Source organism: Macaca fascicularis, chromosome 20 (assembly GCF_037993035.2).
Source record: "Macaca fascicularis isolate 582-1 chromosome 20, T2T-MFA8v1.1".
Taxonomy (NCBI): domain Eukaryota; kingdom Metazoa; phylum Chordata; class Mammalia; order Primates; family Cercopithecidae; genus Macaca; species Macaca fascicularis.
This window is the reverse complement of record NC_088394.1, coordinates 46089841-46378198: the sequence shown is the minus strand read 5'-3', so window position 1 is coordinate 46378198 and position 288358 is coordinate 46089841. Positions and strand designations below refer to the sequence as shown.

The 288358-nt window shown below is 45.6% G+C and overlaps 4 protein-coding genes, 1 non-coding gene and 1 pseudogene across 26 annotated transcripts; 3 read left to right on the top strand and 3 right to left on the bottom strand.

The window, feature by feature from the left end:
* The first annotated feature begins 59932 nt into the window (after positions 1–59932).
* On the top strand, positions 59933–115926 carry BRD7 (bromodomain containing 7). Of its 9 annotated transcripts, none has more exons than XM_074027225.1 (18): positions 59933–60193; positions 60612–60820; positions 74230–74359; positions 74656–74713; positions 78979–79123; positions 90150–90260; positions 95288–95472; positions 96500–96623; positions 101762–101837; positions 104115–104222; positions 104626–104761; positions 106800–106911; positions 108457–108513; positions 109716–109827; positions 110117–110260; positions 110496–110639; positions 111287–111351; positions 114044–115926. In XM_074027225.1, exons 1-17 carry the CDS (start codon positions 60145–60147, stop codon positions 111340–111342), a joined length of 1956 nt encoding a protein of 651 aa, XP_073883326.1. In that variant the 5' UTR covers positions 59933–60144; the 3' UTR covers positions 111343–111351; positions 114044–115926. The 9 variants fall into 9 exon arrangements, with proteins under 9 accessions (XP_073883326.1, XP_073883325.1, XP_005591942.3 ...); XM_074027224.1 differs by having other exon boundaries at positions 111287–111370; XM_005591885.5 differs by having other exon boundaries at positions 109713–109827.
* On the top strand, positions 76863–76966 carry LOC123570729 (small nucleolar RNA U13). The gene has a single exon (XR_006694977.1). It is a non-coding gene; the product is annotated as a small nucleolar RNA U13 (small nucleolar RNA).
* Positions 82912–83278, bottom strand: LOC102124437 (small ribosomal subunit protein eS27-like). The gene has a single exon (XM_005591884.4). The coding sequence runs from the start codon at positions 83243–83245 to the stop codon at positions 82994–82996; it is 252 nt and encodes an 83-aa protein (XP_005591941.1). The 5' UTR covers positions 83246–83278; the 3' UTR covers positions 82912–82993.
* Positions 114436–185312, bottom strand: ADCY7 (adenylate cyclase 7). Of its 11 annotated transcripts, XM_065536755.2 has the most exons (27): positions 185241–185312; positions 175101–175222; positions 142245–142664; positions 139939–140142; positions 138696–138857; positions 137839–137988; positions 137185–137333; positions 135948–136059; positions 131704–131831; positions 129869–130027; positions 129526–129658; positions 126118–126309; positions 125710–125744; positions 125080–125163; positions 124817–124889; positions 123398–123495; positions 122120–122204; positions 121740–121865; positions 120889–120981; positions 119662–119855; positions 118710–118803; positions 118317–118472; positions 117471–117617; positions 116452–116556; positions 116103–116217; positions 115388–115512; positions 114436–115161 (listed from the first exon to the last, which is right to left on the bottom strand). In XM_065536755.2, the coding sequence occupies exons 3-27, from the start codon at positions 142458–142460 to the stop codon at positions 115015–115017; spliced, it is 3282 nt and encodes a 1093-aa protein (XP_065392827.1). In that variant the 5' UTR covers positions 142461–142664; positions 175101–175222; positions 185241–185312; the 3' UTR covers positions 114436–115014. The 11 variants fall into 11 exon arrangements, with proteins under 11 accessions (XP_065392827.1, XP_015298490.2, XP_073883320.1 ...); XM_015443004.4 differs by lacking the exon at positions 175101–175222; XM_074027219.1 differs by lacking the exon at positions 175101–175222 and having other exon boundaries at positions 118710–118800.
* A 14894-nt stretch (positions 185313–200206) lies between these two features.
* On the bottom strand, positions 200207–282828 carry TENT4B (terminal nucleotidyltransferase 4B). Of its 4 annotated transcripts, none has more exons than XM_045381392.2 (13): positions 282730–282828; positions 281510–282025; positions 222128–222251; positions 219341–219387; positions 217081–217201; positions 215302–215409; positions 210178–210306; positions 209225–209438; positions 207824–207950; positions 207613–207716; positions 207322–207509; positions 204053–204217; positions 200207–202917 (listed from the first exon to the last, which is right to left on the bottom strand). In XM_045381392.2, the coding sequence occupies exons 1-13, from the start codon at positions 282807–282809 to the stop codon at positions 202741–202743; spliced, it is 2100 nt and encodes a 699-aa protein (XP_045237327.1). In that variant the 5' UTR covers positions 282810–282828; the 3' UTR covers positions 200207–202740. The 4 variants fall into 4 exon arrangements, with proteins under 4 accessions (XP_045237327.1, XP_045237328.1, XP_015298527.2 ...); XM_045381393.2 differs by having other exon boundaries at positions 207322–207368; XM_015443041.3 differs by lacking the exon at positions 282730–282828 and having other exon boundaries at positions 281510–282424.
* Positions 282829–283966: 1138 nt separating this feature from the next.
* On the top strand, positions 283967–284056 carry LOC123570703 (small nucleolar RNA SNORA70; annotated as a pseudogene).
* Positions 284057–288358: the final 4302 nt, after the last annotated feature.

Below are 288358 nucleotides of genomic sequence, written 5' to 3'. Positions count from 1 at the left end.
ATGAAAATGTTTCATGTCTTCATTGGAGTGTGTGTTACATGAATTTTACTCATTTGTGAAAACTCAGCAAACCATATACTTAAGATCTATGTATCGCACTGTATGTAAATGATTTCTCCATTGAAAAATAATAATTCCACCCCAGGTGGTTAGAAGTTGGCAGACGGTTCTTCAGAGTTTGGGGCAAGAAAACAATGGGTGGAGGGGATGATCTTCAACGCACTCACACTTACATGTGCTTGCAGGCACACACACAGACGTGCGCGCACGCGCGCACACACACACGCACATACACACACACATGCTGCCATTTCAGGCTGAGTGCAGTTCCCCTTTGGCCTTTGCCTCGTTTTATGTCAAGAAAGCAGCTGCTTCCTGGCTCCCAGGTCACTGCTCTGTGTGTCTGCCTGTCAAGATAAGAAGGCAGAGGCAGATGCTGCTAATTACCTGGCCTTTCAAGTGGTCCTCCGGCCTCACATCTGGCTCCATCTCCAACATACAGCTTGAGCCAATAAAAGCCAAATAAAATCACGAAGGGCTAATTTGGTGGTCAGAGCTCTAACAGACTGCACAAGAGGAGGTGTGGGGCAGGATGAGGACATGGGTGGGAGCCTGGGGCAGGAGGGAGGGCTCACTGACCAGCCACGGGTTTCCAGGCCAGCAGGGCAGAGAAGATGAGACTGCCACCCTCTCCTTGTAGGTAACTGCTTCTGCTCTAGCCAAGCTCAGAGCAGGTCCTGGACAAATCTTTGCAGCTTGGATTTATTTTGCTGAACTCTCAGGGAGGTTCCCCTTCCATGTTAGCCAGCAGCCAGACCAGAGCCATCTTGAGAATTTTATGGCAGATCTGCAGGTGCAGAAGCTCCCCCGGCCTGGGCAACACAGGGAGATTCCACATATACAAAATACAAATTAAAAATCCAGGCGTGGCAGCACTTCCTTTAGTCATAGCTACTCATGAAGCTGAGCCGCTTGAGCCCAGGAGATCGAAGCTGCAATGAGTTGTGATTGCAACACTGTACTCCAGCCTGGGTGACAGAGGGAGACCCCATCTCAAAAAAAAAAAAAAAAGAAACTCCAAACACGAGCCCCAGAGTTCCAGGGGTTCAATCTCTCATGGGAACCAATTTGTGCCCCAGCAGTTTGGTGGGAGAACAGAAACAGCATCCCGGATATGCTGGGGTAGGGAGAACTACTCCAGGAACTCCCTGGGGCGGAGAGGACACCCACCTAGCATTGCAGGAACTTTGGAAAAACTCTTACCCAACTCTCCTGTCACATTATCTAAAGTGTCACCGTTGAAGAGAGGCATTCCTTTGAGTTGTAAAGGTTTGTCTCTGTTATTAAAATGAGATTCCTGGGGGATGTTACACCTTAGGTCTCACATCCTGGGGAACGACATTTTTAAGTCTCACATTTTAGGTGATGACATGCCTTAAGTCTTAAATAAGAGGCAGTAGGAGAAAGATCAGTGAGATCTCTGAGTGACTGGCCTCAGTTTCCCCATCTGTAAAATGAGGCCATTGAGCTGGATGCATGACCTCTCAGATTAAAGAAAAAAGGTGACTCACACCTGTAATCCCAGCACTTTGGGAGGCCAAAGAAGGAGGATCACTCGAGCTCAAGAGTTTGAGGCTGCAGTAAACTATGATTGTGCCATTGTGCTCCGGCCTGGGCAAAAAGAGCAACACCCTGTCGAAAAGTAAAGAAAGAATGAACAAAGAAAGAGAGAGAGAAAGGAAGAAAGGAAGAAAAAGGAAGGAATAAAAAGGAAGAAAGGTAGGAGGTGAGTCTGCCTTCCCCACTCATGTCTCTGCCCCTTGATCAGAGATTATAAACCGGCAGCTCTGCAAGCCAGATTGGGCCAACAGACATCTTTGGTTTGGCCTGCAGAGTGTTTTAAGAGAATTTGGATCAACATTTTAAAATGAAGCGATTTCATATTTTTTAAATGCCAAATGTCTTGCTTCTTTTGGAAGATGGAAAGCTCTGAAAGCACTGAGCCCACGTTCCCACCCAGCGACAGTTATCCGTTGCTGAGGCCAGTTGCCCCATTTTAGTAGGGTATGCAATTTTCAGTTTGCCCCAGTCTCCACCACTCCTTATTGTTTAGCCAGCTCACTCCGCCCACTTACTTTATTTGCCTGACTTTGAAGGCAACTGAGTTAATGACCCTGGTCCTGTATGGTCCTGGCTGACAGAGGACAGCACAGCCGACAGCAACCCCGACCTCAGTGCCCCTCACAGTTCAGCTCCCTCGTTAGAAGGCAGGATCGAGCCGGGAGAAAGCGTGATGCAGAGAGGGCTTTGAAGGCGATGCCGTGGGATTATTTTGCTGAACATGAAAATCCAAAGGCTGCAGAGCCACTGATGTGTTTTTGCAAATTCCAGCAAATTAAAAAAATGTGTGTGCAGAATTCAATTGGGGATTATGGGCTGGCTTTCATGAAAGAATAAATTGTCGGCCAAGACAAAGCAGCAGATTAACTTTTGTGAACTGTGTTTCTCTCCAGGATGCGGCTCCCATGAGCCGGCTCCTTGTGTCTGTGACGAGACGTGCCGCTTCAACCTTTATCTGCGGCCAGTTGAGCTGCCGTGGCCAACGGTGAGCCTGTAGTAGAACTTTAAATGGTTCCGCAGCAAATGTCAAAACTGTTTGATCTGCTTTTAGAAAATCACCTTTCAAGGTGCTGGAAGATACTTGACACTTTGCAAAGAGATTAGAAACTTTTCAGCTGACTTGGAAAAAGGGACCTGGCAGGTCTGATACCAGGGTAGCAGGAGGGTGACCCCAGAGGTGCCCAAGACCAGCACGTCTGAAGCCTGTGGCTTTACTTTAAAATTGAAGAGCCAGTTCCCAGCATGGTCTCGGCCGCCACCCACTGACCTTAGCATTTGGGATGGTCCCAGAGCAGCTTTGCTTTCTGCACTCTTAGGGAGAGGAGATGGTGACAGACAGGTTGAAATTGAAAGGAATGATGGGGAACATGTGTCCATCAGCATTCAGCCAGCTGCTAACAGCCTGCCCCTCCCTCCAGCCCACCAGCTAGTCTGGAGGCCACGGACAGACACACAGGACTCGGGCAAGGCCTGGGCTGGCTGGACCAGAAGGATAAAATTGGATTAGTCAACACAAGGTGACTTGAGACCATGCTGACAGGAGTGGTGCAACCATGACCACTGCACAGCTCTTCCCTTACCAGGTCTCTCACCACTGCCCTTCCCTGCCACACCCACTGTCCTTGCTGGTCTAGGCCTGTGGCAGCTCCTGCTTACATTATTTCAACTGCTTTCTGACTGGCCTTCCTCTTCCCCTCTCACTAATTTGCCCTCTGCAGGGCCACCAGCTTGACCATCCTAAAACATTCTGCTGCTCTTATGCCTTCTTGTCTTCCACTAGACAAAAATCCTGCCATTCAGAAACAACAGATGCTGGCGAGGCCGTGGAGAAATAGGAATGCTTTTACACTGTTGGTGGGAGTGTAAATTAGTTCAGCCGTCGTGGATGACAGTGTGGTGAGTCCTCAAGGATCTAGAACCAGAAATACCATTTGACCCAGCAATCCCATTACTGGGTATATACCCAAGGGATTATAAATCATTCTTCTATAAAGACACATGCACACGTTCCATCTCTAGTTCTAAAACTAAGTGAGTTATATGACATTGGGCAAGTTCTTGTGGCTCAGTTTCCTTATCTATAAAACAAGGAGGATTGCACTATTTACTAGTCAGGATAGGTCATATTATGTTGTGATAACAAACAAGCCTAACACCTGTGTGGTTTGCCACAGAAAAGGTTTATTTCTTATACAGATTGCATGTACAATCGTTGGCAAAAGACTGTGCTCTCCTGTAATAATCATCTTTAAGGGACCCAAAGTGATAGAGGCTCCCCAACCCTGATCCAAACCCATCACCTATAACTAGCATCTCAAGACAAGGTTAAAGAGTTCTCTGGCCAGGCGCGGTGGCTCACACCTGTAATCCCAGCACTTTGGGAGGCCAAGGCAGAAGGATCACAAGGTCACAGATTGAGACCATCCTGGCGAACACGGTGAAACCCCATCTCTACTAAAAATACAAAAAAATTAGCCAGGCGTGGTGGCGGGCCCCGGTAGTCTCAGCTTCTAGGGAGGCTGAGGCAGGAGAATGGCATGAACCCTGGAGGCAGTGCAGCTTGCAGTGAGTGGAGATTGTGCCACTGCACTCCAGCCTGGGCGACAGAGTGAGATTCCGTCTCAAAAAAAAAAGAGTTCTCTGCAGCAGGCAAAGAGAGGGTTGGGAAGTGAAGCACCAGCAATGAAATGCTTCAGCCCAGTAGTGACACAAGTCACTTCTGCCCACATTGCCTTGTCCAGAACTTGCCACAGAACCCTGTCTAATTTCAAGGAGTTGAGGAATCATAATTCCATCTACTTGGAAGATAAGAAGTAAATTTGAATGAACATTAGTCATGTCCACCACATTCAGGTTGCTGTCAGCATCAAATGAGCTTCTGATTGGAGAATCAGCTTAAGCCATGATTCAGATCCCAGATAGATACAAGCTCAGAATCTGACCCCAGGAAGTTGTGTGTGACCTTGGGAAAATTACTAAACCCCTCAGTTTTCATTTTCTCCTCTATGAAATGTGGATATTAATATCCATCTTGTAGAACTATTGTGAAAACAAGATAAGATAATGCATGAGGCACTCTGAGCACAACACTTAGTAAGTCTTTGACAGTGGTTAGTGGTATTGAAGAAATAAGATTGGCCATGAGTTGATAATTTTTCACACTGGTTGATGAGTTCGTGAATGTATATTAAAACAACCTCCTCACTTTTGTATATGCTTAAATTTTTCCTTGATAAAAAGTGTTTTTAAATTTTTTTAAACCTGGGAGAGGTAGAATGATACCACAGAAATGGAAGAGTAAGGAACTCTAAGAATTGATTCCTCCATAGAAACAACCATTAAACTGGAAAAAATTGATAGAATTAATTCCTTTGGAACTCTGAAATCTAATCAAAAGCTTATAGCCACAGTGGGCATGCTTAATGAAGAAACAAGTTGTTAAATTCAGTGAGAAAGCATGTAGCACTTTTGCTTACCCACCTATTATCCCGCAGTCCCCAGCTCAGCATTGGCCATGTGGATGGCAGCCTGCATTTCTAGTTTGGTTTGCTGCAGGTGTAAGGCAATACAGACCTTGTTCTTTAATAATTTTGGTAGTACCTCTTAACTGGTATGGCAGTTACCTGGGAAACCAGCATAGAGGTTGGCCTTCATTTCATCCCCCTCAGGCTACAATGGCTTTCTGTGAGGTATCTGTGGAAAGCATTTAAAAACATATACTACCTAGAACCACCTGAGACAAGAGACAGAAAAGGCAAGTGAGATAGACTTAAAAGTTTGGAAAGGAGGATGCTAAGGAGAAAGATTATTGGGGCAATATGGGGTTTGAAGGGCTAACAAGTATATCAGGAAATCTGGAGTTAAAGGTACATGACTAGGGCTAGACACATGATCAGAAAAGACCTGATAGGACCCTTCACTTCCACCTTTGGCTGATCTTTGAGAACCACACAAGCAGGAGGTAGAGGCTAAGCAAAGTTCTATGTGGCCTGGCTTAGTATTGAAGAAGTGCCCCAGCTTAAAGTCAATCTGCAAAAACTTGAGAGGGAGATATTTTTATACTCTTTGGCTCCAGGTATTTAAGGAAATTTCTTTTCTTTTTCTTTCTTTCTTTCTCTCTTTTGTGTGTGTGTGTGTGTGTGTGAGATGGGGTTTCACTCTGTTGCCTAGGCTGGAGTGCAGTGGCATGATCTCACCTCACTGCAACCTCTGCCTCCTGGGTTCAAGCAATTCTCCTGCCTCAGCCTCCTGAGTAGCTGGGATTACAGGCACAACCACCATGACCAGCTAATTTTTGTATTTTTGGTAGAGATGAGGTTTCATCATGTTGGCCAGGCTGGTCTTGAACTCCTGGCCTCAAGTGATCTGCCCACCTCAGCCTCCCAAAGTGTTGGGATTATAAGCGTGAGCCAACGTGTCCAGTCAGGTATTTAAGGAAATTTCTGACAGTTAACTAGATAACCACAGATATAAAAGAACAGAGACTTTAGTGGCCACGCACAACGAGAAATAGTCTTTGCAAAAAGTAGGAAAAGTCATAAAAGGCTGTAGCCATCCACAATCAACAACAGCAAATCCTGGGAGGAGGATGCCCAATGAACTAAAGGAAACCAAAAGGACAATGTATGAACAGATAGAGAATATCGGTAAAGAGACAAAAATTATGAAAAGGAACTAAATAGAAATTCTGGACCTAAGAAGTACAATAGCAAAAATTAAAAATGTACTAGAGAGATTCAACAGTGGATCTGAGCAGGTAGATGAAAGCATCAGCAAACTTAAAGAAAAGATCACTGAAGTTACCCAATCTGCTACGGTCAGAATTGTGTCCCCTGTAAATGTATATGTTGAAACCCTAACACCGCCAATGTGACTGTATTTGGAGATAGCACCTTTAGGAGGTAATTAAAGTAAAATGAGATTGGGGTAGAACCCGTACCTGATAGAATTGGTGACCTTATAAGAAGAGAAAGATCTCTCTCTCTCCCCCCCCACACACATATACAAAGAAGTAATGTCAGCATAGAATGAGAAGGCAACTAGGCAAGAGAAGATGCCTCAGAATAAAACTCATTTTTGCTGGCACCTTGATCTTAGATTTCTCAGTCTTGAGAGCTGTGAGAAATAGATGCCTATTGTTTTACCCACGCTATGGTATTCTATTCTGTTATAGCAGCCTGAGAAAAATAATACCCATTCTGAAGAGTGGAAAGAAAAATACAAAAAGAAAGAAAGAAAAATGAACAGAAACTGAGGGAGCTGTGGAAGTCCATCAACAATACCAGCATACAAACCACAGTAATCCAGGAAGGAGAATAGAGAGAAAAGGTGGCAGAAAAAAATATTCAAAGAAATAGTGGCCAAATTTTTTTCTCAAATTTGATGAAATGCATCCATATACATATACAACAAGCTCAATAAACCCCAAGTAGGTTAAACTCAAAATATCCACATCAAGACACATTATAACCAAACTACTGAAATGCAAAGGCAAAGAGAACTTTGAAAACAGCAAGGGAGAAGCTATTTGGGGCACATATAAGAGAGCTTCAATAAGATTAACAGCTGATTTCTCATCAGAAATTATGGAGGCCAGAAGGCAGTGGGATGATATTTAACATGGTGAAAGAAACTGTCAACCAAGAGTTCTGTATCCAGCAAAACTGTCTTTCATCCTGGCCAACATGGTGAAACCCCATCTTTACTAAAAAAAAATACAAAAATTACCTGGGTGTGGTTGTGCACACCCATAATCACAGTCACTCTGGAGGCTGAGGCACAAGAAGCACTTGAACCCAGGAGGTGGAGGTTGCAGTGAGCTGAGATCATGCCACTGCACTCCAGCCTGGGCAACAGAGTGAGATTATGTCAAGAAAGAAAGAGAAAGAAAGAAAAAGAAAGAAAGAAAGAAGGAAGAAAGGAAGGAAGGAAGGAAGGAAGGAAGGAAGGAAGGAAGGAAGGAAGGAAGGAAGGAAGGAAGGAAGGAAAATTAAGACATTTCCATATAAACAAAACCTGAAGGAGTTCGTTACCGGTAGATCTTCTCTACAAGAATTACTAAAATAAGTCCTTTAGTCTGAAACAAAAGGACACTAGCTATAAACTCAAAGCTATAAGAAGAAATAAAGAACACTGGTAAAGGCAACTACATAGGTAAATATAAAGTCAGTATTATTGTTCTTTGGGTTTGTAACTTCTCTTTTTTTATGTGATATAAAAGGCAAATGCATAAAACAATTATAAGCCTATATTAATGGACACACTTGTGTAAAAATGTAATCTGTGACAATTACAAAACAAAGAGAGAAGAACAGAGATGTATAGGAGTAGAGTATGTATACATCTTTGAAACTACATTGGCATTTTTGCAAACTAGGTTGTTATAAGTTTAAGATATTAACTGTAATCTCCCAAAGTAGCTCTTAAGAAAATAAAATCAAAATTCACAGAAAAGGAAAGAAAGGAACCAAAATGGTACACTAAAAAAAAACAACTAAATACCAATAAAGCAGTAAGGGAGAAATAGAGGAACAAAAAATATACAATACCTATAAGGGGAAAAAAAATGGTAAAAGTAAACTCCCTCTTATCAATAATCACATTAAATGTAAATTACTCTCCTATTAAAAGGCAGAGCTTGGCAGACTGAATAAAAGAAAAACATGATCCATCTAAATGCTGTTTACATAAGACTCACTTTAGATATAATAATTCAAAGAGATTGAAATTAGAAGGATAGAGAAAGATACTCTATGCAAATAGTAACCAAAAGAGAGCCAGGTGGCTATATTATTGTCAGGCAAAACAACCTGTTAGTGAAAAAGCTCAACAAAAGACATAAAAGGTGAGTATATATTGATAAAAGGTTTAATTCGGCAAGAATATATAACAATTGTAAACCTATATAAAACTAATAACAGAGACCTAAGACAGATGAAGCAAAACTTGACAGAACTGAAGAGACAAATATCTCTAGGAAGCATGGGAAAGCAGAAAAATTAAAAAAAAAAAAAAAAAGAATTGAAGAGAGAAATAAACAGTACTACAATAATTGGAACCTGCAATACCTCACTTTTAATAATAAAGAACAATAAGATACAACATCAGTAAGAAAGCAGAAGATATAAATAACACTATAAACCAATTAGACCTAAAAGGCATATACAGAACATTCTACTCAACAGCATCAAAATACTCATTCTTCTAGGTGCATATGGAACATTCTCCATGATAGACCATATGTTAGGGTACAAAACAGTCTTACAAAAAATTTTTAATTGAAATTATACAAAGTATCTTTTCCAATTACAATGGAATAAAACTAGAATTTAATAGTAAAACAGGAAAATTCACAAATATGTGAAAATTAAACAACAAATCTTAAACAACCAATGGAGCAAAGAATAAACCACAAAGAAAATTAGAAAATATTTTTTCAAAAATGAAAATGATAACACAGTCAACCAAATGTATGGAATACAGTGAAAGCAGTGCTAAGAGGGAAACTTATAGTTGTAAACACATAAATTTTTTAAAAAGAAAGATTTCAAATCAATAACCCAATTGTGTACCTTAAAAAACTAGAATGAGAAGAAAAAACTTGACCTAACCTAACAGAAGGGAGGCAATAATAAAGATTAGACTGAAGATAGAACACAGACACCCACACACACATACACACTCACACACATGCACATGCACACACACACACACTACAGAGAGAATAGAAAAACAGTAGAGAAATAGCAACTAAACAAAACATTGGTTCTTTAGTTTTGGGGTTTTCTTCTTTTCTTTCACTCTTAACACTATTCAATGATGGTTCTTTGAAAGATCAACAAAATTGATAAACCTTTACCTATACTGACTAACAAAAAAAGAGAAAAGACACAAATAACTAAAATTAAAAATGAAAATGAGGACATCACTACCAATTTTATGGAAATAAAAGAGATTCTAAGAAAACACTATGAACAACTGTATGCCAGCAAATTGGATAATCTAGATGAAATAGACAAATCCTAGAAACACATGAACTACCAAAACTGACACAAGGAAAAATAGAAAATCTGGATAGACCTATAATAAGTAAAGAGATTGAATTAGCAACCAAAACCTCCCAACAAAGAAAAGCTCAGGACCAGATGACTTTACTAGTGAATTCTACCAAATATTCAAAGAAGAATTAATATCAATCTGTCTCAAATTCGTCCAATATATTGAAGAGGAGGGAACCCCTTATAGCTTATGAGGCCAGTATTAACTCTGATACCAAAGTCGGGCAAAGAGGGTATAAGAAAGGAAAACTAGAGACCAATATCTCTTATGAGTACAGGTGCAAAATTCTCAACAAAATACTAGGAAACTGAATTCAGCAACATATTAAAAGGATTATACATCATGATTAAGTGGGATTTATTTCTAGAATGCAAGGATGGTTCAACATAAGAAAATCTATCAATGTAACACATAACATTAATAGAATGAAGGAAAAATTATCATCTCAACTGATGCAGGAAAAATGTTTGCAAAATCCAACACCCTTTCATAATAAATAAGCTATCAACAACTCAATAAGCTAAGAATAGAGGAGAACTTCCTCAACATGATAAAGGCTATATTTGAAAAACCTGCAGCTGACGTCATATTCAATGATGAAAGACTGAAAGCTTTTCCCCTTAGAACAGAAAAAGACAAGAATGCCTGCTTTTATCATTTCTGTGCAACATAGTAATAGAAGTTCTATCCAGAGCAATTAGACAAGAAAGAGAATTAAAAGGCATCCATATTGGAAAGGAAGAAATAAAATTCATTTATTTACAGATGATATGATCTTTTATGTAGAAAACCCTAAAGAAGAATACACACACACACACACACACACACAGAGTTAAGCTAATAAATTCAGTAAATTTGTAGGATATAAAATAAACACACAAAAATCAATTGTGTTTCTTATACAATAGCAATGAATAACTCAAAAAGGAAATTAATTTTAAAATTCCATTGACAACAGCATCTAAAATAATAAAACACTTAGGAATAAATTTAACCAAGGAAGTGAGAGACTTATACACTGAAAACTGCAAAATATTGCTGAAAGAATAAAGATGACCTAAGTAAATGGAAATATATCCTGTGTTCATGGATTGGAAGACTTAATATTGTTAAGTTGACAGTACTACCCAAAGCAATGTATGGATTCAATGGTGTTGAATCTATCAAAATCCCAATGGTGGTTTTCTTGTGTTTTGTTTTTTTTTTTTTTTTCAGAAACAGAAAAAAAAAAAAAAGCCTATACTAAATTCATATGAATTTTAAGGGACCCCAAGTAGTCAAATTGATCTTGAAAAAGAACAAAGATGGAGGATTTACTCTTTCTGATTTTATAAATTCCTGTAGTTATAGTAATCAAAGCAGTGTGGTACTAGCATAAGGATAGACATATCAATCAATGGACTAAAGAGCCCAGAAATAAATCCATATACGGTTAATTGATTTATGACAAGGGTGGCAAGATCACTCAATGGTGAAAGAACAAGGTTTTCAACAGATGGTACTGGGAAAACTAGATATCCACATCCAAAAGAATTAAGTTAGACTCTTACCTTGTACCATAAACAAAATGGATCAAAGACCTAAATTTAAAAGCTGAGCTGGGGGTGGTGACACGTGCCTATAGTCCCAGCCACTTGAGAGGCTGCAGTGGAAAGATTGCTTGAGCCCAAGAGTTCAAGGCCAGCCTGGGCAAAATACCAAGACCCCATCCCTAAATAAATAAATAAAAACTTAAACTATAAAACTGTTAGTAGAAAATATAGAAGAAAAATCTTTGTGACTTTGACTTTGGCAATGATTTATTAAATGTGGTACTAACTGTACAGGCAACAAAAGAAAAAATAGATAAATTGTACTCCATCAAAATTAAAACTTGCATGCATCAAAAGACACTATAACACAGTGATTGCATCTATGTTCTAGGTAAGAAAATAAAAATTTAAAACTATAACAGAGTGAAAAGACAACTCACAAAATGAAAGAAAATATTTGCAAATTGTATATCTGGTAAAGGATTAATGTCCAGAATATATTAAATCTCCTACAACTCAACAACAATAAAACAAATAACCCTATTGAAACATAGGCAAAGAACTTGACATTTTTCCCAGGAAGATGTGCAAATGACCAATATGCACATAAAAAGAGGCTGAACATCACTAGTCATTAGGGAAATACAAATCAAAACCATAATGAGATACCACTTTATGCCCACTATGAGAGCTATTATTTACAAAGAGACAGAGAGAGGAAGAGGGAGGGGTGAGGAGAGAGAGTGAGAGAATGAGAGAGCGAGAGAGAGAGAGAGAGAGAGAGAGTGGGGGGAGACAGAGAGACAGAGAGAGAGAGAGAGAGAGAGATACAGTGGTGCTCACCTGTAATCCCAGCTACTAGGGCGGCTGAGGTGGGAGAATCACTTGAGCCCAGGAGTTCCAGAATACAGTAAGCTATGACTGCACCACTGCATTCCAGCTTGGGCAACAGAGGGAGACACCATTTCTTTGAAAAAAAGAAAGGAAAGGAGAAGGGACGGAAGAGGATGGAAAGGGGGAAGGGGAAGGGGAAAGGAAAAGAAAGGAAAGGAAAGGAAAATAAAGAAAAGGAAAAAAAATGAAAGGAAAGGAAAGGAAAGGGTCGGTGAGGAGGTGAAGAAATTCACCTTGTGTGTTGCTGATGGAGATGTAAAATGGTGCAGCTGCTGTGGGAAATAGCTTGGCAGCTCCTCAAAAATTAAACATAGAATTACTATATGATCCAGCAACTTCACTTCTAGGTATACATCCAAAAGAATTGAAATCAGGGACACATTCCCTAGCAAGCTGACTCAGAAGAAAAGAATATTTTAAATAAATTAAATAAGAAATCCGGAACTTAAACAGATTCTTGTGCACCAATGTTCATAGCAGCCTTATTCTCAATACCCAGAAGATGGAAAGGACCCAAAGGCCTATCATCAGATGAATGGATAAACGTAATGTGATATATACATGCAATGGAATGTTATTTATCCTTAAAAAGGAATGAAATTCTGATACATACTATAACATGAACGCACCTTGGAAAATTGTGCTAAGTGAAATAAGCCAGACAAAAACAAAAAAGTACATATTGTATGATTTCACTTATATGAGGTACCTAGAGTAGTCAAATTTATAGAGACAAAGGTAGAATAGAAATTATCAGGAACCAAGGGGCACAGGAAGGGGGAAGAGGGGAGGAATGGGGAGGTATTGCTTAATGGGTTTGGAGTTTATGTTTTGAAGATAAAAAAAAGTTCTGGAAATAGATAGTATTCAATGGTGGTTACACAACATTGTGAATATACTTAAGGTCACTGAAATGTAAACTTAAAAATAGTGACAACAGTAAATTTTTTGTTGTTGTTGTTGTTGGAGACAGTTTCACTCTTTCTCCCAGGCTGGAGTGCAGTGGCGTGATCTTGGCTCATCACAACCTCCGCCTGCCGACGTCAAGTGATTCTCCTGCCTCAGCCTCCTGGGTATCTGGGATTATCTGGGGTATCTGTGCCACCAAGCCTGGCTAATTTTTGTATTTTTAGTAGAGATGGGGTTTCACCATATTGGCCAGGCTGGTCTTGAACTCCTGACCTTGTGATCCGCCCCCTCACCTTCCCAAAGTGCTGGGATTACAGGTGTGAGCCGCTGTGGCCGTCCATAACAGTACATTTTATGTTACCTATATTTTACCACAATCAAAATAAACAAAGTCAGCCAAACAAAAGTAATTTAAAAGAAGAAATGAAAACATTCCCAGATTTTAAAAAAAGCTGAGAGTGTTTGTCACTACTAGACTTGGCCTACAAGAAACGCTAAAGGGAGCCTTTCTGGCTGAAATGACACTAGAGAGTAACTCAAATTCATATGAAGAAATTGGGAATTCTGGTAAAAATAGATAGATAAATATAAAAGCCAGTGTAATTATATTTTTGGTTTCTAACTCCACTTTTTGTTTTCTAACTTATTTATAGACAAATGCATAAAACAATAATTAAAAATCTATATTAATAGGCAGTGTATAAAGATGTAATTTATGATCTTAAAAGGGAATGGACTGAGGTGTATAGGAACAGAGTTTTTGTATGCTATTGAAACTAAACAGGAATTAATTTCAATTAGGTTTTTATATATTTAGGATATTAATTGTAATCCCCATGGTAAACACAGGGATAAACATTCATGACCTTGTATTTGCCAATACAGTCTTAGAAAAGATACCAAAAGTAAAGGAAACAACAACAACAAAAAATACATAAATTGAACTTTGTCAACTTTTAAAACTTTTGTGCACCAAAAGACACTATCAAGAGAGTGTGCCAGGTGTAGTGGCTCACGCCTGTAATCTCAAACTCTTTGGGAGGCTGAGGTGGAAGGACTACTTGAGCCCAAGAATTCAAGACCAGCCTGGGCAACATAGTGAGACCCCATCTCTACAAAAAAATAAAAAATTAGCTGGGTGTGGTGGCACATGCCTATAGTCCCAACTACTCAGGAGGCTGAGGCAGGAGGATCTCTTGAGCCCAGGAGATCGAGGCTGTAGTGAGCCATGATCACACCATTGTACTCTAGCCTGAGTGACAGAGCAAGACCCTGTCTCAAAAAAAAAAAAAAAAAAAGAGTGAGAGAGTGAAAAGGCAACATACGAAATTGAAGGAAATACTTGCAAATCATATATCCGAAAAGGGATTAGTATCTAGAATATGTAAAGAATGCCTAGAACTCAACACACAAGGAAAACAAACAACCTAATTCAAAAATGGACAAAGAACTGGAATAGACATTTCTTCAAAGAAGATATGCAAATGAAGCCAGGTGCAGCCATTCAAGCCTATAATCCCAGCACTTTGGGAGGCTAAGGTGGGTGGATCATGAGGTCAGATGTTCAAGACCAGCCTGACCCATATGGTGAAACCCCATCTCTCCTAAAAAATACAAAAATCAGCCAGGCATGGTGGCACACACCTGTAGTTCCAGCTACTTGGGAGGTTGAGGCAGGAGAATTGCTTGAACCCAGGAAGCACAGGTTGTAGTGAGCTGAGACTGTGCCACTGCACTCCAGCCTGGGTGACAGAGCGAGACTCTGTCTCAAAAAAAAAAAAAAAGGAAGATATTCAAATGGCCAATAATCACATGATGAAAGGATGTTCAACATCAGGAGCGGAAGTCAAAACCACAATGAGATACCACTTCACACCCACTAGGATGGCTACATCCAAAAAATTAGAAAATAACAAGTATTGGGGAAGATGTAGAGAATTTGAAACCCTCGAATTTTGCTGGTGGGAATGTGAAATGTTTTGGTTACTGTGGAAAATAGTTTGGCAGCTCTTCAAAAAGTTAAACATAGAATTACCATATGACAGCTATTACATTCTTAGATACACACTCAAAGTTGAAATCAAGGATTCAAAAAAGTACTTATATATGCATGTTCATAGCAGTGCTATTCACAATAGTCAAGGGGTAGAAACAACCCAAATGTCCATTAACAAGCAAATGGATAAGCAAATTGTGGTATTATACAAGTAACGTTATTCAGCCATACAAAGGAACTAAGAACCCATGCATGCTACAACACAGGTGAACCTTGAAAACATTATGTTAAGAGACAGAAGCCAAACACAAAAAAAGATCACATATTATATTATCCCACTTATAGGAAATAGCCAGGATAGGTAATTTCATAGAAATGCAAAGTAGAAAGATGGTTTTTCAGAGGCTAGACTGAGAGGGAAATAGGGAGTCACTGTTTAATGGATACAGAGTTTCCATTTGGGAAGATGCAAAGGTTCCACAGATGGATGGTGGTGATGGTTGCACAACATTGTGAATGTTCTAAATGCTATTGTTTGCTTTAAAATGGTTAACTTATGTTATGTGAATTTCACCTAAAACCCAAAACCTTGAAGAGAGATTTTGTCATCTCAGTTTTCTGATGAGAAATCCAATGTGCCAGGAGGCAAGTAATTTGTTCAAGGTCACACATGCCTTTCTTAGCAGCCAAGGTCAAGAATCACAGCTTCTGAATCTAAGGGCAAGCCACGGTTGGCCTCAACCTCTGGGGAAGTGAAAGTGACAGTAAAATCAGGAGGCTAGGGGAGAGGTGAGACATGATGTGTAGACTTCACCTGGATTTTATAGGCCCGGTGGCCTTGTTTGTTGGTTTGTTTAAAAAAAAAAAAAAGATTTTCCAAGGGCATACTCACCTTTACACATGTATTTTTTGTGCCAGTGCCAAAGTGTTGAATGGATTTCGTAAACCCAACCATAAACCCCAGCAATGGCTCCCATAGGAGCCGCCGGCCACCAGCATGGAGAGACTCATGCATGAGCTGTGGTAAGGCCGTGGCCCACCACACCCAGACTCCACCGCCCATACCTCCCTCAGGTTACTGTCGCTGTGGGGGCCATAAACTCAGCATTTTATAGCATAGCCTGTTTTTTTCCCAAATCAGTCACCAGCCCTATATTTTGCTATGTATGACCAGACTATTTAGAAATTTGAAGGTTTTCGTATGTGCTGGAATACTTTTATTTTTAAGGTTTTGAAGACATGCTTGAAACATACTGAAAAATATAATAGAATAGCAAAAGAATAAACTTTCGTTTAGATTTAACATATTTGCTTAATTCAAATTTTTTTGCAGAACCGTTTGAAAGTAAATTGTAGGCAACATAACCGTAATACTTAGCATGCATTGCCAAAAATTAAGGATACTTTCCACAATATCATTATCACATGTAACAAAATCAACACAATTCCCAAATATCATCCAATAATAAGTCCATATTCACATCCCCATTTGCTCCAAAAATGTTTCTTATTGATATCTGCTTAAACTAGGGTCCAAAGACCACAACTTGCACTTAGTTATGTCTCCCAGATCTCCTTTACTCTAGAACAATCCGCTTAATCTTGTCTTATTTTTTCCTCCATGACATTGACTTTTAATCTTAAGGACTGTTCTACATTCTATATTTGTCTGTCTCATTGTTTCCTTGTGGTACCATTTAATTTGTTCCTCTGTCTTCTGTACTTTTTATAAACCAGAATTAGGACTGAACGGTTGGTGAGAAACACGTTCAACATCGTTGGCAAGAAAACTTCAAAGGTGAGGCTCTGTGCTTCACGACGGCATCCCATCAGGAGGCCTGAAGCAATAGAGTTTCCACTTAATTGATGCCAAACTTGATTTGGTTTCTGGGTAAGGTGGCAACCGTTAGATCTTGCCAATATACAATGACATTATTTCCTTTTGCAAGTAGACTGTAGGGATGGTACCTTGACATTATACAAAAATCCAGTTACTTATCGACTTTTCACCTAATGCTTTCAACATCCACTGATGATCCTGATCCCAGCCACTTAGTTCATTGATAGTTGCAAACTGGTCATTTTCTGATTGTCTGGCTTCTTCATTTACTAGCTGGCATTGTTCTGTAAAGACAAACTTTCCCTCCTCAACTGGCGATATCTGGCCACACTCAAATGCACTTCCTAGAGCAAAAGCAGGATAAATGTTCAAAGATATTCATCTCCACAGAAAATCCAGAACCGGAAGCTGAACACCAGCAGTGGGTAAGTGGCTGAGTGGGCAGACCCACTCACCCACCATTGCTGGGGGACAGGAGATGTGTGTGGGCATTGAGTCCACCCAAGACCAGCTAGCATTCTTCATCTGTTTGATAAATATCTACAGTTTCAGGTGAATTGGCAGACGGAGTAACGGTCGAAGTGGCAAACAGGTCATAATTAGTCACTGGTTTTTCTTTCCTTTTTGTTTAATATTTCATAAATCAATTTTTTACTGTTGAATGGTTGGTGACAGTTTATTTTAGCCAATTTTCAGGATTTGGGGTGTTTTTGGTTTCTAGGAACTCAGCTTTTATATGACATGCTTTTTAAAAATGCATTTAACCTGGGCAAGATGGGAAGAGCCCATCTCTACAAAAAAAATTTTTTTAATTAGCCAGGCATGGTAATGCATGCCTGTGGGCCCAGCTACAAAGGAAGTTGAGGCAAAAGGATCACTTGAGCCCAGGAGGTCAAGGCTGCAGTGAGCCATGTTCACATCATTGCACAGCATGGGTGACAGAGGAAGACACTGTCTCAAAAAAAAAAAAAATGCACTCGTTAACTCGTTAATAAAATTTTTAATTTCAAAATAATTTTCAGGTAATCTTGGCTGCCCCAAAGGCTTCACATGTCTCTGGTGCTATGTGAAATGCCCCAAAGTGAATATGGTCAAAGTGAACATGTTCATTGATAACTTGGGTTGCACCCAATGATATATATTTTTTTAATTTCTGAAACTTATTGCAAGGATAAAACAAATTTGCAATCTGCCAAGTCTATTACCTGCAATCTAAGTTGTTTTTGCATTTCTAAATTATAAATTCATTTAAATCCAATACTTCTTACTTTATATATTTAGCTATTTTTCTCACATTTTCATTACATATTTGCTTTGTATTTAAGGAGTTTTCATAAAGAAAAACAAAACTTCCAACAGTGACAAAAGCAGAGCCAATTTATTTTATTGGCTCTTCCTGAAAACAACATTAAGATTTTAAATGTTATCCTAAGATTGGAATGTGGAATAAAGAGGTGAGAAATAGTTGCATAAATCAAGTTCAGCATTCCATTTGTCAGAGGCGTTGCTGTAGTTCTCACCCTGTGGATGCCTCTCAATGTTAGATGGTACCATGACTTTACTTGGACAAATCGTTGCTGGAAAACTGCTGATCCCTTCATTTGGCTATTCTTTGTTTCAGGCAGCAAAGCCACTACCATGAAAAAAATGACTCAAGATTCCAACATACTAAGGATACCTTGCTGTGCCCAGATGAGACCTGCAACGACCTTCCCAGTCCTATCAGTACCAGCTAATTGACACAAGGTTAGGGAGGGGCCTTTTTCCAAGAGGAAGGCCAGAATCTGGTTCAGGCATATTCCACGTATTTAACAGACTGAGGGAGTTGTGGCAGATACCAAATCTTAAGAGGAAGGGGCATGATCTTTCTGTTTCTCCCTCCTCTCTTTCCAGAATCCAAACGCCCTTCCTATTTTAAAGGAATATACCTTATGAAATCTCAAAAGAGTCTTGGCTCCATCCCCCTTTGGAAGATGCCAGCCTTCTGCTGGGCTACTTCATACTCTTCTGATCCATTCCCCGAATGCTTAAGTTTACCATTGCCAGATTCTACTGTATGAAACCAGAGCCCAGACTGAACTAGGACCTCTAAAATCTAAACCCTCCTAAAGGAAAGAAACGTCTGATGTTGTGAGCCAGACGTGGCCACCCACAGGTGAGTCTGAGGGTGGGAGAGGAGTGATAGTTCTTGCCCTGCTGGCTCTCCTAGTCAAGCCCCTCCCACACCAGTCACCATGGCGACAAGAGCCACCCCTCCCCACCCCTCTGCCCGTGGTGGTATCCCTCTGACACAGTTGGGCCCATTCCCTATGGAACAATGGCAGCTGCTCACGGGATGGCAGCCCAAGGAAGGCCAGTGGAGGGTGGCCCAGAGCAGCACCAGACAGCAGCCAGGAGGCAATGATACATGGAAAGCAGCTGCCTGCACAGAACCATGAGAGTGGGGCTTTCATGGAGAACCCCAGGAGGAGGAAATGGTGGCCCAGAGGCTGTGGCATTTGAAGACTGAACTACAAGGCAGTGTGCCATCAGAGCTAAAGGGAGTGGCTCCGAAGCCAGACTTCCTGGGGCTTCCTATTGGCATGGCCACCTACTGTTGTGTCCCCTTGAACAAGTTACTTCCATTCTGTGTGTCTCGGTTTCCTCATCTGTAAATGGCAGGAGAATTGTACAACTGCAAAGTGTTGTTGTAAGGATTAAATCAGTTAATTCTTAGACAGAACTTGCACCATGCACATAGCAAGTACTCAATAAATGTTGTCATAGTGATTGACTAATGCACTATTTTAGTGTCTATTGCTCCATAGAGGCAAACAGGAGGGGTAGAGCTGTCCAATCAGGGAGAGCCCACCAGACAAGTCAGGGTGACCTCATTTGAGCCCACAGGCTGGTGAAGCTAAAGGACACTCAGAATCCCTAAAAACCTAGTGGCTGGTTGTAAGCCCTAATGCAATATTGGATCCAGAGCAAATGGAACTCTCAGGCACTGGGATGGGAACGTCACTTGCTTAGTGGCATTTAACTAGCACTAAACATTTGTTCCTCAAGAACCTAACTATTCTATTCCTAGGTATATACCTAATAGAAATGCACGCACGTGGTCACCAAAAGACACATATAAGAGTGTTCATAGCACATTATGCATGATGGCCAAAAGCTGGAAACTACCCAGATGCCCCGCAAGGGTAGAACGGTAAATGGTGGCCAGTCACGGTGGTTCATACCTGTAATCCCAGAACTTCGGGAGGGGAGACAGGAAGATCCCTTGGGGTCAGGAGTTCAAGACCAGCCTGCCCGACATGGTGAAACTTCATCTCTACTAAAGAAAAAGAAAAAGAAAAACCTACCTGGGTATGGCGGTGCATGCCTGTAATCCCAGCTACTTGGGCAGCCAAGGCACCAGAATCATTTGAACCCGGGAGGCAGAGGTTGCAGTGAGCTGAGATCGCGCCACTGCACTCCAGCCTAGGGAACAGAGCAAGACTCTGTCTCAGAAAAAAAAGAATGATAAATGGTGGTGTGTCATGAAATACTTCTTCAGCAGTGAGAATAAGCAAACTAAATCTACACCCAACCATCAACATGGGTGAATCTCACAAGGTGTTGAGCAAAAGAAACCCAACACAAAAGGGTACGTGCCGATGATTCCAGTTATGTAAAGTTCAGGTTCACAACCAGGCAAAATTAATTTGTGCTGTTAGAAGCCAGGAGAGTGGATGCCCTTGGGAAGGTGGGGATATCTGGGAGGGAATATGAGATAAGTTTCTGGGGTGCTGGTGAAGTTCTAATTTTTTTTTCTGTGAACTTGCATACAGAAGTAAAGAAGTCCTATTTGTTATCTGGGTGCTGATTTCATGGAGATGTTCACTTTGTAAATACTCATCATACTCTTGCTTGGTGCTCTTGGGCAAATTATGCGCCTGTAGTCCCAGCTACTTGGGAGGCTGAGGCATGAGAAACACTTGAACCCAGGAGGTGAAGGTCACAGTGAGCTGAGATTGTACCACTGCACTCCAGCCTGGGCAACAGAGCGAGACTCTGTCTCAAAAATAATAATAATAATTAATATCAATAAAGTTTTATTTGAACATAGCCACACACATTCATCTACATATGGTCTATGGCTGCCTTGGGGCAATAAAAACGGAGTTGAAAAGTTATAACAGAAACTGTATAGCCCGTGACACTGAAAATATTTACCATCTCACCCCTTACAGAAAGTTTGCCAATCCCTAAGCCAGTGATGCCATTCCTGGGAGCAGAAATCCTACCACTGGTCTGCAAGGGATGCCCGTTGATGCACTGCCAATTAGGTGTCATCTCTTTGGAATCAATAAGTAAAATGTAGGCAATACACCCTATGGAATGCAATTAAAAGTAAGGAATCAGACGTATATACAACGTGGGTGGTTCTCAAAAATACTGGGCTGGCCAGGAGGTATGGCTCATGCATGTGATCCCAATACTTTGGGAGGCTAAGAGGGGAGGATAGCTTGAGGCCAGGAGTTTGAGACCAGCCTGGGCAACACAGTGAACCATGTCTCTACAAAAAATGCAAAAATTATGTGGGTGTAATAGCAGGCATCTATAGTCCCAGTTATTTGGGAGGCTGATGGGGGAGAATTGCTTGAGTCAGGGAGTTCCAGGCTGCAGTGAGCTGTGGTTGCACCACTGGACTCCAGCCTGGGCAACAGAGCAAGACTCTATCTCAAAATTTTTTTAAAAAAAAAGAAAATTAAAAATTAAAAGAAAAACACTGAGCTGAGTAAGAGAAAATAAAAAGTAAGAAATAGAATAATAAACAGAGCTAATATTTTTTGAGCATTTACTTTATGCGAAGTAGTGTTCTGGGTGCTTTTTAAGTATTAACTCACTTAATCCTCTGGCCATCTCTTTGAAGTGGGAACAATTACCATCCCACATGACAGTTGGAGAAACTGAGGTTTCAAGGCTAAGTAACTGCCAGCAAGGCAGAGCTTGGGTTTTGAACTGGGTCAGTGGACTCTAGAACCTGTGCTCTTGACTCCTATGGTGTACACAACACAATACCTTTCTGTATGGTAAAAACACACTCATTGAAAAGATAATGTTTGGTGCAGTGGTTCCCACCTATAATCCCAGTACTTTGGGAGGCCAAGGCCTCCCAAATTTTACAACTATCTACACACAAAAAGCACCTGGAGGATTGCTTGAGATCAGATGATCAAGACCAACTTGGGCAACATAGAAAGACCCTATCTGTACAAAAAAAAATTTTTTTTAATTAGTCAGCCATGGTGCCATGCACCTGTAATCCCAGCTACTTGGGAGGCTGAGGTAGGAGGATCGCTTGAGCCTAGGAGTTCAAGGTTACAGTGAGCCATGATTGCATCACTGCACTCCAGGCTGGGCAACAGAGTGAGACTCTGCCTCGAAGGGGAAAAAAAAAAGGCAAATTTTAGGTTATGTGCATTTTGCCACATGAAGAAAAGAAACACACATCTACATATACAGCAGCATTGTGTATTTAAGAACATTTACCAAACACACTGGACAATTGCCTCTGTGCTGGGAGAATGAAAGAGTGGGGGGCATGTAAATCACAGGCAAATGATAGGGACCCACTCTGAACTAAGCAGAGTGATAAACTTCATTCCACCTAAGAGTCATAATTTTGTTCACTTTAAAAATGTGAAAGAGAATTCCAGCACTCCCAGGCCAACACGGGAGGCTGTGGCCAGCGCAGTCGGCTGCCTCCTCGCTGGGCCTCCTCGTGCTCTCCTGCAGCCCAGCAGCTCTGTGAGCTGTCCAGCAGCCACTGGTGGTGTGCGGACTGGGGCTGGCACGGCAGTGGGCATGCCAGGGCACCACAGGCTGGCTGCCTTATCACACCGGACAGAACAATCAGCGTGGGGCCTGACACGGGCCCTCCCCGTGGCCACAGCGGGGCAGCCGGGTTTTTTTCCTGACCATCTTTGAGCTTGAGATCAGACACAGTGAAAGATTAAAACAAATATGAATTTAATCAAGGGATTCTGCTATCCTGGGGTGGAAACAGGAGCCTGCTGACATAAAGAGAGGCTGGAGCGCTGGGGAGCCAGAGTGGAATCAAAGTGGCTTGCTTACCACTAACCGCTCAGATGATCCATATCATAACAACAAAAAAGAAAAACAATTATTTATTCTTTTTGATGTTGCAGCTCAGCAGCAACTTGCTTTTTGAAGAGAGCAAGGTCAAAACCAAGTTATTGTTTTTGCCTGAAACTTTGACAGGGACTCCGAGTTCTTCCGTGTGACCTACTTAGATGAGATGTGGGAAACGTGGAGATGTTCATTTCTTCTGGGCCACAGATTAGGGCTTCCTTTCTTCTCCTTCCTCCCTCCTTCTTGCCATGTCTCTTTCCCCTCCCTTCCCGTTAAGGACCTGAATATGATGTCGTGGGGCCACAAAGGCATCCAAGTCACAGCTCCATCTCATCTCGTCTGGGAGAGCTAGATAGAAGCCTGGGTCTCCAGATCCACTCCTCCCAGGTGGGCTGGGGATCGGCCTTCCTTTCACTCCCTAATTCACCCACCAGGCATGTACTCTGCAACTGCAACATGCGCATGGTGCTGAATGCCAGGGATACAACCACGAACAAATCAGCCCTGCTCTAGGAGAGTTTATTTTTCACAGGAGAGACATGAGTTTAAACAACAGGCATAATTCAGGGGCATCCAAGTAGCCACAGGGAAAGCACAAGGTTATAAGCAGGCTTTTGTAACCCAGACAGGGGATTCAGAAGCATCTGCTCCATGGGATTGTTGGCCCGGGAAGCAGGGGAGGGAAGAGTGTTGGGGCAGAGAGAACAGCATGCACAGAGGCCTGGAGATGAGAGAGTGTCTGTTCAAGGGACCGAAAGCAGCTGGGCTCTGCAGGCATGGGGAGGGTGTTAAGGAGAACAGAACTCGTAGGGGCTGGAGGTTTGGCAGGAAGCAATTCCTGCAGGGCCTTGCTAGGCCATCACAAGGAGTTTGGATTTCCTCTTTACAGCAGTGGAGAGCCACAGTTGAGGATTTTTAGCAGCAAGCCATGTGGTCAAGGCCACTTCACAAAGTTCACTCGGGGCCGCAGGAGGGATTACAGGGAGGCAAGACTGGAGGTGAGAGATGAGGCTGGCAGGGGCCAGAGAGGTGACAGGGGAGCTGGACACAGTGGAGAGCATCAAGAAAGATGCACACGGTGATGAAACAAGAACTGTGTGGCTGAGGGCAAGCGGAGTGCCTACTTTCATTGCCTGAGACCAGCCACGCAGGAGAGGAGGCAGGTTGCCTATGGAGGGGGTGGGGAGGAATGACAAGTTGCATTGAGCTTGAGAACCCAGGTGAAGACGTCTGGTTGAATGCACAGGTCTGGGGTCAGGAGAGAGGAGGCTGGATGTGCAGACCTGGGAGGACACGGCACCTGCAGACCCAGCCATCCCCATCTCCCCGTCAGCTTTCAGCCCTGCTTCCTTATATTTAAATGTTCACATTCTTTGATTCATCAACCAGATGTTGGAACCCTGATGAGTCCCTCATGCTGTGCCAAGCCCCGGGGGAAAACAACAAGCACCACCAGATGTGGCTTCAACCCGGTCAGATTAATCTCACTCAGAAGCCAAGGAGGCCTGACACCCCATGTCCCAGGTTGGGATCCCCAGAAGCAGGCCCTCACACAAGGATGTGTACACAAGCAGTGGATTAGGGAAGTGGTCCTACGAGGTACCAGCAGAAGAGTGGGGAAGGGCATGGGAGGGGAACAGAGCTAACACAGGCTGGGGTAAGGGGCAGTTTCTGCTGTTTGCAAAATGGGTTCAATCCCAACCAGTCTCTGGGCCACCCCTGAGAGGTAATCCACCTGAGGGGTGATAAAGATGAGGCATGGGCCCACTCTCCCCTGATGGCCATCCAAAAGGGTGCCCTGCTCCCCAGTACTATGGGCCTGTCCTGTGTGCGGCTGGTCACCCTCCTGATCCTTGAGAATGACCTCAGGTAGCTTCAGTTCTTTGCAGTAAGAAGCCAGAGGTAGGACCTGTGAGTAGCAAAGTCATCTGGGCAGGACGCCCCCAGAGTTTGCTCTGTGGAGCACACCACCAAAATGAGTGGGTTTTCAATGGAGGAATGGAGATTTGAGCTATTTTTTTTTTTAAGAGCATTTTCTCCAGACTCTGTACAAATTTATTTCTGTAAAGCCCAGCTCCAAGAAGAAAACATCAGAGGGCCTGAGAAAAAGCAAGAAATAAAATAAACATAATATGACTCTCATTCCCACCCTACAAAGGCTAGACAGAGGAGCAGGGAATTGACAAATCTGAAAATATTCCAGAGAAATACCTCTACCTTCAGAAAACATCAATCAAAATGGTATCATTGCCAACCGTGGTGACTCATGCCTGCAATCCCAGTGCTTTGGGAGGCCAAGGCAGGAGGATTGCTCAAGGGCAGAAGTTCAAGACCAGCCTGAGCAATACAGCAAGACCCCGTCTCAAAAAAAAGAAAAAAAACCGTAAAACAAAACAAAATGATATCACTGAATATGTCAAAGATGTTTGCCTCATTTCGTTTCTTCTTTGAGGGAGGCAGGTAATGTTTTTCTCAATGGAGGCATAGTACACTATGGGAGAATGGCACCTGGGAGCTGGTGAGGGGACTAGAAGGCTGGCCTGTTGCAGGCAGCTCTAAGGGATTCAGCAGGAAGGCCTCACTCTGCTGGCGACACTCAGATGGCTCCTATCACAGACCTTACCATTTCCACTCATTCTGGACCAACTTGCAACTTCCAGCCCCTGTGTCTCTTTCTCTGGCCACCAGAGCGCTGGCCAGAAGTACACTGAATTGCCAACCCTGGGGAAACAGCCTCAACCAGTGACGGATGGGGAGGCGGTGCATATATTCCCAAGGCCCCTCACCGCCAAATGGGCTGACACAGGTCACAAGTTCTACACCACCTCCTGCCACTCCCCAATGGTGGGAAGCTCCACAGCTGCTCACAGGGTGGCCGGCTTGATTATATGCCTGTTACTGGCTGCCCTCCCGGCCACCCCGCTCACCTGCAGTGGTGTGCTGAAAAATGGCTCAGACCAGCTCATGAGAGCCGATTCCACCCATCTCTCCCCAAGACCTCTTTCAGTTACATCACACTAGTAACTTGAAATCAACCATAGTGGGAACATTCTCACCATGAATATGGGCACACACTACAAATAATGGATTTTTTTTTTTCAGAGAGTAAGTTTGCCAGCACAACATTGCTTATTTTCCTACTTCTGCATCAGGGTCTCCTGGCATCACCTTCCAGATCAATTAACTTACACGCAAATCCTTGCTTCAAGGTCTAGATCTGGGAAACTAAAGTTTAGATAGGTTGGGCATTCCGCCTCAATAACTTTGAGAGGCCGAGGTGGGTGGATCGCTTGAGCCCAGCAGTTCCAGGCCAGCCTGGGCAATATAGCGATACTCCACCTCTACAAAAAAAAAAAAAAAAATTGTTTTAAAAAATTAGCTGGGTGTGGTGGCATGGCATGTGCCTGTAGTCCCAGCTACTTGAGAGGCTGAAGCAGGAGAACCCCTTGAGCCCAGGAGTTCAAGGCTGCAGTAAGCCATGATCGTGCCGCTGCACTGCACTCCAGCCTGGACACAGAGTGAAACCCTGTCACACACACACACACACACACACACACACAAAACCAGAAAGAGAAAAGAAAAGAAAGAAAGAAAAGAAAAGAAAAGGAAAAAGTTAAGACAGCTCCCCTGGGCCTGGAGATGAGGTGCAGTCACCCAGCCCATGAGGGTGGTGGCCCAGGGCCCAGGCTCATCCTTACCTTACACTCCTTTTGGCCTCCTCTCTTACCCTATCCCTCCCACACCCAGGCCACAGCCACATCAGAGTCCCCCCACCCTTCCTAATACCCTTAGGGGATATCTGTGGCTTACACCCCCCTACCCTCCAGCCCTCTCTGCTTTTGGCAGTGCCCTGATCTTCCTTAAGGACAGGTGGTAAGTTGCAATGTTGCCAGTTTTTCTCCCGTCTCCACATCTATTCCCTCCACCACCTGACTTTACAGTTCATCTCACTGAAGAAGCAAAATTTGGCTGGGCACAGTGGCTCATGCCTATAATCCCAGCACTTTGGGAGGCCGATCACTTGAGGTCAGCAGTTTGAGACAAGCCTGACCAACATGATGAAACCCTGTTTCTACTAAAAAGAAAAAATAAATTAGCCGGGTGTGGTGGCAGGGCCCTGTAATCCCATAATCCCAGCTACTGGGGAGGCTGAGACAGGAGAATCACTTGAACCTGGGAGACAGAGGTTGCAGTGAGCCAAGATCGCGCCACTGCACTATAGCCTGGGTGACACAGCGAGACTCCACCTCAAAAAAAAAAAAAAAAAAGGAGAAGAAGAAGCAAAATTTACATCCAAGGTTCAGTCCTGTAACTTGCTTTGGTCAACGGAATGAGGTGGAAGTAACGGTGTGCCTAGTCTATCCCTAGGCCTTATGAGGACATCACTAATCCTTCTTGCTGTCTTGTGACTCTGCTGTCACCAGAAGGTGAACAATCTGGGTTGGTCAGCTGGTCCCAGAAGGAGGAGAGAGAAAAGCAGAGCTGTCCCCACTAACTACCCCAAACAAGCCCAGCCTGGAGCAGAGCCTCCAGCCAACCGGCAGATGTGTGAACAATAAACACTTCCTGTTTTGTGTGCCATCAGGGTCTGTGGTTGTTCGTTACAGTAAAGGGAACCATCTGTACCCACTCTTACTCCACGTGGCTCAGGTGGAGCTGACCCCATCTCACAGATCCAGAGGTGACACAAGCCAGTCAGTACACTCCACACCCTGGCCTCAGTTGCTATGTCACAAATGGGTATGAGATCCAAGCCAGGCCAATGAGACTCAACTCTGGGACATTTCCTGGAACTTCTGGGAAAGAATACTCACTTTCCACTGTGGTAGCCTAGGTGGTGGGACGTCAGCCAGTGGCTGCGGGCTGCCTTCTTCCCACGGCAGGGGAAGAGACTTTTGGAGAATGGAGCAGTCATGTGTTGGTAAACAAGCTCTCCTCCCACAAAAAAAAAAAAAAAAAAAAAAAAAAAGGCCCTTATTTATAGCATTTGCCAATTTCCATGATACCATGGCCAGTTTTATGCTACCAATGATGAACAACTGGTGCCCACAATTCCTGAATGTTTTACAACTGGCTCCAGCACACCCTTGAGAGGAGCCTATGCCACAGAAAACAGAGCCAAATGATGGCGAGATAGGCAGTATCCTGGTGATATTCTTTGAGCCCCTAGATCAAGCCATGCCCGAAATCCATTAATACCTCTGTACTTGACTCTTACGTAAGTCAACGACTTCTTTTGTTTCTTCTAAAGCCAGTTTGATTTGGGTTTCCTTTATGTGCAACTGAAAAAAGACAGATGAATACACCCACCTCCATTTTCTCCATTGCCTCTGTGCCTTGAGGAATCAGAATAAATCACTAAAAAATAATGTTTCCTGTCCTCAAACATTGGACTCCAAGTTCTTCAGCTTTTGGACTCTTGAATGTATACCAGTGGTTTGCCAAGGGTTCTTAGGCCTTCGGCCACAGACTGAAGGCTACACTGTTGGCTTCCCTTCTTTTGAGGTTTTGGGACTTGGACTGGCTTCCTTGCTCCTCAGCTTGCAGATGGCCTATAGTGTCAAAACAATCATTTTTTTAAAATGTTTTTAATTGGGACGGGGGGGTCTCACTAAGTTGCCAGGTCTGGTCTCGAACTTCTGGCCTTAAGCGATATCCCAAAGTGCTGGGATCACAGGCATGAGCCACCATGCCTGGCCCAAATCAATCATTTACACACCAGGCACTTTATAGGAAAGTTACTCCAGTAATCTTCACATCAACCTTACAAGATAGAGATCATTGGGTCCACTTTTTAGGTGACCAAACTGAGACAGAGAGGCTGAAGGACTTGTTTTAAGGGCATGCACTTGAACCAGTATGAGAACCCAGATCCAACTGACATCAGAGCCCATGACTCAGCCACTACCCCCTGGGGCTTCTCTTCCCTTAGCCACTAGCCAGTCCTCCTGCCTGAATGCTCCCTGAATCATCTCTACCTGGTAAATCTCTGATTCATCTTTCAAGCAACTAAGTAATTTGCCCAAGAGCACCAAGACAGAGTGTAGCAGAGCCAGGGTGTAAACTCTGCTCCTCATCCCGCTCAATCCTCAACTCACTTTACCAGTCAGCTATGAGGAAGAAAGCTTCTAGTTCCTATAACTTCCCAGAGAACTCTGCGTAAAGCAGAAAGAAAAACATTGCTGAACATTGCTATAATGCTGATTGATGAATAGTCGGCCTGATGGTTAATACTGAGTGTCAACTTGATCGGATTGAAGGATGAAAAGTTTTGTTCCTGGGTGTGTCTGTGAGGGTGTTGCCAAAGGAGATTAACATTTGAGACAGTGGATTGGGAGAGGCCAACTCACCCTCAATCTGGGTGGGTCTAATCAGCTGCCAGTGTGGCTAGAATAAAATCAAGCAGAAGAATGTGGAAAGGCTAGACTGGCTGAGTCTTCTGACCTTCATCTTTCTCCCGTGCTGGATGCTTCCTGCCCTCAAACATTGGACTCCAAGTTCTTCAGCTTTTGGACTCTCGGATTTACACCAATGGTTCACCAGGGGCTCTAGGGCCTTCGGCCACAGACTGAAGGCTGCCTTGTCGGCTTCCGTATTTTTGAGATTTTGGGACGCAGACTGGCTTCCTAGGTCCTCAGCTTGCAAATGGCCTACTGTGGGACTTCACCTTGTGATCGTGTGAGTGAATACTCCTTAATAAACTCCCTTTCATATATACATCTATCCTATTAGTTCTGTCCCTCTAGGGAACCCTGACTAACACAGTCGGTAAACATGGGCCTCGGAGCCAGTGTCTGGTCCTGCTCTATGCCTAGGCTCCACTGAGTAAAGACAACTCTGGCCCAGGATGGGTTCTGCTAATTGGCCGAGTCCTCAACAGAATGTCATGGAATGCACTTCTTTCTCCTGACAGTGGAGAAATGGCCGGCCACCTTTGGTTCATGCCGATAATTCAGATTCTGCACTTCCCCACAAAAATGGCTTCTTCTCCCATAAGCCCAGTCCCTGCTAGTTGTACCACCAACCTCTCAGGTACTCAGGACCTGCCCACTGCTTCCTTTTTTGCTCCTCCCTTTCTTCTGAGAGCACGCAGGCACACACAGAGCTAGTCAGTTGCTTACTTGTTGCTGCAGCTGCCTACTCTCAGGACTCCTGTGTGCAGGTTAGAGAAAACTCAATTCAATTTCATAGACCCAGGTCCCTGAAATGGCCAGGGTGTGTCTGATTCAGGGGCTCCAATCATGGCCTCAGGACTTGGTCTCACTTCTCTATCTCTGACTCTGTTTTTAACTGTGTGACTTCATTCTGTCACGTTGGGGCCCTGGAAGGTCCAGATTCTCTTCCCGCCAGCCACAAGTCCTCTGGAAAATAGAATTTCCCTTTCCTAACTCATCTGACAAAAATACTAGGCCTGACTCTCATTGGCCAAAATTGAAACACATGGCCACCCTTAAACCAACCACTGTGATCAAGGGATGGATGCTCAGCTGAGCTTAAGCCAGGGTCACATGCCATACCCTAAGTCTGGATGTGGAATCAGTTCCACTCAGACCACACTGATTGAGCTGCGGAGAGGAGTGGTTTCCCCACGGGAAATAGGGAGGTTCTTACCAGAAGAAGAGAGTGGATTCTGAATATAAAACAACCAATTTCCATGATACCCATCTCCATCCTAGGCCACAATCCAAGTCCCGAGTCTAGACTGTCATTATTTCTCACCTTTGTCCTGTAACACACCAACTCCCTGATTTGCACCTCCTCATCTTTTTTTTTTTTTCTTTAGAGACCAGATCTCACCCTGTAGCCCAGGCTGGAGTGCAGTGGCACAATCACAGCTCACTGTGGTGTTGGAATCCTGGGCTCAAGCAATCCTCCCACCTCAGCCTCCTGAGTATCTGGGACTACAGGCACGTGCCACCATGCCCAACTAATTTTTTTATTTTTCTTTTGTAGAGACAGGGTCTGGCTACGTTACTCAGGCTGGTTTCAAACTCCTGGCCTCAAGCAATCCTCCTGCCTCGGCCTTCAAAGGTGTCGGGACTATAGGCATGAGCCACTGTGCCCAGCCTCACCTCCCCATTTTAACGATCCACTACACAGCTGTGAATCTTTCAACTTTCCTTATTGTCTAGCCCACAAAATCTAAGATCCTAGACCTGAAACTCAAAACCTCCATGCTCTGACTCCAGCATAATTCTCCAGCCTCATCACCTTCAGGTTTCCATCACCCATTTGCCTGACAAGTCAGCCAACCAAGACTAGCTGCTGTTCTTTGAACACACCTTACATTTCCTCTCCTCTAAAGCCTTTCCTTCATGCTGTGCCCTTCGCCTGGAATGCGCACCAGCTCCCACCTCCACTTCTCCAAGTCCCTGAAATCAAGCCCAGCTAGATGACGACCGCCCCAGGGAAGGCTCATTTCTGCTGAATCCACATCAACTCCAATCTTCCAAGGCAAATACTCCTGCCCCTTCACCACCTGGTCCTCAGCCCTCTTCTCATGGTGCAGTTCATCTATGAAAGAGATAGCCCCTTTGAGTGAGGGTGATGTGAATACAACAGCAGGCACCCTTGGTAACCAAGTCAGTTTCCATATTGATCAGGACTCTTCTGATTGAAAGAAACCAAACTCGGATCTCTATAAATGCAAAGGTAATTGACTCAGTCAGAAGCACATACAGCACAAGAGTTGTAGGCATGGCTGGACTTAGGGTATCACATTTCTCTCTCTCTCTCTCTCTCTCTCTCTCTCTCTCTCTCTCTCTCTCGCTCCATGTCTTATTTCTGCCTTTTTTGACATGATGGCCTCATTTCCTTCTACTGTGGATAGCTTCCTTCATGTAGCTGGAGAAGTTGGCTTCTAGTGACTCTGGCTTACAACACCCTTAGAACTTGGGATCTCAGAGGATGGAATGGTGTCTTCCCTAACACTGGGGCAGCAAAATTCTGGGGAGAACTCTGGCTGCCTTGTGTCATACGACTGTCCCTGAGCCAATCACTGTGGCCCAAGGAATACAGCTCTCTGACTGGTCAGGTCTGTGGCGCACATGCATGGCAGGCTCAGTCCCACCCTCAGAACTACATGGATTGGGCACCCCCAAGAAAGAGGGGTCTGTTGCCAGAAGACAAGAAAGAAAGAAGAAGGAAGGGGAGGGGAGGGAAGGAGAGGGGAGGGGAGGGGAGGGGAGGGGAGGGGAGGGGAGGGGAGGGGAGGGGAAGGGAGGGGAGGGGAAGGGAGAGGAAAGGAGGGAAAGGAAAGGAAGGGAAAGGAAGGCAAGAAAGAGGGAAAGAGAACAAAAGAGAGAAAGAAAAGAAGGTGAAAGAGAGAAAGAAAAGAAAGAAAGAGAGAAAGAAAGAAAGAAAGAAAGAAAGAAAGAAAGAAAGAAAGAAAGAAAGAAAAAGAAAGAAAGAAAGAAAGATTGATTTACTCCAGTACCCTCCCAACATCCAAGCATAAGCTCTGATCCATACAGTGGATTATCAACTTAGCTGTTGCTGACAATGATGGCCGAAAAGCTATATATTGAAATAACAGCAGTTATTCATCTTATTATTATTACTCACATCTGTTGAGAGACAGTGTGCCAGGCACGATTCTAAGTACTTTACATGTATTAACCCATTTATTCCTCATGACAAACCCACGAAGTAAATACAATTATTAGTCCCCTTTTACAGATGAGAAAAGTGAGGTGCAAACAAGGTAAGACACTTGCCTAGAGTCTCCTGGCTACAAAGTTGAGGAGCCGGGATTCAAACCCTAGGTGTCCAGTCCCACAGCCTGTGCCCTCCCCGCTGCCCAATACTGTCTACTTGGTGGTGTCTGGTATAAACTGGATATGCAGAGGAGCAAGAGAAGCCTGTTCCCCACTTGGTTACAGCCTCTCATCTTCCCAAATTCTCCTTCATAAAAGCAGCCCAGAGGCCTAGCAAGCAGCTTCTGCCAGGCTCTGCCCTTTGCCCCAAGGAAGGAGGAGCAATATGACAGCCCAGCTCTCGCTACCTCACCACCCCCTCCCCAGCGAGCCACCCTAGGGGTCTTCACCTGGCAACCCTCCCCCAAAGCTCCTAGTTCAGTCACAGGTGCAGCAGTGGGATGGGGCATCAGAGCATGGGGGCCACAGAACCCCCAGTGCCAGGAATAAAAACCAGAGCCCCAGGTCAGCACACCACTGGGGAGGGGCAGGAGGGGACAGACAGACAGACAGAGAACGTGAGAGACACACAGGGAGAGAGCAAAGGCAAAAAGGGTGAAGACACACATACAGGGCCCCCTCCTCATGTGCCCTCCTGCAGCACTCGCCATCAGCATATGTAACTCCCTCCTCTCTGGGGCTGAGGGCAAGAGAGGGACAAGGGGGACCCTTTTAGAACCGGCAAGTAAAAGTTGGGCAGCAACTTGGGCATACATTTCTTTAGTTTCAATTCTCCTCAAGTGTCCTAAGCAGGGCAAGAGGCTCCAGGGGCAAAGTGAGGGAGGACCGATGCCCAAGGCGCAGGGTGTGGGGGTCAGGGTTAGGCCCATATTATTACTATGATTATTATTAATATGGGAAGGAAGGAAGGAAGGAGAAAGAAAAAGGGAAGGAAGGAAGGAGAAAGAAAAAAGGGAAGGAAGGAAGGAAAAAAGAGAAGGAAGGAAGGAAGGGAGGAAAGAGGGAAAGAGGGAAAGAAAAGGAAAAGAGAAAAAGAGAGAGAAAGAAAGAGAAAGAGAGAAGGAAAGGGAAGGAAGGAAGGAAAGAAGGAAGGAAGGAAGGAAGGGATCCATAATGCCTTCCACTTGACTTCACCCCACACGATGGTCCTGATGCTCAGAAAGCCCAGAATCCCCCTGATATCTTGGCCAAAGCTCCAAAAGCCAAAGCCTGCAGCCACTGAGCCCTGCAAAGTAAAAGTGAGACATCCAGGGGACAGTTAGAGGTCCCCAAAAACATGGGGGAGCACACCTGACCCTGTCCATCCCTCCCTGCAGGAGCTCAATGCTCTTCTGACCCACATCACAAGGGACCTGCCTTCTCTCAGAATATCTGCTTGCTTTAGTGGACATGGGTTTGAAATCCTACTGTGACCCTAACCAGCCCTGTGACCTTGGTTAAGTCCTTCCCTCCTAAGACCTCATCTGCCATCTATACAGCAAGGGGCCCTTCCAGGGCTGGCATTCTGTGGCTGATAGGATTTTGCTGTGTCCCCACCCAAATCTTACGTTGAATTGTAACTCCCGTAATTCACACATGTTGTGGAAGGGACCCACGGGAGAGAATTGAATCATGGGGGCGGTTCCCCCACACTGTTCTCATGGTGGTGAATAAGTCTCACAAGATCTGATGGTTTTATGAGGGGTTTCCCCTTTCGCTGGGCTTTCATTCTCTCTCTTGTCTGCTGCCATGTAAGACATGCCTTTCACCTTCCGCCATGATTGTGAGGCCTCTCCAGCCACGTGGAACTGTGAGTCCATGAAGCCTCTTTTTCTTTAAAAATTACCCAGCCTCAGGTATGTCTTTATCAGCAGCATGAAAACGGACTAATACAGTGGCCTTGTGACTCTGTGGACCCTCACCTTCGGAATCAGAGGTGCCTTCCCAGGGGTGCTACTCAGGGACTCCCACGCTATCCACGCTGCCCCTCCCGTGGAAGCCCCCAAATGCTGTCCAGCTTCCCCGCCTCCTGCCTGCCTGCCTGCCTATCAAACCTTAGCTGTCCCATGCCCATAAGGTCTTGCCAAGTAGTTGACCAACCATCCATGGAAACTAAGATGGCCCAAGGTGAGATAGGAGGTAAGGATAGCCTGGAACACCATGAGATCTCAGCAGCACTGATAGGGCCTGATATTTGGGCTGACAGTGCGGATTTAAGACAGTGTGTGCCATGGAAGAGGACAGGTGGGACCCCTTCTAACTCCCCCTAGAATAGGACTGACCCCTAAAAAACAGAGCATGTGGGGCTAGAATTAGGGGTCAGAATGTCCCCACCTTCCCCAGAGCCCAAGAGACAGACCTTGAGACCTTAAAGGAGGGCAAGAGGGAGGCAGGATGACCCACGGGTACATCTGCCTCCTTCTCAGGATGACAGGGCTTTGGCAGCCATGAGAGCGCTGTGGCCCCCAAGCACCTATGCACTGAGCATTGCATCTCGTCCCCACCGCCTGCACCAAATGTCAGCCTCAGCACGCGGTGCCCCACCCCATTCCTGAAAACCAAAGGCACCCCTTCCAGAGAAGAAAAAGAGGGAGCCTCATCATTAATAGCGCTGGCGGCAAGGTAAAGCCGCCCGCCCGCCCCCGCGCACCCTCGCCCATAATTATGCCAGCGCGCCTTTCATCCCCACGCGCACACGCAGAAAGTTTATTGTTGTATTTCGGCCTTTTTTCAGTCTCCTCTGCCTTTCATGCAAGGGGAAGGGTGCTGAGGGGTCAAAGCACCTCCCCCACCTCCTCTCCCTGCTGCAGTCCTTTTAGAAAAACACCCAAAGCCATAATTTGTCTTAGAATTTCTTTTGAAACAGCTACAAGAAAGACTAACGACTGCTCTTTTCCCTCTGTTTCTGATTCCAGCCATCCCTTTATCTGGCTTTCATTAGAGCCTCGGCCGCGCCTCTTTTGTGGGAGAGACTTGAGGGAGCCGAGGCAGTTTCCCAGCCGCTGTGATGTTGCTAAAGATTAAAAAGGAGCTTTGAAGCTGCACCAGTTCTCTCTGCGCCCCCTCGGTACAGGACCTCAGAAAGACCCAAGCCATCTGGCAAACCTGACATAAAGACAAAATAAAGTGATTGAAACAGTCTCTTCAAAGCCACAATGGTAGATTTGTTGATTTGGGCGTTATCTTTCATGCGAGGCCCTCAGAAGTCACCAGAACACCTAGGTAATCTCAGGCGGGCCTGACTGGAGTGGATGGAGCTTTCCAGGCCAAGGCTCAGAGAGGGGCCCTGCCTCGCCTGGCGGGGGCCCAGGGATGGACTGCGGGGCCCAGGGATGGACTGCGGGCCCCGGGAAACTCCACAATTGGACACAGAGCCCAGGCCTCAGCAGCGGTTTCCAGCGAGGCGTCCTCCCTCCAGTCCCTGCCTGGGTCCCAGCTCCAGAGGGGCCCCAGACTCAGCCAGACAGACAGAGCCAGGAGAGGAAGCTGGTGCGAGGCTGCCCTGAACAGGAGGGGATGGCAGGAGATGAAAGGCTGCTGCCCTGATTGCAACCGACAGCCCGTTAGTAACGCCCTGGCAGCTTCAGTATCAGAACCTGCTTCTCACAGCCCCCAGCTGGGCAAGGCCTGGACAGATGGCTGTTTGCCAGGTCCCAGGGGAGGGTATCCCTCATACAACTGAGTCTTGGACCAGCAAAGATCCCAGAGCCACAGACCCCTGGGCAGTTCTGGCCCAGTTCTGCATTAACGGATCAGAGTTAACATAACATGGAACCTGGCCTTCTCTGGGCCTCAGCTTGCCTTCCTGCAAAAGGGATAGGACCTAACCTATAGGTGGAGTTTCTCTTATCCTGTTGGGTGGCAGAGCCTGGAGCCCAAAGCCTTGGATCCTGAGTGCACCCTAGGCCTGGGTGGGAAGCCTGGAGGAGGTGGCGTCAGAGCCAGTGCTACAGCTGGACAGACCCTCCCACACTGAGTTCAGTGCAGAGATTTGGGGGATACCATCCCACATAACCACCGCTGATGCAACCGCAAGCAAATCATTCCCCTCTCAGGGACTCAGTCCCAGTAGAACTCAAGGGTAGGAGGTGGCCAGAGATACTGACATGCTAGGGAGAAATGGGGCTCCATGAACACCCCCAAAGGGACAGAGGTGGGGTCAGAAGAAGCTGAGTGGCCAGGCACAGTGGTTCACACCTGTAATCCCAGCACTCTGGGAAGCCAAGGCAGGAGGATCACTTGAGCCCAGGAGTTTGAGACCAGCCTGGGTAACACAGCCTGGGCAACATAGCAAGCCCCATCTCTATTTTTTTTTAATAAAAAAATTTTTTGGTAAAAAATAAAAGAAGCTGAGCAAGTAGTCTTTTTTTCCTTTTTCTTTTCTTTTTTTGTTTTTTTTTTTTTTTTGTTGTTGTTGTTTTGTTTTTTTGAGACAAGATCTTGCTCTGTCAGCCAGACTAAAGTGCAGTGGTGCAATCATAACTTACTGCAGTGTCGACTTCCCAGGCTCAAGCAATCCTCCCATCTCAGCCTCCCAAGTAGCTGGGACTACAGGTGCATGCTACCATACCCAGACGAATTTTAATGTTTTGTAAAGATGAAGTCTCACTATGTTGCCCAGGCTGGTCTTCAACTCCTGGTTCCACCTTGGCATTCCAGATTGTTGGGATTACAGGCGTGAGCCCCGCCCCTGGCCTGAACAGGTGGTCTTTAAGTTCCCCACTTCACTACAAACAGCTGCTCTGCTTTTATCTGTTACACACACTGAGCTTCAGAATAAGATCTCCAGGCTTTTTTAAAGTATCTGCTGATTAAAACACACATACAATTTAAAAGCCATGGGTCTTGAGGGCCTCTGCTCATTCCTTCTGACCTCCTTGAACTTATCATTCTAATCAGACCCTGATGAGCTCAATAAGAGGTGGACTTCATTCTACTCAGTTTCAGCAAAATAATGAATTCACAAAGTCTAACCATCGATCAAAAACCAAGAATCTATGGAAAACCTGTTCTGCCCTCCCACCCCAGAAAAACATAATACCTGCCTGTCCTCAAACACCTGGCCCAGAAAAGATTTCTAAAGGACGTTCACACCCCCAGGGGATATAATAAGTCTCCAGCTGCTTTCTAAGCCAGAGAGAGAGAGAGGACCTCTGGTCACAGTCCTCGGAGGAGACAACTTGCCCAACCCCATCTTTCTCTGGCCAGATCCAAGACCAGGGTCCCAGCTCCTCCTCCACTCCATCTTCTTCAGAGGACTCAAAGGGGAAACTTCTCATCACAGCTGATCCCTACCCACCTTTCTTTCCTTCCAGAAGTACAGTTGGCTCTGCCACCAGGGTGGGAGGCCCACAACAGAGATTTCCTGGCCTCTTGTTAGTGATGTGCCAGCATGAGATGAGGCTTCCATCTGTTGTCCTCCCAAAAAGGGAGGGGAAGTCCAGCTCCACAGAGAGGCAGTGCCACAGAGCACATGTGGGAGGGGGCAGCCTGCCCACCAACCCCTACAGGGAACCTTCCAGGTAGATAATTTGCCCCTCCTTTTCTAACCATGCCTCCACATCTTCTCAGTCTGGTGAACTCCTACTCATCCTTCAAAACACATCTCCAATGTTACTCCTTCTGTGAAGCCTTTCTGAGCTTCCTTCTCACATGCCACTCCCAGCTCATGTGCCACTTCATCCATATCTGTCTTGTGTAGCTCTGAAATCAGGTGATAATAATGCTTCCAGGAACAGCGCACACTGGAAGTCAAAGGACCTCAGTTCAAATGTCAGTTCCCTTATTCAATAGCTATGAGACTTTGGACGGGTCACTTTGCCTGTCTAAGCCTCAGTTGCTTTATCTGTAAAGGTGAAAAAATAAAATTTATCCTCTAGGCTGGTTTTTGTTTGTTTTTAACAGAGTCTTGCTCTTGTCACCCAGGCTGAGTGCAATGGCACAATTTCAGCTCACTGCAATCTCCTCTAAGCTGGTTTTGAAGATTCTGTGATGTACGTGAAAGAGTCTAGAATTATGTCCAACACATAGAGGCACCCAAGAGAAGTGGGCGTCATTTCTTCCTTAGAAGAGCTGAGCTTCTCAAGGACAGGAACCAGGTCTTCATTCATTCATTTATTCACTTGTCATCACTGAACTCTTGTTGGGAACCAAGCCCTGAGCCAGAAGTTGGGTTATGCAGCAGGTCACAAAACAAACTCTGTCCGGGGTCCACACATCTCACAACTAGTATTCCTCACCTGTGTATCTCTGGCACCTGCTGTGGCTGACACTGGTCCCATTCACCCCAGGTGGTTTGGGCAAGGGCAGGTCTTCCAAGTCCAGGCTGAAAGTTGTCTGCCCCTAGGATGGTCAGCAGGACTCTTCCGCTCTTGACAGCCTCTAAGCCTTGTCTGAGCACTCTGGGAGGACACAGATGAAGAGGAGCCATCATCCCCACTCTCAGGGAGCTCCTGATCAGATGGAGGAGACCCCCACCTCATCCCCGGAGAGTTTTCAGCCTGATGAAAGAGACAGACTCATCGATCCCAACCTTGAAAACTCCCAATCTGATGCCAGGGGCACATTTTCCTGATTTGGGGAAGTCTCATTCGGAGAGCAAAGAGCAGAGTTCCATTTTCCCTAATACTGCAAACTCAGTCTGATGGAGGAGACGCATGCCTCCTGATCCTGGCCCAGTTTATCACTGATGGGGGTCAGATTGTTCCCATCACAGGAGGGGACCTCCTCTGATGGGAGAGGCAGTCTGCGCACATAGATAGCTTGAGAGTCAGATAAAACAACATGTATGGGGAAAAAAGAGATCAATCTAGGGTCCTTTTGAAAAGCTGGCTGTGCACAGTCTCTGTCCATTTGTTTGTGGACTCAGAAGGGATATTCCTGGCTCTGCAGATGCACCGTTTGAACCCTCAGGGCTGGACACAAATGACAGAGGCATCCGCCTCATGAGCATCCAGCCAAGCTCCTCACCAGACAACCCACACCAGAACTGGCCAGAGGCCCCGTCACTGGCATCCTGCACCAGCCTTGCCAGGGGAGGCTTTCTCACGATCAGGGACATCTGGGCTGGCCCAGCTCCCAGAAGCCACCGACATGAAAAGCGAGGGGCTCCGCAAACACCATCTGCACATCATAAAGCCGCTTGGTGGCTCCCAGGGGCTGCCTCCAGCTGCGGCTGGGTTGCCCGGGAAAAGAGAGGAAGGTACCAAGCGGCCAGGAGGGGGAGGGCAGGGGGAGAATAAGGATGGCCAAAAGGGGAGAGCCAGGCTGGCAGGCTTCCACCTGGCACCTACACACTGGGGAAGTTAACGTCACCTGGTTTGTCTCCCTGTCGCTGCCTGGGAACACAGTGGGTTTTGCCTATCCCTGGAGGTGACTTGGGTGACAGGGGTAGAATACAGTGCTGGTTATGCCCTCAGTGGCCATGCCTCAGTTTCCATGTCTGTACATTGGAGGTAATAAGAATCTCATCCATATGGTGGATTTGCTATGGGAATTAAAAGTAATACAAGTGTTGAACTAAACACGTAACATCAGCAATGTGTGTCCCACACCTGGTTTAAAGTAAGTGTTCAGTCACCGTTGTCATCGTCCTGCCTCCCAGACACTGTCCTGCAGCTCAGGGAGCAGGCACCTGTGATGGGAGGAGCCACCCAGCATATTTCACTGGCCGACCTGCCCAGGGCCCCACCCTCAACACCAAGTCCAAAGCTGATTGGACAAAGGATAGGGCCTGGCCCAAGAAAGCTCATCTATTGGCAGTTGAGCAGAGCCTATCAGATTCTCTGCGGAGAACTTGAGCTGGAGTTGGGTTGTGCCTACTGGTGATCACCTTGGGCCATGTTGAAGCAGAGGAAGGAGGCAGAGAGGAAGAGAAAGAATAGAGACGTAAGAACAGCAGAGATGAGGGAGATACGAGGTTCCTGAGAGGTGGAAAGAGATGACAGAAGGGAGAAGGCCTCCGGTCCTTCCTTTCAGGTTCCCATGTGAGTTCCCAGTAGACAAGAATGTACCAATGATCACAATGGCACAAACTATGATTTGTGCCAAGAAGTACAAACACAAATATGCACATACCACACTCCCCACCCCACATCCCATCATACCAACATACTCACACCCCTTTTTACTTTTTTGTTTACAAGTCCCTACCCACATGCAAACAACTTCCTGAATGGTAAATCCCAGGAGACCAATTTTGTTGAGTGGAGCTCAGAAGCTGAGAGAGAGAAAGCACTGAATAGTTCCAGAAAATAGCATTTTTGGAGAAAGTGGAGAGAAGAGAAGAGACGGCTGGCTGTAGGAGAAAAAACATAGGTGCACAGGGAGTGCTCATGGGGAAGTCTAGAAGGTGTCCGAACTGTGGTGCATGATCCTTGCAGCACAGCATCGTCAAATCACGTCACCTGCCATCTCCCGGTTCTGCTCTCCCCCATGATGGCTCCACCCTTTGCCCCTCCAGCTGGCAAGACAGCTGCTGGCCTCTACAGCGGTGTCAGCCCTCAACCACAGACAACAGCAGGGGCTCCAGTGTCTTGGTTTGAGCTCCCTCAGAAGGAGACCCTTAGTCAAGGATTTTAGGACAAATGGTTTCCTTGGGAAGTGATCGTAGGAAGTACTGGTAAGGAAATGGGGAAGAGAGCCAGCACGGGGAAGGAAGCCAATACAAGGTATGATATCATGCAGTTATCTTTGTGGGCATCCGGAGCCTAATCCCACTGGGGAACAGTGAGGCCCAGGGTAGAGCATGCACTTTGCAGAGAAATGGGGTATTTATCCACCAGCTCCCATCAGCCATTGGTTGAGGGCTGCCACAAAGCTGGAACTAGGACTCCTCAAATTTTGCACCCTACGCACCTCACTTGCCTCCCCTAGCTACCTTGGCAACTCCTTGGCTCCATTAGCACCCTGACTTGTAGCCCCTGTGGCACACATGGAGAGAGTGGGCCGTAGCAGCCTGAGAGAGTACTCAAGCATAGACCCAAAGCATGCGGTTTCCATGCACACAGGCAATTGGTAGTCCAGCCTGTGTGCGTGGAAACAGCAAATGCCAAGAGGCTATGCATGGGGCCCAGTCAGGGACTGCTATACCCTGCAAAAATCTCATAGTATCTCAAAGGTTCTGATTGGGTCATATGTTCATCCCTGGACCAATCACTGAGGCCAGAGGGATGTGACATGCTAATTGAGTCAGTCTTAGAGTGGTGGAGGGGGCAGGAAGAATGAGAGGGTGGGTGTGTTCCCTGTGTACCTCATAGAAACTAACGAGTGTGAACCATAGCAACTCTCAGAAAAAAGACAAAGAGGCATCAATTGGGTGACCAGGAAAACAAGACACACAAATGACCACGCCTCAGCCCCAAGTTGCAATTACTCGGAAGGTGAAAGTGTTAGGTTTAGCTTGTCAAAAGCCCTTCCAGCAAAACCCTTTAACTAGTCACTTTAAGCTTTGGTTTAAAGCATTAATTGAGCACTGACCTGTGCCAGACATTATGTCAGGCTCCAAGAGGACACAGATGAAAAGGTCTCATTTCTGTTCTCTGGAAACACAGGCAAGGGTGGCAGTGAAGATGGAAAAGACGACGACGGCTGTTCCAACGATCATTTCAGCAGATCTGTTAATGAGATGCCACTGATGGCGACACATACACATTATTTCATGAGCCACCAAGGAAAAAGAAAAGTTGCCAATTAAATATGTCACACCTTGGATAATAAGATTTATCCCAATTTTAGAGATATGAAATGTAAAAAAGATGAGTTTTAGAACTGATGGATTATGGTCATATTTTACAGCTTATAAAGGATTTTTTTTTTTCTTTTTTGAGATGGAGTCTCACTCTGTCGCCCAGGCTGGAGTGCAGTGGCGCAATCTCGGCTCACTGCAACCTCTGCCTCCCAGGTTCAAGCAATTTCTGCCTCAGCCTCCTAAGTAGCTGGGACTACAGGCGCATGCCAACATGCCCAGCTAATTTTTTGTATTTTTAGTAGAGACAGGGTTTCACCGTGTTAGCCAGGATGGTCTCGATCTCCTGCCCAGCCTATAAAGGATTTTTTTATAGACACTATCCCATTAGGTACTCACTACAAATCTGCTGCGGGTAATATCACTGCTATTTTCCATTCCATGAAACTGCACTCAGAGAGGTCAAATGACTTTCCCAAGGTCACTAAGCTACTAAACCACCAAAGTGGGACTCAACCCCAGGTCTGCCTGGTTGCAGAACCAGGAAACCACCAGGTCTCCCTGACACTTTTGTGACTCCTGGTCCATCTTTTTACCAAACATGGGCCTCGCCCATCTTTGTTTGCCTCCCAGTTCAAAACAAGGAGCCCAACCAGCTCCACTTCCCTCTGCTCCCACCCACCTATATGCCTGGGCTTGAGATTTCTGTTCCCAGGAGATTTCTTCCCTTCCAGGCAAAACAGCCTTCCTTGGTGACCACAGGCAGATAGTATGGTCACCCACTCATTCCCAGCTCCCCTCAAGCTACTGCCATGGTGAGCACTACTCAAACCTGGGTCCCTACCAAGGATCCTGTTTTGAAGGAACCAAGCCCTTGTCCCTCAGAATACCTTAAATTAGACCTGTTTGATAATGGTTTGTATGATAGTTTCCTCATGTATATGTTCCCTCATGAACACAGGGGTTCACACTTGGATAAATGCTCTGAGTTGCTACCTTGAAATTCTTTTTTTTTTTTTTTAGACGGAGTCTTCACTCTGTCACCCAGGCTGAGTGCAGTGGCATGATCTCGGCTCACTGCAAGCTCCGCCTCCCGGGTTCATGCCATTCTCCTGCCTCAGCGTCCCAAGTAGCTGGGACTACAGGCACCCGCCACCACGCCCAGCTAATTTTTGTATTTTTAGTAGAGATGAGGTTTCACCGTGTTAACCAGGATGGTCTCGATCTCCTGACTTTGTGATCCACCCTCCTCGGCCTCCCAAAGTGATGGGATTATAGGCATAAGCCACCGCACCTGGCCTGAAACTCTTAATAATTTTGAACAAGGGACCCCACGTTTTCATTGGCACCCAGCCCTACAAATTACATAGCTGACCCTGGTGAGAATGGGCCCACCACACTTAAAAGTATCTGAGAAAGAAATCGGACTTGTTGCCCCATTTCTGGGACTCCTGAGGTCAGGAAGTGTCCTCGTCACCTCTGTATGTTCTGGGAACAGGCAGTGCTCAGTTCCCTAAGCAGAGGGACTCCTCAGTAGGCACTGAATGAAGTGTGTGTATGTGTGTGTGTGTCCATGAAACACAAGTCAGCCTATGTTCTTTCAGTTGCAAGAGCCAGAAATCCAGCTCAAAGTACACAAAACTCAAAGGGGGAATTTATTCAACCCCTGGATTGAAACGTGTAAGAGGTTGATGAACTTCAAGCTCAGCTGGATCCAGAGACTCAAGCACTGTCACCAGGCCACCAGCTCTTGGCTCTGCTTTCTCCACCATTAGCTTTATTCTCAGGCAGTGCCTCCTCTCAAGCCCCAAAAGCACCAGACTGACATACCACTAGCTCAGCAAGCTTTTCATGGAAAGGTCCCACCAAAGCCAAGCCTCAGTCCCAAGCCCACCTCTGTACCAATTACCAAGCCAGTGGCTATGATATTCTCATTAGCCAGATTCCAAACACAGGCCCACCTCTGAACCAATCATTGGCCCTGGCAGCTGTGATACTCTCACTGGCAGGCCTGGGTCACATGCTCACCCGTGAACCAATCCTCACTGGCCCTGGCAGCTGTGATACTCTCACTGGCAGGCCTGGGTCACATGCTCACCCCTGAACCAATCCTCACTGGCCGTGGCAGCTGTGACACTCTCATTGGCAGGCTTGGGTCATGTGGGGAGAGGAGGCTCTCTAAATGGAAGTCAAGAGGCTGTTATTAGAGGAAATGTTTATTTGGTGCCCAATGGGCAGAAATAACCAGTAACATCAAGGCTTCTCTCTGCCTATCTCCCAAGCTGGTCAGCTGGGTCTGAGAAGCCTGAGAAACTTGCTGACCCAGAAGAGCAGTCTTGGAAACCTAGCAAAAAGGGAAGGCCTGCGAAATACCAAAAGGCCCACACTGGACGGGTCAGCAGGACCAGGGCAGATCAGACAGGTGCCAGAGGCAGGCAGCCACTCTGCATAGTTACCACCAGAGGGCAGCTGGCCCGGAGGCAGGGTAAACAGGAGGAGGTCAAGTAGCCTCGGGGAACCTCTGTACCTTGCCTGAGGCATGGCAGATAATAACACTGACTGCTCACCCTTATTGAGCCTGGCCCTGTCCTAAGCATTTTTATGCATCAACTCAATGAATTATCACCAATGAGATTGGTACCTTTATAACCCCCATTTTACAAATGAGGAAACCAAGGCTTTTAAGTAACGAGCCCAAGGTGTCATATGGCAGAAAGGGGGCAAGTCACATATCTATTCCACCAAACCCTGAGCCTCCTGAGGTTAGGGGCTGTGTCTTGTTCTTATCTGAAGTCCCCATGGACCCTAACAATCACTATGTGCTTAATGGATATCTGGTGAACTGAAAGCCTGGGGCAGTGGGTGGGCGGGGGCGCTGTCTTTGTGTTCTCCACCTTCCCTACCCTCCCCATCCCAGGAGGAAATTACCAGGCTCAGTTCAGGCCATACCTCTTCCAGGTGTGCTGACCTTGGAAGATGATTCTTAGACCTTGCCCTTGCTCTGTTGTAATGGACTCTCAGGCACTACAGTACACACATCAGTAGAAGAGAGAGTTTGAGATTTTGCAAAGGCTTGACAACTCCAAAGTCTCATGGTGTAGGTCACTTATTTTTGTTTGAGGCAGAGTCTTGCTCTGTTGCCCAGGCTAGAGCACAGTGGCACGATCTTAGGTCGCTGCAACCTCCGCCTCCAGGATTCAAGCAATTCTTGTGCCTTAGTCTCCCAAGAAGCTGGGATTACAGGCATGTGCCACCATGCCTGGCTAATTTTTGTATTTTTAGTAGAGACAGGGTTTCCCTGTGTTGGCCAGACTGGTCTCCAACTCCCGGCCTCCAGTAATCCACCAACCTAGGCCTCCCAAAATGCTGGGATTACAGGTGTGAGCCACCGTGCCCAGCCTGTAGGTCACTATTTATGCCTCTCCCAGGAGTAGCTGGCTGTGTAGTTGTGGGGAAGAGGAAGAACACATTTAATGTGAATTCATTCATCAGCCTCCACTGGGCTCCCATGGTGGGCCAAATAGCATGCTGAGTGCTTTGAGAGGGACAGAGGGAAGCATGACAAAACCTCCTCTCTCCAAACCCCTCCTGGGAGGAGAAATAAGTCACTGCCAGAAGGAAGAACACAGAAGGAAGTCCTGCCCTCCACAAGAGAGGACTTCAACCCTAATCATTTCGGCAATAAAAATGTGTTAGGTACATGCCAAGTGCCAGTGAACAAAACAGAATAGACTCAGCTCTTGCCCTCAGGAAGTTATCAGTCTAGTGGGAAGGCAGACAATAGACAAATAAATATGGAATTGCAAATGTGATGTGTTTTACCAGAAATAGAAAAAGCACAGGGTGCTATGAGAGAAACTAAAAGAGGGCCAGGTGCAGTGGTTCACGCCTGTAATCCCAGCACTCTGGGAGGCTGAGGCAGGTGGATAACCTGATGTCAGGAGTTCAAGACCAGCCTGGCCAACATGGCGAAACCCCATCTCTACCAAAAACACAAAAAATTAGCTGGGCGTGGTGGTGGGTGCCTGTAAACGCAGCTACTCGGGAGGCTGGGGAAGGAGAATCCCTTGAAACCAGGAAGTAGAGGTTGCAGTGATCTGAGATCTCGCAACTGCACTCCAGCTTGGGCTACAAGAGCAAAACTCCATCTCAAAAATATATATATAAACAAGGAGAGAAACTAAAAGGGGACTTGTTGGAGCAGGTTAGGGTTGCCTTTCCGAGGCGGTGAGAGATGAGAAGAGGCCAGCCATATGAAGAGTGTGGGAACAGCATTCCAGAATAAGGGAATAGCATGTGTGAAAACCCTGCGTGGAGGGAGAGTGTGGCATGTTCAAGGAACTAAATTATGTCTGGAGATTAGCGAGTAGAAGTAGGCAGTGGCAGAAATCGGGGTCAGAGAGAAGAGCATGAGGTCAGGTTACACTGAGCCTTGTAGGCTGAGGAAAAAAGCTTGGGCATGATCTAACTGAGATGAGAGACCCCCCAAAGGGTTATGAACAGGATGATGATGTGGCCTAATCCAATCTACAATCTATGTTTTTGTTTTTATTTTTGTAACATGTACCACCACCCACAGAAAAATCCGTGTGTTTTGTTTTTAACAGAGATGGGGTCTCACTATGTTGCCCAGGCTGGTCTCAAACTCCTGGTCCTCCTACCTCGGCCTCCCAAAGTGCTGGGATTACAGGCGTGAGCCACTGCCCCTGGCCTGGAAATCCATGTATTTCAAAGTCACTCTGGCTGTGGTGGGGAAAGTGGATTTATGGCAGAGCAGAGTGGAAGCTGGGAAATGTGGCACCTCTTGCTGATCAACAGCCAGGGTGCACAGATGAGGGGCTATTCCTTCCTCATAGCAGGCTCTGGGGAGGCTTTCAGAAGCAGATTTTACCCCAGGTAAAAGAGGAACAGGCAGGCAGAAAGGAGAAGGCTGTATTCCCCACTCCACGCATTTTTCTCCTAAATAAAGGGGAGAAAAAAGTTTTTCCTTTTTCTGCCTCAGAAACTGTAAAGAGAGGCCCGTGCCTTCCAAAACGCCTGTGTGTAGACTTAAACAACAATAACAACAGACCATCAGCAGTTCTGAGTGCAAATAATTCAATGATGTTGTAAAATCTGGCATAAATAGATCTGGCTGAGCTTCACAACTTTTCTCCCGGGGCTGACAATGTCAGCAACTCCAAGTCTGATCCCCTACTGGCTCTGAAAGGCAAAGATCACAGTAGAGAGAGGAGGAGAAAACGCCCCTGGGTTGCATTTCCCTTAGCAAATGGGCACGTTTGCCTCTCTGAGGAGCAGCCCAAGCATCAGCCAAGCCGATCAGAATTGGATCTGTAGGAAAGAACCTTTCTGCCAGTTCTTTATCAGTGACCAGTCTCATGGGGGACAGCGTGAACATTTTGTGAAGCGTGTTGTGTTTGTTAGCAGCAAGGCGCCTCTTGGCTCCCATCAGCTCCAAGTAACAGGGCTCTGAATAATAGGGCTCAGGGCTCCCGTCAGTAACAGCGCTCCAAGTAACAGGTAACAGTGCTCATCATTTACCTCCTCCTCTCATTGGGTCCTCCCAACCTGCTTATTCTCAAGGCAGGTAGAGAAACTGAGTTCAGAAACAGATGTTCTTTCTGTTTGTTTTGGGTTTTTTTTTTTTTTTTTTTTTTTTTTTTAATGCTTGGTTACTTTTGGTACAGCATCCATTCTCCAATCCTCTGATCACAGTACCCTAATTTTTCTTAGGGATCCCAACTAACGCCATGTGGTTTAGGTGACACTCGTCTCCTACCCAAGCTCCTGGGTTAGCAGACCCATGGTCTAGGTTTCACTTGTCCCTGAATTCTGCCACCACCATGACCACCCTCCACCCACATCCCACCCCTTCATGGTCATAGGCTCTAGGTGGGTACATAATGTAAACCAGTGCAATCACATAACCCTGTGACTTTTGCTGGGCCACTGGGGAAAGGCACATTGCCCTTTTTTCTGGACTGGGATCTATGAGGATGTCATCTGGGAGCTTCTAGAGGCCAGTGGAGCCTGTCTGAGGATGGGACCAGTGCAGAAGGAAGTAGAACAGAGAGAGAGAAAGCCTGAATCTTGGGGACATCGTTTGAGCACCTGGATATAGCCACACCTGAAGCTCAACCTCATTAGGGATGGATTTCTGACTGTCACATGGAGGCCAAGCAATGCAAGAATGAGAACCAGGCCTTGTGATCTCTAGTTCAGTGCTCTTCCCCTGCATCAAGTTCCAGCTGACTTTATCCAGCCACACAACAAGCTCAACTAATCTGTCCAGATGACTTTATCCAGCCATACAACAAGCTCAGCTAATCTATGTGTGGCTTTATGGTCTGCTAAAAGATGGGTATTTTAAAAATAAAACATCTGATCATTCCAATGTTTTATCTAATCGAATTACAGAGCCTGTAATTACCCTGGAGGTCCTATCACTGAGTGGTTTTCAAAGATTTTCAGCAACTTCTTGCTTCAAATGACGTTTTAAGCAGAACGCCCATGTGTGAGAAATAAAAGCAGTAGCTTGTTAGTGCAAATGTATTTTATCTTTTACGTTAAAAGTTCTTAACATTGGCTGGACGCGGTGGTTCAAGCCTGTAATCCCAGCACTCTGGGAGGCTGAGGTGGGCGGATCACGAGGTCAGGAGATCGAGACCATCCTGGCTAACACGGTGAAACCCCGTCTCTACTAAAAAATACAAAAAACTAGCCGGGCGAGGTGGCGGTCGCCTGTAGTCCCAGCTACTCAGGAGGCTGAGGCAGGAGAATGGCATAAACCCGGGAGGCGGAGCTTGCAGTGAGCTGAGATCTGGCCACTGCACTCCAGCCTGGGCGACAGAGCGAGACTCCGTCTCAAAAAAAAAAAAAAAAAAAAAGCTGTTAACATTTGGCTGGGCATGGTGGCTCACGTCTTTAATCCCAGCACTTCGGGAGGCCAAGGCAGGCAGATCACCTGAGGTCAGGAATTCAAGACCAGCCTGGCCAGCATGGCAAAACCCTGTTGCTGCTAAAAATACAAAAATTAGCTGGGTGTGGTGGCACTTGCCTGTAACGCCAGCTACTCGGGAGGCTGAGGCAGGAGAATTGCTTGAATCTGGGAGGTGGAGGTTGCAGTGAGCCGTGATCATGCCACTGCACTCCAGCCTGGGAGACAGAGTGAGAGTCCATCTTAAAAAAAAAGTTCTTAACATTTACTTTTTACAATAAATGAAGACCCAAATTTCAATGTGTTATTCATTTCCAATGTATAAAATTTTATTATATATTTCCATGTATGGAAGGTTTTTAATCGCTTTTTAAAAAATATTTATAATTGATACATAATAATTATACATATTTATGGGGTATAGAGTGATATTTTGATACATATATATAATGTGTAATGATCAAATTAGAGTAATTAGCACATCCATCACCTCACACATTTATTATTTCTTTGTGTTGGAAACATTTAAAATCCTCTTTTATAGCTATTTGAAATATACAATAAATTATTACTAACTATAGTCACCCTACAGTGCTAAAGAACACTAAAATGTATTCCTCCTATCTAGCTAAATATCCATCAGCAGACGAATGGATAAAGCAAGTACACAATGGAAGACTACTCAGCCTTAAAATTGAAGGAAATCCTGTTGTGTGAAATGACATGGGTGACCTGGAGGACACTATGTTAAGTGAAATAAGCCAGGCACAGAAAGAGAAATACTGCAGGACTAAAGGCTAAATCCTTTGCCCTCATTCATATGTGGAAGCTAAAGGAGTTGATCTCATGGAAGTAGAGGGTAGGCTAGAGCAGGAAGTAGAGTAGTAACTGGAAGCTGGGAAGAATAGGGAGGGCAGATTGCTATGTTGCCCAAGCCAGTCTTGAGCAATCCTTCCACCTCAGCCTCCAAAAGTGCTTAACACATATCTATGCCAAGAAGAAGAGAGAGGAGCTGAGCAATGTCCTGGCCGCCATGAAGAAAGCGGCTGCCAGGAAGGACTGAGCTCCCCGCCCTCTGCCCAAAATAAAAGCTTCACAGGAAAAACAAAAACAAGAAAAAAGCAAACAACAACAACAAAAAACACAGTTGATTAATGAATACGAAATTACTAGATAGAAGGAATCAGTTCTAGCATTCTATCACTGTTCTTTTTTAATAGTTAAAAATACTTTTTAGGGAGGCCAAGGTGGGCAGATCACGAGGTCAGGAGATCGAGACCATTCTGGCTAACATGTTGAAACCCCGTCTCTACTAAAGATACAAAAAATTAGCTGGGCGTGGTGGTGGATGCCTGTAGTCCCAGCTACTCCAGAGGCCGAGGCAGGATAATGGCGTGAACCCAGGAGGTGGAGCTTGCAGTGAGCCAAGGTCGTGCCACTGCACTCCAGCCTGGGTGACAGAGTGAAACTCCGTATCAAAAAAAAAAAAGAAAGAAAGAAAGAAACTTTTTAAATAATTGGGGTAAATGCCAGGTGCAGTGGCACATGCCTGTAGTCCCAGCTACTTGGAAGGTTGAGACAGGAGGATGGACTGTGCCCAGGAGTACAAGGTTGTCCTGTGCTATGATTGCCCCTGAGAATAGCCACTGCATTCCAGCCTGGGCAACATAGCAAGACCCTATCTCTAAAATAAATGAATGAATAAAGTAAACGAAAAAGTCCCTCAGATCTTTTCCATCTTTCTGTGGGCTTGCGAGTTAAAAAAAAAAGAAAAAGAAAAAGAAAAAAGAAAAAAGGAACCTTTTAGTTTATCTGGTTTTGTCAAAGGTCTTCTTTTGATGTCTAGTTGTTCCAACTTCAGAAATGTTCCCTTTTTCTCGTCCAAGAAAATTAAGTCTGAGTATAAACTAATGTTCCAGAATAGTGCTTCTCAAACTTTAATACACATATATGAATCAACCAGGAATATTGTTTAAAATGTGAATTCTGATTCTACAATCCTGAGGTGGGACCTGAGACTCTGCATCTCTACCAAGCTCCCAGGTCCTGCCAATGCAGCTGTCCCTAGACCACTCTTTGAGTAGCCAGGCTCAATGAAGGGGTATCATGAACATATCCCCTGAGGCAGGGGGAAGAGAATCACCACCAAATTCTGAAAAAAAAAAAAAAAAACTGGAAAATATCTGGAATGACATATACCAAATTATTACAGAAAGTGGTGAGATTATGAGCAATTTGAAATATCTTCCTTACACCTATTTGTATTTTCAATTTGTCTTTAATGAACATTAATTATTTAGGCAATAAATAGGTTTAAAACTGAATAACTGAATCAAGAAAAACCTAAAATATACACATATTTTTAAAAACAAAGCCTTTATCAGACACTGACAGAGCATCAGAAGTACTTCCCTAGAAACAACAGCTTGAAAGCAGCCAGTTGAGTCCTCTTTCTTTTTATCTTTTTACCTTTTTTTCTTTGTTTTTGAGACAGGGTCTCACCGTGTTGCCCAGGCTGGAATGCAGTGGCACAATCATAGTTCACTGCAGCCTTGACCTCTTGGGCTCAAGTGATCCTCCTGCCTCAGCTTCCTGAGTAGCTGGGACCACAGGCATGCACCACCACACCTGGCTAATTTTTAATTTTTTGTAGAAATGGGGTCTTGCTACGTTGCCCAAGCCAGTCTTGAGCAATCCTCCCACCTCAGCCTCCAAAAGTGCTGGGATTACAGGCGTGAGTCAGCGTGTCTGACTTACTCCTCCTCTTTCTGCGGCTCTGTTTAGATGGAGATAAGGAAGAAACATGTCCAGGTTTCACAGCCAGTTTTTGGCAGAGCCAGAACTATGAAATTAGAGATCTGGGTGACATGGCATAAGCCCACAGCCGCAGTCTGATAAGAGTTTATCAAACACACAACAACTTTCTGTGAAGGGAATTTAATCCTGGGCCCCGTCCGCAGGGCAGTGCTCCAACGAATCAAGATGGACTGGGAGCCTGGGCCTGCAGGATCATTTCTGAGTTGCTGATGGTCTGTCCCCAGCCTGGGGTTCCTAGAAAATGCCCAGTTTTCTCCAACGAGACCATTTCATCTGGTTTATCCCAATTTACAGGGGGAAGCCCATGCCCCACAGCCTGTCATTCAAGGCCTCAGTGTTCCCTTCTGCATCTCTGTCTCATCACACCTCCCACTCTCCAGCATCACCTTGGCGGCCTTGCATGCACAAGTCTACTTGTCTGATCCACCCTCCCCCAGCCCTTCCAGTGCTTAGAGGCTCCCTGCAGCCTGCCCAAGTTTTCCTTCCTCTGCACACCCTCAGCCCACCACCGCCCTCACCTGGCTCCAGTGCTCTGTCCTCCCCTGCTGGGTGTCCCGCTCTCCCGTTTCTCCTCCTGCCTCCCTGCCCCTCCTCAGTCTGCTCTGCTGCTTCCTCATCCTTTTTTCAACTGTTATTTATTGAAGGTCTTCAAGGCTCCATCTTCTCTGATCACTCTACTTTCCTGGGTGGTCTCATTCACTCCCGAGGTTCCAAAGACATCTCTATTCCAAAAATCTATTTCCAGGTCTCACCTCCCTTCCAAGCCCCAGACACAGGCATTCACCTTCCTACTTGTCTTCTCCTCTTGGGTTATGCACAGGCATCCCTAACTCCTCCTAAGTTCTTTCTCCTTAATAACTCTTGAATTAACCCATTGCACCATCCCCACATCATCCATGCTAAGCCAAGGCACCCCCATCTCCCCTTTGAAGACCACATCGCTTCTAAGCTGGTCTCTCTGCCCGGTCTCCTAAACCCACTCCAATTCTTCCTCCATTCAGAAGCCAAAACACTCCTCCGAAATTGCCAATCTGGCCATGCGCCCACGTCCACTGCCTTCACGGTCATACTGAAAAAAATCAAGCATCTCTGCCATGCCTTGAAAGGCTCTGCCCAGCCCAGCCTTTCTTCCAGACATGGACCCCATCATCTCTCCTCTGGTCTCCTGTCCTCCCTGACTGCACCCAACTTTTCCTCACATTTGCGCATGCTGATCTCTCTGCCTGTTTAGTGGATGCAGCTGATGCCCTCTTGGCTCACTTCTTCTGAAGGGACATCCTGCTGGAGGGCTATCACCAGCAGCTGGGAGTGTTGGCCACTCATGGAAGGCAGCTGCACACCTCCCTCGGAGAATTCCTTGGGACAAACAAGAGTCACCTCTGCAACAGGCGACAATCAGGCAGACCTCACTTCCCAACATGGGCTACAAAAGGCCAGCCACCTCCCACAAGGTGGGACTGTTCCCTGGACAGCTGATGTTCCCCATCCCCCCTCGCCCTGCCACCACTGTGGCACGGGGCTGAGGCCTAGACCACCTCTTCTCTGCTTCTCCCCACCCCATCCCGCTTCTCTCCCTGCCTTGCAGGTTCCTCTCGATTGCCACCCCAACAGATCCCCGCCTCAGGTTCCACTTGTAGGGTACCTAACCAAGACCTATTCTCCAGGTCAGGCCTGGGTGAGTCCCCAGCCTGGGTCAGAGCGCTATCCGGACAGCAGCCTGCTGCTTTCCTTTCTAACCGTTAGCATGGTCATGATTAAATACTTGTCTGTGTTCTCTGTTTAACATGCATCTCACTGTGCTCTCCATAAGGGCAGGGCCGTGTCTATTTCACTCCCACCATGTTCCTAGCACCCGTCAGCACGTAGTAGGCACACATAAAATATGAACTGAAAGAAGGAAGGAAGGTCCTGCTATTGCCTCTTTCTTATTTGATCTTATTTGAGGGCTCTGAGGCTAAATGACTTTTGGGGTTGGCAGCCATGAGTGTCATGGCTTGGGCTCGCCGCCCTCCAGCAAGCAGCTCTGAGACCATGTGGGCGGAGGCCATGTGGCATGCCTGCATGGATGGCGGCCATCCACCGCCTCTCTCTTTTCCTCACTCAGAGGCAGCAGCTGGGGCTGCTCTGCCAGTGACCGTGAGCAACCCTGGAAGCTGCACTGTCAACAACCTGTCACAGCGAATCACCCCAGGCCACTGATTCCCCACAGAGCTGCCTGCTGAACCAGCCTCAGCCTCTCAAGGCCTCTCCCAGCAGCACTCACAGGCTGGCACCAGGCTGGCACCAGGAAGGCCCAGACCTACTCCTGCTGCCAAATGGGGGCACCTGCTGGAGTTGCTGGGGGCCTGGGCTCAGGGAATGCCACCTTCCACCCCAGGACAGAGGGCAGAAATCCCCATGGAGTGAGTGTCCAGGAGAACCGGCCCTTTCCCACCCGCCATCTGCCCCTTTACACTTGGTAAGGCCTGCGCTGTGCCACAACATTTCTCACTCCTTGCTTTTGCTAACCCTCATGCCAGCCACACAGGCTGCACGGGGCTGGCTCTGACCATCCCTCAGAGGAGAAAACTGAGATTCAGATAAACGAAAGCAGGAGAAGTTAGTAGCCCAAGGACTCTCTCTGTCTCAGGAGTTCCCCATCCTGCCTCAGTGCTGCATAAGGGGGCTTTGAGGAGCACGGCCAAGCAGAGGTGAGGGGCTCAGAAGCCCCTGACGTTCGAGGCTTTTAGTCTGTCCACATCATAGGTCAGCACCCAGCAGCCCTCTTTCATTTGTTGGCTATAGGGGAATAGCTATAATGGGTCCCCAGTGGCTGTCCCAGAACCAAGGCCACTGAGTTTCACCCAACCCTCATCCCACCCAACCAATGAAGGCCAGACTCTACCTCAGGGTCAGATGGTCAGGACATCAGCTGGGTGCCAGAGTGCCCTCTCTGTCGGAGCACCAAGGCCTGAAGGCACCCTGGGCAGCAACTCCTCAGCAGCGAGGCCGGGCAGGAGAGGGGCCACCTCCAAGCTGAGCTGGGCAGAGATTTCCTGGGCACGTCACACCCCCCAGTGGCCAGCCTTTCTCGGTGTCTTCTCCTCCACAGACTCTCCCGGAGGCCTCCAGTCACCTCGTGCCTCCACCAGAAAGGGGAAGAAGGAGGAAGAGAATTATTATCACAACACAGTAATTATGATGCACTCATCTGTCCAACAAATATTTATCCAGGGCCTGTGCTGAGCCCAGCTCTGTGCTAAGTGTGGGGACACAGTCATGAGGAAGACAGACCTAGTCCCTAACCTCGGGGACCTGAGAGGCCAGTGGATAGATGGTGGACATGCACACAGATAGGGAAGAGATATTCAACATGATTTTGGAGGCTGTAGATGCAATGGAGAGAAATCAGGCATTGCACAGGCTGAGGGAAGAGGGGAAAGGGTGTGTGGGTTGCTGGTCCAGAAGCTTCTCTGAGGAGGTCACAGGGGAGACCAAGGTGATATAAGGGCAGGAGCCACTCCAGGAGCTCAGGGGACAGTGTTCTGGACACAGGGAAGAGAAGCAGGGACTGGGGGCAGGAGGGAGGAGGGGGCAGGGGGATGGGGCTGGAAAGAGAATGAGGGCCAGATCTGGCCCTGAAAGCCAAGGTGAAGATTTGGCTTTGACTCCGAGTGAGACAGAGAGCCACGAGACGGTTTTGAGCAGGAAAGTGACATTCACAAATATTTAAAAGTTAGTATTAGCAGCTGATATTTATTGACCATTTACTATCTACCATATCAGGCATTACTCTCAGCGCTCTGACCGCGTTACCTTCTTTCATCCTTACAACCACCCTGTTGCAGCAGCACACCCGATGACCTCACCCTAGTTCCAAAGTTCAGAGATAGGCAGCCCTCTCAGGACATGCCAAGGTCACAGACCCAGTAAGCGTGACCCCAGGACTCAAGTCAGCTCTGTCTCACTCACTCCAGAGCTGTTGGGCTTCCCTGGCCTGGATCCCAATTCTGACTCCCACGGACTAGCCATGTAGCAGGCAATTGCTCTCTGATCTTGACTCCACCCCAACAGTGGCTTCTCCACCCTGGCAGTGGAGGCCCCGGGAAGGCCCTGGAACATGAAGACCTGCTGTCAATCCCAGCTGTGTGGCTTTGGGCAGTCCCCGCCCTTATGGAACCTCAGATCCATCCTCTTTAAGATGGGCAAATATATCCTCCTTCCGGAGTGGCAGGAAGGACACTGAGCTCAGGATCCAGGTAGGTGACAGATGTGGAACAGGTGCCAACAGTGTTCTCTAAGTTATTCAGCCCTAGAGTTTTGGGGGCTGCCTTCTGGGGATTTAGGGATATATATGTGAGGCTTGGGCCACCCTTGGAGAAGAAGGCAACCATTCTCTCTCCTCGATGAGGGAAACCGGGCTGCAAGGGCACCAACAGAGGCCGGCAGAGTAGATGTAGGACTCCAGGTAGGACTAACCAAAGTGCAGAGCCTGCTTGGTCCTCTCCCCAAGATCATCCTCTTCCTCCTCTGCCAGCAAATACACACGAGCAGAGCGGCTCCATCTTCTCCTGCAGTGCAGCTTGTTGCTGCCAAGAAACCTCCCCTTCACAGCCCAGTTCAGGATCCTCCCCCTACCCAGGTATTCCAAAATCTGAAGTTTCACCATTAGAGAGCTATTCCAACGAGTTAAGCAGTCGTGTTTTATTTGTCAATTTCTCCTTGTATATTTAGTTCCTCTAGACCCACAAAAATCCATAAACAGCAAATAACAACTATTTCCATTCTTTACTTTTTTTCTTTTTTACATTTTTTTAATTGAATAGAGATGGGGTTTCTCCATGTTGCCCAGGCCAGGCTGGTCTCAAACTCCTGCACTCAAGCGATCCTCCCGCCTTGGCCTCCCAAAGTGCTGGGATTACAGGTGTGAGCCAGTGTGCCTAGCCTATTTCCATTCTTAAATTATCTTCTGATCTTTTTCAATGCACAAACCTGCATATAGGAGCACATGCATCTTCTCTGGAATTTGTTTTAATTTAACATGATTCCAAACATGCAGGAAGGGTCATTGGAGATGACCTAGCCCTCTTTTCCAAGAGCAATGTGGCATAGTGGTTAGAAGGTAGGGTTTGGAGGTAGGCAGACATGGATTGAAATTCCAGGTAGGCAAGGTGTGTGACTTTGCAGAAGCCACCTGACTTCTCCAGGCCTCAGTTTCCTCACCTGTGGAATAGGGATAACAGCACTCTTCCCACAGACCAGAATACGGATACAAAGGGGTGATGTGTTCATCGCCTTAACCAAATGCCCTGCACAGGCAACTGCTCAATTAACAGTAGCTGTTGTTACTGTCACTTTAGTCCTTCTTATTGAGATATGTGGCATGCTTAGAAAGTTTCCCTGCTTGCAATGATATCCGTATAAGCCATGTATTCCTATGTAACAAATTACCCCAACACTTAAGTAACATACATGTATTAGCTCCCATTTTCTGTGTGGGGAGAAGTCTGGGCACAGCTTAACTGGCTCCTCTGCTTCTGGGTCTCTCACAGGGCTGTGATCAGGATGTCAGCCAGGGCTGAGGTCTCATCTGAACGCTCCACTGAGGAAGGATCCACTTGGAAGCTCACACGGTTGCTGGCAGGATTCAATCCTTCAAGGCTGTTGGACTCAGAGCCTCAGTTGTAGCCAGATGTCAACTGGGGGCTGGCCTCAGCTCTTTGTCACATGGGCTTCTCCAGCATGGCAGCTTGCTTCATCAAAACATGCAAGCCAAGAAGGCAAGAGAGACAGTCAGCAAGCAAGACTGAAGTCTTACGTATCCTCATCACAAGAGTGACGTCCATCATCTTTGCCATGTTCTATTGCTCTGAAGCCAGTCTCTAGGCCATTCCACATTCACTGGGAGGACATGAATGGCAGCAGGCAGAAATCTCTGGGGGAGTCTGCCCGAACCAGGACCGTACAGCTCAACTAGCATTTTCTGGTGCCTTCTATGTGCCTTCATGGTATTAGTACTGGGAATTTAAAACTAGGTGAGTTTGGGCTTCCACGTCCAGAAACTTTTTTCTAGAAGGTGTTTTCTGCTTCATGCTCTTATTCACTTTCCATTGCTGTGACCACTTTGTGACCTGTGTACAATCACTCCTGAGAGGGAAGGGAAATTACTAACTCGATAGGATGGATGAGTTCACCAGACCTTTTTCCTCTGAGGGGCATTTGGACAGTAGTAGCCACTGTGCCAGATGCTGTAAGTACCAATGAGGTACCCAGGGTGATGAGGAGCAGACAGGTAAACCCACAGGTTGAGCCTGGAGCAAGGCAATGCCACAATAGAAGCTACAGTGGGAGTTGGCATAGTGGTTCTTCTTAAAGCAAAATAAGTTATAGACAATGGCTGAAAAGCTGAAACCAAGCTTTGCCCCATGCTTAGGGGGCCTTGCTGGCTTGATTTCAGAGCAGCAGAAGTTCTCTTCCCCAACACAACCCCTCTTTCCACAGCCTGATCTCTACCTCACGGACACCAGAGAGGCTTGTTACAGGGAAACAATAGACATACACTTTTAGCTTTCATGAAAAAGCAACTCTCTTCATTAGAAGAATCTCATCTTCCCTGGCTAACCATAGAAGTCTGGCAGGGACTGCCAATCACAGACTCCACTTCTCTTGGCCAAGGGGGTTGGGGGGTAGATTTGGCATCTAGGCTAAATCAATCTCCCATCCCCTGTCCCATAAAACATGTGACACAAGCCAAGCCAATCAGAGTCCTTCCCTGGGACTGTTTTCCGGGTGAAGCTGACAAGAAGAGATCTTTTTCCCAGTTGGTCAGGACACTATAAAGAAGAGGCCTCAGAAGCAGATGGGGGCCATGTTTCCAGCCACATAGGAAAGAAGGGGGAAGACGGAGACCGATTGTATACAGAGAGACAAGAGAGAGAAAGAGCTGGCATGCCAGTCAATAGCATTACATCCTTGGTTCCTGTCTTCCCTCTGGCAAGCTTTATTCTTGCCCTTCCTAGACATGTAAACCAATAAATCCCTTTTCATTTACTTGAAATAATTCAAATTGGTTTCTATCACTTGCCAACAATAGGGTCCTAAAATATAAGCCTATAATTTCACCACTGAAGTTCAAGGTAAAGCTACAAATCTTCCTGGGAGAGGTGATTCATGGGTCCAAATTCTTCCTGAAGTATAAATGACTGATGACAGATCCTTTCTTAAGAGGAGACTATAATTATGAGCTTATCTGAAAACAGACAAAGCACCATACAGCTAGAAGTAAAGACAGTCGAGACATCTGGAAATCTTCACCTATCAGCACATGAGATTTTTTTTTAAGATTAGAATCTTCAGTCACCAATGTGCTGAGTTTGCTGGTTCAGTCAATATTGTAAAAGGGAAGAAACAAGCAAGGGAAAGTGGAAAGAAAGGAAGAGTGGGGGAAGGAGGAAGGGTAAAAAAAGAAAAGGGAAAAAATAGTGAAGGAGACAGGGAGAGGCGAAGGAAGGGAGACGCGGGAGGAAGAACAGAGAGAGGGAAGGCTTGAAGGGAGGCAGTAAGTAGGGAAGGAAGAAAGGAAGGAAGGAGGAAGGGAAAAAGAAAGAGAGACAGGGAGGAGAAAGAAGGGAGGGAAGGGGAGAGGGAGGGAGAGACACACAGAGACAGAAACAAGACAGATTGAGGGCAGAAGGAGGAAGGAAGACAAACAAGATTCTGAGCGGTAGATCCCGCCCCGGCCCCGCCCCAGCCCCGCCTCGGCCCCGCCCCGGCTCCGCTCCCGGCCCCGACTCCGCCCCCGGCCCGCGAGCTGCAGCGCCACCTCCGGTCGCCAGGGGCCGCCACCGCAGCCGCCGGCACCCTGCACGCGCGGCGGGCCCTCTTTCCCGCCTCTGCTCCGGCCGCTCGCCCCCCCGCCACCGCTCTCGGGCTCCGACCGGTCTCGCGCGCCGTCTTCTCGAGAGGGGCCTCGCGCCGCCCGGCGCGCGCCGCCCCCCTGCCTCGCGGCGCGGGGTCTCGCGGGCCCCGCTCCCGCCCTCCGCTCGCCTGGCCCGGACCGGAAGCGGCGCCGCACGGCCTGGGCCTGGCGCGGGGGGCGGGCACCGGGGCCCGGTCGGACATGGGCAAGAAGCACAAGAAGCACAAGTCGGAGAAACACCTCTACGAGGGTGAGGAGTGGGCCGGGGTGCGGGCGGTGGGCTCTCGGCCCCTTTGCGGGGCTTCCGCTCTTTCCCAGTGGCTTAGGGGCGGCCCAGGGCCCTTCCCTCCCACGGCAGGCCCAGGCCGGCGAAGGGGGCGCGTCCTGCCCGAGGCCGCGCTGCCCCCCGTGCGGCGGCGGCATTCGAACCCGGGTCCCCCTGGTCCGGTGGGTCTCTGGTGGGGAGACGTGAGGCGGCCCGAGAGGCGTGGGAGCGTTCGGGGCGGGCGGCGCCGCACCCCCGGGCCGGGCTCTGTCATTCAACAGGTGCTTCGCGGGGCGCCCAAAGCCACTTCGGCGTTGCTGCGCCTTCGCGCTCTGCATCCTTAGCACTCCCTGGAGAGCCCCGACTTTAATCGACGCGCTTTCTTTTCTTTTCTTTTTTTAAGAGTATGTGGAGAAGCCCTTGAAGCTGGTTCTCAAAGTAGGAGGGAACGAAGTCACCGAACTCTCCACGGGCAGTTCGGGGCACGACTCCAGCCTCTTCGAAGACAAAAACGATCATGACAAACACAAGGACAGAAAGCGGAAAAAGAGAAAGAAAGGAGAGAAGCAGGTTCCAGGTGAAGAAAAGGGGAGAAAACGGAGAAGAGTTAAGGTACAAGTGGTTGCATTGCTTTGGCTTTGCGGACGGTACCGCCTCCTCCAGCTACCAACCTCACTTTATTTTCTTTGTATCTGGGGAAACTGAAACGCCTCTAAGATCTGGCTCATTTGAAGAGGAGCAGGACAGAATAGAGACATGAATCATCTATGAGTCTCAGCAAATCGTTTTTGAATTATACTCTTAGGCAATTGTACTCGCACATCAGGTGAGGAAGCAGCTAAGCCCAAATTTTCAGGAGCTGCTTCAAAGAATGCTTTTTCCGTCTAGGCAGGGTAAAAAGTCATGCTCAAGAAAGCCTCAGTGTTCGAGGTTTGTCAAACAGAGTCATTTCAGAAGTGAATGGGATCTACTGGGATTTAAATTTTGTTCTGAAATAAATATTATAATGCCAAATCTGTAATGAGCAACTTTAAATCTTTTAAAACAATGTTGTAGTCTATTGAGAAAGTTTGGTCAGAGATCTGTAATGGAGATTGATATTCTTAACCATTTGCATTTAACAGAAAAGAATGAGTAGCTGCCATCTTGGTTTGAAAGCTGGGCAGAATAATTAATGGCTGGGCGCAGCAGCCCACGCTTGTAATCCTAACACTTTGGAATGCCGAGGTGGGAGGATTGCTTGAGGCTGAAAGTTCGAGACCAGCCTGGGCAACATAGCAAGGCCCTGTCTCTACGAAATAAACTACGAAAATTTCTAGAGCCTGGTGGTGTGCACCTGTGTCCCAGCTATTCAGGAGGCTGAGGCGGGAAGATCGCTTGAGCCCAGGAGTTTAAGGTCACAGTGAGGTGTGATCACACCACTGCACTCCAGCCTGGGCAATAATATGAGACTCTGTCTCTAATAATAATAACATTGTTATTACTGTTATTAACTTTCCAAATTTGACCTGCCACTGAATGACTCAGTAAATCAATTATTGTGAAGGTAAATTTTCATAGGTTAGTTATATAACTTATGTTTGTAAATACAACAGGAGCTTTCTCTTACATGTGATTGAACACATTGCTAAGTCACCAAGTCTTAGAGATCTTATTTTGGGGATTTCTTAAGTCTATTCCTTCCCTTTTGTCCCAGTTTTTATTAGCTTTGGCTAGGTAGGAGTAATGTTTTGTTTTCTTCCTTAAATTATAAAACCCATATATGCATTTGATTTTTTAAAAGTAGTTCATGTGGTACAAAAGTACACAAAATGAAAAAAGTTTTCCTCACCGCAATCCTTCACATAGACTCCCTCTTCAGAGGTAACCAATTGTTTTTTTTGTTTTGTTTTGTTTTTTTGGTTTTTTTTTTTTTTGATTAATAGTAGTAAAGTAATGCGTGAAGATGGTTTTTAAAAGTCAAGAGTACTACACAGCTTTTTGACACAAAGCAGGCTGCTGCTCCACTCTGGAGTTGTACTTCCTACACTTTTTAGTATTTTTCCTTGCCTACTTATCTCCATTTCGAAATACAGATTTATATTTGCTGATTTAGCAGTTTATATCTTATACTGACATCATGTTATGGAAGGTGAGAATTCAATTTCCCTTGCTCAAGATATAGGTACATCACAATTATTGGTTAAATTAATATTAAAGCGATTGTAGACAAGTACAGTATGCAAATACAAATCTGAACTTAACTAGTTAGATCATTGCTTTCATTTGTTTGGTTATTGCTTAATAATTCTTCCTAAACTCTAAGATTTATGAAACTCATTTGAGTTCTTTTCTCTGGAGACATTTATCTTACAGCTCTCTGTCTCCTGGAGGCTGGATTTGGGACTCTCCTTCACCTGCTTCCTGGATCTCATGCCTTCCTCTTTCTTGATTCATTCTCTTGTTCTGGTGGACTCTTAACTCTAGGAACTTCCTAAGAAAGCATACAGAGCGGGTAGATTTTATAAGTTCTAACATGTTTGAAAATCTGTGTTCTACCCTCATACAGGTTGATGGTTTGACTTGTGTAGATTGAAAATTATTTTCTTTCAGACTTTTGAAGGCATTCATTACTTTGTTGTTTTCTGGCTCCCAAAATTGGTGTTGGGAAGTCTGTTGCCATTCTGATTCTTAGTCCTTTGCATATGACCAGTATTTGCTAACTTGAAATTTTTAGGATCTTCCCCGTTATCTTCAGTGTTCTGACATTTCGTAATTAATACTTGTGCCTTCAGTTCAGAGCTGTTTGCTTGAAGTGTTCCTGTGTTCATTTCTTTCCCTCCATTTTTTCTTTTCTTGGTTTCTGGAACTCCTGCCCTTTAGATATTAGACTCCTGAACTGATCCTCTAATTTTCTTATGTTTTTCTCATATTTTTTCTGGGTGTGTGTGGGGCGGGGGAGGGTTCTTCCTTCAAGGAACATCCCTAAAATTTCTGACTTTTCTGGATTTATTTCAGATCTTATACCTTGAATTTCCAAGAATTTTTTCTTGTTCTCTAATTGTCCTTTTTGAATTAGCACCCTGTTCTTGATTTTAGATGCAGTATATTCTTTTCTTTTTCTGAAGATATTAATTGAAGTTTTTTCCTGTTTTTTCCTCCTAAGTTTTCTTTTGCTCCCTGCCCTGTCTCTCTCTCCCCCAAATTCTTCCATTTATTCATCTGTCTCTGTTTTCTGTTGAAAGCATCCTTTAGTTGTCTGTTGAGCTTTTGCAGTCTCTAGAAAGCTGATTAAATGCTTTTTACCTAGACAGAGGTTGTCAGTTAATGGACTTTATTGTAGAGTGACTAACAGGGACTCGGTCATTTTGGTGAAGAATGCCCCAATGTCTGTACCTTACAGGTGTTTTCTCTGGGATTTTAGTTTCTCCAGAGAAAAATCCTCTCCTAGGAGATGGATTTTGCCAGTTTTATCCGTATTTCTGGAGCCAACTATGGGACAGGGGCTGAAGGTCTTACCACCCAGTTTTCTGAGTCTGGCATTTCTCCTCACTTTTGGCTCATCTGGAGATTTGGAGACTCAGGTTCCCGGTGTCTCCCAGTTCTGAGCTTTTCCAGGGTTTTGGGATTTGGGCTTTTTTCAAAGGTATCCACCTCTCTGCATACGGGAGTATCTTGCTTTCTCTGTTCTGCAAATCACCCCATTTGCCTTCCGTCTCCCAAGTGTGTTGACGTGGCTTATCCACCTTTGTCCCTTATGTGCCCTTTGTTCCGGCCATCGTCTTGTTTAACAAAAGTTGAGGTAACCACTTTGAACCAGTCTGGTTTTTGTTCTGGCAGCTACCACCATAATCCCATGAATACATTAATATTCTTCATTTCTTGTTTTATTCATTATCTTATTCTTTATATTGACTACATAGTATTTAGTTACATGGATATACCATACTTACGACTATTACTTTTAAATCTTACATGTAATGCTGCAGTGAGCCTCATTGTACACACACCTTTGTACACTTGTGTAAGAATATCTTCAGGATAGGTTCTTAGAAGTCCCCCCCGCCGCCCCATGTTCCAGCTGCTCTATCCTTTCTTGACTGTGGCTCTAATGATCATCAGTCGCATTGTATTTTGATGTCATTGCACCTAAAATGGGTTCATATCCACAGTCTCTTCTGGACACAACACCTCTCAGAGTAGGACAGGTAGGGAGATGGTTTCTATTTCACATTCAGGGGTAGAGACTTCAGATCATCTGGGGTGTCACTGGTTCTGTAGGGACTGTTTGGGTCATTTTTTTTTTCCAGACTAGACCAGGGAAGCAGGGAGAGATTCTTTTTGCTAGGGTTATGTAGGGAGGGAGACCTTAGAGATGCCTCTGTGAGCTCTGTTCTGAATGTCCAGGAAGTTGTAGGGACAGTAGTTGCTGTGATCTCTTCTTGGGAGAAAGAAGAGCTAGAGTATGATTGTGAGGGACTGGCGACTCTTCTCTCAGTTCCATGCAGCTGGAAGGAGGACAAAGGATGTCCTCTTCCTTTCAAAACATTTTTCTAAAAGGCATACATAACTTCTGCTTATGTTTTACTAACCAGAACCTAATCACATAGTCACCTTAGCTGCTAGGGAGACTGGAAGATGTTGTCTTTTTTCTTTTTTTCTTTTTTGAGATAGGAACCTGTGCTGTCGCCCAGGGCAGAATGCAGTGGTGGAGTCATGGCTCATTGCAGCTTCAAACTGCTGGACTTAAGTGATCCTCTCACCTCAGCCTCCTGAGTAGCTGGGACTACAGGCGTCTATCACCACACCCAGCTAATTTTTTCAAAAACACTTTTTTTTAAGATGGGGTCTTGCTATGTTGTCCAGGCTGGTCCCAAACTCCTGGGGTCAGGTGATCCTTTCACCTCAGCCTCCCAAAAGTGCTAAGATTACAAGTGTGAGCTACCGTGTCTGGCATTTTAGTTGTGGGGAGTGAATGGGGGGGGGGTATTGTACCTTGCTAAAAATTAGGAATCAGTTACTTAGGAAAATAAGATAAAGGGGGAAGTGCACGCGCGCACACACACACACACACAACACAAAGCCTTATAATTTTTCAAAGGTGCCTTAGTTAACTGAATTTCTTGTTTTGAATAGGAAGGCCCTAACTATATTAGTTTAAAATGCCCCAACAGGTAGGATCAGCAGTATTTCTCCCTGTACAGCAGTGGTATTTAATGCCAACCAAAGCATTAGGGGTACAGCGTGCTTTGATTTCCACCAGACACCACACCTATGAAAATGATGAATTTTCTTATTCCTTAAACGTTCTGATGCTGAGCAGTTGGCAAAGAATTTGCCTGCTGGCATGACTCTTAAAACATTAATTTTCCTTTCCTAAATGTTCAGTCTTATGTTTTCCCATGTTATGTGAAAAATAAAATAACGGCTCGTAAAAAATGCTCATGCCATCTGATCTAGTCGTACATACACAAGACGATAGTTAAGTAAAACTAAGATGCAATAGGTAAAATTCTGTGTGACTGTTAACTTGATAAAATGATTTATAAAAATTACAGATGTATTTTCTAAAATTACATTAGAGGAAGTAACCATATACACACCCATTATGATTGTAACACAAAAAAATTACACATACATTTTACGGATAACAACTGCTACTTATCAGGCATGTAGTACATGCTAGGTTCTGTGCTGAGCGCTTTATGTACATCATCCTACTATACTCCCTCCTGTAATCCTGTGAGACTGGTGTTATCGCTCTATTTTGTGGGATTGTGGTACAATATACATAGCATAAAATTTACCATTTTAATTATTTTTAAGTGTGCAGTTCAGTAGTGTTAAGTGTATTTACATTTTTGTGCAACTGTTTTCCAGAACTTTTTCATACCCATTAACAACTCCCCATTTTCCTTTCTCCCTCTCCTCAGACTTTGGCGACCACCATTCCACTTTCTGTCTCTATGAGTTTGACTGCTCATATAAGTGGAATGATACAGTATTTGTCTTTTTGTAGCTGGCCTGTATCATTTAGCACAATGTCCTCAAGGTTTATCTGTTGTAGCAAGTGTTGGAATGTCCTTCCCTTCTAAGACTAAATGCTACTCCATTGTATGGATATACCACATTTTATTTATTCATCAGTCAGTGAACATGTGGTTTGCTTCCACCTTTTGGCTGTTATGAATAATGCTGCTAGGAACATGAATTGTACAAAGTTCTCTTTAAGACCCCTACTTTCAGTTCTTTTGGATACACACCCACAAATAGAATTACTCGATCATATTATCTTCTCTTTTATAAATGAGAAAATTGAGGCTCAGGGAGGTTAAGTAACTTTACCAAGGTCACACAGGTAGTGCCAGAACAGTAACTCAAATTCTGCCCTTAAGAAGTCTTTAATCTAAAAGAGTTGTTAAAGTGGGCACCAACCTCTGCCCACAGCCCATGGGGAAATAAAGTCAGTGCCCTAACAGAGGCAGGGTTCTAGTTCTGCGGCTCCTGAGAGTACATGGATCTGGGGGAAATCACAGAAGACTTTGCTCAGGAAGCAGCATTTGAGTTGGGCTTTAGAAATCAAAATACAGTGATGTAACACTATATGTTCAGTTAATGTGGGGTCAACTATATGCCCTGAGAGAAATGGCTCTTTTTATGGTAGTTCAGTAGAAGTATTGTAAGATTGTAAGTCATGAGTATTGTACTTTATGGACTACTTCAGGTATTTTCCAAGGTGATCTGACAACTCAGTTTTTATTTATGTGCTGACTTTAGATGATGATCCCTGAATAGAATGATAGGCCACTGGGTAGAGACATGGAGGTCAGGAAAACCACACACCAGACAGGATTATGGAACTGTTGTTAGAGGATTAGCTCGAAAATGGGCAAGAAGGAGATGTGTATAGGGGACATAAAGTAGATCTCTTTTTAAACACAGAATGCGTTGGGGGTGGGTAGGGTAAGATCTGAAAGGCAGCTGAGATGGCCGAGTAAGGAGTTTGAGTTTCAGTATGTAGTCAGTCAAAAAATTTGAGTAGAAGAATGATAAAAGCTGAGCCTTAGTAACATAAATCTGGTAACAGTATCTAACAAATATTGAATGGAGAGATTAGAAACTGTAGAGAGACTTGCATAGAAAGCTTTTTATTGAAATAGCTCAAACGAGTGGTCTCAATTCCTTTATTGAAACTCTCTTGCTGTTCTGAAGAACACAGTCCTAACCCGAATGATGTCTTAACAGCTTTGTAGGTCAACTTCAGGTTTAGTTGCTGAAAGAGGTTAGGCCAGTCACATTGCTTAGGGATGTTACCAGAATAAAATGAGAAAGATAGTAGTCATTAAGGAAATCTTTTTACTCAAAAGCATTAACACATATAGGATGCGTTAACACATATAGGATGTTATAAAGCTAAAATTAAGTAAAACTTTAATGAAAATTACAGTAAATTCCAGTAAATACCTATTTTATTAAAGCACTATGCTAAGTCCAACAGTGGAGTCAGACTCATAACTAACGTTCGAGTGTTTACTGTCTGCCAGACACTATTCTAAATTCTTTGTGTATATTTACTATTTTGATCCTTAGAAATAATTCTGTGAGGTAGGTGCTGTTAGTATCTCGTATTGCTGATTTAACTGAGTCACAGAGTATGAGGTAGCTTTTAACTAGAGAGGAGCAGTGACTAATCATATTAAGCAAAATGAGAATTCTGGCAAAACAGTTCATTGACTTGTGCCATCTGTCACACCTGGGATCTCCGGGCTGCTGTAGCTTATCTGGCTTGGCAGAAAACCCTTCCCCTGTCTCAGCATTGGTCCGTGTGTCTCCCTCCTGAGGTAGTTATCTCAACCCCAAAAGACCTCCAAGGAAGGAAGAACTCGGAAAAGGGGCCTTTGAGTAGCATTGCTCCTCTGATAGAAGGCTGTTTATCTGTTTCTTTATTCAACAAATATTTACCTAACACCTGTTATCTGGCCAGATTGTACTAGGCTGCAGTGATTAAGATAGATAAATAAATAATATCCTATAGGATATCCTGTCTCCTATGATTAATTACTTCTGCAAATACTTAGCAAGTATCAAAGTTGGACTCAGAAATCAGACATGAAAGTATAAATAAACCTCACGGCCTGGTAAATCCTAAGGGAGGTTTGACTAACGTGTTTCAGGAATCCAGGGAAAGGTATGCCTCATTCTGCCGTGGGCAGCCAGGGGAAAGCATCATAGAGGTAATGGCTAACCTGTGTAGCAAATGCTGTTTTTAGCCTAGGGCCAAAAGTGATGTGCAGCTGCAAGGAAATGAAACATTTTTCATTGGATTCTAAAATCAGCTGTTAAAAGGGACCTGTACATTGTTTTGCATATTGGAACATCACTTGAATATATGTATGTGTATATATCCTCCAAAAGTAACCAATCTGAAGGACAGTACTTATTACTAAGGACTTCAGCTGTTAATTTGCATGTTTTTGTGTTCCTATTTCATGCTGTCTCCTATGATTAATTACTTCTGCAAATACTTAGCAAGTATTATGTGTTAGGCATTGCTGAGCTTGCAGGTATGGAGCTGAATAAGGCAAGGACCTATGTCCAGAGGAAGCTCCAGTAGAACAGGCAGGTGTCATTTGTTGAGTGAATAATGTGGTTTGGTGAGTGTTAAATCCTAATAATCTGAGCAAAGATTTGCTTTAAAAGCATTACTCATAGATTAATAACTTACCATCAAGTTGTGGGCAAATTAGAATCTAGTCAGAAGTGAGTAAATGTGTTTGTAGTTATGGAAATAGCCCCTCTTCCTTTCTCCTGCCTCAAATCTTCATGCACGCAAGATATTTCCTCTGCCTGGAATGCTGTTCCCACACACCCACCTCCACCCCCAACCTGGCTAGATTCTTTCTCCTTCAGATCTCAGCTCAGATGTTACTTCCTCATGGAAACCTTCCCACACTTTTCCAGTCTAAATTATTTTCACCCAAAAGTTATTCTGTCCTTGAAATCTGTTTTGTTGTTGTTTTTAAGACTAGTCAAGTGAAGCAGTGGGAATGGGGAAGGAACAAAGAAATCTGTAGCTGGTTGTGATCAATTAGTTGTAAACATGTTTTTTTTTTTTTTAATGAGTTGTTTAATGCGCATCTCTGCTGTTATAAACATGTTTATTTTTTTAAATGAGTTATTTAATGAACATCTCTGCTGTTCCATTCTGAGCTCTGTAAGAGTAGGGTTGTATGTATTTTCCCTTTCACTATATAGCCACGCAGTAAAGCCTCATTTATTGAATGAATGTCCATCATGTGCTAAGTAATGTGCTAAAACTTCACATAAACTTTAATCCTTAAAATAGCCCTGTGAGGTATGTATTGTTTTGTCTATTTTAAAGATTAGAAAATTAGACTCCAAAAAATTACATAGTTTATCCATGATGCCATAGCTAATTGCATAGTTTATCCATGATATCATAGCTTGGCCACCTACTAGTGGCGAGGCCAGAATTTAAACCCACTTTATAAACTAACTGTAAACTCTTCTTCCTTAACTACCTGAAGTTAAATGGCACTAATATTTTTGCTTAGTTTTCTCTGTGTAATTAACAGAATTTACTATTAACCAGAACTATGTTAACTTATGGTTTTACATAACTGTATTCCTTTAATAAGTGACATTGACAACAGGATTCTACAGCATACTCTGAATTATGAAGAAGAAAATGCGAAGGTTGGAATCAGAATTTTAGGTGGAGAGAGACCTGTAGAGATCAAAGCCTTGTGTTGTACAGATGGGAAACTGAGTCTAAAACAGTGGGATACCTTGTTAAAAGTCATATGCTGGTGAACTAGAAGCTAGATCTCCAGATTCTCAGTCTGGAAATAGGATGCTACAATATCTCTATTCAGTTTAGGGTAGTTTCCAAGCGTATGTTTTTATATTCTTTTTTCTTTTGGACTCCCTAGCCCCAAAGACTTCTTACTTTACTGAATAATAAAGTAGTTACTTTATATAAAGGATAACTAGGTAAAGATACTAGTTGGGGTAGTTCAGAAACATTATACCCTCCGTTGGTACTTTTTCCACTTGGCTAGTTCGTAATTGACCATCTCTTTAACTCTGTAAGATAAATAATAACAGTTAAATCTCCATCTTGCGTGTGATAAAGAGGTCTGATGAGAGTAAATGAATTGCCTAAGGTCACAGTGGTTTTTTACTTTATTCTTTTAGTTCTTTTTTTTGAGACAAGATCTGGCTCTGTTGTCCAGGCTAGGGTGCGGTGGTGCAATCTTGACTTACTGCAACCTCCACCTCCTGGGGCTCAAGCCATCCTCCCATCTCAACCTCCCAAGTAGCTGGGACTACAGGTGCACAGTTTTGTATCTTTTGTAGAGATGGGATTTTGCTTTGTTGCCTAGGCTGGCCTCGAACTCCTGAGCTCAAGTGATCCACCCGCCTTGGCCTCCCAAAGTTCTAGGATGACGGGTGAGCCACCACATCCAGCCAACAGAGTGTTTTAAGGATGAAGCTGGACTCCTAGAGCATAGGTTAGCAAGCTGGCCAACAATTTTAGTAAATAAATTTTTATTGAAACACAACCAAATTAATTCATTTACATATTATCTGTGGTGGTTTTCATGCTACAACATACTATAATACAAAAGCAGAGTTTAGTAGTTGTGACAGACCTTATGGGCCACAAAGCCTAAATATTTACAGTTTGGCTATTTTTAGTTTTTGTTTTGTTTTTGAGACAGAGTCTTGTTCTGTCGCCCAGGCTGGAGTGCAGTGGTGCGTTCTCGGCTCACTGCAACCTCTACCTCGTGGGTTCAAGCGATTCTCCTGCCTCAGCCTCCCAAGTAGCTGGGATTACAGGCGCACACCACCACCCACAGCTGATTTTTGTGTTTTTAGTAGAGATGGAATTTCTCCATGTTGGCCAGTCTGGTCTCAAACTCCTGGCCTCAAGTGGTACACCTGCCTCAGCCTCCCAAAGCGCTGGGATTACAGGCATGAGCCACTGCACTTGGCCTAGTTTGGTCGTTTACCAAAAAGTTTGCTGGCCCCAGTTCTAGACTCTTGGCAGTGACACTGTACGAGTTTTTTCTACCTGGGAGAGTACATACTGCCTCTCAAGCTGTCCTTTCTTCACGGGTCATATTTAATAGGAAGGAATCTGTGTCTCTGTGGCTATTATTCTGTAGAACGGGTGTTCTAAACTTGCCAGTCTACCAAAGATCCATACCAGTGTCTCTGGACGAAGGATTTAAAATTTTCAAAGTTAAGAATTACTGCAACAGAATATGTTGTGAGGTGGTGAAAATACATTAATCAACTAACAGTGGTAACTAGGATCAAGCATGAGTTCATTTTATAACACTGCTCTCTGGAGCTTTTAAAACAACCATATATTCTGTATTAGGTGCTTTGGATTCTGAAAATAGAGTGCAAAGATCTAGATCAGTGATTCTCAAAGTGTGGTCCCGATACCAGCAACACCCACATGGCCTGGAAACTTGTTAGAAAGTATAAATTCTCAGTCTCTACCCCATACCTGCAGATCAGTAATTCTAGGGACAAGGCCCAGCCGTCTGTGTTTTTAATGAGACCTTCAGGTGATTCTAATGCACACTAAAGCTTGTGAACCACAAGGGGACCTCAGAATTTTTGTTTCTTGCCAAATCTTAAATAATCCTGATGCTGCCAGTCTGGGGACCATGCTTTGAGAACCGCTGCTCTGGATACTAGAAATAAAAAATAGGGTATAGGCCAAGAAAATAGCTTTTTGAGTCCATAAGATCCTGTTGAGAATCTTGATTTTGATGAGCATAAAATGGGCATTGTTGGACAATTTTACTTCAAAATTTAAATTTTAAAAATGCATACATGTATGTATCTATATGTATTTTTTTCCTCTAAGGAAAGAAGAGGGCAGACAGAGATGAAGCGTCCCTTATACCCTTTCAGAGTCCCATTTCTCTCTTTCCTTCTAATAGAGAGAACCACTCTACTGAATTTGGTGTATATCACATGCATGTTTTTATAATTACAAGTTCTGTATAAATCTGTAAACAGTGTATGCTTACACATTTTTATACTTACCTCGTAACAGATAATTGTTCTGCAACTTTTTCTCCAGACTTTGTTTCTGAACGTTATCCATGTTGATACAATATCATTTTAGCTCATTTATTTTACCTGTTATGTAAATATGACATAATTTATTAATCCATTTTCCTTTTAATAGGCATTGGATTATTCCTATTTTTTACTATTTTAAACAATGCTGCAGTAATCTTGTACCAAGTCTCCATGTAGACCGTACGACAGGAAATTTCTCTGGTATATGCACAGGCAGTAGCAGTTGAGAAGTAGGATAAAGGCTTTGCTAGCTTTGATAGATATTGCTAATTGCTCTGCTAAGGATTGTTCCTATTCACCCAATTGCAAGGTATGAAAATCCCATTTCTCTACATTTTTATCAAAACCTGACATTTCAGACATTTTAAATGTTGCCAAAGAGAGGTGAAATAACTTCTAGTTTTTAAATCTATAATTACCCAAGTTCCAGGGAGCTTGAGCTAGTTCTCATGTTCTCAACATTTCACGTTTCTTATTCTGTGAGTTACCTGTAATGTCGCTTATCTGTTTCCTTTTTGGATTTTTTGCCTTTTTGCATAGATTTATAGATGCTCTTTATGGAATCTTTCTTAATGTTTTATAAGTTGTGTTTCAAGTACTTTATTTCAGTCTATCGTTAGATTTTTAACTTGGTTCATGGATTTTGTTGAGGTACCGAAATTTATCAACTTAATATCAAATGTATCAAGTTTTTCCTTAAAACTGGATTCTTTTTTTTTTTTTTTTTTTTTTTTTTTGAGATGGAGTCTTGCACTCTCGCCCAGACTGGAGTGCAGTGATGCGATCTTGGCTCACTGCAAGCTCCGCCCCCTGGGTTCACGCCATTCTCCTGCCTCAGCCTCCCGAGTAGCTGGGACTACAGGCGCCTGCCACCACACCTGGCTAATTTTTTTTTGTATTTTTAGTAGAGACGGGATTTCACCATGTTAGCTAGGATGGTCTCGATCTCCTGACCTCATGATCCACCCGCCTCGGCCTCCCAAAGTGCTGGGATTACAGGCTTGAGCCACTGTGCCCGTCCAAAAATTTATTCTTTTTATATCTTATTTAAGAAAGTCTTTTTCTATTCTTGGGTCTTAAAGATGCTTTACTTTCATCTGAAGTTCTGAAGCTTTGCTTTGTACATTTAAGTCTTTATCTGGAATTCACTTTTGTGTATGGCATGAAGTAGAACTCAAATTCTATTTTCTCTTTTTAGGTAACCAGTTGTCTCAGTACCACCCTTTTGTCATTGACTTATAATCACCTCTGTGATATACTAAGATTATTCTATGTACATGGGTCTGTTTCTGTACTCTGATCTCTTCTGTTGGTTTAGTTGTCTGTCAGACCCACATTGTCTTATTATCACGTTACACAAATAATATCTGGTAAGACATATCATCTTATTCTGACCTTTTTCAAAACTATTGTGTTCTTAATCGTTCACTCTTCAAGGTAAATTAATGTAATTGGCATGTCGAATTCCATGAAAATTTTTGTTTTTAAATTTTAATTGGCATTACATCGAATGTATTGATAACTTGAGAGGATTGACTCTTTCAATTCGTGAACATAGTATATCTCCTTTATTCAGGCCTTCTGCTGTGACCTTCAATACGTTCAATAATGTTTCAGTTTTTCCCAAAAGGTTTTGGGTATCTTTTATTAGATTTATTTCTATACACACTATGTTGCTTTTTTGGATAGTATTGTTTTTCTAACTGGTTATTTCTGGCATAGAGACGCCTTTTTTTTTTCCTTTGTGAACATATTATTCTCTCCTTTTCCAGTAGATGTCAGTAAAATACATTGAGCTCATTATTAAGAATATTTTCTTTGCAATGATGTCTTTTTACCCCTTAAAATGATTTGTGTATTTAAAGATATTGGTTCTGAAATATTTCTAAATTATCTCCCTTTGTTCCATTTAGGAGGATAAAAAGAAGCGAGATCGAGACCGGGTGGAGAATGAGGCAGAAAAAGACCTCCAGTGTCATGCCCCTGTGAGATTAGACTTGCCCCCTGAGAAGCCTCTCACAAGCTCTTTAGCCAAACAAGAAGGTTGGAATAACTCTGAATTAACTATCCTGAATGAGGATGCTGCAATTATTATAGCTCAGGAAAATAGTGGGGTTTTAGCTCCTAAGTTGGAGCTTTGTAATTGAATTTTTAAGTTTTTTCTCTCAAACTGCATAAGAGCTTTAAATTAGCTTCAATTTTGGATTGATACTCTCAGATAAATGGAATTTCTGTATGAGGTATTTAATAATGGCTATTATTAAATAGAAAATGATCTAGTAAATAATACTCTCTAGAATACTCCTTTTTAAAACACCCTTTTCCCTTCTTTGCTTTAGAAGTAGAACAGACGCCCCTTCAAGAAGCTTTGAATCAACTGATGAGACAATTGCAGAGGTAAGTGTTTTTCCAATATTTTTATAACATAGAAATTAAAATGGTAAATGTGTAGCATCCAAACCACATTGTGCCTAACTCCAAACATACTTGATTTTAGTGAATGATAAATATTTTGCCTGGCAGCAGAAGTACTCCAAGAGGCTAACTTTTAGATATTCTTTATTTGGTTTGTTTCCCTGGCAACTTGAAGGGTGTTACATAATACTTTTAATGACAAATTTCTGTCTCTAAAGTAATTTCTGATGTTAAAACTTTAAGCCAGGAATAAACAATACAGCTATTTCCACTTTGCTAATAGATAGAAATACCTTCTGTGTATTTGTACAATGCTTATCATGCCATGAATGTTTAACAGTTATTAAGTATGGGAGAAAAAATAAAACACCATGAATAGAAATTATGGCCTTCTTTTAAAAGCAGAAATTTGTTTTTAAAATTTCAGTGCCTAGATTAAGCCAATGTTGAGTTCTTAAAAGGGAAAAGAATAACTCAGTCTTTATAAAACATTTATTTGGGGACGGGTGCTGTGGCTCACGCCTGTAATCCCAGCACTTTGGGAGGCCGAGGTGGGCGGATCACGAGGTCAGGAGATGGAGACCATCCTGGCTAACACGGTGAAACCCCATTTCTACTCAAAAATACAAAAAAATTTGCCGAGCATGGTGGCGGGCGCCTATAGTCCCAGCTATTCGGGAGACCGAGGCAGGAGAATGGTGTGAACCTGGGAGGTGGAGCTTGCAGTGAGCTGAGATTGCGCCACTGCACTTCAGCCTGAGCGACAGAGCAAGACTCCATCTCAAAAAAGTAAAATAATAAAATAAATAAATAAAAATAAATATTTATTTTGATACCTCTCTTTACTCAAAGATATTTACATTATTTGCAAAGGATTTATGGTTGTAGAGCATACATTTTTACAGTGGACTTTCTTTCATTGTATTGAACTTAAGTCAACCCAGAACACATTGTAAATAATTTTTCTCTAATGTAATCTGTATTCAATGCCTGTTTAGGTTTGCAGTTAAGATCAGAAGTTAGCCGAGTATAGTAGCTCACACCTGTAATCCCAGCACTTTTTGGGAGGCTGAGGTGGGAGGATCACTTGAGGCCAAGAGTTTAAGACCAGCCTGGACAACGTAGTGAGACCCCATCTCTACAAAAAAAAATAAAAATCCTAGTGTGGTTGCACACACCTGTAGTCCCAGCTGCTCCAGAGACTGAGGTGGAAGGATCACTTGAGCCCAAGAGGTTGAGGCTGCAGTGAGCTGTGATAGCACCATTGCACTCCAGCCTGGGCAGCAGAATGAGACCTTTTCTAAAAAAAAAAAAAAAAAAAAAAAAAAAAAAGAACTTACTGGTCTCTCTTCTTTTTTGGTGTTTGAGAAAAATTACATCTCTAGTCTTTATATTTAAATAACTCATTCATTACTTCACTACTTGTCCAAAGGGAGTGAATAGGTATTGGGTATTCCATTGCAGTTTACAAGGTGTAACTGTAAATGTCATGACTGCTTTACAGTTTTTCTTGCAACATAAGACCAGAATGTAAGTTAATGATGTCACCTTAAAAGAAATGACTTAATTAAAAGAAGACATTCAAATGGCCAATAGGTATATGAAAAAATGCTCACCATCACTAATAATCAGAGAAATGCAAGTCAAAATCACCGTGAGATACCACCTCACCCCAATTAGAATGCCTGTTATCAAAAGACAAAAAAAAGAAAAGCTGGCAAGAATGTGGTAGAGAAAGGGAAATTGTATATATTGTTGGTGGGAATGTAAATTAGTGTCGCTATTATGGACAACAGTATGGAGGTTCCTCAAAAAATTAAAAATAGAACTGCCATATGATCCAACAATTCATCTACTGGGTATATATCCAAAGGAAATGAAATCAATATGTCCAGGAAATACCTGTACTCTCGTGTTAATTGCAGTGCTATTCATCGTAGCCAAGATGGAATCAGTCTAAGTGCCCATCAATGGATGAATGCATTTTTTAAAATGTGGTATGTATACACAATGGAATATTAATTCCACCATTAAAAAGAATGAAATACTATCATTTGTAACAACATGAATGAACCTAGAGGACATCATGTTAAATGAAATAAGCCAAACACAGAAGAACAAATACTGTGCAATCCTTTTGTAGTTCATAAGTGAAATGATTGGGTTTTCATGTTCCTTTGTGAGATATACCACCCTCAAACTTTGTTACAGCGTCAGCACATTACCAATCTGATGTGAAGACAGAAAATATGGTGAGGGCACAAATATGACATCATCTCATTCATGTGGGATCTTAAAAAGTTGATTTCATAGAAGTAGAGAGTAGAACAGTGTTTACCAGAGGCGAGGGAAAGGTAGAGGTGTTCAGCAGGTACAGAATTACAGTTAGATAAGAGGAATAAGCTCTGGTGTTCTGTTGCACAGTAAGGTGACAGCAGTCCACAACCATTTATTATATACATCAGAATAGCTAAAAGAAAGGATTTTGAATGTTCTTATCCCAAAGAAATAACAAGTGTTTAGGGTGATAAATATGCTAATTATCCTGATTTGATCATTACACAGTGATACTGAAGTATCCTTGTATATATGTATGTCAGTATATATGTGTCGAAACGTCATACTGTACCCTCTAAATATGTGCAATTATTATATGTCAATTAGAAACAAAATCTTAATGAAAAGAAAACACTTCAGAAAGTATTTCTTAGTCTAAAGACGTTAGCATTGTTAAAAACATTTTGGGAATTAGATCCCAGAGCCACACTGTTTTTGATTAGTTTTAGTGATTGGATGATTCCTTATCCTTACCAGGAGCTAAGCCTGATTAAAAAAAAAAAAAATCTAGTTGATCAAGTTTGATAATAGCATTTTTGGTCAAAACTAGACGGGGCTCTGTATTAAAATGATTGACCTAGGAGTTAGATAATTTCCTCCAAAGGGTAGCTTCAGGAGGCCACCCAGAGATGAATGCTGCCATTACGGTAACTCCTGTGGACGGTGCACATTTTGATGTATAGGTCCTGACTGGGTATTTTTGCTTGTTGTCATTTTTCAGTCTCATTGCTTAGGCACCCTGCTCTGAAAAACAAAGGCAGATTCACATAGACCTGAATCAGATTTCAACTCTTATTTAATGCATGGCTTAGGATAAATAATTTCAACCTCACTGAACCTCAGTATCCTCCAGTGGTGGAGGATACCACCACTTTGATGGCTTTTGTGAGGATTAGATATAAAATATGTCAAGTGCCTGCCACTTGGACTAGCAACATGGTAAATATGTTTTTAAAGTTGTTATTTTTTAAACCATATTTTTACTGTTATTCTGTGGAGTAAGAAAACTCTTGGTATGCCAGATTTCCAGAAGGAAAAAAAAGATCAGCATAATGATTTAATCATATAAAGCACTCGTTCTCAACCTGACAGTACTGGAAATACAAATGCAAATACTCAAATCCCAATGCCAATACTCACCCGTGGAAATATCACTGCCTGGACCCTACCCTTTTTCCCCAAGAGCTTCTGATACAGTGGGTCTAAGCTGAGTCTTCCTCCCGCTTCTTCCCTGCATTGGAATTTTTTTAAAGCTCCTGTGTGATTCTAATGTATAGCCAGTGTTGAGAATCTGTGATGAAGAGCACTAGTTTTCAAATTTGGGTTTCTGATTTTGGGGTTTTTTTGGTCTAGTCCTGTTTTGGCACACATATGGAGGTATAAAGAGGAGCTTTTTAATGTCAGTTTTTTTTTTAGCATCCCCCACATATGCATGATAAAAGTTATATCCATTGATGGAGAAAATAGACATACATGGACCAGAAATGCAAGCCTATTAGAAGTTAATATGGAGGATTGTAGATGTATGTTAATAGTTACTATTTCAGCCTTTTCCCCTTTGGTTAATTAAAAATATGCAGTGCTGATCTCCCAAAGGTTAAATTGGTCAGTTAGTTGAGGTTTATTTTGCTTCATTTTTTCCTATATAGGTGGAGCTGTTAATTAATGAGGCTTTGTATTTTATAAGAAAGAAATCTCCATCCTGAGGGTACAGCTAGTATGTAAAACTTACTTGTTATTAAATAGTTAATAGACTTTAAAATCATTTTTTCAGCTTTCAGTTAAAAATATGTTAACATATTACAAATTCTTTCTGCATCTGAAGGGTTTCCTCTGACTTATGCTCCTAAACCGTTAGATTTGTTTGTAATAGAATAAAATATAACATTGTCTTTTGCATATCTTCACAGAAAAGATCCAAGTGCTTTCTTTTCATTTCCCGTGACTGATTTTATTGCTCCTGGCTACTCCATGATCATTAAACACCCAATGGATTTTAGTACCATGAAAGAAAAGATCAAGAACAATGACTATCAGTCCATAGAAGAACTAAAGGTAACTCTTCAGTCCTATATACACAAAATCTTGGTAGAAATCTGCATATCTGATATTCAGAATCTTTCTCATTGACCTTTTATTTTGCAAAGAATTGAGTTTATTTTAAGATCCAGTATCTCTGTGTTTTTTTTGCTTCAGAAAACTTTTTATGAGCTTGGTGATAGAAAACCAGATGAAATAGGTCATCTGATATCTTTCATTCATAATTATTTTTGTCTTTAGTGAAATTTTGAGTTTGATATGTGTTCCACAGTATATTTTTTCCAACCTTAGAGTGAAATTTTTAGCTTTAGATCAATACAAGTAAAATTAATATTTTAATGAAAGTTGAGGGTTCTTTCTATTTCTAGACATATAAGGTATGCATATTGTATTAGTCCATTCTTACACTGCTATAAAGAACTGCCTGAGAGTGGGTAATTTATGACGAAAAGAGCTTTAATTGACTCACAGTTCCACAGGCTGTACAGGAGACGTGGCTGGAGAGGCCCATGGAAACTTACAGTTGTAGTGGAACATGAAGGGGAAGCAAGCACATCTTCACATGGCAGCAGGAGAGAGTGAAGGGAGAAGTGCTACAAACTTTCTTTTTTTTTTTTTTTTTTTTTAGATGGTTTACATTTTTTTAATTAAGTTGTGTTTTTTTGTTTGTTTTAATTTAAGTTCTAGGGTACATGTGCACAACATGCAGGTTTGTTACATATATATAGGTGTGCCATGTTCATGTGCTGCACCCATTAACTCGTCATTTACATTAGGTATATCTCCTAATGCCATCCCTCCCCCCTCCCCTGACCCCACAACAAGCCCCAGTGTGTGATGTTCCCCACCCTGTGTCCAGGTGTTTTCATTGTTCACTTCCCATCTCTGAGGGAGAACATGCGGTGTCTGGTTTTCTGTTCCTGTGTTAGTTTACTAAGAATGATGGTTTCCAGCTTCATCCATGTCCCTACAAAGGATGTGAACTCATCGTTTTTTATGGCTGCATAGTATTCCATGGTATGTGTGTGCCACATTTTCTTAATCCAGTCTGTCATTGATGGACATTTGGGTTGGTTCCAAGTCTTTGCTATTGTGAATAGTGCCGCAGTAAACATACGTGTGCACGTGTCTTTATAGCAGAATGATTTATAATCCTTGGGGTATATACTCAGTAATGGGATGGCTGTATCAAATAGTATTTCTAGTTCTAGATCCTTAAGGAATCGCCACACTGTCTTCCACAATGGTTGAACTAGTTTACAGTCCCACTAACAGTGTAAAAGTGTTCCTGTTTCTCCACATCCTCTCCAGCACCTGTTGTTTCCTGACTTTTTAATGATCGCCATTCTGACTGGTGTGAGATGGTATCTCATTGTGGTTTTCATTTGCATTTCTCTGATGGCCAGTGATAATGAGCATTTTTTCATGTGTCTGTTGGCTGCATAAATGTCTTCTTTTGAGAAGTGTCTGTTCATATCCTTCACTCATTTTTTAATGGGGTTGTTTGATTTTTTCTTGTACTTGAGTTCTTTGTAGTTTCTAGATATTAGCCCTTTGTCAGATGAGTTGATTTTCCCCCATTCTGTAGGTTGCCTGTTCACTGTGATGGTAATTTCTTTTGCTGTGCAGAAACTTTTTAGTTTCATTAGATCCCGTTTGTCAATTTTGTATAAGGTGTAAGGAAGGAATCCAGTTTCAACTTTCTACATATGGCTAGCCAATTTTCCCAGCACCATTTATTAAATAGGGAATCCTTTCCCCATTTCTTGTTTTTGTCAGGTTTGTCAAAGATCAAATGGTTGTAGATGTGTGGTATTATTTCTGAGGGCTCTGTTCTGTTCCATTGGTCTGTATCTCATGTTTTGGTACCAGTACCATGCTGTTTTGGTTACTGTAGCCTTGTAGTGTAGTTTGAAGTCAGGTAGCATGATGCCTCCAGCTTTGTTTTGGCTTAGTATTGTCTTGGCCATATGGGCTCTTTTTTGGTTCCATATGAACTTTAAAGTAGTTTTTTCCAATTCTGTGAAGAAAGTCATTGGTAGCTTGATGGGGATGGCGTTGAATCTGTAAATTACCTTGGGCAGTATGGCCGTTTTCACGATACTGATTATTCCTATCTGTGAGCATGGAATGTTCTTCCATTTGTTTGTGTCCTCTTTTATTTTGTTGAGCAGTGGTTTGTAGTTCTTGAAGAGGTCCTTTACATCCCTTGTAAGTTGAATTTCTTGGTATTTTATTCTCTTTGAAGCAGTTGTGAATGGAAGTTCACTCATGATTTGGCTCTCTGTTTGTCTCTTATTGGCGTATAGGAATTCTTGTGATTTTTGCACATTGATTTTGTATCCTGAGACTTTGCTGAAGTTACTTATCAGCTTAAGGAGATTTTGGGTTGAGACAATGGGGTTTTCTAAATATACAATCATGTCATCTGCAAACAGGGACAATTTGACTTCCTCTTTTCCTAATTGAATACCCTTTGTTTCTTTCTCCTGCCTGATTTCCCTGGCCAGAACTTCCAACACTATGTTGAATAGGAGTGGTGAGAGAGGGCCTCCTTGTCTTGTGCCAGTTTTCAAAGGGAATGCTTCCAGTTTTTGCTTATTCAGTATGATATTGGCTGTGGGTTTGTCATAAATAGCTTTTATTATTTTGAGATACGTCCCATCAATACCTAGTTTATGGAGAGTTTTTAGCATGAAGGCTGTTGAATCTTGTCAAAGGCCTTTTCTGCATCTTTTGAGATAATCATGTGGTTTTTGTCTTTGTTCTGTTTATATGATGGATTACGTTTATTGATTTGCATATGTTGAACCAGCCTTGCATCCCAGGGATAAAGCCAGCTTGATCGTGATGGATAAGCTTTTTGATGTGCTGCTGGATTTGGTGTGCCAGTATTTTGTTGAGGATTTTTGCATCAGTGTTCATCAGGGATATTGGTCTAAAATTCTCTTTTTTTGTTATGTCTCTACCAGGCTTTGGTATCAGGATGATGCTGGCCTCATAAAATGAGTTAGGGAGGATTCCCTCTTTTTCTATTGATTGGAATAGTTTCAGAAGGAATGGTACCATTCCTTTTGGTACCTCTGGTAGAATTTGGCTGTGAATCTGTCTGGTCCTGGACTTTTTTTGGTTGGTAGGCTATTATTGCCTCAATTTCAGAGCCTGTTATTAGTCTATTCAGGGATTCAACTTCTTCCTGGTTTAGTCTTGGGAGGGTGTGTGTGTGTCCAGGAATTTATCCATTTCTTCTAGATTTCCTAGTTTATTTGCATAGAGGTGTTTTAGTATTCTCTGATGGTACTTTGTATTTCTGTGGGATCGGTGGTGATATCCCCTTTATCATTTTTTACTGCGTCTATTTGATTTTTCTCTCTTTTCTTCTTTCTTAGTCTTGCTAACGGTCTATCAATTTTGTTGATCTTTTTAAAAAATCAGCTCTGGATTCGTTGATTTTTTTGAAGGGTTTTTTGTATCTCTATCTCTTTCAGTTCTGCTCTGATCTTAGTTATTTCTTGCCTTCTGCTAGCTTTGGAATGTGTTTGCTCTTGCTTCTCTAGTTTTTTTAATTGTGATGTTAGGGTGTCAATTTTAGATCTTTCCTGCTTTCTCTTGTGGGCATTTAGTGCTGTAAATTTCCCTCTACACACTGCTTTAAATGCGTCCCAGAGATTCTGGTATGTTGTGTCTTTGTTCTCATTGGTTTCAAAGAACATCTTTATTTCTGCCTTCATTTCATTATGTACTCAGTAGTCATTCAGGAGCAGGTTGTTCAGTTTCCATGTAGTTGAGTGGTTTTGAGTGAGTTTCTTTTCTTTTTTTTTTTTTTTTTTAATCCAAAATGTGTTTATTGAGATGGTTTCCCACTCATCTTGATTCAGAGTGCTTTTAGTGCTGCTTCTTCCTAAAGGAACATCCTTCTGTAAGCCTTGCTTTTCCTCCTGTAGGCTGGCAGAGGACAGTGGAGCAGCCAACACACAAAACTACCGTTTGTGCATGGCTAAAGACCGTGGTGATTTTATAGCATCCTGGGCATTTCACATCCATGAAGTAGGAATTGGGGCTCTGCACCAGGCGTTTCTTCTTGTGTTTCCTCTTCTCTTCTGGGGAGGGATGAAGGAGATCCTTTGTGAGAGGCATGTTCTCGTGAGGGTAGGTCGTCACTGCCGGAAAGGCAAGTGAGTTTCTTAATCCTGAGTTCCAGTTTGATTGCACTGTGGTCTGAGAGACAGTTTGTTATAATTTCTGTTCTTTTACATTTGCTGAGGAGTGCTTTACTTCCAACTATGTGGTCAATTTTGGAATAAGTGCAATGTGGTGCTGAGAAGAATGTGTATTCTGTTGATTTAGGGTGGCGAGTTCTGTAGATGTCTATTAGGTCCACTTGGTGCAGAGCTGATTTTAATTCCTGGACATCCTTTTTAACTTTCTGTCTTGTTTATCCGTCTGATGTTGACAGTGGGGTGTTAAAGTCTCCCATTATTGTATGGGGGTCTAAGTCTCTTTGTAGGTCTCTTAAGGACTTTCTTTATGAATCTGGGTGCTCCTGTATTGGTTGCATATATATATTTAGTATAGTTAGCTCTTCTTGTTGAATTGATCCCTTTACCATTATGTAATGGCCTTCTTCATTTGTTTTCATCTTTGTTGGTTTAAAGTCTGTTTTATCAGAGATGAGAATTGCATCCCCTGCTTTTTTTTTGTTTTCCATTTGCTTGGTACATCTCCGTCCCTTTATTTTGAGCGTATGTGTGTCTCTGCACGTGAGATGGGTCTCCTGAATACAGCAAACTGATGGGTCTTGACTCTTTATCCAATTTGCCAGTCTGTGTCTTTTAATTGGAGCGTTTAGCCCGTTTACATTTAAGGTTAATATTGTTGTGTGTGAATTTGATCCTGTCATTATGATGTTAGCTGGTTATTTTGCTCAGTAGTTGATGCAGTTTCTTCTTAGCATCAATGGTCTTTACAATTTGGCATGTTTTTGCAGTGGCTGGTACTGGTTATTCCTTTCTGTGTTTAATGCTTCCTTCAGGAGCTCTTGTACGGCAGGCCTGGTGGTGACAGAATCTCTCAGCATTTGTTTGTCTGTAAAAGATTTTATTTCTCCTTCACTTATGAAGCTTAGTTTGGCTGAATATGAATTTCTGGGTTGAAAATTGTTTTCTTTAAGAAATATTGGCCCCCATTCTCTCTGGCTTGTAGAGTTTCTGCCAGGAGATCCGCTGTTAGTCTGATGGGCTTCCCTTTGTGGGTAACCCGACCTTTCTCTCTGGCTGCCCTTAACATTTTTTCCTTCATTTCAACTTTGGTGAATCTGACAATTATTTGTCTTGGAGTTGCTCTTCTCAAGGAGTATCTTTGTGGTGTTTCTCTGTATTTCCTGAATTTGAATATTGGTCTGCCTTGCTAGGTTGGAGAAGTTCTCCTGGATAATATCCTGAAGAGTGTTTTCCAGCTTGGTTCCATTCTCCCCCGTCACTTTCAGGTATACCAATCAGACATAGATTTGGTATTTTCACATAGTCCCATATTTATTGGAGGTTTTGTTCATTTCTTTTCGCTCTTTTTACTCTTAAGCTTCTCTTCTTGCTTCATTTCATTCATTTGATCTTCAGTCACTGATACCCTTTCTTCCACTTGATCGAATTTGGCTACTGAGCCAAATTCAAATGACGCTTGTGCATGCGTCACGTAGTTCTGGTGCCATGGTTTTCAGCTCCATCAGGTCAGTTAAGGTCTTCTCTGCTCTGTTTATTCTAGTTAGCCATTTGTCTAATCTTTTTTCAAGGTTTTTAGCTTCTTTGTGATGGGTTTGAACATCCTTCTTTAGCTCAGAGAAGCTTTCTTCTCTCAGCTCGTCAAAGTCATTCTCCTACCAGCTTTGTTCTGTTGCTAGTGAGGAGCTGCATTCCTTTGGAGGGGGAGAGGCGCTCTGATTTTTAGAATTTTCAGCTTTTCTGCTCTGTTTTTTCCCCATCTTTGTGGTTTTATCTACCTTTGGTCTTTGATGATGGTGACGTACAGAAGGGGTTTTGTGTGGATGTCCTTTCTGTTTGTTAGTTTCCCTTCTAACAGTCAGGACCCTCAGCTGCAGGTGTGTTGGAGTTTGCTGGAGGTCCACCCCAGACCCTGTTTGTCTGGGTATCACCAGCGGAGGCTGCAGAACAGCAAATATTGCAGAACGGCAAATGTGGCTGCCTGATCCTTCCCCTGAAACTTCGTCTCAGAGGGGCACCCGGCTGTATGAGGTGTCAGTTGGCCCCTACTGGGAGGTGCCTGCCAGTTAGGCTGCTCGGCGGTCAGGGACCCACTTGAGGCAGTCTGTCCATTCTCAGATCTCAAACTCCATGCTGGGAGAACCACTACTCTCTTCAAAGCTGTCAGACAGGGACGTTTAAGTCTGCAGAAGTTTCTGCTGCCTTTTGTTCAGCTGTGCCCTGCCCCCGCAGTCAGGCCTCCTTGAGCTGCGGTGGGCTCCACCCAGTTCGAGGTTCCTGGCTGCTTTGTTTACCTACTCAAGCCTCAGCAATGGTGGGTGCCCCTCCCCCAGCCTCGCTGCCACCTTGCAGTTCGATCTCAGACTGCTGTGCTGGCAGTGAATGAGGCTTCATGGGCATGGGACCCTCCGAGCCAGGCACGAGATATAATCTCCTGGTGTGCTGTTTGCTAAGACCATTGGAAAAGCACAGTATTAGGGTGGGAGTGTCCTGATATTCCAGGTACTGTCTGTCACGGTTTCCCTTGGCTAGGAAAGGGAATCCCCCGACCCCTTATGCTTCCAGAGTGAAGCGATGCCCTGCCCTGCTTCAGCTCACACTCCGTGGCTGCACCCACTGTCCAACAAGCCCAGTGAGATGAACCCAGTACCTCAGTTGGAAATGCAGAAATCACCCGTCTTCTGCATCGCTCACGCTAGGAGCTGTAGACTGGAGCTGTTCCTGTTTGGCCATCTTGGAACCTGTCGCTACACACTTTCAAACAACCAGATCTTGTGAGAACTCACTATCACGAGAACAGCAACGGGAAAATCTGTCTCCATGATCAAATCACCTCCCACCAGGTCCCTCCCCCAACATTGGGGATTACAATTCAACATGAGATTGGGGTGGGGACACAGAGCCAAACCATATCACATATACTCTAAAGTAAAGGATAAATTGGCTTGTCCAGAAATACTAAAGAGAAGTTTAATTACATTTTCTAATTTGATGAAAGTTAATTGCTTTCTTGAGTTCATTTTGGCTATATTTGTTGAACATATTTTCTTCAGCTTTAAGAAGAGAATAGAAAATTTACAAGGACCTGAAAGCTTCTAAGATAATATATATATCTGTTATAGATGAGATTTTTCCCATTTGGGGGAGTGTCCTGCTGTGTGTTGATTTCAGGGAAAGGAACCGTGTATATTAAAATTTACTATGTATTCAGCAGCCACAAACTTAATTGGTTTAGATAATATCTGTTTTATCTCTACTTTTTTTGCATAACCATGGTAGTGCTCACCTGACCTAGGGGTTAGACGCTAATTGGTTACCCTAATTAGTTATTATCCTAAAAATAAAATAAGATAGTGTCTTTACAGCCGGGCACAGTGGCTCATGACTGTAATCCCAGCACTTTTGGGAGGCTGAGGCGGGTGAATCACGAGGTCAGGAGATCAAGAGATCAAGACCATCCTGGCTAACACAGTGGAAACCCTGTCTGTACTGAAAGTACAAAAAAATTGGCTGATGGTGGTGGCGGGCACCTGTCGTCCCAGCTACTTGGGAGGCTGAGGCAGGAGAATGGTGTGAACCCAGGAGGCAGAGCTTGCAACAGAGCGAGACTCCCATCTATTTAAAAAAAAAAAAAAAAAAAAAAAAAAAAGGTAATTTCTTTACCTAGTCCCTTTTTTCATCCACATATTGATAAGCAGAGATTTATGAAGAATACCAGTGTTTAGTGCCCTTTACTATTGAGTTTATAGGTAATGTTCCATTTTCTCCAAAGAACCTGAATTACATTCTCTCTTATTTAGAGAAATGGAAACTTTTCCCAACTTTTTATCTGGTGAAAATTAAGCTAAAACTGTTTATTTCCGCATATTTCTGACCTTACCATTGCTTAATGGAAAAGAATTTCACAGCTTTTTGGTTTTTTTCTTTTTGTGAATGATTTTCTCTGATCTTTCTCTTACAGTAAGAAGAGTAGAAGTGTGTCCCCAGAGTGTTTTTAAGCAGGTTAGGGTTTATCATAATCGAAAGGAATTGGTATCTTAGCTCTTTAGAATTTCTACATTGCCACTTTTTTCTAGGGAAAGCTCAACAGCCTAAAGTAATATTTATTCAGTTCGTTTGGTGGTTGAAATAAAATATGTGTGTGTGTGTATGTGTGTGTGTGTATGAAAAGTGTGCAGGAAGACACAGCTTTTTTTTTTTTTTTTTTTTTAATATATTATAATTATACTTTATTATATTATTATAATACTTTAAGTTGTAGGGTACATGTGCATAACGTGCAGGTTTGTTACATATGTATACTTGTGCCATGTTGCTGTGCTGCACCCATCAACTCGTCATTTACATCAGGTATAACTCCCAATGCAATCCCTCCCCCCTCCCCCCTCCCCATGATAGGCCCCGGTGTGTGATGTTCCCCTTCCTGAGTCCGAGTGATCTCATTGTTCAGTTCCCACCTATGAGTGAGAACATGCGGTGTTTGGTTTTCTGTTCTTGTGATAGTTTGCTAAGAATGATGGATTCCAGCTGCATCCATGTCCCTACAAAGGACTCAAACTCATCCTTTTTTATGGCTGCATAGTATTCCATGGTGTATATGTGCCACATTTTCTTAATCCACTCTGTCACTGATGGACATTTGGGTTGATTCCAAGTCTTTGCTATTGTGAATAGTGCTGCAATAAACATACGTGTGCATGTGTCTTTATAGCAGCATAATTTATAATCCTTTGGGTATATACCCATTAATGGGATGGCTGGGTCATATGGTACATCTAGTTCTAGATCCTTGAGGAATCGCCATACTGTTTTCCATAATGGTTGAACTAGTTTACAATCCCACCAACAGTGTAAAAGTGTTCCTATTTCTCCACATCCTCTCCAGCACCTGTTGTTTCCTGACTTTTTAATGATTGCCATTCTAACTGGTGTGAGATGGTATCTCATTGTGGTTTTGATTTGCATTTCTCTGATGGCCAGTGATGATGAGCATTTTTTCATGAAGACACAGCTTTTTGAATGACCAGTGCCGTCACACACAGTTCAGTAAAGACCAGCACATTGTGTTAAGATTTAAGGAATCTACAAATTGCCTTGATAGATCAGTCCTGTGCTCATTAGAACAGTTCAGTACTCTTGCCAGTTCATAGGCCCATTATCTGGCCAATTATAGGCCAAATGGTCACTTAGTTTGAGTATATGTAGTAGTCTAGTGTCTCACTTCACTTGCGTCCCATGCCCCCAAATACGTATGTAGTTTTGTTTTGTTTTGTTTTGTTTTTGAGACCGAGTCTCACTCTGTTGCTCAGGCTGGAGTGCAGTGGCATGATCTTGGCTCACTGCAACCTCCACCTTCAGGGTTCAAGCAATTCTTGTGCCTCAGCCTCCCGAGTAGTTGGGACTACAGGCATGTGCCACCACACTCAGCTAATTTTTTTGTATTTTTAGTAGAGACAGGGTTTCATGGTGTTGCCCTGACCGGTCTCAAACTCCTGGGCTGAAGCAGTCCACCTGCCTCAGCCTCCCAAAGTGCTAGAATTATAAGGGTGAGCCACTATGCCCGGCGTAGTAATTCTTAACAGAATGGAAGCTTTTCCAAATATCTGTAACAAATGTCTTTAATCTAGGGTCCTTTGGGTACCATGATGAGCCTTTAGGGGGACCAAGAACCTACTAAAATTACATGAAGACTTTTGTGTTCAACTGTGTGTGTGTGCGCGCTTAAGGATGGTCCCATAGCTTTCATCAGATGCTTAGAGATCCAAGATCTGGCAGAGTCCTAACTGTTTATAGAGTCATGGCCCAAACTGAAGATCCACATATACTTCATCCACTTTAATACCAAATTTATTGCGACCCTTCAATCAGTCTTACATACTTTTACATAGAACTCAGTCTACTTATTTTTGTTCTATTTAAGTGTTCTAACCTGTCATTGCTATTAAATAGTGGAATTTGAATGTTTTTGTTTTTTAGAGAAATTTGTAGGGGGCAGATTCTGTTTTCTTCGGTTTTTTCTTTTAACTTAGTAAGGCCTTGGCATAATGAATCGCAATAGATGTAACAATTACTTAACCGTGAAAGCATGCAGTGGGGTCAAGTTCTCCAGCACATACGCAGACTTTGAAATTTAAGCCAAAAAGACAGTTTTGGTAATTTGGCTACTGCAGTTACATGTTTTAACTCCTTGAGGTTGTATGGTTTATTTCACATTGGCATGGTTTTGCAACATTCTGCAAATTATGTTTGGTTTATGATAGTATCCAAACACATAAAAATAGTGTAAATGTTTTAACATTTTTTGCTCAGTTAATGTGAATTTGGCAGGAAATACTGCGATAATTTAGGACTGCTCCGTTTTCAGTCAAGATCTGAAATAAAATGTTCAATTCCTAAATGGAAATTTAAGATGTTTGCTTTAAAGCTAGGAGTAATATTTTTTTAATTACATGAACTACTCAGCTAAGATCATTACATATGAAATAGAAGTATTTTCTTCACATTTTTTTTTATGTACAGTAAGATTATACTGAACAAACCCATTTAAAAGTTTCATTCTGGGATCTACAGTTTATATGCAGGTACTATAAAATATTTAAGAATTTGGGAAATAATATAACATATTTAAATACATTTAGCAGTATTTGTTTTGTTGGTGAGTCTTAAAACTTAATAAATTGCTGTTAGTATTGTTTAGTAAATAGTGAAAGAAAGGGATATTGTTGCTTTTTAAATTTTTAGAGGACCTGTATGGTTTTAACCTGGGGGTGTGGGGTAGTTTGTTTTGCATTAATTCATTTTCTCCCTTAATATTCTTTCTGCAGGATAACTTCAAACTAATGTGTACTAATGCCATGATTTACAATAAACCAGAGACCATTTATTATAAAGCTGCAAAGAAGCTGTTGCACTCAGGGATGAAAATTCTTAGCCAGGTAAGGGAAACTCTTTGTCATAAATAATAGTTATTAAAATCTGTGTCCTTGTTTGTTGGCCATAGTAATACAGATACAATACAGTATTTATTTTATTAGCAGGTTATATTAAAGTAGAAAATACTAAATGAAAAAAATTTTAATAAAGAGAAGAAAAGACAGGAAAATTCTTTCTTGGAATCAGTACAAATAAATATTGGCATTCACTTGTAATTATCTCTTTAGAGATAAAACATCAGCTTGAAACATCAACCTGAATTCCAGGATAAGACTGGCTGAATTGTGAGAACTCTGAAGAGGAAAGCTCTCTGTTTGCATTTGTAGGGGTGGAATCTAATGTTGGTCAGTCCTGTCAGAAGCACAGAATTTCTAGTAAGAAAATACAGTCATGCACTGCATAATACTGTGTATACAGACTGCATATACAATGGTGGTTCCATAAGATTGTAATGCTGTATTTTTACTGTACTTTTGCTATATTTAAATACACAAATACTTCGCATTGTGTTACAGCTGTCTACAGTATTCAGTATGGTAGCATGCTGTACAGGTTCCTAGCCTACGAGCAATAGGCTATATCATTTAGCCAGTTGTCTGGTAGGCTGTACCATCTAGGTTTGTGTTAGTGTACTCATTGATGGTCACACAACAAAATTGCCTAACAGTCCATTTCTCAGAATGTATCCCTTCATTAAGCTACATGTGACTACATACAAATGAGAAAAAGTTCGAAACTGTCTCAAAACCACCTCTCCACAAGAGCAGACTCTTCCTTAAAGGATAAGAATTAATGCATAGTAAGACATTTGAGGTCAGAGAAGTGTGTGTGTAGGCACAGACACATCATCATCAAACTGTAGGAAAGAGCTTAAACATGAGATCTGTACACAGTGGCAAAAATTACGAGTATCACCAGGAAGACAGTTGATAAAAGGCTTTGAAGGGTAAACTGAGATGATCACTGTGCATCCGCTAGAGAAAATAACTCACAAGATAAGCCATATCTTTTGAGGTTTTTCTCACCACTCTGAGTGGGAGAAACCTATTAGTAAGAGACCTCTTTAGGGAACAAATCAAGGGTGATCCTGGCACCATACCGTGGCAGGCAGGCAGAAGCGAGTTTTAATTTTAGCTCTCTTCCACTAACTTGTGGACCTTGGGCAAGACATTAACTACCCTGGGACTCAGTGTTCTCATCCCTGAAGAAGGGTTTAGTCTGTGATCTCCAAGATGATTTCTGGCATTACTGTTCTGATTCTAGATAAGAGGTAGAGTAGAGAGGATACTATGAAAAAGAACCACAAGGTAGGACAGGGATTTTGCAAAGAAGAAATGAGTGGGTATGAGACACTGGTAGAAGGAGAAAGGAATCAGAGTCGAGAGCTTGAGCTCACATTCAGGCGAGTTAAAGGATGATAAAAATAAGTTGTGCATCTGCATATGGTTTTCCGATTTTTATGGTGATTCATTTTTCTGTATTATAGTTTTACATTTAAAGAAATGCCTTGGTGTGCAGATGTCTGAGTGTCTGTGTGCTTGGCTGAGAGATTCTTGGATTTGCTTAACTAGAGAAAGAAAAACATGTTTGGATTGTTGATTATTCTTGCGCTCCTAATATTTAGACAACATCAATTCCCACCCTTTCCTAAAGACTTGGGAAACTAATGGAAACCAGTTACCCATCTTTGACAACATTTGCAGAGGAAAGAGGAATATGAAATGTTTCCCCATTCTTTGCAGGAAGACTCAGAATCTAGAACCACGCCGTGTTCCAGGTTTAAAGACCTGGAAATGCTTCTTGTTACTGCATTTGAAGTAAAAATGCATTTAACAGATGCAGCCTTTAGTCACTCCAAAATATGTACATTGAATTGGGTGGTTGGAGCCTAATTTTTAATGACCTTTGATTTACCGCTTCCTTAAGTAATGTAGTTAATACAACAAGCAAAAGATTCCATTATCTCTTGAATTTTACTGGCGTGTGGAATGGTTGAAAGCACAGAAAATTAAATTTTCTTCTCCACTTTCCCTTCCCTCTCTCCCTCTTTCTTTCTCTCTCTGTTGTCTTCCTTTTTTTCAGAGCTTTTGCTGTTGAGGAGCCCCACCCATCCTGTGTTATTAGCTTCCTGTTGACTGTTCTCTCCACCCTACATGGGAGGGGTCGTCACAACAGTGATTTTTTTTAAACGTTTAAATTTAGACTTTTTGAGTTAACTCTTCTAATAGTTTGTGCTCCAAGAGAGCCCAGCACACCCTTCCATGAATGGTGTCTTTTCAAAGATAACTGTTTTTGAATGTTTGTTAAAAAGATTGCAGAGTAGTCACTCATTTTTTCAGTTATACTCAAATAGCAACTATTAGTAGACGTGTTATTTTTGTAAAGAATGAACAGATGAGGACAGGCGCAGTAGCTCACGCCTGTAATCCCAACACTGGGAGGCCGAGGCGGGCGGATCACCTGAGGTCAGGAGTTTGAGACCAGCCTGACCAACATGGAGAAATCCCGTCTCTACTAAAAATACAGAATTTGCTGGACGTGGTGATGCATGCCTGTAATCCCAGCTGCTCGGGTGGCTGAGGCAGGAAGGTTGAACCCGGAAGGCGGAGGTTGTGGTGAGCCAAGATCATGCCATTTCCAGCCTGGGCAACAAGAGCAAAACTCGGTCTCAAAAAAAAAGAAAGAATGAACAGATGAAGAGTAACTTTTTATCTCCTAAATAAATACTTAAGTAAAATGCTACATTGTAGTACAAGCAAAGTAGTACAAACAATACTATTTGTAACATGGTGGTTTTGAAATCAGACCAATCAAGGTTCAAGTCCTAGCTCTACCCTTTGGAAGCTGTGTGACCTTAGCCCAGGTAACCTTTCTCAGCCTTTTTCCTGTCCTGTAAAGTGGGATAATAATAGTACTTACCTCATGGAATTGTGTCTGGTACATGGGTAAGCACTAAGTAAATGTTAGCTATATTATTAGCAAAGAACCAGCCCTGTTAGCCATTTAATATTGTAAAATTGAAGATCAGTAATATGCTGACTTGGAGGCATTTTAATTACCAAAAAAAGAAAAAAACATTGCTTGCAAAGGAAAATTAAACTTCACTCTTTCCTGGGACTTGTTTCAAGGTTTAGAAACTTCCTCTAATTGAATTTATTTTGTGCATGTCATTTTTTTTTTAATCCCAAAGCGTTCTTAATGTAAGTTCTGCTTTATAAAATTCTAGAGTGGAAATAAAATTATTACCGAGAACTTAACAGAAATAATTAAACTAATATTTTTAATGTAGCAAAATAAAACGTGTTTTTAAAAATCAAATAAGATTGCTTTTTGTTGTTGTTTTTTGTGTTTTTTGTTTTTTTTGAGACAGTCTCACTGTGTCACCCAGGCTGGAGTGCAGTGGCGCGGTCTCGGCTCACTGCAACCTCTGCCTCCCGGGTTCAAGCGATTCTAATGGATTTGCTTTTTAAACGATACAATTGATTTTGTCAAGGATTCAGAGAAACTGTCAAACACTAATGTAAATTAGTATGTAAATTAGTATACCTTTTCTGGAAGGCAGTAATTATCAAAAGCCTCAAAAATACTCATTCCCTTTGACTTTGTTTCCTTTCTAAGAGTTTGTCCTAAAGAGATAGTTGTTCCTAGAGAGATTTATTTATAATGATGTTTATGGTACTTTTATTTATAATAGTAGAAACATGGAAATCTACATGTTCAATCATAGGCCATTAGTTAAATCATGATGTAGATGTGGGATTAAATAGTTATTAAAATATTTTAAATATCTATTGATATGGAGAGGAAATACTTATAATTTATTAACCAAAAAAATGCTTTTTACTAAATATTCAGTATAATTCCAGTTTGCTAAGATATGTAATGGTTGGAAAAGTACTGGAATGATAAACTTGTTAACGCTGTTCTTCTCTGGATGATACATTAAGAAGATTTTTATTTTCTCCTCTACCCATATTTTTATTTGTCCACAATAAAATATATCGCTTTAATGGTTTTAAGATTAATTTAAAAGTCCAGTAAAAAACAGCAAGAACTGTGTTCGTGAGGATCTCACCATCTGCACTACTAATAGAGCATGGTGTGATGAGGAAAGGCCCGACATGAGTGACAGCAAGCCTAGTCTTAGTTGCTGGTTTAGTGACCTTAGGTGAGTCATTTGTTGTTTCTGGGCCACGTTATTCTTGTTTGAATGGCCTCTGGTTCTTTCTAGTTCTTAGTTTCTGTTACTCCACAGAAGTCTTCCCTGCTGTTGCTGTGCAACCCTAAGGAGGTTGCACTCTCTATTTTACCCAGTGATAACTCTCAGAGTAACAGGCAAGGTAGTCATTAGAAACAAATATGCCTTCTTAAAATTTACGCAGAAACCTCAAGCCCTTAACTACAGTGAAAATTTCACAGCGCATCATTGCAGCGGAAAATTAAGCACATGTTTCACAGAATAGAAACAAGACTTCTTTCGTTAGTGAAACCATTTTGCACTCTGAGGAAGGAACTATGCCACCAGCCTGTCTTCTCCTCAAGGCTTGTTGTTTTCACACAGAGTGAAATGCCAGCATCATCAGTGAGCACCCCGGGCTACCAGAATAGAGAGGAACTTCACATGCTCACATGCCCTAGGCTTTGATACACCTAACAGTTCTTAACTGTCAAAAGATAAGCCAGTCTGTTAAACACAAAATGTTAACACACCATTAAACTAAATTTTACTCTTCCAATTCAGTACGTCAAAGAATACTTCATCTTAATTCATACTTTCTCCTTTGTTAACTTTCTGATAGGGCAATAAAGTTGTAAAGCTTTCTATGAAGTTGGAAATTAAATTTTAAGAATTGAAGGTATAGGCATTATCATGGTTTCCAAATACAATACTCTCTTGGTATATGATTACATTTCATTGTTTTTCTTCCCTGGTTAATGACAGGATAAGTACAAACTCCTGTGGGAAAAAATGCTTTACTTTAAAAGTTAATGACAAACATATAATAAGAATATTTTTGAATATGTTTAGGAAAGAATTCAGAGCCTGAAGCAGAGCATAGACTTCATGGCTGACTTGCAGAAAACTCGAAAGCAGAAAGATAGAACAGACACCTCACAGAGTGGGGAGGACGGAGGCTGCTGGCCGAGAGAGAGAGAGGACTCTGGAGATGCCGAAGCACACGCCTTCAAGAGTCCCAGCAAAGAAAACAAAAAGTAAAAGATCTTTGGGATGTTAAGGTCAAACTGTCTTCTTCAAGCTAGTAACGGGGAGAAATACTGATTCAGGGCCTGACTTGGGAAGACCAAGTGCTAGTGTGTCCGTAGTGGTGGTGTTTGGGCATGAAAGTCCATTTTGATGGTGTAATACCCCTCTTCTCATATGAAGCACTATATGGGATTGTCCAAACAGTTCAGAAAGCAGTTCTAATGTATTTTCTTACTGAAGTAGTTTTAAAACCTATAAAGTAACTTTTGGGACTCATATGGTCAGTGAGTTTATTTAAATAGAACTGTTTTGTTTAAAAAAAAAAAAATGCATAGTCATTACCTTCTTCCATAAAGCAGCAAGGAGCTCAGTGGGAGCACAGTCACTGCTGTGTCTTAAGCAGATGAGCTGTCACTGCAGCGTGCCCATGTTTTCCACCCAACATCAGCTGGTGGGAGCAACGCTGAACCACTGTTCCACCCAGGCAGCCACCTGTGAAGCTGGCAGCAGCCGCGTTTGCTCACTCACACCACTGGGAGCCAGCCCTGACTGCTCAGCACCTCACTGCCAACTTTGAGGAGGGTAGTAGTTAGCAGTTTGGGATTTTTGCTGTCATAATGCAAAGACAGTAGTAAACTAGTGACAAGTTTTTCTTTGTTCTAAGATTTACACACTGCAGTGCTTGTTTTAAATTTAAATTTTAAAAATCAAACTTTAAAAGAACAATGGTATATTCTTCTCCCTTACAAAGTACTGTTTGAGGTAGAACTAATTTTTTTGTAAGTTCCCAGAAAAACGTTTAACACAAGTAACACTGAACAGAAAAAGGTAGGGAAATAGCATGTTAGGTGTGCCTTACTGTTTCTGTTCTTTAATTAGAGACCCTTAACCAGGTCATCAAGGAAATAAGTTTCAATGAGTGACTGTAGTCCAAATGTCTCGAGACCACTTTAGTTGTATTCATATTTAGAATTCATTTGAATGTTTTCATCGTATCTTTGTTTTTTTTTACTTAGTATTAATGTGTGTTTTCAGGAAAGACAAAGATATGCTTGAAGATAAGTTTAAAAGCAATAATTTAGAGAGAGAGCAGGAGCAGCTTGACCGCATCGTGAAGGAATCTGGAGGAAAGCTGACCAGGCGGCTTGTGAACAGTCAGGTGATTGAGCTTTGCCTTTCTTTTCTCTACCTACTGATTTGGGACATCTGAAACTTGTAGTTTTTAAGTTGCTTGCATATTTTTTAATCCATGTCTGCCATAGAGCTCTTCATCAGTATAATACTTAGCAGGAAAAAAATTAATAACAGACGATTCCCTACAGTGAGTTTATCAGGATGTTAAATGCGTTTTCAACTCATGATATTTTCAACTTACAATGGGTTTATTGGATGTAACTCCATTGTAAGTTGAGGACCATCTATGTTCATTTATAAAGTACATGATTAATCTTACCCACTTTCACTGGATTTTTTAAAAAGGAAGTTATAATATGTTCTAAAATGGGAACATGAACTACATAATTTAAGTGTACAAGAAAACATTCATATTTACAAGAAATCATATTGTTTAGCACATTGGTTTTATTTATTTAATTTTAGATTCAAGGGGTACATACACAATTTTGTTACGTGGGTATATTGCATGATGTTGAGATTTGAGCTTATCTTGAACCCATCACCCAAATAGTGAACATAGTACCCAGTAGGAAGTTTTTGAACCCTTGCCCCCTTCCCTCCCTGCCCCCTTTTAGCATTTCCAGTGTCTGTTCTTCCCATTTTTGTGTCCATGTGCACCAGTGTTTAGCTCCTACTTTTAAGTGAGAACATGCAATATTTGTTTTTCTGTTTCTGCATTAATTTGTTTAGGATAGTGGCCTCCGTCTTCATCCGTGTTGTTGCAAGGGACATGATTTGATTCATTTTTATGGTTGTGTAGTATTCCATGGTGTGTGTGTGTACTGCATTTTCTTTACCTAGTCTTTTGTTGGTGGGCACCTAGGTTGATTCTGTGTCTTTGTTGTGCACAGTGCTGCAGTACACATACAAATGCATGTATCTTTTGAGTAAAATGATTTTTTTTCCTCTGGGTACATACCTAGGATTGCTGGGTCAAATTGTAATTCTATTTTTAGTTCTTTGGGAAATCTTCAAACAGCTTTCCACAGGAGCTGAACTAATTTACATTCTCACCAACAGTGAGCATTCCCTTTTCTCCACAACCTTGCCAGCATCTTTTTTTTTTTTTTTTTTTTTTGAGTTTTCAGTAATGATATAATATGGTATCTTATTGTGGTTTTGATTTGCATTTCTCCAATGATCAGTGATGTTGAGCATTTTCTCAGACGTTTGTTGGCTGCTTGTATGTCTTCTTTTGAGTAGTGTCTGTTCATGTCGTTTGCCCAGTTTTTAATGGGGCTATTTGTTTGTTTCTTGTTGATTTAAGTTCCTTATAGATACTGGGTATTAGTCCTTTATTGGATGCGTAGTTCACACATATATTCTCCTGTTCTGTAGGATGTATCTTTACTTTGTTGATAGTTTCTTTGGCTGTTCAGAAGCTCTGTAGTTTAATTAAGTCCCACTTGTGAATTTTTGTTTTTGTCACTTTTGAGAACATAGAAAATTCTTTGCCAAGGCCCATGTCCAGAAGAGTATTTCCAAGGTTTTCTTCTAGGATTTTTATAATTTGAGGTCGTACTTTTAAGTGTTTAATCCATTTGGAGTTAATGTTTGTATATTGTGAGAGATAGGAGTTCAGTTTCATTTTTCTGCACATGGTTAGCCAGTTTTCTTAGCACCGTTTATTGAATGGTCTTTCTACATTGTTTATTTTTGTCAACTTTGTCAAAGATCAGTTGGTTGTATGTATGTGGCTTTATTTCTGGGTTCTCTGTTCTGTTCCATTGGTCTGTGGGTTATTTTGTTTATTTTTACCTGTATCGTGCTGTTTTAGTTATTGTAGCCTTGTAGTTTTATGGGAGCTTTTGTTTGGTTTGGTTTAATTTTGAGACAGGTTTTCACTCTGTCACCCAGGCTGGAGTGTGCAGTGGCACGATCTTGGCTCACTACAGCCTACGCCTCAGGAGCTCAAGCAATTCTCCTGCCTCAGCTTCCCAAGTGGCTGAAACTACAGGTGCATGACACCATGTCCGGCTAATTTTTGTATTTTTTGTAGAAATGAGGTCTCACCGTATTGCCTAGGCTGGTCTCTAACACCTGAACTCAAGCAATCCACCCAACTCAGCCTCCCAAAGTGCTAGGATTACAGACGTGAGCCACCATGCCCAACCTGTAGTATAGTTTGAAATTGGGTAATGTGATGCCTCTGACTTTGTTCTTTTTGCTTAGAATTGCTTTGACGCTTCAGGCTCCTTTTTGGTTCCATGTGAATTTTGGAATAGTTTTTTCTGAATCTGTGAAGAATGATGTTGGGAATTTTATAGGAATAGCATTGAATCTGTAGATTGCTTTAGACAGTATGGACGTTTTAACAATATTGATTCTTCCATGAGCATGGGATGTTTTTCCATTTGTGTCATCTATGATTTCTTTCAGCAGTGTTTTTTAGTTCTTCTTGTAGAGATCTTTCACCTCCTTACATATACTTCTAGGTATTTTATTTTTTGTGTGGCTTTTGTGAATAGGATTGCATTCTTGAGTTGGCGCTCAGCTTGAACATTATTGGTGTATAGAAATGCTACTGATTTTTGTAAATCGATGTTGTGTCTTTACCAAAAACACATTTTTCTTTATATACTATGTATATAGAATTGTTTCTCTTATATCTGGTAATTTTAATAATATATATTAACTATTTTAACTCTTAGTAACCCTAATTTCAAGTGAAAACCCTAAGATTACTTAATATAACATGACTTTAAGATTTAAAATTACAGAAGAGAATTTTGAAACTAGTTTTATTTAACAAGGATTACTGAAGTTGTGTGAACTAGAAGGCATTTGAGCCAAGTTCTATTTTTTTTAATAAAATAATTGATTTAAGCACTTTTCTTTGGTCAGTTGATTAGAGCGCTTTCATATATTTTGATAGTGATATATCACATACACATGACACATATATAGACATACAAACACACAGAAACAGATCTTCTAGATTTATAAGATTCTTCATTTGCCAGTTTTCACTCTCCCCCTCGTAGACTGTCTATCATTTCCAAAGTCATAACAAAGTAGATGAAACAAGGTAGAAAATTTACATCTCAAAGGCACAAAACCTAAACCTAAACACCATTACCTGAAAACAAGATTGCCAGAAGGAGGTTTCAGTGAGCCAAGATCTTGCCACTGCACTCTAGCCTGGGCAAGAGTGAGACTTTCTCTCAAAGAAAAAAAAAAAAAGATGTCGTCTTTTCAACTTGTTTCCTTATTAGATTACTGGTTTCAAGGAGGGGAGCCCTTTAAGGAACAGGGCCAAGAAAGCATGCAGCTTTTAGAGCCTAATACTTACTGGAAGGCAGATTTTAGATCACCCCAAATCACTGAATCCTGGGTCCCCAGAAGGCCTTAGAGATCAGGTAATACAATACAGAAAAGAGCAGAGTTTTAGATCTGAGAGGAATCTGTCTGCTTACAACTCTTGATATTCTGTGAGGAAAAACAGAGATTCTTCCCAAAAAGAGGAGTATTTGATGCCTTTATTGTTTACCTCAAGGGATCAGAAGCTGCCAGAAATTCCATCAGGTCCCTAATATGGTATGGAGGGTGGCAAGAGGAAGGAGGGCTAGCCAAACAGAACTCAGCTGACTGAGACATTTTACAGGGCCATTACAGCGGCATTAAAACAATAGACATATGTTTGTATATGTATAGCCCAAATAGCAGTTTTAACTGAGCCAACATTTGAATATAGAGCTCTTTTTCAAAAAAATATTTTTCCTAATTGTAATTCCTACTCAAGCTGTTTTACTTTTGCTTCTGCTGCTAGCTGGGCTCCTGTTGACAAACAAGCAGCCCACAAAAGTGGCCGTCTTGCTGCAGTGGCTGCCAGCTGCCCTTCATGACCACAGTGCGACAGATGGCTCTCAGCCAACAATCACTGAAAATACACTGGCATTTTCAGGGCATCCTTGTACTCACACACAGGCATCTAAAACGTGAGCCACACCACTCCACGTGGAAGTGGCTGCCACCTGGGATTTCCCCCACAGATGCTTCCTTCCCTTTGCCCATTTCTTGGTCCCTCAACTCCTGGCTAGCTCACCACATGTTCCAGCTTAAATGTTTCCAGAAAGAAACATTTAATGGGGACTTAGGAACAGAAGCCATGTCTGTGTCTTGGGTGGCAGTGAGATGGTGGGTCCCTGCCCACATTGGTTTTAAAGCCAAGTAGGTGTGTACATGCCTTTAAGCAAGCCACTGCCCTTTCCTGGTCCGTAGTAGCCTTTTTTGATAGACTGGGGAGAACTAGGTAGCCTTAAGGACCCACAGAGCTAGGCCGGGCGCGGTGGCTCAAGCCTGTAATCCCTGCACTTTGGGAGGCCGAGACAGGCGGATCACAAGGTCAGGAGATCGAGACCATCCTGGCTAACATGGTGAAACCCCGTCTCTACTAAAAAATACAAAAAACTAGCCGGGCGCGGTGGCGGGCGCCTGTAGTCCCAGATACTCGGGAGGCTGAGGCAGGAGAATGGCGTGAACCCGGGAGGCGGAGCTTGCAGTGAGCTGAGATCCGGCGACTGCACCACTCCAGCCTGGGTGACAGAGCAAGACTCCGTCTCAAAAAAAAAAAAAAAGGACCCACAGAGCTCTTAGAATTCTGAGATTTTCCTCACCTCCATTTCTCTAGCCCATCATCCCCTGTATACCTGGAGACAGGTGTGAAAGTCAGTACCTTGAGTTTAATGATTAGCCACCTGTAATATTAGTTAGGTTAAAATAAGGCTTTGTGGTTTGCTGCATATATGAATATGGTACAGACTGAGCATCCCTAATCCAAAAATTCGAAATCTGAAATTTGGTCCAAAATCTGAAATTTTTTGAGCTCCGACATGATGACATAAGTGGAAACTTCCACACATGACCTCATGTGACGGGTGCACAAAATTATTTAAACTATTGTATAAAATTACTTTCCGGCTGTGTCTGTAACGTATGTATGAAACATAAATGAATTTTATGTTCCATCCCTAAGATATCTCATTATGTATATGTAAATATTCCAAAATCTGGGAAAATCTGCAATCCACAACACCCTAGTATCAAGCCTTTCGGATAAAGGATACTCAGCGTGTTTGTATAAAACACTTCATTCCATCTGAATACTTTGGGTCATTGCAGTGCGAATTCGAAAGAAGAAAACCAGATGGAACAACAACATTGGGACTTCTCCATCCTGTGGATCCCATTGTAGGAGGTAGGATCAGAGTAAAACTGTGCATGAACTTGATGCTGTTTGGCAGAGAACAGTAACCTGGGTTAACATTTTAAAGCAACAAGCTTGAATATTGATCAGTCTAACTGTGTCATTATGCAGAGGATCTAGCTAGACGTCATGTATTTCATGGTAATAGCTAGCCTAACTTTCACTTCATCTTAGAATAGGTACGGTATATCAAGTTTTCCTTAAAATTCAAAGTTTTGAAATATTTTAAACCCACCATTAACAAAGCCATAATTTAGATAGTAATTCCTAGCCCTGATTTTAAGAGACTTTAGTATAGACACTCAGTTTAGAGGTATCTCATACCCACAGATTATGATATTATAAATTTAACTGATCTCTTTATTTCAGTGAATAAATGAATGTATATGCCACATAGTGCCTTAATAATAATGGAGGGTGTATGCTTAGTGACATCGTATCTTTCACTGAAGTCAGTAGAAAGTTTGTAAAGATTGGGAATCTTTAGAGCCTCAGTCATATTTTTGTTTTCTCAAATGATGTTTTAATGGAAATAATATAGGTTATATTTTGAAATTCAATGTCAGAATTAGAACTTTTTGTCACTGGTCTGAGGGGAGAATCATGTATTGAGATATGCAAATGTGACAGTGTTAATTTAGTCAACAAATATTTATTTTCATACTGTCATAATGAGAGAAGTAATTGGAAATACGAAAATGAATAATGACAGAATTTTTACCCTTAAGGCAACAGTCTCTGATGTTTATTGTTTGCTATGAGCAGGGTGCTGTCTTAGGAGCTAGCTGTATAGTAGAGAACAAAACAGAGAGAGGAGTCTCTTTTCCTTAGGTTCTATGGAGTCGGGGGAGGAGGGCTCATGTAAAAAGAAGTCTGTCCTTAATCAGTACTATGCAGGTATGTGTCTATAATGAATAAATACTACAAAGGAAGAGAACAGCTGTGATCATAATGGAAGATACCGACCTAGTGTTTGGGGGTCAGGGAAGGCGTCCTTAAGGAGATGATGTTTAGGTTGAGTAAGGGATGAGAGAACAGCAGGTGTGAAAACCTTGAAGCAGGGAATAGCATTTGAAGATGGAAAGAAGGGGACCATGAATGTTCTCTAAAGGAGAACAGTAATAGAAGAAAAGGAGCTAGTGCTGTTTTCAAAACAAAACTCAGTTTTTACTTTGATGCAAACAAGTAGAATTTTATATGACCATAGGTCAAAGAATGCCACCGGATTGAGAACATTGCTCTTTCTGGTATAGCTGTGGTAAACATTTGGTGTTAGGAGATGCAGCTAACTGATGGAGGTGACACCTTAAGATCTGCTGCTTTCTGTGAAGCCAGGAGTGTGGTCTCTGCCTTTGGTCTGGTTTCCTGGGTTTCCAGTTTCTGAGACATAATCAAATGTGGCCAAAGCTGATTTGGCTCCCCGTGTGCACAGCTCCCTCTGTAGGCCACTTTCGTGGTTTAAGGTAGAAGACACCCCTGTTCATCTTCTCAGCTTCATCATCTGGTACCCGTACCCATTAGGAAACCAAATTCCAGACTGTTCACTGAGAAGGAGAGGAGATCTGATTTAGATGTTCAGTTGGTTAACAGTGCCTTCACCACACCGGTCACTGGTGGCAGTAGCCTCCGTTGCAGGCTGATCATGTGACACAGACTCTTCTTCAGGAGAGCAGATGCCCCTCTGTTAGATACTGTGGGAGACCACATCTTCTCCTGCCAGCATCTTTTGCAGTCCCCTCAGGTGCCCACCCATGATTTCTCTATGTCACGTATTCCCAGCTTCATCACAGGGATTCATTCCTGGCTAATGCCTGTTCTCATTTCACTAAAAGTGTGCCTTTCATAGACACTCATTTATCCTTCATGTGTTAGTAGCCCTTTTGTCTTTAATGCAGGTGTTTTCCCTCAGTCTTTTACTAACCTTTGTACTGGTTAACTTTCATCTTAACATTAGAAATCCCAGCTTTTAAAAGTTTTCATGGCTTTTGTTTTTAATAAAAGTCTAATTTTTTAAGTCAAGTGTATGTGGTTATAAAGAATTCCAGGAAGCAGGAGAGTGTAATGAACAGGTCTAAGTTTTGGTCCTGGCTATAGCTCTGCCTTTCTGAGCTTTGATTTTCTTATAAAAGTGGGTGTAGTAAGGGTTTCCCAGCCTCCTTCACGGTCATGCAGATGCCATGCAGTGGTGTATGCGGAGTCACTCGGCAGAGGGCCCCGTGGGTCATGGCCATGTAGGCCTCCTTCACTGTGCTCAGTTTTATGTTGTAGAGCCAGGCTACTGCCCTGTGAGACTGGGAATGACAACTGGAAGACTTCAGTCTGGAGTGAATACTTTGCAGGGGTTCAAAGAGGATAAAAGGAACAAAGTCACTCCAGGTGAGGCTCCTGCATAGAAGTCATTTTTTTCTCTTCTCTGTTTTGGGGTATTAGGGAAAGGAAGCACAATTACGCTTTATTCACTAGATGGGTACCAGTATCTTGGTGGTATTTTTGCAACATTAATTAGCTATTTTATTAACTTCAGAAGAGACTGGAAAATTGGGTATTCATATTCAAAATGAGTTTTGTTCTTTATTGTTCCTCTCCTCTCCCTTGTAGGGAAGAATTCACTTGAGTTGTACCTTTACAAGTACCTGTTTGGGAGAAAATATCTTAGATTTGCGAACCAGTCAATGAAGTAGTAAAGTTAGGAGAGAATAAATCATCTTTTGGTAAAACAAGAAAATAGATTGACATACAAGTTAAAGAATAGTGTTACAGTATTTGATTTTTTCAACAGTGTTGTATTTGAATTATGGGCCCTACAGTTCTTATGCACCGCATTATGACTCCACATTTGCGAATATCAGCAAGGATGATTCTGATTTAATCTATTCAACCTATGGGGAAGACTCTGATCTTCCAAGCGATTTCAGGTGAGTCTCCAGTTAATATTCTGATTACATTTGTTTAAAAACATTAATGTACATACGTGATTTGTGGGTAGACTGACAAAACTGGCCGAGTAGTAAAAAATGTGCTCAGTAATTTTTTTTAGCTGACAATAATGGATTCATAGTTACTGTTATCCTTTAGTGGAGAGAGAGCATGTCTCCCTGATGGTGGCATCTGCAGTATTTTAATTCTTAAACAAAAGTATATTTTTAAAGAGACTACCTCAGCCAGTACTAAAGTTTAGGTACTTGTTACTTCAAAATGTTGACATGCCATCTGTTCTCTTATAACATGTTGTGTGTCAGTGAGTTATGGTCCAAACTTGATCAGTTTGGGAACCCACAGTGCATTTTGCCCGAGAAAGGAGGCAGGATAGGATGGCTCTATTCCATAGGCAACCCACATAAAAGCCTTTTTGACCAATCACATGCCAGGTAGACCATTGCAGTTAAACTCAGCCATTCTTTATTGCATGTTTCTGTGGGAAGATCATCTCTGTGTTCCTGTTTAGGATGCTGAGCAGTTTGGATCCCATCAACACAATGAGATCCATCCTGACTTAGCAGGATTCTGGCTCAGGACGGGATGCTGAGCTTGGGTTATGGCAGTAGTTTACTGGATATTATTCCTTCTTAGCAGTAGTACCTTGTTAATTTTCATTATGTGTAAGAAATTAACCCTGTAGATTCACCAGTCCCCTGTTTCTCTGATAAAGGGAGAATCTGTTCACTTTCACATTAGTAAGTGTGGTTTGATGGTGGTGGTTTTTAACAGGGTAGGGGTCCATAAGTCTGAAGTTGACTGTGGTTTCAGATCAAGCCATTTAATCTTTTAGACCTCAGCAGCCTGAATTAATTCTTTCTGGATTATGTATCTGCATACCACAAATAGGGATTGCACAGGGAAACAATACTGGCAAAGGCCCATGCCCTCTTGTCAAATGATGACAAGTGCTTTGGAGAAAAGTAAAGCAGCAGAGAAGGAGAGAGTAGTGCTGGGGCTGTGAGAGGGGTGCACTTTTAAATCAGTCAGGAAAGTCTGCACAAAAGGGAAAGTTGAGCAAAAACTGAAGGAGGTGAGGAAGCAAGCAAGGCTGCCACCTGAGAGAGCATTCCAGGCAGCGCAGGAGCTATGCAGAGGGCCTGAGTGAGAGCCTTCCCAACACACTTGAGGAACAGCAGGAAGAAGCAGAAGTGTGCAGGCACATGGCCAGGGAGGGCGTTGGTGAGAGTAGGTCCTTATAAGCACTTTGAATTTTATTCTCAGTGAGATGGAAACTACTGGTGGATTGCGAGCAGAAGAGTGACCCAGTCCAGCTTATGATGTTTAAAGGATCACCCTGGCTACTCTTGGAGAATAGACTGTAGAGAGGCAAGGACAGAAGTAGGGAGATGAGAAATGGACCGGGGGAGTAGCAGGTGAGGTTCTGAGAAGGGCTCAGTCTCAGCCAGTAGGATTTCTTTACTGATTGAAGTGGGATGTGGGAGAGATGTCGAGGCTGACTCCAGGGTTTGCACACTGAGCTTGGAAGGCTGCAGTTGCTATTTACTGAGAAAGGGGAGACTTTGGAACATTACTTAGTGGGGAAGATCTAGCATTTCAGTTTTGTATGTTTTAAGCTTGAGATGTCTGTTAGACTTCCATGTGGAGCACCAAAGGGTGTGGTCCAAACTGGACATGTGACTTTTGAGAGTTTTTTGATCCCAGATGAAAGTCCTGAGGTGAAGGTGATCACTGTAGACAGGAAGTGAAAGGGCGGGGAGCAGAAGATTCAGGGACTGAGCCTGCACCCCTGTCACTGAGGTCTCATTTTTCTTTGGAACATTTTATTTTTACTGTGTTCTTCATATTAATTCTCTCATGATAATGTTATTGCTAATTTGTAGATACCATGTTGTGTCTAGGCAGAAATTTGATGTCTTGATGTATAACCGAGGGCATCTAATGGGAACAGTTGGCTCTGATAGGAGGATAAAGCCAGTGGAGGTGATTTATGTGAGACTTTCCTCTCTCTCGCAGCATCCATGAGTTTTTGGCCACATGCCAAGATTATCCGTATGTCATGGCAGACAGTCTACTGGATGTTTTAACAAAAGGAGGTCATTCCAGGACCCTACAAGAGATGGAGATGGTAAGAACGCTGCTAACGGAACAGGGTAATTTATTATCGACTCTCAAGCATTAGTCATTCAGTATAATGAAACCATGGGATTAACCAGTATGACAGCTGAACTCCGTGGCCCTGAAAGACAGCCCAGCCCGGGTGGAGGCCACGGGTGGACAATGAACGGAAAGGAGTAGCTTAGCTACTAGGATCTGTGAGGGCCCGAGCATTATCCTTATCTCATCTTGGGATACATGTAGGACTCAGAAATGGGGTTTACAACTCAGAAGTCGGTGTTGTGTCCTCTAACAAAAAAGCAAAGTTTTGCTCACTGGCCTGAAACTAAGTTGGCTAAAATGATAGGGAATGGCTTTTCCTTATGCAGTAATAGCACATTGGGAGGAACCTCAAGTTAAAAAGTAAAAAGCTTCCTCATTGCTATTTTATTAACACTTGTAAGCTATCTCTAGTGCAGCTGCAGATAGTTCGTAATCTGGAATCATTCAGAGTTGTGGCTCAAGGATTAGAACCAGAAAATGTTCCTGCTGATACAGAAGAGAGTTGATCTCCAGAATGTTCCTGTCACAATAGTTAGAGAAACCCTGTGTCTCTTGGAGATCTAACTCTTAATGGTGACTGTGACTGTAGTGCCTGGTACCCTGCTCACAACCGCACATATGGTTGCTGGGTGACCTGTCAGCAGAGCTGAGGTTAGTGCCTCAGTCAGGCTCAACGATGACTGCTGTAAAATATCCGCACTCAGACCGCTTTCATCACACAACCTAAAAAATGAAACTTTACATCAATTAAAAATACACATTTTTTTTTACCATATCCTTCTCATCAATTAATCTGAATGAATTAATAATCTAACGAAAATTGAATATTTTTCATTTGGTGAATATGGCAATGTGTTTCAAAATGTTAAGTGTCTCTGTCCTTCAATATAGCAGTTCTCAGAATTTATTCTAGAAAAAATATAAAAGTTACATATAAGGATACATTGTTCATAATTTTTAGAAATTGGGAATTGGTTAAATAACTGACAACAGAACCTTTCAAAGAAAGATGACATCATTGATTGATGTCCATGATACATCTGTCTCTTGTTCCTGGGTGCGTTATCTGTGCAGAACAAGATTGAGCAGCTTTCACATTCTCTGTAGCATTTGATTATTTTTCAGTAATCCTCTGCTATCTGAGAATATTGCTCTGTTCATGAACAGTAATCCCTAGAACTCCTTCCTGTCTTCTTGTCAGGGATTTTTCTAATAAAAACAGATACCGTTTATTTACGTATTTATAAGTTATTTACCAAATACCTTCTTAAATATGTATGTAGCTTTTGATCAGGCATGGAAATAACATCACCAGTAGTAAGTACCCCAGCTCACGGAATCCTCTCAAAATGCTAATAATTGTATTTAGTCATTTTGGTCTGAAAAATTATATTGTAGTAGTCCATATTTGTATTCATTTTCTCTTGCCAAGAAACTTCTGACACTTTTCTCTTTTCCTTGATATTTACCTTCATGTGTTTTCCTAAAAAGCTGTTTTTCTTTATCCTTACAGTCATTGCCTGAAGATGAAGGCCATACTAGGACACTTGACACAGCAAAAGAAATGGAGGTGATTTTATTTTACACTTTACGAGAAATATTTAAATGGAAAATAAGGGGAGTAAGAGAAGTCTTGAGAATGGGAAGGCCTATTGGGTAAGAAGTAAAAGGGTTAGTGAGTAGAGTTGTGAGGGCCTAGCTGAAATGGCAAATCATAAATGCATATCAGTGCCAAGTTACACTATTATACAGTTTCTCCACCACAAGTTTTTAGCCCATATGTAGGCAGAGAAATCAGGTGGATCAATGGAGTTGGAGTTGGAGAGCCACACCATAGTATAAATGGAACCATTCGCTTTTGATTGCTTAATATCTGGGTTGATCTATTCCTAAAAAGCAATGTTGAGGTTATGGAAACTCTGAGTCTTAACGATTCTGAAAATAAAAACTCCACCTTTTTTTTTTTTTCTTTGAGACGGAGTCCCACTTTGTCACCCAGGCTGGAGTGTAGTGGCGCGATCTTGGCTCACTGCAACCTCTGCCTCCTGGGTTTAAGCAGTTCTCTTGCTTCAGCCTCCTGAGTAGCTGTGATTACAGGTGCCTGCCACCATGCCCAGCTAAATTTTTTTTTTTTTTTTTTTTTTTTTTTTTTTTTAGTGGAGACAGGGTTTCACTATGTTGGCCAGGCTGGTTTCAAACTCCTAACCGCAGGTGATCCTCCCACCTCGGCCTCCCAAAGTGCTAGGATTACAGGCGTGAGCCACTGCACTGGGCCGGCTCTATCCTTTTTAAGATTTTGTTTCTCTCATGCAATACTGACAGCCTAGTTTGGGGGCCTGGAGAAGACCCAGGAAGTGTGTCAATAGGAATGCAAGTATATGGACTAGACGGACTGAAATAGTCTTTGAATCTCGAAAACACAAGGCATTGTCATCACCAAAAGCTCTTCACAGTTTAAGCAACGATAAGGCTCTCATTACTTCATCTTTAGAATAGTTGCCATACTAAACAAATGATACAAATTGTATGAGATACACCATTACATTTCACAGAAGTGTGGATTTATTGAATACCTGTTTTTGCCAAGATTTGGGAATAGCATTTTAAAAGGGTGTTCTGGAAATTCATTTTCTGTAAGCATCAAAATTAGGACTCCATAGTAAATAGGTAGAGTAACTTTGCCTGTAAATACACACCATCTTAGTAATTTCTAGTTAGCACTGCTGTGGCTTAGCAAACTCCAGTAATTGCCTGTTTTTCCTTTTGAAGCAGATTACAGAAGTAGAGCCACCAGGGCGTTTGGACTCCAGTACTCAAGACAGGCTCATAGCGCTGAAAGCTGTAACAAATTTTGGCGTTCCAGTTGAAGTTTTTGACTCTGAAGGTGAGTGTCTCCAGAGGGTTTGATTGAAAAACTGCATGATGTAGGCAGTCAAGATTTCATGTCTCATAAGTACAGATTAATATAGCCATTCACCACAGGAAGATCTTGGCTTACCAAGTTAAATGAATGGGTATAGTGTGTTGATTTCATTTCAAGGGGATTACTCTTTTGAAGGGAGAAGGCTAACCAATAATTAGCAAAGCCCTAGAGCCTAGGAGTCAGTTTATTACACAAGATCAAACACAAGTGTGTCTGTTTTCTTCCGTGTGTTCTTTTCCTTACCACACAGAAGCTGAAATATTCCAGAAGAAACTTGATGAGACCACCAGATTGCTCAGGGAACTCCAGGAAGCCCAGAATGAACGTTTGAGCACCAGACCCCCTCCCAACATGATCTGTCTCTTGGGTCCCTCATACAGAGAAATGCATCTTGGTATGTTTTGCCTCCCATAAGAGGAGAGTCACGGGATGCTTCAAAGAAAAAACTTCTGAGTACAGTGGTAATGGCACTATAGAGTAATGCTGATGTGAATCCCAGGGACAGTTGTGTTTTGGTTTTGTTTGTTTTGTTTTGTGTCTTGCATTTGTACATTTACTGTTCTTTGGGATGCCTCTGTCTAAAGGAACCATGTTTCAGTATCTGGAACTATCTTTGTTTTTCTTGTTAGCTGAACAAGTGACCAATAATCTTAAAGAACTTGCACAGCAAGTAACTCCAGGTGATATTGTAAGCACGTATGGAGTTCGAAAAGCAATGGGGATTTCCATTCCTTCCGCCGCCATGGAAAACAACTTTGTGGATTTGACAGAAGGTACGTGCCCTATTTTCTCTGGAAAAGTGGAAAGCTGTAGTGACTACAGTCATCCCTCAGTGTCTGCCCGAGATTGGTTCCAGGACCCCAGATTTGGTATCTACCCCACAAGGATACCAAAATCTGTAGATGCTCAAGTCCCTAACATAAAATGTATTTGCATATACCCTACGCACAACCTCCAGTATACTTTAAATCATCTCTAGATTACTTATATACTTCGTAGAATGTAGTTAATATACTGTATTTTTTTTTTCATTGTATTTTTTTAAGTGGATTTTTTCCCCAAGTATTTGTGATTAGCAGTTGGTTGAATCTGCAGACGTGGAACCCGTGGCTAAGAAGGGCCAACTATAAAAGGAACATTAGTCTTCTCCCTTCAAATAACACTTGAAAGGTTTTGTCTGTTTTTAATGTATAAAACTATTCTTAGTTTTCCTTTTATCTTGTCTAAAGAATTAATAAAGATTTCCTGTGTGCAGAAGAGCCACAATAATAGCCTGATAATGCGCCTAGTGTTCAACCTTGGATGTGGTAAAGAATGGCTCTCAGCAGTTACAGTTCTGGATGGCAGCTTGACCTTCATGTCCCCTTTTTAATTAAAAGGTAAAAACAATGTTGAATTAAGTGATGTCTTTTTCTTTCAGATATTGAAGAACCTAAAAAGACGGATGTTGCTGAGTGTGGACCTGGTGGAAGTTGAGGCTGCCTGGTATTTGATTATATATTATGTACATACTTTTTCATTCTTAACTTAGAAATGCTTTTCAGAAGATATTAAATATTTGTAAATTGTGTTTTTAATTAAACTTTGGAACAGTGAATTTGAGTGTTCCAGAGGTTGGACTTGTATTAGGTAATAAAGCTGGACCTGGGACTCATCTTGGTGGTGTATACAGAAAGGAGCCCGTGTGAGGAAGGAACGTGCTTGGGGCTGTTGCCATACCTGCACAGCATTCTTTCAAAATAGTGCCTGCCCGTGTTTCTTCCTTATGTCCCACAGACAGGACCTTCACTAAGAAACGTTCTTAAAATGGCCCCATCCAGTGAGATTTTCCATTATACGAACATACTTGAAATAATTTTACAATTTACTAGTGTGGTTCTGCCCCTGCATACCCAATGGGAATGATGCACTTGTATGGGTAATTAGGCATCTCCCACCCTCCCCCGACAAAAGCACACTGGGAGTTTTATAGCAGGGTCACATGGCTAGTGTTTTTTGTTTTTTTTCCATTTTTTAAAGAGGAGTTACTAGTACTATAGCAAAGTAATAAGCCAAATAAGATAAACTAAGTCATCCTTGAATACATCAGGTAGTTACCAGATTACCAAAAGGTGACATTTCTATTTACTGTTTATCTGAAATACAAAGGTCAAGTACCCAAGCAGTTGAACTCTTAAGTAGGAGACCACAAAATGCATGGCCCCCTTTTATCAGCAAGCTGAGATAAATGGTGATTTTTCTGAATCTGTCTAGAACCTGTTATACATAAGGGAAAAAGGATGGAGATAGCCTTGTTCAGTGAACAAATTAAGTTTGAAGGCCCTTATACAATCCTTCTATAAATCACCCAGGCAGGAAGCCATTTGATTTCCATTTTCCTGACTTTGAAAATTAGTATTTAGGAAGAACAAGTAGGGTAAAGGAAAATTAATTCCCCCAAAAGACTCAAAATCTTATGCTAAAAGAGTCAAATTTTCAAGCTGTTTTAGAGACTACTTTTAATCTCTAGTGAGTTCCTGAGGACCAAGAAAATACTTAAATTTAAAATACCTTCGGATATTTGAGTTTTTTAAATTGCTAATTTAATATGTATAAAAAGCAGCTAAACACTGGTACTTTATAAAAATGAAACAGCATTTTGAAACAAATGTTACAGATCTATAAATACTCATTATATAGAATAAACCCTAGTTATTTGCATGCACCACCTCAAATCATGTTTCTTTACATTGACCTATTATATACACAGAGTATGCAGTGGTTAATGATCTTCTCTTCTGTTCGGAAATTTCCTCAATAAGGCAGAAAACTTCAGGTATTATTTTCACCAGTTAGGAGAAATTGTAAGGAAGTCCTTGACCCATAGAGAAGGTCACTGTTAGATACTTGTTTCTGTCATAAAACAGAAACCAGTAAAGAAATAATTTGGTAATTTAAAAACAGGTTCATAAAAAGAAAATACCTGCAGGTAATTTTTATGGTCAGTTATATTCTATAACCTGAACACTGAAAACTAAAAACTGACAAACTATTATTATCTGAGCACAGCACATGCTTTAATAGGAAATAAAAATGCATGAATGGTAATCAGTTATTTGTTAAACTCCCAACTGGGGTTTCTGTTACTGAAGAAAAAAACAACTTAAATATTGCAAGAGTACAAATAAGCTGACCTCAGAGAGGCCCAGTGCACTGATGTGTTTCCATGTTATATTAGCAACAGAAACCTTCCTGACTTCCCAGGAGAGCCCCCGCTGGGCAGCCCTGGTCACAGCTAGATCTTGCGAGCACAGATTTCAGTATAGTATTCATGTGAAACCAACCCTTCATGTAAAAAGTTGGTGTGTAAAAAAGGCAATTTAAGCGAGGCTAATTGCCCTTACCAGCATTGTTGCCATGAAATTCCTTTATACAGCAAGTTCCTCTGTTCACACTGATTCCAGTTATGTGCAGTACATCAGAGCTGTCACTAGTCCACCCAGCACCTTTGTGCAAATTAGAATACGCCTGCCCTTCCTCTGGCTGATAAAGCCACACATGACACAGCACAGGCAGGCAGGCTCAATTTTCGTCCCCTCCACTGCCACCCCCACACTTAGCTGTACTCTAATTTGCAGCCAGGGGGCAACTCATCCCAGGACCCCAACAAGTCCGGTCAGTCACCCAGTCTGCAACCCTGTATAATCTTGTAAAGGCTCCTGTATGCAAGACTTTCTGTAGAACTTAACGGGGTTCATGGTGACATCTAGCTAAGAATCCCTGCTATATAGGGAAACAGTACTTTAGAAATCCTGGCGATGCTCTAGTGATGAGGCCACTGGTTAAGTCTTTTGGTTATGAAGTCCCTTCAGAAAAAGGCACGGGCAGTTTTGTTATTTCTCACCCTGTTACAGTTAGGTTGACTTTCAATTCCTTGGAAAGTTGAAGCACCGGTAAGACACATCCCCAAAACCTGGCTTTTTGCATTTGCCTTGACTCGTGCAGTTTCAGAGCAAGAACGGCTCAGCATTTGTGAGGGGGCGGGCTTCCCAGATCCAGGAGCCTGTGCACGCACCCATGCCGAGTAGATCCTTGTAGTTTTGAAGCTCTCCAAAGTTAGCTGTGAAGACTAAAGGAAAGGAGAGATGCACTCACAGGTTGTCCAACTTATCTCTAAACAGACTTCATTCCTTTCCAGTAAGAAAAGTAAGATACAGTTGAAGGACGGCAGGGGAGAACGCAAAGATGCGTGAGTGATCAAGGAAGAGCTGAAAGGCCGCACCTTTCTAGGCACCTCTCTCCAGAATGCTTGCCTCACGAGCTGCCTCATTCAAAGGCAAGGCTCCGCTGCTCCCTGCCTTCTTGCTGTGACCACATTCCTCAGGACTCAACCCCCACAGCCAGCTGACCCCATAAGCTGACACCGGACAGTAGTCCTCCCTACATGTCAGTGGTTAAAAAGGCAGAGCATCCACTGGGAAGAAGAGATTTCTGTCTACTAGCTAAGAAGTCATTCAAAAGGATAAAACCCCCATTAATGTATTCATTTGAAACAAACATACCAGACAAGGCAAAAAGTAACAGTGCTAATTAGGTGTGTTTCTCTACTGTTTGAAACCGTTTACAGATGTAAAACACCCCTTTCAGCTTCATTTACCAGAATGCGGCTGTGAGAAACACTCTCATTGCTGGGCCCACCAGGGAGAGGGAGTCTCCAATCCGTGCCAGACAGCTCAGCTTACTCCCCCTTGGTGTCTAGAAAAACAGACCTCACTTTTGCATGCCCACAGGCCAATGAGGTGGGCGTCTGTTTTCATCATGTGCTAAAGTCGCCTCCATAGCACCTCAGGGAACAAAGATCTCAAAGTCAGCCCTGAACCAGTGAACATTCTCCAGCTTGCCTGGAAACTGTTACAGACTGGGCACAGAGGTTCTGGCCTCCCCTGCGCACAATGGCTCAGTGGCTGCTTTGAGCCAGAATCTGGTGCTGCATGTGTCTGAGAAATCCTTCAGTGGGGGTCCAAAGAAGCCAACATGCACAGCCATCTGCCAGGAGGCGGCCACACCCTCTGCATGCCTCTGGGATTGGCGTGGGGTGGAGTCTTCTCCTGGGCTTGCTTCAGGGAAGGAGATTGGCTTCCCAGCCTTTTCAGAACCCAGCAGGAGCCCTCAGTTCAGCCCCAGCCCCTGAAACTTGGCAGTGTCCGTACAGACAAAGTAAGTTCTCAGCTCGCCTTTGCCTTTGACATTGATCAGGCCACGGCATTCGCAAGAGTACCCGAGGCTCTGGAGGATGGTGCAGGTCTCCTCGGTAACCTGAAAAGGAAGAAGACCTGTGTCTTCAGAGGCGGGAAGAACACCTGTCATGGTAGGGACAGATAGAGACCGCCCAGGCACGCAGCCTGCCTTCCCCGGAGAGTGTGATAGCTAGAACCCTAGAACCATGGCTGCTGGTTGAGACAGCAGCTCTTAAGCCCAAGTCCTCTCACTTCTGGGGAAGATCCTTTCCCCTCAGTTACCTGCTTCCCCGATGGGTCTTTACCTGGATTTTCCCAAGTTCTCCGGTGCTCTCCATTCGGCTGGCCACGTTGACTGTGTTTCCCCAGATGTCATACTGAGGTTTTCGGGCCCCAATCACTCCAGCAATCACAGGCCCATGGTTTATGCCTAAAGATGATGTTTACAGTTAGCCAAGCATGCAGGCAAAGCCTCAGGCTTCTGTCCTTAGGGGAGGCCAGAGAATCCATACCCCAGTACAGGATGCGGGGACAAAACAACTAGAGTGAAGGCTGGCTTGTTTCTCAGAGTCACCATGATGCAGTCGGGCTTGGGGTGTGAGGAGGGCATTCCCCGGCCAGCTCTTTTTCAGATTCAGAAGCCAGAAGTCTGGGTTTGATGTTAACACTTGTATCTGCTACTCTCCGTTTTAACAAAGGCCTGGCTTTGAGCGCAGGCCCACAACCATTTAGGTTTAGTAACTTTGCTTCCTTCTCTGTATTTTAAGGTTACCTGTTTACAGTCAATAATTTTGGTTCTCCGTTTTTTGTAGTTACATATTATTAAAACTCTCAATGGTAACTATATGCTAACTATATGCTTATGCAAAACGTCAGAATAATTGTCCAACTGCTGAGCTTGTCAGATCAGAGGGATTCTCAAACCTTTCATAATAGATGGCGAGGTGCAGCTGTGCTGCACAGACTGGGTGGGCTGGCCTAGAGGCAGGGGCTCCCCACGCCCCTACCGCCCGGGCTCACCGACGCGGAGGCGGAAGGAGTTGAAGGAGTGCCTGTTGATGCCGTCCAGCTTGCTCATCAGGGCGATGCTGAACTCCACCATGACGCCAATGTGGGCGTGCTGCCGCTCCAGCTCCTGTGGGACAGGCTGTGGGTCAGATCCTTGCATCTCCAGAGCCCCCAGACATAGTGGGCCTGGCGCGCCACTCTTGTTGAGGATCCCCACCACTAAAATCCTGGCAGAGCCCTACAAGCACCTGGGCCCCTCCCCCTCCCCCAGGACAGGATATGGACACACCCTTTAGGTAAGGTGACAGGTCACCTTTAAGTGAGGGCAGTCGGCTGAATTATCCCTCTTGGGCTTGAGTACCTGGTTCTCGTGCCCTGAGGCGACACTGAGCCCTGCAGCTGCCATGTATGTGCTGCCGATGGTCTTGATCTTCTCCACGCCGCTGAACTTGGGCTTCAGCAGGAGCTGCAGGTGAGAAGGAAGCGGTGAAGCAGCCGCCACTCCACAGCCACAGCCAGGCTGCCCCCACTCCTCAGGAAGGGTGTGGGGTTCCCTCCACCCATCGCCGCCTCTCGTACACACGTCTCACGCTGCCTTGCCAGCTGAGCGCATGACTAAGCATGGTGAGGACATGGCCCTTGGCGGCTCCTGCTCTTCCTGTCGTCTCCGTCCCCACACTGTCTCCCTCTTCCCTTCCATCTGTGTCTGCACAGAGCAAACACGGCATTATCTACACAGGAATGTAGATTCTTTGTCTCCAGCAAATAATTCAACCCAAACTGATTTCCTCTGAATCGGCTTGGTTGGTAGCGTAGGCTTAGTTGGAAATGAAGCTATTCTAAAGGGCCTGAGTCTAATCTTAGCAAGCTGCCCATCACAGAGAAGATGCCAACGAAATATTTGCTGCATAAAACAGAATGAAAAAGAAATGTGTACCTTCATATTCTGTGTAATGTATATTCCCCCAGGGGGGCCATGGTGCTTTTTTTTTTTTTTGAGACAGAGTTGTGAACTGTTGCCCAGGCTGGAGTGGAGTGGCGTGATCCCAGCTCACTGCAACCTCTGCCTCCCGGGTTCAAGTGATTTTCCTGCCTCAGCCTCCCAAGTAGCTGGGATTATAGGCACGTGCACTACCAAGCCCAGCTAATTTTCTGTATTTTCAGTAGAGATAGGGTTTCACCATGTTGGCCAGGCTGGTCTCGAAGTCCTGGCCTCAAGTGTTCCACCCACCTCAGCCTCCCAAAGTGCTGGGATTATAGACCACCTTGCCCAGCCCTGTGTCACATTTTTAAATTGGGTTTTAGAATGGCAGGTGCCGCCGCCCTTCCCTCCCCAGCATGGGTTGGGACTGCTGCACAGGGCTGGGCTAGAGGCTGTACCTCGTCGAAGTCGGCAATGATCTCATTGAGCAGGCGCAGGCACTCCAGCCCTTCTTTGTTGACATCGCACTCTGTGTAGAACACTTTGAAGTCCGGCACGGAGGCAAACATGACACAGACGCAGTCATAGGACTGATGGTACCAGTCCTGGATGGGAAGAAACCGGACCTTACGCCACTTCACCTCTTGAGGGGATGGGAAGAGTGGCAAGGCCTCAGGAGCAGATGGCACTGAACTGCCCAGCCCAGCTTTCGGGGGGTTGGGAGGAAGGTGGGCTGCATGAGGTTCATCTGGCAGCTGTTACCAGGTGATTAAGAATCGGGTGGCCAGGGAGGGTCAGGCTCAGGTTGGTTTTTTGCTCACAGAAGCACCATGGGTGTTTCCATGTACACATGGGTTAAGAACCTCCGCAGTAGTGGAGGGTAACAGTTGGAGGTCTTCGTTCTCACTGGGCCTCTGTTTCCTATCTAGAAAACTTGCTACACAGAACTGGTAGAAGTACAGACATTTTCATCAACACAGAATGTCCAGATCACAAACCGCTGAACACACATTTCATCCTCGCCACAAGCCTGTGGGGAAGTGCTGTCAGCCCATTTTACAGAGGTGAAAACCAAGGCCCAGGAAAGCAAGGTGCCTTGTCCACAACCACACTTGAGCCCAGGTCCTTGACCCCAGACCTGTTCTCTCACAGCTGATCCCATACATTGTTGCCTGGGCATCCCGGTGAGGCCAAGACCTGAGGAAGCCAAGCTCGGTGTGCACTCCAACTCCACACCTTCACCCTATGGACTGCGCCTGGACCCTCCGCCTCCCTGCCTCCGCCCCAGCCCCTTCTCAGCACACCTCGTTTAACTTGTCACCGATAAAGTGGGCGGCCACGTGGGCTGGCAGGACGTTCTCCAGAAGAAGGCGGTTCACGTTCTCCATGGTCTCAAACTCCTCGTGCTCCTTCTTGAACTTCTTCTTCCATAGACAGTCCAGGCGGCAGTAATAGTCAATCTGCAAACGGCACGAACATAAGTGCCCTGTCCGCAGGCGAGCAGGGGCCATGCTGCTGTGCATCTCCTAGCTGGGTCTGTCTGTCCCTGGTGTCCTTGGAGCCTCTGGCCAGGGGACCAGTGCTTTCCTGGCAGGACTCTGGTCTGCTGCTGCTCCACACAAGCCCACTCCACCCCATCTCCAGATGGAGGTGAGGAAAAGCAGGCAGAGCTTGGGTGGGGGGGCCAGCCTCCATACCTGTCTGGAGAGCGTGAGCAGGGTGATGTAGAACAGGACCAGGTAGAAATTGGTCATGGTCTTCAGGTCCCTCCAGGAACAGCTAGGGGTGCTGCTGGATATGAAGGGAGGCCCAAGTCATTCCCAGCACTCACCACCCCAACCCATCGAGTCATGCTCTCCAGGTGCCACGCACACCCAGGGGAAAGGGGGAAATGGATTCTAATGGGGTGGGTGGAAAACTAGACAACTCTGGGGTATTGATAAAGGGAGGAGGGGTGAGGTGGGCAGGGAGGTGGGGGAGCCCTCATGGGAAAGACCTGATCTCACCCCTGAATGACCAGAATCAGCCGTGATGAGGGCCTGAAGGGAGCCCAGAGCTCCTGGTGAGCCAGGGTCAGTGGCAGGCGGGGTGGGGTGGATGGGTGGTATAAGGATTTTGCAGGTGCGGGGCAGACCCACAGGAGCAGATTCTGTTCTGGGTCCCAGGCTTCCAGCTTTTTTGTTTAGGGGGACCAGGTCCACTCCTTAATCCACTTGGGACCCAGAACCCCTAGAACCACACACCCCAGCCCTGCCAGCGCCTCAGGTATCACCACCTGTCTAGGAAGAGACGGAAGCAACTGCTCCTTCCAGAACTCGAGACCCAGGACATGGCCCTGACAGGCGCAGAGCTAGAGCTGCAGCCACCTTCCCTCCCCACCACTAGACTGGCTTGGAAACAGGGTGACCCGGTGGCCTCTGTCAGACCAGAGACTCCTAAAGAACCTGCCGGTGAATCGAATTCCTCGGCTCTGAGCGCTGGAGACCTGGGACCTGGGCAAGCGTCAGTCCCAACTGTGAGATGAAAGCCAGGCCATCTGCCAGCCCCACCCTGCAAGGTGCCCACTCCCTATGAACACAGAAGCCCCTTGGTGTGAGCAGGCACCAGGTGAACAGGCCACCATGGGGACGGGGATGGGCGGGGCCCCACCTGGTGGTACCATTGGGCTCGGTGAGGTTGCCCAGGCCTTGGCCGCAGCAGTCCCACTGCCAGCATGGGGAGAGGTTGAAGAGCACCAGGTAGGCCACCAGGGCCACTGTCAGCAGCACAACCTTTGGTTCCAGGCTCATCCTCAGGAAGACGGAGCAGGCGATGAAGCCCAGGACACAGCTGCAGGTATAGTACTGAGGGGTGGGGTGTCACTCAGGACAGAGCCACCCCACCACCTACTCTCGCCTCAGGCCCAGCACATACCCCAGAGCTCCACTCCCCAGCACCTCAGCATCACCCTCTTGCCTTACCACCTCCCTTCTCAACAAAAAACAATGAGACCTAAGAGTGTCCATTGTTTTGTTGTTTTTACTGTAGTTTTATTTCTTATGAAGTGTGCTCATTTAAAGGGGAAAAAACATAGTATGCAGATGCTCTGGATATGACAGACCACGGTCAAGGTCAAGGCCGGAGCATGCATGCATCCAAGTTGCCTCCCTGAGTTTTTGTGAGCTTACCCTTCCAAAGGACCTCTGCCCTGCTCAAGATTGTGCTGTGGCTCCCCAGCCCCCAGAATAAAGACCACGCTCTTCACCCTGGCATTCTTGCACCTCCCAATCTGGATCAAGCCTGCCCCTGGCTCAATATCCCGGTTCTTCCCACTCCCTCCCCAGGAGCCAACCCACCCAAAACCCCACTGCTCCCAACACACGCCTCGGCTTTTTCCCCACACCATCCCCTGTCCCAGAACCTTTCTGCTCTTTAGAGCACTGCCACCCTCTGAAGCTGCAGTCTGCTGTCTGCAAGGGCCTCCAGGCAGAGACCTTGACCTCTGCCATCAGCCTGCCTGAGACTGCCCTGGCACCACCACCTAATGAAACCCCTCCCTGAGCTGCAAATACTCGTGTATAAAACAGCGGCAGGCCTGTCAGAGAGGAAGTACCCTGACCCGGAGATCCCCACAAGGCCAGATGCTCCCCTCACTCCCTGCCCGCCCACACAGCCTAGACCAAGCCTGCCAAGGCCAGGACTCCTCACTCCCTTGGGCCAGAGTCCAGCTGGGCCCATGGGGCCCTGCTTTCCCAGCTCTGCAGGAGAGGCTGGTCTCAGCCTCCACGTGCTGTGCTCTCAGGGGTCAGCACCCATGCTTTGAGGGTCCGAACTGCACCCCCGGCGGCAGCAGCCCCACTCTGAGTGAGGCCACGGAGCCGGGCCCAATGCACTCACCGGGAGGGGCTCGCACAGGGCTCTGGTCTTGCTGCTCGCAGCTGGTAGGCCTGTCTCGTTGCCAACAGGCAGCTCTGGGAAAGGCATCAGGGGCTGCAGAGGAGACGGGTCCCCATCAGAGTTAGTCCAGGGACAGGAACACTGGAACCTGCCCAGGCCATGCAAGGTGGGCCCCAGGCAATCATGAGTGTCACAGCAGCCTGAGGTTTCACGTTGGGCTCAGCTCTGAGCATGGCTCAAGCCACCGTGCCGACACCCCACAGCAGCCATCGGGTTCACCGGGCAGAGGGGCTAGGAGATGAGGGCACAGTCACCCCCAGAAGAGCAGCGGCCAGGGGGTGGGGCCGGGACCAACATTTTTAACCTCCCCAGTGACCCTGAGGGAGGTGGTCACAGTAACACATTCCAAAAACCCAGGGTCCAGGGCAGAGAGGTGAGAGAGACCCTAACCTGGGATGCGGGGTCCAAGAGGCGGGTAGACAAGTGTCCCACAGGCTGCTTTCTGCAGCACTGAGCCTCTGAGCACCAGCAGAGGAGCAAGGGTTCATCCCCGAGAGGAGAAACTGAGTCTCAGAAGGGCCATGAAGAATGAATGGGGTGTCAGGATGTGGTGGCTCAAAGCATCCCATCCTCCTGGGGCTGGCCACACAAGCTCTCTGGGCCCCCAGAGTCCTCATTTGAAAACCCAAAGATGAGGAGCCCTGAGTCTGCAAAGAGGAACCCCCAACGGCCACCTGCTGAGCTTGGGGGAGAGGTCAACCAGAGGCAGCTTTTAAGGCCACACTGTAGGCATCCCAAATCTGGAGGTCTCCCTCTTCCCAGGAGGCCTGCCTCCCCACCCCAGGACCCACCAGGTTGACGATAGCCACAGTGAGCAGGCTGCCGATGGTCAGGATGGCCAGGGTCAGCCTCAGCAGGGGCTGCGTCTCCACCCTCTCGGAGATAGTGCAGAGTGTCCCCCGGGCTGGGCACCACCTCTGTGGGGTAACAGGGTCAAGTCACCCACAGCCAACAGCCTGGGCAAGGAGGGCTGGTTGCAGGCAGCCTGGGGAGGGGTCCCTCAGAAGAAGCCTCCAGGGCACTCAGGAAATTGTCCCTGAGGCAGGAGAGATGGGCACCCAACCTTGACCAGAGCAGGGGCTCAGCCCGGCCAAGCTCACCAGGGAGGACTCCTGGGCAGGCGTCCCAAGGCAGGGAGAGAGGGTCCAGGGGGCCAGAGCTCCCTACTTACCGAGAACTTGGTGGCAAAGCACAGGCCCAGTACCAGCCCCAGTACACAGGCCACCAGCCCAAAGGACACACCCAGTGCTGCCGTCCTGGAGAGGAGGGAAGAACTTCAGTTCTGCCTCGGGCCTTCTGCCCAGGACCACTACCCCCACCAATCCTCTGGCTCACAGCCACCTGTCCCCACCCCACCTGGTATTCTGCCCACAGCAAAGGGGACCTGTGAAAACTGTGGCCCAGCTGCCCCATGGGCAACACACAGGGCCCGGCTAGACCATGAAGATTGAGGTCAAGACCATGGCACTCTTTTTGGTCCAAGTGTGTAAGAAATGAGCAATGTCTGCTGCCTTTAGACTCAGAAAAAATACAGTCAAAACGTGTTCCCTATTATGTCTTTTTTTTTTTTTTTTTGAGATGGAGTCTCAATCTGTCACCCAGGCTGGAGTGCAGTGGCGTGATCTCGGCTCACTGTAAGCTCCGCCTCCCAGATTCATTCCATTCTCCTGCCTCAGCCTCAGCCTCCCAAGTAGCTGGCATTACAGGCGCCTGCCACCACGCCCGGCTAATTTTTGTATTTTTGGCAGAGACGGGGTTTCACCATGTTGGCCAGGCTGCTCTCAAACCCCTGACCTCGAGTGATTCGCCCCTCAGCCTCCCAAAGTGCTGGGATTACAGGCGTGAGTCACCGCGTCCAGCCTCCCTATTATGTCTTTATTAAGCATAGCCAAAACCACAATCCTGATCGATGCTTCGGCCTAACTGCTCTTCTAGAAAGCACCAAGTAGCTGACCATAGATACCCCTTCCCTCTGATTTCACCCCCATCCGTATACCCCACCAGCAGGGCCCTAGAGCCAGAAGCATGAATCTCAGTGACTTTTGGATAAATCATTAACTCTCTGTGCCTCAATTTCCCTGTATATAAGAGAGAAAGGATGGTGCCTACAGTTTTCAGAGTCTATCCTCCTAGCACTCCAAACACCTAAGGCAAGGGCTGCCAACCAAAATGCCTGCAGGCCACACATATGACAGGTGACTGAGGGGAGAGACGTTAGGGAGTAGGGAGGCCTGTGGCAGAAAACACACATTCTATTAAAAAGAAGTGTTGGTAACTCAAGGTGTGCAGCCACAACCTCTGGTCCAGTTGCTGGGACCCCAGCAGCCGACCCCTTCCAGCCCAAATCATGCAGCTCCTTGCAGGTTCTCTGGTGGGTCCTGCCATGGTCGGTCACCTTCCAGCCTGGATCCCAGCAGGCTGGACCCCCACACTCCTCCCCACAACTGACCTGGGCATGAGCAGGACGTGGACGAGCAGGATGCAGACAAAAATCAGGCCGGCGCAGGCAAAGTCGTGGCGGGCCCGGGGGATGGGTGCCAGGCGGTACTGGGGGCAACAGGGACTGTGAGGGGTGGCCACCTGCAGTGCCACTTGCCCACCCCGCCTCCAGTGAATCAGCTTTAAAAAAACACCTCCTTGCTGGGACAGTGGCTCACACTTGTAATCCCAGCACTTTGGGAGCCAAGGAAGAAGGATCACTTGAGCCCAGAAGTTTGAGACCAGCCTGGTCAACATAGTGAGACCCTATCTCTATTTCTAAAATAAATAAATTAAAACCCTCCCACCCTCCCGGAGTTCCAGGTGATGTGACACTTGGTAAGTTTCATTTGTTCCCATTCTCCGCTTTTTCCTATTTGAAGACAATGCCTTCCCCTCCCCTACGCCACCCGTCTCTCTCTTTGCAAGGTCCCTGCAGAGCTCATGGCCCCAGGTACATGGATAGGAGCCAAGTCTGAGCTTCCGGGGCTGTCCTCGCCTCAAGCCAAGAAGCTGGCAGGTAGGGAGACCACCCCACCCCCACCCAGGTGCCATTGTGGGATCACAGCCCCAGAAGGGTTCCTGCTGCACTGCTGCAGAGAAGGAAAGCAGGCTCGGCGGCCCGGCCACACCAGCCACACCCTGCAGGTCACTTGGCCAGCAAGACCTGCCAGGCAGGTTTCCTCGTGACCTCACCTAGCAAGCCCCCAACTCAGGGAGCCCCACAAGAGGAAGTACTCCCAAATTTGGACTCTGGGTGCCACTTCCTCAGGCTGAGGAGGGAGAGGGGTACCCCTGGAGCACCAAGGGCCGGGACTGTCCTCTCTGACAGGCCACACCTGAAGCTGGGGACAGGCTCTGAAGCCTCTGAGAGCCAGTTTCCTGTGTGAAGTGGTACAGCAGCACCCCTGGGCTGGCCGTGTGACGGTTAAATTGTATAATGTGGGTGCCGAGGATGCTGCCGGAACTCAGAAGGCACTCAGGAAAGAAATGGTCGTTATCAGTACAAAAAGCTCGTAGCAGCAAGTCAGGACAGTGATAACTGAGTTTTGGGTTCTCGTCTCATTGCAAGGCCAGTGCCGTCAGCCTGAGGCATCCATGGCAGGATCTGCTAAGGCTTTGCACTGGACGGAGCAAAAGTCTTGAAGACCCATGGAGGCAAATCTCTGATGGCGCATTTGGGTCATGGAATGAGGCTGACAGGAGAGAGCGCCAGGCTGGTGCTGCACTGGCCCCGCCCCCACCCCCACCTGGGAGCAGCGGTGGATTCTCAGTGCCCCTCCCCTAGCCGGTCTTGGGAATGCAGGCTGCCCCATGACCTGTGCCTCCCACCCCACCCCAAGCCTGGAGACCCTGTCCCTCTGTGGGGGAGGCTGCTGGGGGTCCTCACCTCGCGCTCAAAGCCCTTCTCCAGGAAGATGGACCCGAAGGTGTAGAAGTCGTCAGACTTGGAGCAGCAGGGCCTGTGGGCGGGGGCAGCTGTGGTGAGATGGGAGCTGGGAAGGGGTCCATTCCCTCGGGAGGTGGCAGCAGGCAGGGGGAAGGAACAAGACTGGGCCACCAGGCATGGGGCATGAGGTGGGTGTGCCCACATAGGGGACCCCTATCCAAGGGGGAGAGGAGATGGGGGTGGACAGAGGTCTCAGGCCTCACCTCGTGGAGCTGAGCCCCTCGATGGCTGACAGCATCTCGTCATCGTACGAATCGTCCTCCGACCGCCCCTTGGGGGACATGCTCCTGGAATCAGATACCAACAACAGGATGGGCACAGGGACCATCTCCAACTCTCCCAGAGGAGGGCGTGGGCGTGGGCGTGGCCACCAGTGCGGTCCCAGAACCTCGTGTGGGATGGTGAAGGAATGGGTGGGTCCCACTGAGGCCCAGAGAGGGCAAGTGAGGACCCAGCATCGTCCAGCATGGCCCAACTGGCCAGCAGCCCAGCCACATGCAGAGGGCAGACCCGAGCCCCAGTCCAAGGCGTCTTCAGCTACACCCCCGGGGTTGGCATGGAGACCAGAACACCCACAGGCATCTCCTTCCCTTCCACCGACTCCACTGACCCCGCCAGGGCACCACACAACAGGTGCTCCATCAAGGCCATGTAGAAGGGCCAGGAGCCAGGAAACTCTGGTTCCTAGAAATGCTTTGACCCAAGCCCTGGCCAACTTCACAGAGGTCCTGGGCTGGGCCTTGCGGAGCTGCCCACTGGACAGAGGCTGGTCAGGGCAGCCTGCTTGGAGGAGGTGGCTGCAGCAGGACTTGCCAGGATGGCAGGGCACGCACCTGTCTGGGGTCCGGCGGTGGCGCTGGGGAACGCTCTGAAAGGGAAGGGAGGAAAGGATACAGTCATTCCCCAGAACACTGGGCCCTGAAGGCCACTGCTGGGCCAGGTGCAGCCCCTCCAGCACTTGATACACAGGACAAGGTGTCGGGGTCATCCAAGCCACAGACATCCTGACTACAACTGAGCATGGTCCAGGCACCAAGGAAGACAGGGATGTTCCTGGCCATCCTGGCGTAGTCTCCAAATGCCTTTGCTTCCTCTCCAGCCCCAGGAGGTAGGGCAGAGGCTGTGGCCATTTTACAGATGGGGACAGTGAGGCTGAGAGGGTAGGAGATCTTTAGCACTCACTCTCCTGCCCCTGGCTTGGGGCCCCAATCCCTGGCTCTCTGGGTGGGAGGGGGACCTACCTTAGGCCTCCGCCCATTGGGGACGGGGGTCTCGCCACTGCTCACGCTCTCGCGGTGGTTGAGATGCGCAAAGGGTCGCGCTGCCCCCCAGGACTCGAGGTACCGGGTCATGCGCACTGACGCCCGCATCTTCAGGGCCGCATCCCCCTTGGGTCTGTGGAGGTGTTGGCTGGGCGGGGGTGGCTGCTGGCTCTGGGGGCAGACATGGACACAGGCCTGTGCCACCTCCTCCCCTCTCGGCCCAGGAAGGGGCCGCCACTCCCATCCGGCTCTCCCTGAAGTGTGACACCACCCTGAGCCCATGAAAAAATAAACAGCAAAGAAGTTGCTCAATCCGCAGTCCCCTTGGAGAGTGGCTGCCCTTGGGGACTGGCCAGCCAAAGCCTGGTGCACACTGAGGCCAGGCCATAGGGGGTCGCAGCTCGGCGCCCTGGCCTTGCCCCAGGCGGAGAAGAGGCTAGCGCGTACCCACCACGGTACCCAACCCCACTCCCTGCTCTGCCTCCCCAAGGAGAGAGGCAGGGTTCGGGTCCCAAGCCCGAAGCCCCACTGCCCTTGAGGCTCCTTGGAACCAGAGAGTCCCTGGGGTCTGAGCACCCATCAGCCCCTCCCCAGGAGGCGCCTGGGGAAGCCACAGGCATCCTAGCCTGCCCTCCCACGTGTGGCCGGCGCGCGTTCGCTCCATCCTAGCCCGCCCTCCCACGTGTGGCCGGCGCGCGTTCGCTCCATCCTAGCCCGCCCTCCCAAGTGTGGCCGGCGCGCGCTCGCTCCTTCCTGTGGGAAGCGGCCAGGAGGAAGAGGGGCACTGGCCGCCCCAAGAAATGACCAAGCCAGAGGCCAGCCAACCCCCAAGGCAGCGATCCAGAGAGTTCCACTTGTGTGGCCCCCAACCGCAGATGGCACAGGGCCATGTCCTGCCACGTGCCTGCGAGACCCAGCCTTATGCTGGACACTCAGTAGCTCAGCCAGGCCCTGAATGCATGGCCAGCCCTACCCGCCAACCCCCTCATGCCACAGACCCGAGACCCCCCTGAGCCAAGAACAGCTGCCTGCAGCCTTCCTCAGTTGGGGCAGCCAGACAGGACTGGAAAAGGGGCAGGGAAGAGAAAGACCCAAAGGCCACCAGAGATGAGCTTAAGCCGGCTCCAGGTCTGCTGAGTCCTTAGCCCCTGAAACATTCCCCTGCCTCCAGAAGTCCTGTCTCCTAGGGCCCCGCAAACACCCCGTGGACAAGCCTCCACAACTACAAACACTCACTAAGCCACAGCTCAGCTTTCCTGGAAACCTCTTGCCTCCTTTTGGGATAGAAACATTTTTAAGTCCTTAGCCACGTCTATCTGCCTAGCCATGGGAGCCATGTGGAATTTGGCCTTGGTGAGTGTCCCGGAGCAGGAAGAGCTCGCTGGCCCTGTGGTGAGCAACCTGGTGGGGGTGGGTGCATTTCTCTGTCCCCTCGTCCATTGTGGCAACTCTGCCTACACAGTGCCCAGCCGTTCAAGTTCAAGGTCACTGGCACTCAGCAGAGAATCCAGACACCCTAGCCCCCTGAGAAACAAATAAAAAGCAGAAATAAATAAAAATCAGATTCCTCAGTTCTGAGCAAACACATCCTACTCAGAATGGGCGTGGCATTGGTATGAGCCCCATGGGGGCACCTGCAGCCACATCCAGTCCACAGGAGCCCACCTTGCCCCAGTCAGGTCATACAGCAATGGTGAGGCAAAGCCCATAGAAGCCAGTGCAGAAAATCTACCTCCGTGTCAAAAACAGGAGCTACAGACAAGTTCCCTGCACACAGGAGGGATGTCCCAAAGGTAGGAAAAATGCAGGGTGCTCGACCATGGGGCCCGCCACTGCCACCTTAGCATGAAGGGTCGGGGAACTCGCAGTTCACTCTGTGTCCATGAAAATCCCTGTGGAGGGAATACAAGAAACTCACTGCACAGGTCCCCTCTGAGGAGATGTGCCGGCTGGGGACAAGGACTCTTTCTACAACATGCCCTTCACACCTTTTGAACTTCAACTGCGTGGATGAATAAAGTTAAACAAAAACTTTTGCCAGATAAATACAGATACAAGCTGCCAGATAAATACAGCTGCCCAGTTGAGTACTGCGTGCAACACTTATGCGAAACATGATTCACGGTTATCTGAAATGCAAGTCTGCCCAGGCAGCCTGCAGTTTTCTCTGCTCCACCTGGCAGCCTGCGGGGGTAGATTTTGGAGCCTCCTAGGTGAGGAGCGCTGCTTCATTCATTCAAGGGCTATCTGAGCACCAGCTTCGAGCTGGGCACCCATCTCAGCACGGGGTGGGGGGCTGCAGCCTGGAGAGGAGGAGACCCCCGGCATGGCACTCACGCTGACAACAGACAAGGAAAATGGATAAACAAGCAAGGGCATTAGGGACGGAGGGAGGAGTGCTTTGGGTGCAGGGACCTACGGGTGCCACCAGCCTGGTAGTGGAAGGGCAGGAGGAGACCAGGTGGGGTGAGGGGAACAGGAGAGCAGGGGAGGGGCTTGGAGGGGCGAGGCCAGGGCCAGGATACAGGGCAAGGATCGCTGCCCTATTCTAGGAGGGTGGTGGCGCAGGACACAGGTACTGGGAGGGGTTTTCCCAGATGCTGGCTCAGTATGGATGGCGCAGCACTGGGGGTGCTGGGGGCAGAGTGAGGCCAGCAGATGTGTAGGGAGGCTCACAGGCCAGCCCTCGGGCCCCCAGGGTCTGGCAGTCGGGCCAGCCCCAAGGCACATTCAGGACCAGAGTGAAAGGAGCCACTCGCTGGCTGGGCCGACATTCTTGAGCAAGCCTCAAGGATGATTCACAGAGTAGTGGCCAGACATGCCAGACTCCCTCGAGCAGGCCAGGGGTGGGCAGCAGACAGGCCGAGGTGGACCCCACCTGGCCAGGGCAGTGGAACTGCCTCCCCCACTACGGGGCCCTGGAGCCACCAGGGGACCTGCGGTCAGCACCCAGGACACTCAGAGGCTCCTGCCCAGTGGCTCCCAGGCCACTCCCTGCTTTCCTGAGTCTCATCCAAAGCTTGTTTCGAAAGTGTGTCTCTCAGAAATCTGCGAGATTAGTAACCACCTCATGGAAAATAAACCAAGAGCGACGATAATTCATAGAATGCTGTGACGTGCCGGGCGCGCCGCAAGGGCCTCGCTCAGATTAGCTCCTTCTGGTGGGGCAGGTGCTGTTTTCCCATCACACAGAGAAGAATGGAGGCCCAGGGAGTGACTACTCAGTGCCTAGAACGTGCCTGGGAACAGGGAGCTCACTCCTGCCCAGCCAGGACCCTTCCCCACCTCTCCCTCCATGGGGGTCTCCCCCGAGGTGCAGGCCAGGCTTCCCAGGGCCCCTCCAGCCCCTCCGGGTCCCCCCCAGCTGCGGCCTCCGAGCCCTCGTACCCGGGGGTCGATGACCAGGTAGGTGCGGATGTTCATCTCCTTGAGGTAGGGGTCCCGCTGCTGCCCGTGCCCATCCTCCACCTCGTACGCCTTGTCCAGGTGCTTCAGTGTCGCCTCCGTGATGTGCACCCGGCTGCGGGAGACCCAAGTCAGGCAGAGCCTCGGAGCCCAGAGAGGGCTGGCATCCACCCAGGGACGTGCAGCAGGCAGGCCCGGACCCCAGGCCAGCTTTTCTGCATTCATCCCTCCCTCCACACCTGACAACCCCCCAACCTACCGCAGAACCCTCCATCCACAGCCAGCCCCAGGCCTCTGGCCCTGCCGCTGCCCAGCCCAGCCTCACCCGGGGACTCCGGCTGCCTCCATCCGGTTGGCCAGGGACACATCGTGGGACCATACGTCATACTGCCACTTGCGCAGCCCGATGACCCCGCACAGCACGTTCCCCGAGTGTATGCCCACACGCATGTTGATGTCCACGCCCGTGGCCTCCCGCACCTGCCTGGGGCAGAGTGGCCCAGTCACCCCAGCCCTGCCTAAGCCCTGGGACAGGCTGAAGCTCCCAGGTGTGGGGTGGGTACCGGACAGGGTGTGGGGACAGGGCAGGCTCAGCCCACGGGAGAGAATGTTCTCAGCCTGATGCGGCTTCCTCTTTAGGAGGAGCTGAGTGCCCGTCCCCGGGAGCACACAAGTAGGTGTGGCCACACCTGACCTCAGGGGTTAGGTAGGAAGGAGGAGGAATTCCAACTAGTCACTACAGCCCATGTTGATGGACCCAAAATACCATCACTGGGTGTTTTCCCTGCCCAGCAGCACTGGCTGGGTTTTAAAAGTTTACTGGGGGCCGGGCGTGGTAGCTCATGCCTGTAATCCCAGCACTGTGGGAGGCTGAGGCAGGCAGATCACCTGAGGTCAGGAGTTTGAGACCAGTCTGGCCAATATGGTGAAACCCTGACTCTACTAAAAATATAAAAATTAGCTGGGCGTGGTGGCAGGCGCCTGTAGTCCCAGCTACTTGGGAAGCTGAGACAGGAGAATCGCTTGAACCCAGGAGGCAGAGGTTGTGGTGAACCAAGATGCACTCTGGGCAACAGAGCGAGACTCTGTCTCAAATAAATAAATAAGTTTAAGTTTACTGGGGTCTACAGAGGGGGTCCAGGAACCACCCAAAACCTAGCATAGACAAGGAACACAGGGCCCAGACCATGGGTACCTTCTATGCACCCCCCACCAGTCCCTGGGAAGCAGGGGCCCTAGGAGCTGTTGGCACCACTGAGAACAGGAGCGGAGCCCCACAGGAGAGCTTCCCTGGGGCACAGGGGACCCCAAGACAGGAACAGAGCCTGAGTCCCCATAACAAGTGGTACCATGTGTCCACCAACAAGGCTGGGCACTGACCAAGCCTTCCAGGGTCAGAGCCAGAGGCACATGAGAGCCTGTACAACCTCCACCTGTTACAGGACAGGGGCTGGCCTGAGGTCACGCAGGCAGTGGTGCAGGGCCAGGCCCCTCCAGCTCTGCCCAGGCTTCTTTCTGGCAACACCAGCCACCTGTGGCTGGACTTCAGGAGGACAGTCTGGAACAGGGACTGATGCCTGGGACCGGCAGCCCCACCAGGCCCTGCTCTGCCCCACACTGGTCAGCCTGGCTGGGCCTGCCTGGCCCTCTCCCCATACAGCCCTCTCAGCAAGTTCCTGCCACAGACCCCGGCTGCTCAGAGCCGCAGCGGACCTGGAGGAGAGCTGGGGGTCTCCCCGCAGCCTCAGGACCAAGCCTGACTCCAGGATCTTCACTGGGGGGCAGCAAGCAGATGGAGCCTTGGAGTCGATCCCTGGGTCTGAAAGGTCCCCCGGCTGCCTGCCCTGAAGCCTCCTGCTGTTGCTAAGACCCCAGCCTTGAGGGGAGCGGATCTCACTGCCCTGACCTCACATTACCCAGCTCTGAGCTCCGGAGATGCTTTCTGGGACTCAGAGTCACAGGCAGCACCACGGGGAGGGACGCAAACAGATGAGGTCTGAATCCTCCAGCAGGTTGGGTGGTCCAGGCAAGCTGATTTCATCCCCCATCCCCCGAGCCTCAGTTTCCCCATTGGTGACATGGGAATGACAAATACCCTACCATGCCCAGGAGGGTCCGCCATGGGGCAGGACCCAGTGCCTGGGCCTGCCCAGGACCTACTTGATGGCCTGGCACATGTCCAGCCCCATCTTCACACAGTTCCGGGCGTGAGTGGGCAGCGACACGGGCAGGCCCGATACACAGTAGTAGCAGTCACCAAGGATCTTGATCCGCATGCACTCGTTGGCCTGCAGGGTAAGGGAGGGGCCTGGTCACTGGAAGGTCTGGGGCCGGGACCTCTCACGACAGCCGCCTCCCCCGACCCTCCAGGGTGCGCCCGGCTCTCTCCTGCTTGGGGGCTTGCCTCCTGGGGTCCAGCCACCAGGAGCCACTTCTGGGCCTGGCAAAAGGCTTAGCAACATGGGAGCCTCCCCAGGAGGAATCACCAGGCAAGCACCAGAGGTGAACACAAGTGTTCCTAAGGGCCTCGGGCAGGGCTCTGCCTTGGTTTCATTTGCCCAGGTAATGTTTGAATGCCTACTGAGTACCCGGCCCCAGGCCAGGCAAGGGGACACAGCAGTGAACAAAATAGACGAAAATCTCTGCAGCCACAGAGCTTGCACGCAGGCAGGAGGGGTGGGCACTAAACTAAAAAGACAAAAACAAAGCAGTGTGCCCCTCTTAGTGACCGCACTAAGGAGAAAACCAAGGCACAGGAGGGAGGTGATGTTCCCAGGAAGCCAGTGAAGACCTCTCAGAGAAGGAATCAGAATCATTTGAGCTAAGACCCTGAGGAACCGCGAGAGCCGGCCATGCCAGTCTCTGCAGGGAGAGTGCTCAGGGACTCACAGGAGCTGGGGAAGAGACAGCGAGGCAGCCAGGAGGCTGCAGGAGTGGGGAGTGAGGACAGAGGTCACAGGTGCACACCAAGGCGTCAGCAGGTTTCAAGGTCACCCAAGCAGTGGCTGTGCTGACAGGGCTTAGGGGTGGGGAGGAAAGATACCAATGCAAAGAGGAAAGAGGGATGGGGAAGGCGGAGACAGAGAGGGGCGAGGCCGGGGACTCAAAGGAAAAGGCCCAGGGAGGGAAGGGGACCCCGAGAGCCCTCTGAGGTTCATCTGAGGCACTGCTGCATCACCAGGCCTTCCCTAAGCCTTCAGCAAGCGTGGCCACATGCACCGAGGCCTCGTGGGTGGGGCTTTAGGGGAGCTGAAGGAGGAGCAGCATCTGCCTCTGCTCTCCCCTCCCTACCCTCTACCCACTCAGCTGACCCTCGGACTGGACACCCCAGCAGGTGGCCCTGCGCTCTGGCTTCTGGCGGGGAGGGAGCTAAGAGGGCTGTGTCCTGCAGGCTCACGACGGCTAGCCCTGCTCCTGGAACACCATCTGTCTCCAGGTCTACAGCCTATCCTGTCCTCGTCCCCACTCTGTGCCTATCAGTCATCACAGACCCAGGCCCCAGACACAGCACCAGCCCTGCCTCCAGGTCCCCGGCACCTGCCCATCCTGGGAACCGTCCCTGGCCTGCGCCCTCCTCCAATTACTCAGTTTGAGCGTGCGCCAGATGTTTCCTGCTGGGCCCCATCTGGCACATGCTGAGTGAGTTCTGAGTGACTGCAGGGACACGAGGACAGTGACTTTCCTAGAAAGCAGGCAACCTTGGCAGACCTGGATACTAGGGTCCGGCTACCCTGATCTCCTCTCGGACCAGGCACAGGACTGCCCGTGGACCCAGCCTGGCTCTCAGGGATGTAGGGGAAGCCACATTCCCCAGGCTGCTCCACTGGCTGACAGTCCCCTGTGTCTCTGACACTTGGAGTTGGGGAGCTGGGTCTTGCGCCAAGGTGTGACTTGTATGCCTCTGAGAGAGGAGGCCCTGGCTCTTGGAAAGAGCTTACACTTCTGGAATCTTATTGCTGATAGGAGAAAAGGCTGGGACTAGCCCTGCCCAACTCTGCCCAGAGATTAGATGCTCTGGGAAGCTGGCAGCTGCCATGGCCTCCCTTTCCCCATCTGTGCAACAGGGCCATGCCTCCTGGGCCTGCTGGAGAGAGAAGACTGTGTGCAAGAGGCAAGGGACCCTCTGCGGGCTTTATGGTAAGGAAAGGGCCAGCTGTGGCCCGAGCCCAGGGCCCCTGCCTCACATGAGCCTCAACCTCTGGGGCTCCCAGCTGCTGGCTCAGAAGCCATGCAGATCCTGAAGGAAGGTTCCAGGCTAGACAGGCCCTCTGAGTCACTCAGTCCACAATCCCCAGGATGGGACAGTTTTCCAGAGCATCCCTGACCAGTGCAATCCTATAGAAGCTTGGTTACCGCCTGCAACAGGGAGCCCACTTCCAGTCCTCCTAGGATTGAGCTGCTCTGATCATGAAAATTTCTTTCCGGTGTGAAGTCATAACTTGCCTCCCATCAAGTTCTAGACCATTGATTCTCTGCCCACAGAGACACCTGGAAGGCTCTTAAAAATTCTGGCCAGGCACAGTGGCTCACGCCTGTAATCCCAGCACTTTGAGAGGTCGAGGCAGGCGGATCACAAGGTCAGGAGATCGAGACCATCCTGGCTAACATGGTGAAACCCTGTCTCTACTAAAAACACAAAAAATTAGCCGGGCGAGGTGGCGGGCGCCTGTAGTCCCAGCTACTCAGGAGAGTGAGGCAGGAGAATGGTGTGAACCCGGGAGGTGGAGCTTGCAGTGAGCTGAGATCACGCCACTGCACTCCAGTCCGGGCGACAGATTGAGACTCCGTCTCAAAAAAAAAAAAAAAATTCTGATGTGGCAGGGCGTGATGGTGCATGCCCGTAATCCTAGCATTTTGGGAGGCTGAGGTGAGTGGATCACTTGAGTGTAGGAATTCAAGACCAGCCTGGACAACATAGCAAAACCCCATCTCAACAAAATACAAAAAAAAATTAGCCTGGGGTTGTAGTGCACACCTGTAGTCTCAGCTACTCGGGAGGCTGAAGTGGGAGTTCACCTGAGCCCAGGGAGGTTGAGGCTGCAGTTAGCCATGATTATGCCATTGCACTTCACCCTAGGTGACAGAGCAAGACTCTGTCTCAAAAACAAAACAAAACAAAACTCTGATGGGTATGGACACGGGCATTGGTGTTTTAAGCTTTCCATGTGATTCCCAAGTACAGCCAGGACAGGGAGCCACCACCTTAAATTACACTTCAGCCTCTATTTAATGGCCACCACTTCCAGGAAACCTGCCCTGATCACCTGAAGCTGGGCTAGGTGCTCCCCAGGCTTCCTGGACCCCACACTTCTCTTCAAACACATACCATGTAGGCCCAAGGCCCCACCCAGGTTCAGGGCCTGGCACTCACCTACTCTCAGGACCATTTGGTCCATTAATGGAAATATTCCTTGCCTGACCTCCCTCCCTGCCTGGCACCTGTCGAGCTCCTCAGCATCCTGGTCCTCGCCTTGGCCCTCATGTCCTTGCACGTCTGACCTTGTGCCCTTGTCCACTTCACACCCTGTTCCACGCCCACTGAGCATGTTCACCCCATGGACACACAGGGCTTTCTTTCTACCCCAGGCTTTGTCTATGCTGTTCCCCCTGCTAAGAACACTGTTCCCTTTCCTCCTCAGATGTTTTTTCAAGTATCTCAAACTTTAAGGTGGGCCAGGAGCTCACGCCTGTAATCCCAGCACTTGGGATGCCAAGAGGGGAGGATCACTTGAGGTCAGGAGTTCGAGACCAGCCTGGCCAACATGGCGAAATCCCATTGCTACAAAAAATAAAAATACAAAATACAAAAAATTAGCTAGGCGTGGTGGCGGGTGCCACACTGTAGTCCCAGCTACTCAGGAGGCTGAGGCACGAGAATCACAGCCTGGGAGGTAGAGGCTGCGGTGAGCAGTGATGGCACCACTGCACACCAGCCTTGATGGCAGAGTGAGACTCCATCTCACAAAAAGAAACAAACAAAACATAAAAGTTTAATGTGTCCATGATTCACTGCAGATCTTGTGAAAAGCAGTTCTGGGTGAGGCTGGGCATTCCACAGTCCTCCTGAGCTACCAGGTGAGTAGAGGCTGCTGGCCTTGCCAGTGAGGATGGAGCCATCTCCTCCTCCTGAGCCCCCATCTGAGCTCTGAAGCCCCAGTAGATCACCCAGTGTGCACTGTCCATCTCCCCACTGGCCTCACACTCGGAGCACAGGATCCTGGCTGCCGTGGCCACCACTCACCCCCACCTTTACCATGGGGTGCTTGTGTTTGCTGACTGGATGCTAAAATTCAGCCACGCCTCCCCATCCCAATCCCAGCAGGGCGCTGGACACAGGACACCCCTGGAGATGCAATGGGCAGGGGAGGGGCCTGGCTTTGCCCAGTGCAGGCCGGCAGGCTCACCTTGGCGATCTGGTCGAACTTGCCAAAGAGCTCGTTCAGCACCACCACCAACTCCTTGGGGGAGCAGTCGCTGGCCAGCCGCGTGAAGCCCACGATGTCCGCATAGAGGATGCTGGGGGTGGGGCGGGATGGGAGGGAGTGTCAGAGCCTGGCTCCTGGACAGCAGCAGCAGGAGCATGGAGGACTGTCTGGAGCCCCAGGAGCCTACCAGGCCTGAGCCCATTCACCCCTGCCCTTCCTCAGCCTCCATAGGGATGGGAGAGTCGCGCCCAGCCATAAAGACAGATTAAAGTTCCAGGGACTTCACATTAAAGCAGAAGGGAGCAAAGTCCAGAACCTGCAGGGGCCCTCAGGCCCCCCCTGGGCCCCATCACTGCAGACAGCTGAAGGGCACTCCTACAGGCAGCCTGGAGCCTTCCCCTTTCCCATCCAATGTTCGCCACAGCACAGACCTTAGAACTCCCTGGTGAGAGGCAGCTCCGTGCTCCCTCAAGCCAACCTCCACACCCAGTGCTTTACAGGCATTGAGTCTTCACACAACCCTTGCAGAACTCCCATTCTACAGACGTACAAACAGGCTCCAGGACATTGAGACTTGCTGTGAAGCCAAGAGCTGGCATCTGCACCAGGTTTCCCTGCTCCAAAGTCCACAAGCTCATGGACCATCCACAGACCAGAGAAAAGGCAGCGGGCCAGCCTTGGATGTAATGCTGGCGCTGCAGGCAGAGGACCCCAGGGGTCTCCCGGGACCCACATTTACACTCAACAGCACCCAGCACCCACATCTACACTTGACAAACTCAGGTCAGTGCATTCAAGTAAAACTTCATGGTTCCCTGAAAATCAGGTGTGTCAGAACTGGGGCACTCTTGGGCACCAAGGCCGGGGGGCTTTACCTCCTTCTGGAGGTCCTGTGCTCCCTTGAGAATCATCAGAAAGGACCCCTTCCTTCACAAAAGCTGTTTGCTCACACAGTTTTACAGTTTTGGGGGGTGCTAGATCTTCCAATACCAATCTGAATTCTCTAATTTAAGAGCTGCTCCTGCCCCTGGGGAAAGAAGTGGGGATTCTGAGGCCCAGGGAGGGCCCTGGATTAATCTGGAACCATGGGGCCCTCTCCCAATCCCTATATGGGCAGGAGTCTGAGCCTCCAGATAGGGCAGGGAGGCCACCTGGGGGCCGGGGGAACGGTGGACCCAGCCCCCGGGATACGCTGTCCACACATCTCACCGCCCACCTGACATTCTGGTGCCTCTTGACGTAGAGGCTGTGGAAGTTGTTGTCGGGCATGCAGCGGCGGTCGCCATGCTCCTTGAGCCGTTCGATGATGGCCAGCTTCATGCCCATGGAGATGTGGGCTGGAAGCACCGATAGCAGCAGGTTCTCCTGGGTGCCGGCGGGCAGACCAGCAAAGGGACCGGCAGAGGACAGGCAAGGTAGCATCAGGGCCCAGATCTGGCCTCCCTGGCCTCCGTCCTCCCTGCCTGCCTGCCCGGCCCACAATGTCTCCATCTCTGCTCCTGTCCTCCACCAACCCAACTGGGCATCTACCTCCCATGTACCCAGCAGCCCCCGGGACTCAGACTGACTGAGAAAAGGGCTCTTTCAGCTGGGGAGGCTAAGCTGATGCGTGAGCAGCCTGGAGCCACTACGGCCTTCTCTGCCGCCACCTGGGGACGGCGTGCCCAGGACCGAAACCACACAGAGGAAGGCAGAGTCAAGGGTCAGCAGGCTATGGTTACCCTGCTGGAGCCCAGGACTTACCGAGGTGAGACCTGCACAGGTGTCTGTCCATGCACCTCATGCACATGGCGGCATGAGTGTCTCACGTCCAACAGAAAGAGGAAGAGGACAGGGGTGTGCAGGGTGAGGAGTGGGGGCCAGGTCCCACCTGCTGGCGCTTCTCGATGCGCAGCTTCCGGCGGATCTGGATGCACTTCACAGTGTAGGTGAAGAGGTCCCGGGACGCATCCTGCATTTGGTGCTTGTGGAAGGCGCCTGTCAGGTTCCCGCACAGGAAGATGACTGTGTTGGCCAGCAGCTGCGGGTGGACCAGGGTGGGGCTCAGTATGTGGCCTGGCCCCTGCCCTCCCAGGCACCAGACTCCTAGGCAGACTAGTGATGGCACCTCTTCCCATTCCCTGACCCCCAACCCACTGAGAATGTCACTCTTCCTGGGGCAGACAGGGAAACTGAGGCCCAGACAGGAGCTAGTCTCCTAGTGAGTCACTAGGGATGCAAGACCAGGACACCCAGGAAGGCAGAAGAGACCACCTCACAGAGCCCAGGGCCTGAGGGGCTTGAGTGCTAAGGGCAGTCCCAGAGGGCACAGCGCCCAGCTGGCTGTGCAGAGGGCCAGCCTCTGCCCGGAGAGGATGCCAGGCCTGGTCAGGAGGAAACACATCTCTAAACCCCCAATAATTATGAACAGATGGTTCAGTCATTCAACACAAAGACACAAGGCAGTGTCCTGGGATACTCCCCCAAGCCCCGTCAGGACAGGGCCTGAGGTCACGACCCTGAGGGCTGAGCCACAGGGGAGCCCTAGGCCAGCAAAGCAAAGGCCAGAGGGCAGGGCCACGTCTGAGGCCCAGCTTCGGAGCAGACTCGTAGAGGACCCAGCCTTGGAGCGGGCTGTCTACAAACACGGCTCCGGGGCCTTTGGGTCTAACTCACCCAGAGGGGGCCCCCATCTGCCCTTAGACCCAGACCACAAAACCTCCCCAGAGGCCTTAGCCCGTCCCTCACCTGCAGCCCCACCCGGACACTGGGTGTCGTGAAGCCTCCCATCAAAGCGCCGAGCACCAGGAGGTGGGAGGCGGTGGAGACGGCCCCCACAGCGATAGCGCCCCGCATGCTGAAGGGCAGCAGCGTGTACACCACAAAGACGATGAACAGGAAGAAGGGCACCTGTGGATGCAGCCTGGTGAGCCCAGTGCCCCGAGATGCTGCCCCAGGCCCTACGACCCCCAGAAACCTGCACCACACCAGCCCACCCAATTGGTGTCCTTAGGTCGGCTCCCTCGCCCCCCGCCCCGGCGTGGGCAGACATACGAAGGAACAAGAAAAGCCAGAATGTGTTTCTAGGGTGGGCCCGGCCACATGGTCCATGGTTTCCTGTGCTGATCCACTGCCTGTGGCCACCCCAGGTGGGAGGTTCCATGCCTCACGTGATCCAGGGAGCCCCCACCTGGTGCCCCTGCCACGTGGCTCTCGCTCGGCAGGAATGATTACCGGGAGGCTGAGGCACCCTCTCACCAGCTGCCTCCAGCAATGCGTCCCCACCCGCCCTCCCTCCACTCCCAGAGCTGCCCCACCAACCCCACCAGCCGGTCCTGCGTCCACCCCTCTGGGAGTGCTGCCCTCTCCCTCCCCTTCAGTCCACATGGTTCCCCTGGGCCTCACCCCACCCCGCCCCAGCCACAGGAGCTGTCACAGGACCCAGGCCCACTGGTCAGAGCGTGCCACTGCTTGGTGACAGTGACCATCCAGGACTGGGCCCGTGACCACAGTCAGGTCAGTGTGGCTCAAGCCTGCAGGTTGAGCTGGTTGAGAAAGGGGCCTCTGTCTCAGCTGAGGTGGGCAGCCTGGAGCCCTGTGGCCTTCTCTGCCCCCACCTGGGGACAGCGTGCCTGGGGCTGAAGCTGTCCAGAGGCCCCAGGTCCAGTTATCCCGCTGGAGCCCAGCACTGACCCCTCGGCCTTTCCTGACACAGGAACCAGTTTGTGCCTTTTTGCCTCTTTGAGCTGAAGTTCTGTCATCTCCAACCAAACTGGAGCCACCCAAAAGTGCTGCAGCCCAGCATCCAAAGTGGACACTCTCCCCACCTCAGCCCTGTCAATGCAGAGAACTCACAGGGACAAAACCAGCCTGGGGCCATCCTAGACACACAGCCAAGCGTGGGGCAGGAAGGGCCTGTGGCATGCCCACCAACCACGGGGATGGGAGCTCCCGAGGGCGCAGCCGGCAGGGAGTCCAGAGTCCCCGTTACCTGCTCCCACGCACAGGCCGCCTTCGTCCACGCGTTGAACACCAGCACGTAGCCCAGGGCTACCAGGCAGGCCCAGGTGAGCAGCGCCAAGGCCCTGAGCCAGCGCCGCAGGAGACACTCGACATACATCAGCACAGTGAGGGCTGCAAACACTGCCAGCGCCAGGAACGCCATGCCCAGAATGGCCTGGTGTCTGGAGGGGTCCTGGGTAGAGCAAACAGACAGAAATGCCTCAGCGTTTCCCAGTGCAGAGCCACCTCCTTCAGAAAGCCTGCTGGGCTGGCTGCCTCACTTACAGCTTCCTCCACATGAAGGGTGTGGATGAGCCCTCCCACGCCTGGTTCCCGCTCACCTTCTGGCCTTTCTTTGTCACCTCTGCCAAGGCTGCCTCAACCACCCCCTTCCCATCACCTCGGGAACCAGAGCATCACCCACAGTCCCGCCCATGATGCCATCACTCTCCATCCCTGCCTCCTCTCCGGATTCCCACGGTGCTCTGTGCACAGCCACAAGTCATACCACAAGCACAGGGCAGGACTCGTTCACAGGCAGAGCCCTGGAAAGCTGCCCAAAGAGGACACTGCGCCTGGCCCTCAGTGAGTGAGCAGAGGCTGGTGAGGGATACCAGGAAAAGTCATCCCATAGGGGAGGAGCTGGGGCAACGGCACAGAGGTAGGACGGGACGGGCACAGCATCCAGGAGGTCCGTGGGGGCAGAGGCCTGATCTGGGGGCTGGCACACAGTAGCAAGCATCCTGTGGTTGATAGCCACATGGATCCAGGCTGCACTGGCAGCTGCTGGGTCCTGGCCACTTGACTCATACAAACACTCTGGAGTTTCCGAGTGTTCTTCCAGAACTCTGCTAATCAAATTTACATTCACTAAAAAGAAAATGGGCCGGGCATGGTGGCTCACACCTATAATCCCGGCACTTTGGGAGGCCAAGGCAGGTGGATCAGCTTAGGTCAGGAATTCGAGACCAGCCTGGTCAACATGGCAAAACCCCGTTTTTACTAAAAATACAACAATTAGCCAGGTGTGGTGGCGTGCGCCTGTAATCCCAGCTACTCAGGAAGCTGAGGCAGGAGAATCACTTGAACCCAGGAGGTGGGGGCTGCAGCGAGTTCAAGATGGTGCCATTGCACTCCAGCCTGGACAACAAGAGCGAAACTCTGTCTCAAAAGAAAGGAAAGGAGATGGGAGGGGAGGGGAGATGAAAAATGCAGTTCCTCAGTCACATTACCCACTTTTTAAATGCTCAATAGCTGAACACAGCTAGTGGCTGTACCAAGGCAAGTGCCTGGGCCAGAAATGACATGAGTGGTGCCAGCCTGGAGGGCTGTGTTTAAAAGGATTCTGAGGTTGGGCACAGTGGCTCACGCCTGTAATCCCAACACTTTGGGAGGCCAAGGGAGGCTCACTTGAGGCCAGGAGTTCAAGACCAGCCTGGGCAATATAGCGAGGCCATGTCTCTACAAAAAAATAAAAATAAAAAATAAAAGGAGGATTCTGAGAACATAGACAGGCTCAGTGTGGAGTGTAGCGATTGATTATTGATGTCTGCATGGGTACAGGAAGTGAGGGCAGTGATACGCAGGCCATCCCCTGACCCAGGTCTTCAGTAGAATCAAATTTCATCATGGAGAAAAATGAGAATAGTTTATTCAGACAAGTTAATGTAATATCTGAAACCACTCCAGACTTCAAAATTGAATTAAAGTTAGAGAGGCTGGGCATGGTCATGCATGCTTGTAATCCCAGCTACTCAGGAGGATGAGCCAGGAGGATTACTTGAACCCAGGAGTTCAAGGCCAACCTGGGCAACACAGCAAGGCCCAGTCTCAAAAACATTTTTTTTTTTAATTAGAAACTTGTCTTCTACCAGTCTAAACGTGTTGTAAAAGACATAGCATTGGCCGGGCATGGTGGCTCACATCTATAATCCCAGCACTTTGAGGGGCCGAGGCAGGTGGATCACCTGAGGTCAAGAGTTCAAGACCAGCCTAGCCAACATGGTGAAACCCCATCTCTACCAAAAATACAAAAATTAGCTAGGCATGGTGGCACGCACCTGTCATCCTAGCTACTCAGGAGGCTGAGGCAGGAGAATTGCTTGAGCTCAGGAGACAGAGGTTGCAGTGAGCCGAGATCATGCCACTGCACTCCAGCCTGGGTGACAGAGTGAGACTCTCAAAAAAAAAAAAAAAAATAGCATTTTACAGAAGAGGAAACTGAGGCTAAGAGAAGATGGCAGCTTGGCCAAGGTTGGGGCTGAGATGTGAAGCCCAGGGGCTGCCCTCACTCACCCCCTGGCTGAAGGCGATGACGATGAGGGCCACGCAGGCAGTGGCGGCCACCAGCAGGAGCGTGAGCAGCAGCGGCCCATGCTGGCTGGTGAGCCGGTACTTCTCGTAGAGCGCATCTTGGTCAGGACCCTCTTCGCCCTCGTTGAGGAAGTAGCGCCCCTTGGCCGGCATCTTCCACCCTCGGCCGTTAAGGAGGCCCCAGGGCCTGGAGGGCATCTGTCTGCCAACGCCCTCCCCCGTGGGCCTAGGCCTCTGTCCTCTCCAAGGCAGGCAAGCAGGGCTGGGGAGAGGGCCTCTGAGCCTGCTGCTCCATGGCCAATGAGGGGTCCACACAGCTCTGGCACCAGGCCTCACTCACTGTGCCGCCGGCATCCTCCTGTGCATCCAGACTGGGCTGACTCCACACGCAGTTCCTCAGCTCTGCGGAGATGAAACAGACAAGAGCTTGACCTAATGGGCCAAGTCAGGGGAGCGCTGGCACTGGGGAGAGCAGGGCCCAGGCCTCACAGCACCAAGTTTGATTTATCCATCTTAACCCTAACCTAACTTTTATGTCCTGTTGTTGTAAAGCTAGTCCCCTGTGTATTCTAGAACTGCACTGTCCAAGATAGTAGCCACTAGCCACATGAGGCTGCTTTTTTTTTTTTTTTCAAGACAGGGTCTCACTCTGTTGCCCAGGCTGGAGTGCAGTGGCATGATCATAGCTCACTGCAGCCTCAAACTCCTGGGCTCAAGTGATTCTCCCACCTCAGCCTCCTAAGTAGCTGGGACTACAGGTGTGCACCACCACATCTCCAGCTAATTTTTAAATTTTCTTTTGTAGAGATGGGGTCTCCTCCTGCTGCCCAGGGTGATTTTGAACTCATGGGCTCAAGCTATCCTCCTGCCTCAGCCTCCCAAAGTGCTGGGATTACAGGCATGAGCCACCATGCCCAGCCACTATTTTAAATTAAATTTAAATTAATTTAAAATCAAGTTAGAAATTCAGACCCTCAGTCACACTAGCCACATTTCAAATACTCAACAGCCAGCCAGGCATGGTGGCTCATGCCTGTAATCCCAGCACTTTGAGAGACTGAGGGAGGTGGATCACCTGAGGTCAGCAGTTCGAGACCAGCCTGGCCCACAGGGTAAAACCCCATCTCCACTAAAAATACAAAACTTAGCCAGACATGGTGGTGTGTGCCTGAAATCCCAGCTATTCGGGAAGCTGAGGCAGGAGAATGGCTTGAACCTGGGAGGCAGAGGTTGCAATGAGCTGAGATCGTGCCACTGCATCCAGCCTGGGCAATGGAGTGAGACTCTATCTCAAAAAAAAAACAAAAACAAAAAAAGTCAAATACTCAATGGCCACATGCGACTGGCGGCTGCTGTACTAGACAGCACAGAAAAATAGAGCATGTCTATCATCACAGAAACTTCTACAGGCCAGCTCTGCTCTGCACGTTTCTCTGTTTTGCTTTCACACTAAGGTCTCTGATTCATCTTGATTCACTCTGGGTATCGTGTGAGGCAGGGATCAAGGTTCATTTCTTTTTTCCACATAGATATTGAATTATCCCAGTAGTGTTCAGTGAACCAGCAATCCTCTCACTGAATTTCAGTGGAGCCACCTCTCTCATAAGTCAGGTGATCACACAGATGGGGTCTGTTTCCAGACTCTGCTCTGTCCCCATCGTCCTGGTGCGAACACCACATTCACTTCATTTTCCAGTGAGTCTCATGTCTCCAGGCACAGAGCGTTCCAAGCTGTGATCCTAGGAGCCCTGAGATTTGGGGACATGCATCAGGCCCCTGATGGGAAGGGAAGGTCGGAGGGCATAGACTCAGGCAACCCATGCCTGCTTCAGCCAGAGTAGGCCCCTGCATCTGTGTTACAGTAAGTTTCACATAAAACTGCATTTTGCATTTTCTTTCTTTCTGATTTTTGTTTGTTTGTTTTTTGTTTTCTTTGAGATGGGGTCTCACTCTGTCACCCAGGCTGGAGTGAAGTGGTGTGATCATAGCCTGCTGCAGACTCAGCAGCCTCCCCGGACTCAGGCAATCCTCCCACCTCAGCCTCCTGTGTAGCTGGGACCTGAGCCTGGGGAGGCTTAGGCTGCAGTGGGCCATGTATTTTTTGTAGAGATGGGGTTTCGCCATGTTGCCCAAGCTAGTCTTGAACTCCTAGGCTCAAGCAATCTACCCTCCTCAGCCTCCGAAGTGTCAAGATTTCAGGCATGAGCCACTGTACCCCGCAAAAATCTTGTTTATTTGTTTAAATAGCCCACTGACATAAATTTCAGATGTCTGCAAGCCTTGCTTCACAGAAAAGGAAGCTGAGTCTCAGAGAGGGACACAGTGGCCCCTTTGTGACACACTGTGAGCTGACCCCCAGGCTTGCCACGCTCAGCCCATACGGGCTCCTTCTTTCCCCGGCACCATTCATTCCTTAGCATATTCATTGATTCCAAAAAAGCTTGTGAATCATACCTACGCCTGCCAGTCCTTACACCTCCTGTGTGCTAGGCTGGACTCTCTCTCCCCAGTGATCCCCATCAGTCTCCAAAGGAAGGAATATTACCAAAAATGTGCAATCCCTCACACAGCAATGGGGACTTGGGGACAGCTGTCATATTCCCAACAGGACCCTTGCATGAAGGGGCCACCCTGGACCAAGAATCCAGGCCCCCAGTGTCCTCCAGGCCTGCCTTGGATTGGAACCAGAACAGGGCCAGAGGCAGAGGCTGTCTCACGGCAGGGAGGCTGTGAGACATGGGACGGCTCAAGGCAGTCATGGGGCACAAATGGCCAGCCACCAGCGGAAGCTTCAAAGGACAGCTGGTCCAGCGGAGGGAAGGTGGCCAGACGAGCCCCCAGCCCCCAAAGGTAAAAAGCAGAATATCCAGGGTCCCCAAGTCTAAGGGAAGCCCCCCAACCTCAACACCTGCTACTATGAGATCCCAGGGGCCACCTTGATTCCAGGAGCCACCTCGAGCTCTATTTCCTCTGGAAGTTCCTATTCCATCACCACACACCAGGAACAAAATGCAAAAACCACATATTTGGGGGAGGAGAAAGGGGTCATTTGCTGAGGAGCCCTGTCTCCTTCAGTGCCTGGGCAGGTGTCTACAGGCCTTAGCACCTGTTCAACGAGGGGCAACGCTTCTGGGGTGTGGCCCAGAGCTGTCAAGGTGCCCAAAGTGCTCAGACAGGCTGCAAATCTGATTTCTATGTAAAATGATTTTTAAATGTTGGCAGCTGATTTCAAATTTTGCAGTGATTGCAGCCCACTAGTGTACAACCTCTAAATCTAAACTAACCAGTCTATTCCACAAGAGGCATTTACTGTGTGCTAACCATGTACATCCAACCCTGTGCTGCAGGGTTTGCCAAACGAGATACGGTCCCTGCCTGAGACACATTCAATCCAGCCCCCTCCCACCCCAAAATAGCCCTTTGCAGTAATAACAGCAGCAGTTCCTGCCACCCCCGGCACCTGCACACACATTCACTCTCATCTTCACAACCGGCAAAGGCCAAGGTGGCACCACCGTTTCACACATGCAGACCTGAGTCCAGAGAGGCAGAGTGGTTGCCTAAGATCACACAGCTGGAGCTGGCAGATAGAGAGGCTGGGATGCAAACCCGGGTCTGCCAGTTCCCAAACCAGGGCTCCTCAGCCCAGGCTTCCCCACTGACATCCCGGGGGACCGAGCCAGATGCCACAGCACACAAACAGCAACCTTGCCTGCCCCCTGGCCTGCTGCCAGACACCAGTGCACCAGGACGGCCAGACTGAGAAGCTCCAAACACCAGAGGGCTGAGGCCACTCCCCACAGCTGCTCCATCTCCCAGGCAAAGCCCCCAGACCAGAGCTGAGGCGGCCAGACACGTGTGTGAAAGTGCAAGTGTGACTGTGTGTGGACACACCCACTCCAGGCACACAAAGCCAGACTGGGCCACCACGAGGAGAGGGAGGAACCAGCTGAGAGGGTCCCAAGGGCCCGTGGGAACCCAGGCCTGGTAAACACGCCTCTCAAGGAACTCATTAGGCCACTTTCCGGGCAACGGCAGGTAGGGGCATGTGAACAGGGGAGAGCACGGGCACAAGGACTTCGGCCCATCCAGGGACCTTGGCCAGCTCCTGGAACAAGCCGGGCACCGTGAGGCCTGGGGGGAATGAACTCACTGATCACATCTCCAGAGGGGTCCAAGAACCCACCACCAGTGGCATGTCCCCAGGCCAGCTCCTCCCTAGGAGGAGCTCCCTAGGCACCCCCTGCCTGGGAAGTTTTCAAGGCCTCCTGTCCAATCACCAGTTCTTCCACCAGTCCTCAACTCAGTTGGCAACAGGGAGGGCCTCCCCACAAGGCCCTGGATAAAGGAACTCTTCTGCCATGTCTGAGACACATCCAATGCAGGGCCCCCTGGATTGAATGACCCTGCTGTTAGTGCACACCTGCTTGCTAACAAATGACCCTGTTGTTAGCGTGTATACCTCCACGATGGGGCTCACCACCTCTCAGGGCAGTCTCCTCCATCACTGGGCACTTCTCTGGCCCTGAGGCCTCCCTTAGCTCAAGCCAAGCCCTGCCTCCGTGTCACTCCCTCACCCACACTGCATGGGTCCTGTCTGACTTCCAAAGTCACCAAGAGCAGAAGTATCAAGTCCCCTCTTCCTGAGGAGACTACAGTCCCAGAGGCCCTTACTTATTCTCACCTCATGACCAGCCCAGTGGTACAGCAGGGTAAGCAGCCCCATTTTAAAGAGGAGGGGACTCCCCTGCGGGGAAGGTGTCCAGATGGGAGGAGGGTGTTTCATGCTTCTGCTGTGCAATGTCCCCTCTCCCGACCCTCAGTACCCTGGTTCAGGGGCCACATGACCCTGGTATAGCCAATCAGCAAAGTCCCTCTCAAGCCTCAATGCCACAGGCCTGGGCCGTGAGGGCTGTCTTTGGACTTCTGCTGACCCAGGGAAAGAGGTGTTCTCTTTTGTTGCTGACCTGGCACTGTCAGCAGACACCTGAGCCACCACAAGGAGAGAGCCCGCCTGAAAATGACACCAACATGGAGAACTGGCACAAGACAGGGGCGTGGCAACACCTCCTGGGGCCACAGGAGCCAGCTGTGCCTGAAGCTTATGCAACCTCTAGATATTTAACCACATGGGACAAGCAATGCCTCTTTCAGCTTCAGCTAGTTTGAGCTTCTGTCACTCGCAACCAAGAGTCTCAAAGTCCACACCGGGCTTCTGGACCCAGTTTGTTGCATCTAAAAAGCACCCATGGCCCCTCAATGGGTTCAGAGTCAACTGGAAGGGTCCCAGTCAGCACAGAGATGACAGTGTGACGCTGCAGATACAAGCAGTCCTCCAGAAGGGAGCTGGGGCTTGGAGGGGACAGCCCCGCTTATCCCGCCATCACAGGAGGTCAAGGCTGAATTCACTGAACTATGATCATGCCACTGCACTCCTGCCTGGGTGACAGAGCAGAACCCTGTCTGGAAAAAAAAAAAAAAAAGCTGGAATCTAAACATAGGATATCTGGGGTCCCTATCACCCTCATGGTGCTGGCATCCAGAAATCCCATGATATCCCAAAACACCAACCTTTTCCCCACAAACAAGGCCCAGGACAGAGCTATGACCAAGAGGTGGGGAGCTCAGGGGACCCTGTCGAATTACTTCCCTCTGCCTTGCAGGAGCAAGTTCAGGTCAGTGAACTCCAGGAGGGCCTCCTCCTCCAGGAAGCCCTCTGAGCAACCCCTCACACACCCTCTTATCCTGCAACTACGGCAGGACTGTGGTCTCCTCACCAAATACTGGCTGGCTGGGTCCAGGTTCTCCAGCCAGAAGAACTGCTGGAAGCAGAAGACTGGGATTCCATACTGCAACTGCAGGGCCAGGTCCCCGGGTGCTCGGGAACTCCTTCCCCAGTCCAGCTGATCTGGCAGTGTCCCCAGAACAACCACAGCCCTTGTGCAGAGTATGTTCTAGAAACCCCCAGCTTTCACAGATGCAGACAGGACAGCCACTTCCTCACCCAGCCACTGTTGGCAGAAACCACAGACTGGCTTCCTCCGGCCAAGCCTCAGCAGGCTCAGGGCTGCCATGGGGCCCTGGTGGCCTCAAAAAGGGGAAGTGGGGACCTTGGAGTGGGGGGGGGGCATGGAAGCCTCCAGGGAAGAGGCCTCACTCTGGTCCCTGGGCCCACACCCTGCCTGGGATGCCACGCAGCTGTAGGCAAAAAAAACCTGCATGCTCCATCTTGCCCCCCGCCGGGCCTGTGGGCTCTCAGCTCCCCTGGTAGGCTGAGTCTCAGGCAGATTTTTCATTTGCCAAGGGAGTCTCATGTTAATGCGATCTCTCTCAAGGGACCCTGAGCTCCATGAAGCCAGCAGCTGCTCTGCCCAGTGCAGGCCTGACCCAAAGAGGCCCCCAGGAAACCTCGTGGAACCCAGGGATTCAATTCTGCTGGTATTCAAGGTCCCACACCCCAAGCCCAGCCCTCCCCAGACCCTCCCTGTCCCCAGAGCTCTGCGGCCCCCATGCCCTGCTCTCCCAGGCCCCTCCCCTACCCAAAGGCCTTCCCATTGTGGGTCTAACATCCCAGCCCCCTGCCTCGCCAAACTGTCGTGGTGGGATCTGTGTGTGTGTCCCGCAGCTGATCCCGGCAAATGCCTGTGACATGAATGGCCAAGAAGGTTAGCCAGCCAGAATCCTGCGCCAGGCCCAGGGTAGGGAAGCACGCAGAGTGGCATGGGTGAGGGAGGAGGGCGCCACGGCTGAAGGATGAGGGCAGATGAAGAAAGGGCCTCCCTCAAGATCAGGAAGCACCTGCTGCACCCGCCACACCTGCCTTACCCGCCACAGCACACCTCTCCCAGCTACACTCGGCCTCTGGGAGGATGCCTGCACCCAATCCCAGCTCTGCTACCAATGGCCTGTGAGTGGCAGTTGCCTGCACACTCTGGCCTCAGTTTCCTTATCAGTAAACTGGGGGTGCTGATAGCCAGGTCGTCTGCACAGGTCATGATATCCAAGAGGCCAAGCTTGCAGGACAAATTGGCAAATGGCCAAGAAGTCAGGTTTCGTGTCAGAGGAAGCCCTGCAGGGTCAGAGTTCAACCATGGGGTCCAGGGAGAGGGAGAGGCAGATGCAGAGTGGGCAGGCCCCCACCCAGGCCCCCCACTGCATCTCCTGATGATAGCCTGCAAAGTTGCCCAGCAGGGGCAAAGGCTGAAGTTCCCCAATGGCATGACTGCCAGCCAACTCTGCTCCCCCTCCACAGCCCCCAAGCACCCCGAGGCTGACTCTGTTCCCAATCCCAGGGCACAGGCTGCTGATCAGTCTTGGGGACCAAAAACCTGCATTCCAGTCCCAGCTTAGCCACCAACATGCTCTGTGACCCTGAACGAGTCTCTTGCCTGACCTGTGCCTTAGTTTTCCCTCTTGCAAAGAAGGGGCTGTGTCAGACCTCTGAGACCAGCTCTGGCCTAGTTGGGGCTGGACTGGGGGTGGAGGCTGAACCAGTAAATGAAAAGGATAAGGGACTGGAGAAAAACTGAGGGAAAAGGCTGAGGTTCTCGCCTGGCCCCAGAGAGCCACTTCTAGGGATGGGTAGAAAGTTGTTCTTTGATTCTTTGGGACACAGCTAAGGTAGTGTTAAGAGGGAGATTCGTAGCATTAAATGCCCACATCAAAAAGTCAGAAAGATCTCAAATTAACAACCTAACTTCACAATTGAAAGAAATAGAGAAGCAAAAACAAATCAACCCCAAGCCTAGCAGGAGACAAGAAACGACAAAAATCAGAGCTGAACTGAAGAAAAACAAGACAAAAAACCATTCAAAAGATCAATGAATCCAGGAGTTGGTTTTTTGAAAAAATTAATAAAATAAGCCACTAAACTAATAAAGAGAGAAGATCGAAATAAACACAATTAGAAATGACTAAAGGAATGTTATTAATGACCGCACAGAAGTAAAAAAACAACCATCAGAAACTACTACAAACACTTCTACACACAAAAACTACAAAATCTAAGAGATGGATAAATTCCTGGACACACAATCCTCCCATGACTGAGCCAGGAAGATACCAATAATGAGCTCCTAAACTGAATTAGTAATAAATAGCCTACCAATAAAAGGCCAGGACCTGATGGATTCACAGCCAAATTCTACCAGATGTACGAAGAAGAACTGGTACCATTCCCACAGGAACTATTCAGAAAAATTGAGGAGGAGGTACTCCTCCCTAACTCATTCTATGAGGCCAGCATCACCTTGATACCAAAAACTGCCAGAGACACAACAATAAAGGAAAAAAAAAAAGTATTCTTTGTTCCTGAAATCCTCCCCTCCACTTCATTCATTTGGTTAAACGTTACCCTGATCAATCTCTCCTTTAAAATGCACCCCCAAGGCTCCAGCGGCCAGGGGTATGAATCCAGGTCTACTATGTCTCATGCCCATTCTAATGCTAGTTAGTGACTGCCCAGGGGGAGTTCGACCATGCATTCCTTCAGCAGCTGTGCACTAATGCCTTCGGTGCACCAGGCGCCAGGCCAGGTACCAAGAGGAAATTCTGCTCAGGAAATGAGCTCCCAGGAGGCAGAATCCTTAGCACTGCCCCGACCAGGGTATCTGCTAGGGCTCTGAACACAGTGGGTGTTCAGGCAACAGTGTTTATCGACTGACTAACCAATCAACCAGGATCCCCTGTTGGAGGAATAGCCCTACTTTTTCCTCACTCTTGCTGGAAATTCCATTAGCGATTCATTTCTTTAAGCACTGCCCTCACTAGCCCCCCCCCTTCAGAAGGGAAACACTTTCACGTCCACATTTAACAGATTTCTGATCCCCTTTCCCTTGATAAGGAAGAACAGAAAGGGGAAGTCCAGTTGACCATGGGGGACCTCAAGTGGTGCTCATCCTGCCCAGGACAAGAGGGTGCTGGCTGACTTCGCACATTGCCTAGGGCCCCACCCTGACAGTGGGTCCAGCAGTGACAGCAAGACATGAATGGGGCTAGGAGGTACAAGAAGAGCTCCACAGACCTGGCACGGTGGCTCACATCTGTAATCCCAGCACTTTGGGAGGCCAAGGCAGGTAGATCACTTGAGGCTAGGAGTTTGAGAACAACCTGGCTAACATGGTGAAACCCCGTCTCTTCTAAAAATAGAAAAATTAGCCCAAGGTGGTGGCGTGTGCCTATAGTAGTCCCAGCTACTCAGGAGGCTGAGGCATGAGAATCACTTGAACTTGGGAGGTGGAGGTTGCAGTGAGATGGGATTGCGCCACTGCACTCCAGCCTGGGCAACAGAGTGAGGCTCGGCAACAACAACAAAAAAAGATCCATTTCACAGGCCCATGGACAGATGCAACCCAGAGTAACCACTGTCCTGGAGGGGACAGGAAGGATGTGCATTTGAGTCTTAACTCTTAGGCTGCTAGTATTCTGTTTAGAAAGGCAGCATCCACAAGACAGAAAGCAAACTGGATTCACAACTTATACCAGGATTATTTCCAAAGACAGCAAGAAACTATGGGAGAATTATCATATAATGCTATAGTGAATATGGCCTTTTTATCCTGACACAAAACCCAAAAGCCATAAAGAAAAGACTGATAAATTCAGTTACATGAAAAAAAAAAAAAAAATTCATGGTAAAAACTACCAAAAGCACAATCAAAAGACATATGACAGATTAGGGGAACATTCATGATTCACATCACAAGGAGCTAATCTCCTTCATATGTAAAAAGCTCCCACAAATCAAAAAGAAGACCAATAACCCAATAGAAAAATGGGAGAAGACTAGGAAGAGAAAGTTCATAGAAAAGACGATCTAAATGACTCTTAAACATTTGGAAGGTCCAGGCATGGTGGCTCACGCCTGTAATCTCAGCACTTAGGTAGGCTGAGTCAGGAGGATCACATGAGGCCAGGAGTTCAAGACCAGCCTGAGCAACATGGTGAAACCCCATTTCTACTAAAAAATATGAAAACTAGCCAGGTGTGGAGGTGCATGCTTACAATCCCAGCTACTTGGGAGGCTGGGGCACGAGAATCACTTGAACTCAGGAGGCAGAGGTTGCAGTGAGCCGAGATCATGCCTGTACACCAACCTGGATGACAGAGTGAAGCTCTGTCTCAAAAAAATAAATAAATAAATAAATAAATAAATAAATAAATAAATAAAAATTAAAAAAAAAAAAAAAAAAAAAAAAACCAACCCACAGCATTTGGAAGGAAGCTGACCACACTCCTTTGGGAGGCTGAGGGGGGCGGATCACGAGGTCAGGAGATCGAGACCATCCTGGCTAACGTGGTGAAACCTCATCTCTGCTAAAAAATACAAAAAATTAGCTGGGCGTGGTGGCAGGCGCCTGTAGTCCCAGCTACTCAGGAGGCTGAGGCAGGAGAATGGCATGAACCCGGGAGGCGGAGCTTGCAGTGAGCTGAGACCGTGCCACTGCACTCCAGCCTGGGCGACAGAGCAAGACTCCGTCTCAAAAAAAAAAAAAAAAAAAAACTACCATAGTAGCCAGGCACAATGGGATGCACCTATAGTCCCAGCTACTTGGGAGGCTGAGGCAGGCAGATCACTTGAGCCCAGAAGTTTGAGTCCAACCTGGGTAACAAAGCAAAATCCCCATCTTTAAAACAAAAACAAAACCACCATGGAAAACCATTTTTACCTAACTGATGGGCAAAGATCAAAGCATTTCATAAGTCTCATAAGTCTGTGTTGGAAACAGGCACTCACATTCCCTCCTGGGCAGGAATGTGAGTCAGTAGAATCCCCAGTGAAGGCAGTTTAATAATATCTAACCAAGTCACTAAAGGACATATGTGCTTTTTGACCTACCAAATCCACTTTGAGTAATGTATTGTACAAACACTGTCACGAGTGTGAAATGACATAAGCACAAAATTAGTCATTGAAGCATTATTTGTAATAACAAAAGATTGAAAATAATATACCTATCAGTCAGGAACTGGTGAAATAAATGATGCAATCTTACAATGGAATACTATGCAGCTGTCAAAAGGCCTGAGGCCACTTGAAACTAATGTCGCAGGGTATCCTGTGAAAAATCCACACGGCAATGCCTGGAACAAATAAAGATGGAACCAGGACACAGAAAAACCAAAACTGTTGATTTCACAGAGTGGATAAATCTCACTTCTCATTTTCAGTTTCTATTTCTATTGTCAGTGTATTGCTTATGTGACTTAAAAAAAAATGTCTAATAAGAAAAATGAATCCCAGATTCATCACACCTAAATTGCGTGACTTAGCCAAGTACAGTGGCTCATGCCTGTGATGTCAGCTATTCAGGAGGCCAAGGTGGGAGAATTGCTTAAGGCCAAGAGTTCAAGATCAGCCTGGCCAACATAGTAAGATGCTATCTCTAAAAAAATTTTAAAACTGAGCCAGGCACAGTGGTATGTGCCTGTAGAGCCAGCAATTTGGGAGGCTGAGGCAGGAAGACCTCCTGAGTTCACGTCAAGGCTGCAGTGAGCAATGATTGTGCCACCGCACTCCAGCCTGAGAAACAGAGCAAGGCTCCATCTCACTCATTCATAAACAAATTAAATATTAAAAGAAATAATACATGACCTGACAGATTCTCTGTGCCTCAGTTTCCTCATTTTAACAAAAGGAGAATAACAGTCCTACCCCACAGGGTTTTGAAAGAATTCAGTTGGGGGTGATGCAAGCAGTGTGCTGAGCCACTCCTGGCACAGAACACCCCAGTCTAGACGGCACGCATCACCAAATTGTCAGAAAGGCCCATGGGGTGTGGAAGCCACCTGTCCCCTCCCCTCAACCCTGCCATGAGCCAGCAGCACTGGGGGTGAGGAGGCCCGGCCCCCACTCTGGCCTGTGAGCGCCCAGCCTCTGGGAGGTGGAGAGAACACTGGTCAGCAACTCAGGCCGGCTTTCCAGGGCCATGAGCGGCTGTGTGGGCTGACCCCTCCATGTAGGGCCTATCTGGGCCTCAAGGGAGTGACCGTCCCACCCAACCCAGGTCAGAGGGAGGTGGTGATGTTGGCCTGAGCTGGAGGGAGCTCACAGGTGACATCCCAGGCAGAGTCAGGTCCTCGGCCCAAACCTTCCAGGCGTGCTGGTAGGAGAGAGTGCAGTACCCAGGCCTCAAAATAAGCTCTGTGACCTCAGAGCCCAGCTGGGAGACAAACTGGGCCAAAAACCACCTGGCTGGTCATCTCCTCTGAGAACCTGCAGAGAACCATGGGGTGAGGCCCGTCCCCCTGACTACCTAAGGGTGGTGGGTGGGGGTGCACTCGCTCCATTTCTAGCCAGGGCAACTGACTCTGGGACCTTCACCTCCAAGCCCAAAGCCCACCTGCTGGGAAACAGTGGAGCTAGGATTCGAACCCAGGCCTGCCCCTCCTCCAAGGTCCAGTGCAGATTAACTCTCTACCTGCATTTCCTGAGGTGCATTCTGCCCAAAAGCAGGGCCATGAAAAGCTACATATGTGCAGCCACACACATCCACAGCCGTTTCTGGTCACAGGTGGTACTGAGCTCAACATTCTCCTCTTCCCCATTTAAAGATCCCCCATACACATCAGCAAATTAACGGCTCTGACAAGTCCTGTAGGAAAGAAGCCTGCTGAATTAAGCACAGCTGAACATTTCCCCATCCTTTTGTTAATGAGACTCTTTTTGCATTGAATCCCTAATGAACCTCCTTTGGGAAATGCTGACTTTGGAGTCTCCGAGACCCACCTAGTAACTCCTCCCCAAAGAGGCCTCCCTGGGCAGCTGTGGCCTGTAGAGCCCATTAGCCTCCCCTTAATTGGCAGCCTCTAAAGCTCCTTAAGGCTGGGGGCCCCACGTACCCACCTCCACCTGACCCCAGGTTGGGCTAGCTGTGCACAAGAAGATTGCAGGTGCTGAAGGGACCAGCCCATGCACCTGCCTGTGGGCCAGGATACCCACCCTGAGCTTAGCCTTCCAGGTGGTGAGAGGAGACACCTGAGTGAAAGACCGGGGCTCTGTGGTGCTCATGGTCTCAACAGCGACCTCCCTAGGCAGTTTTCAGCTGGGAAGCACCTTGCCCTGGGGAAAAGCAAGCAGGAAAAGAGCTCCAAGTGCCAACATGGCAAAGGGCTCCTGTCAAATTTCCTGCCTCTCCCGTGCAATGCAGAGGAGTGGCCCACCTGCCTCAGTTTCCCCATCTGCCACAGGTAAGGCAGTGCAGGGAATAGAGCCCTGGGCTGAATGTCAGGTGATGTAAGGTACAGTCCCAGCTCTCCCTATCACCAACTGTGTGACTCAGGCAATTCTTCACCCTCTCTGGGCCTGACTCCCCCAGGGCAGGAAAGGCCTCCAGGGTCTCTGAAGTCCCTTCCCACTCAGACCAGCAGAGAAGCCAGTCACAGAGAGGTCAGTGGGAGAGGCCTCTCCCACCTGGAGCTCAGCGGGCCACCGATAGAGCCCAGCGAGGCGTCACTGCCTAGCCTGGCCTCTTGTCCCAACAGCAAGCCTAAAGCCACCACCTGGCCCGGAGGCCCCCAGTTTGGCCTCCACGACACCAGCTCGAAAAGCGCCTAACCCCAAACCAAGGCGCTAAGACCCTCACTTTCCCGAGGCTTCCTGAGAACCTGACCCAGGCCTACGGGGCACGAGAGACGCAGAGGGGACTGCCTCGTGAAGCCGCACCAGGAGTCCGGAAGAGCCCTGCTGCAGGGGAAGCAGCCCCACCCGGCCTCCCCAACCAACCACAGCCCCAGCTTCCGGCCCTGCACCCACACAGGGGCTCAAGAGCCCTCGCCACGGCTGTCCCTGGAGCCCAAGCCCCCATTCCTGGTCACTCACTCCTTCCTTCCACAAATCCTGCCCTTACGGAGCTATTGGGCACAGGAGGTCACTGTGATGGAGTCTCAGGCCACAAGAGCCCCATGGCCCCGGAAACCAGGCCTCCCACACCTACCCAGGACCCCCCAGAACACCAAGCCCGATCTCTGCTCACCCCTTGGCCAAAAAACGCCTCCAGAACTTCCCAGGCCTCCTCTGTGGCTGCGTGATTTGGCTGATTTCGGTTCCCCAAACAAGCCCCACCCTTTCATCTCCAGCTCCGGCAGTCTGAAAACACGCCCACCTCCTCACCTCCAAACGCCTTCTGCCTGGTGAACTCCTGCCCGCCCTTCAGGGCCAACCTGAGCTGCCACCTCTTCCCGGAAGGCTGCCTGGTCCCCTCCCAGTCTGGCCTTGTTCCTTAGCTTCCCCAGGGCCTGCACCTCCCACAGAAGCACAGGCCGCCCTGACCTGTTACTACCTGGCTGCACGTCCAGCCATGCACTACCTAGCTCCCAGGATCTAATCCTGCCTGGTACGCGGGGACGTCAAACCCCATACTCCACAGACGGTGGGGTACAGCCAGCACTGAACTGGCAGCTAAGGACTGGGTCCCAACCCTGGAGTCCCCAGTCCCATCTGAGCTCTGGCAGGTGACCTGCCTCTCAGGACTCAGTTTCTCACCTGAGCAATGGGGATGCAACCCTTCTCTCTGCTCCATGGCCTATTCTAGCAGTGAAATGACCTCATAGCTATAAAACCTCATAAACCCAGAACCACTGCACATGGAAGGGGGCCCATCCTGCCACCAGGAAAGAGGCCACTTGTTGGCGCCACCAGACCTCCATCTGCCAAGTGCCACTGAGCTCCCGCCTGCAGCAGGTGCAGGGTGAGGCGCTGCTGCTGCTACAACCAACAAGACAGGCACTGGTGCCCTGAGGAGCCCACGCCAGGAGGAAGGCAGAGTGTCATAAACGAGCCAAGTGAGGAAAAGAAATGCCAGGGCAGGGCAGTAGGGAAGGAAGGAAAGCATGGTGGTTGGGAGCACAAGCTCTGAGATCCAACAGCAGGCTGTGAATCTCGGCTCCACCGTGGAGGAGCTGTGTGACCTTGGGCATGTTCCTGAACCTCTCTGGGCCTCAGTTTCCTAACCCACAGAATGGACTGGTAACAATACCCAGTTCTCAGGGGCTTAACGTAGACGTGGGCACACAGCAAGTGCCATCACCCAGGGCCACCCCAGTCGGCTCCAGACACCAGGGTGAGCAGGCTGAGAAATCATGACATAAACCGGTACTGGGGACACACTTCAGTACCAGGGTCTCAGCCTCACCTCCTGCCCGCCCCCAAAGGGCAGCTCTGCTCTTGTACCCGTGCTCAGGAGAGCTGAGCCTGACAAAGGGATATGGAAGTGCAGGTCCCTGCCCCCAGGGGACGGAGCAGTGTCTCCAGGGAGTCTTGATATATCAAAAGAGGCCACTTCCCATGAGCCCGGGCCCCCTTAAAATAGCTCCTTCACACAACTTAAAAGGGTTCCTCCTCCCAGCCAGATGGGGTACCTACCGGAGACAGGCTTGGGGGGCCCAGGAGCCAGATGCACACACACAGAAGGAGGTCTCATCCCAGCCTATACCAGCACCCTGGACCCCTGCTCCAGCGAGGAGATGCACAGGAGGAGGGCGACCCAGACCCTGAAGAACAGCAGCAGGACCATGACAAGCCCACAAGACTGGCCCCCAGTCCACACCCTCCCATGAGTGAGGCGAAGGGGCGTGCTTGTGAGTGGGGCAGGGCCTGCCGCTCCAACATAACTCCCACCAGGAAGACACACCAGCCCTGAGGCTGCAGAGCTCCCTGGGCCTCAGTTTCCCCATCTGTGCAGAGCAGCTGCACCCCAGCGTCCTAGGCTTCTCCCTGCCCAGCCAGTCGGTGACTCCAGGAAGCAATGACCTCAGTGAGCTGTGCCCAAGGCAGTGTGACTGAGTTGTTTCAGAGGCCAGCATGAGGAAAGCTGACCAGTTACAGGGGCAGGAAGGGCCTGGGGCGTGGAAGACAAAGCACCCTGATCAGGGTGCCCTGGGTCCAGTGGCCTCCAGGCATCCGGGCCCTAGAAGGCAGGTGGTGGCACCACCCACTGCAGGTCCCTTCTGCCTCCCGGGAACACGAGCTCCTCCCCAGGGGACAGGCCTGTGTCTGAGGGTCATGGCCGCTCCTTCTGCCCCGTCACCTCCAGTAGGTCCCAATGCCCAGGGAGGAGGCAAGAGCCTGGGGCCAGGAAACACAACTGGAAACTGGGGTGCCTGCACCAAAGACCTCCTTTGGCTTCCCTTTCCTTCAGGCCCAGTCGTGGGGTCATCCTTCCAGTGGTCAGCGGTGGTGGAGGAGACAGGGACATAAACGGAGGAATGGCAAGAAGAGGGTATCCCGGCATCCCTCGGGTTCTAGCCACAGCAAGAGAGGGGCTCAAAGCAAGGCCAAGGGGGTGGGGGAGGTGGCTGAGTGAACGGCTTAGGAGCAGAGCCAGCTGGGTCCCCTCATCTCCCCATGCTGGAGGACCCCTGAAGGAGGCCCTCACCTGGGGTCACAGCCAAGCAGCGGTTGGGGGGAAAGCCCCAGGCAGCAGGAACTGTGGGGGCCAAGGGCGGGAAAGGGGCAGGAGAGAGCCAAGCTGGGGGTGAAAATGTCAGGGAGGCTGGCCCAGAGCGGATGATGGGGACAAGCAGCGGGAGTTGGGAGGGAAGTCAGGCCCGGTCTGGGAGGGCCTCACAAGCCAGGAGAAACTGACCAGATGGCTGTGCTCGAGAACAGGGGGGACCTTCTCCCAGGCTCAAGGTCAGCCGTCCCCACCCCATCCTAACGCAGAGTCTGCTCAAGTTCATCTCGGCAGCACTGGTCTGTGCTGTGCTCAGAAAATGCCTGTGAAATTGGCCCATCGAAGAGGACAGGCCAGGTGTGGTGGCTCATGCCTGTAACCCCAGCACTTTGGGAGGTCAAGGTGGGAGGATATCTTGAGCCCAGGAGGTCGAGGCTGCTGTGAGCTACGATCAGGCCACTGCACCCCAGTCTGGGCAACAGAGCCAGATCCTGTCAAAATAAAAAATGAGACAGCAGGTGGCAGCAGGAAAGCACAGTCCTAGATGTTCCAAGGAAAAGGCCACCGAAGAGGAATGGAGCTCTAGTCCCAGACTAACCGCCTAACCCTTCTCTACCCCAATATTGGTCCCTTCTAGAAAGGCTTCCAGGCTTCCAAGGGAGAGCGGGGAATGGAGGATGCTTCGGCCAAGCAGGTCTGCACTCAGGGTTGGGCAATGCCCTAGCCATGATGTGGCCAGCTGAGAAATCCATGGGCAGCAGCAGGTCAGGCTAGATGCCTATGGCAAGCCGGGCAACACTGTGCCACTGTCCTTGGTGGGGAGGGGGCCACTGGACAGATGAGGGGGCTGGCGGGATCCCCAGCACACACAGCTGGAGGGACTCCAGCCACTGCGTGGCAACCTCTCAGCCTGGGCACACTAGTCTCCGGTGCCTGGGAAGGGTTTTCACCCAGCTAGCCCTCCCATTAACCTACCTGAGCCCTGCCGTCAGCCCCATTTTACAGATAAGGAAACTGAGGAACAGAGAAAATGATTAGCCCAAGGGATGCAGGTGACAGGGAGGCTGTTCAGCTCAGCCCTGCCAGCCTGCACCTCCCCGGCTCCCCCAGGAGGTCCAGTCTCCCACCCAAGGCAGGACAAGGCAGAGGAGAGCCTCGTGACACCGACAGTGACGAGCACTTCCACTTAGGTAGTGCCTCCGCTGTGCCAGGCGCAGAGTGTGCATCAGCTCGTTTAATCTTTACAACCACCTGATGCAGGGGGTACCTTTACCAACCCATTTCACAGATGCAAGAAACAGGCTCCACCCCTTGTTCATCTCACACGCTGTTGGGAGGAGGCAGAGCAGAGCTGGAACTTGGGCCACCGGACCAGAGCACAGTCCAGTTCTGCCTGCAGGCAGGGGGCTGGACCGGATAACTTCTGGAAGACCCCTGCTTCTCTGGCTCGTGTTCGGATGTGGTCTCATTCTCTAGTTCCAACTAACTTCCAGCTCTTGGCTACATGTGTCTGTCTATCTGTCTGTCTATCTATCTATCTATCTATCTATCTATCTATCTATCTATCTATCTATCTATCTATCTATCTGAGACAGGGTCTTGCTCTATCACCCAGAGTGGAGTACAGTGGCACAATCTCAGCTCACTGCAGCCTCCACCTCCTGGGCTCAAGCAATCCTCCTGCCTCAGCCTCCTGAGCAGCTGGGACTACAGGCATGCACCACCATGCTAGATAATATTTGTATTTTTTTGTAGAGTTGGGGTTGTGCCATGTAGCCTAGGTTGGTCTCAAACTCTTGAGCTCAAGCGATCTGCCCACTTCAGCCTTCCAAAGTGCTGGGACTGCAGGTGTGAAACATGGTGCCTGGCCACACGTGTCTTTTAAAAAGTAGTAAATGCCTCCCCCGCACTCCATGAAAGGCTAGAATGGGCTGCTTTGATACAGGCATCCACTGTGACCCACTCTGCATGCTCCCTCAAAGACCGGGAACTTTCTCCAGTGGGGTTAAGCACTGCCCTCTCCCTGGGCAGTGGGAGAGGTGGGAGAGGGGATGCTTCGCCACCTCAGTATGAACAAGTCCACATCCTCTTCCTCCAGGACAGCAGGAAGGAGGCAAGGAGCGGTGCTGAGGGACAGGCCATCCGGCCACCTCTGTGACCCTTGCAATGAAAGGGAGTGGACAAACCGCCTACCTCCCGGCTAAGGCACGACCCAACCACATGTCCAGGAAAGCACGTGAGACAGCCCACCCTGGCCCAACCACGGAGGAGGCCTCTTCCTACCACTTCCCTCCCGCAGTGGGCCCAGCGAAGGCCAGGCACAGGGCGGGGTAGAGGAGGCCCTCACAGGAGCCCAATTCCTCATCCTCCCAGCAAGGACTACCCCCATGAATCCCTCAGCACCAACCAGAGCCCCTGTTCTCAGCTTTGCCCCATCTGATGTCGCCAAAAACACAGTGTCCTGGCCCTGACTCCAGGCTCAAACGTGGCAGCAGACCACACTGTGGTGGGCACAACTGGATGCCTGGGGACTGATCTGCTGGGTGATTCACGACAGACAGCCCCTCTGGGTTGTCTATCCTCTGTAAACTGGAGGTGATTGTCACCTACCACATGGAGCGGTGGAGGAGGTAGGGAATGGGTCAAATCAGTAGCTATACACTGTAGAGTGGGGTGCATGTCCCCAGTGCAACCACCGAGTCAGACTTTTGTCTCTTTTTAAAAATTTATTTATTTGAGACAGGGTCTCATTCTGTCATCCAGGCAGTGGCACAGTCATGGCTCACTACAGCCTCCAACGTCTGGGCTCAAAGGATCCTCCTGCCTTAGCCTCCCAAGTAGCTGGGACTATAGGCACATGCCACTACACCTGGCTAATTTTTGTATTTTTTGTAGAGACGAGGTTTCGCCATGTTGCCCAGGCTGGTCTCGAACCCCTGGGCTCAAGTGATCTGCCCACGTTGGCCTCCCAAAGTGCTGGGACGTCTTCTCTTTTTGAGACTCTCCTGTGGCCTGTCCCGAGGCCGCACTCCAGACCACCTTCTACTGCCTGAGCTCTCCCTGCACCCACCTCCATGGCCTCAAGCAAACTTCCCTCAAGCAGACCTAGTCCTGGCAAAGAGATTCTGCAATACCAGCTTCACCCTCATCGCTAGGAAAACAGCTGCTGGTAAACAGCTGCTTCTTTCATGAAAACAGCACTAGAGGGCTGGGCGTGGGGCTCATGCTTGTAATCCCAGCACTTTGGAAGGCTGAGGCAGTAAGATTGCCTGAGTTCATGAATTCAAGGTTTCAGTGAGCTATGACCACTCCACTGCACTCCAGGCTGGGTGACAGAGTGAGACCCTGTCTTTTAAAAAAAAAAAAAAGAAAGAAAGAAAAAAAAGAGACTGGGGGTGGTGGACTGGGGGTGGTGGCTCACACCTATAATCCCAGCACTTTGGGAGGTCGAGGTGGGTGGATCATTTGAAGTCAGGAGTTCGAGAGCAGCCTGGCCAACATGGTGAAACCCCGTCTTTACTAAAAATACAAAAATTAGCCAGGTGTGGTGGCGCGGTACCTGTAGTCCCAGCTACTCAGGAGGCTGAGGCAGGAGGATGGCTTAAGCCCAGGAGGCAAAGGTGACAGTGACCCGAGAGGGCACCACTGCACTCCAGCCTGGGCAATAGACAGAGACTCCATCTCAAAAAAATAAAATAAAATAAATAAAAATAAGAAAGAAAGAAAATACCACTGGAGAGCTACCTCCACAAAGTTCACACCTTCCCTTCTGAAGGCCACAGAATCTGGAACAATCTGAGAGCCTCCCCTCCCCCATACCCTGCACCAGGAGCTGCAGGTAAACCTCGGGAACCCAGGGCCTCTGGAGGTGGGAAGACAGACAGCTGGGTGGGAAGTGAAGGCTGTGCACAAACGCCTTCCTGAGCTGCAGCCCCCCTCAGCCTCCTGCACTTCCTGCAGGGCCGGCACTTGGCACTTCCTCTAAAATTGGCTGGCTTATCACTTTTGTGCCTTCTTTGGCCTCGTCCAAGACAATAATACAGTCAAGACGTCACAATGTCAATGTCCTAGTTACAGATTTTTTTTCCCTAAGACAAATACTTAGATTTTAAATGTGTCCTTCCATCTACAGGCTAGAACCCCCTGCGATTCCCCGGGCAGCCGGGTCCTCACTCCGAGAAACACTGATGTTGAGTCCACCCCTCACAGCCTCCACCTGCACGTGGGTGACGCTAGTGAAGGCCCACGGTCACACAGCTCTTCCAGACACATCCAGCCCACACTGGCTGCCTGTCCAGGCCTTGGAGCCAGGGCCCCTGTCGCAGGCGGCCCAGCCTGGCCCCCACCTCCAGGCCCTCGGCTTCCTCCTCCTGGCCCTCCCTTCTTCCCTTCAGCAATGGCTGGCCAGGAAGGAAGCCCCCAGCCCCAGACGTCCCTGCCCTTGATCCTGCTGTGATGACACAAAGAAGAGGCAACTGCCTCACCCTCTGTGTACACATGTTTAGATGAATGCATAGAAAGTTCCAGAAAGACCCACTCCAGATGGCCCACGAGGTCCCTGGGGGATGGAGGACACGCGCTGCAGGGAAAGGGAAAGCAGTCTGCTTCTCGGAGGCATCTTGGTTCGCCGACCCTCAGGCATGCACCCCTTTCAGAGGTTTTGTTTGTTCGTTGTTTTATAATTTCATAAAATTAGTTGAATTGCCGTTCCCTTGCCAATGTTTCCTTTCATTGAGAAAAGTCATGTGTGCCTGTAAATGTAAAATTACACCCTCGAGAAGGAGTGTGGACATTTGAGAGTCTGTGGTTCCTAGAATTCCAGATGGAACGGGCCAGATGCACAACATCGAGATCACAATCGCACTTTCTTGTCAGGCTGGGAAAAGCCAGTGACAAGTCGCCTCTGGTCCCCTGTTGAGGGGTCGCCTCTCCCAGCCGTCTGCCCAGTAGGCTCCCGGAGCCTCCTCCTTCTCCAGCCCAGACCCTGCCCAGTGCACTCCCAGGCCAGGCTGCCGGGTGAGCTGCTTCCCACCCACCGTCCAGCCCCGTCTCCGGGGGCTCAAGCCGCCAGGACTGGTGACACTCCATCCCCACACCCCGCTTTTACCTGGCTCTCCTCCTGGGCCCCAGCAGCTGGCCAGGGTCTGCAGGGAGGTGGCCCGGCCCTCGCCTGCCCTTCCTCAGACGCGTCCAGGCTCACCCATCCGAAGGCTCCTTCCACGCTACCTAATGAGAGTGAGTCACATCTGGGACCCACCACTTCCTGCTCTGGCGGCGGCGGCAGCAAGGCTAAGGCACAGCCCGCAGCCCAGCTTCTCAGGGTATGCAGGGCCCCCTCCCCCAGCCACAGTGTTGCTCTCTGCAGCCTGGGAGCTGCCAGGACTGGGAGCTATCGGGCTCCAATGACTTCACGGAAATTTGACGCTTGAAGCTGGAACAATTTTGAAAAAAAAAAAAATATAATAATAAAACAAGCACCAAAAACCTCCATTAGAAGCCTCAAGACAACTGTTCGAAGTGGGGAGCAAATGCATCCTTAATGAACAATTAGCAATTAGCCGCCTGACCTGAGCCTCCTGCGGGCTCTGACGCTCACAGACAGGCCTCCGCGCCTTCCCAGGACTCAATTTCCCTGTCTATGTAGTAAGGTGGCCCCGTCCACCTCTGAGAGGAGCCCAGGAGATGGCCTGAGAGGTCAAAGATCTTCCAGTCCAGCCCACTGCCTCTCCATCTCACCTGCGCTCCCACACTGAGAGCAGGGCAGGGGTGGGCCCATCCTTGGGGCTCCTATTCCAAAACCAGAGTCCCTGGAGAACCCCAGCATCCCTTGGCACCATGAGGCCAGGAACCAAACCCCAGCACCCCTTCTGCTGTGCCAGGCCTCAGTTTCCCCACTGGGATCATGGGGCGCTCAGTGGTGAGGGAGCAAATCAGGAGAGGCTGGGAGGAGGGAGTGGAAACTCCCAAATCAGAGGGGGAGGCGTCCAGCCAGCTGGCCACAGCAGCACCTGGTCCTCAGGGAGCCCTTCTGAGCATGTGATTGGCATCCTGGGATTACGAGCTCTTCAAAGCAAGGGTGTACCTCCTCCACCTCCTACATCCAGGGTCAGAAACACCTCCTTCCAGCCCCTGTACTTTCCTCCATCATAGCACCTCTGTGCTGTGACCATTGGTTGCTGATCTGTCTTTCCTAGGTTATATCCTTGGGGAGGGCAGAGTTGGGAGGACAGCTGTAATGTCAACAGCTGTGTCCCCAGCATCCAGCCCCAGCTGGTCACAGAGTAGACATCCCACGCGTACCGATCAGGTGGAACTGAACATGATAAGTACTGTCTCTGTGCCAGGCCCCTGCAGGGGACTAGCAGGTGACCTAAGGTCTGCCATCTGGTGGAGACAGGCACAGGACTCACACAGGGCTCCAGGCTGCTCCAGAGGCCACAGGAGGGAGTGGGAGACCTCAGGGGAGCCTCCCCATCAGTGTCGCCCTCCTATCAGCAAATGTCTCCCCAGCTTGGGTGTCCCAGAGCAGAGAAGGAATAGACATCATCATCATCAACAGAGGGGAAAGACAAGCTGCTGACTAGGAAAATCACATCCTATATAACTGACAAAAGACTCCTCCCAAGCGTATATAAAGATCTCCCAGGCCGGGCACGGTGGCTCACACCTGTAATCCCAGCACTTTGGGAGGCTGAGGTGGGCGGATCACCTGATGTCAGGAGTTCAAAACCAGCCTGGCCAACATGGCAAAATCCCGTTTCTAATAAAAGCACAAAAATTAGCCAGGCGTGGTGGCATATGCCTGTAATAATCTCAGCTACTTGGGAGGTTAAGGCAGGAGAATTGCTTGAACCTGGGAGGCGGAGGCTGCAGTGAGCCGAGATCACGCCACTGCACTCCAGCCTGGGCAACAGAGTGAGACTCTGTCTCAGAAAAAAAAAAAAAAAAAAAAAAAAAAACCTCCCACAAACCAATATGAAAAAGACAAATGGCCCGATTAAAAGATGAACAGGAGACTTACACAGGTACTTTGACAAAGAGGATGCCAAAATGACCAATAAGCACATGAAAAAGGCACTCAACACCATTAGTCACCAGCAAATTAAAACCATATAGAGATTCCACCGTATCACTAGAATGGCTAAAATTAAAATGAAAATACCAAGTGTTGACAAGGAGGAGGAGCAGCTCTTCACTCTCATGTACTGCTGGTGGGAATGTAAAATGGAGCCACGATGATGAAAACTGCCTGGCAGTGTGGACAAAAGCAAACCATATGCTTCCCCAATGACTCAGCAACTCAATCTCAGGTATTTACCCAAAAGAAATGAGTACACATGTCCACAAATGACTTCTATCCAAGTGTTCAGAGAAGCTTTCATCCTAACAGTCAAACTGCAAACCCAAACATCCTGCAATGAGTAAATGGATAAACAAATTTTCATATATTCACACAACAGAAAATTACTCAGCCGTGAAAAGGAACGGATCACTGCTAACACACAGCATGAATGAATATCTGAGACAGCAAGGAGAGTGAAAGACCCGCCCACAAAAGACACATTCAGCACGTTTCCATTTATATGAAACTTCAGAAATGATGAAACTAGTCTACGGCGACAGACAGCAAGACAGCGGTTGCCTCTAGGGAGGCCGCTGATTGGGCACACAGGGACCTTCTGGGGGCTGAGGAGTTATAAATCTCCCTCTGGGTGCTGGTTACATAAGCAAGTGCCTAAGTACACCCATTACCCTGTACATTGAAGGTTTGTGCACTCGCCTGTATGTAAATTACCCGTCCATTTTTAAATGGGTATTGAGTGATACCCGTTTGTGTATGCGGGAGGGCATGGTGCTGGATGCTCAGTAGATTCAGGAAACAGAACAGATCTGACCTGGCCCGTGGGCGAGAGGCTGATGAGACACATGATCAAACCCTGAGGAAAGCTCGGTGTGGAGATGGAGCCGCTGGGGGAGATATCAGGGGGCCAAGGGGAAAGGGCATAGGAGGCAGGGCAAGTCCAGGGGAATGGCAGGCGGGGAGCGACCCACCCTGACCAACATTTCTGCAAGATGATCTTGGCTTGAGAAAAGGGGTGGCTTGGAGAGGGCACATGTGGATGTCTGGACACAGGAAGGGGGTTCCCCACTGCCTGCTGGGAGCTGATGGGGCCCTGGGCTTTCCAGCATCAGCCACAGAGCAGGGAGTGTGTGAAGATAAACTGGCCATACAGCAGGGGCTGTGTGATAACGAACCCTGCAGTTTGATACTGAAAGGGGCACAGTAAACCCTGCCATTTGATAACCAAGATTCCTGTCCCACTGAGCAACACCTCCTGCCCTCCCAGGCCGCCCTCCCAGCTCTCTCCTTGGAAGATGTGGCGGTGAGTCTCTTCCCTGCTGGAGCCTGAGAACTGCCTCACACTAGCTGCTCCCTGCAGCCCCAGCCACCAGCCACCATTGGACACCCCACCCCTCATGCGGTCTAGGAGGTCCCAGCAGGCAGGATCTCAGCACCTACAGGTCAAGGCTCCCTGGGATCCGCACAGGCATCACCCAGGACTTGACACACACAGCCTCATGGCACTCACTGGCAGCGCTGAGGAAGGCTCTGCTATCATCGCTCTGTAGAAGGCACCAAGGCTCAGAGACACCACATTGCTGGCCCAAGCACACACAGCTATGAAAAGGCAGAGCCAGGATTCAAGCTCAGGTCTACCTGACTTCACAACCCATGCTCCCGACCCTCCCTGGGAACAAGGACAAGCTTCCATTGGGGATAGGCTAACCCCATTACAAGGTAATGAGCATGGTGGATGCCCTCACTCAAGATGTCCCAGCCCTGGCACACAGTGCTCCCAAGTCTGCTGAACAAACTCCCTCTTTCCTAAAACTCCTCCAAAGAAGGGCAACCTTGGGCTTTCAAAGCATGAGACAGGGAAGGCTGGTTTCTGCTCGGCAGAGGTGCCAGGGCACACAGCACGGCCCCGATCCTTTCCTGTCCCACTCAGCAACCCCCATCTCTTCCCTGGTCCTGGGGACACAAAACTGACTTGGACATAGTTTCCTTTCATGCAAGTTCCTAGGCTGGGAGGAGGTAAGAGGTGCCCACCAAAGGCATGGCATAAAGCTCTGGGGAGAAGCCGGCAGGGCATGGTGGCTCACGCCTGTAATCTCAGTTCTTTGGGAGGCTAAGGATGGGGGATCACTTGAGGCCAGGAGTTCGAGACCAGCCTGGCCAACATGGTGAAACCCCATCTCTACTAAAAATACAAAAATTAGGCCGGTCGCGGTGGCTCACGCCTGTAATCCCAGCACTTTGGGAGGCCGAGGCGGGCGGATCACAAGGTCAGGAGATCGAGACCACCGTGAAACCCCGTCTCTACTAAAAATACAAAAAATTAGCCGGGCACAGTGGCGGGCGCCTGTAGTCCCAGCTACTCAGGAGGCTGAGGCAGGAGAATGGCATGAACCCGGGAGGCGGAGCTTGCAGTGAGCCAAGATGACACCACTGCACTCCAGCCTGGCTGACAGAGCGAGACTCCCTCTCAAAAAAAACAAAAAACAAAAAAAATTAGCCAGGCTTGGTGGCAGGTGCCTGAATCCCAGCTACTTGGGAGGCTGAGGTGGGAGGATCACTTGAGCCTAGGAAGCAAAGTTTGCAGTAAGCTGAGATCACACCACTGCACTCCAGCCTGGGTAGCAAAGTGAGACCCTGTCTCAAAAAAAAAAAAACAGATCTGAGGAGAAGTACCCAGCAGGGTCCAGGCATATGTGGCCCAGAGTTTAGAGGAGAAGGACCTCCTCCCCTGGGGAACGATGGGGGCCCAAGATAAGGCCATGAAACAGTCAGTAGGAGGGACTCAAACTGCAGCCAAAACAAGGCAGACAGTCAAGCTGTCAGTCAGCCAAGGGACAAATAATGCTGAGTGCTGAGCAAACAGCTTGGCCCTGCCGCACAAACCCAGATGTTGAGCCCTTACCGGAGGGAGGAAACCCTCAGCACCCAGTGGGCTTGGAACTCTGGGCACATCTCTGTAGGGGCCAGGGGGTATGAGAAGAAAAACCACCATCCAGGCCACAGTCACCTCTTCCTTCCCCTAAGGTCAGGGGTTCACGGCACCCAGAGGAGCCCTGGGAGGGTCTGAGCAATTGGACTGGCCACTCATCCCCAACCCCCCGCCTCGTCCTGGCGGGATGAAGAGGAGCCTTCAGGAAGGTCCTGTTACTATTCCTCTCTGAGAGCTCTGGAGTCAGGGGCTCTGGCGGAACTAGGGGACCCTGGTGGCTCAGGGAGCCCCCCTGTAAAGTCAGGAGATGTGGCCCACTCTGCTGGGAGCCCGTGAGGGGCTGTGAGAAATGCAGACAAGGCACACGGTGGGTGCTCGGTGCAAGCTGGCAGAGAGGAGGACAGCCAGGCATTCTCCCTGCTCTAAACCCTAGATCCCTAGGCTCTGCGACGTGCCTGCCTTCAAACACCTTCCATGGCTTGCCTGTGCCTCCAGAAGCAAGTCCTGCCTCCTCCTCCTGCCTCTCGGGGACCCCCACCTGGCCCAACTCACTTTTCCATCCTTCTCTCCCTCCACTTGCTACCCAGCTGCCTGACTCTTCCATGCATTTGCTCAGGCCTTAGTGCCCCTGGAATGCTCAAAATGCTACCAATCCTGCCAGGTACAGGTGCCACCTCTACCAGGAAGCCTTCCCCAGTGCCCCACCATCACCTCCTCTAGGCCACAATGCCACAGACCTTCCCTCAGGCCTCTCCAGAGAGGATGTCAGGTCCACTTTTGGTAACAGCTCCCTGTTCCTAAGGGGAACCAGCCCTGCAGGGGTGGATTCACGACCCGTGTATATTGAGGAATGGGTGTGAGACTCAGGTAGTCCTGTGAAATTCACTTTCGGGACTTTGTTAGGACTGTGGGAAAGTGTTCTCATTCAGTTGGCAGTAGGTGTGGGCTACGAGCCACTGGGGCCATCTTTGCTACAGTGGCAGTCAGCCTCCAGTGATGCTTGTCCCCTGGAACTCATGTCCATGAATGGTCCCCTCCCACACCACCTGTGTGGCCAATAAAATATTGTGGAAACCACAATGCGCGGCTTCTGAGATTGTGAAAGATATCACAGCTTCCACTCAGCTTTCCTTTGGATCACTCCCTCTAGGGGAAGCCAGACACCATGGTGCGAGGACACTCAAGCAGCGCCGAGGAGGGATCTGTGTGCGAGGAACCGAGGCCTCCCGCCAGCAGCCAGCACCAACCCACCCTTCATGTGACGAAGCCGCCTCAGAGGCAGACCCTCCAGCCCCAGTCAAGCATTCAGATGACTGCAGCTTGACAGGCAGCTTGATTGCAACCTCATCAGAGAACCCCAGCCAGAAGCACCCCGCTCAGCCTGAACTCCTGACCTACAGGAATTGTGAGGTAATTGGAGTAATTTGTTACACAGCAATAGATTACAAATACAACCTCTCTGTGGGAGAACTGGCCTGAAAAGGAAGCCAAGACAGAGAAATGGAGAGAGAAGCAGAGTCTTCATGATACCATTTGAGTCCCTGGATCCAGCCATGTCTGAATCCCCACAAAGTCTCAAGTCCTCTCTTTCTCCCTTTCCCTTTGGTTACTGTGGGTTTCTGGCACTTGCAGCTCAAAGAACCTGAACTTATTCATGCAGCACCCTCCCTGCTCCGGAGTGACTGAGAGCCCTGTCTTCTCCTCCACCAGACCCATCTGGCTGAGGGCAAGGACCACCTCTCCCCAGCACCACGGGCCCTCACGACATTTCTGCCAGATGGACCTGTACCAGATACTCCCAACAAGAACACAGCGCAGAAACATGGCACCCACTCAGTGCAGCCAGCAGTGTGAGCGCCCCCTCACCCCACGTGGGAGGACAGAGCAGGGCTGACTCCATGCGGTTTCATGCCCCCCAGCTCTTCCACACTTGGGACTGAGGTGAACTCCCCAGGGAGAGGGACTCAGAGGCACCACAGCTTGATAGAGCCACTCTCCTTCCTCCCAGACGCATCTTTCATGCTGGGAGGAGGGGAACATTCCAGTGCATCCACCCACCTCCTCCAGGCCTCTGCCCACATCTCTTCCCAGCTGTGGGCTCAGGGATGTGCAGGGATCTGTTCCTTTCTCATGCTAGGAACACAAGAAAATGCCCAGGTCTATCAGGGCCTTCTGAGCCCTAATCAGTGGTGGTCCTAAGGGGTGGCCTGAGGTAAGCCCCAAAGCCACTCCAAATGAACACATATTCTAAGGAAACAGCATCTTTCCCATTAAACCCAGCACCCCGCAGCTACTGCCCCTCCTAAATCGCTGCTGCTTGGCCCAGTTCCAATGCCAGAACAAGGAGAGATGAACAGCCCGACCTCACGTAAGCAACACAGCCCATTCAAGGGCAGGGAGCTGGCTCCCATGACCCCCAGAGCCCCGATCTCTGCCAGGTCTGGGAGACGGGGCTTTGGAGAAGGAAAGGGGCAGTTGGGGTCATGGTGTGTTGAGTAACAGCAGAGAATCCTAAAAGAACAGATGTGAAAGCAACTGCCCTGCCAACCAAAAGCCCTTATTTCCTTTGAAAAACTTGGCAGCTGGGCCGCGCCAGAGGCCGCCTGTCCTTCCCTGCACCCGGCCCAGCGTGACCCACGGACAGGCAGGGAGGAAGGCCACGTCCCTCCCACCAGATCCTCAAAGGGGGCTTCAGACAAACCACAAATTGAAAACAGCAGCCCCCAGAACCGCATGTGAAGTGTGACCCCTTTCTTTTTTAACGATTTCACTGGGATGCCTGTATTTTTTTGCATACAAGAAAATCGAGAAGAAAATGTCCCAAATCTTAGGAGTTATCACTAGGTGATAGAATCTGGCACAGTTTTACTTTAATATTTATCTTTTTGTTCAGATCTGCTTTTCAGTTTTTCTCTAATGAAAATATACTACCCACATAATTAACAGAGGAGGAAAACCAGCTACGATCAAGAAAAAGCAAGAATAAGGAAAAGCAATGCCCTGAGACGGGTAGTTTTCCACCCAACACCAAACTAGGCACCACTTGTAACAGGGTGAAAATGGAAGGTTTTTACCATAATTAAAAATACTACCTTAAGGGCTGGGCGTGGTGGCTCATGCTTCTAATTCCAGCACTTTAGGAGACCAAGACAGGAAGATCAGGAGGATCGCTTGAGCCCAGCAGTTCAAGACCAGCCAATCAAACAGAGTGAAACCTCATCTCTACAAAAAAATATCTGCCTGAGCGGGTGGTGGGCGCCTGTGGTCCCAGCTACTTGGGAAGCTGAGGTGGGAGGATTGCTTGAGCCTGGAGGTCAAGGCTGCAGTGAGCTATGATTGAGCCACTGCACTCTAGCCTGGGCGACAGAGAGGGACCATGTCTCAAAAAAACAACAACAACAACAACAAAAAACACTACCTTAAAGTCATTGAATATCAATGACTGCCAGTATTACAAAAGGAAATTCACCAGACCACATGTGCCTCCCAGAAATTTCCAATAGCATCTCCAATGTGCTGTTGTGTGAAAAAAATCAAAACTGAACTAGATCAAGCCTCTGGATACAACTATGAGTTTACGGGACTCAGGGGACAAGAAGCATGCTACACATTATAGGAAGCTCTCCTACAGGTAAAGGGACCCAGCTTCAACAAAAACATTGCATGGAAGAAGAGAGAATGAATGAGTACCAGTCCTACAGATGAAAGATTGAAGAAACGTATCACAGTTTTGTCATGCGGACCTCATTCGGATCCTGATTATTGTTATTTTTTAAAGAGACAGGATCTCTTTCTGTCACCCAGGCTGGAGTGCAGTGGCTCAGTCATAGCTCACCGCAGCCTCCAACTCCTGACCTCAAGTAATCCTCCCACCTCAGCCTCTCAACCACCTAGCTTGGAGGTTACATTACAAAGTGCGTGCCACCATGCCTGGCTCTGGATCCCGATTTTAAAAAGCTAATATTAATATATAGCCCTGGCACGGTGGCTCACGTCCCTAATCCCAGCACATTGGGAGGCCGAGGCAAGCGTATCACTTGAGTCCAGAAGTTCGAGACCAGTCTGGGCAATGTGGTGAAATCCTGTCTCTACAAAAAATACAAAAAAATTAGCCTGGTATGGTGGTGCATGCCTGTGGTCCCAGCTATTCGGAAGGCTGAGGTGGGAGGATCACCTGAGCCTGGGAGGTGGAGGTTGCAGTGGACCGAGACTCATCACTGCACTCTAACCTGGGCAACAGACACCCTGTCTCAAAAAAAAAAAAAAAGATAAATCTAAATCTAATATATAAAATATAAATATATATATATATATTTGACATTTACAAAACTATTGGAAGTTTGAACACCGAATTGATAGTTAATGATCTTAAAGAATTATTGCTAATGTTTAGCAATATGTGTGGTAAAATATAATTGTTTTTTAAATTTTATTGTCAATTGATCAGCTATAATTGTATATATTTATGGGATACAAAGTGACATTACATATATACAATGTAGAATGATGAAATGAAGTTAATTAACATATCACCTCAAGTATTTAGCACTGTTTGTGGTGAGGACATTTGAAACGACCCTCTTAGTAATTTTGAAATATACATTAACTGTAGTCACCATGCTGTGCAATAGGTCTCAAGAAACTTATTCCTCCTAACTGAAACTTTCTATCCTTTGACTGCCTCTCCCTATCTACATCCCTCTCCCCACCCCATCCCTGCCCCCGCTAGCTACACACAGCCTCTGGTAACCACCCTTCCACTTGCTGCTTCTGAGTTCCATTGGATTTTTTTGTTGGTGGTGGTGTTTTGGATTTGGTTTGTTTTGTAGAGGTGGGGTGCTATGTTGCCCATGCTTGTTTTGAACAACTGGCCTCAAGCAGTTTTCTCACCTCAGCCTCCCAAAGCACTGAGATGACAAGCGTGAGCCACCGCACACAGCCTAGATTTCCTAGATTCCACGCATAAGTGAGATCGTGCAGTATTTGTCCTTCTGTGCCTGGCTTATTTACTTAGCGTAATGTCCGTTAGGTTCACCCATGTTGTTCCTTCTTTTTTAAGGCTAAATAATATCTCATTGTGTATGTATGTCTTCATCCATTAAGGGACACTTGTTTCTAGATCTCGGCTATTATGAATAATGCTGCAATAATTATGGGAGTGCAGATATCTCTTTGACACGCTACTTTCAAATCCTTTGGATATGTACCCACGAGTGGAAGGAAGGGAGGGCCCTACTGTTTTCCATAATGGCTGTGCTAATTTGTATTCCCACCAACAGTGCTCAAGGGTTTCCTTTTCTCCACATTTTCTCCAACACCTGTCTCTCATTCTCTTTTTTTTTTTTTTTGCTTTTTTTGTTTGTTTGTTTGTTTTTGTTTTTTTGGGAGAGGGTCTTGCCCAGCTGGAGTGCAGTGGTGTGATCATAGCTCACTGAAGCCTCTGAATTCTGGGCTCAAGTGATCCTCCCACCTCAACCTCCTGACTAGCTAGAACTAACAGGTGCACACTGCCACACCTGGCTTGTTTTTTTTTTTTTTTTTATTTTTTGTACAGATGGGTTCTCCCTGTGTTGCCCAGGCTGGTCTCAAACTCCCAGGCTCAAGCAATCCTCCTGCCTTAGCCTCCCAAAGTGCTGGAATTACAGGCGTGAGCCACCACACCTGGCTTCTCTTATCTTTTTAATAATAGCCATTCTAACAGGTGTGAGGTGATACCTCACCATGGTTTTGATATGCATTTCCCTAATGATTAGTAATGTTGAACATTTTTTCATATACCTGTTGGTAATTTGTATGGGTTCTTTTGAAAAATGTCTATTCAGATCCTTTGCCCATTTTTTAATTGGGTTTGTTGTTGTTGTTGCTGTTATTGAGTTCCTTATCTATTTTGGATATTAACTTCTCATCAGATGTTTGGCTTGCAAATATTTTCTCCCAGTCTACAGGTTGTCTCTTCTGTTAAACTGTTTTCTTTGCCGTGCAGAAGCTTTTAAGTTTGACATCATCCTATTTGTCTATTGTTGCTTTTGTTGCATGAGATTTTGGGGTCAATAATAATAATTGCCCAGAACAGTATCACATAGCTTTTTCACTATATTTTCTTCTAGTAGTTCTATAGTTTCAGGTCTTATGTTTAAGTCTTCAGTCCATTCTGAGTTGGTTTTTGCATGTAAGGATCTAATTTCATCCTCCTGCATGTGAATACCCAGTCTTCCCAATACCGAGAGGCTATCCTTTTCCCATGGTGTGTCCTTGGCACGTTTGTCAAAAAAATCAGTGGAGTGGACAGGCATGGTGGCTCATGCCTGTAATCCCAGCACTTTGGGAGGCTGAGGTAGGCAGAGCCCTTGAGTTGAGCAGTTCAAGACTAGCCTGGGCAGCATGTTGAAACCCTATCTCTACAAAAAATACAAAAATTAGCCAAAGGTGGCATGTACCTGTGGTCCCAGTGACTCAGGAGGCTGAAGCAGGGGCGTGGCTTGAGCATGGGAAGCGGAGTTTGCAGCGAGCCAAGATCGCACCACTGTACTCCAGGCTGGGTGACAGAGTGAGACACTATCTGAACAACAAACAAACAAAAAAATTATTGGGCTGTAAATGTATTCATGGGTTCATTTCTGAGCTCTCTACCCTGTTCCATTGGTTGATATGTCTCTCTTTTTTTTTTTTTTTTTCCCCAGAAACAGGGTCTTATGGGCCAGGCATGGTAGCTCATGTCTGTAATCCCAGCACTTTGGATGGCCTTATCTGTATAAAAAATAATTATATATATATTATATATATATTTAAAAAATATATATTTTTTTAATTGGCTCATTCTGTCACCTAGGCTGGTGTACACTGGCACAATCATAGCTCACTGCAGCCTCAAGCTCCCAGGCTCACGCAATCCTCCCACCTTAGCCTCCCAAGTAGCTGGGACTACAGGCTCCTGCCACCACACTTGGCAAATTTTTAATTTTTTTTTTTTTTGGTAGAGACAAGGTCTTGCTATGTTGCCCAGGCTAGCTGCAAACGTCTGACCTCAAGCAATCCTCCCACCTCAGCCTCCCAAAATGCTAGGATTACAGGCATAAGCCACCATGCCTAGCCCAATATGTCTATTTTTATGCCAGCACAATGCTGTTTTAATTACTGTAGCTCTGTAATATATTTTGAAATTAGGTAGTGTGATGCCTTCAGCTTTGATTTTCTTGCTCAAGATCACTTTAGCTATTTGGGGTCTTTTGTGGTTTCACCTGAATTTTAGAATTGTTTTTTCTTTTGTTTTGGCAGGAGGTGGGGGCGGGGGACAGGGAGACATAGCTTTTGGTGTAAACCAAAGGTGTGTTCCCTGTTTTTTCTTTTTCTGTGAGAAGTCACTGGAATGTTGACAGAGGCTGCATTCAATAACTTCAGGTAGTATGGACATTTGCACGATATTAATTCTTCCAATCCATGAACATGGATAACATCCCATCTGTTTGTATCTTGTTCCATTTCTTGGTTCATTGTTTTATAGATTTCAGCATACAGCTCTTTCACCTTGTTGGCTGAATTTATTCCTAAGTATTTTTTCGTGTGGCTATTGTGAATGGGATTATCTTCTTGATTTCTTTTTCAGATAGTTAGCTAACATACAGAAAGAAATATGACTGATTTTTGTGTGTTGACTTTACAACTTCACTGTGTTAGTTTATTAATTTTAACAGTTCTTTGGTCATTGTGTGTTTTTTAAGCATCTTATCTTTTAGTAACATAGACTACCATTCTCACAGATGAAGTGACAGGGTGGCTGGAGGGGGTTGTGTGTGGGAGGGGAGGCAGCTCCCAGAGGCCACGGGCTGGAGCCTGCGGAAGCAGAGGCGGCAGTGCGTGGGGTGGTGTGCTGGTGCGCTGCCCTGTCTGCTGCTGTGTCTGTTGGCTTGTTCATAATGAAATGTCAAAACCTTGTCACTGAAAGCACCGTGGGATTTGCCATCTCCTCCGTGTCTCACACGGCGAAGGGGTCATTTTTAGCCCCTTCCTACAGATGAGGATCGTGTGGTCTTGAGAGGGAAGGTAACTCTCCTGAGGTCTCAGGGTCAGAAACACAGACCCAGCCTCAGCCCTGCTCCTGACTGGAGAGAGACAGACAGAGAGAGAGAGAGAGAGAGAGAGAGAGAGAGACAGACAGACACACACACAGAGAAAGGCAGTTAGAGACAGACAAGGACAAAGACAGAGACACATGCAAGCTCTTCCTGAGGTCCCCTCCTGCTGGAAGCAAAGGAGGCTCCAGGCTCTGGCCCCCTAGGCCCCACCAGCATGTAGCAGCAGACGCCACCGCCGCCACCCCCACCTCAACGCACCTCACCACAGGAGCTTAAAGGCTTCCAGTGCCAGCCTGGGCGGCGGCGGCAGAACACACTCCCGGCAAAGCCCTCCCCCAGGAGCCCCTCCCTGTCTCATCCTCTGACCACAAAAGAGTGGGCAGTGGAAAGCGCTCAGTGCCCGAGACCTCCACACTCCCAGGTGCGGTCCCACCACAAACCTGGGTCCAGCCTGAGGGCACCACAAAGGTAAGAAATGGACCCATTTTTGGCTGGGTGCGGTGGCTCACACCTATAATTCTAGCATTTTGGGAGGCCAAGGCAGGGGTGGATCACTTGAGGCCAGGAGTTTGAGACCAGCCTGGGCAACATGGTGAAACTATGTCTCTACTAAAAACACAAAAATTAGTCTGGCACGGTGGCACACATCTGTAATTCCCAGCTACTCAGGAGGCTGAGACAGGAGAATCACTTGAACCCAGGAAGCGGAGGCTGCAGTGAGCCGAGATTGTGCCACAGCACTCCAGCCTGGACGACAGAGCAAGACTCCATCTTGGGAAGGAAAAAGGAAAAAAGAAAAGGAAAGAAAAATATATGGACTCGTTTTAATTTACCCTAAAGAAACAGTCCCACTACATGCAAGGACTTAGCTACAGGCTGTTTAGTGCAGCTCTCTAACTGCAAAAATGCTGGAAACAACCGAAATATCTGCAACAGGGACAGAAAATCACCCAGGACACCTCCTGTGTCAAAGGCTGGGCTGCTGATGTCTGTAACACTTCAACCTCCCTGACCCCCAACTCCACACCCAAAGCCTGGGGCAGACAGAACTCCCCTTAGAGGACAATAGGGGAAGTTGTAATGCTCAACTTTTTTTCTTGTAATATGTTGGGGAAAAAAAAGTCTGGAAGAATATACACCAATATGCTAACGGGTTACTTCGAGGTCAGATTCTATTAATATGTTTTTCCCCCACCTTATTACTTATATTTTCTGATTTTTCATTACCTAAATGTGAATTGTTTCTGTACTTTAAAAAATGAAAACTATTTAAAAATAAGAAATGAGGCCGGGCGCGGTGGCTCAAGCCTGTAATCCCAGCACTTTGGGAGGCCGAGACGGGTGGATCACGAGGTCAGGAGATCGAAACCATCCTGGCTAACACAGTGAAACCCCGTCTCTACTAAAAAAATACAAAAAAATAGCCGGGCGAGGTGGTGGGCGCCTGTAGTCCCAGCTACTCGGGAGGCTGAGGCAGGAGAATGGCGTGAACCCGGGAGGCGGAGCTTGCAGTGAGCTGAGATCCAGCGACTGCACTCCAGCCTGGGCGAAAGAGCGAGACTCCGTCTCAAAAAAAAAAAAAAAAAAAAAAAAAGAAATGAGCTTTTTCTTCCTCCTGGGAATGCAGCCCAGAGCCCAGGAGGCAGAAACTCTGGCTTCTAGTCCTAGCATTGCTATTGCTTGATCAGGGGACCTCTGAGGGTCACATCACCTCTCTGAGCCTCAGTTTCCCCATCTGTTGAACACCAAACTCACCAAGGTGAGCTCCTGCCATCTTCACTGAGCCTGTCCCCTCCACTGTGAGATGAGGACCTTAAGGCACAGCTATGAAGGCACATAAACAATGCCTACCCAGGCACATAAACAATGCCTGCCCAGTGGCTGCCTCCACCCCACACCCTGGGGCATGCCTATTGCCAGCCTTTATTCAACCCATTCCTGCTAGCCCCGAAGCCAGGCTGGCGGGGGATCAGTGGCATTAGAAGTCACGCAGTGGAATGAAACCATCCTGTCAGCCATGTGTGCAGAGCTCAGCCCTGCTCAACACTGACATGTCCTGTTCCTGCCGCTTCCACCCACCCTCCAGGAAGGTGGTCTAGCCCCATCTCACAGAGGAAGAACCGAGGCTTGGCGCAGGGAAAGGACTGCCTGCCTACATACACCCAACGAGGACAAAAACAGCAGCTCGGGGGCTCCTCCTGCACCCTCCTCAAGGCGTGGTCAGCGAGCCACCCTGCACCCCTTCTTCAGGGCCAGGCACACGGTTGAGGCTGCAGGAGGGATGGACAGAGGCCTGGGACTGTGACAGGAGAGCAGGCTGGAGCCCCAAAGCTTCAGCTCCTCTTCCTCCTCGCCTGAAGCCCCCGGCCATTGCCCACAAACACCAGGTGCTCAAATACTGGCTGAGTCAAGGCAGTGCAATGCTGTACCCTCTGCGTGGGGGAGCAGGTCGGGGAAGGGGAGAACCCAAGCTTTGTGGCCCAGCACCCTGCAATCACTTCCCAGGACAGTGAACTCGGAGCCCCCGGAGGCCAGGCGGGGGCAATGACAGGCAAGGCTGGCCGGCTACGTGGGGACTGGGGCACACTGGAGGCCCGAGCCCTGGGTGAGGCGCCACCCTGCTGAGCTTCCACCAGTAGCTGCCACGCAGCAACATGTCCAGGGGTACAGGCCTAAGTTGGCAAAAGAAACTAGAAATCTGGGCTTTATGTAAAAATCTTGTGGTTTTCAAATGTTGATGATTAATTCAAAATAAACTTTAAGCACTTCTGCAGTCCTCCTCTCACGGCGCTGGACTCTGCAGTGTGGTCCTGAGCAAGCCACTTCACCTCTCTGGGCTTCAACTGTGTCATCTGTAAAGTGGAGAAACAAGGCCTGACCCCCAGGATCATGGCAACAGGAGATGGTACATATGTTGCCCATACTAAAGATAACAAAAAGCGACAGCAACAATAACAGCTAATGCTCACTGAGTGCCAGAGGCTGTTCTAAGTACCGTGAAGTAATGTCATTTCATCATACCACAATCTCATAAGACAGGCATTTTTTTCTTTTTCTTTTTCTTTTTTTAAATCAGGGTCTCGCTCTATCACCCAAACTAGAGTGCAGTAGAGTTATCACAGCTCATTGCAGCCTCGAATTCCTGGGCTCAAGTGATCCTCCTGCCTCAACCTCTGGAGTACCTGGGACCACAGGCGTGTGCCACCAGGCCTGGCAATTTTTTGTTTCTTTTTTTGAGAAGAAACAGAATCTTGCTATATTGCTCAAGCTAGTCTCAGACTCCTGGCCGAAAGCGTTCCTCCCACCTTGGCCTCCCAAAGTGCTGGGATTACAGGTGTAAGCCACCTCACCAGCAAGACAGGCATTTCTTAAAGCTGTATTTTAAATACTTTCAAAAAACTTTCAGAAAAGTGATAAGTACAAAGAATTCTATACTTTTTAATCCAGATTTGCCTATTTGAACCATTTTGCCGCCTCCTATTAGATATCTATACATTTGTTTCTCTTTAATATTTGCGAGTGGGTTACCTACACTGTGCCCCTTTAGCCTTGCAAATTTCCTAAGAACAAGGGCTCAGATAAACAGTTATCTGTTCATTTAATGTTGATATAATACTTTACAGCCCATACCCAATTTTATCAACCGTCTCAATAATGCACTTTATACCTTTTTTCCCACCGTATGCTCACATAGTGCATTTTTAAAATTTAATTTTACTTGTTTTAAAATTGTTTATTTTTAAAAATAGAGACAGAGTTTCACCACATTGTCCAGGCTGGTCTCAAACTCCTGACCTCAAGTGATCCACCTACCTCAATCTCCCAAAGTGCTAGGATTAAAGGTGTGAGCCACTGCACCTGACCACATACTACATTTTAGGTTTTATGTTTTTTTTTTTTTTGAGATGGAGTCTTGCTTTGCCCCCCAGACTGGAGTGCAGTATAGTGATCTCGGCTCACTGCAACCTCTGCCTCCCAGGTTCAAGCGATTCTCCTGCCTCAGCCTCCCAAGTAGCTGGGACTACAGGTACGAGCTACCATGCCCGGCTAATTTTTTGTATTTTTAGCAGAGATGGGGTTTCACCATGTTGGCCGGGCTGGTCACGAACTCCTGAGCTCAAGTAATCCACCGCCTCGGCCTCCCAATGTGCTGGAATTACAGGCGTGAGCCACCTCGCCCGGCCAATTCATTTTGTTGTCACCTCTCTTCAGTGTCCGTTAACCTGGAGGTTAAATCCTTGGCCTTTGAGATAAGCACTCTTTTTTATTTTTTTATTTTTTTTTTGAGATGCAGTCTCACTCTGTCGCCCAGGCTGGGGTGCAGTGGCCGGATCTCAGCTCACTGCAAGCTCCGCCTCCCGGGTTTACGCCATTCTCCTGACTCAGCCTCCCGAGTAGCTGGGACTACAGGCACCTGCCACCTTGCCCTGCTAGTTTGGTTTTTTTTTTGTATTTTTTAGTAGAGATGGGGTTTCACCGTGTTAGCCAGGATGGTCTCGATCTACTGACCTCGTGATCCACCCGTCTCAGCCTCCCAAAGCGCTGGGATTACAGGCTTGAGCCACCACGCCCGGCCTTGAGATAAGTACTCTTACTGTCCACATTTTATAAGTGAGAAACTGAAGGCTCAGAGGGGTTGAAGCACTTGCCCAAAATCACACAGCTACCAAACATTGAGGTGGGACTCAAGCCGGGGGGACTCTCTTTAGAGCTTGTGCTGCTCTTGTCTCCCAGGCCCAAGAGTTTCCAAAGAAAGACCTTTGTTGTTAACTGAACAGGGGCTCCCTCTGCAAACGGCTGCTCAAGGCGCCTCACTCAGCAGGTGGTCATTAACTGAAGGAGCACTCTGTGCACACATGGGCTGGGCCTCAGGCTGCCTGCTCCCCACGCCTGGCAATGGCCCTGGCCAGATGCCCACCACCCCCACCCAGCAGGGCCCCACGTAGCTATTTCCAGAGAAAGAATGTGCTCACCTGCAAAGGAGCCCCCCCACCTCCTGGCAAACTGGGTGATAATGAGGGCCTCAGAGGGCTGGGGCCAGCAGTGCCTGCCATGTTCTCCCCTTACAGTATAGTCCAGGCCCAAATGTCCAGGTCCAAAAGGCAGAGCCTGAAGTCATAATTGCCCGCAGGCCACATCCCTAACCCACAGACCAGGGCTCAGGGGGAACCCATGAGGTCAACTGTCTAAGAAGGGCCTGAGTACTTTGGTTTTTTGTTGTTGTTGTTGTTGTTGTTGTTGTTTGAGACAGAGTCTTGCTCTGTCACCCAGAGCAAGCTGGAGTACAGTAGTGCAATTGCGGTTCACTGCAACCTCCGCCTTCCAGGCTCAAGAGATTCTCCTGCCTCAGCCTCCCGAGTAGCTGGGATTACAGGCACCCACCACCATGCCCAGCTAATTTTTGTATTTTTAGTAGAGACGGGGTTTCATCATGTTGGCCAGGCTGGTCTCAAATTCCTGACTTCAAGTGATCTGCCAGCCTCAGCCTCCTAAAGGCCTAGGATTACAGGCGTGAGCCACTGCGCCAGGCCAGAGCCTGAGTACTTGCTAAGACACACAATAGGACCATACTGGAAGGGTTACAGGAGGAAGGCGCAGCAAAGGGCAAGGCCTGGGAGGTGGGAATGGTGCAGGTTCTTATGCAGAGAGCAGAAAGCACTCAAAGGGGCCACACACAGTCTGTACCTCTGGGAAGAGGAGGCAGGACCCAGGTAGCTTCCCAACCACCATGAGCCACAGATCCCAGCAGACACACAGCGGAAGAGGTGACATGCCAGCAAGAAGCTCTGCCACCGACCAACAGGGCATCATCCACCTGAGTCCCAGGCCATTCTGTTAGGCTGTGAGGCTAATGTGTACTGAAATACCTCAACATCCTGGAGCCTCACCATGTGTTGTCCTGTCAAATTCAGAAATTGGCATCAGCCTCCAGACCTCATCTGCAAACCCAATTCTAAGATTCAGAAGCAGCAGAACTGCTCTTGAAAATTTACCAGAGCAAACACAAAGGTAATAAAGTTTTGCTTTTCTTCCTCATTGCTGGCAATTTTGAAAACACAGAAAGCATGACTAAATAAGAAAATGATCTGTCCACAAACTCCCCCAAAGATACCCTAAATTTTTGTACAGGGTATCTGTAAAAAGTAACGGTCCCTCCTTACCCTTCAATGCACAAAAGCACAGCCTGGCCTGCCTGCAGTGTGAGTGTTTGGGGTCAAAGTGCATCCACTCCGTCTCCCCTACTGGCCACGGCAGGGCCCACACCTAACTCACCTCTCTGCCTCCTGCCCAGACACAGGCCACCTCTTGCTGGATTCAGCCAGGGATGAGAAGGAGGAGACATAAGCCCCTCTCCATCAGCAACATTCCTTTGTGCCCATCAAGAAGGGGGCTCCAAGAGGTAGGGGTTAGGAGCAAAGCCCCAGGGCAACTCTAGGTACAGGGTAGGAATGGGAAGAGGAAGAGGTGGGCGGGGCAAGGGCAGGGAATGTGTGCTGCCCGCCGTGGGGCACTCACCAGGCCCACTTGACTCTGCATTCGGGGGTGGGGCTCAGGCTCACTGATGTGGATGCAAACAGGCTCCACCAAGACCACATCAGAAGAGCCCAGCTCCTTGCTACCAGACCTGTGAGGACCTCAGCTCTCTCACCTGCGAATGGGCTGGTCGTTGGGGTCCTGGCTGACTTATGATTAAAGACACAAGGGACACACAGGGGCTTTGCAAGGGCCTTGGAAATTGGAAGGCTCCCTGGGAGGGCCCAGCAGGCCTCACCTCTCCCTGCTCCCCTCTGTAAAAAGCCCAAAAGTACCCATTCTTTTAAACCCAGGGGCACTCAGGGCCTGTGTGGCCGCTGAAGGAAGAGGACCCAGCACCTGGCGATCCCAAATACCGAGCAGTGGGGAGGCAGCTTTAGAAGACCTGGTCCTGTGAGGCCAGGCTCCCAGCCACAGAAGACAGCTTCAGATGGAGAAGAAACTCAATCATAAAATCAGGAGTCAAAGAAAAGAAAAGAAAAGAAAAGAAAGAAAGGAAGGATGGGTATGGTGGCTCACACCTGTAATCTCAGCACTTTGGGAGACTGAGGCAGGAGGATCACTTGAGCTCAGGAGTTCAAGACTAGCCTGGACAACATAGTGAGACCATGTGTCTACAAAAAAAAAAAAAAAAAATCAATAAATTAGCCGGGCATGGTGGCGCACACCTGTAATCCCAGCTGCTACTAGGGAGGCTGAGGTGGGAGGATCACCTGAGCCTGGGAGGTGGAGGCTGCACTGAGCCATGATTGTGCCATTGCACTTCAGCCTGGAGGACAGAGCAAGGCCTGGTTTCAAGAAAAAAAAAAATCCTGCCTCCACATATGGACTCAACTCACCAGATAGTGGGGAAGAGGGTTCTCACCCCTCTACCCAGGCCCAGTCAGCCACTTCCGTGGGGTCCCCCCATAAACCTGGAGTCTGACCCCCTCCCCACAGCCTGCCCCCAGCTCCACAGCCCACAAACTCCCTTCTACAAGGGCACCTGCCCATGTTTGAAGGCATTCACTGAACCCCAGAACCCCCTCCTCTCAGGGCCCAAAGCCTCTGCCTAAGTCCCCACAGCTGTGGCCTCACCCAGAGTCCTGTTGGTCATTCATTCATTCATTCATTCAATCAATCAATCTCTGGAGCATCACTCTGGACGGGCCCGAGGGGGCTTCAGCCGACCACACAGGGTATCCTGTTCCTCATTTTAAGGGCTCTACTTCTGTTCACGGCGCCCACGCGATCATTTCCAGCTTCAGCGCCGGGACTCAGAAAGGAGTTCCTGGCCTTTGAGGGAGGAGACCTGAGACATAAACCAGGAGAGGGAACCACTCCAATCCATGAAGAGGCTCCAGCCTCTCTCTCCCAACAGGGGTCGGCTCCCATTGTCACTTCCTCATGTGCGAGGCGTTGGGTTCCCAGGTTGGGATCCGAGGCGAGGGCCGGGCCTGGCTCACTCTCCCATGGACCCTGGTCCTCTTTGGCCACGGAGGGGTCCTGCTCTCTACTGGCTCTGGCGGGAGCGCTGCAGACCCACAGCCCGGTCCTGCGCCCACAGAGGCTGCTACCCTGTGCAGTGTTTGCTTCCAACAGGCCCCGCCGCCCGGAGCCAGCCCTGCTCTGCGCCCTAAGCCAGCCGGGCTCCACCGCAGGGGTCTGGGGCCGGGCGGCCTCCCTCGGGTCTCAGTCTTGTCATCCGAAAGCGGGCTCCTGCTGGGGCAGCGTCTGGGAAGTGTCTCCCAGCCGGCCGTGCCTAAGGGAGGAGGTCGTGGCCCGAGGGAGGGTCTCGGAGCATTCCCGACCCACCCGGGCAGAAGCCGCCACCGCCGGGCGCCCGCGAGGCCGGGGAAGGGCGGGCCGGGAGAGGGGCCACCCGCCCGTCTGTGTGGGGACCGCGCGGCGCGGGGCACCGGCCACTGGCATCCCCCGACCCCGGGCGCATCCCCGGCCCGCCCGCCGCGCTCCTCTGCGCCCCGCGCTCACCTGCCGCGCGCTCCCGCTCCACCGCCGCCCGAGTGACCGCCCCAGTGGCCGCGGGCTGGCCCGACGCTCACCGCGGGCGGGGAAGGAGGAGCGGCCGCAGGCGCCCCCCGCTGGCCGCGTGTCCCAGGCCCAGGGCGCGGGGGCGGGAGCCAGGGCGGGGGACTGGGGGACGCCCCGTAGGCCGCGTCCACCTTGCAGGCGCAGCTGCCCCCGCCCCGCCCCAGCTCCCCCAGAACCGTGGGAAATGCGCTGACGCGGGAGGGAGCGGCCGGGCAACCTCGGGGCGCGGCAGGAAGGAAAGGCGTCCCAGCAGGACCTTCTCCAGGTACCGCGCGCACGTGCTGGGGAGCGCCAGGCCCGCCCCACCCCCAGAGGGAAACACTTTCTAACAAACTCTTCCAGTGTTTCTGCCCCAGGCCTGCCCTCCCCTCCAGGAGAGCCAGTGTTTCTGGAAGGATCCACAGACGGCGGGCCAGTGCCCTCCTCCCAAGCCGGGGGAGCTTTGGTCCCGCCTTGCGTCTCACTCAAGCCTTAACCTCCTATGGCAGGGCTCAGAGGCGGGAGATGACCGCAACCACCCCTGTAGGTGTCATCAGAAAGTAAGTGTTGTAATCTCGTTGTGATCCCTGCAGCTCAGGGTGGGGCCCCAGTGTTGGCAGAAAAAAAAAAAAAAATCTGCCCTGTTTCCAAGAAACTCAGACAGGGTGAGCAAGAAAGCCTCCTGTGAGTCACCCTGGGAGGGGCAGAGGAGACCGTCGGCGGGAGTAATCAAGTCCACGAGGGCATTTCTCACTCGCAGACCTCCATGAGTCCCGCCCTTTCCCACTGGTCTAAAGCTCCCTGGCACCCAGGAACTAGGGGTTCCCACTTCACTGAGAGGAGTTACAGAAGCACCTGTTATGCCCGTTTCTCAGGTCCGACCCCCAAGGCCCTAGCAGGTCTTCATAGAAAGGGCCAGAGAGTCTGTAGTTTAACAAGCACTCAGGGGATCTATGACAAACAGGTAGGAGAAACGTTGATGTAGTGGGAACCTATGGTGGGATCCTGGAGCCTGGTACCCCAGCTCACCCTAGAGGGGAGAGATTCTGGTGTGGGAGGGCCTTGCTCCCCGCGGTGGGCCTGGAACCCAGCCCGAGGCCACCCACGTTGAAACCATGCTGAGAAATCAGATGGCCGAGGCTGGAAGGTGGAGCCTCTGATTTCCACTCCAGATGGCGACAAGGAGGTCCCACCTGAGACTTACATCCCAGCAGCAGCAAGCCCACTCGGCTTCCCGCGCTGATCAGGCCGCTCCTCTGGGCTCGTGCAGCCCCCGGGCATCAAGCATGGTGGCATTTGGCTCTCTGGGCTGGTGCGACTCCACTATTCATCGGCCTCCCCGCGGAGGGCCCTGGCCGGGTCACTGCAGCATCCTGAGGGCTCACCCGGGAAGATCTGAGCAGCTGGGGCCTCCCTGCTCCGGTGATGGGAATCCCGGCAGCAATGAAGAATGGGAATAGGATCATCAGCAGAGCCAGCTTCCGAACGCACTGCGCACCCCCGGCAGCCCCACCCCTTCAGCAGAACCTTGAAAACGAAGAAACCCGTTTCCCTAAGGCCTCCAGAACAGCCAGTGCCTCAGTCCTGGGACAGGGTGACCTCTGCCAAGGTCAGCCCTAGAAAGAGAGAGGGGAGCGGAGCAGCCATGGGAGAGGCTCCTGCTGGGACCCACCTTCAGTGCTCTCCAAGCGAGGAGCCCTCAGCCCTTTCTGGTGTGTGGAAGAGTGCTATCACTTCCCAGCCGGTCATCTGTGTGTCATATTCACGCAAATCTATGAGCAAGTCTCCTGACAGCAGACAGGAAAACAGAGCTGGAGAAAGTAAGTTACACACCATGCCTACATCACTGCTCCCGTCAGGACTGTCAGGACATATCCATCATCCCCATGGTCCCCATAGCCACTGTGGACCTGTCAGCAGAATCACCCCATTGTATACTCAGGCCTCAATAGGGGATTCTCAACTGGCAGCCAGCAACGGAGTCACCCAGAGGTCTCGTGAAGGCACCCATGGCTGGGTTCCACTCAGTTTCGAATTCAGCAGACCTGGGTGGGTACTGAAACTTTTAACTTCTGTCTCACTCCCAGGTTACGCTGATGCTTCTGGTCCTTGGCAGACTGGGTAGCGAGTCTCTAAGGCACTGGATTCCAAATAAGGTTGGAGTCCCCTTCCCAGAGATTCTGGTGCTTGGGTGAGGTCTGGGAATATGCAGTATTTTTTAAACCCAGGTGAGTTTAATTTGTGACAAGGATGTTACTTCAAATCAGAAAGGAAAAGGAATGGCTTTTTTTTTTTAAGAACCACAGCTGGATAAACTGGTGGCACATGGCTGTAGTCCCAGTTACTCAGGAGGCTGAGGCAGGAGGATCACTTGAGCCCAGGAGGTGGAGGCTGCAGTGAGTGGTGATGGCACCACTGCACTCTAGCCTGGGCAACATAGTGAAACATGGGCACACACAGCCACATCTGGTTATTTTGTTTGTTTGTAGAGACAGGATCTCACTATGTTATCCAGGCTGATCTTGAACTCCTGGGCACAAGTGACCCTCTTGCCTCAGCCTCCAAAGTGCTGGGATTAGAGGCATGAGCCACTCGCACCTGGCCTAAAAATATTTTTTTTTAATAAAAAAAAAATTTTACACCAGCAGTGGCATGAGCTTGTAGTCCTACCTATCGGGAGGCCAAGGCAGGATGATCCCTTGAGCCCGGGAGTTTGAGACCAGCCTGGGCAACATAACAAGACCCCTGTCTTTTTAAAAAACAAACAAACAGGCCGGGTGCGATGGCTCAAGCCTGTAATCCCAGCACTATGGGAGGCCGAGACGGGCAGATCACGAGGTCAGGAGATCAAGACCATCCTGGCTAACACGGTGAAACCCCATCTCTACTAAAAATACAAAAAACTAGCCGGGCGAGGTGGCAGGCGCCTATAGTCCCAGCTACTTGGGAAGCTGAGGCAGGAGAATGGTGTAAACCCGGGAGGCGGAGCTTGCAGTGAGCTTGTATCTGGCCACTGCACTCTAGCCTGGGCAACAGAGCGAGACTCTGTCTCAAAAAAAAAACCAACCAAACAAACAAACAAAAACTAATGAAAATGAAACCTATAAGAGAAAATATGTTAGTAATTTTGGAGTGGAGAAGTATGCATGGGAAATTGAATGCACACGGAAGAGCTGCTATTGAAAGTTGCATGTCTCTGTCCAGATGAGGAAGTCTCCAGATGTCCATGTCTAATGTGTTTGGGATTTTATTTATTTATTTATTTATTGAGACAGAGTCCTGCTCTCTCTCCCAGGCTGGAGTACAGTGGCGCACTCTCAGCTCACTGCAACCTCCACCTTCCGAGTTCAAGCTATTTTCATGCCTCAGCCTCCCAAGTAGCTGGGACTACAGGCACCTACCACCCTGCCCAGCTAATTTTTGTTATTTTTAGTAGAGACGGGATTTCAACATGTTGGCCATGCCAGTCTCGAACTCCTGACCTCAAATGATCCATCCCCCTCGGCCTCCCAAAGTGCTGGGATTCCAGGCATGAGCCACCACACCCGGCCATATTTGTGATTTTAATTAGCCACTGTGTTGATAAGCTCCAGAATGCAGCGCCCTGGGGTCCCTCCTAACTTGTAAGTGCCCAGTGCCCACTGCTCCAGGGATCTCTGCATGTGTTGCCTGAGTTTCTGTGGTGGGCAACAGTTTGGGGCTTTATTTCACTTGTGCAGGGAGAAGATTTAAACATTTAAAATCAACCACAACAGAAGCTAAGAATCACGTATTTCGGCCACCCCAATCCTTCTCATTGCCTTCACCGGGCAATGAGAACAACATCCAAGTAGGAGAATATAAAAGTTTCCCGAGTGATGCCTGTCCTTTCAGTCCTTTTACAGCCTCTTGATGTATCACTGTGCAGAGCATGGCCTTAGCCTCCTCAGACAGATGGTCCTTGCTGCCTGTCCCAGAGGAAGGAGGAGCTCCCTCCTTTCCCACACTTCCTCCAGCGGTGCTCACCACAGGACAGAAGCTTAGTGAATGCCTATGCACAGGCAATACTGCTCACAAGATATGTGTGTGTGTGTGTGTGTGTGTGTGTGTGTATTTTTTTGAGACAGAGTCTCTGTCGCCCAGGCTGGAGTGCAGTCCTGCGATCTTGGCTCACTGCAACCTCCATACCCCGGGTTCAAGGGATTCTCCTGCCTCAGCCTCCAGAGTAACTGGGATTACAGGTGCCCGCCACCACCCCTGGCTGATTTTTTTGTAGTTTTAGTAGAAATGGGTTTTCACCATGTTGGCCAGGCTGGGCTCCAACTCCTGACCTCAGGTGATCCACCTACCTTGGCCTCCCAAAGTACTGGGATTACAGTTGTGAGGTGTGAGTCCCTGCGCTCAGCCATAATCCTTTTTTTTTTTTTTTTTTTTAAGAGCCAGAGTCTCGCTCTGTCACCCAGGCTGGAGTGCAGTGGCCAGATCTCAGCTCACTGCAAGCTCTGCCTCCCGGATTTACGCCATTCTCCTGCCTCAGCCTTCTGAGTAGCTGGGACTACAGGCGCCCGCCACCTTGCCCAGCTATTTTTTTTTTTTTTTTTTTTTTTAGTAGAGACGGGGTTTCACCGTGTTAGCCAGGATGGTCTCGGTCTCCTGACCTCATAATCCGCCCGTCTCGGCCTCCCAAAGTGCTGGGATTACAGGCTTAAACCACCGCGCCCAGCCTCAGCCATAATTCTTAATTAAAAAGGGGAAGAAGGCCAGGCATGGTGGCTCATGCCCATAATCCCAATACTTTGGGAGACTGAGGTGGGCAGATCACTTGAGGCAGGAGTATAAGACCAGCCTGGCAAACGTGGTGAAACCCCATCTCTGCTTAAAAAAAAAAAAAAAAAAATACAAAAATTAGCCGGGTGTGGTGGCACATGCCTGTAATCCCAGCTACTCAGGAGACTGAGGCAGGAGCATCGCTTCAACCTGGGAGGTGGAGGTGAGAGTGAGCCAAAATCATGCCACTGCACTCCAGCCTGGGCGATAGAGTCAAACTCCATCTCAAAGGAAAAAAAAAAAAAAGAAAGAAAGAAAATTTAAGAAGCAGCTAAGAGTGCCAGTCCTTCCCCTACCCCAGCAGGAACCTGTAAGCCTTTTCTCCAGAAGAAGGTAAAATAGATAGTCTCTGAATTGGGGAACGCCAAGCCCCGCCATGGGCAGGGCTACCCAACTGAAAACGGGAAAACTTTAAAGGCAAATTCACATGGAAGGCTGGGACACCCGCCTCCCCCCACCTCACACTAGCCCTCTTCCCCACTCAGCTCCCAGGATGTCAGTGGCCCACAGCCTTACCCCCAGGCTGGAGGAATTCTCTGGGGAACCCCACAGCCTGCTAATTCTTACAGAAGCACACCGCTGACTTAGACACATTGACTGACAGAGCTTCCCCCCAGCTCTTAAATATGTGCAGGTAACCAGGAATCACCAGAAATCCATGGACAGCCTCAACCCCACAGAGAGTCCAAAACAACAAATGAGAAAAAAGCTAACAGAGACTATGCAGGCAGACAACAACCTAACAAAATGATACCATTCATATCCTCAGAGATTCCAAACATATATTGTAACTAGGAAACAAAATCGGATACTATTTTTTTTTTTTTAACAAGGAATATCTGGGGCCAAGAAAAGGACTTGGAAAATAAAAACATGATAACAGAAATTTTAAAACAGAAAATTTGGAAGTGGAACAAAAAGTGAGAGATGGAAAATAGAGAAGAAAAGATAAAATGAGAGGATCAGTCCAGGAGATGCAACACCTGAATAATTATGGAGTTCCTGAGAAAACAGAAAGGAGGGGAAAAAAATAATTCCAGAAGCTTTCCCAGGACTGCAGGACATGCAGTACCACATCAGATGCCCCATCACATCAAGTTCCCAGTACAGTAGATGAAAACAGACTCGCCTAACTTTCATAATGGTGACATTTTAGAACACAAAGAGGAGATCACAAAGAAAGAAAGGTTACAACAAGCTTTAGACTTCTCACAACAACACTGGGAGTGATGAAGCAATGTTTTCAAATTCCAGAGGAAAAATGTTTTCAACCAAGGATTCTATATCCAGCCAAACTATCAATTGAGGGTAAATGAAGAACAAAAGCATTTTCGGATGTCTACTGCCTGTGCACACTTCCAGAAAGCTACCGGGGGATGAGCACCAATGAAAGGAGACAGTTTATCAAGAAAGAGGGAAACACAAGACACATAGGAGAGGAATTGCCCCATGGGGTGCATGGAGGAAAGTGTCATTCAGGATGAAGTTTGTGTGCTGGGCACAGCTGGCCAGAAACTCCAGGACAAATGGCTCTGAGAAGATGACAGTGATAAAATACCTTACATACTAAGCATTTGGAGGGGCATAGTTTAGGGTGAATAAGTAAACAACATGGAAAACAAAATCTCTGGGAAAAACAAAAAGAACTTGTGTGGAAAAAGAAATATTACACAGCTCGGGCCGGGCACAGTGGCTCACACCTGTAATCCCAGCACTTTGGGAGGCCAAGGCGGTTAGATCACTTGAGGCCAGGAGTTTGAGGCCAACCTGGCCAATATAGTGAAACTCCATCTCTACTAAAAATATAAAAATTAGCTGGGCGTGGTGGTACAAGCCTGTAATCCTAGCTACTCAGGAGGCTTAGGCAGGAGAATTGCTTAAACCCAGGAGGTGGAGGTTGCAGTGAGCTGAGATTATGCTGCTGCACACCAGCCTGGGTGACCAGAGCAAGATTCTGTCCCCCAGCAAAAAAAAAAAAAAAAAAAATCAGACAATGAGGCAAGGAGGATCACTTGGGCCCAGGAGGTCAAGGTTGCAGTGAGCCCTGATTGCACCACTGAATTCTAGCCTGGGCAACAGAGCAAGACCCTGCCTCAAAAAAAAAATAATTTAAAAAGATAAATAAAAATAAAGAAATATTATACAGCTCAGTTGATAAGAACAGCCCTTACACAGTCACTATAATGTGAACACTGAATATTGGGCTAAACAAAATTCAATTTAACTCTATTGGGAGGCTAGGGCACAGAAGTAGTTCAGGGGTGGTAGGAAGTCAACACAAGAATCAAGAGTCAAGAAGTGGCAATAGAGGCCTATTGTTTAGAGACATGGAGGTAAACATAGCACCTCAGAAAACCACCAAAAGTTGGGAATAGCTGCCTTAGAAGATGGGGAAAGTAGAGGGAGGGACAGAGGACAAAGTGCTCATAGTCCCAGCTGCTCGGGAGACTGAGGTGGGAGGATGGCTTGAGCCCAGGATCTCCAGACTGTAGTGGGCTATGATAGCCCCTATGAATAGTCACTGAACTGCAGCCTGGGCAACACAGACTCAATTATTTAAAAATTAAAATAAAATAAAACACTATTTGTCTTTAAACTATGATGAAACGGGTGCCCTAGTCCTATCCACCTGCTTTCACCTGTCTTGGCAGGGCCCAGCCCACCTCCCCAGCGCCTCTGCAGCGCTCCCTGTGCCCTGCCGTGTTGCTTAAGCACCTGTCTCAACAGGCTTCCCTGTGCCGCCTGCTAACCTCACATCTCCCCACAGAGACATATTAGGCACTGATGCCTGACACATGAAAGCACAATTTTTTAAAAAAACATTGGATTCTTAAAAACGACGATGTGTGGCGTAACCCACCTTGTGACTATTTTGAGGGGTGCGGTGTAAAGCCACATTCCTGAAGCCACCTGACTGATTACAATCTAAATTGAGCAATAACTCTTTTGAAAATCGATACACCATTTAAATAGGCCACTTGATACTTTTAATACCTCTCTCCTTTCCTTTCCTTTTAATGTTAACATTAAACATTAAGGCATTTTTACCTCTAGTCTCAGCTGTGCATTGGATGGTTCCTCTTCAACAAAATTTTACTCTCGTTTTCAAATAGTAGTTACTTGCTTTAACACACACATGCACTTGCACACACATACATAATTATATATTGTCAATTTACAATACAAGGAAAAACGTCCTCTGCAACACACACACACAGATTTATACTACTTCTCAAATTAATTATTAGATTTTTAGTTTGGGTTTAACGTGGTTTCTTTAGACAAGCAAGAAATATAAAGCATTTTACTTGAAAGGCTGAAAGGTGAAATTCTTCCAACTTCAAAGTTAAAGATTGCATTCCTAAGCTAAACCGGTAAACATAGAACATCTCATAATGCACTTACTGAGCTGAGTGTGGTGGCACATGCCTGTCGTCCCAGATACTTTAGGAGGCCAAGGCAGGAGGAACACTTAAGCCCAGCAGTTCGAGGCCAGCCTGGGCAACACAGGGAGTCCCCCACCCCCGAAAAAATACTTTTCCAAAGAGTAGAAATTACAGCAGCTTTTTTATTTTATTTTTTTATTTTTTTGAGACAGAGTCTTTGTCGCTCAGGCTGGAGTACAGTGGTGCAAACTCGGCTCACTGCCACCTCAGCCTCCCGGGTTCAAGCGATTCTCCTGCCTCAGTCTCCCGAATAGCTGGGATTACAGGCCTGTGCCACCACATCCAGCTAATTTTTGCATTTTTAGTAGAGACATGGTTTCACCATGTTGGCCAGGCTGGTCTCGAACTCTTGATCTCAAGTGATCCACCCACCTCAGTCTCTCAAAGTGCTGGGATTACAGGCGTGAGCCACCACACCCAGCCAATTACAGCAGAAATTCTACAGTCACATAATGAGCGCCTAAGAAAGTGATTTCAAGGAAAATATCTCCTTAAAAACCTATCATTGCACTGCTCTGGCTTAGGGAGATCAGTTTCACAGCTACATTTTATCCTCCTCTCTTTTCCAACATATTTTCCTGCAGATTTTCCCAACAAAATCTGAGGCAGTACTCTTCCTTTTCTGTCCCCCAAAACTGGATTCTTTTTCTCACCTGAGTTCCCTCCCTCTACTCATCATAAAATTAATTCCACTCTACTTTTTTTTGATAACTTATTTTTTTTTCTTTTAGAGACAGGGTTTCACTCTGTCACCCAGGCTGGAGTGCAGTGGCACCAACGTAGCTCACTGCAGCCTCAAACTTCCGGGCTTAAGCGGTCCTCCAGCCTGTCTTCTGAGTAGCTGGGACTACATGCGTACGCCACCGCGCCTGGCTAAGACAGATCACTTATTTTCAGTGGGAGTTTTAATTGTTGCTGCTGCAGTTATTGGAGGACCTTGAAATTAAAAGATTTTTAAGGGGTAGGTGGTGGAGAATTACCAATGTAACTGTTTCATCAGTTTTGCCAAGGGTGACATATTCTGAAAAGTGGAAATAAAATATAGAAAAAATAGCAAAGCACTGTTTCAGATGACCATGCTATATTTATAACATTTAAACCCAGCAAAAATATCAAATGAAACAGTTTTCAAAGCAAGTCATGAAAATTCAACTTAAAAGAATGTCAAACCGGCCAGGTGTGGTGACTCATGCCTGTAATCCCAGCAATTTGGGAGGCCAAGATGAGCAGATCACTTGAGGCCAGGAGTTCCGGGCAACATGGTGAGACCTCACCCCCACCCCATCTCTTCAATTTTCTTTTTCTTTTTTCTTTTTTCTGGGGGGTGGGGGACAGAATCTCTGTCTCAAAGAGTCTCTGTTGCCCAGGCTGGAGTGCAGTGGTGTAATCTCAGCTCAGTGCAACCTCTGACTCCCAGGTTCAAGCGAATGTCCTGCCTCAGCCTCCAGAGTAGCTGGGACTATGGATGCATGCCACCACGTCCAGCTAATTTTTGTATTTTTTAGTAGAGATGGGTTTTCACCATGTTGCCTAGGCTGGAACTCCTGGCCTCAAGTGATCCTCCCACTTTGGCCTCCCGAAGTGCGGGATTACAGGCATAAGCCACCGTGCCTGGCCAAAAAAAAAAAAAAAAAAAAAAAAATTTAAATGTAAAACTGTGGGAAAGATTTTTTCCTTAGTAAAATGGGTTCAGAAGAAAATTGTCATCAAATAGCAGTACTTTAGAAAATCCCTATTTAAGGTAAGCTGATGCAGTAAGCCTGGGCAACAGAGCAAGACCCTCTCTCTAAAAACAAAAAGGAAGCTGAAAAATACTGGATGTTTCTATTAATTTGTTAGCCTTGATGTGTCTGACACATTAATTTGCCAAAGCAACTTGCAAGCAAAAGTCAGCATAATAAAAAGGAATGAAATATATCTCTACGTGTACTGACCTGGAAACACATCTTTATATGGTAGGGGAATTGCAGAAAACTACAATACGATTCCATTTGTGTTAAAGGATGAAAGACCCCCTGAAATTATACTTGTTCACGTGTATAAATGCACAGAAAAAAAATCTAGGCTATGTCCCATAATACTAAGATGGATGGGTTTGGGGAGATGAGTGGGATTAGGGACTGAAGTGCAGCTAGATCCTTTTACTTAAATGTTTACATTTCTTCACAATAGAAAATACATTCATATGTTACTTGTGAAATAATTCACTGTGTCTAGGTAGATGGACAAAATTGTCATGGATATTCATTCTCTACTATTATATTTGAGAAACTTTTGGGATAATATTTAGGAGGATTTTGCTTTTTTTGCCTTTTTAAAGAGAGCACTTCCAGCAGAGGTTTAAGCAGCAGAAATCGGCCAGGTGTGGTGGCTCACACCTGTAGTCCCAGCACTTTGGGAGGCCAAGGTGGGCAGATCATTTGAGCCCAGGAGGTCGAGGCTACGGTAAGCTGGAATGGCACCACTGCACCAGCCTAGGTGACAGAGTGAGACCCTGTCTGAAGAAAAAAAAAGGCGGGGGGGGAAAAAAGACATGGCGCTGGAGTGGGCAGTCTGGTTTCACCTGCCAGTTGTCTACATGCTGCTGAGCACCTTCACTCTAAGCCAGTTTGGGATTATCTTACGGGAAACTATCCGAGATTTTTTTTTGGTCACCGCTTGGCTAGCTCCCAGGCAGACAGACCAGTCCAAACCAAATCCTATCCTGCTGAGGGAAAATTCTGAGACATGCCTTAGGCTGCACTTTGGTTACTAATCCTGCCTCTCTCACTTCTCTGGAGAACCGTTTTCATTATTCTGTTGTAATTATCTGTTACTTGTTACTCTGCCCAACCTATGGTAATGCATTTCATTTGCTTAGTATAGCAACCATAACCCCCTGCATTAAAGTAGAGGGTGAAACTGGGCTGGCATTTGTGAATAACCAAATTCTATGAGATCAGTTTCCATAATCTTCCGTGGCTGTTGGGGGGGGGGGAGTCAAACGGTTATCATTGTCTAGGACAGAGTAGGATGAAAACAACATCCTCAAGCATCTCCCAGTACTAGTATTAAAAAGGATGAGAACCAGCTTACAGAACTAGCCACAGAAATGTCATATGTGCACAAGAAAACCTGCCTAAACAGAGCTGTCTTTAAATTTTAGAAAAAGTAGTCATTCAGGTTTTACATAAGGGCTCATACCAGAGGTTTTGAAGATAAATGAAAGCACAAAGCCTTTATTGAATTGCAGATTATGAATAATAAACCAAGTGGTAAGCACTAGGGGCAGATGTGCATAGAAATGCAATTTATAAAATTTCCAAGGCAAATAATTGACATCTTTGAAGAAACTGTCGTTAGCTTAAAAAATCTTCCAGGTGTGCAATTCATTCATAGTTTTCATCACTGGTTGCCCAGTGATATGGCCTCAGGAAATGTTGAGATTTCTTAAATCATTTGTATCAAATATCTTTTTCTGGTAAATTCCTTAGTGTCTCTGCAGTGGTAACTAGACAAGACTGGAAAGTTTTCAAGATGATTCAAACCTCCAGCACCTCACAGGAGTCCACATTTCTTAACACAGAAGACAATGCTAATCAAAGAAGGAAATAAATGAAAAGGTTATTAAAAACAAATACTGGCTTCACCAAAGTTTCTAAATATACATATCTATGTATATTCCACTAAAAATGTTTAACCCAATAGTCCTTCACTCTTTATATCCAGAAACTACACTTGTTGTCCGTCACTTGTCACCCATAACAATGTGCGTTAAGGCAGGGCTGCTTTTTAATAGTAAAGACTGGAGACTCATGACACTTCTAACAAACAAGCTTGATTTATTTTAGGATTGCAAGACTTTCAAAAGACTTCTTAAAAGTGACTTCTGCAAGTTTCAATATGCAAAAATCAGAGAGGATCTTAAAATTAGGAGATTAAGTTTAGGGACAAAACAACATATTATGATAAATTGCAACTAAATATAAGAGGTAATAATGAAATGGTCTTAGGGAAGAGCTATGAATAGCACAGAATCCAAATTGAAAGATGAAGAAACATATTAACTCCAAGAATGTGGCTGATAACCCATCATTTCACTCTCTTTGAAAGGCATGGGCTAACTTCTAAGAGGCAAGTACTGAACTTCACCAAGTCACTGGCTTTGGGGAATGCTTTTCCAAGTCCCCCTTTCCCTCCCCTACCCAATTCTACCCCACCTCACCATTCAGGTTTTTGTTTGTTTTTAAGAGACAAAGGTCTTGAACTCCTGGCCTCAAGCAATCCTCCCACTGCAGCCTCCCAAAGTGCTGGGATTACAGGCGTGAGCCACCATGCCCAGCCTGAGCAACTTGTTTACTTCATACTTTCTCACTGGTACTATATGCGTTGTTTCTAGGCATCTTTAAGATAAATAACATTCCCCCAAAATATGTCCAGACTGTCCTTAGGAGAGACCTTCCATGTTACCAGGCCACACAGAAGCTGGTGTAGTGAAAGGTACCTCAGTGGTGAAGCCACAAGGACGTTAAGTTAAAACGTAGAACTAGAGATGATATGCAAATACTAATAAAAACGTTCACTGAAATACACAAGAGAACACCTGATTTCCACATCATTAGCTGTTCTTATTGACATAACTAAAATATCTCTCAGTAAATCCAGGAGCTACCACAAATTTATAATAACCAAAGTGAATGCACTACATCCATCTCTCTGGTTCCGCCTCCTTTTCTTTCAGGCTACTAGGCTATGGACAAGGTTAAACTCAATAAAGTACACACTTAAATAGAAAATGTAAAGGCCAAACATATTTTTTTTAAAAAACCAAAAACCTGAGAGACAGTAAAATAAACATTAGCAGTTTACTAACTAAAAACTGTCCTCAAATATTTAATTCTAGATATCAAATAGATCAGCAGACTTTATAAGCAATTTTTCTGGTTAATAATTTTGTCAACATTCAATATCTACATATATTTAGCTCATTATCTTTGACCAAAAAAAAGAAAAGTTGCTAATGGTGTGAAGTCAAGATGGCTCAGAACAAGATGACTGAGAAAAAGGCTTCCAGTTAGGTCGTTTTCAAATCATGTAAATAACTTCTGCAGTAAAATCTGGCTTGTTTCTTAGCTATGTTAAATATCAAGGAGCACATTAAAATTTGATCTTTAACACTTATTCTACCCACGAATGTTCTGACAAGATGGCAGGTAGCTAGTCTTGAGGGTCAGAAACCAAGGCAAGATGAACTCTTTCAAGGAATTTCACATACAAATCTTTGTTCCCACTTTAATGCTGGAATGTTAACGTCATTCTCTAAATATTTTACTAGATGAACTATGACCCTGATGAAAATTACTATCAACAGTAACTACTAAATGTAACTTTTATATTCAATTAGGTTTGTTAGAGGCATTTATAGAATATTTTGCTCACCAAATACTTAGAGAATGTGCCTTTCCAGTAACTGAAAAAGTGTAATGAACTAGGAGAAGAAGAATAGATGGGTAAGAATAAATTCTTCTGTTCATTAATTTTAATGTTTCAATATTTATCACAGCAAAATTGGGAATGTCTTTTTGATAGTTTACCATTTAATTTTGACTGTGAAGCAACCAACTGTCTAGAAACATTCTTGGTTAGTGACAGAAACATTGAGAAATCAACATGTTAGAATTCAAGGAACTGATCAAACTATAGATCAATATTAAAGTAAAACTGAGATGTAGTCATGACCAATAAAAATATCAGCAACATTTACCACTAATACCTCATAATGGTGATTTCTAACAGATCAACATTAACAACTACACCTCCCAGTCGCTGGAGAGGGCTTTGCAACGAACACGTCACAGCAAGAGAATCCTGCACTTCACGTGGTTATTACTCTTTTCTGACCCTCTAGTGTTTCCAGAAACCCCAAACACTAGTCCATAGGTTCAGGCAAACACAAGTACACTTACCATTTCATGGGGGAGGGAATGAGCAGAAAACACATGGAGATATATAAGGTTCCAGTGGAAAAAGACAATTAAAAATGCTCACCCTATTGCCCATGTTTTGCCCTGTGCAGATTTCATCTAGGAATACTGGAGCCAAATCAAATAAGCTAAATATTAATAAGGCTCAAAATGCAAGTAAAGGTAAAGTACACTCAAAACAGGCCAAAAATATAACAGAATCAACTGTTGAAGACTGGAGGGCAATTACTTATAAAAAACATAGGTCCTACAGATCCAAGCTAGATTTGAAAACTGAGTGCAACATCTCCAAACCAAACAAAGACGTTCAAAACCAGGCACCTTCACAGTCACCTTAAAGCTGGAGGGAAAAAATGGATATACTTTTATCATAAAACATAACCCATAAGATTTTGTGCTGACACCTCACCAACCCATCAGCACCTCTAAAAAACAGTATTTAAATATTAATATTTCTAATGGCCAGGTACACATACATGACTGCCAGAGAAATGTCACCAGAGTGAGGCAGAATTTGTAAAATCCCATTCTACAAGTATTAGCAAAGGAAGGTTATGATTCATGGATATGAATGGACTATAATATATAAATGACACATTTCTGATATATTCACAAAATCTTTATAGAAAGTATTAAAACTCAAAAAAGAAGTAAGATAGGAGTCAAATAGAGAGATGAAATGTATAAAACAAATGAGCAGGCAAACTAAAAGTTATTGAAAGTATTTTACTTCAGATTGAAAAATGAACAGCTTCCACACTGTTCACTGCAAGATACACAGTATTCACGAATACAATGCTGGTCATTTGAGGAAATGTATACACACCTCAATTTCTCCTTCATGCTTTTTTCTTTTAGAAAGATACTGTTTACCAAAAAGAAACTTCAGCAGTACAGGAAAAACTATTTTCCCAATAAATTTACGAAAACCTAAGATTCCCAATGGAATCAAGATTATCTTCCCGCTACCACCACCTTAATATAATCACATGCTTATTGGAACACTAATATTCGCACCCTAAGAGTACATTTACTTTCAACAATGAGGGTGATTCTTTAAAAACAAACAAACAAAAAACAACAAAAAAAACTTCAGTGTGGTAAATGTAACATAGATCTCTGCAAGTATTAAGTGTCTGAAATAGGCAGCTAATACTGGATTTAATATTATTTTATAAATAATTGTTCCCTTAGCAGTAAACATAAGTCTACACATTCACAATTGTCCTAGAAAATAAATACTGTGATTATGCACAATGTTATGACAAACTAGTTTCAAAAACAAAAGCTCAACATCTCGATAAAAATTCTGATCAGAATGTGACTCAAAAATTTAAAACATTGTCAAAATAACATCACATTTAAAATCTTCCACAGTTTACACGAGTACTATGAGTTTCCAGTTTCGGAACACATTTTTCCATTGTGAATTAAAATATGAACATATTGAAAATTGTTAATTTCAGTGATGACATCAGTTTTGGTCTTACTTTAGCATTATTTTCTTTATAAAAAGTTACACTAAGTGTCCATTAATGGTCTGATTGGTCTTCAGTATTTCATAAATGTATATAAAAGAAACTCCTAAAAGCCAATAGTACTTTATATGTATATATATATAAAAGAATCTTGTCTCAGAAATGGCTGTATTTAACAGAGCCATACACACTGATGCTAAACATAAGAGCTTTCACCCTGAAAGAAAGCATTTTCAGAAATGTCACTTACATTCTATTATATTAAATATTCCCAACTGAGTTTCAAACTCAACAGGTAATGATAACAGAATTATACATCTCATTGCACTCAAAGCTGACTACAACCAAAATTTACAGTATGATTGAAACAAGCCAATGCTTAAAAAAGTTTTAATTAATGATAACAATTCCATGAAAGAAGAGGATAAAGAATGGGATGACAAGAAGTATTTGGTCTTAATAAGGCAATACAAAATAGATCCATTATCAAAGACCATTTAATTTGGAAAGATCAACAATACCAAAAGCATAAAGTGGAATATAAGAAAATAGTTTTTTATAAGTATGATTTAATTAAAGCTGTTTACAGTTATTCTCCCACAGTAGTTAAGCATGAATTTTAAAAAGAATAAGAGATGAGAAACAGGCACACGCAGCACACAGGGTTAGAGAAGCCAGCATGCAAAGTCTGTGGAACTCGAAGTTTCACTGCAACAGGAATGAGACCAGACATGGGTGGCCGTTTTTTTTTTTTGGTTTTGTTTTTTGGGGGTTTTTTTTCCTATTAGGAAGAAATGGGGGGGAAAAAAAAAGACTGCAAAGGCAGCAAACACAAAGTCATGTAATTGCCCATTGCCCAAGATGACAGCACTATAGAAAACAGTTGCAAGTTAATTCTCAGAGATGACCAGAGATTTTTCAGTGTTTACACAAAGTACATAGTATTTTTTTTTTTTTTTTTTTTTTACAAAATAAAATAAACATCATTTGCCACCATCAACCTTTTCTTTAGAGAGGAGAAATTTTTGCAGCAGGACACAAGGGTTCTATTAAGTCATTTCAATGCTGAGAAAAACAAATTGAGTAATAGAACTAATCACTTCCCTATATATGGATGTTAAGATGACAATTTAGATTATTTTTCAAACTAATCCTGAGAAAAAATCTGTTTACAATTTAAACAGTAATGTTATGTAAAAAGTATTATTAACAAATCCACTATTACAAATATCAATTTCCTATATGGTCTTCTATACATACACACAATAAAATGGTAAATATATGCAAAAATATTAAAAAAAAAAAAAAAAAACATGCACAGATCACTTTCCCCTTTGGAATCTGGACTTCCTATCAGATACCTTTGTTTTCCTTCCCCACCCCATCCTCTGATATTGTTTCTATCACCCTACCAACACTGAATACTATTCCCTATAACTCTGCATAAAGCCAATGAGAAATATATTTATTTTACATTCAAGCTTTAAATCTTAAAATGACCCTGTTGTAGCATATGACTTATCAAATAAGCAGCCTTTTTTTCCCCCTTTTATGCTTGCTTTTTTTTTTTTTTTTTTTTTTTTTTTTTTTTTTTTTTTTGCAGTTGTCAGTCTTCATGATCCATTCTGTGGCGAGCTGGGAAAAAACGCAGTTGCTAAATCAACGTCTGAACAGTGTGAGGCTCCTGAATGTCTCCCAGGAGTCCCTGCGCAACTGTCCTGAGCATGAGATCATTGCACAGAGAAGACAGTCCACCGCGCAGCGCCGACTATCTACAGAGGTCTGAGAGGGGCGCGTCCCTCTTGTGTTTCCTCTTTTTGCCATGGTAATACTGATTATTGGATTTGCCTTGATGTTGTTTGTTTGTCATCAAGGAACCATGGCTTGTTTGAGTTGTACCTTGGAAGCCTTTGCTGGAAGAACGAAAGAGCCTTGCTGATCCATGCTGCAGAAACAGAAAACGACCACAAAGACATCAGTATTGCAGAAAAGCATCTGGATTTGGGGCAGCTTTCAAAACTAGGAATATGCTGGCTAGAGAGTTACCTTACTGACCACTGACTTATCTAGTGGGCAGAAAAAGCTGTTACAGGGGTTAACTCTTTTTAGCTCTGAAACCCTTACTTTATTTTAATGGAAATATTGAAAAGCATAGACCACTCGCTTACCTTCTTAACAGTGTGTGTGGGATGTAAAGGTTTTCTTAAGAAACCTACCAACCCAAATACCACATCATAAGTCACGTAGCGGGAAGAGGCTCTTGGACATGACAGGCACACGGGTAGGTTGGGGTCAGCACAGGTGGCCGCTCCCTTCCTGCTATTCATGGCCTGTGGCTTTCTCATGACCCCAGTCCCTTCTGTCAACCCTGTCACTTGAACTGGTATTTTGAGTCTGTGTCTGGCATACATGGCTAAAAGCCACGGAGGTAAAATGAACTCAGTGAGTCAAATCAGACACAAGGTAACAGCCAAGAGGCCTCTTCCCAGGTTCCCAGTTATAGTTAGGAGTGACCCAGCCTCAGGCCAGAGCCCCATATCAATGGCTTCCTCCCCTCACTCTGAGTCATTACTCAGTTAATGACAATTCTAGGCAACAAAAAAACTTAAACTAGAGTATCTCTGTGGCCTTTTAAGTCCAGGCTAATGTTAATCAACTGACCATGCCTGACAGCCAGCTGATCATTTCAACACGGGCAACAAGCTATTGAACATTAAAATATTAGAAAAGGATACATTATTCCCAGACATGCACACTGCCATGAGGCCTCACGAAACCTTCATGCCAGCTTATTTCATGTACAATTGAAACATTTTTTATACGGTAGTTTGGCTGGAACATCTTATAAGGACCAGTCAATAGATTTCTGAAGAGGTTTATGTTACAATGGTGTCTCACAAAGATCCTTAGGACATCCTGTTCCTAGAAGCACTGTCATGTGTTGGAATCTCTTAGAATAAAGTAAGTTTGTTCTTCAATCTAGCGTTTTCTTCAAACCCATGCTGCATATTATTCACATGTAGGAAACTCTAAATATTTTGTATCAAACACTAACAATTAAAAACCCACGTTCCACATACCTGAGATTTGTTGGTGCTGTTGGATGTGTTAGTGGTTTGGGTATTTTGCATTTTGCCAACTGCCTGAGAGGACTCCAGGGATACATCTTGCGACCCTACTCGGTTCCCGGTGGACGGACGGCAAAGCAGCTGTTTCGGGGTTTTGCATGGTGTTGCATCGGAATCCTAACACAAGTCACATGAGTTATAATGTGACATATTAGTAATTTAGATACTCAATATTCAGAAAGAAAAACAATTTTGGTTAAAGTACTCTCTAGACTAAATTTAAACATTTGGGAGTTAAAAGAAGCACACTGAGGAATTTACAAAATTAATTGTTTGTTTAAATTTTCCTCTAAACATTTAAAGTGACTGATTTTATCAGAGAGCTTCTGTTCATTGTTAAATCCACTGCCCACATCTTACCTTGAAGGAGCTCACAGAGGTCTGAGTTTATTTGTTTTTTTATTTATAGAAAATGAAAGAGTATGGTAAAGAGTGAGGAACCTAGGTCCTAGTCCCTGGCTTCAGCCAGACACAAGATGTCATTTGTCTGTAATGACAAATCAATGATCATTCCAACCAAACATACTGGTGTGGGTGGGTGCAGACTTCCCAGCGACAGTGGGCTGAGCCCCACCTGTTTCTGGGCTGCTTGGGCCATGACAATGCTACGTCTCTCTGCAGGTCTCCACCCTGGCCCTGGCACTTTACCCAGTATCTCAGAGTCGCAGTCTCTCACTTCCCAAGACTCCATCTCCCTGTGTCTGTGACATCTAGCTTGGCATTCTGTCCTCCAGAGCATACTGCTCTAGGAACCAAAAAGGCACACGGGGAGATTTTGCACAGGAGGATTTATGATTCCATATTGACACACGGTCATCAACAACATACAATATTTAGATTACTTTTCATGTCCTACACTTAATAAAGTTAAAATCAAACAGGTAAGCCTGCTTTAGATATCAAATCAGTAAACTACAAATTAACCTTGATTTTAAAAGGTAACTTACGTTGTAATTGACACATAAATTCTATCAGGATGGGGGAAGAAAAAAAATTCTATCAGGGTAGAAAGAGAAAGTAGATTAGAAATTACCAGAGGATAAGGGAGGGAAGGAAGAATTAGGAGAAACTACTACTAAATGCAGGGTTTCTTCTTGGGGTATGGAAATGTTCTAGAATTACTGGAGACGGTTGCACAACATTGTGAATATGTTCTAAAAACCACTGAATTGTACATTTTTAATGCTGAATTTTATGTTAATTATACCTCAATTAAAAAAAATTTGGCTGGGCACAGTGGCTCACACCTCTAATCCCAGCACTTTGGGAGGCCTAGGCGGGTGGATCACGAGGTCAGGAGATCGAGATCATGGTGAAACCCCGTCTCTACTAAAAATACAAAAAATTAGCCAGGTGCGGTGGCGGGCACCTGTAGTCCCAGCTACTCGGGAGGCTGAGACAGGAGAATGGCGGGAACCCGGGTGGTGGAGCTTGCAGTGGGCCAAGATCACGCCACTGCACTCCAGCCTGGGCAACAGAGCGAGACTCCGTCTCAAAAAACAAAAAAAACAAAAAAACAAACAAAATTCAACCAGGAAGCTGAAAAAAATTGAGTGAAAGAAGCCTTACACAAAAGTATATTCTATGTGGTTCCATATATATGAAATTCTGAAACAGGCAAAACTAACTATGGTGTCAAAAAGTCATAACAGCTGGGCTCACACCTGTAATCCCAGCACTTTGGGAGGCCAAGGTGGGCAGATCACAAGGTCAGGAGCTCACGACCAGCCTGGCCAACATGGTGAAACCCCATCTCTACTAAAAATAGAAAAAATTAGCTCGGTGTGGTGGCACGTGCCTGTAATCTCAGATACTCAGGAGGCTGAGGCAGGAGAATTGCTTGAACCCAGGAGGTGGAGCTTGTGGTGAGCGAAGATCATGCCATTACATTCCAGCCTGGGTGACACAGCAAGACTCCGTCTCAAAAAAAAAAAAAAAAAGAAAGAAAGAAAAATGTTAAAGGCCAGGTGGGGTGGCTCATGCTTGTAATCCCAGCAACTTAGGAGGTTGAGGCGGGTGGATCACGAGATCAGGAGTTCAAGACCAGCCTGACCAACATAGTGAAACCCCGTCTCTACTAAAAATAAAAAAAATTAGCCAGGCACGGTGGTGGGCACCTGTAATCCCAGCTACTCAGGAGGCTGAGGCAGGAGAATCGCTTGAACCCGGGAGGCAGAGGCTGCAGTGAGCCAAGATCACACCACTGCACTCCAGCCTTGGCGACAGGGCGAGACTCCATCTCAAAAAAAAAAAAAAAATCGTAACAGTGGTTCCCTCTGAGGGTGGGGTTAGGGATTGATGAAAGAATCATGAGCTTGCTCTTTGGGTTGACGGTAATATTTGTACCTTATTAGGATTTTGGGCTATACATGTGTATGTATGTATTTGATAAAATTTAGTGAACATATGAGCAAGTAACCTAGACCCTGAAAGTAAAACAATTAGGGAAATTAAAAAAAAAAATGTAGTAAATGTACAATTAAGATTTCCTTATATGTCAATTTCATATCAAAAGGAAAAAATAGGCTGGGCACGGTGGCTCACGCCTGTAATCCCAGCACTTTGGGAGGGTGGCAGGTGGATCACTTGAGTTCAGGAGTTTGAGACCAGCCTGGCCAACAAGGTTAAACCCCGTCTCTACTAAAAATACAAAAAAATTAGTCCTGTGTGGTAGCAGGCGCCTGTAATCCCAGCTACCCAGGAGGCTGAGACAGGAGAATCGTTTGAACATGGGAGGCGGAGGTTGCAGTGAGCTGAGATCATACCACTGCACTCCAGCCTGGGCGACAGAGGGAGACCCCGTCTCAAAAGAAAAAAAAGGGAAAAAACAATAAACAAATATTGGAGTCTGGCTACAAGGATGCACAAGCTACAGTACTCTAGGGGAACTGATGTCTGTAATCTACTTTGAAATAGATCAAAGAATAAGATGAATTAATGGATAGAGTGATGGATAGACAGGTATGAGATAAGCAAGTAAAAGGTTAATGGCAGAATCTATTGGTGAGTACATGAATGCTCACTAAAATTTGTTCACTTTTGCTGTATGCTTGAAATTTTTCATAACAAAATGTTGAGAAAAAGTACAAGCATGGAAGTTATTAAAATATCCCAGTAAAATGTAAGCAAAGGAAGTAGCCTTAGCCTTCAAGACAGCGTTAACCCCAGCAAGAGAACGTGCATGCATCTGAGTTCAGAAGAGCTGAGGCTATCATACTTACTACATCGCTAGAGCTGGACTGTGTGGCAGAAGAGGACGACACTGGACCTGATGAAGAGTTTGAAGAGTGTTTACTAAGAGATTCCGAGGTTTTACTTCTACATTTTCCAAGGGCTTCATTTTCTTCAGATAGATTATTATTACATTTATCTAACTGCTGAGTATCTACTATCAAGGTAACACCATTTCCTGAAAGAGTGGCAAAAGATTGGAAAACGTTTCTTCCCATTAAACGCACACAACACAGAAAAGCCTCTAATACTCAGTCAATCGACCAAGGAAAATATCTTACCATTGCATGAAGGCTCAGGTCTATTCTTCAAGCCCCACTGCTTTGATATCCAATCTCTGTATGTGGCGACTTCATCTGTTACTCTAATTATTCTACCTAGTATGCTGCACGTGTTTAAAAAGAAAGGGAGAGGGAGGGAATAACATTAATTTGAAGATAAGAAGCCACAACCAATTTTGACACAATGGGCTGGTTACACATGAACTTTTACCTTTCTGTTTCATTGTTGGGATAGTACTTTGCTATTGGTGATACAGCATGACTCAAAACAACGTAGGCATAATCAAAGGCCTGCTTCACTTGCATGGCCCCATATGAACTCCTTCCAACATCATTACCTTTAAAAGAAATATAGGTAACATAGTAAGCTTGACTGTGCTTAATGTGCACTAAATGTTGACGACCCTCTTCCAGGAGAGCAAGGGCCATAGCTATCCCACCAGAGTTGTGCCTGGAAGCTGAGCTGTGAGCTGTTCCCAAAGCTCCCCAGTCTCTGAATATGTGCATCATGCAGTTGGTACTTCATTATGGTGTATCAGTTGTCGAAATGTATTCTGGCCCATCAAGAACTATCCCATTCCATACATAAACAGTTATGCAAACAAAAGAAATAGCGCCCTGTTCACTCCTAAGAGTGAAACCCCAAGTTACATTAGAAATACTTCTATATTTTTGGGGTTTATATTAGCTATATATCTATTTATCACTCTAAATTATGAGCCCCTAAAAAGCAAGGATCATCTTGCTGAAAAGTCTTCGTGTCCTTTGGCCCAATGCTTTTGAACACAGCAGGCTCCCAATCAATGTAATGTTTTCTCAGTGAATAAACACATAGAACTATTAATGTTTATAAGGCAGCTCAATAAGCCAGAAATGGTTCCTAGGCAACTACTGTATCTTTTCACTCCCTTTCCTTACTCATTTTCAAAGTTTACACATTAAAGCAAATGACTAAAAGCACTTCCACTGAAGTCCAACAACGCTGAATCTAAATATTTTACAATTATATCAAGAAAAAATATTGCTCAGAAAAATCAGGACACAAGCAAGCAAACAGAACTTCAAAAAAGCATGGAAGGAATTTACTTTCTGCTTACTTTCAAGCCCACACGAAGCTGGAAAAAGCACAAAGAGACATGCAAAATCAAAGAGGAAAGGAGAAATTCAAAAAGAAAATACATTGTCTCCTTGCATCCTTCTGCTCATGAATTCAAAGATATATTACTGTGCTTGCTGCCTCTAAGGACTTCAGAATCATCTCATTAAAGCCTCATTAATTGCTGACAACTGGTTATAATCAAGGCAATAAGGACCCAAGAAAAAGGAGAAGCAGCCACCAAACATGAATCCATCCAAATAAGTAATGCCTTTTCTACTATGCTTTTAGGGTTAAACAGATTCTACTCCCTACTTATCTGGAAGTCTCCAAGGTGTTTTTCTATTGTCTGTGTCTGTTTATTTTAGTATGTTTGCTCATGAAATATTTTGATGAAAAAAGAGTAACAATTAGAAGTTGTTCCTTCATTTTTCATCTAAAGAGAATTTAAAGTATAATAAGGTGACTGACAGTGCCCTCTCTTTGAATGCCCAAAAATTTACCTAATTTCAATACCTGGTTGTAAAGGATCTTCGATATAAAGCATTGATGGCCTGTAGCCATCTAGCATATTTTTCTGTACTTCATCTTTGGCCACATATGAACCACCATCCTTTATCCGGATGCCAGTCTTTAAATAATTGAAGTGTCGTCCATATAATTCAAAAAATTCTATTAAGAGAACACCATAGTTTGTATTGGGGATGCAAGCATCTTCCCTGGGATGTAACTAAAAGCAGAAAAGAAGAAATTATATTGGATTTTTGCTAAATTATCAAGGAGAGGGGGAATAAATTATATTCTAACTTCTACAAGCAATATTATTATAATTTTGGTTTAGCATAGCAGTCAATTGATAATGGGATAACAGCAGCCTATACTGCTGTTACACACAACACTAAAGTCCCATGGTGCGGGAATGGTGGGAGACTGTTTGTAAGGCTGAATTTTACAGGTGCACCAGGCTGCCGACCAGGGCTGGCTTGGCCCAAGACATCAGCAAAGTCGTTCTGACTCACGAATAGACTCAGGCAGTTGGCAACCCTGCGCCACATAAACACACCCATTTACAATACTAAGACTCGAATTTGCTCATCCAAATAGCAAATCTCAATTCCAACTAAACTTACAAGATTTAGCTGCTTAGAAGACATTCTTATTGCTGGCACTTATACTATTTACGCTTATGGAAACCAGGCCGTACATTCTGCATGTTAAAATTTGCAGTGAAAAGTCTCAAAAATACTAGAATATATGGGATTTAAAACCAAAAATATTCTTTCACAGGAATTTAAAAATATGTATTTGCTAAATGATAAAAATGTACCCAGTTTAAAGGGAAAAACCGTAAGGAATCAAGGAAAGCAATGCAATTACAGGTTGATTTTGATTTTTTCCAAAATGTTTCCCAGCTGATTGATCACTTTTGCTTTTAGTGTGCACTAGCATGGTATACCCATATGACTTACCTGAAGGAAACTGACTGCCATTAAAAAGAGACTATAAGAACCAATTCCACCTGTAAATACTTCATTAAGGTCCCTCTGCAATAGGAATTGTTTCAATACTAAAACCAAGTATGGCAATACAGGATATTTCTGAAAAAGAAAATTGTATTTTCAATGAATTCCTGTATCAGCAACAGATCTAAGCATTAAGAGGGGCATAAATTGGTCCTTACATTATAAAATTTGGTAGCGATATACAACATACTTAATTTTCCATTCTAAGAGTAAGCTATTAAAAAAAAGTAAACTATAGGTAATGAATGGTTCTCCCCTTATATCTAAAATGTAAGACATGTACACAGGAATAATAGCATCTAAGTATTTGCTACAGGGCTGGGCATGGTGGCTCATGCCTGTAATCCCAGCACTTTGGGAGACCAAGGCAGGCAGATTACCTGAGGTCAGGAGTCAGAGACCAGCCTGGCCAACATGATGAAACCCTGTGTCTACTAAAAATACAAAAAACAGCCAGGAGTAGTGGCAGGAGCCTGTAATCCCAGCTACTTGGGAGGCTGAGGCAGGAGAATCACTTGAACCCGGGAGGCAGAGGATGTAGTGAGGCGAGATCGTGCCATTGCACTCCAGCCTGGGCGACAGAGCAAGAATCCATCTCAAAAAAAAAAAAAAAAAAAAAGTACTTGCTATAGGATAGAAACACAAACAGCATGTAACTGATGATGCTCATTTGTGACCATGACCCTCTAATATTCATTTGTAAACAGATAATAGAAAGAGTACAAGGACAAAGTCACCAACATCTTAAAGCACTAAATCAGTGAGATTTTTAAGAATCACTTCTCTTGGTGGCGCGCCACTGTAGACTAGGGACCTTTAGATTATTCTGCCACAGTCCTGGGGCAAACAAGAATCCGGCCTGCTGACTTACACATGGGCTGATGACTACAAACAGACCACCCCTCCCTTCCACGCTTTACAGGGAATGAGGCAGGGCTATCCTAGAGAACACCTGAACGGACAAGTATGTACAGAATGAGTCCACCTTTTGCTGTGCACATATTCATTCACTCCTCTCTGTAAGCCATGCCATAGGCTGAGGCCACTGAGGAAAACAAAGCAGGCACAACATCTTCAAAGAAGTCTTAACAGCTATTATTACTTAGGGTGGTAAAATTACTAGTTATTTCCATTTTTCTCCCCCTCACTCTGTCACCCAGGCTGGAGTACAGTAGCACAATCTTGGCTCACTGCAATCTCCAGCTCCTGGGCTCAAGTGATCCTCCCACCTCAGCCCACGACACCCAGCTAATTTTTGTATTTTTGTAGAGACAGGGTTTTACCACTGGTCTTGAACTCCTGAGCTGGTCTTGAACTCCTGAGCTCAAGTGATCTGCCTGCCTGGGCCTCCCAAAGTGTTGGGATTACAGGTGTGAACCATAGCACCTGGCCAGTGATTTCTATTTTTTTCTTTACTCTTATCTCTGTTTTCTAGATGTCCTACAGTGAACACGCATGGCTTCTATAAAAAAGAAAAAAAAAAAAAGCTTATACTTTTGCAAATTGTATCAAACTAAGCAAGCATAGGAAAGAACAAAAATATGGAGAAGTAAGTATTTTTAAACATTGTGGGCTGGGCACGGTGGCTCACGCCTGTAATCTCAGCACTTTGGGAGGCCGAGGTGGGCAGATCACTTGAGGTAGGGAGTTCGAGACCAGCCTGGCCAACATGGAAAAACCCCATCTCTACTAAAAATACAAAAATTAGCCGGGCGTGGTGGCACACGTATGTAGATCCAGCTATTCTAGAGGCTGAGGCACAAGAATCATTTGAACTCGGGAGGTGGAGGGTACAATGAGCCAAGATCGCACCACTGCATTCCAGCCTGAGTGACAGAGCAAGACTCTGTCTCAAAAAAAAAAAAAAAAAAAAAAAAAAAAACATTGTAGTTAAGTCAGTCTAGATACAGTTCCCTTCCAAAGAACAATAAGGGGTCAGGTTTGGTGGCTCATGCCTGTAATCCCAACATTTTGGGAGGTCAAGCAAGGAGGACTGCTTGAGCCCAGGAGTTTAAGAACAGCCTGGGCAACATAGCAAGACCTCATCTCTATTTAAAAAAAAGGAAAAAAAAAAGGGGGGGGGCCACATAGCAAGACCTCATCTCTACTTTGAAAAAAAAAAAAAGTGGCCGGGCTTGGTGGCTCACGCCTATAATCCCAGCACTTCGAGAGGCTGAGGAGGGCGGATCACCTGAGGTCGGCGTTTGAGACCACCCTGGCCAACATGATGAAACTACATCTCTACTAAAAATACAAAAATTAGCTGAGCGTGGTGGTGAGCACCTGTAATCCCAACTACTCAGGAGGATGAGGCAGGAAAATCGCTTGAACCCAGGAGGCGGAGGTTGCAGTGAGCCGAGATCACGCCCCTGCACTCTATCTAGCCTGGGCAACAGAGTGAGACTCCATTAAAAAAAAAAAAAAAAAAGGTAGCCAGGTGTGGTAGGCCCGCCTGTGATCCCAGATACTCATGCTAAGGTGGGAGGATCACTTGAGCCCAAGAGGCTGAGGCTGCAGTGAGCCATGATCACTGCACTCTAGCCTGGGTACCAGAGTGAGACCCGGTGTCAAAAAATGAAAGAAAGGAAGAAAAGGAAGAAGGAAGGAAAAGGGAAAGGGGAAGGAAGAAAAGGAGAAAAGAAAAGAAAAGAAGAGGAAGGGAAAGAAAAAGAGAGAAAAGAGAAAGGGAGGGACAGAGGAAGAGAGAGAGGGATAGGGAGAGGGAGAAGAAAAGGGGGAGGGAGAGAGAGAAAATGAGAATGTGAAAGAATAAATAATTAGGGAAATATCTAACGCAGTTTTACCTGGATATACCCTTCGACCTCAAAATTTTGCTTCTGGGACTCTTCCTACAAACATTTTGCACGTGTAAAGCAAGATGCATGCATGGAAGTATATTCGTCAATCCCTTTTTCTAACAGCAAAAGAAAAACTGGAACAACACTGAAGAACTGCTAAATCAAGCAGCCACAGTCTTACAAAAGACTACTGCCTGTGTAACCAACAAAAAGAATAAAGCAAGCCTCTATGCGTCAATATGGAAGAAACCTCCAAAACATTAAGTTTTTACAAAGGTATGAGACAATGTGTGTACAATGTGCTACTCCTTTGCTTATAATTTTAAAGAACATAAAAAAGCAACACAAAAAATAATAACTGGCAATGAGAAATTCTATAAAAATGATCTAAGTATCTATGGTGTAAGGGTGACTCACTTTACACCATCTCTTCATACTGATGAATGTTATCATGCATACGAATTTCAATTTTTAAAAGCTTTTTTCCAGAAAAATATTAGACAGGCGCACATGCACACACACATACACACACCCAATATAGTGAGATTATGGATAATATTTCTTTAATTTTCTGCTTTTCTGTCTTCCATATATTTATGCAAGATGATAATGCTTGCAACATCAAGTAGTTAACATTTTTTCTTAAAAAACAAAGAAGAAATAGAAACTTTAGAGCTGCTTGAGGAAAAAAAATTGTGAATATTCTAACAGAAGCCAAAGGAGTTAATGGTTTAGGTTAGAGAGGAGAAAGCTGACAACTATCTAAGTATGTAAAATGTTCCACAGATAATGGTGACAAATTCTTCTCTATCTTGGAAGAAAATAGAATAGAAATAAACTTAAATCATTTCAAAATAGAAGTAAGGAAGCCTGTAGGAAACACCTTAAAGGTAATTTAGGGATTGAAATCTAGAAAATGCTCTTAAAACTCTTAACCTATTTCCCGTTTAGAAAAAAAAAAGTACAGCCGGGCACGGTGGCTCACGCCTGTAATCCCAGCACTTTGGGAGGCTGAGGTGAGCAGATTGCAAGGTCAGGAGTTCAGGACCAGCCTGGCCAATACGGTGAAACTCCATCTCTACTAAAAATACAAAAATTAGCCAGGCATGGCGGCGGGTGCCTGTAGTCCCAGGTACTTGTGAGATCGAGGCAGAAGAATTGCTTGAACCTGGGAGGTGGAGGTGGCAGTGAACCAAGATCGCACCACTGCACTCCAGCCTGGGTGACAGAGCGAGACTCTGCCTCAAAAAAAGAAAAAAAAGAAAGTGCAGCTCACTGCCCACGCAGTATTCTTGGGGCAAACAGGAAATGGGTTAAAGGAAAGGTTCTTAATCTGAACTCCTGAAGGTTAAAAACAGATGGAATCAACTGTGTAGCAGAATTCCATCTCTTCTGTCTCTACAAGGAAGGATCTAGAGCAGACAATTTCTTCAAAAGCTTTCTCAACTTTTAATTCTTACTTGAGGTCACATTATAAGTTAATCACTGATCATTACAAGCAGATTCAAAGAAAGCAAAACCATTGCATACAAAAGTAAGGTGCAGGCTGAGCATGGTGGCTCATGCCTATAATCCCAGTGCTTTGGGAGGCTGAGGCAGGAGGATTGCTTGAGGCTAGGAGTTAGAGACCAGCCTGGCCAACACAGCGAGATCCCCAACACTTAAAAAAAAAAAAAGGCCGGGCGCGGTGGCTCAAGCCTGTAATCCCAGCACTTTGGGAGGCCGAGACGGGCGGATCACGAGGCCAGGAGATCGAGAGACGATCCCGGCTAACACGGTGAAACCCCGTCTCTACTAAAAAATACAAAAAAACTAGCCAGGCGAGGTGGCGGGCGCCTGTAGTCCCAGCTACTCGGGAGGCTGAGGCAGGAGAACGGCGTAAACCCGGGAGGCGGAGCTTGCAGTGAGCTGAGATCCGGCCACTGCACTCCAGCCTGGGTGACAGAGCAAGACTCCGTCTCAAAAAAAAAAAAAAAAAAAAAAGCCAGGTGTAGTGGCTCACGCCTGTAGTCCCAGCTACTTGGGAGGCTGAGGTGAGATGATCACTTGAACCCAGGAGTTTGAGGCTGTAGTGGGTCATGATCCAGCCACTGAACTCCAGCTTAGGTGACCGAGTGAGACCCTAGCTCTATTTTAAAAAGAGAGAAAGAGAGAGAGAGAGAGAGAGGTGTTTGTCAGCAACATGCATATAAAAATACTAGACCACCACCACAACAGAATCTTAAAATTACGTTTCTAATAGTTTTATTGTATAAACACTAAATTCTCTGACCTTGGTAAAATCTTTGATGAGGTCAGCTGCTCTCACGCCATTCTGTACATTAAAGCTGATATCAACTTTCACTTCAGTAAAAGAATCTGTTAGTTTAATAATAGGTACCTATAAAGAGAAGAAAGGTAAAATGTAAATGCTTTAACCAGATTAAATGACAAAATCAGGGGATGGAGGGTTACTAGACATGAGGTCTCCATCATCTCATGCGAGCATAAGAACACTGAGTATTCTAAATATGGCACACCCCAGTAACCCTGGACTGCTACAAATACCATATGTTGCATATTTAGCATTGGGCCCCATACAATATATTTTGTAATTTCTATAAATTGAGAATTTTGTTTGGTGTCCAATTTTTGATTATTTATTTTTATTGTTTATATTTAAGGCATACATGTTTTGATATACTTATCTTGATATACATACTGAAGTGATTACCACAGTTAAGTAAATTAATATGCCCATCATCTCGTTTATTAGTTGACATATAGTTATAATAATTTTTAAATTATCTAACAAAAACCTTCCTCAATACTTTGGAGAACACTTTCTGAGTATAAGATGAAGAACAATGAATACTAGGTATTAAATGTTTTGTATCATCAAACTGTTTCTAATAAGAAAATTGCTGGATTCTTAAGGTATACACTACAACCCCCTTGCATTACTGGTCAGTTTTGCAAATAGCCCAAAAAGCAACCTGACAAGATAAGATATAAAAATTATTCTCAAAAACTGACATGATTATTTACATGAGCTATCAGGAGTTCTTTTCAAAAAATGCTCCAACTTGGGCAACACAGGGAGACCCTATCTCTACAAAAAAAATTTTTTTTTAAATAAACAAGGCGTGGTAGGGTGCGCCTGTAGTCCCAGCTACACATAAGGCTGAGGTGGGGGGATCACTTGAGTCCAGGAGTTAGGGAACAGCCTGGGCAACATAGTGAGACTGTATCTCTCTCTAAAAAAATGAATAAAATATTGCTGGGCGCAGTGGCTCACGCCTGTAATCCCAGCACTTTGGGAGGCTGAGGCGGGGCGGCTTACGAGGTCAGGAGATTGAGACCATCCTGCCTAACACAGTGAAACCCCGTCTCTATTAAAAATACAAAACATGAGCCGGGAGTGGTGGCAGGCGCCTGTAGTCCCAGCTACTCGGGAGGCTGAGGCAGGAGAATGGTGTGAACCCGGGAGGCGGAGCTTGCAGTGAGCTGAGATCGCGCCATGCACTCCAGCCTGAGTGACAGAGCAAGACTCTGTCTCAAAAAAAAAATAATAATGCAAATGAATAAAACAAACATCTCTACAGTGAGTACTGTGTGTGATAAAATTGGGTATTCTGCTGTTGTTAAAAGAAATGCAGGCCAGGTGCAGAGGCTCACACCTGTAATCCCAGCACTTTGGGAGGCAGAGGTGGGTGGATCACTTGAACCCAGGAGTTGGAGATCAGTCTGGGCAACACGGTGAAACCCCGTCTCTACAAAATTTACAAAAAAATTAGCCAGGCATGGCAGGCTGTGTCTGTAGTCCAGCTCCTCGAGATGCTGAAGTAGAAGGATCACTTGAGCCGAGGAGGTACAGGTTGCAGTGACCCAAGATTGTGTGGTCACAATCCAGCGTGGACAACCAGAAAACTTTTTATGTGCAAGCATGGTGACATTAACAAAATGAAAGAATCACTCACTTGCAATGTAACTGTGCTCACCAAACTTTAATTTTAATTCAAGTTGCATAGGTAAATAACCAAGGTTTAATATGAAATGCTGCAGAACTTACAGTTGCTTTGTCTAAAACTTTCACCGAATCCTCATCTGCGACTTTGTGTTTCCGAAGAGCTTCTTCCAGAGTCCAGAGGGGTAGGTTCTCCCACTTCCCAAACACCACTAGGTCGATGTCACTGAACACAGAATACATATACAAGAGGGTCTGAAGAAGCTGGAAACTTGTTTTAACTGACACTCATGCTTACAGACTTCATTGGTACAATTAAAACCTATTTTTCACCCTGGCCAACAAAGACTAAATGTGTTAGTGATAATGGTTTTGTGGAGAGGGGAAATAGTAGTTGTTGATTTTAACAAACTCCTCCTCCCAGTCATTTCACAGAATTCAGGTCTCAGGAAATAGGGTAATTTTGAAAGAAGTAAAACCTCAAAAAAAAAAAAGAAAAAAAAAAAAAGGCACTTAACGTCCTTTCCTTAATAAAGGCTTCCGGTACTAGACATAATGATTTTCCTATCTGGATGAGATTAATTGCAACTCAGAAATATTATGAAGTACTTTAAACTGGATGCAGAACAAGTATCCAGCATGCTACCATTTGTGTTAATACACACACATGTCCTTTTATATGCACAGGTATCTCTTAAAGGATATGTGAGAAACTGGTAAAAGTGGCTGTTCTGGCTGGGCGTGGTGGCTCACACCTGTAATCCCAGCGCTTTGGGAGGCCGAGGTGGGCAGATCACGAGGTCAGGAAATTGAGACCATCCTGGCTAACACGGTGAAACCCTATCTCTACTAAAAAATACAAAAAAATTAGCCGGGCACAATGGCAGGCGCCTGTAGTCCCAGCTACTCAGGAGGCTGAGGCAGGAGAACGCCGTGAACCCGGGAGGCAGAGCTTGCAGTGAGCCGAGATCGCGCCACTGCACTCCAGCCTGGGCGACAGAGCCAGACTCCATCCAAAAACAAAACAAAACAAAACAAAAAAACAAGTGGCTGTTCCACGGAGAACCAGGGGGCAGAGGTGGGACTGAGACTTTTCCCTGTATTGATTTTTGTGCCTTTTCCAAATGTGAACTATGTGAATGTACTACCTATTCATAAAATTTAATTAAATTTTTTAAGAAAGAGTGATTTTTCATGTTTTACTGAGGCTGAGAACCTAAGTAAGAAATATGAACTCGAAGTTGAGTATTTTATGACTTTTGCAGGCCAAGGACATCTATGGGAAGAATGGAAATTGCCAGGGTCCACCCACTTCAGCACACTTTAAGTTGGGCTAAAGTGTACCAAATCAAGCTCAAATGGAAAAACATGACGCTGACTTTATTCTGGAGAGATTAAGTAATAATAGTAATAACCATGACGGAATGTTCAAACAATTTCAATTCTTAGAGAGCAAGTATTCACCCTTCAGAGAAACATCATTTCCAAAAGAAAGCCTCCAAAGCTGTGCATCAAGAGAGGTCTCATTTGAGAAGACTGAAACTGAACAAGAGTCCTGAAAGGCCAAGATCTTTCTCAGAGAAGAGATCTGTACCTGAATTTCTGGATCAGGATGCTGGAGCCATAACTAGTAGAATGAGTTCTTAATTTGAAAGTGAGAGTGAGAGAGTGAGTGAGTGAGTGAGTGAGACAGTGGGAACTCACATTCTAGAGGATATACAATCAGACATTTTATCATGAGACTACATTAACATCTGTGTCAGTGGGTTAAGTTATGGGACTGAGCAATACTCTGCCAGGTAGTCAATTTCTAAAATTAGTAACTAACTGATTCCACTGCAACATGATCCCTTTTCCATCTCTCTGTACCATCTACGTCTTGGAGATGTGAAGTGATATTCTACTTCAAGGTAAATCAAATTAAATGCTGGTAAATCCTTTACTTTTTTATTTTTTATTTTTATTTATTTATTTTTTTGAGACAGAGTCTCGCTCTGTTGCCCAGCCTGGAGTACAATCTCAGCTCACTGCAACCTCCACCTCCCGAGTTTAAGCAATTCTCCTGCCTCAACCTCCGGAGTAGCTGGGATTATAGGCGCGTGCCGCTACACCCAGCTAATTCTTGTATTTTCAGTAGAGATGGAGTTTCACCATGTTGGCCAGGCTGGTCTTGAACTCCTGACTTCAAGTGATCCGCCCTCCTCGGCCTCCTGAATTGCTAGGATTACAGGCGTGAGCCACCATGCCCAGTCCCATTTTTGTTTTATAAATTTGTTTTGTTTCTACTCCTTACAAATTTGACAGCCAAAACGAATACACTCTAGGAAAAGGTACAGTCCTTTAAAAGATTCATGAGTGTACTAACCTAGTAGGTAAATATAGTCCAGTTTTAAAACTTCCAAATATCTGGACCTGAAACAGAAAAAGAAGTTATTATATTGAGGTATCAGATAAAGTCACCAAGATATGGAGAAATGTCAGTTTTTGCTACCCTCTACTGGTACTTTTCAGTATGACAAGAGTATTTTTTTTTCTAACCCCATTCTTCATGAAGTGGGCATTCTGTTTCACAAGCAGACATTCTGAATATAATTTCAACTTACCTGGTTCAAATATGAAACACAGAGACCAAAATACAGTTGTCCCTTGGTATCGGCAGGAGACTGGTTCCAGTCCCACTATGCCAAAATCTGAAGATGTTCGAGTCACTGCTATAAAATGGTGGAGTATTTGCATATAACTATGCGAGTCCTCCCATATACTTTACATCATCTTTAGATTACTTATAATACCTAGTACAATGTAAATGCTATCTAAATAGTCATTATACTATATTTTAAAAATAATTTGTATTGTTTTTATTGGTGCATTGTTATTTTAATAGTTTTTTTCTGAATATTTTCAATCCACTGTTGGTTTAATATGGAGGTATGGTACTTAAGGATACAGAAAGCCAACCACAGGAAACTTCCAGAAGTAGTTCAGATCAATAATGTTCCCTCATTATCCAGAGACACAATCACAAATCCTTAATTTTTGTTCTCTGAGCAGGAGTCTTCGAATAGATTACTAAATTGGGACCAGACTAACTGTAGGGCAAGTGTGAGCCTTCAGGTCAATTCCACAGAGAACACCAGGCACCATCATTTTATAACATCGTGCTGTGGCATAAAACTGGGATGCATTCCACCTCAACCCATGGAGAACAGGGGAACTCAGGCAGAAATACGTATGCAGGTAATTGTAATAAAAAAGGATAGGCCGGGCACAGTGGCTCACGCCTTTAATCCCAGCACTTTGGGAGGCCGAGGCAGGTGGATCACCTGAGGTCAGAAGTTCACGACCAGCCTGGCCAACATGATGAAACCCCATCTCTACTAAAAACACAAAAATCAGCCAGGTGTGGTGACGGGTACCTGTAATCCCAGCTACTCAGGAGGCTGAGACAGGAGAATTGCTTGAACCTGGGAGGCAGAGGCTGCAGTGAGCTGAGATCATGTCACTGTGTCACTGCACTCCAGCCTGGGCAACAGAGCAAGACTCCATCTCAGGGCGGGGGAAAAGGATAAACAGTGAAACAAGTTCAACCTCTGAGGCGAGATGGACCTGGGAACCTAACCACAAGCTCATGTTCCTCATCTGTAGGTAGACAGATGATGGCTGGCTGGCTGGCTGGAGAGAGAGAGAGAGAGAGAGTCAACCTCCACCTAAGAAAGATAAGGGTTAAATTAGACCAGGGCTTCTCAACATTGGCATTTGGGAGTGGATAATTCTTTGTTGTAAGGGCCTATACTGCTCATCACAGAATGGCTGGCGGCATCCATGGCCTCTACCCACTAGGTACTAGCAGTGCATACCCAGACAGGACAATCAAAAATGTCTCGGACATTGCCAAACGCCCCCCTGGAGAGCAAAATAACCACCAGCTAAGAACCACTGATTTGGATCACATAGGAGAAAGAATGTGACATATGGTCACTGTTCATAAAATATTAGTATCCTCCCCTTTTCCCTTTACCTACAGCGTCATATATATACTGTCATATACATGCAAGTTTTACATACAGTGAAACTTCCTTGTTTTGCCAATTGGACAAAAACACCACCCAGGACAGTGCCTAAAGAAAAGTTACAGAACACAAAGTAATGGATTCTATTATTTTGTTACTTCTTTGCATACACAAAATCATAAAACAGGCCCTCAAAGTGCCCTAAAAAGTGAAGTATTAACTTAGTACCAGTAACAGGCCAAGTGTGGTGGCTCACGCCTATAATCCTAGCACTTTGGGAGGCCAAGGCGGGCAGACTGCTTGAGCCCAGGAGTTCAAGACCAGCCTGGGCAACACAGTGAGACTCAGTCTCTACAAAAAAATACGAAAATCAGCTAGGTGTGGTGACGTGCACCTGCGGTCCCAGCTACTCGGGATGCTGAGGTGGATCACTTGAGCCCAGGAAATCAAGGCTGCAATGAGTCGTGATCGCACTACTGCACTCCAGCCTCAGCAACAGAGTGAGACCCCTATCTCAAAAAAAAAAAAAAAACAAAAGACTTGGTACCAGTAACAAAAACAACAAATAAGCCAAGAAGAAATCCCAAGCAATCATTTTGTTCACTGACTGGGAGCTGTCTAAAAGGCAATTAGCTGGTCTGAGAGAGATGAAAATGGCAATTTCAGGAAAGAAATAAGAAAAGACTTATGCCTGCATTAGCCACAAGTGACAAAATTTCGTACTTGACATTTTCATTCAGCTGTAAACAATTATATAATGTTTACTCTGGCAGGCTGGAACTAAGTAGTAATGAGGTTTTGATATATCATATCCAATAACAGACCACTACAACAATGAGGTTTGATTTGTCTTTCTTCTCTTTACACTAATAATTTCTAACAATAGCTTGCCTTTAGTAGTTGCTATTAGCACTACAAAAAAAAAAAAAAAAGTTGTTAGTCATCCAATCCAATGAAAATAATTAGTAAGCCTCAAATTCTAAAGACTGCAGAAAATTCTTTGCCTTTAAAATTTAATTAGACCACAACTCTACAGTGCACTTCTACTTGCATGTGAGGACTAGCATGAGATACTAGCAGATAGGCCTCTGGCCCGTGGACAAGGACTGTCCCAAGCATAGGCTACCCAGGAAGGGACTCACGTCAGCGCTGGGCCAGAGCTCCTTAATTACACTCTCGATCCTGTTCACCACCTCCATCCGCATCTTCTCTTCCTCAGGTCTTGGAGACATGTATTCATAAAAATCACTGATTTCTTCATGCAGACTGAAGAAAAAAGCAGAAAAGTTAATATGAATAGGGCCAATCTAATGAGAAATCACTATCTTAAATAATCTTATTTAATTAGGTCTTATAATTCAGTTGATGACTACCTTAATTTTAATGTTATAACTCAAGATAAGCTAAAATGGGAATGTACAGAATTTAATCAAAAAAACCAAAATAATTAAATAACATTAAGAAATTTCCTGTGCAAAACACTTGCTGAGGTGCTGGTGATTTAAATAAAATAAAATAAAATTTAAAAAGCATACAGCCTGGCCTCTGCCTTCCCACTTCTGATCTAATAGACACAAGAAGATACTGAATCCAGGCAAATTTCCTGGCAGTAGGGACTGACCCTCTTACCTCTTGGGGATCCATTCCTCACAGTAGCAAACAGTACATCTTTCATAATGTTTGCTCAGTGAATTAAGTGTCAAATGAACAAATCAGGCAGTGAACAACAGCAAAGTCTTGAAAAGAATGGCTGGTAGACAAAGGCTCCATGAAGGAGCTGAAGACTTCCAGAGCCTGCGAGGTACAGGGCAATCAGCCAGCTACAAGGGCTGTGGCAGGCAGAGTGGGAGAAGCATCTGGAGAGGAAAGCAGGCCCCAGTAGAGGGCAGGCTCTGAATGACTGACTGGCTAAGAGGTTCAAGCTTTCCCCCTGTGGCAACAGAGCTATTTAAATGTTTCTGACAGGGACTAGAGAGAGACTGACTTCAAAAATGCAGCATTTTAAGAAGATTAAACTGGCAACCATGCAAACAACAGACCAGCAAAGAGACTAGACTAGATGCAGGGAAAAGTCATGAATCAAGTTGCAGGAGGATTGGATGAAGGCCTAGAAGATGGTGGAAGGAAAGGAATGGGCTCCAGAAACAAAACACACACACATACCCACACCCCGTGGCCAGGCACAGCGCCTGGCTATCATAGTTGGGGGGGGGCTAAGGATGCCTTCAAGGGCTGAAGCCTGAGGGCCTGGGGGAAAACTACTGGTCTGGAAGAAAGGACAAACTCACTGGGCTGAGCAATGACTTGAATGTAGTCAGGATGGGGGCAGAGAGAAAAGCAGCATCCCTTTCTAAGTTGGTGAGGCTATGAAGAGCTATAAATGGCTGGGAAGCGAAAGTGAAGAGGTCAGCTCACCTTCCCTAGAGCACTGACCACCCATGAGGACTGAGCCACGGAGGTAAGCACAGGGACTCTACTAACTGGGATAGACCAGGAGGCTCGGAGCAACAGGTGCAAAGCGCCTCAGGGGAAGGAAGGGGCAGAGGGGTTGGCCTGGGGCACAGCAGTGGGAAGGAAGGGCAGCCACAGCTTAACAGAGCCTTGAAGTAGGAGCATGCCTGCAACTGTGTGGCACCTTCAGGGCCCAGAGCAGGAAGCTGGAAAAAATGACAGACCAAAAATCGCTTTAGGGAAGGAAAAAAAAGTGTTTACATCCTAATCCCCAAAGGCTATAACTTGTGCTACAAGAAACTCTGGAAAGTGAAAATGTGACTGATTAAGCAATCCATAGTTCCTCCTTCTGATTTTTTATTTTTAGCCTAAGAGTCAAAAACCTTGAGTTCTAGACTCAGGTTCTGCCTGAGGGCAGCTGTGTTCCCTCTGACAGGTGACTGGCACTCTCAGGCTTCAGTGTGTCAGGTACAGCACACAGCTGGTAAGCAGGAGCCTTTTCAGGCCTTCAGTTTCAAAACCTGGGCCTTTCGCAGAGGATGATTTACAACAGCGTTCGGCCTGTTTGCTATGCAATATGTCACAAAAAGTGGATCTTAAAACTCCAGAGAGGTCTGTAGGTGAATCCAAAAGATATCCCAGTGGGGCCATTTTCCTTGCTATGCCTCTGGGTACCTTCAGGACCTTCAACTTCTGTTTTGAAGTTGTGTTTTGTTTTGATTTGAGTTTCCCAGGTTTGATTATGTTCTCTAAGGTCTATCTATCCTCTTCTGCTTCTTGAAGACAGCAGCTGAATGGGAATAGCTGTTAGGAAGCTTACAGTTTGCTGTGCTCTTCTGCACAAGTCAGCTGGCAAAGATGAGGGCCATGAATAAACGACAGAACAAATGGACTGCTTCTTATCTTACTGCGTAGTCTGCAGTGACTGATCAGAGTTTATTCGTAGTTCTAAAACAGATCCATAGAAAAACTGCATTTTAACTAATGGGGGGAAGAAAACTCCTAAATGTGACTGCATCTATTCTGAAGGCCCCCTTACAAATTTTCTAATTCAAATAAAGGCAAAAAGTATTTAGCACAACTGTCAGTCAATATGAAGTCATAAGAAACTGATTAAGAATTCATTCTCTGGCCAGGCGAATGGCTCATGCCTGTAATCCCAGCACTTTGGGAGGCTGAGGCAGGCAGACTGCCTGAGGCCAGGAGTTGGAGACCATCTGGCCAACATGGCGAAACCCCTTCTCTACTAAAAATATAAAAATTAGCTGGGCGTGGTGGCGTATGCCTGTAATTCCAGTTCCTTAGGAGGCTGAGGCACAAAAATCACTTGAACTTGGGAGGTAGAGGTTGCAGTGAGCTGACACCGTGCCACTGCACTCCAGCCTGGGTGGTGGAGTGAGATTTTGTCTCCAAAAAAAAAAAAAAAAAAAAGAATTCATTCTTTAAACATTACCAAGTGCCTATGTTCAAGGCACTAGGAGAAAACTGGCTCATCGAACATGATCCTTGCCCTGGGTCACTTCCATCTAACAATGAAAAGGAACACTTATTTAATGTAGTTTTGTAGAACATAGTGCAATGCATATGTTCTGCACTATTCTGCCATAGGCAGCTTCCAGATGAATGATTCAGAGCTTTCCAATGATCATAGCTGCCCAGGATGGACTGGGTTGCCTTGTAGGTTAGTAAGGTCCCTGTCATTATCAGCATAAAGAAACCAGATGACCATGAGGCAAATAAAGGTCCAATAAAACGGTTTTCTGAACTTGGTAAAAAGTTGGAAAAGATTCTAAAATTCACTTTCAGTGATGCAATCTAGTGTTCTAACTAGCACATTAATTTGGGGGAAAATTATTATAGATTTGTAAGACAAGCTCTGAAGACTACCCTCAACAATCAATAGCCCATGGCACCACCTTCCTATTTCAGAAAAAAATGGTTCCACAGGTTATTGTATTTTGATTGATGCATATGTGTAACTATCAGTGCATATGTGCACAATCAAAATACAATACAATTTGATTGACACATATTTGCAATCAATTTGTATTTTGATTGATGCATATTTGCAAAATGGAAGGGGGAAAGAGGAATACGGAAAAAGAGGAGGGCTATTAAAGCCAAGCCACACTTGCAAAGTCAGAAGAGGAAATCCAATCTCAGGTCTGCCAGGCTCAGTTTCTCATCCACACCAGGCACAAGCATCACTATCTCACCTATATGTAACTAGCTACATGTGAAATACTCAGAGAACAACCAGATAAAATATCTTGGAACACTGAGGAAATAAACTTCAAGTACAGATTTTAAAATAATTCTAACAGGCTCTATCCTTGGGACTGAGTAATTTTACTGGCACAGTGCCTTGCATATTCAGGCACTTAAAATACCCTGACGGGCTGGAAGTTTGTTTGTAGAGTGTGCACTGTAAGTCTGGCTCTCATTTGAGTGGCAGAGTGGACGCCTGAGGAATTTTGTAGGCTTGCTTTCACATGGTAATATAATTTTATGCCTCTGAAAGCATTCAAGTACACAGAGAAAACTTCAGTTTGTCCCATGTTTGGATCAAAATTTAATATGATTTATGAGTAGGTACTGCTTGATGACACATGCCCAGTGTTATAGTTTCTCATATAAAATTATAAAATACATCATACTGAAGTAAGAATGATGAAAAAAGAAGTATAGAATACAACTCTTCTGTGATCTGAACTCATATGTACCCAAAATATAGTGCCCTCTCTAGGATACCAGTGTTTTTATGTTAAAAGGAAAAGTGACTCAGGCATAGTGGCTCATGCCTGTAACCCTAGCATTTTGGGAGGCTGAGGCAGGTGGATCGCTTGAGTCCAGGAGTTCGAGACCAGCCTCGATGACATGGTGAAACCCCATCTCTACAAAAATACAAAAAATTAGCCAGGCGTGATGGTGTATGCCTGTAATCCCAGCTACTCAAGAGGCTAAGGTGGGAGAATCGCTTGAGCCCGGGAGACAAAGGTTGCAGTGGGCTGAGACTGTGCCTCTGTTCTCCAGCCTGGGCAACAGAGCAAGACTCCGTCTCGAAAAAACAAAAAAAAAAGTTAAAAAAGGAAAAGTGAACAAGATCCCTGTTCACAAAGGAAAAGTCACATAAGAGCAATATGATGACATGAGCACCACTATATAACAGGAAAAGATGCCAAAAACAAGAGAGTAAGAGAAACAAAATTAATTTGCTGGGGTAAAATTTATATTAAAATCTCAAATTTAATAACAACATTTAATATGACAAGGAGGTGTCCAAAAAACATATTCCATATTTAAAAAATAAAACTCACAGGTAATTTAGGTTAAAAAAAAAAACAAAAAACAAAAAACCACTTCTGTTCTGAGGAAAGATCTGCTACAGAAAGGGAATCCAGCCTATAAAAATTATGTGAATTTTATAATGCTTGTCACAGGGTGGGAGGTTCAAGTTCTTTGGCTGGGAAAGGAAGAACCGTTTCACATCCTTCAGTTGGACCACCACCCTGGGCACGTTGTGAGTTGCTTAGTAGCTTCTGCACTCTCAAAACCAAAGGAAAGGTGGAAAACTCCCTTGTGCCTTCCAGGTCAACAGCCGCAGATGACCCACGGCCAGCCCCTCTGCTCAGCACCGTCCCCTGCGGCTCATCCATGCTTCTGTTCAGGGGTGACACTGCTTCCCAAGAGATACCTGCCCAGACATAGCATGTCTAAGCCCACCTCCACATCAAGGTCCTGTTTTCCCAGTTCCATAACTGAAGTCAGATCCCTTTAATTACCAACTTCAAAAAAAAAAAAAAAGAAAGTAACACACACACACACAAAAAATAATAATTACCAACTTCATCCTTACATGAAGGAACTAACAAAGTTCTATTCGATAACTGAAAATAACAGGACATCCCCCCACCAAAAAAAAAAAAAAATACATATATATATATATCTTTAGGTTCATGATATCCAATTTTGAAACAATATATTGAAAAGGCGTTCATATGCATGTGGGGAAGCATAAATTACTACAACCTCTCCCGAGGTCATTCTACTAACAAATGATAATGTTTATATAAATAATTTTTAAAATTTCCCTTCTCACCATCCTCCAGAAATATTTTCATGAGCGAACAAGGACATCTGTATAAGGATGTTTACCACAGGATTATTTAGGATACTAAAAAATTTAGAAATTGTATCAATGTCCATCAACAGGATCTAATTAAATAATCATAGAAGCACCCATTGACTGACTTTCTCTGACTTTCTCTTTATAGCCAATAACCTCTTTAAAAGAATGAAGTAAAGCTATATAAGCTGATAAAGATGTCAAATATGTTAAGTTGGAAAGAAAAAGCACAAAAAAATGTGTTCAGCAGAATCCCCTTTGTGTGCATTAGACATGTGCAGGGGCAGGAGTTGTGGCTCATGCCTGTAATCCCAGCACTTTGGGAGGCTGAGGCGGGTGGATTACTTGACGTCAGGAGCTTCAGACCAGCCTGGCCAACATGGTGAAACCCCATCTCTACAAAAAATACAAAAATTAGCTGGGTGTGGTGGTGGTTGCCTGTAATCCCAGCTACTCGGGAGGCTGAGGCATGAGAATCACTTGAACCCGGGAGGCGGAGGTCACAGCATGCTGAAATCACGCCACTGCACTCCAGCCTGGATGACAGAGCAAGACTCCGTCTCAAAAAAAAAAAAAAAAAAAAGACATGTAAACACATACACACAGAGGCAGATACACAACATGCTCCTATCTGCATTGCAAGGAGAACTGTCAACAGATATTACCTTAGGGACAGGGACTTTTGCCCAGTGGAGGGTACAGGCAGGAGAGTTAGGAAGACTTTAACTTTTTTTTTTTTTTGTATCTTTCTGTACTACTATAATTTTTTTAAAAAATCAGCATGTATTTGTCCGCTTTTCAATAGTGATTATTGTCTGCTTGATCAGATTACAGACCAGGAGATTTGTTGTCACCTTTATATTTTCCCATGTGAAAAATATGGTTGTGAGTATGCATGTTCCACCCGCTAACGGGCCCTCTGCCCACCCCACACAGAACAGGGTCTATATACGATACTGTTAACAGTGATTACATCTGAAGAGGGACTGGGGGGGTCATTTTAAGAAAAATGCATACATGTTAATTACCACTGTATATTTTTAAAACAAGAACTTCATCATTAAAAAATTCATTAAAGAAAACACAAAGCAGAAACAATCTAATAATCTAGCTTTGCAGACACACTTCGAAAGAGGGTGACGTGAGTCGGCTGTGGAAGGAGCTCAGTGGTCAGCCTGTGGGCAATACTGATACCTGGGGACACAGAAGACCCCCAAATCCAGGAATGCAGTGACAGCACACACCAGTATATTTCGCGAAGTTTCTGCATGCCCAGCGCAGTGTGTGTGGTGAGTTTCTGCTAGTGTCTGGCCCATCCTTTCTGGGATTATTTATATACTCAAACATGTTGCAAGGCAGATTTCTGGAAGAATATACAAAAACTGCTAGCAGGACTTTCCTCTGGGGTGGAGTAGAGGTCTGAATTTGCATGATTTTGTACTGTTTGATTTTTTTCAAACCCGCCTAGACACCAAGAGAAGCGAGTGTCTTCTCTTGGGCCCTGGGGTGATGGCAGTGCAATCTGAGTGACATCTTCAGGAGACTGCAGATGGATCTTTACCAAGAAACTCATGCACACATCTAGCCTCCTGTACTTGCAGCTACCAGCTAGACATCCCTACAAAGATGTCACCTCACACTAAACAAGTTCAAAACACAACTGCCTGCCATTCTCTTAAATCGATTCCTACTCCTGTGTTTTCTTCCCTGAGTGGAAACTTCAGTCTTCCTTGGTTCATTTTCCTTCATCTACGGAGTCAAGAGGTTTCCAAATCCTTGTACCCGAAACCAAAAAACAAAACACTTCCAAATCAGATCCTGCCCCTCCACCTTCCCTGACCGTGCTTTGAGTTTAATTCTTTTTCTCTCTCAGTAGAACACTGTGGCAGCCTCCAAACTGGTCTCCCTGCCATGAGCCTGTCCCTTTTCTAGGCCATCGCTGCATGATTACCGAGGTCCCCTTCCTTAGCCTATCTGTGTCATTTCCATCCTCCTTATGGTAACACTGCCTACCTTTCCAGCCTCACTTACAAGAGCTTCCGAGCCCTCTTCTATGACAGCCCCACAGAACTGGACCGAGGCATGCCTTGCCTTTTCAAGAATCACCCTCTCACTCAGCTTTGGAGATCTCAAATATTAGCTCCTCTGTAAAATTCCCAGAGGCAGAATCACTTCAGAGCCTCCTGAGGGCTCCTAGAGCATGGCCAACCAGGCCTAGCCGTGGCAGAGCAGTGAGGCTTATAGGCCTCCCTATTCAGACTCAACTCTTCCTGCTTTGGGCTCTGTGTGCCCAGATGCAAGACTCAACACAGAGAAGCACCTCCTTAGGGAGGAACCTTCTGTTCACAGGGGAACATCTACCCACCCTGATGTCCACATAGTCTCAAAAGGGACGTGATGTTCCTTAAAATGAGCTCCAAACCAGGATCCAAGAAAATGGATGCTCACACAATGTGGCTGAGAACTGACAAAACCAGAAGGAGGACAATTTGACCTAAGAACTATAGATGTCCACTGTCCTTAAAGAAGACAATTACACCTTTCAGAATGTAGCCAAAGGAAGTCTGCATGTGCACAGAGATAGGGCGATAAGAAAATATTCACAATGAACATGTAATTTTCTTTAAAAAGCCAAAGTTTACAAGTGGAATGCCTAAAAGCTTTACATTTTAAAGTCTGTACAATGTGCCTACCTTCTACAGTACTGATAACAATACAAGGTCACTTGAAAAAGGCCGTGCCTAAATAGGAAGCTCTCCAGTTCCAAAGCAGAAAGACAAAAAGCCTTCTCTCTCCTCTATTTGTAGACAAGAAACTTATTCACTCCCCTAAATAATTTGTACCATCTCCCAAGATTTAAAAAAACAAGAGAGACAGAAAATACAGATGTTGACATACAGATTTAAATACAGAAATACGGATTCAAAAGGAAAAAGAAAGAGCCCATATATCTTACTTTTATGAATGCTGCAGGCATTTACAACAGTGAATCATGGCTAAGGAATGCCATATTTGCTATGGTAACCCTTCCTTGGTTAGGACACGAGAGTAAAAGTACAGGGAATGGATACTCGTCTGTGTGTCCTAAATTACAGTTTTCATTTTTTTCTTCTTTTAAGAGGTACTCGTGCCTGCTTTCCTAGAAATTAGAGCATTCCTTTTAAATGCCACTGCCAGTTGCACTCAATTTCTGGACTACACTTTTTTAGGCCAATGTTTCAGAAGGATGGTTTTTCAGTTGATTTCCTCTTGGTCCCTTCCCACTTAGCTGCTATGAAAAGAGATAATGAAAACCACCCGATTCTCCCCAGGCCTCTTTCTTTTGCCACCCAGCCTTACTACTACTTTCAATTGATTATAAAGAGAGAACAAGAAAAGAAATCATTACTCAAGAGTTGCTTTATCAAATTTGGGTCAAAAATTATTTCCCCTTCCAATAAAATTTCTGAACTACCCAAACTACTCTTGAGTAGATCCAACCAAATTTGGGTAAAGTTAGGAAGCTTAAAGAAGAATGGTTGATGGTATTCTCTAAGATCAAATATCTTGCAACTAAAGCTTGATTAATAAATGTATTCCTCAAATGGGAAACCCTCAAATATCTGAGTGAAGAAAAAAAACAAAGCACAAATAAACAAAGCTTAATCTTTCCCTAGCTACAAGGTCCAAATGCCAATAAGAAGTTTGTTATATTCTTAAATATTAATAATGAAATATGGATGTGTTTAACCCGTGTAATCCCAATACCAAAACTTCATTTATATATTTATTTGTTGTTTACCTTTAGTGGAAGGGCTGGTGTTTAAGAATAGATACTAACCATTTGTAACATCTTTCCCTATGTTACAGTACAGGTAAAAGAAGCACAGAACTACCAAAGGGGCACCTTACATTCAAGGACCCCTACATATGAAAATTCCAGTATCCAAAATATACTAGCAGTGATTATTTGCTCAATAAATAATTTATATTAAATAGGACAAACTCCCAATGTGTATTTAAAATGTTTTAACTATTAGTAGTGATTATTTGGATAATGAAACTAGAAACAAGACTAATTTGGAGAAAAGATATAGCAACTTTCTTTTTCTGCACTGTTGAAATCTTTTGACCAAGTGCTGGTATTTTTTTTTTTTTTTAAGAGATGATGTCTCACTATGTTGTCCAGGCTGGTCTCAAACTCCTGAGCTCAAGCAATCTGAGCACCTCAGCCTCCCAAAGTGCTGGGGTTACAGGCGTGCACCACTGTATCCAGCCTTTTTTTTCTTTTTTTTTTAAATAGAGTCTCCCTCTGTCACCCAGGCTGGAATACAGTGGCTCACTCCAACCTCTGCCTCCAGGGTTCAAGTGATTCTCATGCCTCAGTCTCCCAGGCAGCTGGAATTACAGGTGTGCACTACCACATCTGGCTAATTTTAGTATTTTTGGTAGAGATGGGGTTTCGCCATGTTCGCTAGGCTGGTCTTGAATTCCTGACCGCAAGAGATCTACCTGCCTTGGCCTCCCAAAGTGCTGGGATTACAGGTGTGAGCCACCTTGGCCAGCCACTGCTGCGGTTTTTTTCTTTTTTTTTTTTTTTGAGACAAAGTCTTGCTCTATCGCCAAGGCTGGAGTGCAGTGGCGCAATCTTGGAGCACTGCAACCTCTGCCTCCCAAGTTCAATCAATTCTCCTGCCTCAGCCTCCTGAGTAGCTGGGATTACTGACATGTGCCACCACGCCCAGCTAATTTTTGTATTTTTAGTAGAGACAGCGTTTCACCATGTCGGCCAGGCTGATCTCAAACTCCTGACCTCAGGTGATCCACCTGCCTCAGCCTCCCAAAGTGCTGGGATTACAGGTATGAGCAACAGCACCCAGCCCAGTGCTGGTATTTTTAAAAGCAAAAAAACAAAACCAAATTGATTCACAAAGAATCCATTTACATATACACCAAAAACATAATGTGTACAAATCTAGACTGACTTTTATGAGGTCCTATATTTTTTCAAAACTAAGAAATAAAAAAATAAATTCTGGGCTAGGCTAAGTGGCTCAGGCCTATAATCAGCACTTTGGGAGGCTGAGGACTGGAAGATTGACTGAGGCCAGGAGTTCAAGACCAGCCTGGGTAATATGGTGAGACCCCGCCTCTGCAAAAAATTTTTTCAAATTAGCAGGGTGTGGTGGTGTGCGCCTATGGTCCCAGCTACTCGGAAGGCTGAGGCAAGAGGATTGCTTGAGCCTGGAAGAAGTTGAGGCTGCAGTGAGCCATGTTCATGCCACTGCACTCCAGCCTGGGCAACAGAGTGAGAACTTGTCTCAAAAAGATAAAAATAAAAAAAAAACACAAAAATAAAGCAAAAGACAAGTATTCAAAATAGACAAAGAACTCATACTATTCAACAATAAGAAAATAAACCCATTTTTAAAAATGGGCAGAAGACCTAAACAAAGGCCTCTCTAAAGAAGATACATATATGATAAGTAAACATATTAAAAAGACGCTTAATGACATACATCACTAAAGAATTGGAAATTAAAACAAGTGAGACAGCATTATATACTTAATAGAATATTCAAAATCCAGAACACTGACACCACCAAATGCTGGTGAGGATGTGCAACAACAGAGACTCTCATTCATTGCTGGTAGGAATGCAAAATGGCACGGCCACTTTGAAAGATAGATTTTTCTTTTATCTTCTATTTATTTATTTACTTATTTTTGCTTCCTTACCCTCTGACTCTTTTTTTTTTTTTTTTTTTTTTAAAGTCAGGGTCTTGCTTTGTCACCCAGGCTGCAGTGCAGTGGTATGATCACAGTTTACTGCCACCTCCAGCTCCTGGGCTCAAGTGATCCTCCCACCTCAGTTTCCCAAGCAGTTAGGACTATAGACACATAAGATCACGACCAGCTAATTTTTAAATTTTCTGTAGAGATGAGGTCTCACTATGTTGCCTAGGCTAGTCTCAAACTCCTGGCTTCAAGGGATCCTCCTGTCTCAGCCTCCCATTATGCTAGGATTACAGGCGTGAGCCACCACACCCAGCTGGCAGTTTCTTAGCAAACTAAACATACTTTTACCATATAATCCAGCAATTGCACTCCTTGGTATTCACCATAATGAACTGAAAACCAATGTCCAAACACAAAAATACCTACATAGAAGTTTATAGCAGCTTTATTCATAATTGTCACACTGGGCACGGTGGTGTATAGCTGTAATCCCAGTTACCCAGGAGGCTGAGGAGAGGGGTTCACGTGAGCTCAGTTGTTCAGGAGACCAGTATCTTAAACACAATCACACCCTGTCTCAAAATTTTTTTTTCAAATTATCAAAACTTGGAAGCAGCCAAAATGACCTTCAGTAGGTGAATGGATCAACTGTGGTACAACCATACAATGGAATATTATTCAGGACTAAAAAGAAATGGGTTATCAATCCAGGAAAAGACATGAAGGAATCTTAAATGCACATTTCTAGATAAAAGAAGCCAACTGGAAAAGGTTACCTGCTGTATGATTCCAAGGGCATGACGTTCTGGGAAAGGCAAAACTATGGAGACAGTAAACAGACCAGTGTTTGCCAGGGGCTAAGGGGAGGGATAAATTAATAGGTGAAACACAAAATTTTTAGAGCACAAACTGTCCAGCACCCTTTATTGAATGTTCCATCCTTTTCTCAATGACTGAGTAAGTAAATGCTGCTCCAGTCTGCCCAATGGCCTGTCCCCTTACTCCCCCACTAGTAATTTTACCACCCCACACACTCTCTTTGGGAAACAATTCCTATCCCTACTATTCCATGTGATTCTGGTGAAGCTGCACTGCAAAGCCAGTTGGCAGTTCAAGGCAGGAACAGCCATGGGTGGCCCCCAGTTAGTGTAGCATCCCCATCGTCATGGGCCAGGGATGGGCACATGGCCCCAGCACCCCACGTGGTATCTTCCTTAGGACTTTACACACTGACTCTAAGGAAGGTCACTTCCCTCTTTGATCTCAAGCTATAAAAATAGAAGACTGGAAGTATCAAAAAACCACACCTCCTTTCCTCTGGCTGCACAAAGGAAGCCATTAGCAACAGGAGAGAATGGAGCCAACCCCAAAAAGAATCAAAGTCAGGGGGAGACAGGCACTTGAGCTTTCTCTGGAGTCACTAAAGCAAATACCACCTTTGCTTAAGCAATTATGAGCTTATTTACCTTGCACCTGAAAGACTCCTGATTCACACACAAAGACTTTGATTATACATACTCTCACGGATAGCTAGATCAGGTCTTAAGTGTTCTTTCAGATCTATGGCTATTTCTGTCTATTCGAGGACTCAGATTACCCTTTAAAATTCATGTAAAATCTATAAGTAGTTGATAGTACAAAACCAATCGTCTTCCAAACTCATCTTTAGTTTTCAAAATGTTCTTGGCTATTCTTGCCTGTTTATTCTTCCAGATGCTCTTTAGAATCATTTTAACAAGTGACTCTCCCACCCTCCCCACAAAAAAAACAGTGGGATTTTAATTACATTAATCAACACATTAATGAGTTGATCTGACATCTTCAAGTTGTTTTTTTTTATGCAACTCACTGTAAAGATTTTTGTATTTTCTTCACTTTTCTGGCTTTGTTCTAAATTATCTTAGGGATTTGATGCTCTAGTAAGTGAAATTCTTTTTTCTTTTTCTTTCCTTTTCTTTCTTTTTTTTTTTTTTAGATAGAGTCTTACTTTGTCACCCAGGCTGGAGTGCAGTGGCATGATCTCAGCTCATTACAACCTGTGCTTCCTAGGCTCAAACAATCCTCCAACCTCAGCCTCCAAAGCAGCTGGAACTACAGGCGCGCACCACCGCACCTGGCTAATTTTTTTGTGGAGACGGGGTTTTCCATGTTGCCTAGGATGGTCTTGAACTCCTGAGTTCAAGAGATCCACCTGTGTTGGCCTCCCAAAGTGCTAGGATTACAGCCATGGGCCACCGTGCCCGGCTTCTTCTTTTTTAAATTATATTTTCTGTCACATATTACAAATATTGACTTTTGCATGTTTATTTTGTAACCAAGCAGGCAGTTTTCTTGCCCTACTACATTGGCTAGAATTACTAAAATAAGATCAAATAACATGGTGAGGGCAGGCATCCTGTCTTGTTATGGATTTAATGTGTTAAATCAAGTTTAGCCTAAAACTGTCTCCTTACGTATTTTAAGTTTGATCTACAGGTTTTTCCATCCATAGTGAACTATAACCTAAATGGAGATGTAAAGAGACTGGAACCTGCTCTTGTGCCAATCACCGGGTTTTGGCCAATCAAAGGTGGCCAACTGTTCAAACCTCTACTTGTGTTCTAAAAAGGCAAATTCTGAGCTGTAACCAATCCGGCTGTTTCTGTACCTCACTTCTCTTTTCTGTACATCACTTTCCTTTTTCCATCCATAAATCTTCTTCCACCACATGGCTGTGCTGGAGTCTCTCTGAACCTACTCTGGCTCGGGAGGCTGCCCAATTTGCAAATCATTCTTTGCTCAATTAAACCGTTAAATGGCATAGTGGCTCACATCTGTAATCCCAGCACTTTCAGAGGCCCAGGCAGGCAGATTCCTTGAGCCCAGGAGTTCAAGACCAGCCTGGGCAACATGGCAAAACCACGTGTCTACAAAAAATACAAAAATTAGCCAGGCGTGGTGGTGCACACCTGTAGTCCCAACTACTCAGGAGGCTGAGGCAGGAAAATCACTTGAACCCAGAAGGCGGAGGTTGCAGTGAGCTGTGCTTGCACCACTGCACTCCAGCCTGGGTGACAAAGCAAGACTCTGTCTCAAGAAAAAAAAAACAAAAAAACAAAAAAAAAAAACAAAACTTAAATTTAATTTGGCTAAGGTTTTTCTTTTAACAAATGGGAAGTGCCTCTAGTGTTTCACATAATGTGTACTGGTTTGAAAGTACCACTCTTTATCAGCTCTTTAATAGGTTAAGGAAATATCTCTATATTCCAAGTTTACCAAAGTTGTTGTACTCTGTTTTTTTTTTCTTTAAGAGATGGGATCTTTCTATGGTCCCCAGGCTGGAGGGCAGTGGCACAATCACATCTCACTGCAGCATCAAGCTTCTGGGCTCAAGTAACCCTCTTGCCTTAGCCTCCCAAGTAGCTGAGACTACAGTCATGTACCCACATCCTGCTTAAAGTTGTACTTTTTTTTTTTTTTTTTTGAGACAGGGTCTCATTCTGTTACCCACACTGGAGTGCAGTGGTACGACCATAGCTCACTGCAGCCTTTACTTCCTGGGCTCATGCAATACCCCCTGCCTCAGCCCCACTGTAGCTGGGACTACAGGTGTATGCCATCACACCCAGCTAATTTTTGTCTATTTTTTTTGTAGAGACAGGGTTTCACTATGTTGCCCAGGCTGGTCTCAAACTCCTGGCTCAAGCAATTCGCCCGCCTTGGCCTCCCAAAGTGCTTGGATTACAGGCATGAGGCACCACACCTGGCCAGTTGTACTCTTTTTAACAGATATATTTAAGATTTCACTCCATACTTTCAACAAGCATCTATTATATTGTTTGCAGAATAAAGCAACATTGGTAGCTTCTTCCTTTCATGATGGAGATGATGATGATGATGATGATAATGATAAACTAAAAGTTATTCTAAGTATTTGGCTTCCCGGTAAACAAACTTCACAAACAAGACACTAATATTGCTGTAACAACAAAAATGTCTGAAGTCAAACAAAAGCCCACTACTATAATAAATCTTTTTTTTTTTCACACTCCTAATTAGGTAACTCTCTTAACCAAACAAATAGCAAACGAAACAAAATAAAAACATACATCTAATACTGCCATTGGGTTGCCAACCAGCAGATTACAGGATGATATTCTCTGGATATACACAAAACTGAAAACATTTAAGATATTTTCTACAATTCTTTGAGTATAAAAATTTTCTGGACTATGTACTGTTTCATCTTATCAAATCTCTCAGACCAAATTTATTTAGATACATATGTTGTATTTACCACCTAATTTCTCTTAAACTTTGCTGTCTACAGAAGTTATTAGCAGGCACATCTACGTACAATGTACTATAAAGTTCTACATTGACTATTTCTTCCACTCCAAAGTAGGGCCTGGGATGATTACTATTCCAAGAGTATTTCTACTATACCTAGTGTAGACAACACAGCACTTTATCAAAATAATGCTTACTTATTAGCCCTGTAAAGGACTCCCACTTAAGTTATATTTGTTCCTAAATACAGTATAAGATCTTTACGACCTATGGACAAAATAAGAGATCTACTATATAGCTCACCAAACTGTAAAATTTATATGTATATTTTTTATACATTTATACATTTACATGTCTTTTGGAAGATATTGTGAACACCGATAATTTTAAAGCGGCCTCATTTAGTTTCACTAATAGAAAATGGTATGTGTAAGTACTGCACACTTTTCCTCTTTACATGCTAAAACTTGAATAATGATAAAAATATGCTATATTACTAAGCCAGACATAATTTAAAGCCTCCTTTTGTTTTCATGACTCAGGGCAATCATTAAACACACCCATAATTGTCCAGTATCATTCCAAGTAGCTTGGGGTCTAAATCTGGACTCTGCTATGGGCTTACTCTTCCTATTTAATTCTGACTTCCTCCTCTTTCCTCTTTCAGTTTCCATTCCGCTTAATATAGTCATTAATAGAAAGTAAACTCACTGAGAGCCAAAGGATTTCTCCAAAAGAATCAAGTTCATACTTTCAATGCTAGGCTTTCAAAGCTATATGATGTGATAAGAGTGCCTTCCACACTTCCTTAGCTGTGCTTTGGAGGGGTCTCACCAGGACAAAGCATCTAACTTCTGTATGGTACTTCATATTTTTCAAAGAGCTCTTACCTCTTCTCTGATTCAGTCATCCACAATAATCATGTGAGGCAAACTAGGCAGAATTTAACTTCTAATTTAAAAAATGTTTATGGGAAATAATCGATTTCCCTAAGATCACACAGAAAATCAATTAATAAGCCTGGGCAGCATAGGGAAACCCAGTCTACAAAAACATTTAAAAAATTAGCCAAGCACGGTAGCTGGCGCCTGTAGTTCCAGCTACTGGTGGGGGAAAGGAGTAGGTGGGGGTGGAGGGGTGCTGAGGTGCAAGGATTGCCTGAGCCCAGGAAATTGAGGCTCCAGTGAGCCATGATTGCACCACTGTGCTTCAGCCTGCGCAACAGAGCAAGATCCTGTCTCAAAGCAAATTCAATGAACCTGAAAAAAAGAAAAAGAAAGAAAGAAAAAAATACTGGCTAGGCACAGTGGCTCATGCCTATAAATCACAGCACTTTGGGAGGCAGAGGCAGGTGGTTCACCTGAGGTCAGGAGTTCAAGACCAGCCTGGCCAACGCGGTGAAACCCTGTCTCTACAAAAATATAAAAACTAGCCAGGCATGATGGCAGGTGCCTGTAATCTCAGCAACTTCGGAGGCTGAGATGGGAGAATCACTTGAACCCGAGAGGTGGAGGTTGCAGTGAACTGAGATTGTACCACTGCACACTCCAGTCTGGGTGACAGAGCGAGATTCTGTCTCACAAAAAAAAAAAAGAAAGAAAGAAAGAAAAGAAAGAAAAGAAAGAAAAGAAAAGAAAAGAAAAGAAAAGAAAGAAAGAAAGAAAGAAAGAAAGAAAGAAAGAAAGAAAGAAAGAAAGAAAAGAAAGAAAGAAAGAAAGAAAGAAAGAAAGAAAGAAAGAAAGAAAGAAAGAAAGAAAGAAAGAAAGAAAGGAAAAGAAAAGAAAAGAAAAGAAAAAAAGAAAAGAGAGAGAATATATTAACTCAAAAAAGAAAAAAAATGCATGAAAATCAATAATCAAAACCAAATATGAAAAAACGGATCTCACTTGAACACACCAACCATTAGGACCACAGAGGTAAAGCCATGGGACTTGACATCCTGGCTCAGACTTTACTAGCTGAGTGCCCTCTCAAAAGTTACCAACAGTCCTCATTCTCAGTCTCTGCATCTATATAACAGGGACATTAATGCCCACTCCACAGCTCTGTGGGGTGCCAAGCCCAGTGCCCAGAGAAGTCCCCACTTGACCTTTAGCTTTAGCAGCCATGGGACTTCATGAGTTCACAAGGAGTGAGAGAGTATGATGGTCATTACTCTAAGACAGGTCCGCCAAAATGGTGATCACTTCCTATGGCAGCCACCAGCCCTCCTCCTCATCCTTCAGGAACCCTTTACTCCTCCTTCTCATTACCTACATTCCCACAAACACTTATTATGGAAGGTGACAACATGCCAGGCTTTTGTCCAACCAACCAATGTCACATGAGACACACCTCCTCTTAAAGACTCCAGGACCTGTTGCTATGGGCCCACCACTCCTCTTTACCAGCCTGACTCTCCTAACTCTTTGGTCCTTTGCCTGAACCAAAAAGCTAACTCCAAAGTATTTCTAAAAGAACGCAAGTATCAGACAGTTCCACCACCTTTAACATATACTAATTCCTCTCTACCAAAGGTCAGTAAACCATGCCCAATGGCCATACCCAGCTCACCTCCAGCCTCTAATTTTTGTATAGTCCACAAGCTAATAATGTATTCATTCATTCACTGAGACAGGGTCTCACTCTGTCACCTAGGCTAGAGTGCAGTGGCACAAATCACTGTAGCCTTGACTTTCTCGGGCTCAGGCAATCCTCCCACCTCAGCCTCCCGAGTAGGTGCGACCACAGGCACATGCCACCATGCCCAGCTAATTTTTTGTAGAGACAGGGTTTCGTCACATTGCTAAAGCTGATCTCAAGCTCCTGGGCTCAAGCAATCCACCCAGCCTCCCAAAGTGCTGGGATTACAAGCATGAGCCACCATGCCTGTTTTTACATTTTTTAATGGTTGAAAAGAAGTCAAAATAAGAATTATACAGGGGACACATGAAAATTATGTGCAATTCAAATTACAGTGTACACAGTTTTATTACAATAGAGTCATGTACATTCATCTACATATTGTCGATGGCTGCTTTCTCAGTTGTAGTTAAGACAGAGACCACAGATTCAACAAAGCTGAAAACAACTATCATAACAGGAGAAGTTTGCTGCCCCCAGTAATACACAGGCTTCATAACATATTCAAGAGTAACTTGATAGGTCAAGTCTACCAAGTTACACTATGTATTTCTCTGCATTGCCTTGTACATTTATTTGAGGGTAATGAAATCTATAGATGCACCTATTGTGTACTCATAATAATTTAAACAAATTTTTGTAAAGAAATCTATAGAATTAGTTTTTAGAAGCGCACTATGGTAACAACTGTCTCCTCAACATCCTCCACGATCTCATCCCAGTTCATGTCAAAGGGTCAATTAAGAAGGTCATACTTCCTTGACAACTTGTACAGGAAAAAAAAAGATCACATTTATTAATGACTTTTTTTTCTGAGACAGAGTCTTGCTCTGTCACCCAGGCTGGAGTGTGAGCTCAGCTCACTGTAGCCTCCACCTCCCAGGTTCAAGCCACTCTCCAGCCTCAGCTTCCCGAGTAGTTGGGATTATAGGTGCATATATAATTAATAGGCCGGGTGTGGTGGCTCATGCCTGTAATTCCAGTGCTTTGGGAGGCCGAGGTGGGTGGATCACTGGGGTAAGAAGTTCGATATATAGATATAGATACAGATATTTATTTTTCGAGATGGAGTTTTGCTCTTGTTGCCCAGGCTAGAGTGCAATGGCGCAATCTCGGCTCACCACAACCTCTGCCTCCCAGGTTCAAGCAATTCTCCTGCCTCAGCCTCCCTAGTAGCTGGGATTACAGGCATGTGCCACCATGCCCAGCTAATTTTGTACTTTTAGTAGAGACAGGGTTTCTCCATGTTGGTCAGGCTGGTCTTGAACTCCCAACCTCAGGTGATCTGCCCACCTCGGCCTCCCAAAGTGCTGGGATTACAGGCATGAGCCACTGCACCCAGCCTATTAATGATATTTTTAAAGGCTTGGTGTTAGCTGCTATGTGTTTAGTTACATATTTAAATTTGGGCTGGGCATGGTGGCTCATTCCTGTAATCTGAACACTTTGGGAGGCTGAGGCAGGAGGATTGCTTGAGCCCAGGAGTTCATGACCAGCCTGGGCAACATAGTAAGATGGCATCTCTATAAAAAAATTTAAAAATAAATAAATAAAGTTAAATATATTTTTAAAGTAGCCATTAGGATGGCTATTCCATAAAAAAAAAATACTAAGTGTTAGCAAAGATGTGAAGAACTTAGAGCCCTCATACATTGCCGGAGGGAACATATAATGATACAGCTGTGTGGAAAACAGCATGGCAGTTCCTCAAAAACACCAGACACAGAATTACCATATGATCCAGCAATTCCACTTCTGGGCATATACTCAAAGAATTGATAGCGGGGACTCAAATAGATACTCGTACAGCTATAGCAACATGACTGAAGATAGGCGATACGTGGAAGCAACCCAAATGTCCAGTGATGGATAAATGGAGAAACGAATTGTGACATATACATACAATGGAATATTATTCAACCTTAAAAGGAAAGTAATTCTGATATATGCTACAACATGGATGAATCTTGAGGACATTAAGCTAATGAAATAAGCTGGTCACAAAAGGATAAATACTGGTTGATTTAACTTATGTCAGGTACCTAGAGTAGTAAAATCTGTCAGAAAGATAGAAATGTAGAATGGTGGCTGCTAAGGGCTGGAGGAAGGGGAGAATGGAGAGTTCATGTTTAATGTATACAGAGTTTCAATTGGAGGAGATGAAAAATTTCTGGAAACAGATGGTGGTGATAATTGTACAATAATGTGAATGTATTTAATGCCACTGAACTGCAGGCTTACGTGGTTAAGATAGTAAATCGTATGCCATGTGTATTTTACTATAATGTTTTAAAATGTAGCTACCCCAAAGAACTGTCATTAACGAAATGTGGTATATTCATAATGGACATAAAAAGGAACGAAGTATTGAAACATGCTGCAACGTAGATGAACCTTGAAAATACTACGCTAAGTAAAAGAAGCCAGACAAAAAAGACATGATTCCATTTATATAAAACATGCAGAACAGGCAAATCTATACAGACATAAAGAAGATTATTGGGCCACTAGGACTGAATGTTCAACAGGTACAGGGTACCCATTTGGAGCTAAAACGTTCTGAAACTAGACAGTAACAGTGGTTGCACAACACTGGGACTGTACTTAATGTCACTGAATTGTACCAATTAAAATGGTTACAAGGTAAATGTTACGTTTATGTATTTTACTGCAATTTTTCAAAAGCATTCAAAAATGCACTGCTCTTTAAAAAAAGAGAAAAAACACGCAACAACTCACGTAGATATCATGTAGCTGATCAGCAGAGATACATCATTTGAAGAACTAAGTATTATACTATGGTATAATATCAATACTAGCAATGTTATTTCACATAAATGCTCTAGTTTGTGAAAACAAATACCAAAAATACTATTTTCTTTCTTTCTTTCTTTTTTCTTTTTTTTGAAACAGAGTCTCACTCTGTTGCCTAGGCTAGAGAGCAGTGGCACAATCTCAGCTCACTGCAATCTCCCCTTCCTGAGTTCAAGCAATTCTCCTGCCTCAGTCTCCTGAGCAGCCAGGATTACAGGCATGCACCACTATGCCTGGCTAATTTTGCATTTTTAGTAGAGATGGGGTTTCACCATGTTGGCCAGGCTGGTCTTGAACTCCTGACCTCAAGTGATCCACCCGCCTCAGCCTCCCAAAGTGCTGGAATTACGTGAGCTATCAAACCCAGCCAAAAATACTATTTTCTTAATAAATATAATTATCTGGTTATTGTTTGATGCAAATGTACAAAAACATTGTATTTTTATAGAAATGTTGAATTACATCCTGGAATTGCATTAGGGCACTATTTCATGTTATGCACAGAACATAAATAATGGGTGTTATATACAGAGGAGTCCACACTAACAAGAAATGCACCACATGCTGGGACATTTCAGAGACAATAGAGGGGATATCCTCATGGAGACAGCCCAGGGCCTCAGTTGATGTTTTAGTCATTTGCCCCCAGACCTGTCTAGAGCGTTGGAGGTTCTTTCCTCAAAAACACATCAGGAAAAAGTTATCTTCCAGTAGAAACAAGTGCCAAAAGCATTTATAATCAAAGGAACATGAAGGTTCTTTCTTTGCAGCTTTATCTTGCCATAACGCACTTGCAATATTTTAAAATCAAACTGGCACAGTCTCACACTTTAAATAGGGACAACTCAGTTGAGAATTTAACAGTGAGAAGACAAGGTACTCCAGGGTCATATAAATCACATAAAAAAAAAAAAAAACTAATATGGTAGAAGCCAACTTGACAGAATTTTGACAGCACAATTATTTTTAAATACAAACATCCTATCTCTAAGATTACAAATAAAAGCTTTTATTTTATTTGTATTCAATGGAAACAGCCTTCTTACAAGCAATAAGAAAAGCTGAAGTTACAATGGAATTAAGAAAAATATATGGATCACCAGCTAAAACTAAGAAATCCTAAGATTCCTAGATCTACCACGTAGGGAAGCAGAGGCAACACAGAGTAGACAACAGTGAGATGTCCTATAAATGGTTACTATAGGAAAAGGGAGGGTGGGGAGCAGAACAAGCTCTGCCTGCCAAACTAGAAATGTCAGCATGTCTCTTGTTTTGTTTTTTAAAAACCCAGGGTATCAGGGTCTTGCTATGTTGCCCAGGCTGGAGCACAATGGCTATTCACAGGCACAAACACAGCTCACTATAGCCCTCGAAGTCCTGTGCTCAAGCAATCTTCCTGCCTCAGCCTCCCTAGTAGCTGGGAATACAGGCACAGGCCACAGTACCCAAGTTGTTTAAAAGTGGGTGAAAAAATTAAATGTACAAGCAGGACAGGGAATAAAGCAATGTTCCGTAATATTGAGACATGTCTTAAACTGGGTCTGCTAACACTTCTCCAGGTCTATACATTCTCTATGAGAATTTTTTAAATGCAGTGTTTTCATTTCAAAATTACACTAAAACATCAGTATAAGCCTGTTCTGGATCATCGAGATGCTTCCCTAGAAACACAGAGCTGCCCAGGGATTTCACAGCCCATGTGTGCTGTTGTGTTTACCATCAGGCTAAGGCCAAACAGGATTTTAACTCGTTTGTACTAACAATCAAGAACAGAGTAAGACCTGATCCCCGCATAATACACATGCCAAGCGAAGGGCAGAGGGCACCCCTCCAAGGTTTTACAGTTCTCAGAGAAAAGTAATGAGGGAACTGAGTTACCTCATGGCAAGGTAATAGAAGCCATTGCCAAAGCCTCCAAATCTGCCACAGCAACAATACCATATTCACAATGAGAGGACCAATTGGGATAAACATCATCAGCTCCATAAAAGAAATTTTAATTTTACTGATTCTGTCATTTTATCTGTCTTTAATTTGTAAACTTATTTTCTTTTTATAATCTGTAAGCAGGCCAGATGTAGTGGCTCACACCTGTCATCTCAGCACTTCAGGCCAAGGTAAGAGGAACTGCTTGAGCCCAGGAGTTCGAGACCAGCCTGGGCAACAGAGTAAGCTGCTATCTCAATTTTAAAAAAATAAAGAAAGAAAAGAATGCATACAAGTTTAAATAATTATGTGTCAGAGTGGTTTTTTTTTTTTCTTCTTCTTTTTTTAAAATATAGAGATGGGGTCTTGCTGCTATATTGCCCAGGCTGGTCTCAAACTCCTCGGCTCAGGGAATCCTCCCACCTTGACCTCCTAAAGTGCTGCAATTACAAGCATGAGCCACTGTGCCCGGCCTTATGTGCATTCCTAAGTAACATAGTAATAAAAATAACTTCAGCTAGGATACCAAGACCATTCACAGTTGAGAAAGGATAGTCTTTTCAACAAATAGTGATGGGGAAACTGGATATCCATAGGCAAAAGACTCAAGTTTGACTTTTTTTTTGTTTTTTCCCCAGATGGAGACTCGCTTTTGTCGCCCAGGCTAGAGTGCAGTGGCACAATCTCAGCTCACTGCAACCACCACCTCCCAGGTTCAAGCGATTCTCCTGCCCAGCCTCCCGAGTAGCTGGGACCACAGGTATGCATCACCATGCCTGGCTAATTATTGTATTTTTACTAGAGACGGGGTTTTGGCATGTTGGCCAGGCTGGTCTCAAACTCCTGACCTCAGGTGATCCACCCACCTCGGCCTCCCAAAGTACTGGGATTACAGAAGTGAGCCACTGCGCCCAGAGTCTCAAGTCTGACTCTTAAACTGTATACAAAAATTAACTCAAAATGGATCAAAGACCTAAACTTAGGAGCTAAAATCATAAAACTATGGAAAGAAAACACTGAGGGAAAGCTTCACGACATTGCATTTGGCAATGGTCTCTTAGATATATGACACCAAATGTACAGGTAACAAGAGAAAAAATAGACTTCATCAAAATTGAAAGCTTTTGTGCATCAAAGGACACTATCAAGAGAGTAAAGGCCAGGTGCAGGGGCTTACACCTACAATCTCAGCACTCTGAGAGGCCGAGGTAGGAGGATTGCTTGAAGTCAGGAGTTCAAGACCAGCCTGGGCAACAAAATGAGACCTTATCCCTTCAAAAAATAAAAAAACTAAAAATGAAAAAACGAAAAATAAATGAAAATTAAAATTTAAAAATTGGCAGAGTGCAGTGGCCCACACCTATAATCCTAGCACTTTGGGAGGCCAAAGCAGGGGCCACTTGAGGTCAGGAAAGATCGTGCCACTACTCTCCAGCCTGGGCAACAGAGTGAGACTCTGCCTCAAAAAAAAAAAAAAAAAGTGCAAAGGACATGATGGGGAGAGACTAGAGCCCTTGAACTTTGCTTGTGGGAAGGTAAAATGATTTAGCTATGGTGGAAAAGTCTGGCCATCCCTCAAAGAGTTAAACATAGAATTATCATATGATCCAGCAATTCCACTCCTAGGTATAGAACCAAAAGAACTGAAATCAGAGATTCAAACAAATATTTGGCCATCAATGTTCATAGCAGTATTATTCACAATAGTTAAAGGGGGGAAACAATCCAAATGTCCATCAAGGTTGAATGAAAAAACAAAATGTGGCATATACAGACAACATAATATTAATTATCTCTAAAAGAATTAAAGCGACACAAGCTACCACATGGACGAACCTTGGAATCAGCCTGCTAGATGAAGAAAGCCAGAAACATAATTAAAACAAAGCATCACAAGAAGAAAAAAAAAGCCAGAAACAAAGCGACAAATATGTAGGATTCCACTTAGATGGAACAGGCAAATTGATAGAGACAGAAAGTAGAATGGTGACTGCCAGCATCTAGTTGCAGGGAAGGAGTGATAAACTATTGTTTAATGAGTATAGAGTTTCTGTTTAGGATGAGGAAAAGTTCCAGCAATGGACAATGGTGATGGTTATACTACACTGTGAATGTACTTAATGCTGCTGACTTGTATACTTAAAAATGGCAAAAATGGTAAATTTTATCTTATGTATATTTTACCACAATAAGAAAAACGTTAAGCTAACACTGGATATCTATAAAAATGTTTTATGCAGAACTTAATTTGAGAAATACCACTACAGAATTAAAAGTAAAAATTACACCATTTATGTAATGTTTAAAAATATAGACAATAGTGTACTAATAGATGTAAACATAGATGAGAGCATAAAAGCTGGATGGAAAGGGCACACATTTGCTCTGAGGACTGGTCACCTCTGAGGAAGTGAGAGGTATGCCAACGGTATGCAGGTGAATCTGAGTAGTTGCATTCCTTAAGAAAAGAGAGAGGGAGGGAGGGAAGGAAGAAGGAAGAAAAGGAACTCAAATATGTCAAATCCCAGTGGAAGATAACCAGAGGTTCGATATGTTACTCTGTATCCTCTTCACATGTTTAAATAATTATAAAAACAAACTCTGAAATCACTAAAAATCAAAGGTTTACACAATGAAGAAGTATGAAAATGAAAACTTTCCTCAGCCATTTTACACAGTGAATGAACAGATGACCCACTGACACAGGGAAATGTTCCAGAACTTACCATAAAGACCAGCTTGAACTTTCCTTCCCTCCTCTCTCCTCACAGATCTAAGATGCCATGAACAGTCAACTGGAGTTGCCAATCACCATTCACTAGCCAGACTTCTCTCTCACTTCAAGACCATAATTGGTCCTACACTTTTTATTTGCCTCCGAAACGGTAAGTTAAGTAAGCATTAATCCCCATTAGAAGTAAGGTAAAAGCTGCAGCATTTCTCTCAATATACAAGTAAACTCCTCCTAGACTAGTAATACAGAGTAAGACTGGCTGATAATTTACTTACTGCAAGTAACTGAAAATTGTCATTACTAAGATGCAGAAATTCCCACAGAAGCCAGAAACTTGGAAGCAAATTACAACTTGGAGCTTGCTTCTTTGCTAGTCATACCAAGACTACACAAAGAGTATCAGGGTGGAAATAACCCTAGCGTGTCTCTCTCTCTCTCTCTCTCTCTCTCTCTCTCTCTCTCTCTCTCTCTCTCTCTCTCTCTCTCTTTCTCTCTCTCTCACTCGCCTGCGCAATTAGGTCTTTTGTTTTTCTTTTTAGGCAAAGCACTATTTCCATGTAAGTACAGGGAATGTGAGAACACAACAGGCTCAATTAACACTCAGATCCAAAAGTGGGGATACTCCTAGATATTGACCCAAAAGAACTGAAAATGTATGCTCGCATAAAAACTGCAGCATAATACTCAGGAGCCTGAGGCACAAGAATCACTAGAACCCAGGGGGCAGAGGAGGCTGCGGTGAGCTGAGATCGCACCACTGCACGCCAGCCTGCATAACAGAGCGAGACTGTGCCCTCTGCCCACCACCCACCCCTAAAATAAAAAAAAAAAAACTCAAGCATGATGGCAGCATTATTCTTAATAGTCAATGGAAAACAACCTAAATGTCCATCAGCTGATGAATAAACAAAACATGGTACAACCATACAATGGAATATTACTCAGCCACATAAAGGATAAAGTAATGATACAGGCTACAACACAGATGGACCTGGAAGACATTACTCTAAGTGAAAAAAGGGAGACATCGAAGGCCATTAACTTTGGCCTTCCAAAATTAATGTATTATACTACTGTATCGTACATTCCATTAATATGAAATGTCCAAAACAGTCAAATCTGTGGAGACAAAAAGTATTCTGATGGTTGCCTAGTGCTGGGAGTTTAGGGGAGAAATGAGGAGGAACGATTAATGAAAACAAAGTTTCTTTTTGGGTTGATGAAAATGTTCTATAACTTACTCTGGTGATGGTTGCACAACTCTAGGAATACATTAAAACATAAAATATATAATTCACCTGCTTTAAATGGGTGAATTATATCTCCTCAATGCTATTACAAAAAAACAAACAAAAAAAAAAACCAGGCAGGACAAGCTGCTATTACAGCCACTGAATAGATTATTGTGCCTAAACTTCTATCTTGTACATGCTACCACCAAGCAAAATAAGAGGACTGGAAGACTCTAAGTCAATAAAAAGAAGACTCAGACGTTATGATAATGGATGACCCACACAAACCCAAAACACAACTTCATATTTTAGTTAACAGGCAAATTGTTCACCTTTATGAATACTGAAAACATCTGCAGACCACATTACATCAGGACCCACAAGGGATCTAGGAATCCCAGGGTCACTACTTATTTAAAGTTTGAAAAGTAGGTGCCTCAGGAGCTGAGCAAAAATTTAAAAAAAAAAAAATCATCACTTTGAAGTGTTGTCTTCTCTTATTCTACACAACAATGAACCATTTCTCAATTGGATTCTGATGTGCGACAAAAAGTAGATTTTATACAACAACTGGCGATGACCAGTTCAGTGGCTGGACCAAGAAGCAGCTCTAAAACACTTCCCAAAGCCAAATTTGCACCAAAAAAAAAAAAGGTCATGGTCACTGTTTGGTGGTCTGCTGCTGGTCTGCTGCTGGTCTGATCCAGTACGGCTTTCTGAATCCTGGCAAAACCATTACCTCTGAGAAGTATGCTTAGCAAATCAATGAGATGCTCCGGAAACTGCTACACCTGCAGCCGGCATTGGAAGGGCCAACAGAAAGGGCCCAATTCTTCTCCATGACAACGTTTGGCCTCACGTCACACAACGTTTCAAAAGTTGAATGAATTGGGCTACAAAATTTTGCTTCATTCACCATACTCATCTGACCTCTTGCCAACCAACTACCACTTCTTGAAGCATCTCAACAACTTTTTGCAGGGAAAACATTTCCGCAACCAGCAGGATGCAGAAAATGCTTTCCAACAGTTTGTTGAATCCTGAAGCACGGATTTTTGTGCTGCAGGAAGAAACAAACTTATTTCTTGTTGGTGAAAATGTGTTGACTGTAATGGTTCCTATTTTGATTAATAAAGATGTGTTTAAGCCTAGTTATAATGATTTAAAATTCACAGTCCAAAACCGTAATTACTTCTGCACCAACCTAAGAAGATCTCATCCTGGAGTCCTAATTGTTTCTCCATAGTTCACTAGAGTCCACAAATCTGCATCTGCCCAATTCAGTTCCCTTCCAGGCCTTGCTGTTTTCACAGGTCATCTTCAAGAAGCCACACGAGGCCAAAACACCCTTTTCACCATTAATTTCCTAATAACATAATGAGCACATTACATGTCCTTAAATTTACCCTAACTTACGGAGTTCTGTCTCACTTTATGGAAAGTTAAATAGATCTGCATGATTTTTTTTTTTTTTCTTTTGAGATGGAGTCTCACTCTGTTGCCCAGGCTGGAGTGCAATGGTGTGCAATGGTGCGATCTTGGCTCACTGCAACTACCGCATCATGGGTTCAAGTGATTTTCCTGCCTCATCCTCCCAAGCAGCTGGGATTACAGGCGCCCGCCACCACGCCTGGCTAATTTTGTATTTTTAGTAGAGACGGGGTTTCACCATGTTGGCCAGGCTGGTCTCAAACTCCTGACGTCAGGTGATCTGCCCGCCTCGGCCTCCCAAAGTGCTGGGATTACAGGCATGAGCTACCGTGCCCGGCCAAATCTGCACAATTCTTTTGCAGGTGCTTCTCCACTGGAAGACACAAATGCCCATTTCTGGAACTGCTAAATCCCTCAACTTATCTTGTTCCTGTGTACGTGATCTTCTGATCAGGGACACACAAATTTCTAATTCAATACTTCACTTTCAGATAAGAAGGTGATTAATAAAACAGGAACTGTAAAAATTAGAAATCCAAATAAAAGAGGTTTTTAAGTGACTAAGTATAATGAGAAAAATAGATGAGCACATGAATGAACCTTCAAAGCATGACAACACAACCAACACAGTCATACATCTCAAAACACACACACACACACACACACACACACACACACACACTCCAATGAACACACCAGGCAAAAATCCTACAACCACTACAGCAAGATAAAAATAATACAAGAAAGCGGACAGGCGCGGTGGCACACACCTGTAATCCCAGCACTTTGGGAGGCTCAGGTGGGTATATCACTTGAGGTCGGGAGTTCGAGACCAGCCTGACCAACATGGAGGAACCCTGTCTCTACTAAAAATAGAAAAATTAGGTGGGTGTGGCGGCGCATGCCTGTAATCCCAGCTACTTGGGAGGCTGAGGCTGGAGAATCATTTGAACCTGGGAGATGGAGGCTGCAGTGAGCCGACATCGGGCCATTGCACTACAGCCTGGGTGACAAGAGTGAAACTCCACCTCAAAAATAAATAAATAAATAATAATAATAATAATACAAGAAAGCCGGGTGTGGTGCTGCACACCTATAATCCCAGCTACTCCGGAGTCTGAAGCAGAAGGATTGCTTGAGCCCAGCAGTTTGAGACTGGCCTAGGCAACTTAGCAAGACCTTATCTCAAAAAAAAAGTAAAATGATAAAACTCGCTGTACTTGAGAGACCTTAAGTGTTAAAAGTTTTCCTCATTCACTGTTAAACCTCACAATCTTTCTGGCAACATACATGAATCTCAGTAATCTTATTTTGAGGAACACAGATGGAAATACTAGCTGAACAGTAAATAACTTTTCAGGAAGGAAGCTTCTAGCACTTTATTTACAATAGAAAATAAGAAGCAATTTAGATGTCCAAGAATAAGAGAATGCTTAAGTAAACCTTGGCATGTTCATATAGGAAAGTATATTTACAAAAAAAGCTATATATGTCAACTATAAAAATACACGGAAAAGACCATGTAAAATGTAAACTGGGAGACACATTAAGACCTTTCATGTTGACAAAATTTATTTTTCACAACAGATCTTTTACAATGACACAATACTATGAGCTTAAGGGGACTCAGAAATAGCTGATACTTTATAATGAAGAGGTGTTTTGAAATTCTAGGCATTTGGAGTTAATATTTTATAGTCAAGTTGAACAAATACAGGAGAAAAATTATTAAATATATAACCTACAGTTTCTAACACTGACAGGAAGCACCAAAGAAAACGCAGAACACATCAAATTAAGTTTTCTCTTGATGATTCTTTTTCTCTTTTTTTTTTAAGGCAGGGTTTCACTCTGTTGCCCGGGCTGCAGTATTGTCTCGGCTCACTGCAACCTCTGCCTTCCAGGCTCAAGTGATCATCCCGTCTCAGCCTACTGAATAGCTGAGACCACATGCACATACCACTGCATCCAGCAAATTTTTGTATTTTTGGTAGAGACAGGGTTTCACCATGTTGCCCAGGCTGGTCTTGAACTCCTGAGCTCAAGCAATCTGCCCACCTTGGCCTCCTAAAGTGCTGCGATTACAGGCGTGAGCCACCATGCCTGGCATCTCTTGATAATTCTTGATGTTTTGACACAATTATTCTGGTTACTATCACCTGGTAATCATCTTTACATCACTAACCTAATCGAGCATTTTTAATAAAATGTTTCCAGGTCAGCAACCAGCACACAAGCACTGGGCACAATTCTCCTGAGTACCCACCTCATCTCTATCACCTCTGCAGCAGTTTGGCTGAAGGACAATTTAGCAGGATCAATAAAACACTTAATATGTCCATTCTCTGTCCCAGAAGCCACAGCACATGTGCATAAGGAGGCATGTGCAAAAACAATCACTGCAATACTGCAAATGAAAACACTGGAAACAACCTCTGTGTTCGTCAGTAGGACTGTGGATTTTAAAAACTATGGTTTTTAAATGAAGTGAAAGCTGGGCATGGTAGCTCAGGCCTTGTAATCCCAGCACTCTGGAAGGCCGAGACAGGTGGGTTGCTTGAGCTCAGGAGTTCAAGACCAGCCTGAGCAACATGGTGAAACCCTGTCTCTATAAAAAAAAAAAAAAAAAACAAAAAAAACAAAAAAAACAATAGCTGGGTATGGTGTTGTGTGCCTGTAGTCCCAGCTACTCCAAGAGGCTAAGCCAGAGGTTGCAGCGAGCCGAGATCCCACCACTGCACCGCAGCCTAGGCAACAGAGGGAGACCCTATCTAGGCGCAGGGGGTGGGGGGCGGTAGTTCAAATCCATGATTATCAGTGGCTCGAATCAGACTGATAAAGGGCACTCAAGGCACACTGTCTCCACATTTAAATCCACAAACACACCTCCTCTGTGACTCTCCAACAATATAAATATTCTGTCTTGCTTAAAAACAAATTCAGCCAAAAAAAAAAAAAAAAACCCCAACACTTTTGTATAAGACCAATTTTTTAAAACTTACACATAATCTCACATGATTTAATAAATATTTTTACTTTTAATCCAAAACGCAATTGTGTTCCAAGGCCTGAGCCAAACTTCACTTCATTACAATAACGTCTGTTGCCCACATAACTATTTTGTAGTTGTTTAATTCACTTGTTACGGTTCTAATCAATACAGAAAAATTAGTGAGGAAGCAAAACTACTCTATTTTGAGGAAGCAAAACTATTCTAATAGTTTGGAAGTCTGAGGACTTCCAACAGTTCATCTCACTCTTGGACTACTAATCTCTTCCAGTGGGGTCCCTTAGACCCCATTGCCCCTTCTTGAGGGATTTTGATAATTGGCCAGGTTTGGGAATCTATAGTTTAATAGGTCCTTTGGGCAGCAGTTCTCAACCTTTACTGCCTATGATTTTTTTTTTTTTTTTTTAATGAGATGGAGTCTTGCTCTGTCACCCAGGCTGGAGCGCAGGGGCGCAATCTCGCCTCACTGCAACCTCTGCCTCCTAAGTTAAAGCGATTCTCACGCTTCAGCTTCCAGAGTAGCTGGGACCACAAGCACATGCCATCATACCCGGCTAATTTTTTGTATTTTCAGTAGAAACAGGGTTTCACCACGTTGGCCAGAGTGGCCTTGAATTCTTGGCCTCAAGTGACCCACCCACCTCGGCCTCCCAAAGTGCTGAGATTACAGGCACGAACCACCGCAACTGGCCTATTATTTCAAAAAATATGTGAAGGCCAGGCGCAGTGGCTCATGCCTGTAATCCCAGCACTTTGGGAGGCTGAGGCAGGCAGATCACAAGGTTAGGAGCTCGAGACCAGCCTGACCAACACGGTGAAACCCCATCTCTACTAAAAATACAAAAATTAGCCAGGCATGGTGGCACGCACCTGTAATCCCAGCTACTCAGGAGGTTGAGGCAGAAGAATCGCTTGAGGCTGGGAGGCAGAGGTTGCAGGGAGCTGAGATCGCACCATTGCACTCCAGCCTGGGCAACAGAGTGAGACTCCATCTCAAAAAAAAAAAAAAAAAAAAAAATTGAAAACTATCACTCCCCTACAGATTTATTTAGTAAGAGTAGCTGAGAAGTGGGTTCTAGTCACTAAAATTTTTTTTAACTTCCTCAGATTGAGAACCACACTTAGAAGCAGCTGCTTTAGGAGTTATCACTATCAAGCCAACTGAGCCCATCATCGTTATCTGCATGGTCCACAGGAAACCCAGTGGTATGGTAGAATACAAGGTGAAGCACCAAGCCCTAGTTTTATTTGATTTAACAGACTTGGGCTGATAGGACCAGATTCCACAGGCATACTAGGACACATTACAGACTAGGGCTAAGAAGCCCTGGCTTCAGGTAAAGATAAAGTCACTATACTAACAGCAGAACTTGGTAATGTCATTTAACTTCTCTGAGGCTCAAGTTATTAATTTTTTAAAGAAAGGATTAGAGTAAATGACCTCTGATGATCCTTTGATCTCAAACACCTTGATGATTTCTAACCATGTTGCTACAAATCAGTCAAATGAATAAGCAGAGTGGTCCTTACATTAATGCATGAATATCTTCTGCAAATATCAGATTAATCTGATACAATTTTGGGCTTACTTACATAAAATTCCTATTCCTCATCACACCATAAGGAATCTTCACTGAACATAGTGTATTCTATCAAGTCAATTACAAATGAAAATTAAACTGGTCACATAAGCCCCAAAGTAAATATAAATATTTGGAATAAAATAAAAAAAAATTTTTTTTTTTGAGATGGAGTTGCGCTCTTGTTGCCCAGGCTGGAGTGTAATGGCGAGATCTTGGCTCACTGCAACCTCCGCCACTCGAGTTCAAGCAATTCTCCTGCCTCAGCCTCCCGAGTAGCTGGGACTGCAGGCATGCACCACCACGCCCGGCTAATTTTGTATTTTTAGTAGAGATGGGGTTTCTCCATGTTGGTCAGGCTGGTCTCGAACTCCCGACCTCAGGTGATCTGTCCACCTCGGCCTCCCAAAATGCTGGGATTACAGGTGTGAGTCATGGCACCTGGCCGGAATAAAGTAAATTTTTAAAGTAACTCTTTAACCTTTTCACTGTCAACACCATCCTGATGTTTTTTAATAAATTTTTTCCATCTGTAAAAGTTGTTGTAAAATATATGTAACATAAAATGTACCATTTTAATCATTTTTAAGTGTACAATTCAGTGGTATTAAGTACATTCACACTGTTGTGCAACCCTCACCACCATCCACCTCCGTAACTTTTTAATCTTTTCCAAATGAAACTCTGTATGCATTAAACATGAATTCCTCATTCCCTCCTCCCCAGAGCCCCTGGCAATCATTATTCTAATTATTGAATTACTGTTTCTATGACTTTTATACTCCAGACACCTCATATAAGTGCAATCATGCAATATTTGTCCTTTTGCGTCTGGTTTTTTTCATTTAGCATAACGAGTTGAAGGTTCATCCATGTTACAGCAGTGTCAGAATTTTCTTATTTTTTAAGGCTGAATAATAGTAGTCCATTGTATTCACACACCACATATTGTTTATCTATTCATCCATTGATGGACACTTGGGCTGCATCATTCTGATTTTTTTTTTAACCATCAGTAGTTATTTTGAAGTCACATACAAAAAAGATGAATGAACTTTATGTCATCAACTATTTTTTTCTTTTCAAGAGAGAACAAAGTTTCACTCTGTTGCCCAGGCTGAAGTACAGTGATGTGATCATAGTTCAATGTAGTCTCAACCTCCAGGGCTCAAGCAATCCTCCCACTTCAGCCATACACAGGTATATGCCACCATACCCAACTAATCTTTTAAAAATTTTGCCCAGGCTGGTCTCAAACTCCTGACCTCAAGTGATCCTCCCATTTAGGCCTCCCAAAGTGCTGGGAGTACAGGCATAAGCCACTGCATCTAGCCAGTTTTTCTTTAAAAAAAAAAAAAAAAAAAAAAAGTAGACCAACTTCTGAGCCACAAAGAACACCTTAACAAATTGAAAAGAATAGAAAGCAAACAAGGTATGCTCTAAGACCACATGTAATTAAACTAGAAATCAATAGCAGAAAGATAGCCAGAAAATCCCAAAATACATACTTGGAGATTAAACACCACACTTCTAAATAACAGATGGATCAAAGAAGTCTCAAGAGATATGTCTAACTAAATGAAAATGAAAATATGACTTATCAAAATTTGTAAGATACAGAGAAAGCAGTGCTTACAGGAAATTGTATAGCATTAACTATAAACATTACAAAAAAGATCTAAAAATCAATAATCTCAGTTTTCACTTAAAAACTTAGTTTTCTAGGAAAACTAAAAAAAAATCCAAAGTGAGCAGAAGAAAACCAATTACAACAGAAATCAATTAAACTGAAAACAAAATTAACAGAGAAAAATCAGTGAAACCAAAAACTGGTTCTTTGAAAAGATCAACAAAATTGATAAGCTTCTAGCCAGATTAAGAAAGAAAAAAAAAAGGCAAAGACACAAATTGCTAATAGAAAAAATGAAAAAGGGCCATCACTTCTAAACCTGTGGACATCAAAAGCAAAACAAAGAAATATTATGAAGGACTCTAATCCACAAATTTGGTAACCTAGATGAAATGGAACAATTTCTTGAAAGACACAATGTATTAAAACTTACCCAAGAAGAAAAGACAATCTCAATGTACCTTTATCTATTAAGGAAATTGAATCAATAATCAATAATCTTCTAAAGCAAAAGGCACCAGGCCCAGATGGGTTCACTGGTGAATTCTACCAAACTGTTTTAGATATTATCTCAGGCCAGGCGCAGTGACTCATGCCTGTAATCCTAGCACATTGGGAGGACAAGGCAGGCGGATCACCTGAGATCAGAAGTTCAAGGCCAGCCTGGCCCACACAGTGAAACCCCATCTCTACTAAAAATACAAAAATTAGCCAGGCATGGTGGTGCATGCCTGTAATTCCACCTACTCAGGAGACTGAGGCAGGAGAAGCACTTGAACCTGGGAGGCAGAGGTTGCAGTGAGCCAAGATGGCACCACTATACTCCAGCCTAGATGACAGAGCAAGATTCCATCTCAAAAAAAAAGATATTATCTCAATTCTCTTTCAGAAACAGAAGCAGAGGAAGTACTTCCTAACCTATTCTATGAGGCCAGCATTACCCTAAACCAGACAGAAAAGAAACCAAAGAAAACTACAGAACAATACCTCTCATGAACACAGACAAATGCTAAATAAAATACTAGCAAACTGAATCTAACAATGTACATAAAGAATTATAGGCCGGGCGCAGCAGCTCATGGATGTAATCCCAACACTTAGGGAGGCCAAGGTGGGTGGATCACTTGAGGTCAGGAGTTTGAGACCAGCCTGGCCAATATGGTGAAACTCCATCTCTACAAAAAATACAAAAATTAGCTGAGCATGGTGGCGCATGCCTGTAGCTCCAGCTGCTCAGGAGGCTGAGGGAGAAGAATCGCTTGAACCCAGGAGGTGGAGGTTGCAGTGAGATGAGATTGCACCACTGCACTCCAGCCTGGGTGACAGAGCAAGACTCCATCTCAAACAACAACAACAAAAAAGAATTATTGGCATATATGGTTGACGCTGGAACAACACAGGTTGGATCTGTATATGTCCACTTATATGTGGATTTTTTTTTTTTTTTTTTTTTTTTTGAGACGGAGTCTGGCTCTGTCGCCCGGGCTGGAGTGCAGTGGCCGGATCTCAGCTCACTGCAAGCTCCGCCCCCCGGGTTTACGCCATTCTCCTGCCTCAGCCTCCCGAGTAGCTGGGACTACAGGGGCCCGCCGCCTCGTCCGGCTAGTTTTTTGTATTTTTTAGTAGAGACGGGGTTTCACCATGTTCGCCAGGATGGTCTCGATCTCCTGACCTAGTGATCCGCCCGTCTCGGCCTCCCAAAGTGCTGGGATTACAGGCTTGAGCCACCGCGCCCGGCCATATGTGGATTTTTTTTCAATGAAACTTGGATTACAAATACAGTTGTAGGCTGGGCATAGTGGCTCATGCCTGTAATTGCAGCACTTTGGGAGGTTGAGGCGGGCAGATCATTTGAGCTCAGGAGTTTGAGACCAGACTGAGAAAAAGAAAGATTCAATCTCTAAAAAAATTTAAAAACTTAGTTGGGTGTGGTCATGGGCACCCATAATCCCAGCTACTTGGGAGGCTGAGGTGGGAGGATAGCTGGAGTCCGGGAGGCAGAAGTTGCAGTGAGCTGTGATCAAGCCACTGCACTCCAGTCTGAGCAACAGAGTAAGGCTCTGTCTCAAAAAAAAAACCAAGAATTATATTGACTGGGCTGGGTGGCTCATGTCTGCAATCCCAACAGGGTAAAATCATGTCTCTAAAATGAATTTAAAAATTAGCTGGGCAGAGTGGTGCTCACCTGTAGTCCCAGCTACTTAGGAGGGCTGAAGCAAGAAGATCGCTTGACCCCAGGAGGTCAAAGCTGCAATGGAGCCTTGATGGTGTCACTGTACCACAGCCTGGGCAACAGAACAAGACCCTGTTTCAAATAAATAAATAAAACAAAAAACTGGCAGGGCGTGGTGGCTCATGCCTGTAATCCCAGCACTTTGGGAGGCTGAGGCGGGCGGATCACGAGGTCAGGAGATCAAGACCATCCAGGTCAACATGGTGAAATCCCGTCTCTACTAAAAAACAAAACTTAGCTGGGCATGGTGGCGTGTGCTACTCAGGAGGCTGAGGCAGGAGAATCATTTGAACCAGGGAGTCAGAGGTTGCAGTGAGCCGAGATCACACGCCACTGCACTCTAGCCTGGCGACAGAGCGAGACTGCATCTCAAAAAAAAAGAGAAATTCCAGACATAGATCTTACATCTTTCACATAAAAGTTAACTTAAAATGAATCACAGACATAAATGTAAAACAAAAACTTAAAAATCCTGTAAGGTAAGGGGAACTCTAGCTGACTGTGGTTTGGCAAAGACTTTTTAGACACAATACCAAAAGCAAAATCCATGAAAGAAGGAATTGGTAAACTGGACTGTGCTAAAATGTAAAATGTCTGCTCTGCAAAAGACACTACTTAAGAGAATGAAAAGATAAGTCAGGGACTGGGAAAAAATATTTGCAAAACACGTATCTAATAAAAGACTATTATCCAAAATATACAAAGAAATCAGACACAGAAAGAGGAATATTACATGTCTTACTCATATGTGGGAGCTAAAAAAAAGTTGATCTCATAGAAGTAGAGAATAGAATGATAGATACCGGAGGCTAAGCAAAGAGTAAGAGGGGCCAGGCGTGGTGGCTCACCCCTGTAATCCCAGCACTTCGGGAGGCCAAAGCAGGTGATCAGGAGGTCAGGAGTTCAAGACCAGCCTGGACAAGATGGTGAAACCCCATCTCTACTAAAAATACAAAAATTAGCCAGGTATGATGGCATTCGCCTGTAATCCCAGCTACTCAGGAGGCTGAGGCAGAGAACTGCTTAAACCCGGGAGGCGGAAGTTGCAGTGAGCCCAGATCGCGCCACTGCACTCCAGCCTGGGTGACAGGGCGACTCCATCTCAGAAAAAAAAAAAAGAGTAGGGGAGATGGGGAGCTGATGAAGAATGCTTGGTTAATGGGTAAAAAAAATAAAGTCAGGTAGAAAGAATAAGTTCTAATGTTTGATAGCACAATGAGGTGACTTATAGTTAATAATTTACTATATATTTCAAAATAGCTAGAAGATTTGAAATGTTTCCAACATAAAGAAATGAAAAATGTTTGAGGTGATACTCTAATTACCTTGATTTGATCCACATTGTATGCATGTATCAAAATATCACATGCATCCCATAAATATGTACAATTATTTTATTAAGCATTAACTTTAAAAGAATCACAAAAAATACACACATACAAAGAACTCTTAAAACTTAACAATAAGCCGGGCATAGTGGCTCACACCTGTAATCTCATTACTTTGGGAGGCAAAAGTGGGTGGATCACTGAAGGCCAGGAGTCCAAGACCAGACTGGCCAACATGGCAAAACCCTGTCCCTACTATAAATACAAAAATTAGCCAGGTGCAGTGGCACATGCTATTGGGAGGCTATTTGGGAGGCTAACGCACGAGAATCGCTTGAACCCAGGAAGCAGAGGTCGCAATGAGCTGAGATCACGCCACTGCACTCCAGACTGGGTGACAGAGCGAGAGTTTGTCTCAAAAAAACAAACTAAAAGAACCGCAGAAACAATAAAACAATCTGATTTTAAAATGGGCAAAAGATCAGAACAGACACTCCACCAAATAACATATACACATATCAAATAAGCAGATGAAGACAGGGCGCGGTGGCTCACGCCTGTAATCCCAGCACTTTGTGAGGCTGAGGCAGGCGGATTGCTTGAGCTCAGGCAGATCACGAGGTCAGAAGTTCAAGACCAGCCTGGCCAACATGGTGAAACCCCATCTCTACTAAAAATACAAAAATTAGCTGGGCATGGCGGCGGGCGCCTGTAAACCCAGCTCCTTGGGGAGCTGAGGCAGGAGAATCACTTGAACCCGGGAGGCAGAGGTTGCAGTGAGCCAAGATTGTACCACTGCACTCCAGCCTGGGCAATAGAGCGAGACTCCATCTCAATAAAAAACAACAACAACAACAACAACAACAAATAAGCAGATGAAAAGATGCTCAACATCATACATCACTAGAGAATTGCAAACTAAAACAAGATATCACTACACATCTATTAGAATGGTGAAAAGCCAAAACACTGACAACACCAAATGCTAACGAGGATGTGGAGCGACAGGAACTTCATTCATTGCTGGTGGGAATGTAAAATGGTACAGTCACCCTGAAAGACAGTTTGGCAGTTTCTTACAGAACTAAACATACTCTTACCATACAATCCAGCAATCGTGCTCCTTGGTGTTTATCCAAATGAGCTAAAAACATGACCACACAAAAACCTACACACAGACGTTTATAGTAACTTCATGCATAATTGCCAAAACTTAGGAGCAACCAAAATGTCCTTCAGAAGGTGAATAAACTCATACACCTATACAATAGAGTATTAGTCAGCAGTACAGAGAAAAGAGCTGGCAGGGCAGGGTGGCTCACACCTGTAATCGTAGCACTTTGGGAGGCTGAGGTGGGTGGATCACCTGAAGACAGGAGTTTGAGACCAGCCTGACCAATATGGTAAAACCCCGTCTCTACCAAAAATACAAACATTAGCCAGGCAGGGAGGTAGGCACCTGTAGTCCAAGCTACTTGGGAGGCTGAGACAGGAGAATTGCTTGAACCCAGGAGGCAGAGAGTTTGCAGTGAGCTGAGATTGCACCACTGCACTCCAGCCTGGGCGAGAGCGAGACTCTGTCTCAAAAAAAAAGAAAAGAAAAGAGCTATCAAGCCAGAAGGAACATGGAAAGAAGCCAATCTATATGATTCCAACTATTTGACATTCTGTAAAAGGTAAAACTATGGAGACAGTAAAAGGATCAATGGATGCCAGGGGTTCAGGTAGATAGAGGGAGGGATGAAAAGGTAGAACGAGGGGGATTTTTAGGGCAGTGAAACTACTCAATATGATACTATAATGGTAGATACATGTCATTATATATTTGCCAACACTCATAGAAGCGGCAACACCAAGAATGAACTCTAAACTATGGACCTTGGTTAACAGTGATGTATCAATACTTGGCTCTTCAGTTTTAACAAATGTACCACACTATTTCAAGACGTTAGTAACGGGGAAATGTGAGGGAGAGAGAGAAACTATGTACTCCTGCTCAATTTTTCCACAAACCTAAAACTGCTAAAAATAATAATAAATAAATTCTATTAAAATATATAGTCAATCCTCCATATACTCAGGGGATTGGTTTCAGGAATCCCCTTGTTTACCAAAATCTGTGCATACTCTAGTCTCCCAGTCAGCACATCATACAGGCAGGTTTCATGTCCTGTAAATACAATTTTTTTTTTTTCTCTTGGAGAGAGAGTCTCGCTCTGTCACCCAGTCTGGAGTCCAGTGGCACCATCACAGCTCACTGTAACCTCCGCCTCCCAATTCCCCTGCCTCAAGCTTCCCAAGCAGCTGGGATTACAATTCTCCTGCCTCAGTTTAGCAAGTAGCTGGGATTACAGGCGTGTACCACCATGCCTGGTTAATTTCTGTACTTCTGTTTAGTAGAAGTGGGGTTCTACCATGTTAGCCAGATTGGTCTTAAACTCCTGGCTTCAACTGATCTGCCTGCCTTGGCCTCTCAAAGTTCTGGGATTATAGGCATGAGCCACTGTACCTGGCCTACACTGTATTTTTATTTATTTATTTTTGAGACAGAGTCTTGCTCTGTCACACAGGCTAGAGTGTGGTGGTGCAATCTCAGCTCACTGCAACCTCCACCCCGTTGGCTCACTGCAACCTCCACCTCCCAGGTTCAAGCAATTCTCCAGCTGCAGCCTCCTGAGTAGCTGGGATTACAAGCGCACGCCACCAAGCCCAGCTATTTTTTGTATTTTTAGTAGGCACATGGTTTCACTATGTTGGCCAGGCTCGTCTCAAACTCCCGACCTCAGGTGATCCACCTGCCTTGGGCTCCCAAAGTGCTAGGCTTACAGGCATGAGTCACTGACCCTGGCCTACAACTATATTTTTAATCCAAGTTTGGTTGAAAAAAAATCCACATATAAGTGAACCCATACAGACCCAGCCTGTGTTGTTCAAGCATCAACCATATATGCCTTGGGGAAGAAAAATTGAGGAGCTTCTTCCAAAGAGAAAGATCCATGACTATTTGGCCAAGGCCCTTACTAGGAAGAAACAGCCCCCTCATCTGTGAACCCTTGATACTGACTTAGCAAGAACCACCATGTTTCCCAGCTTCCATTCTCCATTAATCCACTTTCCCCACCACAATCAGAGTGACTTTTCTCACTCTGTTGCCCAGGCTGTTGTGACTTTTCTCACTCTGTTGCCCAGGCACAATCACAGCTCACTGAAACCTCAACTTCCTAGACTCAAGCGATCTTTCCACTTCAGCCTCCAAAGCAACCGGGACTACAGGCACATGCCACCACACCTGGCTAGTTTTTGTATTTTTGTAGAGTTAGGGTTTTGCTATGTTGTCCAGGCTGGTCTCAAACTCCCGGGCTCAAGCAATCCTCCTGCTTCAGCCTCCCAAAGTATTAGGATTACAGGCATGAGCCTGGCACAGAGTGACTTTTAAAAACATGAATTCTGGGACCAGGCACAGTGGGTCAAACCTGTAACCCCAGCATTCTGGGAGGCCAAGGCGGGAGGACGGCTTGAGGCCTGGAGTTTGGGAATAGCCCGTCAAACAAAGTGAGATCCTATCACTACAATTCAAAAAAAAAAAAAAAACAACACTGGGCACAGTGGCTCATGCCTGTAATCCCAGCACTTTGGGAGGGGGGTGGATCACCTGAGGTCAGGAGTTTGAGACCAGCTTGGCCAACATGATGAAACCCCATCTCTACAAAAATGGGCCAGGCATGGTTGTCCGCGCCTGTAGTCCCAGCTACTCAGGAGGCTGAGGCAGGAGAATCACTTGAACCCAGGAGGTGGAGGTTGTGGTGAACCGAGATCATGCCACTGCACTTCAGCCTGGACGACAGGGTGAGACTCTATCTCAAAAGAAAAAAAAAAAAAAGTCCCTATCTTGCCCAGGCCTGGGAGATGGCCTGTCTACTGACTTCCCCAGGAACTACTGCAAACTCCTAAGGTAGCTGTGACCTAGAGGCTGAGTGCAGCTCATCTTCCGGAGCCTTCCCTTACAAGGGCCATACTGCTGTTTCTTTATACTGCTGCTACCATGCTTGTTAGTTTTTACATGTAAATGCTGAGTTTTAAAATATTTGATTGGGGGACATTTTGGGGGAATCACTGGACAAATTCACTCCCAGTAGGAAATCTTCCTATAAGGAAGGCTGTATGGGTTATGTTAGCCTGAGGGCAGGAATGATTCACACCCTGTTAAGAATATTAGCACAAGTTGCCCGGGTGTGGTGGCTCACGCCTGTAATCCCAGCACTTTGGGAGACTGAGGCAGGCAGATCACGAAGTCAGGAGTTCAATTCCAGCCTGGCCAACATAGTGAAACCCCATCTCTACTAAAAATACAAAAAATTAGCCGGGCATGATGGCAGGCACCTGTAATCCCAGCTACTCGGGAGACTGAGGTTGCAGTGAGCGGAGATTGCACCACTGCACTCCAGCCTGGGCGACAGTGTGAGACTCCATCTCAATAAATAAATAAATAAATAAATATTAAAAAAGAGAATATTAGCACAAGTTGAAGAAACATGTAATTCACATTTCACTTCAAGGGAAAGCAAGCATCTTACTCCTGCTTACTGAATTGAGGCTGTGAGAACTTTGTCTACTAAGCAGAAGTTTGCAGGTCATAGGTCTGTTTTGGTTTCCTTCAGCTACCAAGAGCTAAAAGCAAAGGCCAGGTATGACTTTGGACAAAGGTCTTCCTTGACAGTCCTGGCCACTGACAAAAAGCCAAGTAGAGTTCACTACAGGGAGGATTAACTTCCCTTCATGCATGCACGCATGGGGCACCAATCATCCCAAACCCACTTCAGTTTCCTAGGGCCTGCCTTGCTTCTCTTTGCCTGGGGTGACAGCTCATTAACAGATTCAGTTAAAAACTATTTCCTTTTTCACCCTTAGCCCGTTTTCCCTATTAGAAGTGAACCCTTAAGACAACCAAGTAGCTTGAAGAGGAAAGGTTTCTCCTTTTAGAAGCATTACAGCTAACAACAGAAAAAGGATCAAGAGAATGAGAATATTATAGACTTATAGTCCAAATAATGAATTAATAAATATAGGTAGTAATCATTAATAACTACTAATACCACAAAAAGACATTAAGATACGTGTCTTCTGCGATATCTACACACCACCATTTATGATGCATTTTTGGAAAAAAAAAAAAAAAACACCACAAAATCTTAACAAATCTCTAGACCTAATTACAAATTTATAGAAAATACAGGGGAAAAGGGATCATAGTAAACTGACGCCAGAAGAATATAACCAGCAAAATCCAGATAGTAAGAAAGTCCATAGGAAACAACACTTGATTTCTTCAACAAATAAATATGGGGGAAAAGAAATGGCAGAGAAATCTATAAATTAAGATTTCAAATGTATCTCAAACAATAGCAATGAAAGAATGTTGTTTCGATTTTGATTTGAGCAAACTTTTAAAAATTATTATGGGACAATTGAGGAAATATGAACATTGGATATTTGATACAACAAATGAATTATTTATTATTCATTTCTTTTAGGTATTAATAATGGTGTTATGATTATGCCTTCTTTTAAGTCCTTATCTAAAGATACACAAAGAAATATTTATATGAAATTATGTGATACTGGCCAGGCGCAATGGCTCAAGTCTGTAATCCCAGCACTTTGGGAGGCCAAAGCGGGTGGATCACCTGAGGCCAGGAGTTCAAGACCAGCCTGGCCAACATGTTGAAACCCCGTCTCTACTAAAAATATAAAAATTAGCCAGGTGTGGTGGTACATGCCTGCAATCCCAGCTACTCAGGAGACTGAGGCAGGAGAATCACTTGAACCTGGGAGGCAGAAGGTACAGCAAGCACAGATCATGCCACTGCACTCCAGCCTGGGTGACAGAGCGAGACTTGGTCTCAAAACAAAAAAAGAAGAAAAAAAAAGAAAGAAATTTGTTTCAAAATAAGGTGGGAGGTCCAGGCACGGTGGCTCACACCTGTAATTCCAGCACTTTGGGAGGCCAAAGTGGGTGGATCGCCTGAGGTGAGGAGTTTGAGACCAGCCTGGCCAACATGATGAAACGAATCTCTACTAAAAATACAAAAAAAAAAAAAAAAAAAAAAAAATTAGCTGGGTGTGGTGGTGGGCACCTGTAATCCCAGCTACTCGGAAGGTCGAGGCAGGAGAATCTCTTGAAACCAGGAGGCAGAGGCTGCAGTGAGCCAAGGTCATGCCACTGCACTCCAGCCTAGGCAACAAGAGCAAAACTCTATCTCAAAACAAACAAGAAAAGAAATTAGCCGGGCGTGGTGGCTCACGCCTGTAATCCCAGCACTTTGGGAGGCCGAGGTGGGCGGATCACAAGGTCAGGAGATCGAGACCATGGTGAAACCCCGTCTCTACTAAAAATAGAAAAAATTAGCCGGGCGCAGGGGCGGGCGCCTGTAGTCCCAGCTACTCGGGAGGCTGAGGCCAGAGAATGGCGTGAACCCGGGAGGCGGAGCTTGCAGTGAGCCGAGATTGTGCCACTGCACTCCAGCCTGGGCGACAGAGTGAGACTCCGTCTCAAAAAAAAAAAAAAAAAAAAAAAAAAAAGAAATTGTATACATTTGCAAAATCTCTTACAAATTAATAAGAAAAAGACAAACACCTCCAAAAGAAAAATGAAAAAAGGCAATAACTCAAAAGAAAAATAAATAGCTAAAGAATGTACAGATATATGCAAATTGTCAGTAAATACTACAAAATTGGCAAAAACTGCTTCCTTCTGCATTCTTTTTTTTTTTTTTTTTTTTTTATGGAGATAGGGTCTCACAACATTGCTCAATGGAGAAACAACAGTCTTTTCAACAAATGGTTCTGGGACAACTGGATACCCACAGGCAAAGGAATGAAATGGGACCTCTACCTCACACCGTATTTTAAAAATGAACTCCAAATGGACTGGGCGCGGTAGCTCACACCCTGTAATCCTAGCACTTGCAGAGGTCAAGGTTAGAGGACTGCTTGAGCCCAGGAGTTCGAGACCAGCCTGACAAACATGGTGAAACTCTCTCTTTACTAAAAATGCAAAACTTAGCCAGGCTTGGTGGTACATGCCTGTAATCCCAGCTACTCGGGTGCTGAAGCATGAGAATTGCTTGAACCAAGGAGGCAGAGGGTGCAGTGAGCCAAGATCACACCACTGCACTCCAGCCTGGGATACAGAACAGGACTCTGTCAAAAAAAAAAAAAAAAAAAAAAAAAACCCTCAAAATGATCAAAGACCTAAATGTAAGAGCTAAAACTATAAAACACATAGAAGGAAACAAAGTTCACAAGTAAATCTTCAGCATTCTGGATTTAGCAACAGTTTCTTACATATGACAAGCAACCAAAGAAAAAGCAGACAAATTAGACACCATCGAAATAAAACTTTGTGCTTTAAAAGACACTATCAAGAAAACAAAACGATTAAAGCTTATAATCAGTTGAATTATTTAAGAAAAAAAAACCTAAAAGAAAAAAAAGAAAGTAAAAAAAATCCACAGCATGAGATAAATAGCTACAAACCATCCATCTGATAAGGGTCTAGCATTTAGAACAAGCTCATCCAACCCACAGCCATGAGGCCCACGATGGCTTTGAATGTGGCCCAACACAAACTTGTAAACTTTCTTATAACATTATGAGATTTTTTGGTAATTCTTTTTTAGCTCATCAGCTGTCATTACTGTTAGTGTATTTTATGTGTGGCCCAAGACAATTTTTCTTCCAATGTGGCCCATGGAAGTCAAAAGATTGGATACCCCGATCTAGAATATAAAGAACTCTTTTAGCTGGGCGTGGTAGCGACATGCCTGCAGTCCTACCTACTCAGTAAGATAAGCCGGGAGGATCATTTGAGCCCAGGAGGGCAAAATGGCAGTGAACTATGATCATGCTACTGCACTCCAACCTGGGTGACAAAGTAAAGTCTCATCTTAAAAATAAAATAGACCAGGCACAGTGGCTCATGCCTCTAATTCCAGCACTTTGGGAAGCTGAGATGGGCAGACTGCTTCAGCTTAGTAGTTTGAGACCAGCCTGGGCAATATGGTGAGGCTCCGTCTATACTAAAATACAAAAAAAAAAAAAATTAGCCAGGCACAGTGGCATGCGCCTGTGGTCCCAGCTGTGGGATGCTGAGGTGGGAGGATTGCTTGAGCCTGGGGTGGGGGCAGAGGCTGCAGTGAGTCAAGATGGCATCACTACACTCCAGCCTGGGTGACAAAGCAAGACCCTGTCTCAGTAAAATAAAATAAAATAAAATAAAATAAAATAAAATAAAATAGAACTCCTATAGCTCAACAATAAAAAGATAAATAACCCAATTTTAAAATGGTCAAAAGATTTGAATAGATATTTCTCCAAAGATGTGTACATGGCCAACAAGCTCATGTAAAGATATTCAATATTGTTAGTCACCACTAACAATCAAAATCACAAATGAGACACTTACTTCATACTCACTAGGTTGGCTATAATAAAGAAGACAGATAATTTAAAAAGTGCAGGCCGGGCACAGTGGCTCATGCCTATAATCCCAGCACTTTGGGAGGCTAAGGCAGGTGGATCACTTGAAGTCAGTAGTTCAAGACCAGCCTGACCAACATGGCAAAATCCTGTCTCTAAAAAAAAATACAAAAATTAGGCCGGGTACAGTGGCTCACGCCTGTAATCCCAGCACTTTGGGAGGCCAAGGCAGGCAGATCACGAGGTCAGGAGATCGAGACCATCCTGGCTAACACGGTGAAATCCCGTCTCTACTAAAAATATTAAAAAAAAATTAACCCGGGGTGGTGGCGGGCGCCTGTAGTCCCAGCTACTCGGGAGGCTGAGGCAGGAGAATGGTGTGATCCCGGGAGGCGGAGCTTGCAGTGACCTGAGATCATGCCACTGCACTCTAGCCTGGGCGACAGAGTGAGACTCCGTCTCAAAAAAAAAAAAAAAATACAAAAATTAGCCAGGTGTGGTGACACGTGCCTGTAATCTCAGCTACTTGGGAGGCTGAGAGGCACAAGAATCACTTGAACCCAGGAGGCGGAGGTTGCAGTGAGCCAAGATCGTGCGACTGCACTCCAGCCTGGGCGATAAAGCGAGACTTCGTCTCAAAAAAAAAAAAAAAAAAAAAAAAAAAAAAATGCTGTCAAGTATGTGGAGAAATTGGAAATTTAATTCACTGCTGGTAGAATATAAAATGTCACAGCCACTTTAAAAAACAAGTTGACAGTTCCTCAAAATGTTAAACAGAGAGTTAACATAAGACCCAGAATTTCTTACCTAAGTATATACCCAAGAAAAATGAAAACACATTCACATAAAAACTTGTACATGAACGTCTACAGCAGTAATATTCATAACAGCTAAAAAATGGAAACAACCTAAAAATCCTTCTACAGGTGAATGGATAAACAAAATGTGACATATATATGCAATAAAATATTCAGTCACAAAAAGGAATGAAGTATGACACATGCTACGACACAGATAACCTTTGCAAACATTGTGCTAAGTTTGAGAAGCCAAGCACAAAAGGCCACAAATTGTTATGATTCCACTTATATGAAAGGTCCAGAATAGACAAATACACAGAGACAGACAGTCTCTATGTGGCTGCCAGGATTAGGGTGTGTGAGGGAGTGGGGAGTGATAATGGGTTCAGAGTTTCTTGAAACTGTTCTGGAATTAGTTGTGATGGTACAACCTTCTAATATACAAAACCACTGAATTGTACACTTTAAAAGGGTTAAATTTATGGTATGTGAATTATTATCTCAACAAAAATAAGAAAATAAAGGATAACGTTTTTTGCCTTTTAATTTTAATTTCATTACATGCATATTTTGCTGATAAAAAAGAAATAATGTTGTCTGGGACAAAGCCTCAGCTTAATCCATGTCTAATAAAAAAACAAAAGACTGGAAACAAAATGGTCAACAAGAAATTGGTAAGATAAATTATGGTACATTAAATCAATGGAATATAACCAAAAATAAGACAAACGAAAAATAAATCGAATATCACATACATATGTACTATGAATACAAGGTCATTCTAAAGGCAATGAGATATTAAAAATGGTATAGAAATATATTTGAAATGAGGCCGGGCGCGGTGGCTCAAGCCTGTAATCCCAGCACTTTGGGAGGCCGAGGTGAGCGGATCACGAGGTCAGGAGATCGAGACCATCCTGGCTAACACGGTGAAACCCCGTCTCTACTAAAAAATACAAAAAACTAGTGAGCCGAGATCCGGCCACTGCACTCCAGCCTGGGCGACAGAGCGAGACTCCGTCTCAAAAAAAAAAAAAAAAAAAAAAAAAGAAATATATTTGAAATGAAAAGATGTTTGTCATGCTAGTAAAAAAAAATTTTTTTTTCAGACGAGGTCTCGCTCTGTCATCCAGGCTGGAGTGCAGTGGTATGAATTTAGCTCACTGCAACCTCTGCCTCTTGGTCTCAAGTGATCCTCCCAGCTAAGCCTCCCAAGTAGCTGGGACTACAAGGGCACGCCACCATCATGCCTGGCTAATTTTTTTTTTTTTTTTTGGTAGAGACTGGGTTTCACCATGTCACCCAAGCTGCTCTCCAACTCCTGGACTCAAGCGATCCACCTGCCTCAGCCTCCTCCAAAGTACCAGGATTACAGGCAATTCCAGGTGAGCCACCATGCCCAGAGAAAACTTTTTTTAGTCAAAAAAGTATATTCACAATATTCTGATGCCCTTCTCCCAAAGAAGAAAAAAAAAATTAGACTGAAAACCAGTTCTAAGTTCTGGCCTCCAGACTATAAGAGAATAAATTTATTTTATTTAAACAACATTCTTTTATTTAAACAACAATAGGCTGGGCACAGTGGCTCACGCCTGTAATCCCAGCACTTTGGGAGGCCGAGGTGGGAAGATCACGAGGTGAGGAGCTCAAGACCAGCCTGGCCAATATGGTGAAACCCTGTCTCTACTAAAAATACAAAAATTAGCCGGGTACGGTGGCAAACAAAAAACAAGCAAACAACGACAACAACAAAAAACCAGGATGGGCTCACACCTGTAATCCCAATACTTTGGGATGCTGAAGTGGGAAGACTGCTTGAGACCACAAGTTCAAAACCCATCAAAATGGTGAGACCCCATTTCTTTCTTTCTTTCTTTTTTTTTTTTTTTTTGAGACAAAGTTTCACTCTTGTTGCCCAGGCTGGAATGCAATGGTGCAATCTTGGCTCACCGCAACCTCCACCTCCTGGGTTCAAGTGATTCTCCTGCCTCAGGCTCCCAAGTAGCTGGAATTACAGGCGCATGTCACCACGTCCAGCTAATTTTGTGTTTTTGGTAGAGACGGGGTTTCTCCATGTTGGTCAGGCTGGTGACCAACCTCACTGACCTGAGGTGATGCGCCTGCCTTGGCCTCCCAAAGTACTGGGATTACAGGCGTGAGCCACCGCACCCAGTGAGATCCCATTTCTATAAAATAAAATAAACAAATAAACAAAACCCAACTCTTTAAAGACATTAAAATTATGCTCACAGTAAGAGTCCATATTGATGAAAGAAAATATATATATATATAAAAAAATTAAAAAGTCAAAAAATATTTACATCAAACTATTAACAGAAATTATATCCTGCTAGTGACATTACAGGGGTTTTCCTCCGTTATTTCAGCTATATTTAGGGACAGTGGTATAAACACCCCAAACAAACACGAAACTAAAGGGTGAATAACTTCAAAGAACAAAGGCACTAAAATTTCAAGCCTTATCACTAGTACTGTATTAAGTCCAAGTTCCTGGAAATTAGCTAAGTCACCTAATTATAGAATTAAAACACAATCCTATGTATTATTATTCTTGCTTTGGCAGGAATGTACAATACCTGACAGTGCTAAGAGTTAGGTTACTTTGACTAAATCAAAACAGTGACTACAAAGGGCCAGTAAGGGAAAACTAAGGCACTAAGTCCCAATTCTCAGGTCACAAAGCTGTTTAGATGAAACAATTTATTCTAGGATAGATTTGAAATCAAGTATCTATTCTATAGAGTCTAAAGGTATCATTCAGGTATAAAAATTCTTGGCCAGGCGCGGTGGCTCAAGCCTGTAATCCCAGCACTTTGGGAGGCCGAGACGGGCGGATCACGAGGTCAGGAGATCGAGACCATCCTGGGTAACACAGTGAAACCCCGTCTCTACTAAAAATACAAAAACTTAGCCGGGCGAGGTGGCAGGCGCCTGTAGTCCCAGCTACTCGGGAGGCTGAGGCAGGAGAATGGCATGAACCCGGGAGGCGGAGCTTGCAGTGAGCTGAGATCCGGCCACTGCACTCCAGCCTGGGTGACAGAGCGAGACTCCGTCTCAAAAAAAATAAATAAATAAAAAATAAAAAATAAAAAATAAATAAAAATTCTGTAAGAAAACTTTACCACCACCATCACCAACAAACCACTAGCCACAGGTTTACTCCCTAAAATATAGCCAAGCCAACAGACTATAAAATATCCTCATATGAAAAGACAAGACTCTCAATTTTGAAATAAATCCTGCAGTTTTACTTTTTTATGTTTTTAGAAAACGAGACTAAAGATCTACTTCATGCTAATAACTAGTTTCTAAGAAAAAGCAACATGTAAAGGAAACACTGAAAATTACTTCAAAGACAAAAAAAATTAAAATGTTACTGCTAAGAGTAAAACCAAAGAAAAACTTGAAAATTAAAGCCTTTCAAGTCACAATTTTAGATATTTCTCACTGAGAAAGTTCAATACCGCCAAGATGTTTTAAAATTAAAAAGTTAAAATTAGATGAGGCTATTTTTATTGATTAATATAACGCAAAACAGGCTATCACTACACATATTAGAACCGCTCAAATAAAAAAATGGTAACACTAAATGCTAGCAAGGATGCAGAGAAACTGGATATCTCATACGTTGTTGATAGGAATACAAGAGGATATAGTCATTCTAGAAAATAAATAGTTCAGCAGTTTCTCTAAAAACCAAACATGCACTTACCAGATGATCCAAACATTTGGGCATTTATTCCCCCAAAATGAAAACTTTAATTCATATAAAAATATTTATATACATGAATGTTTATAGCAGCTTTATCTGTAATAGTCAAAAAACTGGAAACCACCCTTCTGGTATGTCCTTCAACAAGTAAATGGTTAAACAAATTGTGTGGTTCAGCCATACTATGGACTACTACTCAATAGTAAAAAGAAATGAACTACTGATGCATGCAGCAATTTGGATGGCTCTCAAAGGAATTATGGTAAAAGAAAAAAGCCAAAGTTACATTCTGTATGATTCCATTTATATAACATTCTCAAAATGGCAAAATTACAGAGATGCAGAACAGATTAGTGGTTGCTGGAAGGGTGCATGCGGCTACAAAGCGGTAGCATGGGGAGCCCTGAGGTGATGGAGTAGTTCTGTATATAGAACTATAGACTGTTAGAGTGGCTACCCAGATCTACACATGATAAAATTGCATACTATTATATACACACATACACACAAATACATGTGAAACTGGTGAAATCTAAAAAAGCCTTATGGATTGTAACAATGACAATTTCCTGGTTCTTGACATTAAACTATAGTTATGTGAGCTATCACCACCAGGTGAAACTTGGTGAAGGGAACATGGGCTCTGTACTATTTTTCACAACTTCCCATAAATCTACAATTATTTCAAAATAGAAAGTAAAAAAAAAAAAAATAGTAGGGCTATGTATGAGGAGGTTAATATAATAACAAATGGAAAAGGTTTAGTATAGCATTTGAAACATGGTTATAAAGGCTTCCATTTTGTTGAAACTTTTATTACATTAATTTTTTTTGAAAACACAGGTTTCTGCACTAAATATATACACCTATTTCAGCAAAAAGCATGACTTGAGCTAGAATTCCTCAACTTAATTACCAAATACTACATGAAATCTCTTGTGCATATGATAAGATTGTTTTCAGACTTAAAATTGTCTAAGTGAATAGGGAACCAGTACACAACATAAATGGCTCAACATTCAGCTTTTTTCCCAAAAATCTTTAACTCAAATGTCTTTTACATCATCAAGTAACTTATCAGATGGAAATAAATGTATCATCTGCTGTGTGGTTCCAAATTAAGGAAAAGTCTAGCTCAAAGCCATCCTCAATTTGAATATATATAATCTCTTACAAAAAAACAATTACATGTAATCTTAAGAATAGTGAAAGAAACTTAAAGCCTTTTTGGCATTCCATAGCAGCTGAGTCCCTACCAAATACTCTGGGGTAGAAAGAACATTCTACTGGCCATCCTCTGAATTCCTCAGCAGACTCTAAGCTGTCCAGTCAGGTCTGTAGGAAACAGCAAATACCAGGTGCTGGTAACTAGTCTCTAATTCTTCAAAAAAGCATTATCTCTGGCCTACAGCCCCTTCAAGATTACTCTATACCTATGTGTGTGTGAGTGATTAATACAGTCTCTAGTGTTGTGGGTGTGATCCTGAAATAGTTTCCACCACTAAATGTTACTCTTAACAGAGTCAACAGAAGAGAGAATAGAAAGCTGTGTGAAATCATATAAAAGCTTGATTTTCTACTTTCCACAGAAAAAAAAATGACTTTAATTTTCTCAGCTTCAGCAGGTGCAAGAATATCTAACCATAGCCATGATGTCTATACCCTTCCTGTGATATTCAGTATGCAGGTTATCTGAGAACAAGTGAGAACCATCTGATCAGTTCAGTATCACCAAGGGAGCCCTTAAATTCTGTTCCCATGGACCCTTCTGTACTTCCAACACTATGATTTGTTGGCAGGAATTTCACAGAAGAAGTTGAGATGTAAGGCCATCTGGCATGCCAGGATCAGAATTTTTCTAATACACACCCCCGTCCCTGACTTAGAATTTTCTAGTATCCCTTTCTCATCCTATCTTTCCTGTAATGTAGTAAGCCTTTTATGTGAACACTGGGTAAACAAATTCCAAAAAGTCACTCACTGTTTCTTTGTGCTTTTCAATAGTTAAAACTTTATGAGTGTTAAAAAAGAGTCCACAAAGACAAAGGGGGAAAAGAAAAAAAAAAGTCCAAACACTGAAATGTCAATGGTTAATGGTGACAGTGTTCACTGATCACAGATTTTGGATAAAAGATGGAAGTTGTGGAATGAAAGTTAAGTTAGTGGCCGGGCGCAGTGGCTCATGTCTGTAATCCCAGCCCTGTGGGAGGCCAAGGCGGGCAGATCATTTGACTCAGGAGTCCGAGACCAGCCTGGCCAACGTGGCAAAACTCCATCTCTACTAAAAATACAAAAATTAGCTGGTGTGGTGGCGGGTGCCTGTAATCCCAGCTACTCAGGAGGCTGAGGCAGGAGAATCACTTGAACCCAGGAGTGTTGAAGTTGCAGTGAGCCAAGATCATGCCACTGCACTCCAGCCTGGGTGGCACAGCAAGACTCCATCTCAAAGAAAAAAACAAAACAAAACAAAAAAACAAAGTTAAGTTAGCTGAACACAGCATACTAAATTTTGAGACATTCTTAAATATGAATTATATTGTTAGTGTACAATCTACACTATAGAAAACCTAATGTCTTCTTAAAAGCACATTTCAGTACCCAAATCAGTAAAATGCAATAACCTGAAGGTTCCAGTTCACTAAGAATTACTGTGGGCTATATTTACAAATGCACAGAAATTAAACAAAGCACAAATCACTTGGAACAAGGCCTCTAAATTATTTCATATTCAATCTACTTTACTATGTCTGATTGCTTTGGAGCCCAGCAGTAACACCAATCTCACTGATAATACTGTGCAGAAATAAGCAGAGATAGGCCGGGCGTGGTGGCTCATGCCTGTAATCCCAGCACTTTGGGCGGCCGAGGCGGGTAGATCACCTGATGTCAGGAGTTTGAGACCAGCCTGACCAACAAGGAGAAACCCCATCTCTACCAAAGATACAAAATTAGTCGGGCATGGTGGCGCATGCCCGTAATCCCAGCTACGTGGGAGGCTGAGGCAGGGAAATCGCTTGAAACCGGGAGGCAGAGGTTGCGGTGAGCCAAGATCGCGCCATTGCACTCCAACCTGGGCACCAAAAGCAAAACTCCATCTTAAAAAAAAAAAAAAAAACACAGAAAGAAAGAAACAAGCAGAGATAAGCCTTAATGCAGTGCTGAAGAAAGGAATGAACATCTCGGGCTTACTACAATATGGTGAAAAAAGGGCACTAGAGGATGGCACATACAGGACGATACTGCCCTACAGCAGTGAAGAGCACTACATCTCTGCCCTCCAAATCTCAGCTCCCCACTAGCGGGTCTACCTATATATCCCCCTACTATCTTCTTCCCCAAACCAATAGTCCTTCTGGCCCTTATTTCCAAAAACACCACAAACATTTCCCCAGTCACTGAAGTTCAAAGCTACAGTGTGATTATTAAATCCACTTAAGGAATCTGAATCCTCTCCATCCTTACCCTGTAATGCCTCTCACATTCATTCTCCCTTCACATCCCCATTCCCACCATCCTAGTTTAAGAAATTATATCTTAAACCCAAGTTTCCCAACAAGGTCTTGATGTCCCCAAGCCAAATTTGTACTCCAAAACGTTGTTTTGAACAAGTCATCCAAGCCTTAAAAAAGCATCTACAGATCTGGCAGTACAGCCAACAGAAACCTATCCTCATGAGCTTGGACAAACACCAAGCACCTTCCACAAGAAGTTTCTGGACCCAGGGCTCAAGACCAAGTTCTGCAAATTCTCTGTAGTTGCTACTTCTTGCCATCCCCTCTTTCTCCATAGCGATCAACAACTAAGTCTTTCCAAATAAAAGGGTTTATGGCTCGTTTTCATGGACAAGCAGCAGCAGGTGGACAGCGTCCTACACCATAGCCAGTTCTGGAGGGCAGCAAAGCCCAAGAAAGAGAATCAGTGGAAGCAACTTAAAACATAAAAGGCCAGGCCAGGCGCGGTGGCTCATGCCTGTAATCCTCACACTTTAAGAAGCCGAGGTGGGCAGGTCAGAAGTTCAAAACCAGTGTGGCCAACATAGTGAGACCCCATCTCCACTAAAAATACAAAAATTAGCTGGGCATGGTGGCAGGCGCCTATAATCCCAGTTACTCGGGAGGCTGAGGCAGGAGAACTGCTTGAACCTGGGAGGCCGAGGTTGCAGTGAGCCAAGATTGTGCCACCGCACTCCAGCCTGGGCGAGAGAGCAAGACTCCCTCTCATTCATTCATTCATAATTAAATAAATACATAAGGCCAGGCACAGTGGCTCACACCTGTAATCCCAACATTTTGCGAGGGTGAAGTGGGAGGATCACTTGGGCCAGGAGTTGGAGACCTGCATGGGCAACGTGGCAAGACCCCATCTTTACAAAAAATACCAAAATGAGCCAGGCGTGGTGGTACTCACCTGTAATCCCAACTACTCAGGAGGCTGAGGTGGGAAGATCACTTCAGCTTGGGAGGCCAAGGCTGCTGAGACCCATGATCATGCCACTGCACTCCAGCCTGAGTGACAGAGCAAGACCCTGTCTCAAAAAAAATTAAAAAAATAAACTTAGGCCAGGCACAGTGGCTCACACCTGTAATCCCAGCACTCTGGGAGGCCAAGGCACGTGGATGGGTTGAGCCCAGGCAAAGGTTGCAGTGAGTCAAGATCACACCACTGCACTCCAGCCTGGGCAAGAGAGCAAGACCCTGTCTCCATAAAATTAAATTAAAATTTAAAAATAATAAAAAATATAAAATTTTTTTAAAAAGCAGACAAAATCCCTGGTCTGTAAATACATGAAGAAGTCTGAGATGGTGAGCCCAAGAGTTTTATTTTGAAGACTTTAGATGAAATCCAATATCTTACTCTACATATTAAAAGAAATGTCCATGTCATGTGTAAGAGGGAAGACATAATAAAAGGAAAGTTAAACATAAGTGGGCTATACCAAGAGCATGAAGTGAGTACCTTTGAGAGTTCAGAGAAGAAACCAAAAACATCAAGGACTTAGGCAATGCAAGAGGTCAGAATTCTAAGTAAGTCAACCAGTTTGGTTGAAGCAGAGAACACAAAAGACAGCTGTGAGAGACTATATAGCTGTTCCATAGTTCTAGTCCATTTTTCACATGCTTTCTGGTGTCCTCTCCCTATCTGGACTATCAGTTCAGAGGCCAAGAACCAACACAACGTGTTAACCTATTAGCTAACTATCAGTCACATCTTAAGAATTCAGACAACAGGCTGGGCGCGGTGGCTCAAGCCTGTAATCCTAGCACTTTGGGAGGCCGAGACGGGCGGATCACAAGGTCAGGAGATCGAGACCATCCTGGCTAACACGGTGAAACCCCGTCTCTACTAAAAATACAAAAAATTAGCCGGGCGAGGTGGCGGGCGCCTGTAGTCCCAGCTACACGGGAGGCTGAGGCAGGAGAATGGCGTGAACCCGGGAGGCGGAGCTTGCAGTGAGCTGAGATCCGGCCACTGCACTCCAGCCCGGGCGACAGAGCGAGACTCCGTCTCAACAAAAAAAAAAAAAAAAAAAAAAAAAAAAAAGAATTCAGACAACAATGGTAATAGTTTTAGTATATTAAATCTCAGAACAGAAAAACATCGAGGTGCACTCTGAATTCAGATATTTTGAAATACCTGTATCAAAAACAGAAAAACTTCCTTAAGAAATAAGGACACTGGCAAGAATGGTGGCTCATGCCTATAATCCCAGTACTCTGTGAGGCCAAGGCAGGAGGAGTGCTTGAGGCCAGTTGAAGACCAGCCCGGGCAACAAATGGAGGCCCCATCTCTACAAAAAGTAAAAATAAAAAAATTAGGCAGGTGTGGTGACATGTGCCTGTAGTCCCACGTACTCCAGGAAGCTGAGGCAGGAGGATCACTTGAGCCTAAGAGTTAGAGGATACCATGAGCTATGATCACATCACTCCACTCCAGCCTAGGCAGCAGAGTGAGACCCAGTCTCAAAAAAAAAAAAGAAAAGAAAAAAGAAAAAAAAAGAAATCAGGATAATGAGGCCGGGCACGGTGGCTCATGCCTATAATCCCAGTACTCTGGGAGGCCAAGGCGGGCAGATCACCTGAGATCGGGAGTTCGAGACCAGCCTGACCAACATGGAGAAACCCCGTCTCTACTACAAATAAAAAAGTAGCCAGGCATGGTGGCAAGCACCTGTAATCCCAGCTACTCAGGAGGCTGAGGTAGCAGAATCGCTTGAACCTGGGAGGCAGAGGTTGTGGCGAGCTGAGATTGTGCTACTGCACTCCACCCTGGGCAACAAGAGTGAAACTTCATCTCAAAAAAAAAAAAAAAAAAAAAAAAGAAATCAGGATACATGAATCAAAGCAAGAATTTCTAAGCACCCCGACACTCTTAACACTCCTGGGAATTGTTTAACGTATTTTTTGAAACTAGGAGGTCTCAGAATTGAAATTCTTTTTTCAATTTTTTTTTTAAAAATTAACTGCTGACATCCTCTAAGGGAGGAGGCAAAAGAATGGAAAATCTGGTGAAGTGATAAGCAGTTTTTAAAGAGGTTTACAATCAGTTTTAAAACAGTAATCCCTCTGGGAAATGAAAATTCCTCTCCTAATCCCTTTGAGGGCAATATATTTGAATTAGGAACAAGAACATCTTGCTTCTACTAGGTACAAATATGAACCTTTTAGAGTATCTTCTGCATTAAATAGCAAGCAGAGGAAAGGACAATTTCTAATTTATCAAAAAAAAATAAGCATCTTGGACTTATATCTTTTGCTAGACACATGCAAGGAGGCTTCAATAAAATGCAATTAAGGAACTTCAAGGTTTTCGTTGACAGTGATTACTTAACTGGAGCTTACTCCTGTGAAATGAAACTACCAGAAACCCTCAACATCAATTTGCTTGTCACTAAACCACAGGTTTACGCTTAGACTTGGAAATGCTAACAGGATGGAACCACAAGCCTTTAATAAAACGTGATGACCATGGAGAGCGCCCTTGAAGCTTAGCAACAGAGGACTCAACCCTAAAAGGGTTCCCTTTCTGGAATGTGAGGGCAGGTTTGACATGTACCACAGCACCAGTCCTAAAACGCTTGACTGCATTTTCCACAAAAGGTAGGAGTTGTAATAGTAGCATAGAGCAGACACCAGCCCACTGGAAGCAGATGGAACCCACCAACTCATTTTATCCAGACCTTCAAAAAGGTACACAGAACTCTCTCTCTCAGCCAAAGCAGGACAGATCTGAATGAATAAATCCAGGAAAAGGTTCACATGAGATTACTAATTGGTAATTTCATTTGCATGCCAAAGCCCTCAGTGTAAAACAGAACCTGAAAAATGAAAAGCAATTTGAAAGCCCGTTCTCCATACTCAAGCTACACACACACACACACACACACACACACACACACACACACGAGACCAAAAGCTTTGTTTTGCAAAACAAATAAGACTCAGTAACCTATTCCAACACAGGGACTCTTCTGAAGGGTGATCTAGCTGGAAACATTCCCTGCTTATGTACATAATTCACTAGGGGTCAGGTAAGATTCCATTTTCTAACAGCTGAACTTTAAACAGAAAGTCACTAGTGGTGCAATATTCACTCATTAGCATAAATCTCTACCCCCTAGAATGAAAAGCATTGGCTGCCTCTGCCAGGATGACAACTTTACAGTGAGAAGCTGGAGCCGCGGACCATGAACTCCTGGAAAGTTCTATCAGGGCCTCAGAAGAGCTCACCACCTTTGCCAGCCTAAACTTAGCGGTCACCCATCCCACGCCACCCTCTCCACAGACAGGGCATCTGTGATATGCGAATTTTTAAAAAATAAAAAGATTGGCCAAAGGGTCAAGAGCAGGCAATGCCTTACAGGGCTGACATGATTGCTGTCTGGGACTGGGGGAGGGGGAGGAGCATTCTGGATGTTTCTATTCTTGGCAAGGAAAGCACCTCCGGGTCCTGCACCATCAAAAAACACTCACACACCAATGTTCTCAGGGAATGAATGATATTCCCGTGTTAAGCGGTCTCATCTTGAGTTGTGATGACGGGGAAAAAGGTGTGGAGGGCTGGAGGCGGGGTGGTGGTCAGGGGTAGATGTGTTTGACTAAGGGGGATGGGAGGAGAGTGAATGGATAAAGGGGGGACCTGGGGAAGGTGTGGACGGTTAAGAGGGAGGGGAGGAAGGTGTGGACGACTAAGGGAGGACAGGAGAGCGGAGGGTGGGGACGGTTAAGGAGGCTGGGGAAAGGTGTGGACGACTAAGGGGGTGGGGATGGCCAGCAGCACCCCCGTGCACCAGAAGCAAAGGCAGGCCGTGGGGGTGGCCGCTCCCAGACCCTCACAACCCCCCACTGTGGGCGTGTGCTCGGCTGCGCTTTCGCACCGGCCAGGCCATCGGGCCGCAGGGCCAGCACTCACCCCACGACTCCCTGGTTGTAGTTCCTCCGTTTCCACGGGGTACCGCTGTACACGACCCCGCCGCCGTCTGCTCGGCCGCCCCCCGCGGCCCGCCCTCCGCTGGGCTGCAGCAGGCTGTAGTTGAGTCCATACGTGCTGGCCTTGTTGTCGCGCTTCCTCTTGTTGCTGCTGCCTGAGGCCGAGTCGGCGGGATCGGCGGCGGGGACGGCGGCCGAAGGGTGCGGGGACGAGGACGCCGAGGGGGACGAGGACGCCGAGGAGCCCGCCCGGCGGGCCCAGGCCCCGGGCTGGTGGTGGTTGTTGTTGTTGTTGGTCGTCTCTAGGGGCAGGAAGTCCCGCTGCTCCGCGGGCAGCGCGTGGCTGCCCAGCAGGCGCTCCCCGGAGCGGTACATGCCGGCCGGGGCCGGGGCCGGGGCCGGGGCCGAGGCCGCGCCGCCGGGGCTGCCGGTGCTGCTGCCGCTCCCGCCGGTGGCCGTGCTGCTGCTGCTGCCGCCGCCGCCGCCGCTCGCGCCGCCGCTGCTGTGACAGTGGTGGTTGAAGTAGAGGTTCCTCAGCCCCTGGGTCGTCTCCCAGATCTGCATCCACAGACTGTTGGACGGTCCGAGCTGCTCTGGCTGGAACCAGGCGATCCTCGGATCCATCAAACGGCGGCGGCCGCTGCCCCCGCCCCTCCCGGCCGCCTGCAGGGCCGCCGCCGCCGCCGCCGCCTCAGGCGCACGCCCGGCCTCGGCTGCTGCTGCTGCCGCCGCTGCTGCTGCTGCTGCTGCTCGGGGCCCGCCACGGGCGGCGCGGTCGCGCAGGGAGCCGGGCCGGCGCCGGCGGCGTCGCTCCCGCCCTCGGGGGCTCCGCGGGCCCTCCCCCCCTCCCTCCGCCCCTCCGCCGAGCCCCTGTCACTGGGGTCCCCGTGCAAATGGCGGCGGCGGCGGCGGCGGCTCCACAGAAGGGCGAGCGGCGGCGGCGGCAGCGGCGGCGGCGAGACGCGCCTGCTCCGTAGCGTCCTCGCTCCTCCGGGCCGGGGCGGGGCCTATGCCGGCTCCGCCCCGCTCGCTCCGCCCCCCCCCCAGCCCCGCCCCTCCCCGCCCTCTCGCGCTCGCCCCGCCCCCCCCGCACCGCACAGCAGCCCCGGAGGCCGCGCCGTGCGTCACAGAGGCCGCGGCGCTACGGGGCCGCAACCGCCCGGCCCAACCGTCCCTGCGCCATCCGCGGAGGGGTCCACGTACCTGGGCGTCCGGGGGCCTCTGACGCGCGCGCGGCTCCTCTGCCTGGGCTTCACCGGCGCTGAGACTGGACGAGACCGCATGGAGGTCGCCGCCCGCCCCGCAGGGAGCGCGTTGTGGGAGGTGCCGCCCCGCCTCTCGCTCCTCCCATCCCTGTGGCCGCCGGACCCCGGGCCCTCCCAACTCCCCCTGACGTCTCGGCTTCTGCCTGCTTTCTAAAACACTTTCTTTTTAAAAAAACAGCCTATAACACTTTCTGGTGGGGTGTGGACACGCCCCCCGCCCGAGCGCGTGCCCCGGGGCGGGCTGCGCGAGACCCTGCACAGCTACTTGCGCCCCGCCCTGCTGCGCCCTGGCCGGGGTAGGGGACCCCTACATCCCGGCCCGAGGCCACAGAAACCTGCACCCCATGCATAGCCCTGGGGGAGGCCACTAAGACTGAGAGTGTGAGCCAAGGGCTGAAAGCCACAGCCACACACTCAATCCACTTCACACGGACACGCAAACACGTGTAGATGCACAGAGAAGCAGACACACTCCTGAGCGGCGTAGCAAAGACGCTCTCCTGCCGTAAGGTGCACCAACAGCCTTAGAAAGCTCTTCTGAGTTCAGCATTAAATTTTAAGAAAACCCACAACCTTTTAAGGCTAAAATGAAGATTTAGCATCAGCAAAGATTGTCCACTGGGTCGTTATTTGCATGTCTTTCAAATCTCTGTGGTTAAAAAGACAAGGAAAGGGGAATGTTAAGTATTTTAAATCAAGAGACAAAAAGTAATTGAACAGCTTCTATGTGGGCCCGTTAAAGTTGATCCAAAGTCCAGAACAAGTCCCTGATGGCTGATAATGGCCTTCTATTTTTTTAATGACAAATAATGGAAAACTATGAAAGAACTAAGTATTGCTCTACCTTTTTCTTTCTTTGGAGACTAACTCTTGCTCTGTCATCTGGAGTTCAGTAACTTTTTCCCAGCTCGCTGCAGGCTCGGCCTCTTGGGTTCAAGGGATCCTCTTGCCTCAGCCTCCGAGTAGCTAAGACTACAGGCACGCGTCAACAAGGCGTAGAGACAAAGTCTCTGCGTTGCCCAGACTGGTCTGGAACTCCTGGACTTAAGCGATCCTCCCACCTTGGACTCCAAAGCTGCTAGGATTACAAGGGGGTATGCCACCATGCCTGACCTTACCTATTTTTTTTTTCATAAGAGAATAAATAGTATGACCATAAATACGGAAAACACACAAAGACCCTTCAGCTGCAAACAACAGCTTCCTTGGTAGTGTATACAGCCTGTTTCTTGTATGGGCTGCTCTAAGGGACCGTGGAGACAGGCCTTTCAGATGTATGTTCATGTCTCTGATCTTGCACTACGCCAGTGTAGGCTCCACTCAGGCATTCGAGGTGCCTTTGGAAAGCTCCAGAGCACTGTGGCCAGGGTTCACATTGGCCAAGTTATCATGTCCATCTGCAACAAGCTGTAGAACAAGGAGCATGTGATTGAGGCCCTGCGCAGGGCCAAGTTCAAGTTCCCTGGCTGCCAGAAGATCCACATCTCAAAGAAATGGGGCTTCACCAAGTTCAATGCGGATGAATTTGAAGACATGGTGGCTGAGAAGCGGCTCATCGCAGATGACTGTGAGATCAAGTACATCCCCATCATGGCCCTCTGGACAAGTGGCATGCCCTGCCCTCGTGAGGGCTTCCACTGTGCTGCCCCCTCTTAATACTCACCAATAAATCCTACTTCCTGTCCAGCAAAAACAAACAAAAACCCTTCGGAATTTTGGTTCATTCTATTTGATTGTTGCTGTTACATTACTAGAAATCAGTATTAAAAGTTTTCTCTGTCTGGGGGCGGTTGCTGAAGCCTGTAATCCCAGCGTTTTGAGAAGCTAAGGTGGGCAGATCACCCGAGGTCGGGAGTTCGAGGCCAGCCTGACCAACATCGAGAAACCCCATCTCTACTAAAAATACAAAATTAGCCAGGTGTGGTAGTGCATGCCTGTAATCCCAGCTACTCAGGAGGTTGAGGCAAGGAATCACTTTAACCCGGGAGGTGGAGGTTGTGGTGAGCCGAGATCTCGCCATTGCACTCCAGCCTGGGTGACAGAGCAAGACTCTGTCTCAAAAAAAATAAAATTTGCTATATGCTAATTATTACATAGCCAGGAAAATAACTAGCGGTATTTTTTATGTTACTCACACTGACAAAAACAAAACATTGTGTAGAAATAGATTTTGTTTGATGACCTCATACTTGTTTTAAAAATTCAATCTCCGGCCGGGTGCGGTGGCTCACGCCTGTAATCCCAACATTTCGGGAGGCCGAGGCGGGCAGATCACAAGGTCAGGAGTTCCCGAGACCAGCCTGGCCAACATGGTGAAACCCCATCTCTGCTAAAAATACAAAAAATTAGCCGGGCTTGGTGGCACATGCCTGTAATCCCAGCTACTTGGGAGACTGAGGCAGGAGAATCGCTTGAACCTGGGAGGCAGAGCTTTTGATGAGCCAAGATCGCGCCATTGCACTCCAGCCTGGGTGGCACAGTGAGATTCCATCTCAAAAAAAAAATAGGCCGGGCGCGGTGGCTCACGCCTGTAATCCCAGCACTTTGGGAGGCCGAGGCGGGCGGATCACAAGGTCAGGAGATCGAGACCACGGTGAAACCCCGTCTCTACTAAAAATACAAAAAATTAGCCGGGCGCGGTTGTGGGCGCCTGTAGTCCCAGCTACTCGGGAGGCTGAGGCAGGAGAATGGCGTGAACCCGGGAGGCGGAGCTTGCAGTGAGCCGAGATCGCGCCACTGCACTCCAGCCTGGGCTGGGCGACAGAGCGAGACTCCGTCTCAAAAAAAAAAAAAAAAAAAAAAAAAAAAATATATATATATATATATATATATACACACACACACACACACACATATCTATATGAGCAGGGTGCAGTGACTCATGCCTGTAATCCCATCACTTCGGAAGACTGAGGTGAAAGGATACTTGAGGCCAGGAGTTTGATAACAGCCTAGGCAACATGGTGAGACCTCTGGCTCTACAAAACATTTAAAAATGAGCTGGGCCTTTTCCTGTAATGTAGGATCAAGGTAATGAAAAAGAAAAAAAATATTCATCATGAAATTTGGAGGAGACAGATATCCAAACTATTATCAGATGCTAATTTATCAGTTACACAATAGTAATACCCTAAGTGTGTTAAGTAAAAGGCTTTCTTCAGCTGTAATCCCAGCAATTCGGGAGGCTGAGTCAGGCAGATCATTTGAGGTCAGGAGTTTGAGACCAGCCTGGCCAACATGATGAAACCTGGTCTCTACTTAAAAAAGAAATTAGCCAGGCATGGTGGCCCATATCTGTAATCCCAGTTATTCAGGAGGCTGAGGTGGGAGAATCGCTTGAACCTGGGAGGCAGAGGTTACAGTGAGCCGAGATCATGCCACTGCACTCCAGCCTGGGTGACAGAGCTAGACTCCATCTCAATAAATAAATAAATAAATAAATAAATAAATAAATAAATAAATTAGCTGTGCTTAGCGGCGAGTGCCTGTGGTCCCAACTACTCGGGAGGCTGAGGTGGGAGTATGGCTTGAGCACAGGAGGTCGAGGCTACAGTGAGCCATGTTTGTGACACTGCACTCCAGCCTGAGCGAGATCCTGTCTCAAAAATAAAAATGACCAGGCACAGTGGCTCATACCTGTAATCCCAGTACTTTGGGAGGCTGAGGCAGGAAGATCACTTGAGCCCAGAAGTTCAAGACCAGCCTGGGCAACACAGCAAGATTTTGTCTCAAAAGAGAAGAAAAGGAAATAAAAGTTAAAAATTTAAATATATTTTCTTAAACTCTGCTTGAAAAAAAAATTCAGGAGAGGCATAGTGGATTACACCTATAATCCCAGCACATTGGGAGGTTTAGGCCAGAAGGTGGCTTGAGGCTTGGAGTTTGAGACCAGTCTGGGCAATATAGCAAGACTCTGCCTGTTAAAAAAAAAAAAAAAAAAAGTAACTACAAAAATTTTTTAAATTCAATCTCAAGACATAAGATCAGGGAAACATTTTTCTTTTTAATTCAAACAAGAAAAATGGAAAGCCCAAAAAACTAAACATTATTGGCCAGGCATAGTGGCTCACGCCTGTAATCCCAACATTTTGGGATGCTGAGATCACCTGAGGTTGAGAGTTCAAGACCAGCCTGACCAACATGGAGAAACCCTGTCTCTACTAAAAATACAAAATTAGCTTGGTGTGGTGGCACATGCCTGTAATCCCAGCTACTCAGGGGGCTGAGGCAGGAGAATTACTTGAACTTGGGAGGCGGAGGTTGCAGTGAGCCAAGATCATGCCATTGTACTCCAGCCTGGACAACAAGAGCGAAACTCTGTCTGGAAACAAACAAACAAAAAACCCGTATGACCAGGCGTGGTGGTTCATGCCTGTAATCCCAGCACTTTAGGAGGCCGAGGTGAGCAGATCACTTGAGGTCAGGAGTTCAAGACCAGCCTGGCGAACATGGTAAAACCCCATCTCTACCAAAAGTACAAAAAACTATCCAGGCGTGGTGGCGTGTGTCTATAATCCCAGCTATTTGGGAGACTGAGGCAGGAGAATCACCTGAACCCAGGAGGGGGAAGTTGTAGTGAGCTGAGCTCATGCCACTCAACTCCAAACTGGGTAATAGAGGGAGACTCTGTCTCAAAAAAAAAAAAAAAAAAAAAAAACAACCAACTTTGTAGACTGTGATGTGTGGGCCGAAAGACAAGGCAGCACTGTGCTCTTTCACCTGGAAAGAATGCATGTTGGTAACCGTGTAACTTATCCTTGTTTCAAGGTCTTCAGCAAATCTTGGTTGAATGTCTATCATCCATGCAGAATTGAGCTAATTGCTTTAGAGGTGATAAATAAGCAACCAGGGCCTGTGGCTGCCTTCCATGAATTTCCTGTCTGGTTGAGGAGGCAAAAAGAAGTAAATATTTAAACTCAAATTGCAAGTCATTCAATTAATTCAATAAGTATGGTCTTGAGCAACTATTAGATGCCAGATTCTGGGGATACAGCAACGAACAATTCTGATGAGGTCCCTGCCCTGGTGGACCTAGTTTGCCAGTGAGCAAGGGAAGCCTATAAAGTCAGACAGTGGTAAATGCAATGAAGAAAAAGAAGGCAGGCTAAAGGACAGTGACAGTATGCTATTTTTAGATGGGCTAATCAGGGAAGGCTGCTCTGAGGAAGCGATATTTGAGCCGAGCGGTAAGCGAAGGAGTGGGCTGTGACCATCTAAGGAGTGGTCCATTAGACAGAGGGGATGACAAACACCAAGGTCCTGGGTCAGGAACCTGCTCTGGGCGCAACAAGATGAGGCACTGATTGAGTGTCAGATGTGTGCCATGGTATAGAATTAAAAAGCATGTCTTCTGGAAGGTACCTTAAAAATCATTCAGCTGGGGCCGAGCGCGGTGGCTCTCTCCTGTAATCCCAGCACTTTGGGAGGCCAAGATGGGCAGATTGCTTGAGCCCAGGAGTTCGAAACCTTCCTGGCAACATGTTTCTCCTAAAAATACAAAAAATTAGCCAGGCATGATGGCCTGTGCCTGCAGTCCCAGCTACTTGGGAGGCTGAGGTGGGAGGATC

Bases quoted from the DNA above. Each gene is read 5' to 3' on its own strand.
- ADCY7 (XM_065536755.2), bottom strand. From the start codon at position 142,460: ATGCCCTCCAGGCCCTGGGGCCTCCTTAACGGCCGAGGGTGGAAGATG. The intron at 131,832-135,947 runs GTGAGCCTGCCG...CTTACCCTGCAG, and splicing joins AGTTCGACCAGATCGCCAAG to GCCAACGAGTGCATGCGGAT. The intron at 115,162-115,387 runs GTAAAGACCCAT...CTTCCTTTTCAG, and splicing joins GAGAACTTGGGAAAATCCAG to GTTACCGAGGAGACCTGCAC.
- TENT4B (XM_015443041.3), bottom strand. From the start codon at position 282,150: ATGGATCCGAGGATCGCCTGGTTCCAGCCAGAGCAGCTCGGACCGTCC. The intron at 210,307-215,301 runs GTCAGAGAATTT...TTTCTTTTTCAG, and splicing joins TCATCAAAGATTTTACCAAG to AAATATCCTGTATTGCCATA. The intron at 207,510-207,612 runs GTAAGATATTTT...CCACTCTTTCAG, and splicing joins ACCTGAGCCTTCATGCAATG to GAAATGGTGTTACCTTGATA.
- BRD7 (XM_005591885.5), top strand. From the start codon at position 60,145: ATGGGCAAGAAGCACAAGAAGCACAAGTCGGAGAAACACCTCTACGAG. The intron at 79,124-90,149 runs GTAACTCTTCAG...TTCTTTCTGCAG, and splicing joins AGTCCATAGAAGAACTAAAG to GATAACTTCAAACTAATGTG. The intron at 90,261-95,287 runs GTAAGGGAAACT...GAATATGTTTAG, and splicing joins GGATGAAAATTCTTAGCCAG to GAAAGAATTCAGAGCCTGAA.
- LOC102124437 (XM_005591884.4), bottom strand. From the start codon at position 83,245: ATGCCTCTCACAAAGGATCTCCTTCATCCCTCCCCAGAAGAGAAGAGG.